At 48.4% G+C, this 232,272-nt stretch overlaps 7 protein-coding genes across 10 annotated transcripts; 4 read left to right on the top strand and 3 right to left on the bottom strand.

The window, feature by feature from the left end:
• Positions 1-4,249: 4,249 nt before the first annotated feature.
• LOC114665462 (vesicle-fusing ATPase-like) lies at positions 4,250-20,699 on the top strand. The gene is given in 27 exon segments (XM_028820053.2): positions 4,250-4,363; positions 7,035-7,120; positions 7,215-7,314; positions 7,416-7,455; positions 8,133-8,299; positions 8,475-8,582; positions 8,701-8,776; positions 9,220-9,375; positions 9,473-9,588; positions 9,590-9,673; positions 11,530-11,695; positions 13,406-13,480; positions 14,496-14,683; positions 17,971-18,001; positions 18,004-18,065; positions 18,177-18,333; positions 18,420-18,472; positions 18,474-18,554; positions 18,658-18,724; positions 18,803-18,816; positions 18,818-18,848; positions 18,851-18,882; positions 19,585-19,719; positions 19,815-19,928; positions 20,012-20,067; positions 20,215-20,290; positions 20,602-20,699. Coding segments are annotated over 26 exon segments (2,238 nt in total). The 5' UTR covers positions 4,250-4,351; the 3' UTR covers positions 20,246-20,290; positions 20,602-20,699.
• A 1,009-nt stretch (positions 20,700-21,708) lies between these two features.
• Positions 21,709-63,845, bottom strand: LOC114665464 (wingless-type MMTV integration site family, member 3). Its single transcript, XM_051918892.1, is given in 11 exon segments — positions 21,709-22,022; positions 22,025-22,141; positions 22,143-22,205; positions 22,207-22,332; positions 22,334-22,394; positions 22,542-22,596; positions 22,599-22,677; positions 22,680-22,727; positions 22,730-22,806; positions 31,063-31,304; positions 63,397-63,845. Coding segments are annotated over 11 exon segments (1,065 nt in total). The 5' UTR covers positions 63,477-63,845; the 3' UTR covers positions 21,709-21,905.
• A 16,470-nt stretch (positions 63,846-80,315) lies between these two features.
• On the top strand, positions 80,316-106,369 carry LOC114664352 (26S proteasome non-ATPase regulatory subunit 11). Its single transcript, XM_051918886.1, has 13 exons — positions 80,316-80,466; positions 87,950-88,051; positions 93,742-93,938; positions 94,091-94,148; positions 94,724-94,918; positions 95,820-95,964; positions 96,328-96,388; positions 98,070-98,132; positions 103,402-103,527; positions 103,780-103,815; positions 103,962-104,013; positions 104,973-105,115; positions 105,368-106,369. Exons 1-12 carry the CDS (start codon positions 80,376-80,378, stop codon positions 105,113-105,115), a joined length of 1,269 nt encoding a protein of 422 aa, XP_051774846.1. The 5' UTR covers positions 80,316-80,375; the 3' UTR covers positions 105,368-106,369.
• A 2,775-nt stretch (positions 106,370-109,144) lies between these two features.
• Positions 109,145-112,814, top strand: LOC114665224 (cyclin-dependent kinase 5 activator 1-like). Of its 2 annotated transcripts, XM_051918888.1 has the most exons (3): positions 109,145-109,939; positions 110,028-110,143; positions 110,814-112,814. In XM_051918888.1, exon 3 carries the CDS (start codon positions 111,014-111,016, stop codon positions 111,917-111,919), a length of 906 nt encoding a protein of 301 aa, XP_051774848.1. In that variant the 5' UTR covers positions 109,145-109,939; positions 110,028-110,143; positions 110,814-111,013; the 3' UTR covers positions 111,920-112,814. The 2 variants fall into 2 exon arrangements, with proteins under 2 accessions (XP_051774848.1, XP_028675497.2); XM_028819664.2 differs by lacking the exon at positions 110,028-110,143.
• Positions 112,815-116,482: 3,668 nt separating this feature from the next.
• myo1d (myosin 1D) lies at positions 116,483-166,723 on the bottom strand. The gene is made up of 22 exons (XM_028818423.2): positions 166,359-166,723; positions 131,408-131,616; positions 131,188-131,281; positions 130,622-130,787; positions 130,479-130,532; positions 128,596-128,691; positions 128,159-128,275; positions 127,861-128,064; positions 127,563-127,708; positions 127,346-127,460; positions 127,089-127,259; positions 125,510-125,580; positions 125,356-125,430; positions 125,010-125,142; positions 124,753-124,919; positions 124,265-124,472; positions 122,714-122,937; positions 121,228-121,366; positions 120,990-121,094; positions 120,794-120,907; positions 120,172-120,326; positions 116,483-117,224 (listed from the first exon to the last, which is right to left on the bottom strand). The coding sequence occupies exons 1-22, from the start codon at positions 166,451-166,453 to the stop codon at positions 117,068-117,070; spliced, it is 3,015 nt and encodes a 1,004-aa protein (XP_028674256.2). The 5' UTR covers positions 166,454-166,723; the 3' UTR covers positions 116,483-117,067.
• Positions 166,724-168,532: 1,809 nt separating this feature from the next.
• On the bottom strand, positions 168,533-180,271 carry LOC114664864 (CD63 antigen-like). Of its 2 annotated transcripts, none has more exons than XM_028819158.2 (8): positions 179,931-180,271; positions 179,541-179,605; positions 176,381-176,569; positions 173,965-174,039; positions 173,784-173,873; positions 173,560-173,703; positions 173,364-173,447; positions 168,533-168,734 (listed from the first exon to the last, which is right to left on the bottom strand). In XM_028819158.2, the coding sequence occupies exons 2-8, from the start codon at positions 179,595-179,597 to the stop codon at positions 168,669-168,671; spliced, it is 705 nt and encodes a 234-aa protein (XP_028674991.2). In that variant the 5' UTR covers positions 179,598-179,605; positions 179,931-180,271; the 3' UTR covers positions 168,533-168,668. The 2 variants fall into 2 exon arrangements, with proteins under 2 accessions (XP_028674991.2, XP_051774849.1); XM_051918889.1 differs by lacking the exon at positions 179,931-180,271 and adding an exon at positions 179,717-179,805.
• Positions 180,272-185,665: 5,394 nt separating this feature from the next.
• On the top strand, positions 185,666-222,670 carry mylk5 (myosin, light chain kinase 5). Of its 2 annotated transcripts, XM_028818573.2 has the most exons (20): positions 185,666-185,844; positions 186,194-186,401; positions 187,742-187,778; positions 187,995-188,130; positions 189,621-189,786; positions 190,321-190,366; positions 193,607-193,716; positions 200,041-200,157; positions 203,760-203,912; positions 205,242-205,382; positions 212,140-212,454; positions 213,445-213,541; positions 213,708-213,911; positions 215,718-215,935; positions 216,152-216,275; positions 217,246-217,398; positions 218,934-219,063; positions 220,094-220,190; positions 220,311-220,451; positions 220,938-222,670. In XM_028818573.2, the coding sequence occupies exons 1-20, from the start codon at positions 185,728-185,730 to the stop codon at positions 221,150-221,152; spliced, it is 2,925 nt and encodes a 974-aa protein (XP_028674406.2). In that variant the 5' UTR covers positions 185,666-185,727; the 3' UTR covers positions 221,153-222,670. The 2 variants fall into 2 exon arrangements, with proteins under 2 accessions (XP_028674406.2, XP_028674407.2); XM_028818574.2 differs by lacking the exon at positions 203,760-203,912 and having other exon boundaries at positions 185,676-185,844.
• Positions 222,671-232,272: the final 9,602 nt, after the last annotated feature.

Here is a 232,272-nt window from a genome sequence, read left to right as displayed (position 1 = left end):
GGTCATGATGTCTTCATTTCAGGTCCATTGTGGTGGCGTGTGGAGTCCGAATGATGAAAACTGTGTCACTGGGGCCCACCTGCCTGTATGTGTGTGCTCGTCCTCACTTGAGACCGTCATCTTCATGCGTGAGCAGATTAACATGAATTCTGCATCTCATTGTGTGAACCTGCGTATCTCCTAACGCATTGTAAGGACATTCAGAGTTTAGGAGGAAACTGGAGCAGGCTGGCTGTGACAAACCCAGAATGTCGTTGTCTTAACACGAAGCATCAGCAACGCAGTCATTGTGGCTGACGGCACATGGCTGCTTCTCCTAAGTGTTGGACCAAATCGGAGATCTTTGAGCCACTTGTGTCCTGTTCTGACGTCAGACTTCTTCCAGTGCTGCTTTGTCCTTTTTAGAGCCTGGAGACCAAAACTCCAGCTGAGGCCTCACCAGTGTGTTATAAAGGTCGAGCAGAACCTCCTGGGTCTTGGACTCCACACGTCAAGGCACTATATAACCTGACAGTCTGTGAACGTTCTTAATGGCTTCTCAACACTGTCTGGACGTTGATCGTGTAGAGTCCACTAAATCCTTCTCGTGAGGTGTCCTTTCAATTTCATTTCATTTTAAAGTCATCATCTTGACCCACCTGACTAACTCCTCTTCATCATTTTAAACCCTTCAGTCAGGTCTCTTCGTCGTCATCACTGTAAAGGCTCCGCTCTTTTAATCTTTCCTCATAATTCATCCCCTGTAGCCTCCCATAATCAGCCTAGTCGTTCTTCTCTGGACCTTCTCTTGTGCTGCTATGTCTTTATGGAGACCCAAACTGCCCACCGTACTGCAGCTGAGGCCTCACCAGTGTGTTATAAAGCCTGAGTAGACCCTCCTGGGTGTTGAACTCCACACCTCAAGGCGCTATATAACCTGACACTCTGTGAGCCTACTTGATGGCTCCTAAATCCTGAGGTGGGCTTTCAGCGCTCAGAGCTCCCCTTGAGTAGTCAAAGCTCACGTTTTCATTTGCTTTTATTTGACCCACAATGAGTCAGAGACCCTCCGCTACAGACGGCCATCTTGTCCGCCCTTGTGATCGCCGAGCCCCCCCACAGGCTGATGGGGGCTCCATTTGTAACTCCGTGACAGTATGAAGTGCTGTGTCTATTTAATGTTGTCCTCCAGCAGGTCACTGCTGTCACTTTTGAACACAAACGTATCAAATCCAGCCCTGCATTCAGTGAGCTAAGCCATCAGAGACGCGGACTGGTCCACCATCTTTGATTTCTAACTCGCCCCGGTGCCTGTCAGAGATCAGTAATGGAGTCATTTCCAGATGTGTGCCGTCTCTTGTCCTACGTGTCACCGGCACTGCGTTTCTCGTGTCCCCATAAGGCCTGCTTGTCGTTATATCTGAGGCGCCTTTCTCGCCGCCTGTTCGGTTTTTTGTTTCCCCCTCTCAGCGTGCGCCTTTAGTCTTCCTCATGAGGCTCGCACGTCACGTCGTTACATCACGTCACCAAAGCCAAGCTGGCCAATCGGATTGCTTCCCTGAGCTCCGTGTTTTCTTATGTAGTAGAGAGAGTAGCCGGAGTGCCCACCCAGGTGTATTTGTAGAATGGGATGTTTTTTTAAATGGTGTTAATCCCACCTGTCACCCGCACTGCGTCTTCATCGATCTCCCTGCTCATGAATTTGTTGTTTTGGGGTCCGACTGGATTCTTGCTGGTTGTCACCATGAACACGGTTACGGCCGACTGCTCCTCTTAGGTCAAGAAAGACACTTCGTTGTGGTGCTTAAATTATGAAGAAAAGCCAACAAGGCAGGAGCCTTTTGATTGTCCTTTGTGCTGCACTTCCACCCTCCACTAAGCCCACCCAACGCTTGTGCCCCCCTACACTGCAGTGGACAGAAGCAGCACAGGTGCCGTCGTCCGGTCACTCATGTTAAGCTCTGCTAGTTTGGCTTCAGTCTGTTTGGGTGTCTCACTTCCTCTGAGCCAGCAGGGGGCACTGCTGTGGAATTAGGGGCACCCAGGGAGGAAAAAAAAAACAAATCGGTGGGATCCTGGGTCTGAATTCTGGGTTCCAAAGTCGTGTGTCTTCTCCATATTGGCCTACAGAGTAACTATTCCTAGTTTGGTGATGGGTCAAAGTGTAGGATTGTAGAAGGAACAGACAGACGGATGGACATTTTATGGAGATGAATTATTTACTGAGACCCTCACAGTAAGCAGTGCCACCAGCTACTAAAGCCCTCCTCCAAACCCAACACTCTGCAGGTCCTCAAGCCTCTCCCACCCTCTGTTTGAGGTTCACAATGGGGGGGCTTTTCTCAGTGCCCACCCTGATCTGCCCGGTTTGAAAGAATTCTAAATGGAGGGTCTTATTTCTTGATATTCTCTTACTTTCCTTAGCTGAAAATCTGAACAGCTGGCAACAGCTGATGGGACAGCACAGCACTCTGACGTCACTCTAGTGAAGCGACGTCAAATGAAAATGGACGCTCCTCCGTTGTGGGGACCTCATAACGCGCCATAGTGAGAGTTCGGTGGGCAGAGGGAGTGAAAGTGAAAACAGCAGGACTCAACCAACAGCTTCACTGGAATACACAATGGGGGGTCTGAAAATCAAAAGGGCCCCTCCTGAGAAGGACTTGGGGGGGGGGGGGGGGGGGGGGGTTTGACACGATCAGCTGCCAGACAGAAGCCATTAACAGAAGGTCAGGTTATATAGCGCCTTGACGTGTGGCGTGTAAGTCCAAGGAGCTTTATGATGCTGGCGAGGCCTCATCTGGAGTCCTGGGTGCAGTTGTGGTCTCCATAAAGACATAGCAGCACAAGGAGAAGTCCAGAGAAGAGCGACTAGGCTGATAATGGGGGACTACAGGGGATGAGTTAGGAGGAAAAATTAAAAGAGCTGAGCCTTCGCAGAGATGAAGAGGAGACCTGACTGACTGAAGTGTTTAAAATGAATGAGGGAGTTAGTCCAGTGGATCAAGACGGTGACTTTAAAATGAGTTCATCAAGGACATGGGGACACCGTTGGGAGACTTGTGAAGAGGAAACTTCACACAGACATGTGGAATAAGTGACCAAGTAGTGTGTTGGATAGCAGGACTTTAGGGACCTTCACAACTCGACATGATGTGATTGTAGAAGAACTTAGTGGACAGGAACGCCGAGTTCTCTCGGACTGAATGGCCTGTTCTCGTCCAGACTGTCCTAATGGGAAGCGCGAGTGTGACCACTGAAGCTCAATCTGGTCACACAAGCCCACATTGCCATGGCAAACGTCTTCACCAGAGAAGAACGATGGACTACGCTGTCGCTGCACGTTTGGGTATCCATGGTGGACCTGCACACACCATAGCGCCCGATGACCGTCAAGTGAGCACAAGATGGCTTCCCAAACAGCTTACTGCTCTGATCAATCCAACATCCCTTGGTGAATTTTGGCAGGTTCCACCCCACCAGGCCACAGAAACCTCACTACGGCGCCACCCCACTTGTTCATTTGACCTTGGCTTCTCTAAACTGGCATCAGTGGGCGTGGCCACACTACCCACAAGCCTCTGCACAGGTGGCGTATTGTGTCAGCTTCTCTCCATTGTGGTCACCCCGTTACTTTTTTGACTTACCGTCGTACATAAACTGAAGATGAATGATGTTCCCTAAATTCTTTCTAAGATGATAAACGAGTCATCCTTTGGACTTGTGCTTCTACTCATAAACTGGCGAGGCGTCGACACCTTCGCTGATAATCAGTTTTATAAACTTTCTAGAAAATTCATCTTTTAATATAATGCGAGTAACGAGAAGCTCTTCTTCCTCATAAAGTTACCTTTAGAAAAATGTGGATTCGGACAGAAAACCTCCCTTTACAGTTTATGTGAGTGTCACTAAGTATTACGCAGCAGATGTCCCTCAATCTTCCAATTCCAAAGCACTTCCAACAATGGCGGTCTGCTCCGTGGTTTCTTCTCGGGTTTTCTTCCGCCGCCTCAGTCACACACACTGACGACTGACCTGATCGGCACATGCGACACTGAAATGGCCCGTCGAGTACAATTATGTTTCAAATGGAGCGTTCTTATACATAAAACAAACGCGCGGCTCGATAAAGTTTTACTGAAACAAGTAAAGCGAACGCTTCCAGAAGTTTCTCCTGCGCCAGTTCGGTTTTCCGCGGACTCCCATCGGCCAGTGCAGGCAGCGCAGCGGTGACACACACGGAAGGCGCGAAGACAATGACGTCACCAGGCACGCTCCCTCGTTGACCCTGAGCGTGCGCATCCTCGAGGTGCCTCGGGACCGCGCGCCGTGCGCGTCTGCTAGTCTCATTCCGAGTGGAGAGGCGGAGAAGATGGCGGCGCGGGTGAGTGGCTTCCCATTGTACGGATGGAATCGTTGGCTGAGGCTCGAAGCTCCGTCGTTACCCGTGTCTCGTAGCGCCGCGGCCCCTACAGCACCTCCGCAGTTCGGAGTGAAGGGGACCCTAGCAGAGAAAGAGACTGAGAGCAGGAGGATGACGAACTACCTCTGTGCTCCCAAACCGAACTGACAGGATCGAACACCGCAGTCGCAGCTCTGGAGTTAAAGGGGCAGGCAGGCGAGCAAACCGGCGCGGTGCTGCTGACAGGAGGGTCTGCTGTCTGTGCGTGGGTCGGTGTCACTGTGGCTGGGTTCGCGAGTGTCGGCGTGTCACTGCCACCGCCTGCCTGTCTCCCCCGGGGAAGGTTTCAGCCCAGCGAGCGCCGGACGTGTTGTGCCGGAATGCGCCGCTCAGTGAGTCTGCGACCGGCCTGGGAGGAAGCGAAGGTGCACCCTGCGGAGACCGAAAGAGCGGCGTCACGAGGGGCGGGGCTGGGCTAGGCTGACGTGTCCTGCAGGCGGCGCTGTGCGCCTTCTGCTCAGGTGGAGTCTGCACCTGCACTGCACACCTGTGTGCCTGGCTCCCCTGCTGGGCCGCCCGACGCATTGCAGCCTCCGACTCGCGTGCCTTCGCTGCTCTTCCACGTGAACTGCGGTCGCTTATCCTCCTTCTCCTCCTCCTCCTCCTCGCTGTGCGCGCTAAGCCGATTGGTGCTGCCGCAGTCTGCGATGTGCAATAACGTGGTGATTGGGTGAACCCTGTGAGGCGCTATACCCTGCGAGGCAGAGGGATTGTGCCCAGGTGGAAGCTGCAGTCTGCACTTCTGGCACTGCGGCTGTGGAGGGCATCGATCGACAGAATTCTGCAGCCCACGCACCCGCACCTCCCGTGACGATGAGTCAGGAGCTGACAAGTTACGGTGTTGCTATTTGTGGTGCTTGTGTGGTGCCTTGGACCCGAGTCACATCTGTCCTACCACCTTGTGAATTCCCGCTGGTGGTGAGGTGATTGCTGATAGGTGAAGCCTTGTCACGTGTGTATACACTGTGTATTAAGTCATTTTGAGATCAGCAGTGACTTTTGTGATATTTTAAACTATAAAGTGACTCACTTGGTCATCGTGCACAAAGGGACACACAGGAGCTGAACCAGTGGCCTCGGTGTGTCAAGTCCACCGCCTGCTTAACATCCTGATATGCCAAGTGGACCTTGAAAGTCACCCTGGTGAGGTGCCTGGCGGCCTCTCTTGAAGGCAGTGCTGCACTAGACAGCTGCAGGTGGCATGTGGGTGACAAGATGGTTCAATGATGTTGTATAGCGCCTTTCATCATATCCTGCACTACATCAGAAAGTCTGCTAAGCCAAATAAAGTCAGCTTGCAGTGACTGATCTAGCTTGGGGGGGGCAGTCAGTCTGTCAAGCTGTGCTGTATAGCGCCTTTTTAGAAAGTGCAGGCTCACACATTGAAAGGAATCCCACCATTCTGAGCGAGGGGTGGTAAGCACAGGTAGCCCTCCACCTCTGAAGACCAATGCCAAGTGTTGAGGGTACAGCACAGAGCACTGATTGCCGATGTGGTTGGCGAGTGCGGAGGTCATTGTGCCTGAACTTTGTGTCATCACCCATGGAGACCTCTCTAGGCATGCTGGGTAGGCTCTACGTGGCCCTAGGCATTCTGGGAAGGCTTGTGGGTGATGTCATCTTAGTGAGATGCCCTGTGGCTGTCAAGTGGCAGCTTATTACGCGGCATCAGAGCAGCTCAGTGCATTCTAGCAAGAGCTACTGATGAGAGAGCTGGCATCTGGAGCTGTGTGACAAGGACAAAATGGACACCCTTGAGAGCTCCAAAAAGGTAAGCGAGTGGGCCACTGCCAACAAGTACAGGCTGCCAGTTGTCACGTTTCTGATGGGAGACCTCGGATTACACGGCAAACGGGCCATCTCTGGGTTTCATGGAATTATTTGTGACACGTTGCTGCATCCTCTGGGATCATCAGGAGTGTAACCTGGGAAAGACGTGCAAGGCACTTTATGATTGGCAGATGGGTGCCAACGCATCTGGGGAAGGGCACAAAGCATCATCACCCCAGGAGAGGACTGAGAGGTCCCAGCAAATGCCACATGATCCAAGGCTGGCACAGCTGACACAGAGTGCCATGTGGACTGAGGGCTGCCACTCACTTTTCCGTACTCTTCACCTTGGAGATTTGGCCTGCGGTTGGCTTTTGGGTATGGTGGGCACACACATGGCTCTGCTGGGCTGTCCTTGTACCTTGAGCCACTGAGTAAGACTTTCTGGGATTCCTGCTAAGCATGGTGGTGCCAGTCCTGCTTGGCCTTTCTCTAATACACTGGTGCCATCTGATTTCTTTCTGTTTGACCACCATGGTGTTTCAGGTTGCCAGTTGCCTACCCCACACTTTCAGTCTGATGGAGCTCATTTGGTGCCCGTGTGGTGCTTCATTCTCAGACTTTTAAGGGGGTCACACTGAGTTGGCTTTTGTTTTCAAGCTTTTGGCCAAAACTGGCAGACTGAGACTGGTCACTTTCTGGGTCAAAGCCTCATCATTTGATTTTCTACATGAAAGGTGCTGTGTGAAGTAGTGCGCCCCACGCTGTTTGGTGCCCGGGGATTGTGGGCGGCTCACTGACTTCTGTTTTTTTACCCCCACAGTCCATGCAAGCGGCGCGATGCCCCACTGATGAGCTGTCCCTGACCAACTGCGCCGTGGTCAACGAGAAGGACTTCCAGTCAGGCCAGTGAGTATCTGCCCAGTAGCCTCCAGATGTGATTGAAAGGTGCCAGTGATGGTGGGGATATGATGCCACTCATTTGTGTCTCTTCTGTCCTCAGGCATGTCACCGTCAAGACGACCCCGACCCACCGGTTTGTCTTCACCGTCAAGACTCACCACTCCGTGCTCCCAGGTAGCATCGCCTTCAGTCTGCCACAGGTATGCAGATGTCACATAATGGGCACTGGTGTGCTCGGGGTGAGGTGCCCGCTGGCTGGGCCGGTCTAAGGGACTGATTGGTTTGCTTTTACCCTTTTCAGAGGAAGTGGGCCGGCCTTTCTATTGGACAGGAGGTGGAAGGTAAGGCTTTGGCAGATTCCCTCTAGGGGGCGCCATGTGGCTTTCTTGTATTCCTGTGCCGTCGGGCAGGTCAGGGTTAGTCTTGTATAGCGCCTTTCACAGCAGGCAAATTAAGAAGAGGAGGAAGCCAAAAGTAACATGTGAAACACACGCCTGGGCCGCTTGGGTCCACTAGTCCAACCCGGGCGAGGGTGGGGGGCGATGTCAGTCCAGGAGGGAGTTGCTGTCTGACCCCATTGGGAGGTCATGGTGTGGGTGCACTGAAGCCTGTTAAGAGCAGCTGGCAGCTTTATTGCTGTATAGCGCCTTTCCATTCAATACTCCTCCTTCAGTGTGTCCTTTTGTTTTTTTTAAAAACACGTTTAAGGTTGGCACCTGGCCAGACATTCTGCCATACTGTCTTTATATAGCTCCTTTCATGACTGTTGGAGGGAGGCTTACTGGGCTGGTTGTGGTTGGAGGCAGACGTGTCAAATGGCCGAGTAGGGCAGCTCAGCTAACAGGACAGTAATTCTGTCGGTCTGTCGCCCCCTTGTGACCAGCACAGGTAGAATCGCCCAGTTGTGCTGCTTCCCCAGTTTCTTGTCTGCCAGTGTCCACTGAGTGGAGGGCGGTGGCAGTGCCATGTCACATCCACACCAGTTCTTCACTGACCCTCCCGGCTCTTGTCCTTGCAGTGGCGATTTACAGTTTCGACAAGACGAAGCAGTGCATCGGCACCATGACCATCGAGATTGACTTCCTGCAGAAGAAGAGCGTGGACACCAACCCCTATGACTCGGACAAAATGGCCGGAGAGTTCATCCAGCAGTTCAACAATCAGGCCTTCACTGTGGGCCAGCAGGTGAGGGCATCTGAGGTCCCAAGGGGGTGGTGCTGGTGGAAGTGGGAGAAGCATAACCGGGAGAGTAGAGGGGGCATGGCCAGTGCGTGTTTATAGAACAGGAGGCAGTGCCAGGGTGTGGTTGTGCCAGGGGGGATCTGTTTGCCCATCTCACTCACCTTCATTACCTTGGCAGCTGGTGTTCAGCTTCAATGAGAAGCTCTTTGGGCTGGTGGTGAAGGACATTGAGGCCATGGACCCCAGCATCCTGAAAGGGGAGCAGAGCAGCGGAAAGAAGCACAAGGTGAGGGCGCCGGTGGCACGTTGAGTCCGTGGGAAGCTCGTTGGGATCCCGCCTGGCTGGCTGCTGCTCGTCACATTTTCTTTGTCTGAACGTCTCTCTGGTCATTTGTGTCCGGCAGATCGACATCGGCCTGATCATCGGGAACAGCCAAGTGATCTTTGAGAAGGCGGAGAGCTCCTCTCTCACTCTTATCGGTAAGTTAGGCTGAACATGCGGGGTGTGGAGGTGCATGTGTGAGCAGGTGGGTAGGCTTTCTCACTGCTGCCTTGGGCTTGAGGGGTCCTGTCTGAGAACAGGGCTTGGTGGGATTGATGTCAAAACACCCGAGTGTACTTTGGCTGAATGATTAGTGTGAAGTACTGTAGTCGGCCACCAGAGGTCAGCAGCTCCCCACTGTACGAATGTCCAGGAGGGTCCTTGAAGTGGGCTTCTCTGTGAGCACGAGAGGTCACTGCGGGTGTGTTGGGAATAGCAGAGTGCCCACCTTGGTCATTATGTCAGAACTGTTTAAAAAAAAGCAGACCTTGGCTACGTGGAACGATATTGGCATCCCACCCTCACCCCCCCCTGCAAAGGTGTCCAGACCTTTGGGGTCCACCTCGTGTGCTTACCTGTGTTTCATGGTTCTTGTTTGTAGGAAAGGCCAAAACCAAAATGGATCGCCAGTCCATCATCAACCCTGACTGGAATTTTGAGCGCATGGGTATTGGTGGTCTGGATAAGGAGTTTTCGGACATCTTCAGAAGGGCATTTGCCTCGCGGGTCTTCCCACCGGAGATCGTCGAGCAGATGGGTGAGTCCCAAGCCTGAGACTCGGCCCGTCCCATGATTCTCGGGCGATTGTGTCGATGAGCCTTGCCACTGATACCCTCACTCCCTTGTCTGTGTAGGCTGCAAACACGTCAAGGGGATTCTGCTCTACGGACCCCCAGGGTGCGGAAAAACACTGATGGCCCGCCAGATTGGGAAAGTGCTGAACGCCCGTGAGCCCAAAGTGGTCAACGGCCCCTGAGATCCTCAACAAGTATGTGGGCGAGTCCGAGGCTAACATTCGCAAGCTGTTTGCAGACGCAGAGGAGGAGCAGCGGCGGGTGAGTCCAACTTTAAACTTTACTTTGTGGTGGGACATGCAGACCGGGGCGCTGGAGTAGGCCCACCGTCTGCTTCATGTCGCCCTCCTCGGATCACGCTTTACACTGACATGCCATCCCCCTTGTTTGCTTGCCTTCTTTTGGGGGGCCACCCAAGCGGGAACAGGTTATGCCCCCTGTTTGTTATGGGATTGGGGGGGGGTATGGGGGCGGGTATGCTTTTTACTTAAAGCCTGTGAACCCTGCTGGCCGGTCACAGTATCTAATCAGCGTGCTGGCAGATAAGCTGGCACACCGTGCTGAGCGCCCTTCTCTTGAGTTGCCGTTTCATCTCCACCTCCCGCTGCTTGTGGCGGAGTCACTCGCCACCTCTAATGACGACTTGGTCGGTGACGCTGCTTCAGCACCCTGCTCTCTACACCTGCTTAAATGTCGCCGTGCCGGCTCAGAAGGTCTCGATGACAGGTTGCAGGAGATAAGGAGAAAGGTCACGATGCCAGTGCGCCTTGGCCGGTGCCTCCTGCCAGTCATCTTGCAGTGCAATGTCGAGAGCTGTGCCAGGTGACACACACAAGACACCACACAGTTATTGAAGACTGGGAGCAGAGACTCATGGGAGTGTGTGCAACCCCCCAATCCTCAAGTGCTGGCTGCCAGTTGACGTGTGCCTGTCGGGCAGGGGGGGGGTGGGGGGCTTCTCTGAGAACACAACAAGTGAGCTGGCTGCATCCTCAGGAGGGGAGTGTAAACTGAGGAAAACGTGTAAGGCGCTTTATGATAGGCAGAGGGACTTAATCAAGTACCAGCTGTGTGGTGCCCAGCTACACTGCAGTGTGAGAGGGCAGGGCACACAGCATCATCACCCCAGAGGCCCAGATAATGCAGAGCTGGCATAGCTCACCCGCTGTGCCATGTGCGGTGAGGGCTGCCTTATGCCGTTCAATTTTCTGTGCTCTTTATCTTGGGTCCCAACGGCTGACTTTAATTAAGGTGGGTTTGTGTCCCACCGCTGACCGGTGCCCACATGGCTGTGCTGAGCGGACTTCTCAACGGTCGCCATCTTTATAGCTGGAGCCACTGAGCATGTTTTTTGAGGGCATCATCCCAAAGGTGGTGCTGCCAGTCTGTGTTCCAAGCCACAGTCCCCATTACACCCGTGCCATCTTCTTGATTCTGTCTGCCCACTCATTGTTTTGAGAGATCAGATGCTTGCAAGCCTGCTGCCCACTCCTTCACTCCCACAGAGCCCTCAGGATGCCCGCATGTGTTCTGCAGATGTGCCTGGATATGTGGTGGGTTCCTCTAAGTGACACTGGCCAATTTTAATCTGTTCCTTTCACTTCTGGTACTTGCTTTTATTACTTTTGGGCAATGCAAGTGCCCAGTTTCACTATTTAACATTCCTGAGGCTGGCAGGCCGTAGCATGTGCCCTTTGTTGTCCACTTTGCAGCCACAACTCCCTCTTACTTTGAAACATCTGCACTTGCCTGATGATTAAAGGCGCTATACAGGCCAATTCTCTTTGCCCAGGCCTTTGTTGTAGATGTGCAGTGCCTACATGGACTGACAGTGGACAATGTGGGCACAGTCTGAGTTTAAAGGCTGCTTGTGCCACCCCACCCTGATCTGTGCCTTGTATGCCTGGCATTGGAAGGACCTTGTAAGAACTTCTGCTAAGACCCCCTTAAAGAGATGCTGCTCCTACTGAACAGCTGGCCATATCACTGGGGTGCCACTTGGCCTCCCCTGAGTGGAGACTTGCGACCAGAGGCCCAGTTGACAGGCCATTGTACTGTCCGTGTGGTGTTACTGGAAAACGTCCCCCCTCAGCAGTGTGTCTCTTCTTTTGTTACAGCTGGGAGCAAACAGCGGCCTCCACATCATCATCTTCGATGAGATCGATGCCATCTGCAAGCAGAGGGGCAGCATGGCCGGCAGCACCGGAGTGCACGACACCGTGGTCAACCAGCTGCTGTCCAAGATCGACGGCGTGGAGCAGCTCAATAACATCCTGGTCATTGGTATGTCACTGGTCCTCATTCATGACAAGTGGGTGTGGCCCTCCTGACTGTGATATGCTGGTCCAGCACTGACGCACCATTTAGAATAAAGTCCATCAAAGTAGTCTGAGCAGTCTGGTACCCCAGAGAGAGGGCGATCGAGCTGACCATGTGACGAGAGGGCATCATGGGTAGAATATTGGAAGGAGTTCTTAAGGTAGGATGTCAACTGGGGGAGCCTTAGTGAGCAGTCTGCATGAGTTTAGGTGGGAGGATCACTAATGTGGTGGGAGTCCACGAGGAGAGGGGCAGGCTGATGTGGTCTGTCAGAAAACGTTTGATGAAAGAGGTGAGAGATCAGGAAATGGGAGTACAGGGCACAGTGCAGCACAGAGGATGATGATGATGGGAGGGCAGCTCAATTAGAGTGAGACCATGAGGGTGGTGTTGGCAGAGGTGGCCACCAGAGGGCAGTGCTGGGGCGACTGCTCTTTTTAAAATCCATACAGGGTAGAAAGAGTAAGCAGGTCATGGCTGTCGAGGATACCAGACTCATTAGAGAATGGGGGTCTGGACAGAATATGGGGGCGATGAAATGTCACATATAGGAAGGAAAAATGTGAGATCTGAATACATGAGGGGAGGTCCGAAACCTGAAAGTCCACCTTATGAGAAGAACCTGGGGGTCACTGTCAGCATCCACACAGTAGAGAAGGTTGATAGGATGTTAGGCTGCCCCCTGTGCTTGGGGGTTATGTGTAAGCTTTATAACCCACTCGTGAGGACCCCACATGGAGTGCTGTGTGCAAAAAAGAAAGATAGAGCAGGTCCAAAAATGTCCGGAGGAGAGCAGCCAGGCTGATTGGAGGGTCCTGAGCGAGACTGTAGGGTCGGTACCTGTGAAGAGGTGACGGACTAAAGTGTTTGGACAAGCGAGAGGAGACCACCACGGCCATCTGTCGCTTGTTTGTTGGCTCAACGTCTTGCCCAGATCCTTCTTGAAGGTTCTAAGGTTTCTGCTTGACCTCCATATCTCAGTAGTTGTTTGTGAATCCCACCACTCTCTGAGTAACAAAGTGCCCAATGGCTTCAGTCCTAAACGCAGCTCCCTTGAATTTCCACCCATCTCCTCGATTCGAAGAATTCTGCTCAGTTCTACCTTAGCAATGCCTTGGAGGACTTGGAGCAGGTCCTCACAAAGCTAAGAATTAGCAGAGTGGATCCCATTTATCAGTTTAAATATGTGGACACAGATGTCAAGATGAGACACGTGGGGTGAATGACCAGGCGGTGTGGTATACAGCAGGCCAATCCGGACCCTCATAATGCCACTTTGATGTTCTTTTGGGCAAGAGAGGTGAAGAGGATGGGTGAGCTTCAGGGCCGAATGGCCGGCTCTCGTGAGAATTGTCGTGGTTTTGTACGGTGGGCCGCGTGTTGTGAGGGAGGGGCAGGAGAAACTGAAGGGGGGGGTGGAATGAGGCTAAAGTGTGTAGAGGATTTGCTCCACGAGTCTCCACAGCAGGGACACAGAGACACAGTTAGAGACTTGAGGGAAGGCTTCACACACACACACACACACACCTTAGAAAGCTTCATGGAGACAAGCACAGGGAAGAGGGGGGGGCCACAGGACTCCAGGGACCTGCAGATCACAGTGTGATGTCATTTTGGTGACCAGGGTGGCCGCACTTGTCACTGCTGTTCTAATGTTCTGTTTACATTCGACAGGAATGACCAACAGACCCGACCTGATCGACGAGGCCCTGCTGAGACCTGGCAGATTGGAGGTCAAGATGGAAATCGGTAAGAGTTAGACCGTTAAGTGGGGGTCCGTGGTACGTCAGCTGAGAGGATGTGAGAGGAGCGGAAGGAAGGAGAAGTCTGGAAACACAGGTGTGACAATAGGTGCGCAGACTCGACCCCCTAACCCCCCATGCTTTTAAGATGCGGGGGCACAATCACCGCAGCACTCCTTGCCACTCCCAGCCGCGGGTTTTCTGCCTTTGTGGTCTCAGAGTCGGTTTAATCACACGTGGCCTTGACGTCCATTGAATCAACTGAACGTCGTAGTGAAAAGTGTCCTGGCCTTTACTGAGCTGTGCAAGTGTTTGAACATCCTGAGGCTCGGTTGCCCATCGCTCATGGCCTGTGTTGTACCCGGGACCTGAGGTGGGCTGACGCCGCTGTGCTGTGTGAAGGGGAGCATAGGGTCACAATGCAGCCTGACTGGAAGGGGGACACAGACACCCCAGTTCTCTGCAATATTGTGTGTATGTCATCCCCCGTCATGAGTACATGAGGAGTGCAGCCACAGGGAGGCGCCAATAAGGCAGCTGGTAAAGGCACACAGAATGTCGGGTTAGCCTGCTGAATTTATACTGAGGGATTGTTACGCTCGTCCTGAAGGTGGCGCCACACTGCTGAGCTGCTGTCCGCTGTTCAGATCATTGAAATAAACGGTGAGGTCGTGAAGGGCAAAGGACTTGGTGACTGCAGCCACAGGGGGGCGCCACCCCTGAACTTGGACAGGCAGCTGGTGAAGAATGTCAGGTTAGCCTGCTGAATTTACACTGAGGGATTGTTACGCTCGGCCTGAAGGTGGCGCTAGTGACTAGAGTGCCGTGTGCAGACCATTAAATTCAACTGGAGGTAGAAGGAGTCTCTGATTGTGAAACCAACGGACGCTTTGGTGCTAGAGCTAGGAACACTAGGTGGTGGTGCCCACCTTTGCCCTCAGTATCAGGTGATGACAGCACAGGGTATTGAAGGGGGTCGCAGACTGGCGTGTGGCCTCAGCACTCTTTTGTTTGTTCCCCAGGTTTGCCTGATGAGAAGGGCAGAGTGCAGATTCTCAACATCCACACTTGCAAGATGCGGGAGTTCAACCTGCTGGCAGTAGATGTGGACCTGAGGGAGCTCGCTGTCGAGACGAAGAACTTCAGTGGGGCAGAACTGGAGGGGCTGGTGAGGGCAGCTCAGTCCACTGCCATGAACCGGCACATCAAGGTGAGTGCGGAGGTGACGTTTGTCTCGCGGTCACACAGTCACTGAGACTCACACACACACACTCGCTCGCTCACAGAGACTCCACGACCTTCAGCCTCCTCGATGATGTCAGGTGTCTTCCATCGGCCTCTTCTGAGGGGTCCGGAGTTTCTCGGAGACAAGACTACGGCTTGTCAGGTGAAGTCGAGGAGCGTCCATCTGCACCCCTCAATTCGCTCTCCAAATGTCAAGCAGACGTGACGCTCCCGGAGTTAATAAGCAGATGACACCGGCTCGCTGGATATTTGGCGGTGTTGAAAATGTTGAGCCGGCGAGCCGCCGCAGGTGCAGCGACGTTAACAGGGTGCGCTGATCTTATCGACGTGAGACGTGCGCGGCTGTCCCAGCAGCTAAAGTTCACCGCCGCCGACGCCAGCTGGACACCTGCCTACTGAACCCTTAAAGAAAGGGGGGGAGGGGAGAGTGCGTCACCGGTGGGCCAGCATACCCGCACATAGATGTTATGAGGTGGCCATCTCCTGTCGGCTGACCTGAGAGCTCGCAGCCCCAGGGTCCTGCTAAGTGGACTTGGAACATAAAAACGAGAGGAGACCGACCAGTCAGTCCATCAGGCCCACTTGACGCCAGTGGTGGACATCTGTGTGACTGACTGTGCAGGACAGCTGTGTTTCAGTGCGTCTCCACAGCAGCGGGGGGCACAACTGACAGGGAGGTCCCACACCTCAGTCCACCGAAGATGAAGAGTGTGCCCCAGTAACTGTGACTTTGGAGAGAAAGGGGGCAGATGTTCATGGAGGACCACCGGGCTCGAGGTGGACTGATGTGTTGGGAGTGTGTGTGGACAGAGTCGTGGAGGTCTGTTTAAACCAAGGAGTGGGAGAAAAGAAAAACAAAGGGTACGCAGTGCTGTGAAAAAGTCTTTGCCCCCAACCTCCCCCCCCCCCCCCCCCCCCCCCCCGGTGTCCCCTGTTCTTGCAGATTCCACACCGCGAATGTCCTGAGCATTTCAGACAAGATGCAACATTAGAGAAGAGGGGGCAGAGTGAACTTTTAAATCGGGGCTTCCTTCATTTGAGGAACACCTCGCTCACCCGTGTGAAAAAGTCTTTGCCCCATTGCCTCAATGCTCTGGACGCGTTTAGTTGCCGTAATTGTTTGCAGCTGTCGTTTGATGTCCGGCCCTGCTCGTCGCTGGTGGGTTTGTGAGCGTCAGCTGCTCATTTCAGGCCCCTCAACCTTCTGAGCCACTCTTGTCAACGACTCGCTTTTGTTTTTTTGGTTTGTCGTCCTGCTGTGTAACCCAACAACACTTCAGCTTTAGGTCGCGGACAGGCCATTCTGGTCAAGTGTGCAATTCAGGACCCCCGATACCCACTGTGTGTTATCGACAGTCTGATGTTCCTCATGTTGAGTGCCCACCACAGTGAGTCTGTATTCCCAAGGTCCCTTGGATCATCCTGGTGGGTTTGTTTCCTCCTGGTAGCCGAGGTCCCCACTTTGCTCCTCTCCCATCTTTCCTCCGTCCCGAGCGCTGACCGAGTTCATTATGGCCGCTCAGTCTGACAGAGCACAGGCGTTGAGGCCTGACTCACGAAGACCACCTTGGCCGTTCTCCATGCCGCAGTGGTAAGGTGGCCAGCAGAATGCATGGTGCCTTCGGACCCCTTCAGTCTTCACGCATCTCTTGTGCTGTCCAGTTCCATTGTCTTCTGACTTGAGCAGCACACCAGGAGACACCAGGAGTTGAGCAAAGTTTACAAATGAAGAATAAAAAACTGAAAATTCAGTCCCATTGACACAACCATTCAGAGACCTTTTACTCCATTGGAGCCCCTTGGGCAGTGTGATGCCAGCCTTGAGTCTTCTGGGGTTAGACAACCTAGATTCTTCTGCTCTGCAGATCCCCTCCAGCTCTGTGACGTTGGATGGAGACCCTCAATGGACAGCTGGGCCACTCGAGGACATTCCCAGGGTTGTCCCCCAACCTTCCCTGGACTTTACACCATTCAGCTCTCCCTCCCCCCCAACTAGTCACCCAGTCCCTGACGTTGTCACAACTGGGGTGATGGGTGGTCCTCCAGACAGGACACTTAGCTTGCTTTCATCAGATCAGAGACTCTTGTTGTCCTCAGGGTGTCTGTTTGCACACCCCAGGTGGGCTTCCATGTGTCTTACTGAGGACTTGTCCCTCCTCCCTGGCCGCTCCGTCATGATGACTGTATTAGCAGAGAGTTGCACTTGTGGTGGTCCTTGTGGGAGTTTCTCTGGAACACACCCTGGGTGCCCATCGGGCTCTTGGTCACGTGTCCTACCGAGACCCTTGTCCTTGGGTGGCCAGCTCTAGGAAGTGCCGCCGTTGTTCTATTTAAGAATTCCGGGGGCCGTGGTGGTCTTGGAAGCGTTCCATACTGCCACCTTTGCCAGATGTTTGCCACGACCCGATCCTGTCTGGGCACTAATGGCACTGGGCTCACCAGTGGGACCCTCTGTAGACAGCGGTGTGCCTTCTCTGTGAATGGACCTCAAACAAAGGGGAGAAACATCTGGGTGACCAAGCAGAGGGTCTGCATGCAGGGGTCTAGGGGGGCATTTGCTATTTTTAGTAAATTTAAGAGTGTTCCTCAAGTCCTGACTCCGCTTTGTCATTCTGGGGTGTTGGTCGATGAGGAGAAAAACGAAACGACCTTAGCACAAGGGTGGCACCGTCCCAAAAATGTGACAAACGTGAGAGGTCTGCACATGGGGGATCTGAGTGATAGGGGCCACCGGACATTCAGGCGTCACTGAAGGAGCTGAGAATTGTGGGAGACCATTGCCGTGGGGGGGTCCTGTTGTGGCCTAAAGGCCACCACGTCAGTCCCTCCGTCTGAAAGTTGACACTCAAACGTCCCTGGAGCCGCCAAGTCGAGCGAATCGCCGCGGTGTGTGACCATCGTTGTCACCCCTGATTGGAATAAGAAACTCCAAAGCGGTTCAATAAATTCATTGAAGTCGCTTCGAGGGTCCTTTACTGGGCGGGCCCACCCACTAGTCTCAATGTCGGGGGGTGGGTGGCTGTAGCGGCCCTGTCACCGTCCTCGGCCCAGGGGTCACATCCACCCTTTAAGGAGGAGGTGGTGGGCACCACCAGATGATGTTGGAGTGTCGGACGTTTCACTTCACGCTGAGGACTACAGACCCCCTTGGCGATGTCTTGATGCCCGCTGCCAGGAAACAAAGAGCTCTCTTGGCATGAGTGCCCGCCCTCATCGACTTGACCTGACGTGTTGGTTGTCCTTTCCCTTTAGGCCAGCAACAAGGTGGAAGTGGACATGGAAAAGCCGAAAAGCTCCAAGTGAAACGCAGCGACTTCCTCGCCTCTCTGGAGAACGACATCAAGCCGGTGAGTGACCACCGGGGGGCTCTGGAGTCGGGCCGGGAGTGTGCCAAGTGGTCCGCTGCAGGATCAGTCAGATGTGAATGTTTGTTTGTAATGAGACTCACACCCCCCCAGGCATTCGGGACAAACCAAGAGGACTACGCCAGCTACATCATGAATGGCATCATCAAGTGGGGCGACCCCGTGAGCCACGTCCTGGAAGACGGGGAGCTTCTGGTCCAGCAGACGAAGAACAGCGACCGCACGCCTCTGGTCAGCGTACTCCTGGAAGGTGAGGCTGTGGGATGTGGGCTGGGAGGTGAAAGGTCACCCCGTGAAGGGCCGAGTTCACTCGCGTCTCACCTTTGTGCCCCCCAGGGCCGCCACACAGCGGAAAGACGGCACTCGCCGCCCGAATCGCCGAGGAGTCCGCAGTTCCCCTTCATCAAAATCTGCTCCCCGGATAAGATGATCGGCTTCTCGGAGACGGCCAAGTGTCAGGCGATAAAGAAGGTGACTTGGGGGTGTCGGCCTGAAGAGTGGGAGGAGCCTTAGGGGCGGGACTTAGCTGTGCCTCACTCTCTGTCTCTCTCCTCTCTCTCGCCCCCCCTTCTAGATCTTTGACGACGCCTACAAGTCTCAGCTAAGCTGCGTGGTGGTGGACGACATCGAGCGCCTCCTAGGTAAACGTCGCTGTCAGCTCGTGATTGGTTGGCCGGCGCCATTTGGTCTATTTACTAGAAAGTGTTCGTTTCTCGCAGACTACGTTCCCATTGGGTCCTCGCTTCTCCAACCTGGTGCTGCAGGCCCTCTCGTGCTGCTCAAGAAGACGCCTCCACATGTAAGTAGGTCCATCAACTGGGGCCGCCACACGGAGGCGTTCAGGTGGGACGTAAGACCACCCCGGGGTCTTTGGGTGTGCACCGTTAACCCTACACATGTCTGATCTACATGCCACCGCCACCTTGCCCGAGCTGATGCCCTGCTGTAGGGCTACACAGATATGGGGGGCCTCAGATTGGCTTTGTTGGTATTTGGGCGCGGAGGTCCAGATGTCCAGTGCTGCTTGAGGATGACGGTGTGTCCCCGTGCACATTGCATTGTGGGGTGTGGGCTCCATCCTTTTTTTTAAATTTTATTTTACAGTGAGGGATGCCAGTAGTGGTGGGCATTGGTGTTGGGAGAGGCCCAAACTGAGTCAGGGTGCAGATTAAAACAAAAAGGAGCCCACCATGCCCCTCAAATACACTGGCATTGCGAGATACCTCCTGTGAAAAAGTATCTGCCCCATTCCTGATATCCTCTGCTTTTGATACAGTGATAAATGCATGGCGGGTGGCCACTCCCGTTTTTAGGTGGGCAGTGCCAGCCTCGTGGTTGGGCACAAACCAAGGTGATGGTCATTGTCCCACCGTGAGCAGCCTGCCTATGGAATCTGTTCAGCTCTCAATGGCCCCCTTAATGTGACCTCCGTAACGAGAAGGTGACACGTGCGGCGGGTCCATTTTTTCAAATCTGCTTTCCTGTCCTTTGTGGTTGGCAGGGTCGGAAGCTGCTGATCATTGGCACCACCAGCCGTAAGGACGTGCTGCAGGAGATGGAGATGCTGGACGCCTTCAGCACGACGATCCACATCCCTAATATCGGCGCTAACGAGCACCTCATGGAGGCCCTGGAGGTGAGGGGCATGGCGGGCATGAAAAGGGCATGTGCTCGGGCTGGCGGGGATGGGTGGCATTTTAATGGAACTTTTGCTTTGTTTTTGTGTGTCAGCTGCTGGGCAACTTCAAAGATCAGGAGCGAGCGACAATTGCGCAACACATGAAGGGAAAGCGGGTATGGATTGGCATCAAGAAGCTCCTGATGCTGATCGAGATGTCCCTGCAGGTACGGGCCGAGTGCTGCTTTTCGAGCCCGGGGGGCCGCAGAGGGACGACGGACCCTTGACTTTTGTGCCTCTTCCTTTCCAGATGGACCAGGAGTACAGAGTCACCAAGTTCTTGAATCTTCTCAGGGATGAAGGCGCGTAAGTTGGACCCCCTCCCTGGCTGCCCCTCACCTGCCCCCACCCCACCCTTTTGCTGCCCCGCCATATACAAATGTGGCACTGCTTTGTATTTTCAGTTGCAATGTTTTTTTTTCTTTTGTTTTCTTTTTGGCCCCCCTTTTTCAGGCTGGATCCTGGTAAGATGATGGGAATTTAGCCCCCTATCCACGGTGTGCCCCCCTGCTGATGAATCCTGTTGATGGTAAGGGCAGCTCTTACCCTGTGTGCTGGGCCGCTCTGCTCTCTCGCTGCTGCTTTGGCCCCCCCTTTGTTTGTGTTTTGCCCACCTCTTTAGCAGATGCCCCTTCTTTGAGTGACTAAGGGGCACACTGGTGTGCAGCTCCACTCTCCGCCTGGCATTCTGTGTTGTAGCTGATAGAAGCGGGCTTGGCAGCGGGTGACGCCATGCTGCCGTAGGATGAGAGTGTTTCATGGGGGGGGGGGGGCTCATTGCCACCAGCTGTACCCTCCGAGGTTCATTTGCACTGACAGTGCTGTCCTGTTCTTTTGCAGGGACCACCGCACTTTGTATGACTGAGTCCAGGGCAGGTGACCTTTGAGCGTCCAGCAGGCTGGCAGAAGGCTGAAGTGAAGACCTGCCCCCAGAAGAACAGAAGTGCACCCCACCACCTCACCCCGTCCCCACTCATGCAGTCTCGAAGACGACTTGAAGAAATGTGGCCTGCCCCAGTCCCGTATTTGGAAGCCCCCCACCACAATAACCCCTGATTGTCTTTGTGAAGCTAGTGCCTGGTTGAGTAAGTCGTTCTGTGTGGCCACGCTATCCTGCAGCCGGGCGGGGTGCCCTCTCGCCGCTATTGTTATCATTAACACTGTACTGAATGTCGACCGAGCCCACTAAACCCACGCTTGCCCTGGCATCACCCCATCATCGTCCTGGTATTGCATTTTCTGGAAGATTTCCTCCTTCATCGTCGTAGCGGCGCGGGCGGAGCCTGGCAGTTGTGACAGCCGGGTGAGTATTTGAATGGAGGGGGAACACACCTGGCCACTCGCTGCTGCCCACTGCTGTCTCTCTGTAAATGTCAAACAGTTCCACTGATGTATACATATAATAATAATAATATATAAATATGAAGAGCGAGCAGAGGAGAGCTGTCGTGTTTAACCTACGACTGGAGTTCTGGACCGGCGGATTCTTGTTGTGACGTCCATTGCCATAAAAGCACACTCTCTGGTCACCGCTGCCTCCCTGCCTGCTCTGTCTGGGACAAAGTCGTCACGCGTCTGGTGAAAACAAAAGGCGTTTATTCTTCAAATATATCCTCTTAGTTCAGTCATACAGGTATATACATCATATAATAAATAATAATATTTATAAAACATAGCCATTTCAGATTATAAAATTAAAAGGAATCATTAAAAACTGTACAACTTTGGATATAGCGAGACAGACAGACGGACAGACAGGCCAGGCTGCTTAGCTTGTGTTCTACGCTGCTGGTCTCCTCGGGATCGGCCTGAACGTTCAGCTCTTTCCAGTTGTCAAGTGTCACACGCTGCCCGTCCTCCTGGACCCCCCCACCCCAGTGCTCACCAGGATGTGCCCACCAGACGACACCCTGCAGCTGGTGGAGGTTAAATGCCAGTCCATGGGTGCGTGTGGGGTGGAGCCCAACGGAGGAGGGTCACGGTCACTCTGGCTCAGGCCCGTCCCTCACTAGTTAGGCTAGGGTCAGTTGGCATCGTGTCTGGTTATACAGTAGGTGGTCGTGAGTAAGTGAGCTGGCGCGGCATCTCTTACGCTGTTCCCTAGCAAGTGCTACGTGTGACGTCTCTGTGGCCCCGGGGCGCCGCTACTTGCAGGTGTGCACGTCGTAGACCCTCACGCACTCCTGGCAGCTGACGTAGCAGCACCAGTGGAATATGCAGTGGCACTTCTCCTTTGCGCTTCTCAGTCCGCGGTTGTTGCCCCCCGGCCGCAGCACAGCAGGTCGCAGCCCTCGATGCCGTGCGAGGTGACGTTGCACGCCGGTCCCGCGTCCCGAAGGAGCCCGTCCTCGGGGGTGGGCTCGCAGAAGTTGGGCGAGCTCATCGTAGTAGACCAGGTCCCGCTCGGTGGGGTGCTTGAAGAAGGCGTACTTGGCCCGCAGGGTCCTCCACCCAGCCGCGCGACTCCCGGTGTTTCTCCCCCACCATCTCGGAGGCGCTGTCGTACTTGTCTTTGAGAAAATCCCCCAGGATGCGGAAGTCGGGCTGAGCCCACCAGCAGGTCTTCACCTCACCAGCTGCCCGACAGGCCGTGGCATTTGCACTTGAGGTGCATGTGGTCCAGGATGGTCTGTGGAGAGAAGAAGAAGAAGAGGAGATGAGAGGGTCCCTAATCTGGTGGCCACTGGCCCTGTCCCGAGCCCCCTTGTAACCCCCTGGCGTATCTCCCCTTCTACATTTCCTCACTGGGAAAGGCGGCGCTCCTTGGTGGCTTCTACGTTCGGCCAGCTTCATTGTTGTGACGGTTCATGGCTGAGCGGGCATCCGGACGGTTTCTCTGGCGTCGGCAAACTCGCGGGACACGAGGACCCCAAATTCTGCATCCTCGCTGCAGCCTCCCCACTTCCAGCCCTCACCCCCGGGGGGCCCTTGTGGTGAGAGTCGCATCCGCACAATGGTGGACGTCCCCCTCGGCACAGGATCGAGTCACGGCAAAGGCCACTCCGGCAGAAGCGATGGCATGGACGAAGGCCGACTCCCGCGTTGCTGTGAAGAAAGAGAATCGGGCTGTTAGCTGAAGGCCGTGCCAAGGACCCCCCAGTGCCCTTCAAGGCCTACAAGAACGGCCCCCCTCTGCTGCTGCCAGCTTCTAGTCACAACCGTGGCAGAGACCGGAGAGAGCTCATCAACTAATGGGGGACCCTCAACGTGCGGGTTCAAATGCCATCTCCGCTCTGCATCCTGCCCGGCTTACTGTGCCAATCAAGACACCGAGACCACCATTAACTTTAATCTGCCAGTTTGTGGTGAGACAAACGAACCAAATCGCTGAAAAGGGGCAGAGGTCCGAATTCTACAAAATCAACTCCCAGATTGAAAAGACGCGTGTGACGTGTGACTCCGAGACAAAGTGGCAGAAAGTAAGGCGCCGTGCCACTAGCCTGCCATCTCTCAGTGTCGCCCTGCTGTGCCCAGGGGTCTGTCTGCCTCATGAACTGCGGGGATAACTAGAAGAGCGCAGGCAGTCCTCCCATGGGACCCTCAGGAGTTTGGGGTTTGTCATCTTATTCCAGCGAGTGCCCCGAGGTCGTGCCCAGCTGGCCCACGGGGGGGGGGGGGGGGTCTGCCACTTTGTTATTTACTCTTTCAGACACCGAGGTCACTTTTACACCAGGAAGTGGGGGCGGCTGGTTATCAGTAATTGTAGTCCTCGACTCGGTAGAAGGTTTTACGATCCGTGACACCTCTGTGACGATTATGGAGGCCTCTTACCTCCAATAAAGAGACAATAAAAAAACCGCCCCGGGTGAAGGGGGGTCCCATGTGAACCGACACGCCCATCACAGTCCCCTGTGAAGACCATGGAGTCTTAGGGGGGAGGGAGGTGACGACACTGTGGGACCGCTGGCATCTGTCCAGAGAATGACCGACGACGTGTGCCCATCCTGGACCTTACAGACTTGTGTGCCGCCAGCTCACCCCACCCCAGTAGGACAATCTGATAGCCGCTTCAGGAAAACATCGAAACGGATAAAAGTGAAGCTGCGACGGACCTTCAAGAATGCTTTGGTCCACAGAAACGTTCTGTCACCACATCCAGTGTTTTATTAGCGGCGCTCGTCGTGTTCACAGTCTGCCATGCTGTGCCATGCCTCTCTTTTATACGCAGAGGTAAATGTTTTGGAGGTGCCACCTGCGGCGATGACAAACAATGCATTTTGTTACTACAAATGTTTGTGATGTGCCACCTTTTCAAATGACGGGGACACGGTGACCGGACAGACTCTTGTCATTTTCTTAAGGTGGAAGGCCTTCCTGGAGTAACGTGAGCTGGCTGGTCCTCTGCTGGTTTGCTTTATTCAGGTGGCCCACCTGCACCGAGACGACTGCGTGATCATCTCTGGTGGTCCCACTTACAGACGGTGCTGACAGTGATCTCCTCGTGCGCCGAGCGTCTCCACGTACTCTCCCTCTCGACTCTCTGTGTCGCATTCTCAGCCTTCGACTTGAGTTCATTTACGGTCTGCGGATTTGTCTCCTCGTTGTTAAAGTCGGGCCATAAGCCTTTGCTAAAAGTCCTTGTGTCAGAGAAACGCTCGCGAATGGTAGCCATAGATATGTGGCACATCACGCCATCTTGTTGGAAGTAACAGCGGCCATTCGTAGTCTGATTGTGTGTAGAACTGGACGGCAAGGAAACAACGAAGACGACACGAGCGCAGTGCCTATCCGGCGGCAGACCTGGCGGGTGTCATCTCAGTGGCGGTGGGCCACCCTGCATGAGACGTCGCCACTCACCAGGATCAGCGAGTGTAAATGGGGGCCACCTTACCTTTAATAAGAGCCTCACCCTGACTTGTGAGGCGACTCTGAGGTGACAATGTCAAATACGAACTAAAACAGGCCATGAAATGAAAGGTCACGTCAGAGACGCTGCTCAGCAGTGAAACAAACAGTTTAGCCCACCAGCCACTTCAGGTGGCGCCCGTGTCACTCTTACTCCAGGAGCACAATGCAGTGCCACCTTTTGTATTTCTGACAAATGTGCTCTCGGAGGTTTTTCAGGTAAGGGTGACGTGAGGTCATTCCACTCGCCAGTCAAGGCGCCCAAGACTCTTTAGGTCAGGGGGTCACCAAGTCCGGTCCTGGGGGGCTGCAGGTTTTCATTCTCACCCTTTTCTTAATCAGTGGCCTGTTTTTGCTGCTAATTCACTTTTTTTGAACTCGTTTTAAATGACTTGCTCTTTAAGACTCCATCCATTATCCAACCCGCTATATCCTTACTACAGGGTCACGGGGGGTCTGCTGGAGCCAATCCCAGCCAACACAGGGCACAAGGCAGGAAGCAAACCCCGGGCAGGGCGCCATCCTACTGCAGGGCACACACACACCAGGGCCAATTTAGGATCACCAATCCACCTGACCTGCATGTCTATGGACTGTGGGAGGAAACCCACGCAGACACAGAGAGGACCTGGGAACTGAACCCAGACGGGTCTCCTAACTGCGAGGCAGCAGCGCTCTATTGAAGACTCGGACCCCTTCATTGTTAATTAGCAGCCAAACAACAACGAGATACAAGATGAGCCCAAAACAACTGGTGACCATCACACAATATCTGAAACTAAAGAAAGGTGAGGGTCTCAGGAATGTCAATCTGCTCAGGACCCCAGTGCTCTAAGAAAAGAGAAAATCGGAAATGTCTGCTGTGGCACCACAAGAGCAGCAACACGCCACGAAATGAAAGGAAGGGTTTAATTAACAAGAAGAATTGGCACCTCGTTGGAGTGAAATTGATTGGAGTTTGAGGTCCTGACTGAGGTGGTCTTCTGTTGGTCATGCACTTCACATTTCATTTCTGTTTCTGTGGCAATTAAGGAAAGACACAAAGAAATTCAGAGGAACGAATCATAAAAAAGCAGGAAACGGCACTCATTTAAAAAAGGGTGAGAATGAAAACCCGCAGCCACGGTGGTCCTCCAGGACCGGACTTGGTGACCCCTGGTTTAGTGCAGGGGTCCCCAACTCTGGTCCTGGACGGCCGCAGTGGCTGCGGGTTTTCATTCTCACCCTTTTCTGAATTAGTGACCTAATTGACTTATGGACTTGTTTTTTTAAGATTTGTTCCTCTGAATTGCTTCAGTTCTTTCCTTAATTGGCACACAAACAGAAAATGACATGTGAAGTGCGTGACCAACAGAAGACCACCTCAAGGTCAGGGCCTCAAACTCCAACAGGCTCTGAGTCTTGTTGTTCATTAAACTCGTTCTTTAATTCCTTGGCGTGTCGCTGCTCTCATTGTGCCACAGCAGACATGTCCGACGTTGTGGATTTTCTCTTTTCTAAGAGCACAGGGGACCTGAGCAGATCGACATTCCTGAGACCCTCGTCTTCCTTTATCTTCAGATATTGTGTGATGGTCACCAGTTGTTTTGGCTCATCTTGTATCTCATTGTTGTTTGGCTGCTAATTAACAATGAAGGGGTCTGAGTCTTCAAGAGCAAATCAATTCAAATGATTTAATTAAGTTAATAAGTTAATTAACAAAAACAGGTCACTGATTAAGAAAAGGGTGAGAATGAAAACCTGCAGCCCACCAGGACCGGAGTTGGAGACCCCTGGTTTAGAAGGTTTCCAGAGGGCAGTGAAATTCTCGCCATCATCAACACATCTGAACACATCTGGCCGCATTCCGTTTTTCATTGCGCTGAACGCTGTGTTTCAAGTGGGGGGGGGTAGCACACGTGACAATGATGACCCCTCTTATTTGAAAACCGAAACAGAAAAGGGTTGCGAGTCTTAATAAGCGAGTCCGTGGCGTTCAAGCAGGGAAGTCCATGTGCTCCATAGAGTGACGACCCAAGGCCAGTGAAGTCGGCCCTCCAGCACTGGAGCCTCACAGCCCCATTTTGGGTAAGCGCTGGGAAAGTGGAGGGGCCTTTTTAACAAAAGTGATGTGGGTTGTTGCTGCGTATGGTCTGTGTGCTCGTTCTGTTCGTGGATGCCCAGTGGCGTTGGCTTGTCTCAGCCCACCTCTCCTCCTCGTCTCTTTACAGTTACGTGTGTCTGGCTTTAAAAATATGAGTCTTATTTTGAAGTCTCCCTTTGAATCTCGCTGCCTCGTTTCGTAACATCAGCCGGGGCTAAGACATCTTCACAGAGTGACCTGCCCTGGCGGCGACAGTTTACCAAGCGCTGGCCCCTGCAGGCTTCTGACACGGTGCAAAGCTGGCTGTCATCCCAGTGTTCCTCGACCCGGCTACCTGCTGGGATCATGAATCTGCCATTGTTCCCCTCGTGTCACACTGTATTACCCACACAAAGAGCCTCGGCCTAGCGTGCTGGTGCAGCCTGAGTCTGGCCAGAGCTGGCATTCCCTGTTGCCCCCCTCGTAGCAACAGGACCCTTCTGAATCCCAGCCTCCTCCCCCTCCCCGCTCAGCCGCCTTCCAAGATGACGGGTAAGGTCGGGAGATCCCTTTTCAGCCCGTTTTCTTGTCAGCATCGAAAGGGCGTGTGAATGAAGGCGCCGTGGCAGCGAGACTGTTTAGGATGGCTCCCCCTGGCCCTCGCTCACAGTAGGGGTGTGAGCCGAGTCCGAGGGACCCTTTCTTATTCCTGATAATCTCATTTGGGCTTTTTTGAAAGTTTTTAACAAGGGAGGCTCACAGTGCAGCTCTTGCCCTGCTCTCTGTGTCACTGCAGCTAATTACTTTTCTATTAGAACTTTTCCTGTAGGGGGATTTGGAGATCCGGCTGCTAATGCGCAAGGCTAATAATGGCTGCGCTTTTCCTTTTTTTTCCTTCTAAATGACCTAAAGCACAGCGGAGGCCACAAATATTGCACTGCCTTTTTCGTTTCTTTTTTTAAAGAGTGCTTAGTGAACGCGTTAAATGAAGAAAGAGGGAGATTTGCTGCGTCGCTCTCTAACTGCCTGGGGTCTGGGCAATCTTGTGTTGCCTCTAGTTACAGGCTAAGAATTGAAAAGCAACTGGTGGCCTGTATGTCCCCTGCTTGCTTTGGCTTGGGAGTGTTGCGAGGAATATCGCATAAATGATAATAAGAATTTCGGACACAAGAGCAGTCGGCGTAGGGAGAAGCAAAGACCTTTTTTTCCATTGTGTGAGCACACGCAGGGTGCCACCACCTTTATTCGTGTTATGAAGAATGGCATGCTTGTGAATGTCGAGGAGGAGGCGCAGGACTAGAAGTGAAGCTGCCCTTTCAGGATTTTGTGTCCCTTCAGGCTTTTGTCTCTATTGTGCGTTTTAATAAAAACTATATTATTTAGTCCCATCTTGTAGTCTGAAAACCCAAATCACTTAACACGTACAATAAAACCTTAGAGCACTAAATTACATTTGGCCTCACCCAGGGAGCTGCGAGGGGGATTTGCAGCTGTAGCCTGGTTCCTGCACGCTCATCCTTGGCGTCAGAGGGAACTTTTAAAGGGCGCCATAACTTACATTGCGGACCAGGCCTTGAGGAGCGTCATCAGCGGGTTTCTGCTCCCCAGGTAAGTGGCACTGAGAATTACAGGAGTAATGCCAACGGTCAGAGGAAACCTGCTGAGAATGGCAGCCTTTCTCCTTCAGTCACCCCACTAGTAGGCGGGGGTCACATACCTCCCAAAAAATGGTAGAAGTTCCGCAGGCCGGTAAGCAGGGTCTCTGAAACGGACTGGGGGAACACAACTATGTGGAACTGTTTGCAGATTCCTCCTGTAAGGATAATCCGGACAAGGGTTTGAGGATTAGCAGCCCTCTGAGGTAGGGTGCAGTACAAAATATTGTGTGGCATAGATGTGGGATGGCAGGGTGGCACGATGGGTTTGAATACAATTTATTTTTGTAGAGCCCAAAATCACACAAGAAGGGCCGCAATGGGCTTTAACAGACCCGGCCTCTTGACAGCCCCCCAGCCTCGACTCTCTAAGAAGACCAAAAAAAAAAAAACCTTTGTAGGGAAAAAATGGAAGAAACCTCCGGAAAGGCAGTTCAAAGAGAGACCCCTTTCCAGGTAGGCTGGGCGTGCAGTGGGTGTCAAAAAGAAAAAGGGGGTCAATACAACACAATACACAGGACAAATCCTCAATACAGTATAAATAAAATAAAAATGTTAGAAGGACGGAGTAGAATGTAACAGGAGATGATATCACATAATAGGATTTGGAGGTGAAGTCATTTGTGGAATGGTGTGATAAAAACAATCTGATACTGAATGTCGAAAAAACAAAAGAACTGGTGATCGACTTCGGGAAGAAACAGCTGATACACATCCCGGTCTACATTAAGAACACTGCTGTGGAAATTGTGCAGTCTACTAAGTTCCTGGGAGTTAATGTGACGAACAACCTCACCTGGTCCCTGCACACCTCCTCCGTCATCAAGAAAGCTCACCAGCGCTTGATCTTTCCGTGGAGGCTAAAGAGGGCCCATCTCAGTAAGTCAGTCCTCACCACTTTTTACAGAGGGACCATAGAGAGCGTGCTAACCAGCAGCAGCTCTCTGTGGCAGGAGAGCTGCAGCGCTTCGGACTGGAAAGCACTGAGGAAAGTGGTGAGGGCTGCGGAGAGGATCATTGGAGCCCCGTTGCCAAATGTACAAGATTTGGCAAAACAACGCTGTCTGGCCAGAGCTGTGCGGATTTCTAGAGACCCCACTTATCCTGCCTCTGAACTCTTTTCCCTCATGCCCTCAAGCAGAAGGTACCGCAGCCTGAAATGTAGAACTGCCAGGTTTAAAAACAGTTTTTTTCCTACTGCCATTCGTCTTTTAAATGAAGCATTCTAGTATTTTATTGTAGGCTGATTTTAACTATGTGTTTTTATTAATGTCTTGTGCATCGTTTTTTCGTTCTGCAGCACATCTTGGATGTTCTGCTGAATGACAAATAAAATTGAATTGAATTGAAATTGAATTGAATGGAATACTGACCTGGCCACTGTATCTGTGGTGGTGGTGTGTTCTTTCAGTTTCCTTCACATCCCAAAGTTTCTCCTGCCCAATTCTGATTTTTGGTCATGTCAAACAGTATAAAGACACGTGGACCTCAATTATGATTACACAGCAAGCAGCCATCAGACATCTTTTCGATGTTACTTTGTGTTTCATAATCGGACAAACGGAGCGGTCCATTTATGCTTAAAATGAGAAATGATGAAGACCGATTGACTAAGGGGGGAATGGACAGAACTTAATGGAAGTGAAGGGTAACGAAACCATCTAAGCACACATTTACTACTGACAAGGTCACAGGAAGTTGCGCCCTACGATGGCAGCATACGTGTTGAGGTATCTTGGTATGGACATAGAGGGCTGTGATTTTTCATATCTGCAGAGACACAGAACAATAAAACGGGCACAAACGGATACTCTTGTCGCCGCATTGTCATCTTTGTTGAAACCTGGCATGTTTACCTGCACAAGCCAGTCACTTCAGTCCAATGTCTGTGCAAGTGATGCATTCAGATCCAGGCAAGCACAGAGTGTCAGAAAAAGAAAAATCAGAAGGGAGGCGTTGGTCCCTGAGTGTAAGCACTGCTGCTGGAGTGTATGGATGTGCGTTTGACCGTATCGAGCTCTAAATCAAGCTGACTCCCACCTTACAAACAGAGCTGTTGTCCGGGGATGCCGAGGCTCCTCACGACCACGGAATAGAAAAAGAGTGAATGGGTTGTCTGAGTGACTGACGTCCTCACCTGGACAAGACTGCTGTGTGTCCATTGTCTGCAGTGGAAGGATCTGTCTCGATCCCCGTGATTACATCTTTGTTGATTTAGTGATTGAACTGACTGTTATGGTTTTGCTGAATCCAAAAGTCTTTTACCCCGTGTTGTGCACCCCTGACACAAATCAAACAGCAAGACCCTCCTCTCGTCTGCTGCCTTTTTTTTTTTTTGGCAAATTGCAGAATTGCACAGGTGGAACACCCAGAAATACAGAGGGGGTTTGTGACCTTTAGCGATGACTGCTATGGCTTGAACAAAGCTCACATTGACGCTGCCATCACTCCTGCCTGAGGTTCGGAGTCATGGGGAGGATTGATACAGCTAAGTCGAGGGGAGATAAACTCGATTGCTGTCTCCAGCCAACAACCTCAAGCTGAAGGATATGTTCATGTTAAATAAATGAAGACAAAGTCATCCACTAAAATATGAGAGGTTAAAAGTATAAAGGGTGGATTGTGAAAGTTTGAGCAGAGCCTTACGAGAGACAGAAGTCTCACATAAACAGCACAGCCCTCACTGCACGACTACGAGAATAAAAGTGATCTGAAGGTACAACCCTTGCCTGTCCGTACCTTTGTCAAGCACTGGGCCGAAGATGGCCAAGTTGTCCTCTACTGTGGTACAGTTCCATCGGCGACCCCGGAACTGGTGCTGGCACTCTTGGATTCCCAGTTTAATGCCCTCTGCCACACTGGGCATGATTTCAATGTAGTTTCGGCAGAATCGTAGCTGCTTTGGTACCAGGCCTGGAATGGATCCACAGAGAATGGGCTGAGTGCCTAGGGAAGAATACTGCTGCCCTAGGGCTAGAGACCTAGAGGAGGCAAAAAGACAGAAAAGAAAGAACATGAGGCCCGATGTGCCAATCCTGAAGCCACCTAACCCCACGGCAGATACATTTCATTGGATAAATTCATTGAGCTTTCAACACAAAATTCAAAAGCTAATCTTGTGACCCCCGGGACCAAATGTGCTCAGTCAAGTCTAGCGGTGAAAATGATTTTATTATTATACCAGTTGTCAGTTGCTTGCATTCAGCAGGCATTGAGGTTTATTTAATCACCAACCTCACTCTTGAGAATCGCCACATGACAGGATTTTAATAGTGGAGTTCTAGCTGGGACTGCATTACGAATGTCCTAGAATCACACTCGGGATACTTGCATACCCGACACTGATTAGCATGCATGTCCCTGTGGGGTGGACGTGTCACAAATTGACCTTACCTGTTATGTTTTTCCATTTTTATGTTGAATTTCAGAAATGTTTATATTTTGTAGCTTACACATTTCCTTTAATATTGCTTTAATGTCCCCCGTACTCTCCTAAGGGGAAATATTTTGAATTTTCTGTAACTGAACAGGGATCAGCGGAATGAGTGAAAACACCATCAGAATGCTCATAAATCACAGATCTACAACTTGTTGGAATTTCACTTTGATATCATCAAGGGTTTCCCAACACAGTGGCTGACATCTTTCACAGTGAATTTCATATGGAGAAAAACAACCTTGCACTATACCTCACTTTGAGTCAAGCTGAGATCTTCTCAGATCTTTCTCATTTCTTGCTAAATACCATCAAAAAAGATCACCGACCTCAAAAAGACTCGCCATCCAGGCTTGCACACCTTCTAAAGCCAATTCAGTTTGTCTCAAGTTTATCTTGTTGGAAGATATTTTGAATTTTCTGGCATCAAACCCTGGTAAGCCCATGTGATTGATCTTACCATGGCACATTTATCTACACAGCATACCTTTTTAGGTGAAGGTTTCATTCAAATATCTACAATAGTTTAAAATAGCGATGCATTTCGAAGTTGTTTTTAATACTTTGCTTATGGGAGATGTCTTGCCACCTGTTGTCCGCACTTTGACGATGAATTTGACCATCAGGTTATGTGGCTTTGTGTAAATCAGCTCAGTGACTTTTAAAATCTGCTTCAACGCCCTTCTTGTGGACGATTCCGGAGTCAAGCCTAGAAATGGAACATGGAAAGTGGGAGTTTTTACGGTGGCCATCACAATTCTTTGAAGTCGGCCATTTGCCAGATGTCTGCATCTTCCTATATAAATCCTCAAGTTAGAAACAAGAAATGAAAACAGGTATACAGGGTCGGGTTCTCACCCTGCCGTGTCCTGCTGCTCAGTCGGGGGGGGTCTGCTGTGCCCGAGTTGGGCCTGCATGGCACGGCTCTGCTCACAATCCCTGATGTCCATTCTTGTCCTTCCTTCTAATGTGTGTGCTTAAATACAACTAAAGTGGTGGGCTCAGTGCAGAGAGCTGCTGTCTTACAAATCCCTCACCTGGCCAATGTCAGTTATGGGATGGAGTTTGGATCTCCTTATTGCACAGGTGTCCAACTCCAGGCCTGGAGGGCCAAAGTGACTGCAGGTTTTCATTCCCACCCTTTTCCTAATCAGTTTTCACTGCTCATTATCTCCTTTTCCCTTCATTTTAATAGCCCTGTTTGTAAAGATTCAGTCTTCTGAGTTGATTCTTTCCATCATTAAATGGTAGGCAGACAGAAATGAGCTGACAGATGACCAGCTAAATTAGGGCTTCAAACTCCAACCAGGTTCTTAATGAGAAGCCGATTCTCGCTGTTAACTAAACCCGTTATTTAATTCCACAGCTTGTTGCTGCTCTCATTCTGCCACAGCACACTTTTCCAAAACTGTTGATTTTTCTGTTTTTTCTAAGACCACCATCAAAATGTTTAGGTGACCTCGGAGATCAACCTTACTGAGTGAGCCCTTCACCATTCTTTATTTTCACATATGGGCACAGGTGAGCTGGTCTTCATCCTGTAAAGCACTTTGAGCTACATCACTTGTATGACAATGTGCTACAGAAATAAATGTTGTTTAAGCTGATGATATAAAATTAAGCAATTGAGATTAACAAGTTCAAAGGATACATTCAAAGTCTGAGTAAAGTACGGGCTCTTATTCTAAAAACTGACTTTGGAATAATCAGCAGCCTTGGATTTTTCTAACTGCATGGCTAAGAAACTGAAAAGCACTCTGTAGTATGGTGGGCGCCGCAGATATTAGCATTTATAATAAAAAATGGGGTGGAATCAAGTGAATTAAAACTAAAGCAAAAAGAAGTGAATTAGCAGCCAAACCTGCTCACTGATGAAGAGGATGGTTAGAATGAAAACCCGCAGCTACTGCGGCCCACCAAGACTGAAGTTCGACACCCCTGCCTTATTGCGTCTACGTGGGTCCTCCTGGCACAAGGGTGGTGAACTCCAGGAATCAAGTGCCACAGTGACTGCTGGTTTTCATTCTTACCATCTTCTTAATTAGTACCATTTTTTGCTGCTGATTACTTCTTCTTCTTGTGAATTTCCCCTTGGGATTAATAAAGTATCTATCTAGCTATCTTCTTTTAATTAACTTGACTCAGGCCCCATAGTTGTTTCTTTTTCTTTAATTAGCAGCCAAACAATAATGAGACACAAAACAAACCACCACATGACCAGCTCCCCTGTGCCCATCACGCAATATCTGAAATTAAAGAGAGGTGATGGTCTTGGTAAGGTTGATCTCTCAGGTCACCAGAACATTTTGATGGTGCTCTTAAGATTAGAAAGACAAGAAAACCAGTTTTCAAAATGTGTGCTGTGGCAAAATGAGAACAGCAACAAGCCTTGGAATTAAATAACCGGTTTAATTAACAGCAAGAATTGGCTTCTCATTAAGAAAGTGATTGGAGTGAAATTGGTTGGAGTTTGAAGCCCCGGTTTAGCTGATCATCTGTTAGCTCGTTTCACATCTTATTTCTTCTTGGCTGTCATTTAATGAAGAAAGGAATCAATTCAGAGGGCTGAACTCTTCTAACAGGGCTATTAAAGTGATGGGGAAAAAGTTAATTAGCAGTGAAAACTGGTCGCTGATTAGGAAAAGGGTGAGAATGAAAACCTGCAGCCACTGCGGCCTGACACTCCTGCCTTCTTGCGTCTACTTGGGTCCTCCTAGCAGATCTCCAGACAAGTGAATGACTGGCGCCCCGTCCCGGGGTCTCCTGCTTTCTGCCTCTATCAAAGTCTCTGGCTCCCGTCCCGCTTAGCAATATAAAATACAAATACATTTCGTGCTTAATGTTCAAAATTGTGAGCCCTAATTCAGAGCGAACTTTGGCTTTGGTCACAAGGGCGGCGGCATACAAAATGTCATTCCGAGATGTGCTCGGGTGTTTACAAGCCGGAGTTTTAAGGTGCAGATAGTGCTGCACAACATAGAGACTTACGATTGCGTGTCCGAGGACACGGAGACGGACCGTCGTTTCAGTAGCCGTTCCGAGGTGTCCGCTGCCGTTCCGAAGCGCGAACCCCGCTGCGCTGCACGCTCTGTACTGTGAGTGTTCCCGCGCGCGGGTCGCGTAGCTCGCCGACAGCCTTCAGTTCCCGCGCGCGGGTCGCGTAGCTCGCCGACAGCCTTCAGTTCCCGCGCGCGGGTCGCGTAGCTCGCCGACAGCCTTCAGTTCGGCCCGCTAGCGGTAAGCGCTCGCCCCTCCCACAAGCTGAGCGCACCTCGGCCGGCAGACGCGCCTGTTTATGTCGAAGAGGACGTGCGGTTTCGGCGACAATTCGACATTACGAGGTAAAAGATGAACGTTCGAGATCGTTGTGAAGCTCGTTGTCGCGGATATAAAACAGAAATACGAAAGGCCGCAAACCGAGTAAAGTCGAGGCGGCCCAAGGAGTGTGTCTTTATGTATGTTATGTATGTTGTGTATGAAGTAAGAGGAGTAGGACACTTTTTAAATTAGTTTGTGGCAGAACGGCTTGTTTTTTTCATAACTGTCATAATTGAGTCAACGTCACAAACTTCAATGCAGAAAGTAATAAGGAAATTAAACCTGATTCTCGGAAGTCAGACATTTAATAGGAAGTGTTTCTCACTGGACATTCTATATTAGCACTGCCGACAGCACCTGTCAATGACCGTTCATCGAATACAATTAAAAATATTTGTTATCTCTTGCCCAATATGTACGCCAACACCTTTCTCCAGTATCTACGCGTGACTTGGCTGGCGCTTCCTCTCTCAAAAGGCTCCTGTCAGAGATGGTCAGTCCATTAGAAACTGCAGGCGGTCATCCAGGGTGCCATCATGGGACACGTGTTCTGGAATGTCACCTTCACCTCCAGGGGGTAACTCGAAGCACATGATGCAGTCACTGAGGGGGACCAACCACCAAGTCCAATAATATTAAATGTACGCAGTGGGTACAGATTCAGGGGGGCACGCGCTGCAGACTCCACCTGGGGCTCCATGTAGGCTTCGGCCAGCACTGGTTCCCGTAAAGCCAGCTGCTTCTCAGACACTCTGTCATTTCAAGGCGCATTGCTTTTCTCTTGTCTGCCTTTTGACCATACCAATGGTAGACGGGTCATTTGTATTGTGGTGAATACTCCCTGTGTCTGAAGGCGACTCTCAGCATTCCTCCTATGACTTTCCTGTGTATCCTCATGTGTTTCAACCACCCTTGTCCAGCACTTCCTCTGTCGATGCTGTTTGATTGAACTACCACAGCATAGCCGACCAATCAGATTGCCTGGAGTGACTGGACACACACAGAGACATTAACGTTTTATTGTGTGGATTCTTTAGCTGTTATAGTTTGTCTCCGGCACATTTCTGATGTTCTCCGTCCTTTGCTAGCTTGGCTAGTACTGGAGAACCGTCCTTGAATGTGTTGAAGGGGCCTGGTGGTTGATGGTCTTGAGGTTCAATGTGGCTAACAGCCCCCAAATTCACCACATTTGTATTAACGTCAAGTTCATCATCATTAGCATAGTCTTTGCTCATAAGCAACACCGATGGTGATAAACACTGAACATTCATTTTAATTTTGTTAACTTTATGTCTTTCACTGAAACTTACAAGCCTGTCCATGCCGTTGTAAGGGTCCCAGGCGTGTTACTACTCCATCTACGTGGGCCACATAAGTAGGAAGTTAGATGATTTAAAGCTGATGATCGTGGGCACATTTCAGTATGCATAGGCAGGCCAGGTGTTCTGAAAAAAGTGCAGTTAAGAAGGACAAGTTTGGTGATCAGGTGATTCTACAAATTACTTTTTAATTAGGGTGCCAGGGAGTAGTGACGTGTTTCATGTTGATTAGAAAATCACCATACTTCTGACAGTGAGGACCCTAATACGCCTATACAAATCTTTGGAGGGGCTTGAGTTGATCAGCATATCATCACCTAATATCTTATCTGAAACCAGGCCTTCAAACTAAATATATTTGATTTATTTACTGCTTTTGTTTTTAAAACACGTGTCTTATTCATTCTTCCAGATGTATTTCTTGCTTTTCTTTCACAGATGTTCTCATGTTGTGGCTGACTTACAACTTTCTTCTCCGTGTTAGGCCTAAGCCACAGGAGGCCATGCCCTAGTGTGGGTCACCACAGAGTCCTCTGGCGGCTCTGCTGCGTCTTTAGTGAACGGGTAACTCTAAACACAACAGGAAGTGTGGGTGCCCTCTTGAGATGGAAGAGTTTTATTTCTGTTGTTATCACTTTGCGTATTATACTCTTTACTGCAGCATGTTCCAGGGGAGTGAATTAAAACGTTCTGTTACGACTATGAAGCTCCCTAAGTTAATGAAAACATGTCATTCAAGTGCTATGACCTTATATAATGTTGGTTTTTCATCAAAACATTAGAACAATCTCGACAAGAACAGTCCACTCTGTCCAACAAAGCTCACCAGTCCTGTCCACTTCATTCTTCCACAAGTCGAGTTGTGAAGGCCCCTAAAGTCTGCCCGTCCACCACACTACTTGGTCACTTATTCCGTGTGTCTGTGGTTCTTTGTGTGTAGTTTACCCTTAACAAGTTTCCAACTGTACTGAACTCTTTTTAAAGTCACAGCCTTGTTCCATTGGACTAATTCCCTTTTCATTACGTTCTCCTCTTAATCACCGTTTGCTTGAAATGCATGCTGTTGTCATCACAATTTGATTCTCTGGTATATTCAGGTTCACACATGCATGTTTCCTGTCAGTATTTTCATGTAGCAAGCAAATGTTCATCTGATTTTCTTTAAATCTCTCACAGAACGTTTATAAATTTGTCCTCGATGTGCCGTTAGATTGCTGCATCTCGCTAGTAAAACTTGCTTCTAAATGTGGAATGAAATTGGGGTGCTAATACTGTGTTCTAGTTCATCGTGTATTGACAAGACAAGTACACTGAAGGGAAGCCTGGCTTGATAGCGTCCTTTGAGAAAATGTTCGTTTAATTTACAATCTAAATCTACAAGCCATCGACCTTGTAAAGATACAGTAGCTGCTCACAATTACTCTTCTACTGATTTTGTGTGTCAGTTCAACACATTTCTAAATGCCTGTGCAAAAATGTCGATCACAATGACCTACTATTTGGGCCCAAAGAGTTTATAATCAAAAGCTGAGTGCAGCCTTTAAGTTCTATGCATCTTTGTTTAATGAGAACCTTTATTTACTTTTCTAAAAGAACAGATTTATACTTAGAAATAGTGTGAATTATTGTGTAGTGTGACAAAATGTCTGAAATAGCTCACATGTAAAAGTGAGTGAAGCCTTTCATTGAGTGCGCTGCTATGACAGAAGCCACATGCGTCCTCTAGTTGCTAATCAGTTTCTGGCATCTGCTTGGAGGATATTTTTGCTCAGTCTTTCTTACTCGGCCACTTTTAATCTGTTTGCTGCTGTACAAGCGATCCACCTGAAGTCCTGTTAGAGATTCTGCAATTCCAAAACATAACATTTGCTGCTCTCATTCATTATCTTTGGTAGATTTGCTTCAGTGTTTAAGACTGTCATGATACGTCCATTATTTTACTTTTCTTCAGTCAGTAAATTCACCAAAGACACAGTAATTGTGCAATAGAATTTTCAGACCCTATGGAGGGCATCTAAACTACCATCTTGGCTTGCTGAACTAAGATGACATTCTTTTAGCACAAGTGGCTTTACTTTAGTGCAAGGCTCTGAGTCTCTTTGAACAGATTCTCACTTGAACTCATCTCAGTGCTGTATATGGAGACGGGTGACGCAGTAGGAGTCAATGTGGCTGCTTCACTAACTCCGTGGCCTGGGGTCACAGCATGACAAATTTTTTGAAAAACTATTTCTGTGTTGCTTGATGGTGTATAAATGCTTTAGGGTGATATGTAAAGTGGGCAAATACTGCTAAATGATTTCAGCTTTTTGAATGTAACTTTTTGCATAACACGTGTCACTCCTTAGTTCGTGGTGTCTGTAGTGTAGTCTGCTTTTTTGTGTGGGAGAGGGGGCTTTAGTCAGCTCTGTGCAGGGCTCTTTCATCCATTGTGCCCCGTACTGCTGAGAGAAGCGCCAGGCCCTGAGTAGGACTGAGAATGTCGTGTTCTGTATTTGGTCCTAAGGCAGTGGAATCTGGGATGCTTTAAAAAATGAAACACTGCATATGTTTTCTAATGTGCAATATACACTATATGCGTATATGTGTTTACATTTAGATATATTTTTAAATTTCTCTAAAGATATGTGTTTGTATTTTCATTGTGTATCATTTTTTATTGTGTGTTGGTGGCAGTATTTGTGATTAGTGTATGCTGTGTCTGGGTAATAAGTAGAAGTGTATTTTCTAAGAATATGTGAAATGGAAGCTGTATTTGCACATACCTGTCAATGGCTTTAATACATTACAGTAGACCAAGCATTCTTTTCTGGGCCATTTTCTGAAATTTAAGTAATTGTTTTAATCTGATAAACCTGTTTTGTTTTTTTTATTTATAAATGCTGATATCTGCGGAGACCACCATATTACAGAGTGCTTCTCAGTTTCACAGCCACACAGTTGGAAAAATCCAAGGCTGCTAATTTTTCCAAAGGCAGTTTTTAGAATAAGATCCCGTAATTAACACACATACTTCTGCCACTGTCTCTATTTATTCCTAGGATTCTGGTTTTATTTATTTACTTATTTATATTCATTTATTTATTGTGTGTGGGCTTTTTTTTTGTCTGTGTTCACTGTCTACAGGGGCACATGCAAGCATTTCATTATACATGGTACTTGTACACATGACAATAAGGAATTGAAATTGAAATAATTACTCAAACTTTGAATGTATTCTTTGAACTTGTTAATCTCAACTGTTTAATTTCATGTCTTCAACTTAAACAACAAAGTACTGTATTTGAGCTCCATCATTTGTATGAAAATGTGCGACAGAAAGTGCTTTACAGGATGAAGAAAGAGAAAAAGACAAAAAATAAAAATAAAATTAGGCAATACTAATTAACATAGAATAAAAGTAAGGTCCGATGACCAGGGAGGACAGAAAAAAACAAAACAAAAAAAAAACTCCAGACGGCTGGAGAATAAAACAAAATCTGTAATTAATTAATTCATTGATTAATCTGTAATTAATGTATCAGTATGTTGTATTTTTATCATATGCTATTTGTTTGCCTGAGTAAAAATGCATAAACTTTCAGTCCGATTTTTTTCTTCACTGAGTTATGCACTTCCAAAGGTGAAATTATTTTATTACGCCACTAATGTAGAAATGTTATAAATGTTATAAATAGCTCTCAGATGAATCACAGGCTAAGCTTTTATTTTTTTTCTAGGCTTGGACAACAGGGCCAGTATGGAAAGCACTTGTTTCTTTTACATTCGCTGCTGTCTTAATTGCCTATCATGTAAGCCTTTCTTTGATGGCGATGTTAGATACTGTATTTCATCCTTCTCAATTTCTTTCAAAGCATACGTTTCACATGCGGCAATGGATCAGACACTGAGCCCTGCAGGTGCAAAGACGTCATCCCATAGCTCCCTGGCTGATGTAGGACTTTTGTATTATTTCATAGCGGCTGAACCTTGCTGATGTTCCCCTCAAAGGAAGTCTGGGGCAGAAGTGTTTTTGCTTGGCATTCTCCTCCATTGCAGGTCGTCAGCCTATTTTCACATTTTAACACACTTTTGTATTTTAAAGTAGCAATGTATTTTTTGCATCTTTTAGTTTCTTGAAGGCACTGCAGTGGCGTTTGAGATTCCTTCCATTCAACAAGCAAAAATTACAACCCAAGGTATTTCTGTTCTTTTCAAATGTTTATATGAATAAAGTTTATTTAATCTAATCTAATGTAACATTACAGATTTTACCTTCAAGGCCAACTTTGTTTTATTGTGTTTTTTTTTTGTAATCTTGTTAGACAGCAAATGTTACATTTTTTGGGTACTTGAATTACAAAGCTTAATGTGTGTCTCTTCTGTCCATAAGAAATATTACCAGAATTATCTACAGAATTATTTACCTCAGAGCTAAGGTCTTTCATTCTTTGGTTCTGTTAAGCTCTAAAGACGGGCTGATCATCAGATTTAGTGTACTGCAGTTCAAAGCATATTGCATCAACAAGGCCTTTAAAGTGTTGGTAATGTAAGACTTAACAGACAGTCAGTCAGTCAGTCAGTCAGTCATTGTCCAACCCACTATATCCTAACATAGGGTCACGGGGGGGTCTGCTGGAGCCAATCCCAGCCAAAACAGGGCGCAAGGCAGGAACAAATCCTGGGCAGGGTGCCAGCCCACCGCAGGGCACACACACCCACACCAAGGACAATTTCGGATCGCCAATGCACCTAACCTGCATGTCTTTGGACTGTGGGAGGAAACCCACGCCAACACGGGGAGAACATGCAAACTCCACGCAGGGAGGACCTGGAAAGCAAACCCAGGTCTCCTTACTGCGAGGCAGCAGCGCTACCACTGTGCCACCGTGCCACCCTTAACAGACATTGACAAGCAAAAGATGACAACGTCAAGCTGTCACTGCCATGCTCCTCTCAGGGGAGTGTGGTCAGCTTTGGATGCTGATTTTAACGAGATCTATTAATTAAACAGAGTTGTAATTTGTGAGTAATATTACTGATCTTTTTGTATTATTTGGCATGAACACTCATGTCTGTGATTAACATTTAGGAAATTGAGAAAAACGTGCATTGTGCTCAGTCAAGGCCAACATAACTGGGCAGTAGTTGAGCTCAACCCACCTCATGACTTCAGTAAGTAAAAGACCCAAGTAAAATGAATCCTGCTTACCTCTTTTACATTTCTAGTTGCTAATTTGTTGCTTTGCACGAGTCACAAGTAAAGGCCGCCTCTTTTGGATTGATTAACAAAGCCAATTGGACTAATTTTCTTTAGCTTCTCCGACCTTTTAAATTACAAATACCACAAGACAGCAGTCTCATGAAAAGTCACTTTGGAGTCTTCGTCAAAGTGATTCACAGGGGGAGTCAGACTTCATGAGCCCCTTTGAAGTTTTCTAAATGGCACGTGAAGGTGGAGGGTAATGGAGGAACATTCAACTGGCTGCTTCTTTTTTTTATTTTAAAGACAAGCACATTCGTGTCACACATCCGTTTCTGCTCTTTGACGTTCCTCCTATTTGCCAATGTCTGGTAAAGGCAATTCATTTGCCATCACCTGAGGCCTGTTTCAGCCATAATTATTTTAATATTTAAGCAGGCTCCTGGCACTGACTCTGGCTCTTAAGCTTTGTATTTTTCCTTTAATTTTTTTTCAAGTTGTGCCTCTAAACTTTTTTTTTTTTGTTTTTTAACTGTGATTTTCTTTTGTTAGTGGTTGATGACCACTTCTTTAGTGCCATGAGCTCATTAGTTAGAAGGGTGCTACGTAAGAATGCATTGGATAGAAGTGTACATTGCACCACTAGTGAGTGAACGCAGAAGCCGAGAATGTTGTATAATTGCAGCGCAGATTTCTAATAGATGTGAATCATTGCAAATATGGGGTTGAGCTCTGGAATCAAATTCAGTCGCTAATAAAAGTGAGGAAAAGAATGGAATTTCCAGTTTTCAGTTACACATGTGTTGGAATTCCCTTCCAGGGACAATTGGGGTGGTACGTGCGTGATTCTTATCAGGAATTTAACTCCAAATTGAGAATCCCCCTTCTTGTGTCTGTCCCATAGTTTGCGTTCCTCTCCAGAGCTGCTGTGGTAGGTACGTCATGCCCCTCTTTCCAGACAGAGAGGCAGAATACTGTAAGGAAATGATGTCTGTCTCTCTCTCTCTCTCTCTCTTTCCCTCTCTCTCTCTTTTTGTCTTTTTTTCTAAGAGCATCTTAGTCTTGCAGTTCAAGACATCTAAGACATAATCTTGTGGGAGGGAAAGGGGAGCTCCACGTTGCGCTTGCATTTCTCTGCTTGTTGCCCGCAGCAGTGGCTCCGTGCTGAAACCCTCCCATCCAAGCACAGGTGTTTGTGTGTATGTTATCGGTAAGTTGGGGGGGATTACAGAGCCAGAGATTAGAGGCAGCCAGACCCAAACAAAGCTGTCAAAATTCATTCCTGCTGTATGCCTCCTGGGGCTTTCTTCAAACTTTAAGGTGAAAGAAGAGTTGGGTGGCTGTGTTGCTACTTGTAAAAACGATTCCCCTCCCTGTGATGCTCCCACCTCCACATCAATCAGCAGTGTGTAGTGAGCGACCAGAGCCGTAGCCTCCAGACAGACGGCTGTGCGTTTAGTTCCCAGAACTTGGTGAGGTAAGCTCAGCCTGCACCCACTGAGGTGCCATTGCTGGGCTCATTGCCTCTGCTGTTATTGGCCTGATTTCTTCTTCTTCAACGTTTTGTGTGTTTGGTATAAAATGCTGAGTTGATTTTTTTTTCACTCGGCACATCCAGTTTGCATTTATGTTGGATGATGTGTTGTGCTTCTTTTTTTTTTTTTAATAAACCGCTTTACATCTGAACAGCTTGAGCTGCCTGATGCAAGCTGTGTTAGGGACGTGGACCCTGCATGTTCTAACCTCTTTCTTAAACACACACTGTTGTCATTACTTTTAAGCATTTGCCAAGTTTAAAAACTATTTTTAGCTGCTGCCCTTTTTGATTCTTGCAAACTTACCCCTGTATTGTGTTTGAAAATGATATTTGTTTGCTTGATTTTCAGTATCCCATACATGGGCTGCACTGAGCTGACTTCCTATTCTTTCTTAAAATCGTTTTCAGCATTCATCTGCCAAATGCACAGTACTGACTTCCCCAGATGCCATGTAAGACATGTAGGCCATTCTGGTAAGTTCCAAAAGGACTAAGTGCAGTTAGACGGCAGGGATGATAATGGCACAACAGCAAAAGTCAAATTACAACTGTGTAAATGATAACGTATTGCTTTGAAGCTAAGCCTCCTCACCAACTGCTGCACAGTCATGCTTTGCTGAGGGTCATTGGGAGGGCTGTTTTCTAATATGCAAGACATCTTAGATGGTTTAATGCTTTCATTCTTGGTGTCTCAGTGACACCTGGATTAACCTTTTTTACGACGAGTCTGTCCTCAATGCTCATTAAGCTCTAAAACTAGGCCTTTTCGACTGTCCATTTTACAACTGCTGTGACTATTCTGCCACTGTTTAGATGACGAGTGCATACGGTGCAAGCGGTGAGCCATCAGGGGAGGTGGTTGAGCCTGAGACTTTGATGTTAGGTCGTAAACCTAGCTGAAGGAATGGATCACAGAATGGTGTCTGGGGTCAGCAGTGGTCCGGAGTGTGATGAATGAGAAGAAACCATGAGGAGCTGCAGTTTGATGAGAAGAGGGGTGAGTGGCAGTGCCCACTCCAGTGCTAATAAATTCAGTAAACTGGAGATTCTCCTCCATCTATTAGGGGCAAGTGGTACTCTGTAAGGTCAGAGGCAAGAGGCTCTAGTAGTACACCTGGGTAAGAGACCGGTGTAGTCGCTGGCCAACTTTTGGATGACCTCTTACAGCAGATTGCAAATGACCGTCATAGCATTTTGATGGGGAAGCAATATGAAAAAAGGATCGTAGATGAGGTGCAGCTTAGCTCTTCTTGATCTTCAAAGTATTCCATGAAATATGTTGGGAGAGCTTGGTTTAGAATTTTTTTGCATTTTTGACAAACTAGGGGGCTTCGGTCGCCAACCCCCTCCGGCCTGCACTATGTGCCAGCCACTTCATGTCTCTGCCACTCGCATATGTGGATTTCACTTTCACCAAACAACAAATCTTTTTATTCTCGCAAATACGCATCTTCATTGGGAAGAAACACTACCTTTCTCTGATGGCAACACGAATTAGACGATCTACAAGTCTCTGACTTAAAGTTTAAATCTGAACAATATATTCAATCTCTTTTCGCTGTTCCGTTATTTTACTGAGTAGTCATTTCCGTTTGTTTGCACTAATGCAATCTTTACTATCAGTTTTTTGAGACTTTAGAATTTTCGTACTTTCTTTATCTCTAACCTGCTCTGCGTGTGTATCGTGCCAACGTTTTTGAATTCTTTACGATGTTCTACTTTGTCATCTACTCTTTGTCTTTTATTTCTGGCCCCGGGCCTGGTTAAATCTTTTGGCACAAAGTCTCGTCTCGCGGGATGTGAAAGTATCTCTCTGAAAAAGTCATGTCTTGTGCCAGGATTTTTTTATTATAATAGAGAGACTATTTCTGTGTTCCTAGAAGTACTAGGGTGTTGTACCGTGTTAGCCATTATGAATGTAGAGAAAAGCCAAGCAAAATGACACCTTTTATTGGCTAACTGTGTTCCTAGAATAAATGCATTAGGGTGATATGTAAAGTGGGCAAATGCTGCTAAATGATTTTAGTTTTTTGAATGTAAGCCAATTACAAATTGTAACCTCATTTTTGCATGTCATGTGTCACTCCTTAGCTCGTGGTGTCTGCAGTGTAGTCTGCTTTTTTGTCTTCCATCACTGTGTCTTTTTGTGGAGACCTTTGCTTTATTTGCACCGTTTGGCTCAGTGGCACACAGAACAGGGTGGGAAGTCCAAGTGATTGTAGGTTTTCTCATTTTCATTGGCTTATATCCGCAGTAAATTAACCTCTGCTTTGAGTAAACGTATTCTTCTGTTATTTTCACCTACCAGTTTGAAATTACAAAAGGGGCAATGATGAGCAGTGCTGGTGTGACGTTTGACTCCGGGATGAGAACAGTCCTTTTTTAATTGTTGACCTGTTTGTTTTTTGTAAACGACTTATACAACGGACATGATGTTGCTCTGCAGAACAAACTAATTTGCATCCTCAGCTCTCTTTTTCAAGACCAGTATTCTTTTTAGAAACATTTTTTTATTTACGTGATTTGTTTCCATGTCAAACATCACCATAATATACTTTAAGGGCACAATGGTGATTACATACTATAAGAACTTTTTTTACTTTGGGTGATTTTAAAAAGTGGGGATCAGTGCTGGCTCCACTATTTATTATAATAAGTTAAAAGTTAAGATCATTTTCTCAGAGAATTCTGGGGCTGCTGCTCTGTTTAATTTCAATAAATGACCTAGAAGGTGCAGCAAACGGGGTAACTTTGTAGATGACACTTAACAAATTGGATTAGCAGATACAGCAGGGTTACCAAAAAGTCATCTTAGATGGACCAGGGAAGGTATGTGAAGAAACTGAATATAATAAAAATGAAATTTAATGAAAACACTTTGCACATAAGGAAGTAAACATTGGACATAATTACACAATGGGGGCTTTGAAACTTTAGTGTGCCTTAAGAGAAAGGCTTGGGTGTGCTAGTGGACTTGTCAGTATTCACATCCAGGCAGTGTACACAACAAATGGCCAAAGCTCCTTCGATCATTGTGTCACACAATAGGTGGTGCGAAGACAAAGCAAAGGGAGGCTATGGCTAAACTTTCTATTGCACTTGTGTCACCACACTTTGAATGTCATTTAAAAATACCTTAAAAAGAACACAACAGTACCTGAGAGAGAGCAGAGAAGAGCAACTACACTGATTCCAAAACTGTAAGGAAAGATTAAAGAAGATGAACTTCTCATCTTCAGGAAACACAGAGTAAGAATTGACAGGACAAACAGGTTTCAAGGTTGGATCGAGAGTTGTTGCTTTAAAATAAGTTTTTCGATGAGAGCACAGGGACACCAATACGCTCCTTTGTAATGTTGCTTTTCAAGGGCAATCAGTTTCAGGAGATCTGAGTCTTAGTCTAATGGACATGCCGTTAAACACTGTAAACAGCACGGGAAAATGTTAACACGCATTCTAGGTGGATGTTAGCAAATTTTTTAATTCTAACAACGTCTGTCAATGATTGTCACCAGGCTCTGCTCAAAGCACAAATGGACAATGGGTGCGTCATGACCGAGACCTTCAACACCAACCTCAGCATCACATCTGCAGCTCGAGCCTGGGATTGAACCAGCATCCTTGTGGATTACGGTGTACTGTCTAGGGCACTAGAGGGCAGCACAGCCTTCTACAGACATAGAGTACATGACGTATTGACCCGCGCGCTGTAATGGAGTGCACAATCCATCCAGAAATAAAAGCATACTGAATAAGGTTTCAACTAAATTCAGTTGCATTGATGTCTAACCGTTCCATAAAGGTGTTTTTTATTTTTAGAGTTGACATTACGTTGGGGCGGCACCATGGCACAGTGGTAACGCTGCTGCCTCACAGTAAGGAGACCTGGGTTCGCTTCCCGGGTCCTCCCTGCGTGGAGTTTGCATGTTCTCCCTGTGTCTGCTTGGGTTTCCCCACAGTCCAAAGACATGCAGGTTAGGTGCATTGGTGATCCTAAATTGTCCCTTGTGTGTGCTTGGTGTGTGTGTTTGTGTGCCCTGCGGTGGGCTGGCGCCCTGCCCAGGTTTGTTCCTGCCTTGCACCCTGTGCTGGCTGGGATTGGCTCCAGCAGACCCCCATAACCCTGTGTTAGGATATAGCGGGTTGGACGATGACCGACTGACATTGCTTTGCATTAAAAAGATACAGATGACAGCTGAGTCAGTGACCCTGGAAGGATATCTTTAGAAACATAAAGGTTGACTGTTTTAATATGATTTATACAACTCCGACGGCAATCTCCTGAACCTTCTATTTAGCCTGTCTGTAAAAAATCATCTCTCTATCATCTTTACATCAGCCGGTGCATAGGGAGTGGAAGAGTGTGATAGAGGAAATGACAATGGAGTGTCTGAAAGAATGATAGAGCAGACACACGGATGCCCCTGCATCTGTCATCTCAACATCTTAGCAGGTAATGGCTCGAGTTCTCCATACGCTCCTGAAAACATCCAGATTAGGTTGGCCATTCTTTGCTGTCTTCTGATGGGAGTGCAGATCAGCAGTAATTAATTACTAAGGGCTCTTCACAAAACAAGCATTGTGCCGATTGCCTTATGTGCTCACTACCACTCGGTGAACTTTACTGTTGCCACATTGTTAAGCGGCACCAGCTCTCGTCATTGGTGACTCATGCGTTAAATACCAGTAACAGTCCTCTGCTCACGCATTTTCAATTTTTTGGGGATGGGAAAGAATGACGTTCAAGCCAATCCCAAATGCCAGACACAGCCTCATCCTGAAAAGTCGTTGGCTTGCTGCAAGTTGCTTCAAATGCAAGTGCTACCTGCTCTGTCTCCTTCTACGCCTTTAACAATACAATACAATTTATTTTTGTTGAGCCCAAAATCACACAAGGAGTGCCGCAATGGGCTTTAACAGGCCCTGCCTCTTGACAGCGCCCCAGCCTTGACTCTCTAAGAAGACTAAAAAAAAAAACCCTTGTAGGGTTTAGTTTTCCAAATTTAAGACTTAAGATTTATTTTTCTGACAGGGACAGGAGGACAATGTGCCATCCTCAGTGCCTCACTTGTAAAACATCACACTTCACTGGCTCTTGGGTAGGTTGCTCAAGTTACACTCTCTCTGGTGTTTGTGTGCATGTGTGAGGGTATTTTGCTTCCCTCTGAGAAAGTAATATAAAATTAAACCCATAATTAAGGTTTATGTGACCTGGCAAGGATATACACAAAAGCTATTATAAGTATTATGCAATGTGTGATAATTAAAAAAAGAGACGAGATGAAAACTGATAAAAAAAGGGGGCATTGAGAAGGGCAGGGTGGCACAGGGCACTAAAAGAGGAATCAACGCAGAGGGGCATAATATAATCCGAGTAAAGAGCTGCATCTGCAAAGAGGCTTGGGCAGGGACTCGCCTTCGAGCAGAACATTCCAGAATATTTTGAAAACAGAACTACATGCATTGTGCAATCAAGCAACATTGTCTGAACGTTTTGACTCAGCCCCAGGCCCACGCTGTGCTCTTCTTCACTGCACAGAGATAACTTTATGGTCTTTTTTTTCCTCTTAAAATGTTTCAGGGGCAACTTTTTAGCCAAAGTGCAGCAGAGCTGCTGGCTCTAGAGGAGCCTCGTCCTGCTTGATAAGTCAGTATAAGTAGGCTACATAAATGGTGCAGCGTTCATGATGGTTTCCAGTCCAGTTACGAGCTCATCTTTAAGAAACTTAGACTGTTGTGATGGTTGGTGTGTGTGTTACAATTGCGTCAATTGCTCGGTTCAGGGTCAGTTCCCATCTGGATTACCTCCAGTGTGTCCACCATGTTCTTCTATTAGATTCTCCTGTTTCTCACAAGAGTCGAAGTGGGGTGCACTCTAAAATGGACTACCCTCCCTGGGACTGATCCTGTCGTGTGCCCTTCATGTTTGAGATGGGTTCAGCATATCAGGGCTATCATCACAAACATGTACAAAATAGAATGGTGGGCTCTTCAACCTGCTTGAAAAATCTCATTTCTATGTAACTTGTTTTTAACAACACACATTTTAGTAACTGAAGCAGGTGGAAGCGTATGCCACTTTAGGACACTGGGCATCTTGAGGTACAGTACGTTAGTCACGTTCCTTCAAAACACAAAAAAACAGACATGAACCTATGTACACTGCGCAGTGTTCACTGTCCATCAGTGCTTTCCAGACAGAAGGGGAGACATCAAGCGGAAGATCAGAGTCAGAGACAGAAGTGAAAGGTTTAGCAGCCGCCTCTGGCTCTTCTGCAATTTGAGCTGTCCAACATGAGAGACCTCTGCCTGCCTACATCTGCTTGCACTGCTGACCTCCATCCTGCCCCATGAGCAGGCAGTTGTGGAGGCTCCTTTACAACGTACGAACAACCTATTAGCTGTAATTATGGAGGGTGCTCTCCAGAGGTCAGAGGTACATGCGGGAGATAGATAGATATATATACAGGGCCATCAGAACCTTACGCTCTGTTAAAAGGCTAAGCCAGAACAAAAGAGGACTCCATTCACCTGTTGGAACAACACAGCCACTGATGTTTCACTCACTGGCCGTTTGATGGGTACATTTCTCAAACAACAAAATTAATTAGATTGGATGCAGAAGATAATTAAAGAGATAAATGAAAAAGTTAAAGTGCTGGTATGACGAGAGCAGCAGCGGGGCAAAGGTACTGGCAGCATCAAGTGAGGACACCTGGGATATGAGCAGCTTACAATGAAGTCACACAGACAGAGTCTGCTAGGCTTTGAACTTGAGCGGGACAACAAAACCGCTACTTAAAAAGCACAGAAGCCTGTGGTGGGGACTTTTCTGTGGTGTCTGAAAAGAAGAAACCTTGCTGCATTTTTTCTGAAGCCTTGCATTGCAGTCCAATGGCTGGAGGCTGATCAGATAAAATGTGACGGGGCTTCTGAAAAATGTTCAGACCTGTTTTTTGTTGTGTGTGTGCGTGTGTATGTTTCCCCAATGAAGACATTGAGGTTTAAGTGAGAGCATGCGGCTATATCCCCTACAGCCAAAAAAAACGACAAGAACAACCAACTTGTGAAGGTCTATGCAGCCCCGTGTGGAAAAATCTGCTCAGGTGTACAGATGCCCCTGTTAGGCCAACCATCCACTCCGTAACCAACCCAGGTGGCACTAGATCTGTGCATCTGTCTGAACAGGATATGTAAGAATGCCAGTTTGATGTGATGGCAGACCTGAGCTGGGGAGTGCAGGGAAATTTAATTCAAGTTGTTTCTCTCTAGTCTTCTGTTTATTTGCTGTTTAATTCTTTTTGATATGTATATCCATGTAAAACTCTTTTAAGCACAGAATATTCCTCAAGTAAAACTTTATTTTTATGAAAAATAAAAACACATTTAATTGCATACTCAGACCGACTTAATCAAATTGAGATGCTGGGGGCCAAGCCTATGCCAGCAGGACTTGGCACAAAGCAGGAAATAACACAGGAAAGAATGCCAGCCCTTTGCAAGTCTCTATCTATCTATCTATCTATCTATCTATCTATCATTTGCAGAGAGTTATATAATATTGATAAAAAAAAGAACAGTGTACCACCCTGTGCTGTTCTAAAGAGATCAGTACTGGAATGTTGTCTAACATTTGCATTAACTGGAGTTTACATTTTTGTTTCATTCATTGCCAGTTAACTTTGCAAGACTTAAAACACTCAGACCTTATGGGCACCTGTGGCAGCCTTCTCTACCCTGAAAAGCAACAAGGAGGCTCAAATAAGCTAAAACTGGCACATTTATTAAACATAAATAAGCTCAAGGAAGAAACACAAAAAGACAGTTGCAGCACAATACACCATCTGGGTTTAACTACACAGGTCTTAAACTCGTCTTTCTGGTGGGCTGGTTGGTTTACCCACTTTCTCACCACAAAACCACACCAAATCATCAGTTTCAGTTTCTTTTTTTCTTTCACCTAGCTTTGGCATCTCTCCCTTCAGCCGACTGGCTACATGCTTGCTGTACACCCATGTTCTCACTTAGCTAGTCCAGGTCCATGAGGCAGCTTTAAGCCCAATCCTGGAGTCATTTACTACCAAGCCCTTGCTTCACTTTCAGTTAGGGGCATCCTTACATTTACTCCAGGAACTCAGGCAAGAACTCATTGTACTGACCCCTGATCAGGGGCAGATTGGCCATTAGGGCATTTAGGTAATGCCTGGTGGGCCGTGGTGTCTGGTCTGGCCATGTCATAAATTTTATGTACTGGTTATGGTTAGACATTAAATTTAAGTTTCTAAGCTACTATTGAGCGATAATTAGTGGTTTTCAGCTGCGACTATTAGTATGATGAAATAAAGTTATAAAGCACAGGATAGGAATTTTTAATATTAGGACGGAACATTTATAGTTCGTCGTTAAGTTAATGGAACATTTCAATCATGTGAGGTTTTCATTCTAACCTCGGTTATCATTTATTCCATTGTAAATGAGCAACTACTGGCCTACAGTAACATTATACAATGTTATTGTCTGTTATATTTGCCTCGCACTCTCCACCTTAGCATTTTTTAACTTGCACTGCATTTATATCACTCTTTAATTAATATTGTTTTTATCAGTATGTTGCTGCTGGAGTATGTGAATTTCCCCTTGGGGATTAATAAAGTATCTATCTATCTATCTATCTATCTATCTATCTATCTATCTATCTATCTATCTATCAGGGTACTGGCACTTGAACATGACATTGACATTTGATGTGTACTCTAATAACGTGTAAGCCGTGTTACTACATTTTTATTTTTCATTAAATTTTATTTCTAAGCATGTCGTCAAATTTTACGCTGTGTCCAAACAACAATGTACAGATTAAGTTTGCCAACAGTTTAGATATAGGCGCATAGCGAGTAGCGAGCTGCATACTCGTCACAAATTTTAAGAAAATAACAATGAGTAACGGGCCGAGAGGTTCGACCTCGTCACCTCACTCGTTGGCCGGTTTGAAGACCCAGCCCGCTCCTGTCCCTGATTTCACCCAGGCATGGGCCTTTAGTGCCCCGAAATGCCTAGGTGTCTAAGGCACCTCCCGGCTGCTCTTGTTCTCCATAGGTATCTTTCTGAGTGGAGTGGCCAGGACATATTTCTGTCTCAGGTTTCTTTCCCAGCCTCATTGTCTTTAAAGGAAGAAGGTCAGACATTTTATGCCAGTACTTGGGTTGCCTTTCCTTCAGCATCTTGGTGAAACATTGCACACACTCTGTGCCCCTACCAAATGCCCTTTTGGGACACAAAGTACATATGTAGGGGATGCCGCCTCCAAGTAATCCCAATATTCCCAGATTGACATTTCTGAAACCTTTTCTGCTACACGTGTGTCTTTCTCTTTCTACTTGCTGGAGGGTTTCTGTGAGAGTCAATCCAGCCCTATGCCAACGTGGTGAAGCCCCTGCCCCAGGCTACACACCCTTGTAGTGCATACAGTGTCTTTACAAAGTATTCACCTCACACAAATGGGGCATTTTCACCTTTTTGGGCTGTATTAAAGCACCAAATTTTAAAGGACCTGGTATTTGTTCAACTTCAGAACTCTGTAATACCAGTATGTGATATAACATTGACTCAAGATGTTGAATACTTATTGAATCAATCATGTTTTGTTTTTTATTTGTATGGATGTCTTATTTGGACCTGTGTGATAAAATGTCAACTTGACGATATAAAGATTTTTGGAAAAAAATAAAATCTCAGTTAGATAATGTAGTGCTGTTATCACTGCTGGATATGTGCTGACTGGTGTCGTGCTGCTACACTTAGGTGTACAGATGTATGTCTGTCTCGTAGCTGCAGAGAGCTGCCTTTGATTTCTGCCCTGTGTAGAAGGTAACACGTATTCTTCTCAGCCACATGCTGCTTTTCACTCTTTTCCCTCAGCTTCTCCCAGTCTCTCGTAGCCGTTCACGGTTTCAGTAATAAGTGCCTCTGGATAAGCCAACCGTGTTCATGGGGGTGCTGTGTGATGAACCTCCATTCACTCTTGTTGGTGCTTGATGTTGCCAGGACAAGCTTTCATTGCCTACTTGGTATTTGTAACGCTTGTACGTCTACCCATTTCTTTGAACATTAGAACAGTCCGGATGGGAACAGGCCATGCAGCCCACCAAAGCTCTCCAGTCCTATCCACGTAATTCAAGTCAAGTAATTAGTAAGTAGCTGGGTAATCAGTTTGACTGTCACTTTGATAGACTTATTGTGCCTGTCTTAGTAGTACGAGGGTGTTGCACCCTATTAGCCAGGGGCCTGTCTTACTAATTTATCCAGACATTTATTTTGTTGCTGATTAACTCGTTGTTATTTATAGCGCCTTGTGATGGTGAAGGCTAATAACCCCAGGAGATGCGGTTCAGTTCCTGTTCTTGTCACACTCTGGTCACATCCCAGATATGTGTGATTTAAGTTAATTGGCAATTTGTGTGAATGTGGGTCTATATATGAGTGTGCTGCATACTGGACTGGTTTGGTTCCTGCCTTGAACCTCAAGCTCCTGGTGATCTTAAAACTGAGGGGTTTCTTGATTGGAAAATGAATATGTGTGTGTGTGTACGGATGTGTTAGGCTTTTTATTTTTCTTTGTTCTTCCTCATTTGCTTTCTTACATTCTTATATATTTATTACATTATTGCCACCATTTCTCACAAGTGCCAAGAGGAGCCAAGTTGACCTCAGTCTAGAACTGTCTAGATGTTACTTAGCACCTTCCAAACTGATGGATGTTGTTAGAAATCCTAGACTAGGCGGTGAACTCAATTCCTCACAAACACACACACACACACACTATGGAAGACTTCATGAAGTGGCGCATCTCGCCACTCAGGTGACTCAGGTGCTTAGACCCTGTAGAGCAGGGGTGTCAAACTCCAGTCCTGGTGGGCCGCACTGGCTGCAGGTTTTCATTCTAACCATCTTCTTCATTAGTGACCAGTTTTTGCTGCTAATTAACTTCTTTTGCCTTTTGTTTTAATTAATTTAACTCAGACCCCTTAGTTCTTTCTTTTTCCTTAATGAGGAGCCAAACAATAATGAGACACAAAACAAGCTGCCACATCACCAGCTAACCACATTATCTGAACATAAAGAAAGGTGAGGGCCTCAGTAAGGTTCATCTCCGAGGTCACCAAAACATATCGACTGCGTTCTTAGAAAAAACAGAAAATCAACAGTTTTGGAAATGTCTGCTGTGGCAGAATGAAAGCAGCAACAAGCTGTGGAATTAAGTAATTGGTTTGATTAACAGCAAGAATTGGCATCTAATTAAGGAACTGGTTGGAGTGAAATTGGCTTAAGCTTGATGTTCCAATTTAGCTGGTCATCTCTTGGCTCGTTTGACATCTCAGTTCTGTTTGGCTGCCATTTAATGAAGAAAACAATCAATTCAGAGCACTAAATCCTTAAAAACTGGGCTATTATGCCTCGCAGTTAGGAGACCCGGGTTCGCTTCCCAGGTCCTCCCTGCGTGGAGTTTGTATGTTCTCCCCGTGTCTGTGTGGGTTTCCTCCCACAGTCCAAAGACATGCAGGTTAGGTGGATTGGCGATTCTAAATTGGCCCTAGTGTGTGCTTGGTGTGTGGGTGTGTTTGTGTGTGTCCTGCGGTGGGTTGGCACCCTGCCCAGGATTGGTTCCTGCCTTGTGCCCTGTGTTGGCTGGGATTGGCTCCAGCAGACCCCCGTGACCCTGTGTTCGGATTCAGCGGGTTGGAAAATGGATGGATGGATGGACTGGGCTATTAAAATGAAGGGAAAACAAGTTAGTTAGCAGTGAAAACTGGTCACTGATTAGGAAAAGGGTTAGAATGAAAACCAGCAGCCACTGCGGCCCTCCAGGCCCGGAGTTCAACACCTGTGCTGTAGAGCCTGCTGGGAAATGTGCATGTTAGCTTAATTGGTGACTCTACATTAGCTCCATGCGAGTGAGTGTGGGGTTTGTCCCTAAGTGTGACACCCAGTCCAGTGTTCATTCCAATGCCAGGATATTCTCTGAACTGAATTACACGGGTGTGATAATTAACGATTTTATTGTAACACCCCACCAGAACCCTTTTGCCTTTTATACTGAGCTTTGCTTGTCTTTGTTATTGCAGTTGATTGTCATAGTCATCCTGGCCTGTCTGACTATGCCTCGCAGTTTCTAAGATGAGTCCAGCTTTAGAAACACACCGCCGTTATTTCGTTTACTTTTTAGACCAAATTCTCAGCCCGTGCCTGTTGTCCAACTGAGAGGTATCTCATGGCGGTCTTTAGGAGTGGGCTTCATCTCTAGGGAATGATCAAGTTTTATGAACAATTCAGGTGATCACAACATCCATTCATTCTTTACAAAGACACGGTGGGAGAGACCCCTCAAGCAAGCGCCCATCTGTCCTTCCACCGTATTCATCCATGCATTCATGTGTCCTTCTGTCCCTCCTGCTGTTTTGCTGATCAGGGTTAAAGGACAATGGAGCCATTTCCTAAGGCATCCATTGTGGCACTGCGTATTCACTATGTGTGGCCTGGGTCTGTGAGGTGGACGTCCCCAGTGTCCCCCTTTCATGTTTTACCCAGTGCAGTTGGAATCAAGGAATGTTCCTAACGATCTGCCAGTTAGGCACAATTCTGCCTTTTAAAGGAGGCCTTTGAACTGTGAAATTCTGCACGAGTTGAGACTAGGAACTCATTTATATCCCAGCGTCACTGGGAACATGTCAATTCTTATCAACTTCCTCATTCTTAATGGCATCCATTTCATTTTCAATGATAGGAAGCAGCAATTTGCAATCACCTTCCAGGCTTCTTGGAGCTCGGCGAACACTCAAGAAAAACTCATAAATAAAACAGTCTTCCTGAAGCATCGACAAGTCACAAAGGAATAATTATCTCTCAAAGATAAATGATTCTAATCTCCACAGGCACGCAGCTTGCAAAAATCAAAGCCAGGCAGCTTCTGCATGGAAAAGGGGAATGTATGTTTTAACAAACAGCGCGGATCAAGAAGAAAAACCTGAAAAGATTCAACACTCCAGCTACAAAGGCAGAGGGAGACTTCTGTGGCTGCCTACCGCCCCCACATGACAGAGTGGAGTTTGCACCATGTGTCATAGACCAGGCACGTGATGTACGATAGAGTCACCTAAGGGAGGATTCTGTTTTTAGCGCCTCCCGCTCTGCAGGACGAGGCTTGTTTCTCTGTTTTTCCTTATAATGACATGTTGGAACCCTGGCAAGTGTCTTCTTTGGGCAGTTCGACCAGGCAGTGATAAGACTTACACTTCATTTAGACGGACCCGTCAAGCTTCTTGGTTCATTTGCGTTGCTGCTTCCCCTTCCTTTTGCGGGGAGCGCCTGAAGTAGTGGGCAGCAGTATCAGTCTGTTCAAGACTTGTAATGTTAGCTGAGCACTCAGAAGGCACAATGATGACTCCACAGGCTGCGTGGTGCCTGAAAGCAAACTTGAGCTTTGTGGCTTTGGCTCTTTAGTAATCACAAAGGACTGGCCCTTATGTGACTCGTTTCCTGCGCCTCGCTGTCACTGCCGATCAGCAGCACGTTGAGCGTCGATGTTTTGATCACCTAAACACTGTAGAAAACTTTCACCTAGAGGTCAGTATGTCACACGCTGACCTTCAGCCTAGGGCTTTAGCCCAACTTTTCTTCTGTGCGTGACCTCCGACTGGCTTATCTGCCGGTAATTGATATTGCAGCTTGGCAGTCAGGACAGAGGAAGGGAGGTGAAGGTCAGAATGAGAGATCGACTTGTACACTGAAACACATTTCACTGCAAATGTCCACTGCACCTTGTGCTTTGCTTCTCGGCATCTCTGCAGGATGGCCCTTGCTGATGTGACCTTACAGTCCTGACCGGTGTCCTTTCTTCTTTTCTATTAATAATTCACTGGTCCTAAACAACAGGCCTGAGCATCATGACCCCTTAATGAGTTCAAAATCCACTGCCACGCCTGAGATAACGGCCTCAGCAGGGCCGGCCACTTTCTTCACTTATTTATTAAATTACTCTGATTATTACATCTCGCCTGAAGAAGGGGCCTGAGACGCCTCGAAAGCTTGCATATTGTAATCTTTTTAGTTAGCCAATAAAAGGGGTCGTTTTGCTTGACTTCTCACTTAAATTACTCGGAAAGTGATAGAAATTTAAAAGACATTCACTTAATAAAGTGCATTGTCACGGCACTCAGGGAAAGACAATACGGAAAGTCAAGACAGATTGCTAACTAACGTGATTTGTGATGATTATTCAATAAAAAAGAACAGACTGATATGAAAGTACGTCAAGATAGTGCCCTCCGCAAAATGAAAATCATGACAGAAAATGACAATGTTAAGTTCTTAAAGTGCGTCATCAGAGCAGGTTCACATGTACAAGGACACTCTCACTTTTGATCACTTATGATTACAAAGATTATATGAAAGAATGAAACTCCGCATATTTAAAGTCAAAACGTAACATTGAATTATAAACAGGAAAGCAACTCGCATGCATCCACACGTGTGTGAGGCTTTTAAATCCCAATTCAAAGGGTCCAGAGCAGCTGCACTGTGAACTGGAGTAACAGACTCACTGTGCTGTACACAATAAAAAAGTAAAAAAAAACAAAAGTAACTTTTAATGTTACACGGGCCGTCGTCAAATTAAAAAAAAAAAAAAGGTGACTTAGTGAGCTACTTTGAGATAATTCTTAATTTGATTTTCACTGTATAAGGACAGGTTGTTTTGCAAATTGTGCCATAACAACGCGCTTAATTAAAGTAAAAACAATCGAAATAATCACAGGTTGTCTGCAAAGTGTATAATCATAGCAACCAGAATGAAAGGTACAGTACTATAAGAAAAAAAGAAAATCAAAAACAGGCTGCCTAGTAAAGCTCTTAGTGAGGGCCTTCTGTGGAAGAACACGATGCTGTTTTATGGACCATTCTGTCACAACACCTGAAATGTGTTAAACGGCAAGCTCAGCAGTCACAAAGACAAAGGCCGGTACTGCATGAAAAATAAAGACAGGCTACATCAAGCCATGCATTGTCACACACCTCACAATCAATATATTTGATAAGGAGCAAGTATTGAGGTGCTGCTATATGTGTTAAGGTTAAATTGGAGCTTGAAGGGACAACTTAAACAGCAGGCTTTAGAAGGGGGCAATCAAAATAGGAAAATGGTAATTATGAGAGATGAGAGAATGCAAGTTGAGCAGGCACGGGTGGGAACAGATTATGGCTCGGTGTCTGTGCTTTTCCTCTGCCACAATTCAAAATGGTTTCTGCCATCGTCCCGATGCATCGGGGAGCCCCGTGTCTTGGTGGTTGAGTGTGGCAGGGTGCATGTGTAGCAAACACCATCGTCACTCCTGAGACAACAGCCACAGTGTATGGCAACTTGAAGTAACTCAAAAGAAGAAGAGCCACCGAGGGTAACGCATATCAGCTGGATGTCTGGCACTTGGTGGCAGCTGTGATGTTGTCCTCGTGAAAGCCGCTGCTCCAGTGCAAAAGAATGACATGCAGTGTGGCCTTGTCTTGTGTAAGAGAACTTCATACAAACTGCTCAAACTTTTCATCACACCTTGGCTCTGTAGTGTGTTTGATGCATGGACTTAGTAAACTTCTACAAGGACAGCAAAGGGACTGGCCACAGTAGAGCACATTGGTTTTTTTTTTGTTTTTGTTCTTTATTTCACCGTATACAATTTCTTGTATTACGAATTTGTTAGTTTTCGCATACCCCTTGGGGTCAGAGCGCAGGGTCAGCCATTGTACAGCCAGCGCCCCTGGAGCAATTACAGGTTAAGGGCCTTGCTCAAGGGCCCAGCAGAGTAGGATCTCTTTTGGCAGTGATGGGGATTCGAACTGGCAACCTTCGGGATACCAGCGCATTGGTCCTTACTGTAATTGTTGTGTTAAAATCAATAAAAACAAGGCAAACAACACAATTAATATGTCCATTGTAATGTCTTGCAGATCACTACTGGATGCTGATTTTGTGTCCCCAGTGCCCCAGTTTTAGTCCTGTGTGGCACTTGACTTCTCCTCACATAACACTCCAGATCGATTTTACATTATCAATGTGTGGTGTCTGCCTCAAAATGTTTCAAGGAAGAGCCTTTATATAGCGCCTTTCACAGTGAGTTTTTTTTATTGAATATTTGTGCAAAAGTATTTTATGAATGCAGTTTTTATAGCATAATCAACAGAGTGAATTGAGCTTGAATGTAAAAGCATTGAAAATGAAAAGAAGTAGAGATGAGACCTTAGGTGAGCACATCCAATTGTAGATTACTTAGTAAAATCATTACACGTTCAGACCCTTTAATGCCATTAAGAGATCACGGGAGACTAAGAGCCAAACATGAGAACATTGGGTACAAAGAAAAAATCAGTCCAGCATGGGTCTCCCACCAATTTAGAGTCACCAGTCTACCTAACACAAAGGTTTTGGATGTTAACGGAGGCTGGAGCTTTCAAAGAAAAGCTTTCTGAACACAGAGAGAACATGCACACCTCACACTGACCGGGACCGAGCTAGGGTTCAGTGCGTCTGGAGCTAGGAGGCCATCAGCATTGATTACAGAGCCATTGTCCCAACACGGCCAAAAGTAGAAACACGACATAGTAACACATGTCCATTATACATAGAAATACATAAAGACACCACCTACATGGCATAGCTCACTTTGTGCCCTGGCAACGTCAACACTATAGGAAAATACAAAGGAATGGGGTCTGTCCACAGGGGTCAAAGAGTAAAAGCACATCAGGTGACCAATTCAGACTCTGGAAGCATTCATGCTGCTGTGTGTAAACTCGCTTTTTACCAATCACATTCGATTTATATAGCACCTTGCACAATTCTAACAAATTAAACAGATCATACCTACTCTAACCCACTTAGTTCATCATTTTGAATATCGTGTCCTTGATTTGACTTAATCTAAATATGTCTATAAAGAATTTGGATCTCGTGGTTACTCCAGGTACTAAACCAGAGTGCTTCAGAAAAATATTAGCAAGCCTAAGGCAGAAATCAAGAAAGCGTTAAATACATTTAGCCGCCTGAAGTTGGACTGCTTTTAGTCTTGTCACAGCCATACGTTTAAACACTCCTCATCTTCAGTTAAATATTAGTAGACAAATAAATGCGATAGATAGATAGATAGATAGATAGATAGATAGATAGATAGATAGATAGATAGATAGATAGATAGTATGAACGGCACTATAGATAGATAGATAGATAGATAGATAGATAGATAGATAGATAGATAGATAGTATGAACGGCACTATATAATAGATAGATAGATAGATATTGTGAACGGCACGGTGTTAAAGATTAGATAAACAGATTCCGTATCCTAGCCTATGGCCTGATCCTATCTGGGGATCAATCGGGGGCTTATGGCTGAAAGGCAGCTGGCCCATATGCTGTTCTGTGGGCTGCATTACGTCTCCCCTTTTATTGCTACTGTAAAACTCTATCTGATTACACTCATTATGACATGTAACATTTAAAATAAGTACTGGGCAGGAGGGCAGAATGCAGGTGCAGTGGTCAGCAGTGCTGTGTTCCGGTCTCGGGACACTGGGTTCGAAGCTTGGCCAGGTCACCTCATAGCTGGCCCCCGTATCTGCATGGGTTTCCCTCAGGTACTCTTATTTTCCTCCCACATCCTGAAGACATGCACATTAGCCTGATTGATGACTCTGAAAACCGACTCCTTATGAGTAATTGTGTGTGTAAGAGAAAAGAGAGAGTGCGCCCTGCAGTGGACTGATGCCCTGTCCCAGCAGGTGGGTTCTTGTCTTGCACTTAATGCTACCACGATAGACTCCAGCTGTGAATGTCCTTAAAGTGGAATAAAGGGTTAAGAGAATGGATGAATAGATGATTGGGTTGACAACTTAAAGAATTCTTTTGGTTGCGCCAATAATTTATGCGTAGTTTGGAGATGAGCATTTGTTGGGTGGTGTGGTGGTGCATTGGTTGGCATTACCTCCTCACAGTTCTAGAGACTCTGGTTTGATTCCTGGCCCGCCTGTGTGGATGTTGTTCTCCACGCGTAGACATGAACTGAATTGTGTACACCACTTTCCTCTCCTAACTTAAAGATGTGCTTGTTAGCACGTCTGAATGAGTGAGTCTGGGCTTGTGCCTGAGTGTGCCCTGTGATGGCCTGGCGTCTCTTGCAGGACTGGCTGCTGCCCTCATTCCTATGGCTACCAGGATAGATACAAGCCCACTACAAGCTTACAATGGACAAAGGAGGTGCAGTTAATGCTGAATGACTGAATTAATCATTACACTGTGACTATCACTTGTAACAGCGGTATGCTTTACATCCATCCATCCATCTAAATGGGTTCCTACTGTTATATTGGTCTGCATCACTCAAGACCTCCAACAGGCATTGAGCAATTCATCCAAAGTAAAATCCCAGTGTGGTGATGGATTTGTGACGCTAGGGTCAATTCTTAAAATGGTCGTGCTTCCTCTTTCACTGTGACATTATGGAAGGTGCTATATAAGGCGTGACTCAATTTACTGCTCTGAAATGAAAAGAAAATGCTCTTCTCCCCTGATAACTTTAAACGGAGTCATATCAAGGATCACACCACGTTTTTCACACTTAGTTCCCTTGCTTCCCCATTTCTGCACACATTTTTACACTTTCCTCCACTCTTCTTATCTTCTCCAGAAATGTGAAGTCATTTTAATTGGAGACCCCAAACTGGCGCGTGTGCTCGAGAGGGGGCTGCGGCCGCCTTTCATCCAATTCTACTGAAGCAGCAGACTTGTTCCTCACAGCTACAACAGATTGTCTGGGCTGACAGAGCCTCGTTTATAAAGTTCTGTATATCAGCGAGAAGAGCAAATTGCACACCCCGGCAGTCTGCTTTGTGCCATAAAAGCAGCTTTTCTGGACTTTGTTTTTTTGTCTGCTTCTTCATTCAGGGTGCCCTTGCCATTCTGTTGGCCCTCTTTACGATGTTGGAGTTTTATTTATTTTTCTGCTGCCTTGTAGTTGGGCCTGCTGTCAGTGATGCTGCCTGATCTAAAGTAAGGATTCGCTTCAGATTGTGCTGCTCTGTGGATTTCTGGTCAAGTTGTTTACCAGTAAGGAAGATGACATTTTTCTAATAATGATTTGACTATGTTCTAGAACATGACAAGAGTTTTGATGAGAACAGGGCTCTCAGCCCAACCAAGACCGCCAGTCCTACATTTGACTAATATCCAACTTTTATTGCACAAACATTACATTGCGGTTCACTCAAATTCTATTTCTTCTGCTCAGCTCTGAAGGTCTCTTCCCATGGTTTACTCACTAATGTGTTATCGGATCACGTCGCTGTGCCAGGCCTTTCAGTGATTTGATGTTTTTCTAGTGCCTTTTGACTCATAACATCCTACTTGATTTACATATTTATAGAATTACAGCACGGCTGTATCAGGTGAGGTGTCTTAGTTAAAATCTGAATGCGTTTTTCCAAGTTCACCTCTACACCTACTTGAAACAGAGGGTAATTATGCCATAGTTCCCCGCCGACTACCAGGGACAAAAACAAAGCGGAGACAGCTCTGCATGCAAAGATTAAAGATGAAGCCGGGCTGCTGCAGTCAGGACCCTTGACTGGTCACCTCCCTACATCTCATTCTTTCAAGTGCCGCTGGAACACTGTGCCATGTAATGCCACGGAGGGAATTCTCACTTCCTAGTTGCATGAAAGTACATTTCGGTCAGCTCTTCTTTGCAATATGGACAGACGAGAGGAATGTATCTGATTTAGCCACTAAACTTCACAAATGGCACCCCTGCATACGCCATCCACCAGATCTTTGGTGATATGGTATAACGCGCATCTGCTTTAGAGCGCAAAGCGAACAAAATACACTAAATAAAACAATCAAGTTGACAATATGGCTAACCGCAGCCCCATCAGTAAATGGCCCAAGGTTGGCAAAATGGGAACCCAGCAAATTGCCGTTGAAAGGAAGAAAGAAAGTGAGCCACCACGTAGTAAAAACACACTTCAAAGCACAACGTACGAAAAATGCAATAAGGAATAAACTTTAAAAGAAAAAAAAAAAAGGTAGAAAGCCCCGAGGTTACAGAAGTCTCTCCCAAACACGCACACACACACATATACATAACGCGGCTCGCACTTCTCATCTACAAAAGCACCAGGTAGTGAGCGAGCGAGCGAGCGAGGCACTGGGACGACTGGAGCCACTGGGCGCCCTGGACTTACCACCAGATGGGATAGCCGCCGAACACTGTGGAGCTGCTCAGCCAGATACACAGGAGAGATCCGAGCAGGTTCAAATCCATGAGGCACCAAGGGCTGCCTGCTCCTTGTGACAGTGAGCGGGGAGGTCGGTGTTCTCACTTCTTTATCAGTGAACGCTGAAGAAAGCAGATGTCTGCTGCTGCAAAGCCTTCCTGTCAGGCTCTCAGTCTCTAACCCGAGCCCTGGCTCTTGCTCTTGCTGTCTCTCTCTCCTCCTCCTCCTCTAGGTAGCTCCTTTTCTCCCTCTCTCTTTCTTTCTCAGCTCATCCAGAGGCAGATATTAAAAGATGAAGGGGGAACGGGGAGTTTGGAGATGTCAGCAGGAGAGCCAATCACAGAGCATAGCCTTAGGTTAAAAAAAAAAAGAAAAAAAAAATGATTCTCTCGTTCCCTGCTGCCAATCAAACAGCACCCTCTGGAAAAGTGAATAAAGGGGGGGGGGGCTGGAGTTTGCTGTTTTTTCACCTCTTTTCTCGAGGAGAGCATTTAGTGGCTTGAGTGAATAAATACAGCATTTGTGGCTAGCACCGGGACGGAGAGCTAGGAAAGACTTGGCAGGGCAGGGGAGGGGGTCGACTGGCCCATCCCTCCTACACACTCGCACATGCACAACAGAGCCATAGGGGGGCTTCCCACATATGAAAAACAACGGCGGACAGGTCACTCTGGGATCGACACGCCCAGCTGTCCCGCAGACAGAGGTCTCCATGGAAAAACAGCTGTCGGGGGCTGGAAAATGTTAAAAAAAAAAAAAAAAAACGGAAAAGACAGCAGCACATCCAGGTGAGCAGAGATCTCTCCATCGATCGCTGCTGCCCCACACACGCTGGGCCAACATTTGTCATCGTTTTTAGGATGGCGCACATGAACCCCAAAAAGATTATCAGCAAATTGTCACCATCTGCCATTTTTTCGTTTACATCAGGAAATTACGAGTAGAATTGACGGAAATCAGTGCACTGCACAGTAGGTCACCTGCGACAGCATGCCAGTGACATTGTCCTCCGGGGACAGTACTGTCTATTACGGACTTCCTAGAGAGGGGTGTTCTTTGGGTGGTTCTCACCCCCACTGATTTTATGTGGGGGATAGAAATGCCCCTCGAGGCGATGGTGGCGGTCACTGGTCGAAACCTACTTGCTTACACACGAAGCACTAAGTTAAGGCTTACAGGCTTGAGTTCTTCAAGAAACCAAAGGCACAACCCAGTGAGGGCATGGAAAGAGCATGGCAGTCAAACGCATCCACTAATCTCAGGACCAGCAAGTCATCCAGGGCCAAGTGAAGCCTCCATGGTAGGTAGATCCTCGAGTAAAACAGGGTTTTTTTATTTTTGTAAAAGTAAGTTTTATTCACACATTACAAAATACAATCCAAAACAGTTCCATCACTCCATACAACATGGGTGCCAAACTCCGGTCCTGGAGGGCTGCTGTGGCTGCAGGTTTTCATTCTAACCATCTTCTTCATTAGTGACCAGTTCTTGCTGCTAATTAACTTCTTTTGCCTTACGTTTTAATTAACTTGACTCAGGCCCCATAGTTGTCTCTTTTTCATTAATTAGCAGCCAAACAATAATGAGACACAAAACAAGCCGCCACATGAGCAGCTCACCTGTGCCCATTACACAATATCTGAAAATAAAGAAAACATCAACAGTTTTTAGAAATGTCTGCTGTGGCAGAATGAAAGCAGCAACAGGCCATGGAATTAAATAACGAGCTTAATTAACAGCGAGAATGGGCTTCTCATTAAGAAATTGGCTGGAGTTTGAAATCCCAGTTTAGCTGGTCATCTGTTGGCTCGTTTGACATCTCATTTCTGTTTGGCTGCCATTTAATGAAGCAACGAATCAATTCAGAGGACTGACTCCTTAAAAACTGGGCTATTAAAATGAAGGGAAAAGAAGATAATTAGCAGTGAAAACTGGTCAATGATTAGGAAAAGAGTTAGAATGAAAACCTGCAGCCACTGTGGCCCACGAAGCCTGGAGTTCGACACCCCTGCCATACAACTTAAACAGTTTTGTTAAGGAACAGAGTAACGTTAAAGTAACGACCATAATCCCTCTGACACTTTGGGCCAAACGTCCCTACTGCACACACAAATATATGTTGGATTTTAACTCAATTCCTATTAAGGCTCCATTTCCCATTCCCCAGTGTCCACAATGTCCATCTAACCTTAGCTGCAGCGAAACCCCACACCATCCAGCCAGTCTTCTGGGGCTCCTATGTCTGGATCGTTTGCCCATTTGAATGCCCAGGTAGAGAGAACAGATTCAATATGACTGGTAGGGCCTTGAAAACTACAACAGAAATAGTGGGAGGTGAAAGGCAGTGCATTGTGGGATAAATCAATGTGAGTGGTGCATGGTGGGTTAAAACAGTGAGGAATAAATGGGATACTGCAGACAATGCATTGAGGGACGAGTGCATTATGGGAGAAGTGTAATAATGAGAGCACTGCATTGTGGGAATTGTGGGATGCGTTAGTAAGAGAAGCAGGATCTTGTGTGCTAAACGCAATGGAGAGCTATACATTCATGAGAAAAATCTGTCAGAAAAGTAGTAGACTGTGGATTCTACAGCCAGCTGGATCTACTCTTACATTCAATGGCTTTTCTTCTGGAGGTCCACATCTAACACTGGAGAGCTGCTTGACTTCTTTGGCTACTGACTGAGTCACGTCGCGTCAGCTGTCTTCAGGAAAGCTTGTATGGTCCTCTGTATCATTCGATTTGAAGTGGGGCCACCAAGTGTTGTTTTAGGTATTGGTCATTGATACGTTTCATTTGACTCCTCTTCCTATTGATGTTTATACTCTAGGCTGATGGACGAAAGACGGCACAAATCCAGAAAAGCGTGCCTCCCCCCCAAAGTATCTGGAGGCAGGCAGGCATTAGCACAACTCTTATGGCCATCGTGGCATCATTCACTAACACACACTTCCACACCTGAGGTTGTAGGTGCCAAACACGGCCCTAGGGATGCGTGGTTTTCTGCCATCACCCCAGGTTCTGTTTCCAGGGACCAGGTTTCTAACCTATGAGCAGCACACGGCAGAGGAAGCATTTTCAGTCACCCAAAAGAAGGGAATAAAAATCCTCTCGCAGCTGCCAGGTTGCCAAACTGAGAAGCATCACAGGATGGGTGAGGGAGAATAGAGATAATGAAGGGGCAGAAAAAAGAGCGTCTAAGGCAGGCCGTTTGTTAGCAAGAAGACAGAGGACCCCTGCGGCGGCGGTTTCTACGGCGACTGGAAGACACTCGGAACCAGGCTTGTCCTCTCTCTCTGGCCCCTCTTAAGACGAAGGGGAATGTTGAAATGACAAAAGGGGACATGTGTTCAATCCCCCAGTGCCTCCCACCCCCTCCTACTCAGCCGGAGACAGCCACCTAATAAAATCAGGATTAGGAGGGCGTCTCCACCTCACTGTAACAGAAAAGTTTCCAAAGTCCCCCCCGCCTCCCCATACGCGCCACAAAAGGATCTAAAGGAATTACACATTTCCTGGGAGATTCGGAGCCGCCTTTCACTTTCCCCGTTGGCATAATAAAATGTGCGGAGTGCATGCTGTCTGCTCCTGGGACACATTGAGCGGAGTGCATGCGTCCTGCTCTGCTCCGCTCTGCCACTGCGGCCTGCCGGATCACTTGTGCAGGTTGTCCCCTCAGACTTGGAGGAAATGATGGATTAGTCCTTAAGAGAACCCAGCACCAGTTCGCTTTACAATATTTATTTATATTAAGCAGTCAATTATGACATCAGTGACAGACACTCCACCCAATTGGTTAAAACAGAAACAACGTTCGAGAAAAAAATTAGCATCTGAAATAAATAAACAAATGTCACCTCGCATCCCTGGTAGATTTGCAGTGGTCTTCTACATTGTGTTTCTTTCTGTAACCGCTGGCTCCACCAGTGAGCCCCTGTGCTCTGTCTGAATGAACGTGCTGCCCTGAGCACTGCACAGCACATACAAAGTTGGTGACACTGGAGTTCACCTAAAAGTGCACACTCCAATATAAAGAAGGATCGATCTGTCAAGGAAACTGGAGCACAAAGTGTGATGGAATGTTATAGTTCATCTCAGGGTTGTGTGATGCTCTTCGAAACCACCATCCTGAATCTTCAACAAAAAATTCCATGTGTATGATGGCAGCAAGCCGTGAGCTTCACCAGCAGACACAGGGTACGTTGCCCCAAAGTAGACAGGCTATGGGTAACATTGAAGTTGACTGACTGACAAGCCATCTGCTGAAGGAGCACTCTGAGCTCCATGACGCTACATTACTTTCCACTTCAGTACACCTGTTATACACCTGCTTACCTGGCTGCACTCTCTGCAGGTATCATGGGATTGAATATGTACCCACTTAGATTAGGTTAGAGGCACTTCTGAGCACGCTGTGGTGGTGGAATGAGCCTGAGGCTAAAAGTGCTCCAAGAAGGCATGGAGGAGACTTGTCATGGTGGCATCCCATTTTGCCACCATTCTCTCTTCCACAACAGCTTCCAGTGTGTTTAGGGTCAGTCCAGTGAGGCAGCAGACGTTCCTAACAAGTTTGTTCAGGTTATTTATTGTGCATCCTTTGAACTCAAGTTAATAAATAATTCTTTGCATTTATATAGCGCTTTTCTCACTACACAAAGCGCTCAGCAATTGCAGGTTAAGGGCCGAACAGAGCAGAGTCCCTATTGGCATTTACGGGATTTGAACCGGCAACCTTCCGATTGCCAGTGCAGATCCCTAGCCACAGAGCCACCACTCCGCCTCTTCCCCAGGAGACCACAGCATAGAACAACGCACTGGCTACAATGGACTGACGAGACATCTCCAACAGCTTGCTGCTGTGGTAATTCAGCCCCTGAACACAGACAGACAGACACCATATGTCCAAAGACACACACGTTTAATTATATTCCTCGATGTACAATACCACACAATGCCTTAAACAGCCACAATTCTCTCACAGTCCGTTATGTATATTGTGTTAATGGATCTACTTTTTGTGGCGTGTGTATACTGTTAACCATTATGTGTGCGTATGCGCATTGATATAAGTTCTCTTGGTAATACAACAAGTTACAATAAAAAGAAAAACATAGAAAGTGGTTATCGTACAGCGTTTCTCAATTTTATATAAGGTAGAATGTTGTAAGACACATCAGTCCCTTCTCTCACTCCTCCTCTCGCAAGCTCCGTCTTCTTCCACCCGACTCCAGCTCCTCTACTGGAGTGAGGCAGCCCCTTTTATAATAACCCAGATCTGCTCCAGGGGCTCCGTCATGATCTTCCGGCAGCACTTCCGGGTGTGGTGGAATTGCTGAAGTCCAAGGCTTTGTAATCCCCTGGCAGTGGCCACAAGCTCCAACGGGGTTGAGCCTCCAAGCTCTGATCCTGTGGCCACGATGCAGACCAGGGCGGCTGCCCTCTCGTGTCCTTCCTCCTTCCAGATGTCCCGGCTGGGCAGGAACCCCAGCCCTCCATCACACTGCACATATCAAAAGACCGTAGTCTCCTCAAGAACTTCAGTCTGCTTTGGCTCTTCTTGTCCAGCACCACAGTGTTGTCAGGCCGGTCCAGTTTGCTGTTCATGTGGACCACCAGGTACTTGTAGCCCTGGACCAGCACCACATCCTCCCCCTGGATGGTTAATGGTCTCAGAGGCTTCCACCACAACCAGTGTTGTCTTGCTGATGTTGAGCTGCAAGGCACCACTAGGCAAAGTCCTCCACTAGTCTCCTTTACTCTGATTTGTCTCCATAGATGCAGAGGACAGGAAGATCTGGAAAAAGACGACCCGCTGTGGCAACCCCTAATGGGAGCACCCGAAAGAAGAAGATTAATGCAGCCTATGATGGAGGAGTCATGTGAGGGTTTCTGTAGATGACAAGCGTTGGTTTTCGAATGGAAGTCTGCTGTGTTGGGGGTAAACAGGAAGGGGGACAGGACAGGAGAGTATCGCACACCTCCACTTCTGACATGCAGCCCTTGAGCCTCACAAACTGCTTTCTGCACCGGTAAGAGCCTTCCTCAATTCACTTGCGCCTTGAAACAGAAAGAGCCACTGGCAGAATTTGCCACAAGAGCCCCTTGAACTTTAACGAGCTGCAGTCTGCCCTTTTAGCAGGTGGACTTGAGACACAAGGTGACAAGACACGGGGGCTCTAAATGAAACGAGCGTGATTGTTGATTAAAGCGCAGGTGCATTGAACAAATGCCGCACGGTCCCACTGCCCTTCACGTATTGGCAGCAGAGAGAGCTCTCATGTCTTCATTAGCCACCTAGGAGTGTGGAGATCACACGCCAGGCTTTGCTTTCAGGAATTTATTAGAATCCATGATCAAAACTCGATTGATCTCACGCAGTTTTATTGCACTTGCTGAGTCCTACAGCTTTGCTTTATTGGCCCGTACAGGGCAGGCCTGTGATCTAGTCGGGCCATGCTCAGACCTTTTAAATCTACATTTAGGAGCAGGACGTTGAGCAGAGGGCAGCAAGTCCTTACTGAATCTGAGGTATGTCAGGAACAGGGTGCAGAAAAGCAAGGGCAGGACCACCCCGGAGTTAACATATGAGAGTGTGGATTATTAGGAACCACGAAGAGGCTGAAAATATCAAAGGGTTGAGTGACGGGCACACGGACAGGATCTGAAATGTGGAGCAAACACCAGGGCACATGGTAGGGGTGTACTGTATTAGGGTGTAGACACTGGGAACACCTGGCTATGTGCTCTGCTGAGGCCTCTACTCACTGGGTGCACTGGAATGTGGACAAGAGGCACTGGTTTCAAAGCAAAGGATATGACATTATCCAAAAGCTGCTTTCACAAAGACATTTGTGGCCACTTACAGGCGTGTAATTGAAGATGCTGAAGAATGGGGCTGCTAATCTCAATGCTCTCTGACTGGAGGCCACCAGGAAATAAAGCATAGGCCTTCAAAAGACGCACTAGAGGCCGGCGAGGAGATGGGAAAGGTTAAACCATTAATTAAAAGGACCCCTCCCTCCTCTCAGCGCTCTTCCCAGTGCCTTGTGAAGAAGTGTCAACAGGCCCCGAGTGAGTGAGCGCCCCGCTGGAGTGCCGCAAACACTGTGACAAAGACGGCCGGCCAGGATGAGAGTGTTGAGCTCATTACAACAGGAACAATGAGCACCAACATAGCAGAAGACCCCTTCCATTGGCTCGGCGCGCTCTTTAATCTTAGCCTTCCCTCTGGAAGGTAATTGGCCTTTTCCAGCCAAGGCGACGGCCTCTGTGGTACAAGGATGCCCTCTTCTCTTCCCACAATGCACTTTGACAACAGCGTTCTCCCTGCTGAGTGTCCTGAACCGTCAGTGGCTGTTTGGCGCGCACCTCCCCCTCGCTCCCCGGTTTTCGCCCTGCATCTTTCAGCGGCTGAGACTTTGTATCCCCCTGTCTCAACACCGTTACTTTGGTTCGGTGCACGTCCATTTCATATCATTTCGAATCTGATCTTGTTTTTCACTTCTATTCCGATTTTCTCCACCACTGGCATGTTGCGATGCCTTACATTTGCGCTCATTTTCTTGGCCTACTCCCCATTTTCCGTCCCAAACCTTATTTGTTGTTTTCTATCGTCTTTTTCAAAGCTGTCCACGGTTGTAGCACCTGTCAGAGAGCCACCATAATTCTCCAGTTAAGGTCTCTTCATTAAACTCTTTGGAGTCCTCCTTGTTTTACTGTTTCAGACTTGTTTCTCTCAGGTCCTTCCACATCCTGACTCACAGCATATTATGCTGAACTTGCTTCGTCCACGGAGGATCGGCTCAGGGCTGATGCCTCACATATGTAAGTGTACTGTGTATATAACCCTGGCCACTCAGCAGTGGTGCAGCTCAAGTAACAAATCTCTTTAAGTGCACATGAAAACAAAAAGCCACCCGGTGCAATATGAGAACTGGAATCACTTGAGGAGAGTCTCAGGACAGAGCCCTGGCAGGCCCTGCAGGTGTAAAGAGTACGCTTGTCCTGTCAAGTGGCACTGCCAGTCCCAGAGCGTTTGAAAATCCCTAAGAGCAGATTTGATAGGACGGTGTCACTGGGAATACGGAGCAGGCTGGTGGAGATGGGACATCTGGGAACTCGGAAACGGACTGAATTGAGATGTTAACGAGGAGCGGAATAAATGAAATGAAGGGAACCCGGTAGTAATATCAGAAAAAAACTAAAACGCTGTAAGAGACACTTCACCTGACTGTACATTTAGAATTGTATCCATACAGAGTTCATTATGACACCTAAACAAATAACAGATGGTGTGGGGCTAAGGTGCTAATTCAAGGATTCAGAGTGGCATTTGACGGTGGGGTCACCACTGCAGAGTACAAGCAGGACGCCTCTTGTTCACATGGTATCAGATCAAATAAAGACGGAAGGGTGGCACTGTAGACTTGGCATGTCTTCCAGTTGTTTTTTGGGGGGTTGTACTCCTGTTGATTTCCCAGACCTGTTTATTTAGTTAACGTGCCCTGCAGTGCTTTGTGCCGACCTAAATTTGAATGAGTCTGGTGCTTAAAGCAGAAAGATGGCTGGACAGGTAATTAAGATGTGTTTCACTCTGACTTGTTCCCTCATGTAACCATTAATGACTGCTCTCAATTGTTTTAGCAGAAAACGCAGCTGTGGCTCCTCCAGCGTCTTCTAATCAGATATCGCCACCTGGTGATCCGTTTTGAAGGTGCAGGCAGTTCCTTCAAGCCTCAAACCTGAATCTGTTACTAACCGAGGTAAGCGTTCCTCGGGCAGGTTACTGTCTTTTATAAATTTAAAAAATATTTGGCATATTATATTGCACGACTTTTTACCATTTTGGCTTTGGACTATAGAATCATTAGCCATGGAGGTCCGCACAGGTCAGAGTCTTACCTTTCGTCCACCAATGTATCAACTGAGTATTCAGGGGAGCTGAAACATAACGCTGCGGTGGGCTGGCGCCCTGCCCGGGGTTTGTTTTCGGCCTTGCTCCCTGTGTTGGCTGGGATTGGCTCCAGCAGACCCCCGTGACTCTGTAGTTAGGATGTAGCGGGTTGGATAATGGATGGATGGGTGAAACATAACGTTTAAATGTGTGTGTGGAAGACGTGCACAGATAAAGCATTTCAGTGCAACACTTTCTAGTAAAGTGCATACAGTTACTTTAGGGACCCTGCTGCTTCTCAACCTTGCGCATGCCACACAACCTGCTATTCACAAAATCTGCCCCTGCGCTTTATTAAGAGTCATGGCAGGGTACTAGTGGCATTGGGACTGACTGAATAAATAGATGGCATTAAATGAATTATGGAAATGAATATCAGTTCTGGTTAAAACGGTCATCTCCACCACATTTTGATGAAGAGCTCTAATCTGAATCCCTGTCCCATTACACAATTTTGTAAAGCTTAGCTTACATAATATTATTATCAGTACTCTCATTTTTAGGCCAACACACATTCAAATTCAAAACATGATGCACTAGTTACTTTCACATCCTGTATTTTATGCATTTTTAAACAGCAGCCAGCAGTCACACATTCGGAATAAATGAGCTAGTCTAGTTAAATATTTCAAAGAGTGAACAGGCCGATTATTATCTTTTCAGAACAGTGTAAAATTATTATGCATATTGAAGATTATTAAAAATAACAGCAACCTCCTGCTCTTTGGTGCTGGACCAGGGGTCCGCAAACTCGGTCCTGGCGCCCCCCTGTGGTTGCGGGTTTTTGTTCCAAACAGTTTGTGTTTTAATTGAACTCCTGGGCTAATTAAGTGAACTATTATTTCACAGTTTCTGTGTTTTGGGAACAATATAGAAATTAGAAAAATAAGTTTAGTAAAGAAAAAATTGTATTAAAATGTACTAAGCATTTATATGAGAATAATGCATTTTTTTTCCTTTCTAACAATATTTTCATCTGGGTTTTCATTCCAGGTGTTCTAATTGATTAATTAATCCATTATTTACTAATTAGTGGGCCTGACGCTAAAGTAGTTGCAGCCTTTCACAATTCAGTGTTGTTGGGTGTCTGCTCTTCTTGTTTTTAATTGTCATTATTAAGATACAATGAAGGGAGCAAATGGAACAGAGAAAGGGCAAAGTAGAATGAAATCAACAATAGAGAGTTAAGAATTTAAATCTATAGCAAAAACAGAAATATTTCTAAATGTCTTAGACGTGTAAAAGTCGTGCTGCTGTGCTTTTCTGAATGTAGAATAAGAGAAGAGGAAAAAGAAATTCCAGCTAGTTAAATGAGATGAGTGTTACCAGTTGTTGTCACTGATTACACTGGTCTACAAAAAATATTTTTTGTTTGCTACTGGGAATTTCAGACCAGCTCTCTATTAAGTTTTTTTACACTGATTTCATATATTAAATCGGAATTAAGCTAGCACATCAGATTTTTGAGATACACCTCATTGCAGTTTTGACACATTTAAATATCAATATAATATATATCAACACGATATCTGGAGTTTGGACTCTGTCCCACCAAAATTGTTTGAATGTGTTTCTTCTGAAAACAAACCAGAAGATGATACCAGAGACACTTTTAAACATGTTGATGTCAATTTAGCTCAATATAAAAACGAGGTCAGTGTGCTCAAAATTATCTGAGGCAATTGCGTTGTCGCTTGTACTGCACATCCGTTTCTCTTTGCATGAACCAACAATAGTCACCCATCATGCTCAGAGTAAATTCTCCCTGATATCGGTTTTCAATCACCTTTGTATTTTGATGAAATCTTTCCCCATGCTCATCTCTGACCTCGCTTAGATTTAGAAAAGTCGAGATGAGAATGTAAAAAATGCATCTTCAGTGACATTCTGGCTCCCGTAAGCTAATATACTTTCAGCAGGTTCTCCACAAGCTCAGTATAATTCTCTGCTCTGTGACTGTCAACAAAATTCTGGACAACCTGCACAAATGAGGGTGCTGATTCAGTGGGCTTCAGTTCCCTTTTGAACTCTTCATCAAGCATCAGTTCATGTATCTCAGGGCCAACAAAAACACCTTCCTTAATTTTGGCTTCACTTTTCTTGAGACCAAACTTATTTCTTAAATGCTGAAATGCATCGCCTTTACTGTCCAGTCACCCTAGTTGTCCAAGACCTGGAACATCCCAACTATAAAATGGGACGTGCTGGACGAAAACGGTTTTCAGATTTGGAATCAGCAAGTGAAATTTGTTAAGGTACAGATGAAAGAATCCCAGTAGCAAAATGCTTGTTGACCAGTGTTATGAATCTGGCTGGAACAAAAACCTGAAGCCACGGTGGGTCCCCAGGAATGAGTTTGGGACGTCACAACTAAAGCGTTCATGCTACAGAGTTGCTCAGTGAATCGTCAAGTTTGCTGTGATACATTTCTTTAATGCATTTATTCATTTTCTGATCACACTCACTCCAGGACGACTGATGAGACGGTCCTTACGGATAACACTGCAGTTGTGACCCGCTGGGCTGGCTACTTTGAGCAGCTCTTTAAAGCTGGCCCTCCAGTCAGGATGTTGGATATCTCAGGGTCTGCAGTTCTTGAGGCTGATCCTCCAATTAGCTGTGAACCCCCCAGTCTCACTGAGATGGCACAGGTGGTGCACCAGCTGAGTGGAGGGACGGCTGCAGGAGTCTGTGGTCTCCGGGGTGAACTTCTCCTGGTTGGAGGTAAGGCTGTCCTCCTGGCATTGTAGGCAATCTTTGCTTCCATTTGGGAGACTGGCATCATCCCAACTGACTGCAAAGCGGGACTTATTATTCCTATCTGGAAAGGGGAGAGTGATCGCCTGGACTGGGGCAACTATAGGGGGGTAACACTGCTGTCGGTGCCAGGTATGGTCCTTGCTAGGATTGTCCTCAATAGGATCCATGATCACCCTGCTCACCTACCAGCAACCGGAGTAGTCCAGTTTTTACGCCTCCGAGGTCTAACATTGACCGCATCCTGGCACTGAAGGTTCTCATAGAGCGCAAGCGTGAATATCAGCAAAGTTTCTTTGTAGCCTTTGTCAATTTTTGTAAAGCATTCGACTCAGTTGATCAAGCTACCCTATGGGACATGCAGAGACTTCGAAGGATCCCCTCAAAGTTGCTGGATATCATGGCTGGCCTGTACACTGAGACTGTGAGTGCTGTGCAGAGTGGAAGCAGAACCTCTGTGTTTTTCCCAGTTGATTCTGGGGTCTGTCAGGGGTCTGCTCTGCTCCTACTCTGTTCAATGCTTGTATGGAGTGGGTGTTGGTCAGGGTCGTGGGGTCCAGCGGCTGGGGGGCATCTGTTGGCGAAGAGAGATTCACTGATCTTGACTTTGCTGACGATGTGGTGATCTTCATGGAATCAATGGAGGCTCTGATGGGGGCTCTTGAGAGACTGAGTGAAGAGTCTGAGTGTCTGGGCTTGTGAGGGTCCTGATAAAAACCAACAGCCAGGCCTTTAATAACTTCATGGTCACGGCCATCAGCAATGTGTCTGTCTACAGAGAGAGTGTCAACCGCGTTGAAAGGTTTACTTAACTCAGCAGTGACATTCATGTCTGTGGTGACTCTTTCTATGAACTCAGTAGACGGATTGGGAGAGCATGGGGGGGCATGAGGTCACTGGAAAGGCTCCCAATATCTATGCAAAGAGACGAAGGTCCAAGTCTTTAGAGTCCTGGGGCTTCCTGTTTGCGAGATGTGGATGCTATCGAGTGACCAGAGACGAAGACTGGACTCCTTCATGTGGGTCTCTTCAGAGGGTCCTTGGGTACCACTGGTGTGACTTTGTGTTGCTCACGGAGTCCCGAATGAGGCACATGACGTGCACTGTGAGGGAGCGTCACTTATGGCACTATGGCCATGTGGCACAATTACCCGAGGGTGATCTGGCTCATTGTTGAGGACCCGAGTGGCTGGACCAGACCAAGGGGATGCCCACCTAACACCTGGCTGTGGCAGGTAGAGGGTCATTTCTGGGGGGTGGGACTGGACCGTGTGTCTGCCTGGGGGTTTGCTAACCAGGATACCAAGCTGTTCTGTCAGGTGGTGGGTGCAGCAATGTGCTTTACCACTGCATGTGCCCCAATCTGACCTGACCTGACTCACTCCAGTAATAGGAGCCTCAACTCGTCATTTAACTTCATGTTCACAGGGTCCAGGAATGCAATGCAAACTCCATCCAGTGTGAGCACCATTTAAAAAGAGCACTCGCACAAAGAGTGGAATAAATAGGGGAAGAAGCAGAGCCAAGGTTTAGAATATAACGAATAACGGGCAGGAGCCCAAGGAGAGGAGCAAAGGCAAATTAATAATGGCACATGTCCACTCTACTAAAAGAGTAGAGTAAAGATGTCTAATTCTTCATTCTGGGCAGATATTTTCTGAACATATCCTCATATGTCAAGACAGGCCATATTACTCCTAAATAATATTTATTAAAGAGCAACATAATTATTGTTTTTACTTATTAAAATGTGTCTCAAACTGATCCAAAATCAAATTATTCTTCCACACCCCACTCTTTGTTGCTCAGGTCAAAATCAGATGTTGAGTTAAACAATCACCAGTGCATCAAGCAAAAATAGCATAAGAAATGTTTGTAAAATTGATAAAATTAAAATGAAAATAAAAAAGCACATGCTTTGTGTTTAAATTGACAGGAATTCAGACCAAATTCCATGCCTTATGCCATTATACGCTTTTATCTGTGAAGATCAACCAGTCAAACTCGGCAGTGAGCAGAAGTAAAACAGCAGGCTAGGTGGCCCCCTAGTGGCTAAGACACTGGCCTGCAAATGGCACAGCAGCAGGTTCAGATCTCACCACCGCGTCACTAGTGAACCAGAGGGAATAACATAACCTGCCGGGGCTCACAAAATACAACTGGAGCACAGAGGATGATGCTGACTGTGAAAAGCAGCGTGTCCAAAGGTAAGACTTCCAGTTCCGTTTCCACACTTAACCCTCTCTCAGTTAGCTTTATTATACGTCAATAGAAATGTGCTAACAATTGTGCCATACAGCACTTCAAGACAGTTGCCCTAATGTAAAGTCACTATATCAAATCTCAAGGTGATGGGTCCTTTCCCTACCACTGGTACAAGGGAAAGTCAGCACCCACAGTGCCAGTGGGCTGCCAGCCCTTATCATCAGAGAGATCACATGACGTCTGACCCTGACTGATTTCCAACAAGGACACTCAAATTCTGGGCCAGTCAGCTCACCCCTTTACTTAGAAATGTTTGTATTGTCTCATTTAAGTAGGTACACATTCATCCGACACTACTTTAAGATGGGTAGAACTTTATTTGTGCCCAAGGGGAAAATTCCCTTTTTTACAGGAGCTCTTTAAATTTCTCTATTATATAAAAACCTCTAGAGACGAGACAAGACATTTTCAGATAATTTCAAGTCCCGTGAGATGAGACTTTGTGCCAAGAGATGAATTGAAAAGCTAACAGGTCCAAGCAGGGGTGGAAGTAAAACACAGACAGTAGAAGAAGAAAAGACAAAGAGTAGAAGACAAAGTGGAACGTCGTAAAGAGGTGCAAAACCATTGGTGCGATAAACATGTAGAGCAGGTTAGCGATCATGAAAGTACTAAAATTTGAAAGTCTCACAAAACTAATAGTAAAGGTTACATTAGCGCTAACAAATGGAAATTATTACTTGGTGAAATAATGGAACAGCGAAAAGAGATTGAATATATGGACATAGGTGATATGACAGTAGTATGTAGATATTGTTCGGCTTTAAACCTGTAAGTCGGAGACTTGTAGATCATCTAATTTGTGTTGTCATCAGGGAAAAGCAGAGTTTCTTCCCAATGAAGAGGCATAACCACGAGAATTAAAAGATTTGTTATTTGGTGAAAGTGAAATCCACAAACACTACAGGCAAAATATCCAAATCTACAATCATCTGTTCACGTTCGCATCATTCAATGCTCAAAATGTAGATGTACACGATTCAGGACCATACGCTATGAGAATCTGTGGTCCTGCAACAATTAAAGCTACGACAAGTTTAATTTCAAAGAAACCACAATTGGGTCAGGTTTATATTTATGATCACGGAGAATCGATGCAATAAAGAATCGAAAGAGTTAAACGATCGGATATATTAGAAATTCTACAGCCAATAATGGAGACAAATCCATACGTCCAAAAGTATCGGACTTTACACAAAATTTATCTGAAAAACACGAACAAAGAAGTTTCGAATGATGGAGATATCAAAGACAGAGCTGATATTCGTGTTTATCCAAAAGCACAGTGCGACTCGTCACAAGTGGCAGATCTGGGAAATGATGAGCGTGTAGGGCCCACATGGAGGTTGGCGAGCGAAGCGACAGGGGGCAGAGCCCCCAGTACATAAATGAATAAACAAACACACACTTTGGTCTAACCACACACCAGAATGACTTTAAAGCAAGAAAATGAAAAAGAAAGAAAACATCTGACTTGGCAGTCCCAATGAGGCATTGTGCAGGCGTACTGCTGTTGGTATAAAGGACCCCAGTAGAGTTTCTTGACACACTTCTTGAGGTGGACGGCCTCACACCTGTTCCAAAGTCTCCCACCGTCTGCTGCCCTAATGACAAGATACACTGGAAGAGAAGACTACATCAGTGGTAGACTGTAGGACTCTGGGACTTAATGGTACTTGTCACCGTCTAGGATCCTCTACCACACGTCCAGAGTGTGTGTTATGTTTTTGCTTTTAAGACAACCACCCCTCGCATTTAGATACATTTGTCAATGGGGTCAAATAAAGTATAAATAATAAATTGATAGCCATAAATATCAGTTAAGCCTTGTGTTTTTCGCTATTGGGTTTTCATTTTGACAGGGAAAAGGTGCTGAAGCTGACAGATGCTGTACTATCTCTGAGCCCACCAACATGAGTATAGGGGTCCTGTAGACTTGTGTCTGATCTCCGCTCCTTCCTGGTTGTGGTTCTCATTGTGGGTTCTGTTAGAATGGGATGTTTGCTAATGACACCAGCGTTATAGGGCCCATCTCAGACTACGATAAGCGTTCATGCTGGAGTGAAGTAATCAAACGGGTAAAATGGCACTGCTGAAGTAATCAATAAATAAATATCAATAAAACAAAGGAGCTGGAGACGGCCTTTTAAAAAGGTAAAAGATCGCCTTGCTCTGATACACCAATGGCCAGACTGCGGAGATATTAAAGCACTTTGGGTTCCTGGACATCACCATTTCCAGCAATCTAGTTTCTTTTGCTTTAAACTCCCTTTGTTTTCAAATATGATGTATTTCATTTATGACAATTAAAATAATTCTAATAGCTGCTTACTGTTTAATAGCATATTTTCTGGTAAAAAAAAAAACTTACATTTTAATTTAATGAAATGCAGATATACTCTAAAATTGATACAAATTCTTGAAAAACAAGAACATTATATTTGGTAAAACCTTAGAAAAATGTGAAAATGTAATATATTCAAATAATGCGCATTGTATTGTTTATTATAGAGAACCTTGTTAAACTGAAACCTCACAATAAGACGCGGATTTGAAAAGTGCGCCCTCTTTTGGAATAGATTGTGTAGATTATTCTTATAATAGGTCCGGCAGCCTCTCCATGTCAGTTCTTAACAACGTCGCTGTCATAAACTCGAGTATTATTAAGTCTGATGATTCGGGAAATGATCGCTTTTCAAGGAGAATTTTTTAAAAAATTTTTTCAATGTATTTTCTGGCTACATTATGAAAAACGTCGGTATTGGTTATTGGAGAAGCGACTACAATTCCCGTTAGGCGGATCGAATTGTAACACACATGCACGCACAGTATTGAAGTATCGCGATGCCTGTTTCAACGCTGATAATAATAACAACAATAATAAAACTCAGTGTCCCAGTATGCCGCGCGCTGGAGCTGTTTCCGGCGTGCTTGTTGTCTCAAGTCTGGCAGCCACTGACTCGCTAAGATGGCGGCCGCGGCGGTGGTGGAGTTTCAGCGAGCGCAGTCTCTCCTTACTACGGACCGCGACGCGTCAATTGACATCCTTCACTCCATAGGTGAGCAGCCCTTGGTGTCCTAAGTGGCGGCTGTGGAGTATGTAAACAGGATTTGTTAGTGGCCCGTCTCACTGGGATCGGGCATCTGAGAGCCGGCCGGCTGCTGACTCACTGTGACCGAGAGGGATGTTAGGCCCGCCGTCTTGGGATGAATCCGTGTTTCGGCATGGCGCGCGCGTGTGTGTACCAGCGTTTGTTTCGTTATTGTTAATGCGTGTCCTTTGCTGAATTTCTGGGTGTATGCCGGTTTTGATACGAGCTACTCCATGGCTACTGAGCTCTCTCCGCTTCATAGGAAGAAAAAAAGAAAAAACCTAGCGGTGTGGAGGCGGCGGCACCTCCAAGGCCTGGACTTGAGGTAGCCGTGCCCGTGGAAGAGCTTGCACCTTTGTTCAGAGTGTCGGCTCCAGGCTCCCAAAAACTAAACGATACGGAGCCTGGAGTTGAGCTAAGTGGGCCGGCGTGAAGGCCTCGCGGCTGTGATTTATTCATTGTGTTGGGTTGAATTACAACTGTCATTTTTAGGATCGTGATGTACACGTACAGTCAATCAATCGGGCAACCTCGGTTCTCCATTCTCAGCCAACATGCCATCTCTTTACACATTTTCTCGTGTTTCCCGCTGGTTGACTTTAGATCATTTCGTGAGTTGTTTAGCGTCAGAGCCAAGCCTTCCAACCTGTTAGTTTCACGAGGTCATTTTGAAGCATGTTTGCTGCTTATATTCGTGTCTTTTCGTTAAATACGTTGTAGTCCAAAGCCGACGTTGGTATTTCGTGATTTAACTTCCGCCGCCTGCAACTGATTTTTTTTTGGCACGGGACCCCCACATTGCAGTGATTGGGTACACCGAAAATGATGGGATGATGAGAGCAGAAGACTCCAGTGACACATTTCCTGCTCCATAATTTTCGTTTTCCAGTCCATCCGTTAACCCCACTGTTAGATACTCCCCATCATATGCAGGGACCATTTAGAATGGGCAGGCCATAGAACACAGTAGGATTTGGAGAGAAGACCAAAGTACCAACCCTGCATGTTGTTAATTATACTAAATATTTGATTTGCTGTCTCTGACAGGAAGCTGTTGTGGAATAGAGAATGATGGCAAAAAATGGATGCCATCATGAAAAATCCCTCTTTTTGAGCACTTTTAGCCACAGGCTCGTTCCTCCATGGTGTGTTGAGAAGTGCCTCCTGGGGGTCTTTCCTCTCTGCAGCTAAAGGGCAATTCAGGGCTTCCTCCCGATGTCACAAACTAAATGCTGATACTTGAAGTTCATGTTGCAGTTTCTGCACGATATTCATTTAATATGTATTGGTTGATTGTATTTGTCCTTTGTGATGGTACATTTGTGTTTGTTTCTGCTGCTTTATGCATCTAAATTTCCCCTCAAGATAAGTAAAGTTTTTCTAATGTAACACAATTAAATGCAACAATTCAACACTTGTTATTTTTACCATCTTTAGAACTGTATTATGCAATATTCTCATTCCTGCTATTACCAGGGAGGCGTTTGTGCCATAGTCCAGAGAAGGCCACCTACCATCGGGTTGGGCAAACAGAGCTTTGTGCATTGTGTTTATGTACAGGTGGTGTGACTTTTTGAGGGTCAGTTTGTGGTAAGTTTTGAAATGACAGGCTATTAGGTAGAAGTGCTAGCCCCTGTACCACCATGCCGTTTTTGTTTGTTTTGTCTCAGATTAAGATCTGCTTAGCAGGAGTTCAGGCACAGATATCAGGAGTCCTCCTCCTGAGCACATGGACACTAGTTGTGGGGCCAAATTTCCTCATGTTTGAGTGATTTGGCCTGGTTTTTATTTCCTAATTTGTCATTTTTTGCATTAAATTTGAAAATGAATGGAATACAGCTTCCCATGATGTCCAGTACTTGGTGGGTTTCCTTTCCGTCTGTTATTTTGATTTTCATCTGTTTGATTTCTATTTAGTTTGGCGATTCCTTTATTTCTTGAAACGTATATCAATGAAAGTAGCGTCATTTGTGGTTGTTAGGTGAATCTTAATGTTTATATAGTTTTACTTTATTTTTAAACTACACTGTAATTATTGTTTAATTTTCTGTGTTAAACTCCTTGTCATTTTTTAATTGAGATTGCATTTGTTCTTGTACCTTTTAAGTAAAGCACTTAATCATGATGCTTGCATTAGAAGATATGATATTGAGGTAATTTCCAATTATATGCATTGTCTTGTGATGGGGTAGATGTGAATACAGACAGACATTTACTCAAGAAGGCCTCTTGCTAAAATACGGTTCTTCATATATCAGGTTTGCTTTTGTTTTTTGTGTGACCGTCTGAACTGTGAGATGCTTTAGTCTTCGTATGACTTGTGGAAAATAGCCTTACATTAAATAGCCTTATAGCCTCTGTGTGTCTGAAATTACTGTGCGGTGTCTTTAAGGAGATTAATCGTTCTAGGTACTTTTTCCTTCAGCTCTGGGTCCAAATGCATGACCTGATTACAGGTATATTTCTATGACTTTCCATGTTGGTTTGTGCAATTGGGGGGGAGAGAGATTAACAGATAAACAAAATATATTGATCAATAGAGTACTTCGTTAAAAAAAATGTGAGTTTTGTTCAACATAGTTTGTATTGTTCATTTAATTGTCATTTAGTGTCTGTTTTCCCAACTTTTTTAAAAATTTGAAGCTCTGCAGGTTTCAACAAGTAGGAGAAAAAGAAACCTGCACACCTAAACAAGCATTGCTGGCTTGCCTAAAAATAAATAAATAAATGTGCCCTGTAAGCAGTCATTATGGTTGAGTGGCTGGGCTACTGGGCGTTAGTATTTTATCAGTTACAAAGGTAAAACCTCCTCACTTCTGCAACAACATAGAACATTAAATGCATGCAGACATAGTGAGAGACAGTGAACACAACCTGAAAATCAATATGCAGGTGATGAGACATTGATGGCAGCGCCTTCTGTGCCACCGAGTCTGTGTTGGCTGGAGCTTGAGGTTTACCCTGACTGCATACGTTGTGTAAGTTGTATAATAGCATGAAATGTGTAAAGTGCACCAGGGTTTTTTTTGCCATTTAAAAGTATGCATTAGAGTGTAAAATGTTTGACAGTCGGGAGGAGACCGTTCAATAATCTTTATTCATAAAGCAGAATGTCTTTCTGTCGTTATGTATGTTTCTTATACAATTCTAAATTGTTTGACTGACCTTGACCAAATTTTGCATAGTTGCTGTCTTGGACCATGTAAACAAGCTGGACTGAATTTTTGACCCTGGGGGTCCCAGTGTTTTTTGTTTTGTGTTGTGCTGTATCTCACAGTTTGCACTCCAGTTCCATTTCCTGGCTCAGAAGAAGTGAAATATCTGCACAGACCGAAGCCAGACTTGCACTGCACTGCTTCAGTCTACTGTGTTATAAAAAGGAGTGTTGGGTGAGGCTCGGCCAAGAGTGGAAGTGCAGGGCAACACAAAGGAGAATCAAAGGGTGGTTGTTTAACTCCTGTTTTGTTGGGGTTTCTTTCCAGTTTAAGCACTATGAACTGTCCACCTTGCGCTAAGAGGACAAGTCAGTCATGACAGTGTTCTTGGTCACAACCCAGCAAGCAGTTGCCACAATTCTGGTATCCAGTCGGATCCAAAAACAACAACATTCTCAACAAACAAGAGCAGAGACATTGATAGAGAGGCAGTGTGGGTGATGGATGGGACAGCTAGTAATAACAACAGGGTGACCATTCTTTCCTTACCCCATTTTTCAATATACCCAGGCAGCACTAGGCCCTTTAGCTACTAAATTACAACAATATCTCATCCTAGTAGAGTTTTCATTGTTCCCACATTAAATGATTTGATGGCTCATTTTAATTTCCCACCACACTTTATGTGAAGTGCTTTGTGGATCCTGCTTGAGTGCCCCTTTTTTTTAATTTACATTATTGTTTCAAGTGTGTGATTCAATATATAAATTACAGAATTCTTAAATATGCTTTTTTTTTTTTAGTTTTCTAAGATCAAAGTGTAAGCTTTTGAGTATTACATAAAAGATCCGACTGAATTGGCAGGCAAAGCACCCCAGAAATGATTTTTGTCTGTCTTTCAAGGTATTTTTTTTCCCTGAAAATGCATATAAAATGAGAGAATGAAAATAGTGGCGTTGCTCTGTGACTTATTTTTCTTAATACCACTGTGCACTTTGACATTATGCTGGCAGATGTTGAAACGGATGACCCTTGAGTCAAGCTGCATAAAAGAATTATGAATGACAAAGACACAGGAAGAAGCTCACAACATTACAACTAGAAGTTGAAAACTATTTCACAATGCTGCAGAGGTTGTTCAGATTTGTGTCACATGCGGGGAACATTGTTGGGGTCAAAAGTGTGCAAACTTTGGTTTGTGATGTGAGATGGTGTGTTGCTTGGAAGGCGTCTAAGACCATCTGCTTTTAATTAAGCTGACCGATCAGAGTCGAGACTTGTGGTTTGTGTTACTTGGCTGTTAGATTTAGTGGGGATTTACACCTTGTGCATAGGCAGCAGTCATGAACACAGGTGCATTCTTCATAGCTGGTTTGTTTGTTTTGTGTTTTAAGCACATTTTAGAGCAAGTAGGTTTATGTGTGTTATTATTTTCTAATTCCACATTCTCCTTATCATTCTTTGTTTAAATGAAGATCTCTAGTGAAAATAGAAACACTGGGGTCATTTTCTGTCACGTGCAGACCTAAGGGTGGGTGATATGGCTAAAAATCATCACAGTTGTGGTACATATCACAGCATAATCTATGTGCGTATACTGTTTAGACTGAATCTGGTTTATGTGCTTCTGTTGGCGTCCTAACATAGGTTAACAGTGGGTAGTTCTTCTGTTTCTTCTCATAAGGACCATTGTAATAAACTGGAGTAATTCCAAAATATCTGTGTTGTGTAAAATAAGCATTGGACAAAAAATAAAAGGCATGTGCTATATGTGTTTGACACAATCTTGAAAAATGTGTACTGCATAGATCATTCACTAAAAAATAAAGCAAGACTGACAATTGGACGTAGTCTTTCTAATTCCGTTGGATTCCCATTGAGCAAAAACAAGCAAGCCTAACTAGACTTTAATACACTGCCTGGCCAAAAAAAAAAGTCACCACCTGGATTTAACTAAGCAAATAGGTAGGAGCCTCCTATTGGATAATTACTGCATGGGCGATTATCTTTCAGCTGGCAGCAAGTTATTTAACCCCAACTGGTGCAATGAGTTGCTTCTTATTTCTTAAACAACATGTCGAAAGACACATCTCGTGGTCGTGGAAAAGATGTTAGTCTGTTTGAGAAGGGTCAAATCATTGGCATGCATCAAGCAGAGAAAACATCGAAGGAGATTGCAGAAACTACTAAAATTGGGTTAAGAACTGTCCAACGCATTATTAAAAACTGGAAGGATAGTGGGGACCTATCGTCTTCGAGGAAGAAATGTGGCTGGAAAAAAATCCTGAATGATCGTGATCGGCGATCACTTAAACGTTTGGTGAAATCAAATCGAAGATAAACAACAGTAGAACTCAGGTGTATGTTTAATAGTGAAAGTAAGAGCATTTCCACACGCTCAATGCGAAGGGAACTCAAGGGATTGGGACTGAACAGCTGTGTAGCCGTAAAGCATGGGCATATTCCAAGATGACAATGCCAGGATTCATTGGGCTCAGATTGTGAAAGAGTGGTTCAGGGAGCATGAGACATCATTTTCACACATGGATTGGCCACCACAGAGTCCAGACCTTAACCCCATTGAGAAGGCTTTGCGCAGCGGTCAGACTCTACCATCATCAATGCAAGATCTTGGTGAAAAATTAATGCAACACTGGATGGAACTAAATCTTGTGACATTGCAGAAGCTTATCGAAACAATGCCACAGCGAATGCGTGCCGTAATCAAAGCTAAAGGCGTTCCAACAAAATATTAGAGTGTGTGACCTTTTTTTTTTTTTTTTTTTTTGGTGGCGACTTTTTTTTTGGCCAGGCAGTGTATTACCTTTCAAAACATCATTGAAGAAAACTTTTAATATAAATCCAAACCAAAGAAAATGAACATGAGCAGTGACTGAATATGGCCTCGACGGAGGATATTAACATTGGGGTGTGTGTTGTTTGGAGACTGTACAGCATGTCACATTTCTAAAATTGCACAACACAATGTTTCCCTGCAGGGATTCAGAAGGGGCCATCAAATATAATTGATTGTACCTGTGTTGTGTGGTTGTGGAAATAACACAGCAAAGCACACAAATGTGAATGTGCCCATTCGACTCGGGACCATCTTACTTTTCCAGTATGTTCATAGAGTTCAAGGAATTCCCATCTGGCGCAGCACTCTTCATTGTTGTTGAGTGAAATTGATCAGTACCTTAATGTGTCAGACTCCTTTAATTTGAGACGGTATTAAAGCCCTGACACCCCACATGTTTCTCCAGCAATTTTCTGTCAGATTTGTTTTTCTCTTTGGAGCACTCCCATGACCACCAGCTTGTCTGACATATGCAGCAACACAGCCTAACCAGTCTGCAGTGTTGCCCTGACAGAATCAAGCAGGTGTGATTTTTGTCTTAAGTTGTACAGTTAGCCTCTGTGTGCGTGTGTGTGTGTGTGTGCGTGTGTGTGTGTGTGTGTGTGTGTGTGTGTGTGTGTGTGCTGACAACCAACAAGCACCCATACGGCAGTACAATGCATAGAATGCAGCTGCAAGGAAACAGTGGAAGGGCATGGTTTGGACCTCACAGACATTTAGGAGACACATCTGTCTGGAGTGTCTTGTTTTATGGACCACAACAGAAAGGGGGTTGGGAATAGGGTGGCTGCTGAGATTTCAGTTGAACTCTCTTTACTGGTAAAGTGTTTGTATGCCACCTGTGCTGTCGGGCAACATTGTTAGCTAGCAGAGTGAGTGAGTAAGGGGTGAGGTCACAATACTTCACAAAGATAAACCTGTGCTGGGAGGTTGTCACAAAATGTGCAGTTTACCATCCCATCCTGTTCAATTCCTGATCTTGTAATCTGACATCCTCAAGGTAACGGGATCTACAACTCAGTCATCAAGTTTGATATGCCCTCCAACCAGAAGTCTTGTAAACTGATGATGGATTTAGTTGTTGACCTTTTGTTTCTTTTGACATGCTTAGTTTTGCAATGTTTGCTGTACGTTTTTGTGGTGGTGTTTCAGTTAAATGCTGAACAATGGACGTTGGTCTAATTGTTAGTCTTTCAAGACAAGCCCCATCCTTCTGCATCGTTGATGGGATTGGGAGGACCTTCATAAGCCAATTGGCTGCCTTTTCATAACTTTGTAATTTTATTATTTTTTCTTGGATTGTGTGGAACTGAGCAACGTCTTGGGGCCAGGCATTGGGAAAGTTAGAAGTATAAATAGTCACTGCTGGAGTTACCCTCACCCTTGAAGGTTCATAAAGTAAATGTTCAATCATATACTTATTTTCTTTTTTCTGCAGTAAAGCGAGATGTCCAAGAGAGTGATGAGGAGGCTCTGCGGGTTAAAGAGCAAAGCATTCTGGAACTTGGCACCCTTCTTGCCAAGACTGGACAAGCAGCAGGTAAGCAGTCTAATCTGCGCCTCCTAGGGTAGTTCTTTAGGTGCCATCAGTTCTCCTATTACAGAAATATTGAAACATTTGTACCATTTTGTATTGTAAGTTTGAAAGAAAGTGTTAGCCGAGGACATTTATGTAATTCATTTATATTTCAAACGGTTACTGATATTGACAAACTTTAGTGTAGGAAGGCCCCTGCATTTGCAGATTTTTATTACAATTACGGTTACTTTTTTATCTTGAGCCAAACTGAAGTAGTTTGTTAATTAAAAATAAAGGGTTTTCTGTCACTTGTCCCCCAAAAATGTACTTTGATATTTATGATGACAAAATGTAGTTTGGAAGTAATAAAATCAACATTTAGTTTTTGACAATGTCCTTTCAAAGTGAAGAATACCAATTCTCTTCTTTATTTACTTTTGCCCAGTGTGAAAAATTACATGGATACCGTGGAGCTGGAAGATTTCAAATGTGTATTTGTGGCCATTTAGCATACTTACTAAAATGGTGCTTATCTCGGTATATTTAAAATCAAAATGATAAAGATCATATGCCGGCATTTCCATCCATCCATTCACTAATCTTGATACTTTGAAGATCTGGTCGTTAGATTGTACGTCAGTTCCCCATGGAACTATAGCAGTGCAACAAGGGGTTTCAGAACATTTGTTGTGGAACCAATGAAATCTCCTAATTTTTTATGCCATGTTGTAAATGGTAGTTCAAGTAATTAAAGTTTCAGACTCTCTAGTGAAATTAGCCATATGTTCCTTAAGCCTCAATCATTCTTCCAGTTTATTTTTGGAAAATTAGGGTTTGGGTTATTAGCATTCTTGATGACAGACAAACAGCGCCGTCAGTGGTGGCTCTAAGGCTAGACATCTGCACTGGCAATCGGAAGGTTGCCGGTTCGAATCTTGTAAATGCCAGTAGGGACTCTCTGTTGGGACCTTGAGCAAGGAAGGCCCTTAACCTGCAATTGCTGAGCGCTTTGAGTAGTGAGAAAAGTGCTATATAAATGCAAAGAATTATTATTATTAAAACATGGTGTCTGGTGGTGGTGGTTGTGTCGCGATACAGAGAGAGGTAGTGACAGCAGCAGCAGGCTGTACATTTCTTCCTAAACACCTACCTCTCATGTCTCTAGTCTCTTCCAGCTCCTTTTCCTCATCTTTGTCTTTTGTCTCAGTTAAGGCTCTGTGATGAGGGTGAATATTTCATCACCACTGCTTTAGCTGTCAGACAAGTCTTTTTGGGTCAAATGACAAGAGTGAAGGGTGGAGGCCAGTGTTTCTCTTAATACTGGGTGGGGGGGGTCACATTGGCTTTTGTTTTTTTTTTATATATTATCAAAGATTAAGAACTTCTATCAGAGTAACTGGATTCTTAGATTTTTGGAAAATCCGCTTTCCTTCATTATCCCAGAGATGCGCGTGTTAGGTTAATTGGTGATTCTGAATTCATCTTGTATGTCTGGTCACATTAATAGGTTGGCCTTGCAGTGTCCAGGAGGTTCATTCCTGCTTTATAACTGATACTGGGGATAGGGGCACCAGCTTGTTTTTGTTGAGTTTTTTGAAATTCTAAGTGTGAAGTGAGTATATACTGAATATTCTGTAGATGTTGCAGCTGAAAGTAACTTCTAATTATTAAAATATTTATAACAATCTCTCAAAATGTTTACAGCTCAAGAATGATGCAACCGAGGTTTAAAGCGATTTTCCCATGACCAAAGCCATTCATATTTTTATTGTGTGAATAGCTTCTTACAATGATAAACCCAGTGTTCACCTCCAGTTAGGAATTGGCGGTACTGACGCAGTGTCTCTAATCAGGTCAGCAAGGCAGACGCGATTGTTGGATTACCAAGATGATTGAAAAGCCTGTTCAGGGCTGGGTTATAAAATACATGAAAGAAGTCCTCACAGTGTCAGATATTGGAGGTTTTAAAACTCTGATATCAAGGGTCTAATCGTGTAACATCATGTATAAGCTGCCTAGGTCAAGGCCAAATTCCATGTGTTTCTGGATGATATATTGTAATTGCCTAATGAAATCGTCATTTTTACTGTTACGATTTTACTTGAATTGAAATCTAAACCCCAGCCCTAATGCACGTTCGTGTACAATTGATTGTTTTCTCTGCATACGTCTGATCTGCCCCCTGCCCTTTTCAGACTGATTTTTCTTTTGTGAGCAAGAACTGTGCTTGTGTATGTCTTTGGGCACTTGTAAAAAGAGTAAAATGCACAAGAGAAGCCAAAACATGTAACTCTCTCCTCAAGTCAGAGCAACAACTTCTTGTTCTCACGACAATGTAAAACAGTCTTGTGAGATTAAGTAAATATGTAATCATCTGCTGAAAATAAATTTCTTTGGGATTTGTAATAAAAAAAAACCAAAACTTTTTTTTTCCATTTTATTTGTTTAGTTTTTAACATCTTTAAATTTGTTTTCATTCACCTTGTTTATTTTTGGGTCTTTAGTAGTTGAGCTATGTTCTGTTCAGTTCCAAGGTATGGTCAGATTGCATTTGTGAGACTAAAGAAATGTCTGTTTTTATGTTGATTTAATCTTAAGAGTTGGGTATTTTGACAAATCTAGTTATATGAATGTATGTGTAAACATATTACATTTTTGTGTCGTGGTTTAGCAAATAGAAAGGAAGATGTTCAATTTCATGTCCCCAGAGATGTGCATGAGAGGTGAATTGGCCCAGTACAAGTGTGGGTGTGCACCTGTGGCACTCGCACGATATCTGGGCTGTGTCCTGATTGTCCCTGCCATCTGTAGTTATTACACAATGTCTTGGGCCAGAATGGTCAGAGATTTCTCCTTTCAGCACTTACTTCACTAACATTTCTTCATAGGAGAGACCTTCTAGGTCTGTTGCTGGACTAGAACTTATTCCATTTTGTCGAACTGAAGGCGAGTGATATCTGTTTTCATGTGCTATAAGCCCACACCATCATCCATCCTCCTGCCAACAAGGGCTAACTCTTCTTAGGCTTGATCAACTTAACATACTAAGATATACAATTGGATAGCGCTTTGAGTACTGAGGAAAGCGCTATATAAATGTAATGAATTATTATTATTATTACAATTGAAATCCTGTTATAATGAAACTCATGGGACCATAAAAATTAATTATAATAAATTTTGTTATAATGAGTATGATTAAAACATTTAAACTATTGTGACTGTAATGGCACCGGTGCAAGAACAACTCTGTAGCAGCTCTGCTGTGTCTGGTAAACAATAAACCAAGGGCAGAGTAATTGGTTGCCCTCTGCAGGATCAGGCTTACTGTGTAATGTGCTTGTTGCACAGTGGTTAGAACATTTAACATCAGGCTTTGACATGCTCTTCCTCGCACTCTCCTGATCTCTCTTCTCCAGACTGTGTCTGCCACAGTGGTGATTACGAGCTGTTGGTGTTCTTCTAATCTGAAGATGGGAGCTCGAGCAGGATGATTGCCTGTGTCACGGCTCCTAACAGCTCCTATTTTGAATGAAGTCTTGAGCCTGTACCTGCCTTCTCTATACTCAACTTCCTGTCTCTTGTGCAACTCTGTGACCCAAGTTTGACAATACCTGTATTAAAAAAAAAAAACAGCACCACTTAAACTGCAGATATTTTATTAGAAAAAAAGGTGTTAGATATATCTTTATTTTTTATAGAAATTCAGGTTTGAAAATACAGAATAAAAACGACACATTAGATGAAGATGAAGGCGCGATCCCAAATGTTTTTGCCACATCATTTTCCTTCATTCCAGAAACAACTTTTTCTGCGATTGTTAATTTTTCTTTCAGCGTCGTAAACTGATGCATTTCTCACTTTTTTGTTCATCTCAAAGAAAACATTGAGCAACGCTATGAAACTCAGACAGGACAGTATCCTCACACAACACAACACAACTACCCCTGCGTAGGCTAGGTGGAGTACTGACTTTGAATTCAGCTGTGCCTGTATGATGTTAGGCCTACCCTCTTGCTGAGACTGTCTTTCATTGAGACAGCCTGTTGCGGGGTACCCGATACTTGGCATGGAAAGTGTAGGCGTAGCATTAAGTATTTTTTTGCATCTCATTATTATCTTCTGTGGCCACTTTTGGTCAAAAAAACATTTATACTGAAATTTACATTTAGTTAAAACAATATTGATATGAATGTTTGCCCAGACCCACAAAAAGTATTTGTTATTCTGAAAATGTTACTTCTGTATTCATTATAACAGGATTTGACCTGAATTGGGGAATTGCAGACTGTCCAGTCACATGGCTCCTTTATTTTTTAATTTTAGTGTTAAGTAAGGTCTGTATTTTGACTACAACAACAACAACATCATTTATTTCTGTAGTACATTTTCATACAAATGATGAGCGCAAAGTGCTTTACATAATGAGGAAAGAAGAGAAAAAAGACAAAGTAAATAAGAAAATAGAATTGGGGAACACTAATTAACATAGAATAAAAGTAAGGTCCGATGGTCAGGGAGGACAGAAAAAATAAAATCTGCAGGGGTCCCAAGGCCATGAGAGCACCCAGCCCCCTCTAGGCATTCAACCTAACATCAATGACCTCACAATCAGTCCTCATGGTACTCAGGGTTCACATGGAACAATACGAGTGTATTGACCGAGTTCACACTCTCACTTGGCGCATCTAGTAGATTAAGTGAACCCAGAACTTGCTGCATTGTCTCCTCTTCAGACATACCAGGTTTCCATTTAAAGCAGAGCTCAATATGTTCATAAGTTCCATAATGGGCTGAACCTTTACCATCCTGCATGACCAAAGCTGATCCTCCACCTTAGCTGGTAATTATGGACATTTTTTTTTTCTTAATGCCAGCCACCAGCTATGCACTGAACTACACAAAGTGGTATTTAAATATCACATCAACTTTGCATGGCTTAGGGGATTCAGCTCCACAAAAGATTTAACAAAATTGACTACCACAGTAGACACACACAAGGCTTGTAACTTTGAGAGCTCCAGCTGCAGCAGAGTAACAGAAGAGATGGCATAGGATGTTGTAGATGTGCCTACAGATTGGAACACTGAGGAGGCTGGTAAAGAGTACAAACACTGCCTGGCCATTTTTTGCAGTCTCTTTGGAGGGCCTTTGTAAATCCAATCCCTTGCTGGTTCTTTTAAAGGGTAGATTTTGGACACATTTGTATGGTCCGAGCATTCAAAATTTTGGAGAAAAAAATAAACATTTAGACCTTAGTTTTTGCATTGCACTTTAGAAATGTAATATCCTTTTCAGTCACTTGCTATACATTTTATACTACTGAAATAGTACAGGAAAAGACTGTCGCTTTGTTTTTAACTTTATAAAGGAAAGTAATGGATTAGTGCAGAACAGACAAAAAGACCTGTGTTGTGTTTGGAGTCAATGCTGCCTTCCAACCTTAAGAAGATAAAAATATTTGCTTTGCTTACTGGTGAAGTAATCAACTTCTTAATCAGTTAAGTTACATGTTTTATAAGCTGCCAAAGGATTTTGTTGAATAGTATTTCAAAAAGTAACTTTGAGCATTTTCATTTGTATGTGTGTGTGTGGTTTGTGAATTGTGGAATAGTAAAAATGTATCCTGTTCTTAATACTTTTTTAACTTATCAATGACCAACATTTCCTGGTTTTGTTCACTGGCCTGATAACCTGCCACTCTTTTGCAGAACTCGGGGGTTTGCTCAAGTATGTGCGTCCATTCCTCAACTCGATTAGTAAAGCCAAAGCAGCAAGGTTGGTGCGGTCTTTACTTGACCTGTTTCTGGACATGGAGGCAGCCACTGGTCAAGAGGTGGATCTGTGTTTGGAGTGCATTGAGTGGGCAAAAGCAGAGAAAAGGACTTTTCTGCGCCAGGCTCTGGAGGTACCCGTTTACCTTTTTTCAACAGATGCTCTTTGCTTCATTTGCACAATTACAATATGCACTTTGAAAAACTGGTCTATATTGCATCTACAAATGATCAGTAAGTGACTCCCAATGTTAAACACTTTTTCTCCTCTTCTTTCATGTTCCAGGCTCGTTTGGTTTCACTCTATTTTGACACTAAGCGATACCAGGAGGCTCTACAGCTTGGTAAGTATGGATGAATTCTAGCATATCTAATGGGCTTGGGAAGGTGGGATGAACTGCATCCATCTTGTTCAAAAGAGCATTTCAAGGAGCTTGGAATCATTTCCTGTAAGTAAGGTTATGAATGAAAGGTGTTGGAAGTAACCCCTCCATCTTCCTTACTGCTTCCTTGCTGATGGTAGCAACTGAGCAGAGCCCAAGTGCTCTAATATTAAACAGGAAGAGTATTTGAAATAGGCAAGTAAAGCACAAGATTAATCCAAAGAGCAAAAATTCCACATTTTGTATTTGTAAGCACAGAGGAGATTGCACATACCTACCAGTATTAATTTTTCAGTTTTTGCTAATGTCTTCAGTCATTTATGGAGACTTTGTATGTACAACTAAGAGGCAAATCTGAAAGTATGCTTTTGTTGTGCAATGTGAGGCAAATGTTTGTTCCAGATGAGACACTTAAATCAGACCTTCTGAAGCAAATTGTGCACATATTCCTTGGACTGTTTGGTGTGGAGCTGCTTTATCAGTTAGCTTTCATGTACTTTTTTTTTTTTTCCCCCCCTTTGTTTTCCTTCCTGCAGGTTCTCAGCTACTGCGTGAACTAAAGAAAATGGATGACAAAGCTTTGCTAGTAGAAGTGCAACTGTTGGAGAGTAAGACTTACCATGCACTCAGTAACCTGCCCAAAGCACGAGCAGCCCTAACCTCAGCTAGGACGACTGCTAATGCCATCTATTGTCCGCCCAAGCTGCAGGCTGCTCTTGATATGCAGTCGGGTAAGTCACTAGCGCCCAGCTGCAGTCAAGTAAAGTGGCTGGCAAATCACTGTCTTCTGCACACTGGTGCCATATTCTATCCATTGCCTACTCTGAGCTGTTCCTCTGTACGCTCCATCCCTCTCACAGTGATATTTGAAGCTGAAGTCAACAATTCCAACGTTGCTGAGAACAGCCTCATTCTAGGTGATACACTGTTTACCCATATGAATTATCAAGTAATTGGCCAAAACCTCAGTTTACAAGGTATTTTAATGGCCTCACCAAACACCACCTGTACAATACACAAAGGCGCGTCTGTCACCCATTTTACCTTTTTAGTTTAACGGTAACACGTGTTCAAGCCCTGAGACGCTACAGCAAACATTGCACAGAAGGCCTTCATTTTCAACTTGACAACTTTCCTTACTGTTGGTGTGCATTAACAGACGCTAGGGCTGCTGCCGTTACAGACACCCGCACCCCCTTGACCACAGCCCCTTACAGCAGAGTCCACTACCAATGTCTTGAACAAACAGAAATTTCTTGCTTTACATCTGCATTTTTCAGAATTTTCATTTTTTCTTTCCATATGGAAAATGTTTGCATTTGATTTTGTTTGTTTCAAGTGGTTCCCAGTTCTACCTACTGTATATTATTGTCACTTATGCCTCCAAATGATGCTCTTATTACCTATTTAGTTTCATATATTTGTATACTTGAACAGTGCAGTTCACATAGAGACATTGTTTTAAAGAGTTTCTTGTGTGTGCACATTATGAGTCTGATGACTTGCTTTATTTGAAAAAGTGAGTGGAGCTGGTTGAGAGGGTTGGATGCCAGCAGGACAGCTGTGTTAGTACTTCATTGTTTCATTGTTGTTTGCCTAACATTGTGACCTGACAATTGTGCTGTGTGTTAGGCATCATCCATGCTGCTGAAGAGAAAGACTGGAAAACCGCATACTCTTATTTTTATGAAGCATTTGAAGGTTATGATTCCATTGATAGTCCGCGAGCCATTACAGCTCTCAAGTACATGCTCCTCTGCAAAATTATGCTAAATGTGTAAGTATGCTTTCATTTTTATAGTCTTCCTTGGGGTTAAATAAAATAATTCATATTTTGCTCTCTGTTTAATAATCTTACATTGTATCGCTCAATCTATAATTTGATTTATGCTGTATTATGAAAGGAATTGAACAATGTACTAACTGTGCATAGGAGGAAATGGTCACCCATTGGAAAGTCGCAACAGTTCCTTTGAGGGAGAAGATTAAGTATAGAATTTAGTAAGAAAGAAATTGGGCTTCACTGAAACTCCTGGGATTGTTGACTCTAGGGAGTAAAGGAGGGACTAAGTTTTAAATATTAAAAGACTCCAGTGATACGGAAAATAAACTCATGAAAACTTGTCTGTTGTCTTGGCAGCCCTGAGGATGTGCAGGCCTTAATAAGTGGGAAATTAGCATTGCGGTATGCAGGACGCCAGGTGAGGACCCCTAGTTTTACTTTTTGTACACTGGAGTTTCTATAATGTCAGTCAGGAATGTCACATTCATATCTGAATTTCAGGTGCATTTAAATTTGTGTTAAAGATTTGATCATTTAAAAATGATTTTTAAGTTTTGAATGTTCCCAGTCAGTGATCTTTAATGGCTGATATCATTGTGTAACATTTTAGTATATAGGTATGTGAATATGTACGTGTGTGTATGTATATACTTTTTTTTTTTTTTTTTTATATAAACACGTTATCGTGTCGTATTCACACATCCTTTCTAGGAACAGTTCATTTGTGGTTTTTGGTTGCTTAGCTACTGTTTCTGTCAATGAAGCCTTCTGTCCAATGCCCAACCTTTTGATTTTCCCATGTGATCCACACTGTGGTGGTTTTTGTTCTCAAAACTGCCAGATTAATAAATAATGTTTTTTTTTTCTATAATTAAACTAGACCACTTTTTTCAAAAGGAATTTATAAAACATTGGAATCCAAAAGATTAATTGATTAGAATATAAATTTTGACATTAAATAACGGGGATAAATTATAGTTCTAATTAGTAGTTCTAAAGGTACAAAAACATTTCTTTATGTAGACCATTTTTGTACAGGTGGCACAGCTCAAAGTGCTTTATAAGATGAAGAAAGAAAAGTTTATAAAAAATAAAAAAGATTAGGCAATACTAAATAACAGAGAGTAAAGTAAAGTCAGATGGCCGGAGGTCAGAAAAAACAAACAAAACCCCCAGAGGGCTGGGGGAAAATTTGAAAATCTGCATGGGATCCAAGGCCATGAGACCATTCTACCCAACATCAATGATCTTAATCAGTCCTCACAGTTTTCAGGCATGATAGGAAGGAAAGGGTAGATGAAAACTAGCAGTCTAAAAAATCTCAGCAGATTGACAATAAGGTCAGTGAGCTGCTGTGGTGTTTAAAACTTCACACAAGGTTATAAAGGGAGGGAGTGCACACCAGCTAATTAGCAGTCTTTGTGTGGCAAGTTCACCTGTGTCCTACCTGACAAAGCTGTCCCATGTGTAAATTTATAAACAAGAAAACAAAAGGAGAGAAATTTCATTAGAAAAAGAGAGGATTAAGAGGTGATTATTGAAACATTTTGTTATGAACCATTTTTTCCTAGCTGAACATCAGTGCTAAAACCTGTGAAATAAATGAGAGTTCAAGAACTGATTTATTGGTAACACAGCATGTTAACAGTCTAAAAAAAAAAGTAAGTGGTGTGTACCTGTTAAATAAGTATGCTTGTAGCCTTTGGTCATATTCGACTCAAAGCAGGAATCAACACTGGGCAGTGTGTCGATCCATTGTGTGGCCCGCTCAGTAGTAGGCAGAGAATTCATAGTCATGGGTGACAGTCCCATTGTCCAGAAGGTGGAGGGGAGCAGCAGGGGGAGTACATGCAGGTATCAGGCCATGTATTGCTGTTATGGAGTAGTGTTACTTAACAGTGGTTCCTCACTTTGACAGCTGTTGGCTGATGTTATCAACCAGTTCTTGATTTCACAAGGGAGTGCTACCTCTAGGTAAGAGTAGCGAATAAGTAAATTAACTTGAAAGACCCTGTTTGCTGAAATACTCTCCTAAAATGCACCTACTAAGAAGGTGTCCTTATGCAAGGAGTGAATTTTTAATTCTTTTTCCTCTGCAGACAGATGCCCTGAAGTGTGTGGCACAAGCTAGTAAAAATCGGTCACTGGCAGACTTCGAAAAGGTAGGCATGCTTTTAATCCTTATTTGTAGTGATAATACAGTAAGTGATGATACACATGAATCCTATAAACCTGTAATGTTCCTCTTCCTTAACAATGAATGACTTCGCAGCAGCAGGAATTGTTGATGAGGCTCAGTTTAGTTTATTACATTTCAGCATTGACTGCTGCACTCCGTTATGTGACTTGCCAAGTGTGTGTCAGAGACAATGTCTGTTGTCTGCTGACTTAAGATTTGGTCAGAAACCTTTAAATAATAAAGGAAACAAATATTTTTAAGAAATGTCAGTTTATCCATTTTTACGTATGAGCTCTCTTTAACATGAGGGCTTGTTTTGATTGTGTAACCACTTGGCTACTCTTTCAAGTTTTCAGATTTTTTTTTCCCCCTTATAAACTGATAATTTTACAAATAAACTAAACTGTAATCTATCTTTTTGTTTGACTTCATTCAATAGAGCATTTCAGAATTTTTTTTTAATTGAAAATTGTAAATCTTTTTTGCCTGTTGATGTTTACTATAGAGTAGACAGGGATGAAGCAGCATTTTTATTATTCTTTCAAGATGGGGAATCAGAAATGTAATGATAATCAGTCGCCAGATACTTATGTGCCACAGCTACAATTGTAGTCATGCAGTGATGCCTCATTACTTGCTGTGTTTTAAAATGGAAACAGAAAATATAACTTTAATGTGTAATATAGGAAAAAAAAAAAAAGGTCAAAGCGTATGATGTCAGGGCCGCTGTTGCCACAGTAAACGGTGAGATATTTCTATAAGGTATATAAAGTAAGGTTTGATACTCGAGTGAAGGAAGGAGATCTACACGCAACATAAAAACACTCGTGTGGTGTCTCAGCACAGGCCATGGTAAATTTTATTATAACCCCTCTCTTGGTGGCTCAGGAGAACTGCTTTCCTGCTGTTCCATTTCCATTTCTGCTGAAGTCATTTGCCTGTTACTTTTAGATTTTGATTGTCTACGAGTTTTTTCAGAAGTTACATGTACCTTGAGGGTTAATTCAGGAGGTACTCGCTTGTGTGCTGACTAACTGTACTGTACAGAAATGGTTGACACATAGTTGGTGTCCTCTGATTTAAAATATTCAATTTAGTTGTATAGGTTTTTTTTTTTTTTTTTTAAACCTTAATACTGTAAGATTTTTTTTTTAATTATGCCACTGTATTTCTGTATGCTGCTGTATTTCTTCAAATAAGTCATTGAAGTGTGTCACCTTATAGCAGTTATGGCAGCTGTGAAGATGTGGATCACTAAATAGCTTGCAGATTTGAGAAGTCTACTGGAAGCTGCCCTGCTCTTAATTTATTGCTGCAGTACTGTGCTGTGTAAAGCTTGCTGCTAAATAGCATCTTGAATCATGTGACCCATTCTCCCAGTAATCTTCGGTTTACAACAGGCCTTGCTATGTGATGTAGACAGTGGACCCTGCTCCATTGTATCCAGCAGGGGGCACATGCACCCTGGGAAGAGGTTTGTTAGAGATTCCAGCCTTTAGTAAACCAACAAAATACATAAAGATATATCTAAAATCCTTCCCTAGTGGTATGGCACTGATTCTAAAAGGTATAAAGAGCAACACTAAAGAAAGATTGTAGTAGCTTCTGTTTTAATATAGGCTGAACACTCACAAGAATATAACACTCGAAGGAGAGCTATACTTGGCCATAGCATGATACAGTTGGGGTTTCCTGCAATCGGCACTTGTCCAAATTCGAGACGGAGTATGTGAAAGCTTGTTGTCCAGGGCACCGGCAGGAGCAATGTCTTCCATCCATCTGTAGGTGAGCTTTCAGGGCTCCATGTAGTTGTCAGATTTTTTTTTATTTTTATTTTAATACCTTCTCTTTGAACATGCAACCTCCGAAGGTGGGTACAGTGTGTTTGCTGACAAACATGATTAGGAAATAGCACACAGTTTCAGTCAAGGGGAAACCTTGAAATAACTGTTGACAACCCCGACCAAACATGGCACATTAGCACTTCAGCTTTGTAACACCTGACTCATTTTATCTCCCTGTCAGTTGCATTCCGTAAAATAATGTGTATGAATAACCCTCACAGATTACAGTGGCACACATTAAACTTTTGCCTGCATCTTACAAAGTGCATTTTTTGGGATTTTTCACATACTGCTTCAGGCAAATGCTTAATCGCCCTTGTTTCCAAGCTCTGGTGATCCTCATGTATAATTTTGTGATTAAGATCCCAGCTCTCGCCCTCATGCACCTCACCATCCCAGCACAATCTTTGATTTTATCCTAGTCCAGCCCTTTCCTTTAATACATTTTCCAGTTTCCAATAAACAAACGCCTCTTTCCTAAGCAAGTCCTTTGACATGATCAGCATTACATGATGCTTCACAGTTGAGCCAAGAATAATGGAAGACTGGCCCATTCCAAATGCTGTGCTTCACACAATTGTACAAACTGTGCATATATAGATAGATTTTAGGAAATCTTTGTTATTCCTTTTGATGACCAATAAACTATACACAGTGTCTACTTTCTTAGGTCCATCCATCCAGTACCAGGTAAAATGCACTTTTGCCTGAACTCTTTTAAGGCATGGATTCAACTTGTTGCTCAAAACATTGCTTGGCAGTTCTGTTACATTCTGACTCGGTAGCATCATGCAGTTGCTGCTGATGTTTTGGCCATGAGTCTTCCATTGCATGTCATCCCAAAGGCTTTGTGTTGGATTGAGGACAGGGACTGATCTGGAATTAGTTGAAGTCATTGTTAGATTTGTGGAATTAATCTGAGATGATGCGTGCGTTAAGACATGGCTCAGTATACGTCTCTGAAAGAGTAGACTGTGGACATTCTGTCAAATAATGCACATTATCAGTAACAATGCTTAAGTATGGTGTGGAATTCAGATGACTAAATTAATTGGTTTTAAGAAGCCTAATGTGTGTCAAATTCCACACACCATTTCATCAACTCCACCAGCCGGTACTGTTGACATAAGGCAGAAAGAATGGATCCCTGGATTCATGCTGTTGATGCCAAGTTCTGATCTAACCATCTCAATATTGGATTCATCAAATCAGGTAACCTTTTCCAATCTTCATTCAATTCAACCAGCTTTGGTGTTCATGTACACACTGTAGCCTCACTGGCAAGAGTGGATCCCTGGTCTTGTGGAGTTGTAGCCCATCTGCGTTAAGGTCTGATGTGTTGTAGATTTGGAGATTCTCTTTTGCACACCATAGCTGTAAAGCACTGTTATCTGACTGTGTGATCTCTCCTAGATTAAACTATTCTTCCACAGAAATGCTGCGCAGTGAATGTTTCTTGTGTGTTGCCATCGCCATTTCTTTGTAAGCTCTATAGACTACAGTGGCATGGAAATTTTTGGAGGTCAGCTGACCCACCATATATGGCACCAACAGTTTTACTCTGATCATAGTTGCTTAGATGAAGTGCATTCTCTATTTACTGGAACAACATGTTTGTTTGCCTTATAGGTTGACTTGCAGCCATGATTGACTGTTAAAGGAACCGCGTGTTTGTGAATAAGTAGCTCCATATTGTATATGTGCTGATGTGTGTATTATATTGTAGGGGTGCATGGCCATGGGACAATGATACTAACAAGGTGGTAAAAAGATACCAATTTCGGTAGAAAAAGGGAGAAACGCACACTTGTTGTATGGACTAACTGGAAGTGTCCATATTGCAAGGCAGAGCCTAATGAACAGGTACACACTGCATTTGGGCTGAATATTCTGTAAGGCAGTAGACAGGAGCAGCATTCTGGGAGATCCTGAGCTGTGACTTGGGAGGAAATCTCCTGTGTTCCATTTGGACACTATTAATTAGAGTGTTGGCAAGATAGCTGCCAGCTGTTGACTAGCAGGAGATAATTGTAGGGTTGCCTTTGTAAGAAAGAGACCTGGTCCTTTAGGGGTTATTTCAGGAGTGGGGTCTATGGACACCCCGAGCTGCTAGCAAGGATTCCTGCTTGGTGTCGCCTTTAGAAAAATGTAGGGCTGGCCCTGGTGGCTTCATGTTGTGCACTAAAAGCCAGTTTGTTAGGAGACGGGAGCATGCAGGTGAGGCTCACATTGACCATTTGCTGAAACACAAACACATTACTACTTCTGCTTACTGCCCATTTGCCTCTGCTTATATTTTGCCTTTGCGTAGTTTAAATGTGTAGATGTTGCATTCTCTCCACAATATAGTGCAGGTGTTGCGTGGAGTGTTTGGTTAGCAGTAGGCTTCACCTTTAAGGTGAATCTGAAGAAAGTTACTTTAATCCAGAAATGATTTATGCCTGATCATCTATTTCCTGAGAGAGAGCTGAAGTGAATCACATCGCAGTTGTTGGTCTGACTCCTTTTTTCTTCTTAGGCCTGTGCCTTTAAGCATCCTGGCCTCCACACTGGTAGAACTGGGTCATACAGACCCATAAGACACTGTCGGCTGCATACAGTATGTACGCCATTGCACACAGACTGCTGTTCATCTCCACCATGATACAAAGCATTGCCAAAACACCAAATACAGGGGGTAGAGTGTATTGTGCCATTGCTGCTTTTATGTTTAAAATGCATGACAGTTTTTTGGTTTTTTTTTCCCCTGGAGCAGTTATGAGGTATAGTTGGCAAGAAAAATTGGTTAAACATTTTGTCATTTTTGCCATTGTTTTTAAGTGGTTAGTTTGATTTCCTAAGTGATTTTTTGATTGTTTCAACCCATAAAATGCAGCTATTATTGCAATTAGGATGTTGTTTTCAGGCAGGCTTGACTTGGTGTTTCTTCTCTCTAAGTGCCTGTTCATTTCTATTCCCAGTTGTATGCTCATTTACTTCTCTTAAGTTGAGCAGATTCAAGTATATTGAAGGATTTGCTTCTGCTTGTGAAGGAGACTGAAATTTACAGATTTGCTGTATTTATAAAGAATCACTTAAATATACAAGTTGAGGTGTTTCTATTAATAAAAAACGTGCCTCAGTCTCATAGGAATGACCAGGCACTTTTGCTTGGGGGGCCTTGGTGGTTTGTCTACAATTTGAGAACTACAGGGAGTTTCGTTTTCATTTGGTTATGCTGTATTCTTGAATCTGAGTTGCATAATAGACTACTACATGTCATCATGAGTTAATAAATGTGTGTACACTTTTGCCTTGTGCTGCTTGGAGAGGCTGTAACCACCCACCGTGAATTAAATTAAGTAGGCCCGAAAAAGTTATTTTCATGAGAGCAATTCTTTCCTATGTTCTTATTTTTGTTATTTCTAGGCCTTGACTGAATACAGAGGGGAGCTGCGTGATGACCCCATAATCAGCACACATCTTGAGAAGTTGTATGATAACCTCCTTGAACAGAATCTGATCCGGGTCATCGAGCCCTTCTCAAGAGTACAGGTGGGTACAAAGTTCTTTTTTTGAACCACCGGTCAGGTAGGACTCATTATCACTTCCATTTAACACAGAGGAGGTGGTTTGGAATCCCTCTTGATATTAAGTACCAGGTTGGTGGTTTCCATTTCAGTTTTCAGTATGTGTTGCATGCTTGCCAGATGTTTCACTTTATTTTTGATTGTACACAGCATTGCTGATGCTAGTTAGCTGAAGGTGTGTGTTTTACATTTTGGTTTTTTTTTCCCATTGTTGTAGATTGAACACATATCATCGCTTATCAAACTCTCTAAGGTAAGGAGCTTTCAAGATCCGTCATGTCTCCTCTATCATGCCACTGTTTCTTTGTTAGTAAAAAAAAAAAAAAAAGCCAATTTGTTTTGCCCAGTTGCCCTTTTGGAAAGCCCGTAGTACTAAGGCATCACGTTTGTGTTTTTCAGGCGGATGTTGAACGCAAGTTATCACAGATGATTCTGGACAAGAAGTTTCATGGTAAACATTAGAGAGCGTCAAGTCTCTGAGTGGTAGTGAGGCTGGATTCTGTTTTTGACACTGTGCCCAGAAGTGATTTATTGACATCTGTCAAGTATAAAGGATAGAAAGGTGTTGAGATTCTGAGCTGGTGTTACTGTGTGTGCTACTTTTACTTCACATTTTTTCATTTTTGAAGGTGAAAGTGAAATGAGACCCAGTGCTTCTCAATTCAGTCTCAAACTTTCATTTTATCCTTGTGTTAGCAGAGATGGCGTCAACAGCTGCTAGGATGTTGACCTTATGTGGCAATTTGTTTTATCTTTATTCAGATAAATAAGGATTTGACAGAGTCAAAATGACATTTTTAGGTAATGTTTTGACATGTACAAATTAATTTTTTCAGCTATCTACAATATATTTTTAATTAGTCAAAATATGAATTGAAGATCGTATTTCTGTTTTGATCAGCCAAAACTGGTGGATTTTTCCCATTGGTTTTTATAGAGTTTTCAGTTAGAGATATGTGTATAGACAGTAGATTTTGAGTAGTTATAGTAGTTTGAAATACGTTTTTAGTAACAACAATTGCTCTTTATATATATATATATATATATATATATATATATATATATATTTATATATATATATATATATATATATATATATATATATATATATATATATATATATATATAATATATAGCTATTTCAGGCACCTTCAAATTTCAAATTGTAATTTACACTGGACTAGCAATAATGTAATTTCAGGCATCTCTTTGAAAGCTCCATAGAAGATGTTCAGAAAAGTCGCACTTCTTACACATCAAAACATAATTAGGTACCTCCTAGGAATCTCATTGATTGTGTATATGAATGTAAAATGGTATGCCCGAGGGCTTCGTGACAGTGCTGCACAACTTCTGTATGCCATGCCATTCATACACTGTGCCCACATTAAGTCCTTCTATCTATCGCAGGGATCCTTGACCAAGGAGAGGGTGTGCTAATCGTGTTTGATGAGCCTCCAGTTGACAAGACGTATGAAGCAGCTTTGGAAACCATTCAGAATATGAGTAAAGTAGTGGATTCACTGTACAACAAAGCCAAGAAGCTGACATAGGTAAAGCATTTCCAGCAAGGCTTTCTTGATGATTCATTAGAAGCATCCATGTTAACTGTGCTCTCCTCTGCATTACCTGTGCTATGGCTTGTGGTTAGTCAAGTCTGTTTTCTACATCGCTCATCACATATCTCATCATTATTTTGTACTTACAACCTTCTCTTTCTCCCATCTTATGGTGGTGCCGTCCCTAGGGGGACATTTATTGATCAATTCAGACTACACTTCTAAATGTGTTTCTTCTCTCTGCAGAAGTCAGCCATGCAGGATCTGGAGATTTGCCGATTGTGACCAGCATGGATCATCGGGGGAGAGGAGGTGGAGGACGAGGGGGTGAACTGCCACAAGACTGCTGTTTCCTTCTACTTTCACTGAGAAAGTTTTTAAAGACTATCTCATGGGACAAAATCTCAACTTTTACATCACACTTTCAGGTTATTCTGTATAGCGTACCCACTGGCCCTAGCTGGCTATCAGGGAATATTGTAAAATAATCAAATGCAGTTCTATAAATATATATATATAATATATATAAAATGCAAGATAATAAAAGCAGTCCGCTTTCACTGCCTGCAGAGTGTTCTTGTAAGCAAAGGCAAGGGGTGGCACGTCGGGGAGGCCTGATAGTGCCGCTCTTGTTACTGCTGCTGCCTCTGTGGCCTGATGAGCATTGCTGGACTTACTGAGGGCTGACTCTCCAACAGCCTTCTGTCTTTTTTAGAATTGCAGTATAGGAGATTTGCAAATCCACCTGCTCGGTCTTCTGCCCACTCGCCCATAGAAGATGCCACATGTGCAAGCTACTGGGTGGAGTGGGTATATAGCTGTGTTGCCCCTGTCCACAGTGAGCATTGTCGCCTCCTTGCTGGCGCTATCTGTTTGAAAAAGGGAACTTGTAGGCAGTGTAAGCCCTGGCTGTCCTCACTTTCTTTTATGTGGCTCACCTTTGTTTGGTTTTATTTTGCCCTTTTGATCTTTGGTATTAGTACTGAAAAGCCTCTGTCTGGCATTTAATAAATTTTCCTGGGGTTGTTTACTTTCCAGCTTTTTTATTTTTTTTTGTATTACTGCCTCACTCTGCTTCTTATCTCAAGTTTATCAGTTTGCCCCAATCACTCCCCCGATTCGATTGCTTGGGTTGGATTTCTTAATGCCATCAATATCAAATGTACAAACGGTTCTTGCTAACCAACAATTACCGAGTATATCTGATGTTCAGATGAGTTTGAATAAACTTTTTTTTTTTTTTTTTTCCTAAGCTTGTTTTCTTTTGGGGTGTTGGTGTTGGGGTGTCTGTCACTCTGTTCACGTGTGCAGCTTGTGTACTGCGAGGGGGCCGCCTTGAGTGTGAGTTCCACATCACGATTGCTTACCATTAGTATGTCCTGGTGGGCCTTACTTTTGAAGGAAGAGATTCATTCAGGCGGGCACTTTATGAGCTTAAATGGTCAGAAGACAACACTGAGTGGCCCACATCTGCACCCTGAAGTGACACTCGGGGCTCAAACTTAGAAGAATAGAATAGAATGCCTTTTATTGTCACTATACACATGTACAATGAGATTAAAAGTGACAATAAAAGGCATTCTATTCTATTCTGAGTGGCCCGCATCTGCACACTGAAGTGACACTCGGGGCTCAAAGACTCCAAGTAATTTTAATAGGATTGAAGTACATCTTTTGTGAGATGGAAGAGAAAACTCCATAAAAACAATGGGAAAAATCCACAAGTTTTGGCTAATCAAAACAGAAATAGGATCTTCAATTCATATTTTGACTAATTAAAAATATATTGTAGATAGCTGAAAATATGAATTTGTACATGTCAAACATTATCTAAAAATGTCATTTTGACTCTAGTAGTGAGAAGGACCCCATTTTTGCTTCACAGTAGCAGAGTTCAGTGAGCAGGGGTGCTGCCATTTTGGATGACCTTGGAGAGAATTGGTTGATAACGTCCCACACATGCATTATGGTATGGGCCGCTGCGTTACGGTCAATCCACAGTCGTGTGTCTGAACCATTCTGGGACTTTCCTCAAGTTGTGACTTCGGCTACTGACAGACAAGCTTATCAGTGCCGTGATCGATAGATAGATAGACAGACAGACAGACTTTATTAATCCCAAGGGGAAATTCACATACTTCAGCAGCAGCATACTGATATAAAACAATATTAAATTAAAGAGTAATAAAAATGTAGGTAAAAACAGACAATAACTTTGAATAATGTTAACGTTTACCCTCCCGGCTGGAATTGAAGAGTCGCATAGTGTGGTGGAGGAGCGATCTCCTCAGTGTGTCGCTGAAGCTGCTCCTCAGTCTGGAGATGATCCTGTTCAGTGGATTCTCCATAATTGACAGGAGTCTGCTCAGCGCCCGTCGCTCCACCACGGATGTCAAACTGTCTGGGCGTCTTACTCTGCTCATATCAAGGGACTGGAGAGTGTATATGTGTGAGGACTGGAGTGGTGATGTCTGACTGTCATGTCTGGATTTGGGGACTTTAGGCTTTGGGTCCTCATTTATTTTCTTCTGCCTGATGGGGCTCAGTGACCCTGAACTTTATTGAGCTGTGTGACTTAACCCACAACCCCACTGTGCCTGTTCTTGCTGACCGTCTTACTTGAGCCCAAGTGCCTGCTGCCTTTGCTGCCCTGCTCGGAGCTCTTTCTCTTTCATTCGTGTCCATTCCTTTGGTGAGATCTGATTGTTACGTGAATCTGCCTGTCATTCCTCCATTTCTGTTCATCATATGTGTGCTTGTCTTTCCTGGGGATGTTGGTTCATTTATCAGTCATCGTCACCCCCAAACTGCCATCTTGTAACTTCAGATTTCTTGCTCATTTTTTGCTTTCTGGTTCTTCTGTGCCCTTGAATCTTTTTGTTAAGGAATGGCTGTAACCACAGGTGGTCAACTGGTGCCATAGCTGGTAGCTAAATCTCAGTCCACGGGTAGCATGATGTCTTTGGGCAAGGTGGCGATTGATGGTATGGTAGTGTTGTGCCCACTCTCCTGATCATTTTTTGCTCTCCATCTGTACTCAAGCCAGTGGTCAGCAACTGACTAAACTGTCATTGACTGGGGAAGTGGACACGGCTGGAGGAGTGCAAGGCGCTTTATATAGAAAGAAGAATGGGGGGGGGTCTCACAACATTTTAACAATAGAAATCTGTGGCCACCTTGAGCCATACCAGGGTACGTGTTCCATTCTTCAGGGGTCGGTGACTGTGTCCCTCTTTGTTATGAAGTCGGTTAGCTCTTGGGGGGGGGGGGGGGGGCACTCTTTTTCTAGTTAGGTAGAGAAGCGGTCTTTAACATACTCCTGGGGGTCTTGAGTGCGGAGGTGTCACCTCACTTCCATACTCTTCGTGTACTGATGAAGCCTTCGTTTTGGCCAGAGAACTGCATTCTGGGACTTCACCTTCCTCGCGCCTCTATAGACGAGGGTTCAGTTCATTCGAAAACACAAAACGTTTAACGTCAACATGGCAGGATAGGACAAAGCGCGCCAGTTGTAACCACCCAATTCCTCCAAAATGACATCAAGTCGAGCTGTCACCTCCATGCGTCAAGTACGAGCCTGCAGTCAGGGAGAGCTGGACCACTTTAAGAGTGCTGAAGTGTTTCTCCCGTTGCTGGAGAGCCATTCCATCCTGCCTTATGGTGGATGCTGCCATGTGCTTCAGCAGTCCTCGAACTCAGGATGAGGGAATGTCCCCAGTCGGGTGGTCTGTCGGCGCTGCTGCTTTTCTCGCTAAACGTCACAAAACAAGCTGGCGGGTAAAACTACGTGGGGACGAGAGCTCCAGCTGGCAGCTTCCGTCGTGATTTCATCGTAATTTGCATGTGCACTGAATCATGGGAAATGCACAAAAGCAAAATAAATTACTAAATGAAAATCCCGGCGTGTGTCCGAGTGTCGATAATTAGTGAGGTTGACGCCCTCTGGACTCGACACCCCCCTCACGACCTCCGTAACCGCTGTGAGCTGTCCCGGTGCGGGCTTGTGACCCCCCATAACCGAGGGGCTGCACGACATCAGCAGGTTACACTCCAGGACTGCGGCATACGGAGGTTCGAATGCGGGCGTTATAAGGGTCCCCTGGATATGTGACGCGAAAAATGAGGAGCTCACAGGACGAGCAGAGGACTCCTCGTCTTTGCGCAGCATTGTCGCTTTTGTAAACAAAGCACCCCCCCACCTCCCAAAGTCGCCAGAAAGGACACACGCTTCATGACTAGATGGGCCTCCGCTGGCGTCTTCGGTCTCGATGAGGCGGTCAGTTGGTCCGGCCGGCTGGTCGCCGAGCATGATGTGTCCCCGCAGTCAGCAGAACCTCGTGCTCGCTTCTCATTGTTCATCGGGGGTTTGGCAGCAAAGCGGTTAAAGGGGGCGGCGTCCCGACGGGGAAGACCAGCCTGTGTGTGCTGTGTGCAGCCCGCGATCAGCACCGAGGACAGATCTGGCGACACGCGGGCGGGCGAGCGATCAGCACCGAGGACAGATCACGGCTGTGGCGCACGGAGCCCCCACCCACCCCAAGCGCCTGGCCTGGATGCGCAGCAAGGATGTGCCCCCGACAGATGAGACAAAGCTGAGAGACCGGCCAGCGCGCGAAGGACATCGTAGATTCCAGCACGGGCTCGATATAGCGCAGCACGGTGACGAAGAGCGACACAGAGAGAGTGAGAGAGAGAGGCGCGCTCCTGAAAGGGGAGGGGAGCGCGAGAGTGCGGGAGCGCGCCGAGCTCAGAACCCAGGACAGCACCCGCGCAGGTGCGCCACTCCGTCCGGCGCCATCCGGGCTGCGAGGCACGCAGGTAAGCAAAGCTTCGTGTCGCGTTCGGCGTATTTAACAAAAAGGTGTCATTTTTTAGTAGATGTTGTCATTTTTCATTTCTGAAAAAGCGCCGATACACACGGATGACTGCGACCACTCGTGTGAGGGAATGCGGACAGACGAGACGATCTGGTGGCAGCAGGCGCGCCGTTTTCATGGCCTCGTCGGCGACATAACGGAGTCGGTGAGGCGGTCAGGGAAAGCCGCGAGCTTCGTGAGCATCTGTGTGTGTGTGTTTGACATCCAGACCCGACCCCCTAAGACCACCGCATCCCTTCCGACACCTCGTCACGCGGCGATGGCTTAATGGCACGGCTGGTCACATCTGGAGGTCGCGGCGCCCGGCTGGCAGGTGCTTGGTGACGCCGCCGCTTCGTGCATTTTGCCGCAGGGTCGCCGATTCTTTTGTTGACACCGAATTGGAGATAATGGGTCGGGACTCGCGCCTGCGCACACACACACGCGCGCAGCGCGCGCACGGCGGGGTGAGGTGAGGCTTCGGACTCTTTTTTTTTTTTTTTTCATTTTGATTTTGGGATTGTTTGAACGCGGGGGCCGGTCGGGGGTCCGGCTCAGGTGGGCGCACATCCGCCATTCACAGGTAGAGGGCTCGAGGGGCGAGACGTGATTGAGCTTGACGAGGCTCTGCGCAGCCACCGAAGCATCGCGCTGATCTCCCGCATCCGCCATTGATAATGCGGTGCAATAAAACAAAGGCCAAAAGTGGGACGAGTCGGGGAGGGGAAAAATGGAGCACCCTGGTGCGGCGACATGTCATGTAGAACTCCTGGGGTCCCCTGGCACCCTCATCATGCCCGCTAACCAGCCTCTTCTTTTCTTCTTCTTCTCTTCAGGTGTTTATCAGCCAGAGTGCCAGACGGTGACAGCCAGCATTTGACGGGCACTCTCAGCTTTTGCCCTTCTCATGAACGTTCGCCAGCGCTGAATGCCTGAGAGCACCCGTTCTGGCTGCCAATCTCACACAGGGCATTGAAGGCCCCGCTCACCCTGCACGCTCCTCAAGACTGTCCCCTGCTTCTTCAACGCTGGCATCATGGGCACGGTGCTCTCTCTGTCGCCCAGCTACAGGAAGGCGGGCCTGTTTGAAGACGGCCCGGCCACGGTGGGCCACTACACGGCTGTGCAGAACAGCAAGAACGCCAAGGACAAGAACCTGAAGAGACACTCCATCATCTCGGTCCTACCATGGAAGCGGATTGTGGCCGTGTCAGCCAAGAAGAAGAGCTCCAAAAAAGTGCAGCCCACCAGCACCTACCAAAACAACGTGACTCATCTCAACAATGAGAATCTCAAGAAGTCCCTCTCCTGTGCCAACCTGTCCACGTTCGCCCAAGACGGCGGCCAGGTCCCCGGCTCTAAGACCTCCAGCAATGTGGTGTCCTCAGCCAAGAAGGTCCCGGCCTCCAACTGCACGGGCCCGGGGACCCCGAAGCGGGTCATCGTGCAGGCGTCCACCAGCGAGCTCCTGCGATGTCTCGGAGACTTCCTGTGCCGGAGGTGCTACCGGCTGAAGCACCTGTCGCCCACCGACCCGGTGCTGTGGCTGCGCAGCGTCGACCGCTCCCTGCTCCTTCAGGGCTGGCAGGACCAGGGCTTCATCACCCCGGCCAACGTGGTCTTCGTCTACATGCTCTGCAGGGACGTGGTGTCCTCAGAGGTGGCCACAGAGCATGAACTGCAGGCGGTCCTGCTCACCTGCCTCTACCTGTCCTACTCCTACATGGGCAATGAGATCTCATACCCGCTGAAGCCCTTCCTGGTAGAGAGCGCCAAGGAGGCCTTCTGGGACCGCTGCCTGTCCATTATCAACCTGATGAGTGCCAAGATGCTGCAGATCAACTCGGACCCCCACTACTTCACTCAGGTCTTTGCTGACCTCAAGAATGAGAGCCAGAAGGAGGAGGAGCGCAGCAGGCTGCTGATTGGCCTGGACCGGTGAGCCACCGGGGGGCTGGCATAGAGACGGGCTCGATTCTGGCCCGTCATGCCCGTGGCAGAGGGGGTCTGCCAAGCTGTCGATGACATTTCTGCACCTGATTTCATCGCCCCCTTGTGGCGGGCAAGAGCCAGAATTGCGTGCATCTCTGTTTATACTGACTGGTGGCTCGAGAGGAACTTTTGGGGAGTTTGACACGTGTTCGCCACAGCCCAGGCGCTGCCCGTGGTCCTCATGCCGTTTCTATTTCTGTTTACGCTGGCACAGTGCACCGGGCACCACCATCGGCAGTGAGCATCTTTTTGCCCCATTGGATAGGCTCCATCTGGGAGGCGTTTCTGGCAGTGCAAAGACTGGGCACAACTGTGCGGGCAGCTGGTGATGGTTGGGGTGGTGTGGCACGACCGGACCACTCGAGGCTCTACATGGCTGCCAAAAAAAAAGACGGATCATGGAAGTGAAAAAAGGCGGCGGGGGGCCGGACTGGAGGCTGCTCTCTCTGCCGATGTCACCTCACAAAGTCCTTGCATGTGTTCACTTGGTGTCAATGCCACAAGGGGGCGCTGCCAATCATGCCTGGTGCCAACAGACACACCCACGAGCCCCGAGTCACCGCTAATGTGCCATTGTCTGCATTCACAAGTCACACAAGATGAGCGAGCGAGCGAGTGAGCGAGGGTGGGCCGCACCGCCTGGACTTGAACCCGAGTCGCCACCTCTTTATATTCCCGTGTCAGTGTGTAGAGCAGGAATGTGTTAGCTGTGTCCCCGAGTGCGTGTGTGTGGCGTGGCCTGGCAGGGCGACTGCCCGACTTCTGCCATCGTCACCTCCTCTGATTTCTGCTTCTTTGTATTTATTTTTGTACAGTCGTGGAGAATAAAAAGGCACTACATGGTGGCTCCGCACGGTGCTTCTGTCACGGGGCAAAGGTCATGGCATGGCACGGCTAGACAGGGAGGAAGGGGAGGGGCTGTGGGTCAAGGGTCATGGTGGGGCACGGCTAGACTGGGAGGGGAGGGGCTGCGGGTCAGAGGTCACAGTGCTGCACCATTCGGACCTGAATCTCCAGAGCAGCTCTGTGATGGCACTGCCAACCCTGGGAGTCACATGAGTCACTGGCATTTGGACTGGGAGCCACTGAGCCATACCAGCCATCCACTTTCTGTCATCCTTTCTTTACACCTATGCCAGTGCTTTGCTCCGTAGGTGCAAATGACCAGGGCACCTGCCCAGAGTGGGACCAGCTGTCACTTGGGTCTGTCATGGTGGCGTCACACCTCAGCTGATTGCTTTGACCCCTCAGCACACGTTAGAATTCCCTCATCGTGTCACTCGTCTGGCACACGAAACTCCATCCAGATGCCAGAATGGGACAGTGCCCACACTTCAAAAATTACAGTGCCATGTGGCCATGGAGATGTCCCCTAAAGTGAAACCTGAACTTTACCAGGACTCCCCTTGCTGTCACAAGTCTGAGTGGTCTTGAACCCCTTGAGAGGGGTGGGACACACTGGCGCTGTGAACAGGAGGAACCAGCTCAGGCAAAACCTGAACTTGGGCATCAAGGAGGAGGAGGAAGGATGGATGTGTGGGTGGTGATGATGATGATGATGGTGATGTTGGTGTGAGGGTCTGACAGAGCAGGGGGTCTTCACTCACAGTCCTCCAGGGCCAGTGACCTAACTCACAGGTGGTGGTCCTGGGTGAGGATGAGACTTGGTCTTTAACACTCGTACGGCTTGTTGCTGCTGTCATTCATCAGAGGGCAGAACAGACAGAGTGTGACAAATGAGAGGCCACCAATAGCTCAGCTGTCCCCAAATCTCAAAGGTCGTCGAGGTCTCTGCTGCACCTCCATGTCTCGCTGGTTTGTTTCTGATCCCATCAACTCTTTTTGGAGTCCGGAGGCGCTTGGTGGCTTCACTCCTAAATGGACGTCCCCTTCATTCTTACTGCTGTCCTTCAGTCACCGTTACGTTGTAAGGACTGTCCTGGATCTCCTTCATCGATGTCATTGAGGACTTTGAAGACCTGGCTGAGGTCCCCATGCTGTCCCTTCTGAGTCTGTCCCAGTAGGACGTGTCCTCAAGTCCTGGGATGCTCCTGGTGACTCTCCATGTGTCACCCTGTCCTTGTAGTGTGGTGACCGTTACTGCTCACAGGACTCCAGAGGTGGTCTCACTAGTGCCCCCTACAGTTGGAGCATGATGTCCCTTGATTTTTTTCTATCCTAGCATTTGATTTTTCTTTTTGGCCACCTCTGTGCATTGCTTAGATGAGGGGGATGTTGTGTCCACATAGACCCCTCGGCCCTTTTCAGGGGTCTCTTCTGGTAGCTCGGGCTCTCCCACCTTGGATTTGTACTCAATGTTCCTCCTCCCCTCGTGTGGCATTTACACTCCGTATTTTCTGGGGGTTCGCCGGACCCCTCTGAAGCTTGTGCAGGTCTTTCTGGTAGATCGGGGTCCTCAGTTTTGGTCCTGGAGGGCTGCGGTGGCTGCAGATTTGTGTCCCCGTCAGTGTCCTACTCAGAAGAGGTGGTCTTTGGTGATGAGGAGGTCTGGTGCTCAGCACTCGTGTGGGGCTCTCATTCATCCAGCACAAATGTTAAATGCATTGTAGGTCAGGGGTCTTCAATCTCAGTCCTGGGGGGCTGCTACAGCAGTTTGTTTTTTTGGTGACCCCCCCATAGTTGACATTCAGGACCCTTAGTTGCCCCTTTTTGTCAGTTTACGTGGCTAATTTGAGGACTTCCTGGTTTTCCACAGCCCTCCGCCCGACGTGGTCCATCATGAAGGGTCCGAGTTACAAAAAGAGGGGGACGTAAAGTGCAGGTCTGTCCGGCGCTCGTATTTACCAAACGTCCCCAAGTGACTCATGTGACAAGACATTAGAAAGCGTCCTGCGGTGACACCCAGCGAAAATGACCAGTTCAGCTTTATGAGAGTGACGTCACCGCAGGCCACATGCTGACCCCCTTGGTGACGTCTTGTAGCTTTCTGAGGCTTCACCACAAAGAGAACAAAAATGTCTGAAGTACTCGCTGGAGGAGGAGGAGGAAATCCTAACAAGGTAGGTCTTTGCGTTAAGCGGGACATAAGCTGTCACCTCGTGTCACCCACCTTGAGATAAGGACACCTGTCTGGGTGTCACTCCAGCAGATGGCACATCACAAGCATTAACACTGCTGTTATGAAAATCCCATACCAAATGAAGGGATCACACTCCATTGGCCCCTTTGAGTAAGACCCTTAACCTGAAAATTACTCACTTGGGGGGGTTAATGGGGGGCACTGTACAATGGTAGACCCTGCACTTGGTCCTCCAAAGGTCATGCAAAAAGATAATTTCTCCTATGAAATCAAATCAAAATGGCATATAACATTGCACTTGCCATTCTAACAGATGGCACATGACAAGTATGGACCCTGCTTTTATGAATCCCATACCAAGTGGCATATAACAGCATATGACAAACAGGTTGTATGGTGCACTGCAAACATTAATGCTGGGGTCTTCATTGATTGAGAAGATTAAGGGGGTGTCAGTGAGTGGTCCACAGCTAAATCTTAAGGCCACAGAGATTTCTCGTGAAGTGTCAGTTCCATGGCTGCTCTCGTGCGTCTCTCAGGTTGCGTCCTTCCCTGTGGTGCCCCCTCATCTTCTGTGAGCTCCAATTCCTCCAATGCCCCAGGAGGCCCACCCTAACCCTAAGCCTAACCCTTCTTGAACCCTCCCGGCTTGTAAAATGCAGTGCAAGTGTCCTGGGGGCTCGTGGAATGTGGAGCTCGGCCTACCTGTGTGCCCCTCCAGCCCCGCCCACCTTCAGGTCATATGCTGGCCCCTGCAGTACGGTGTGTAGCCATGACAACCTGTGTGTCGACATGGTGATGCCACTCGTGACTCGCCTCTATGGGGGCTCATCCACACCAGAGGCCGGGGTCTCACCAGTCCCACCCATAGCTGCAGGATGCCCAGTGCTTTGCGAGATGCAGTTGGCTTTAAGATGGCCTCCGTTGGCACGCTGGGTAAATCTGTGCCATCCCCTCAAGTGCAGTACAGGTGACAAACTCAAATCATGGCCATCACACAACTGCGTTTTACATGTCACCGACATGTCATTTCATAGACGCCTCAATCATGTGACATACAAGATTCTGTCATTCTGCACTCTGCTCAGTGTTGCCCAGCGTTTCCAGAACATTCTGCCTCTCCTGGGATGGTGGGCACTGATCTCCACCTGAGCGCCATCTTCTGGCAGCTCCTAGCCGGGGGTCCTCTGAGGCCGTTGAGTTGGCAGCACTGGACCACTGAACATGTGGGGGACGGTCACTGTAACAGTGAGTGCTGCCCTAGTCGAAGTTTGTGACAAACACCACGTTTGGTGACCCGAGGACCACCTTCTAATTAGGACGTCACACTCTCACTTCGACAGAAGTGCCAGGGGCTGTGAGGACCATCACACCACTTCATGAAAAGAGCCACAGCGGCTGGGGGGGGGGGTTAAACTTGCTGGCCTGTGCCTACATGTGGCACCCTCACCAATGACACCATCATGCCAGTCATTTTATTAATATGAACTTTTATTAAAAGTAGAAACGCGACAGAGCCGTTCTCCCAGGCCCCTGGCGGAGAACCCTGGCACCCACTGTGTGGCACGTGCACAGAGGCCCTCTGCTGGGCGTCTTCACTGCTGCTGCTAAACCAAGTGCCCACCTCCATGTCAACAGCTGGGCACTTCAGAAGAATTAAGGCACATCGGAGGGGAAAAGTGCAAAAAAGATTAAAAAAAAAATAAAAAATGAAGGGGTGGGCATGAGGCAGCTGACCAGCAGCGTTGTGCCCGCAGGAGCAGGTAAGGCGGCCAGGCAGGTGGGGTCCATCTTAGGGACACTTCATCCCATCGTCAAATTAACAGGGGTGGGTATGGGTGACCCCTTAACATGGCAGGGACAGTGTGGGGGTGGGGGGGGGTTCTGCAGTGCCAGTCTGATTTGCAGTTCTGCCTTTCTGTATATGCAGGGGGGGCTAAACTTCTGCCCCATTGCCTCCCCACACCCCATTTGCCCACAGGTACCTCCTGAAAGTTCCAGAATCTTCTAAGTGCTGGCACAGGAAGCCCCCCACTTCACCCCACCCTACCTGCCTCTTCAGTTCCCGGGCACAGACAGGATGTACCCTGCACGACTCTTGACAAAGTCAGGCTGTGATTGGTTGATTTTGGTCTCCACGGCGATGGTGCACTTCTTGCCATGCATGCTGCATTGGATCGGGTTCAACGTGTTCACTTGGATTTTACGCATCTCACTGTGAAGAAAGAATAAAAAAAGAAATGGGCAACTGGGAACAGCGGGCATCACGACACAGAGGCTCAAGACAGCGGGCACCTACCAAGCATCTTCTAAAGGGAGCATAAAGCACCACCTGGCTGCACCAGGGCCTCTGCTCTGCCACATGATCTGCCTTTGCATCCATGCCAGCATGTGCCAGGGTGGGGTTAACTGTGTTCTCGAAGATGCTGCCAACTGTTTTCAGAACTGTTGCTGTGGTAACTGGTATATGTGGACCCATGCCAGCAGAGGCTGGGTGCTATAGATTTTGCACCAGCTCTGGGTTCACAGTATTCTATCCAGCATAGGGCATGCTGTGCCAGCCCTAAAAGTGACATCTCTAATGCCAACAGCAGCCATCATCATGGAAGCCCTGAGACTGGGCCCAAAGATGAGAACCCAAAGATGGGCTGCAGCAGAAGAGCTGGCAGGAGAGGCTGAAAACCAGCAGCATTTCAGTGCCCTCACTCAGTGAGCACCCATCGCCCACATGCCCTGCTAGGGCCTAACATATTATGGTTGAGGGGGTGTGGCCTGAGAAATGCACGTTACATGCATGACTAAAGGGGCGTGGCCTAATAGACACGAGTTTCTGAGGGAGGGGGCGTGTCTATCCGAGGAGGCGTGGCCACACTGAGTGTTCCTGTTCAATGAATTTGTGTTCACAATGACAGCCAAGCCAGGCCATGCTGTGCCCGCGGACAGCCAAAGACGCCACGTTCTCCCTTGCCTGTACCAGCTGTACCCCCACAAGTGTCCAATGGGCAGACACTTGGCTCTAATCTAAGCCAGGCCTCCTGCTTCCGCTGCTCCCAAAAAGGCGAGAGGCAGAGGAGAAAGCAGAAAGTAGGTCAAGATGAATGAAGAGTCACATGGCCGTCTCTGGCGGGCTCCAGCGAGTGGGGGTGGGGCGCCCGGGCATCTGCAGAGCCTCTCCGAATGGAATAGAAATGAGGGCATCCTGTGCCATGACAGGAACTGAGCAGACGGGGGAGTGGTACGCAGACCAGGTAGGCCGTGGGCACAGGACAGCTAATGCAAGCAGGGCAGGCGACCGCCTGGCAGTCCAAGTGGAGGTGCACTGGGAAGGGACGAGGTAGATGGCCGCTGGTGTGCCCACATGGTGGCTGAGGGCAGGCATGAGGAGCACAGACAAGACCTGCGATGCCTCATTTGTATTCCAAGTGTGGCTTGGCGTTAATTGAGTAACCATCAGATAAATAGGAGCAGGCTTGTTACCATGGAAACTGCATCCGGAGGAAAGGCGGGGTGGTGGGGGGACAGCAGCCCGAAATCGAACATCCCCTGCCAGGGTCACCTTGACAGCAAAGCCCTCCTGACAGACGCACCCGAGGTGCCAATCTGCTCTCCTCAACGCCAAAGCTGGCAGTGTGACACCAAGGCAGACGGCTGGCACCTCCGCTTCAGCGACTGTCTGGCATCATTCATCAAAAGCTGCCTGAAGGTCAGAACAGAAACCTCGCCACACAGCGGGCACACAAACACACACAGAGCTCATGGGTTCAAGGGGATTTCCAGTACAGCGTGCCAGTGTGAGTGTGTAAACGTGTGTCTGTGTGCCAGTGGAGTGTGTGTGTACAATTCAGAGTGAGGGGCTGAGGCACCAGAATCTGGGGGGCACACACTTGGACAGACCCAGAAGACCCGAGTCAAGAAATGGCAGAGTGGCAGTCAGTGGAGCCAACAGTCAGCACAACAAGGCCTATGGCAGCACACAATGCTCCGGACCCTGGCACCAATGAGGTGTGCCAGCCGACAACCCAAAAACCAAAGGACTGGCGCCACATGTGCTGCTCTTCACACCAAAGGGGCAAAACGGCAACAATTCGACCCTGGTGGGGGTCTGCAGAGCACAGGCTGTGTTTCAGTGGTATGTGTCTGATGGAATAAAAACACCCACCCATGCCAGGAAGGGGCACACCCCATTGATGCCATTCAAAGGGCTGGTCACTAAGTTTTTAAAGGGCAAGCTGCTGTAATGAAATCACAAGTCAACACTACTAGGGAGGCTCACTGGAAACGAGGCGGCTGGGTGCCCACTGGGCAGGCAGCGAGGCAACATCAAGGGTCTGTGCATGGCACTATTAAAAAAAAAAAAAAAAAAGAGGATATCCTTGGGAAATGTGTGCTGTGAAAGAAGCTGTTGGCACATCAAGTGACGAGCTACAGTTTGAGACAGGGAGAAATGTTGCCACAGTTTGCCACCCCAAGTGAGCCCACCAGCTGCCCATGAGTGTCATGACAGGTGTCTCTCACCAGTAAGATCACTACACCATAGTGTGCCAGCCAGCCTCATAAGCCCTCTGCCATACCACGTCATTGGGTCAGACAGCTGGTCGTCGGGACACCTTGCAGCACATGCTGTTCAGGTCACCCGAGGTGACAGTGGCACACAATCCACATGTCTGACTGGCCCTCACATTTTTATTTAAGCAGATGGTCATATGGGGGCGCTATAGCTGGCAGCCTTGTTACTCACTATTGGCGCTGATGTGACTCAGTGTGCCCAGGCCAAAGCAGCATGACCATGTGATGTCAGAACACAGTCGAGCAGACAAAGTGGCACTGCCTGTCTGGCTGTGATGGACAGATGGCGCTTGGCACTCCACTCCCTGTGCTGCTGCTGTTTTTTCTGATTATGCCCAGCTCCCCATCAAACCTTGGTACTGCCCCTTACCAATAGCACTGACTGCCAGAGTCTGTCACGATCAAAGTGAGCACCACTGGGCACTTGACTGGCATGGTGGAATACGGGCACGCACTCTGGCTCAAGCTGCAGACTGGCGTGCCCAGTTTTACAGACATGTGGCCTGGTCCAGCAGTGTGGCCAGCTGGTCCCCGAGACGTCCGGACCTCAAAGGGTCTTCCCAGCCCCCTGTAAAGCCCACCCAAGTTGGTCGTACCTCTTAAAGTGGCTGACGATGACGCCCACAAGCTCTCCTATGCGGCTTTCTCCAGGTGGCTCTATGCCCTGTAGGCACACGATAAGGTCACGGTTGTCCTTGGTGTGGAAGACGACCAGCTGGTCCTTCCCGGGTGACACGCTGAGGCCACTAACCTGTGGGCAGAAAAGCAAGATGATGGGAGCTGAATCAAAGGGTGCCAACTAGTGGGCACCAATGGGAATGACACACCCAGATGGCCTCCCACTACTTATGGGCAGTGGGTGGCACAGGGCTGCCATTTAAGAGCTGAAATGGTGGAAGACCTTCAAGTGCAGACTGCAGAGGACACAAGAAGCTAATGACCACATGATGCCCACAGCTGGCCATTCAGGGTGACCAGCAGAATGGGCATCCACAGTGCTGAAGAGGCTGACCACCGACATGTATGACCACTCAAACTGACTTGGAAGATGCCAGGCATGACAGAGCGGCACTGCACTTCTGCTTGGCCATGGTCGTCATGGTAACTTCTTCCCAGGGAAGATTGCCATGGCAACAGCCGCGACAGTCAATGGAGGCAGCAATGAGACAGCAGCGCGAGCTCAGGGTGGCGCGGTGGGCCTCGTGGCCCCCTACTCACGTTATACAGAGGAATGCTCTTCATCACTTTGTACTGCTTCAGGGGGTCCATCTTGTAAAGGTGGCGGTCCGTGATGAGGATGGCACGGTCCTCTGCCTTGTTGAAGCGGTTTATCTGTTGGAGACAGAGGATGGCACAGGGTGAGGGTCAAGTGGCAGCAGGCAGGGATGTGCCCCATGGCTCGGGGTCTCATTACCTTGCGCACGTGGCACGAGAAGAGCACATTCATGAATTTGTCCTTACGCTGCAGCTCGCTGGATGCCAACGTGAAGAAGCTCGCCAACTCTGGCTGGTCTCGTTTCTGTCAAAAAAAGGAAGTTGGCGGGAGGCACAAGGGCCACACGATTAGCTCAGGGTGATGGACAACTGCCCCCCCCCCCCACCCCCAGGCCCACTCAGATCAGAAGGACGTGCCATCCACGATGACATCTTACCACATAGTTGCCCTCCCAGGCTCTCTGCAGCGCCATGTCTGTCCGTTGGCCCTTCAGCGTCTCCAAGGCTGCTACCTTTGCTCGCACCTTTGGTAGATCCTCGGGTGGCAAGGAACGGATCAGCTGGCCGGCCCGCCACCTGTCAGACACCAAAAACAGAGCAGAGCTGTGACACCTCGCCCGCTGAGCCCACCCGTTCTGTCACTGTGCCCTGTAGGCTTCTGATGGACCGGCATCCCGTCCAGGGTTGGCTCCTGCCATTGTGTTGCTGTCTTCCTGTGAACCACAACTGCATCAGGCAGCTTTGAAGGTATTATGGGATGTTACTATGGAATGTGCCCCCCCCACCCACCACTAGCATATTAATCTGATTTGTCTGAAATCCGTGAAAACCGACAGAAAAGGCCCACATCACAACTGACCATCGCCATGAAGACCACGAAGGTGGCATCCACAACAAGTCATTGTATCTACTTACTGAACCCTGGGTAATGCCACGGCAGCAGCTGTGCCAAGCGGTGTGGTCATTTCAGTGCATTTCTCCTGGGTGCCAAGTGACCATCCTCGGATTTATTCCCAGTTTCAATGATCTGCCTGCCAGGCTAAGACGGTCCAGTGAGTGCCCTAAGAAAGCCTGCCCTGTCCAGCTTGGTGTGCCCAGCACATGGCCACCACGAGCGCGCGTCACAGCAATGACACCTAAGAGTTCCGATTTGTCTACCTTTTGTAGAGCTTGGATGCGGCCATGTTGTTTACGGTTGCCATGGCCACGACTGAACATGGCGGCTCAGTACCCTCGGCGTCCCACCTTTGGCTCTTTGGGCGTCTTCTTGCTACTTCTGTTTTTGTTATTTCGAACTGCGATTTGGGTCTTTGGCGGTCGTCACTTTTGGCCATCTTTGTAACGAAGCCCACCCGTATCTTCACAGCTTCTCCCGGTCAACGTCACCTTTAAGACACACAGCAAAGTTCAACCATTGCAGCCATTGCTGGACGCCCTAAAAGCTCTTTGGCGGGCAGAAGTGGTCAAAGCTCAAGGTGCCAGTGGGCAACGCCTGCTCAGCCGCTGACGTGCCACTCGTCTTCTGCATTCTAAAAACTGTCAGCGTGTCACCCTGAATGGAAGAGCTGCCACAACGTCACCCCTCGGCGGACACCTCAGCCTGCCCCAAGTGCCCCTTGAGGACCTGCTGAGGACGTCACACGCCAGCACCCCAGACCTCCGCTTGCTGTCACGACCTAAAAGAAGTGCAATGTGACACGTCACTAGTCCTGGCCAGCCACTCATTTCACAGGCGGGCTATGCTTACCGTGAAAGGCGCTATATACAATAAAGAGAGTGGCCTGAATGTGAGGGACTTGGGCACCCAGCAGCACTCGGAGCTCCTGCTCACTTTGGAGGGCACCAAACACCACAAACGACTATGAAAGGCACTATATAGGAAATGCTCGAAACGGGGGGCCGGCCGGAGGGTCACAGTCCTACCTGCTGTAGAGCCCCTGAAGCGCTTCTTCAAACTTGCGAAGCACTCGAGGGGGAATCGGCCACTTGACGTGCTTCCCGTAGTCCTTCATGTTCCGGACATTGTGGAAGCGGTGGGCCACCTCCCGGATGTAGGCCTTCACCTTGTAGCGCCGGTAACAGCGGATGATGATGAGGGAGGCGCGCATGCGGCGGTATCGTATCCTGGCAATGGTGCCCCTCCAGATCTGTGGGCAAGAGAATTAGTGAACACCGGGGAGAATCGGCAGTCTGCTTGGTGCCAAGGGGGCACTATAGAACACTGCTAGGGCCCTAACAAGTCACTGAGAGCAAAACATACCAACAGGGGGTGCCGGGCACGCTAAGGGCATTGAAGACCTCGGGGATCATCATCGTCATCATCACCTCTGAGGGGGAGGGTCCGTTGCTGTAAATGTGTGCAGGCACCACCAGAGGGAGCTCTAGGCACACAAGTGACTGATGGTGGTCTTAGAAAGGCAGACCTCCCAAATCCACCAATCAGGAATGGCGTCAGAGGTTGGGGGACTCACTTACTGGGAGGGAGAGCAGCCCAGAGCTTTAGGGGGTCAGACTGGCCATGTTGTGTTACATGAAGGCAGACAGGCAGCTGGTGACCGTCACTTGAGGGGGCCACAGGGGCAAACTTAGAAGAGAAGGGCAGCCAAGTAAACTGCACCCTAGGTGGCCTTGGGACACTCAAGTAACAATAATGAAGGGATGACCCACTAGGGGGCGGGATTATTAAAACGGCATAATGGCCAGCCAATCAGGCCTTTAACTTGAGGGCTGGCATCTTACAGGCTGGCATCTTACAGAGACAGACAGGATGAGACACCAGGCCATCAGCCTGGTAGCGGGGCACACGCCAAGAGTGAGAGGCGGTCCCCATGCCACCTCCTGAGCTGGACGCCCGTCTCGACTTTGTAAAAAATGTAGCAAAGCTTTAAGCTCAAATTTGTGACGTTGGCATGTTCAGTTGTGGTGGTCACGTTCACCAAAGCAAAGCTGAAGAACAGGGGGCATGCCTCAGGGGGCCTTTGTGATGACTTGGAGTGTGAAAACAAGGACAGCGCCAACAGGAGAAACGGCAAGAGGAACGCAGACGGCCTGTGAGGCACTTTATGAACTCACCAGGGGACAACAAAGTGACACAGCGAAGAGAGAATCTGCCGAGCCCATCCATCCAAACCAGACAGACAGGTCACCAGATAAGATGGGACGAGAATCACCAAGAAGACCACCTGCCTTTGTGAATGAACAGGTGGGCTACAGAATGCGTGCAGGTAGATTCAGCCCATCAACTGTCTGCAGTTCATTCTCTTATAGCGCCCGCCTGGACTCACAGGACCACCCTGCACTCTGCTTGCACCTCAGGGGAGGGTGGGTTGCTGTGGGCGGAGTCTCCTGCCTTTCGGTTTCTCATAGCCACGCCCCCGTCTGTCACGTATTTAACCATTTCACTTACCTGAAGTGGCCCACCTCTAAAACAAACAGACACACACTACAGCGGGCACCCTCAAGGGTGGCACTGACCTTCTGCAGGAAGAGCACAATGCGCTGCACCATCTGTGCTCGCTGATCCTCGAGGGCGAAGAGGGTGCGGGGCGTGCGGATGAACACCTTGGTCTTCCCGTAGGCGCTGTCCTGCTCAAACCCGCTGGCCTGAAGCAGCTTCTTCACGGCCTCTTGGTCTGATGGCAGCTCATGGTTTGGCCATGTAATGGTGGAGATCATTTTGTATCTGGAAGGAGACGTGGAGATGAGCAAAGGCCACTCAACAGCCGGGCATAGGTGCTGTAGTGGGATCAGTGCCCACAGTCACCCCGTGCCCTGTCTTGCCCACTACATGCCCATCCCAGCAGAAGGTACACAGGACAACACGGTGAAGTGGTGCACAAGTCTCTGCCTGCAGCGGAGGCTGGGGCCCACCATTGGCATACATCAACACGGGCACCAGCGATAACAACATCTGGCACTTACTCAACCACTCAAGAAGCCCCCAGTGCCCGAACAAAGCTCACCTCTGAAGGAAGCGCTGGTACGTCTGCCGGTAAGCAAAGCCCGCGCGCCGCACCCTGACGTTCTCCAGCAGGCCCAGGTACTCCACCTGATGGCGGCAGCGCTCCTCCTCGAAGAGCAGCGGGGACTTGAGGTCGTTGGGCTTAATGCAGCGCACGTAGTAGGGCTCCTGAGAACAAAAGGGTGGCACAGGACCAAAGTGAGCAGCGGGTGCCGACCATCCCCCACTGCACAGCCCCTATCCGTCACGGGACCTCACCTTGCATGCCAGGTTCTCCACAAGAGCAATCATTGAGTTTTTGAAGAGGGTGGCTGCGGTCAGTGGCCGCTTGGTCACTTCTGTGATGCTCAGCTTGCCCTCAGGCCACATGCTCTTCAGGACAGGGTTGGAGCTGAAAGAGAGGTGCTCACCTGTGAGGAGGTGCCCCCAACTGTGAAGTGGTTCCCCCCACCTGTAAGGAGGCACCCACCTGTGAGAAGGTGCCCCCATCTGTAAGGAGGCACCCACCAGTGAGGAGATGCCCACACCTGTGAGGAGGCACCCACCTGTGAGGAGGCGCCCCCTGGGGACTCTACTGGGAGATCCTCAAACCTGCCTTGCTCACCTGTTGTACAGCAGCCGCTTGAAGTCCTGGAACAGAGTGTCCTTGTTCTTGTCAATGAAGCTGACGACCGAGTACCTGTGTGGAGACAGCAGGGTAGAGCTGAGCGTCACCTCCAGTAACACAAAGAGAGGTCATCAGCGACGGGGGGACTTACACTACATCTCCAGCGTAGTGCCGGATCCGGAAGTCTCGGTCAAACTCCAGGCTCTTGTCGGTGGGGAAGAGCTGTAGGCGAGAAGGAATGCTGGTGAGACTGAAGGACCACCAAACCCACTGGCCTGGCTGCCCCAAGCACCAAACCTACAGGTCCCCTCAAGGGGACAGTGGCTCCTGGGGACAACTCTCGAGTATCTGAGTCACCACAGCTGACTGAGACTACACCAAGGCTGGCAATACTGGTCAGTGGAGCCCAACAGCAGCTAAGGAGGTGGGCAACGCATTCAACTAGACCCCAAGCTACCAGTTTATTAGGTACAGATATCCATTCCAGCACGTCATACGTCAAATGATGGCTGTGTGTGGTAGGACGGTGGCAGTTTGTGATCAATGAAGAAATGGAAGGGACAAAATAAGTGACCTTAGTGACTTTGAATGTGGCATGACAGTTGGTGCTAGGCATGGCACCACCCAAACAGCTTTTCATGCACAGCTATTTCAAGGGTTTACTGAGAATATGCTGGCAGACCAGGAATGACCAGCAACAGGAGACCCTGTGGATCAGAGGGTTCAATGAAGGACAAAGAGAATTGGACAAGCCAACATATGGGACACTCTGAACTCCACAGGGACATGGACAACATCACCTGAGAATGCTCTGCTTGTCACACTTTGTCTCAAATGGGCTAAAACAGATGAACAAGAATCAAGAAAGGGCATCTGCAGTGGACACGGGGGACTCAAAATGGGACCACTGAGGAATGGAGAAAATGTGGTCTTTGGCACGGTTTGGGTTCGGTCAGCCGAGTCAAACTAATAGTTTTGGTTGGCTTTATGGGTGAGTAACAAATGGGGGGCAATTACCTTTTCACACAGTCATGACTTAACAACATTAATTGGCAACACACAAACGGTCCTCTTCATCTAATATTACATTTGTTCTCAACATCCAAAGCGATTCCATGTGAGAAATTTACAAAAACCGAGGATATCGGGAGGGGGCCGATACTTTTTCACAGCCCAGTGTCACGTGGGCTTTGTGTTGTTGTCAGCCTCCTGTTGGACATTTCATGGAGCTGCACTGCCCTCTAGTGGTCGTCAGCTGTAATGAGCCCTGGCAGCTCATAAGTGAATGAAGTGCCCGTTCATGATGAAGAGGGGGCTGAGGTGCAGGGGGGGCTCATTCTGATATGAAGAGGGGGGGCTCATTCTGTCATGAAGGTGGGGCTCATTCTAACATAAGGGGGGCCCATTCTGACATAAAGAGCGGGGGGGGCTCATTCTGATATAAAGAGGGGGGCTTATTTTGACATAAGGGGGGGCTCATTCTGATATGAAGAGGGGGGCTCAATCTGACATAAAGGGGGGCTCATTCTAACATAAACAGGGGTTCATTCTGGCATGTAGGGGGGCTTATTCTGACATAGAGGGGGCTAATTCTGACATAAGGGGGGGCTCATTCTGATATGAAGAGGTGGCTCATTCTGACATGAAGGGGGGCTCATTCTAACATAAGGGGGGCCCATTCTGACATAAAGAGGGGGGGCTCATTCTGCCCACCTTTCACACGTGCTTACCTTACGGCTTGAGAAGTGGGCATGCTTGGCAAGCTTGTTGTTGAGGCCCTGCAGAAACATCTCGTCGGTCACTTTGCCAACATTCATGCAGGCCTCATCCAGAATGGCGAAGATGCCCTTGTGCTGCTGCTCCACCAAATCCACAATCACCTGGTTGTTGAAATAATCAATCTGGGGGGGGGGGGGGCAAAAAGAAGGAGCAGGTTAAGCCCACGTGACCACAGGGTGGAGATCAAAGTGCCCCCCCTGGCACTCACGTGTTTCCAGGGAATGCCCTCCCGCTGGTACTCCTCTTGCTCCTGCTGCAGGACCAGCTGGATGAAGAGCTGCTGCAGCTTCTCATTGCAGTAGTTGATGCAGAACTGCTCAAAGCTGGGTGGGGGCAGAAATCAGGGCGCAGTGTGACAAAGTGGAAGGGCACCCCGAGGGTGTGTGTACATGACGACGCCCCCCCAGCTCTCCCACTCCACATACCTGTTGTTCTGGAAGATCTCAAATCCGTAAATGTCCAGGACTCCGATGACGGTGTTCTTTCCATGGACCTTCACATCAAAGTCCTTCACCTCAATGATGTCATTGATGCGACCCACAATCCAGCAGAAGAGCCGTTCATAAATGGCCTGCAAAAGGCAGCAGAGGAGCACTTGGGGGTTCAGTGGGGGTCCAGTGGGCCAGCAGTCAGGAGACCCCCAGGCTGAGACTGGGACCCAAAGGGCCCACACGAGGCCTTCACTCTGCCGGACCCCCCGGACGACAGCATTTGAGCGGTTACCTTGGCAAGGGCGTCTCGTCCATAACTGGCCTCCTGCTCCGTGTGCTGCTTGTCGATGACATCGCGGCCCGTGGCCACCGTGCGGTACAGCAGGGCCTTCTCGACGTTCTCCTGTCTGGTGCTCAGCAAGTCCCCAAGCACAGACGCCAGCTTGCTGTTCTCGATGAGTGTGACGTCCCCATCGCTGCCGAACTTCAGGTTGCCCTGCAGAAGAGCGAGACAAGAGGCCAGATAAGTGAGTGCCCGAGGTTGCCCTCCGCCGTTTAGCCGAAAAGTCCAGGGAGGGGACGAGTCTCACCAGGTGCAGGATGGCAGCCAGAATCTTGTAGACCGTCTGGATCTCGTCTTGGGTGAAGCCAATCACCTTCATGGCATCTGCCACGGCCTTGAAGTCGGCACTGTCATTAATGGAGGACTGTGGGAGTGAAGCACAGAGCTTCAGAGGGTTTCACTGAGTCGGGCACCGGTGGCAGCAGAATGACGGCTGCTGGGACTGGCACTCCATCCACATGGGGCCACATGGAACCCTGAACTCCACCTGGCACTGCACCCTGAACGTTATGACAGCTGCGTTGTGCAGATGGTGGCACCGTGCAACTATGTGCTTGGGGTCCGCAGCAGGAGGCCAGTAGGCCAGGCTTGGCTCTGAATGAGGGGGTTCTCCTCACAGAATGGGATTTCCAGGTTAGGCACACACCTTGGTGGCCATTTGTCCCACCCACCCCACTCACATACCTTCTTCTGTCCCCCAACTTGGATATAAGCGTAGGCCTTGGGATCCTTCTGGATGTGCAGTGACCGCAGGAGTGACTCGGGACCTCCCAGTACAAGCTGAACAAAGAGAAGCACAAAGGTGAGTGAGGGGCTTCAGCGATCAAGACCCCTCGTTAATACAACAAGATGGGGGGGGGGGGGCAAGATCAGAGCCAGCTGAATGGTCAATGGCAGACCACGGGGTCAAGCAACGCAAATGCCCCACCCTGGCAGAGATGATGATTGGGGTGCACTTACTTTCTCACATGACTGCAGCTTTAAAGTGATAAAATGTGAGCCCAGAGCTCATTAGTGGAAGGTGACCTGATGTTGTGTCGTCAAGTATGAATGAGCTCACTGGATCACCAGGACCAAAGTACGTGACGGACGAGAAGTTCTCAAAGCGCCTCCACTTCAGTGCATGTAAACAAGACGAGAATTTGGGGAAGACGAACGTAAAAGTAAACATGGAGAGTGTTACTACGTGATCTGCGCATGTGCTGAACCTCCATGGGTGACGCCCACGAGTTTGACTTGTGATCCCCTACAGGGTTAATAGGCCTGATTACCACTCAGGATGGTGTTCTGCTGCCATCTAGTGGATGAAGTAAAAATCAGGAAAATGTCTATGCGCTCTAACGTTCTAAAGTAGCTCATCAATATTCATGAGTGGGGCGGAGCCTCCAACTTACACCACAAAGGCAAACGGAAAGCCACAAGGCAGTTTGAGGACAAACTTAAACCGAACCATCGCTCAGATCGAGTGACAGTGACGACAATGTCAATTGGCCATCAGACATTTACACCGAAAGTGATACCGATGCATGATAGGGCATTGTGTCACCAAACCACCAAGATGTGCCCAGTAAATTCAGTTCCGTGAAACTGTGACAAAAAGGCAAAATAAATTGTGATCGAAGGCAAAGAGAAGCAAGACGTTAGCCGCCTAACATGTCAACGTCCATGTCAGGGGAACTGTGGACGTCACCAAGCTTTGCCGTGGTAACCTGCAATAACATGAGGGGACGCGTCCAACGTTCGGGTCAGGCACTGGCATACCAGCCTCTTAGAAGAAAAGTGTGCAAAGAAACGTGTGGCCACCGTCCTGATTGTGACACGGTGACAGTCTCATTAATTCAGTTACCTCGAAGGAGGACCCTCGCTCTCTGTTCTCTGACCATTTGCTGACACCTCTGCCCAGGGCACTGTCCCTTAGCAGACTGCCGTGACAAACAAAGGCCACGATGGACCAGCGTCCTCCTGCCGGGGTCCCGACTCAAGGTGGTCCTAAGCTTTCTCTCTTCCTTTAATATTTTTACAATTTATTTCTAGCACAACGAGCAGAGCGTCACAGGTAGGCATCCGGGTCGAGACCCTCTGGTAGCGGCTCTTGGCCTTCGCTAAGGTACCGTGTAACCCAGCCGCAGACTGCCATGTCGCCAGGGGCAGTGAGAGACCCTCGGCCACTGCTGTGTTTGTGACACGCGAGTGACGGTTGTTAAGTGGGTTGAGGTGTACATGTGACACGAGACAAACAGTTTGGCCATTTCCAGTATTCATTTGCCCACCCATCTAAAAGGACCTCAGAGTTTAAAGCGCCTTTTATGGACTCGTTCTTCACGTTGAATGCCAGTCAGGTCTACTTTCAACATTTGCCACCTTCATACCACTGGGAATGCCATGTGGGCCACCCAAGGGTGACAAAGGAGAGGACTGTGGCGAGCTACAAGATAGCAGAAGTGTGCCCTCCAGACCTCGCAGGACAGATGTGGTGACAAAGTGCCCCCCCCCAGCTGTAGTGGCTCACCACAACAGAGCTTGAGCCACAGCGGAGGGCCACCAGGGCAGATGGCAGCCGCGCTCACCTGGTAGAAGGAGTGGAAGCTTCTCTCGCCTTCTTGCTGGACGATCACCCGGGACTGCAAGGGAGAGAAAGCAGTGAGAGACGCCGATCAGCGAGTTCTGCCAAGGCAGTGGGTGGTCTAAACCCAGGGGGCACTACGCTTACCTTCTCCAGAAGGTAGTTGTTGATGTGCCCGCCGATGGGGTCGCCTTTGAAGTCAAAGTTGATGTCCATGTACTTGCCGAAGCGGCTCGAGTTGTCGTTGCGGTTGGTCTTGGCGTTGCCAAAGGCTTCCAGCACACAGTTGGACTTGAGCAGCATGTTCTTCACCCTGCAAGGCAGCCGAGTGAACCCGCCATGAGTGCCAGCCTGTGAATGGCACCTGTGTTTGGACACTTCTGGCTTTAGCATCATTCCTGTTTCCTATTTTTATCATTTTAATGATACATGGCACTCGCACTTCTGTTTTAAACTACCACAGTGACCCCTGTGCCAGTCCTGGGCTGATGGCCACTTTGTCTCTCAACACCACCCCTGAAACCCACCCTGCAGTGGGCACTCACAACCCTTGACCTCCAGGGACAAAGATGCCAAGTGCAACTTGATCTGAATCAAGGGGTAGACCCATCAATGCCCAACAGCTGGGCAGCTGTGGCACCCATGGTGACTTGTGTGCTTAGGCGTGGCATTCATCTGTGCCCACCAACTGCTCTCACCCTGTGCCCCCTTACCTCTCAACTTCGGCCCTCTGGCCAGGGTTGGTGATGGCCGCGATGTACTGCATGATGTATTTGCTGGCTTCGGTCTTCCCAGCGCCACTTTCTCCTGAAACAGAGAAGCCACAGATAATAAAGCGCACCCTCCGGCCGTGGCACCCCACCACTTGCCCGCTGAAGCGTCACCCAAAGTCAAAGCAGTCCCAGGTCACCTAGACAGGCCAAGACAGCTCACCTGAGATGACGATACACGTGTCTTTGCTCCTACGCTTCATGGCCTTGTATGCTGCGTCCGCAATGGCAAACAGGTGTGGTGGGCGCTCGTAAAGCTCTCGCCCCTTGTACTGCTCGATGGTGTCCCGGCCATAAATATTCATGGAGCGGTACGGGTTGACAGAGACGACCACCTCGCCAATGTAGCTGTAGATGCGACTCTTCTCAAACCTGCAAGAAGGAGGGGCAGAGCCAGAATGAGCACAGGCCGAGGCTCGAGGGGTCCGAGGGGTCAGAAACGCAGCCGGGAGAACTCAGGAGGAGCCAAGTGGACGGGACGGTGGCAATCAAGTACCAGTGACCTCGGCCCAGTCCGTCAAATGAGAGAACAGGTGATTGGTCAATGTCTAATCAGTAAAATATCACAAGGTGGACACAGACAGGACCCCAAAGTGCCGCTGCCCACCATCCCACTTGGTAACTTACGGCCTCCCAATTCTCTGGCTCCCGTCTGCGCCCCAGGATCTCGGTGAAGCGCCTCATTCAGGGTAACAGCTGCTATCCCCCATTAATTCCCTCAAGAACCCTTACTCTTCACCCCAACCTCCCTAAACTGAAAAGCTCGGCCACTTCACTCGTCACTTCTGCCTGCCAGGCCTGCACCGGACCCTCTTGGCCTTCTTCTCACACCCCGAACGGCTCATCTGGGAGATTTACAGCAGCCTTTCACATGAGGCTTCTCTAGCGTGCTACCCACCTCAAGTCTGACCACCTTTGACTTGTGCTCAACACAGCAGGAGAAAGAACTGTGCTGTGAAAAAGTATTTGCCCCCCTCCTGCTGTCCTCTGTTTTTGAACATTTTGCACAACAAGTTGAATTTTGTCAAAAGGTCGGAGGCCACGAAGTTATTCAACCGGGTGAAAAAGTCATGGCACCCAGAGGGTCCATTCTTGGAAGGCCGTTAAACAAACAATTCCAGTCCCATCATCTCAAGTCCTTCACATCACTGCTGAGGAATTGAGGCTCACTCGCCTTTGGAGGATTGATTCAGTTCATAGTGAGCGTCGTCTGCTCATTTCAGCCTCTCAAGTGGGAACTGCTGAGCCCTTCACTGGTAGACTTGCTTTTGAGTTTTCAGCTCCTCATCCTGCTGCATATCCCACTGACCCTTCAGCTTCAGGCGATGGACAGATGGCTGCTCACACTCCTGGTTCCTTCCTTCACACCCCATCAGACCAGCACCTCCATGGCTTATTGTAGATCTGATGTTCTTCCAGACATAGTGGGCCCGGAGTCATCCTCAGTGTTCTCCTTTTGATTGCCCCTGCTGTTTCTTTGCTCTGACTCTTGGAGGGTTCAGCTTTGCTCCTCTTTCTTGACAAGGAATTCTGAATGCTGATCTAAGCTAAGGCCCGAAAGGCCCTGCAGTTCTTTGGATGTTCTTCTAGAATGTCTCAATGGAGTCGTTGCTGTGCTCTTGAGGTCCTTATGCCTGGCTGGCCTGTTCCAAAGGGTCTCCATGTACAGATGATGACGCTCACCGTGGTGTGCTGGATTCTTTGAAATGGCTTTGTCACTCTTTCTTTCCTGGTTGGTAAGTTTCAACACTGGTTTTCCTTATCACTTCTCAAATATCCAGAGAACCAACTCCTAGTGATGCTCTTGTGGTGACGACTTCACTCTCATGGTGACGGTGAACAGGTGGGGACATTTAAATTCAACATTAGTGACCTCTGGTCAGCTGTTTGAGTGAGTAATGAAGGGGGCGATTACTTTTTCACACAGGCAATCCAGGGCTTGGATAACTTTATTCCTCACATACAAGAAGTAGCCATTTAGGGATGGTGCCATAGGGTTACTCTGGTTGCCTTTATCTAATGTTACTTTCTGTGTAAAGATCTGAAGCCATTAATTGTGACAAAAATGGAGGATACCAGGAAGGGGCAAATACTTTTTCACACCTCTGTACGTAGCCTTAAGTCTTTTTAGTGAATGTGGCCATCAACAAGTTCACTGTGACTGCCATGTCCTTCTCAATGGAGGCTCTTTAAAGCGCTCATCCTCTTATCTAGCAGCTTTACTTCCCAGTAAATGGTATTGGATGCCAACTCAAATGCCAAAGTTGTGTGCTCTGCCCTTTGGTCCACCCCAAGCCCAGGTCTGCTGCTGATCCGGTCCACGTGAGGTTCATTCGAGGAGGACAAGCGGATTGACACTGACAGCCAGTGGGTGTCCAAGGGCCCTGAAAAAATTGGACAGAGCTCCAGTGGCTCTGCCAAGCATACAGGGCACAGTAAAGTTCTTATGTACCTGTAAGGCTATACTGCAGAGGCTGGGCTCCCTCTGTGTTGAAAGGCGCTATATGATGCTAAGCACTGCCCTCTAGGGTGAAAGGCGCTATATGATGCTAAGCACCGCCCTCTGGGGTAAAAGGTGGTATATGATGCTAAGCACCACCCTCTGGGGTGAAAGGCGCTATATGATGCTAAGCACCGCTCTCCATGTTGAAAGGCGCTATATAATGCTAAGCATCGCCCTCTGGGGTGAAAGGCACTATATGATGCTAAGCACCGCCCTCCATGTTGAAAGGTGCTATATAATGCTAAGCATCGCCTTCTGGGGTGAAAGGCACTATATGATGCTAAGCACCGCCCACTGGGGTGAAAGGTGCTATATGATGCTAAGCACCACCCTCCATCTTGAAAGGCGCTATATGATGCTAAGCACCGCCCTCTGGGGTGAAAGGCGCTATATGATGCTAAGCACAGCCCTCTGTGTTGAAAGGCGCTATATGATGCTAAGCACCGCCCTCCGGGGGTGAAAGGCGCTATATGATGCTAACCACCGCCCTCCATGTTGAAAGGCGCTATATGATGCTAAGCACCGCCCTCTAGAGTGAAAGGCGGTATATGATGCTAAGCACCGCCCTCTGGGGTGAAAGGCGCTATATGATGCTAAGCACCGCCCTCCGTGTTGAAAGGCGCTATATGATGCTAAGCACTGCCCTCTAGGGTGAAAGGCGCTATATGATGCTAAGCACCGCCCTCTGGGGTAAAAGGTGGTATATGATGCTAAGCACCACCCTCTGGGGTGAAAGGCGCTATATGATGCTAAGCACCGCTCTCCATGTTGAAAGGCGCTATATAATGCTAAGCATTGCCCTCTGGGGTGAAAGGCACTATATGATGCTAAGCACCGCCCACTGGGGTGAAAGGCGCTATATGATGCTAACCACCGCCCTCCATGTTGAAAGGCGCTATATGATGCTAAGCACCGCCCTCTAGAGTGAAAGGCGGTATATGATGCTAAGCACCGCCCTCCGTGTTGAAAGGCGCTATATGATGCTAAGCACTGCCCTCTAGGGTGAAAGGCGGTATATGATGCTAAGCACTGCCCTCTGGGGTAAAAGGTGGTATATGATGCTAAGCACCACCCTCTGGGGTGAAAGGCACTATATGATGCTAAGCACCGCCCTCCATGTTGAAAGGCGCTATATAATGCTAAGCATCGCCCTCTGGGGTGAAAGGCACTATATGATGCTAAGCACCGCCCACTGGGGTGAAAGGCACTATATGATGCTAAGCATCGCCCTCTGGGGTGAAAGGCACTATATGATGCTAAGCACCGCCCACTGGGGTGAAAGGTGCTATATGATGCTAAGCACCGCCCTCCATGTTGAAAGGCACTATATGATGTTAAGCGTTTGCCTGTGGTATAGCACGAGTGAAGCGCTTTCAGCTCGCAGCTGGCCCGGTGCCCGAGACGAGGGAAGTGATACCTTTGCTTCCTGCGACGCCCACCTCTCTGAATAAGGGTCTCATTATTGTACGGGTCGAGTGCGCGCCAAGAACAGCAGGCTGCTTTTCCCGTCACTCGCTGCCAGCTCCAGTGGTCGAACAGTCCAGACAGAGTGGCAAAGGAGGGAGTGCACGGCAATCAAAGACAGCCATTTTCCCTGCCAGCATGCCAGCCTTTTCAAGCCCCTCAGTGTGCCCCCACCCTGGACGCTCATCTTTGGAGTCTTCCCCACATTTGAGCTAACTGGTCAGGCACCACTCTGCCAGGCCACTTTTTTTTCCTCTCTCCCCAGAGGCAGTGTGCCCCGTTGACCAGCAGATGGCATCGCACTCCAGCGTGCTCCTCTTTACCGTAAATCCTCTAATTGAGTGGCGCCAGGTTTGTTTTTTTCCCCCCCATCATCTTCTTCTGTGAATTTGTTGTCACCAAAGAGGGCCTGCAGCCACCTGCCCCGAGCTGGTAATGGGTACCTGGGGAAAAGTGGCATCTGCTCTGTGAATTAGCAAAACAATCAGTGCTGCACGCACCCGGGGCCCCAGGAGACAAAGTGTTTAATAGAAAAGGAGTTGGCACATCTGCCAGGCTCTGTGAACTTAGATGGGCACTCCACAGGTGCTTTGGCTTGTTCCAGTAACTTTGTTCTTTTACTTGCTGAGCCCCAGGAATAACAGTGTCTTAAAGATGCCAAGTGTACTCAGACTCAGCCCACCAACACCATCATCACTGCTCAGCTGTGTCCTGCCCTGCACCCGGACCACCACACGTGCCCAGAGCCCCCCTTGCAGGCCTTGCAGTGCCTTAACCACTTGGGGAGACATGCAGCCGAGGTGCACCCGTCTCTAGGGCAAACTGTCTGGGGGTACTGCCGCTTGACCGTCATACCAAATTGTGCCCGACTCCCAGGGTGCTCCACGTCATGCCTAGCGGGTAATCCCGACTGCCATGGAAGGCCTACAAGTGAGATGTGAACAGAGGGAACAAGAAGGTGCCAGAAGGGCTGTGTGGGGACCCCTGGTGGCCGAGGGCAGCCCTGCACAACTGTTGCAGTCGTTGCTATCCCACTGGGCCATTCACTGAACTTTGTGCCCACCTGTGAATTTCAGGCATGGCACAGAGCTGGCAAACTAAAAACTGGGGCAGACGGCGCCACCAACACTGAGACAGGACAGCGGCAGACGATTCTGAGAGGTAACCCAAACCCTCACCTCACCTGGACCCTCACCATCCTCGGGACGCTGGCAGCGCCCCTCCTGACAGCTGGTGAGCCTGCAGCTGAGGGCACTGGCCTGTCGCAGTGGTGCCTAGGACTGGGGGCGCGGCCGATGACTCTGCTCCTCCACAGCAGCCATCCTGTAACACGAGGAGAGCTCTTCCGCCTGCCCACCCGCTCCCACCGCAGAGCCGCATTCCTCCGCGGGTGACTCAGATCCTGTCTAGCAGTCGCACACAAGCCGCTTTATTTTTAGACACAAGCGCCCCTGCTTTGCAGGTAACCAATTCTGGAACAATTGGCACCCCTCATGGGGTCAAAGGGCATGACGAAACAGCTGGGGCTCACCTGGGGCTGCCAGGCCGCCATCGTGCCCCCCCACCCAGTAACACGTGAGTAACAGCAGCAGGCCGTGATGAAGACTGCAGACTCAGCAAACCGGAGGGGCATCACAGCGGCCACCTGGCACCTGCCCAAGGGCCATAAAATAATAAGCCTCAGTGTCGGCCGCAGACGGCAGGCTTTCATCCCAGTGGGCAGGCCGACTGGAAATCGGCGAGAAAAGAGGAACGCGTAATCCCGGCTCATATAGCGCCTTCCAGGAGCATTCACTGTTCTTGTGGCGTTGGCACCAATGCAATGGCGGGTCACACGAGGAGCTGCGCTGAGCACCTCGAAGAGGAGGAGGTTCAGCTTCAATGACATTGGCACGGGCCATTGTGACCTGCATGTGTCCTCAGGACAGTGGCACGAAAATGAGACACACGTAACGTAGGGAAAGACGGCGACATACGGAATACTGTGTGAATATATCAGAATAAATAAATACATAGACACACAGTACAAGTGTACACGTAAATAAAATTAAATAAATAAAACTTAGATACACACAACTAAAGACACACTGAAAGTAGAGAAGGCAACATACAGAATACTGCGTGAACGTACACAAAATTTAAATACAAAGATAGATATATAGACACATACACAGTAAAAATAAATATAGAAATATATATACATATACAGTATATTATTGTACCACCCCAAGACGACAGGGGGCGCTCTCACTAACATCGTCTCTTTTTTCCCCTCACAGCCTCAATGACCCGCCCCTTCAGAGCAATGAAGCAAGGAAGCCCCGCCCCTTGCAGTCAGCGATGCTCCCAGGGGGTGGCGTCTCATTTTGGACTTGACTACCACAGAGTGTGTGTGTGTGTGTGTGTGTGTGTGTGTGTCCAGTTGAACAGACCACTATAACAGGGGAATTGTCCCAACATGTCAGTGCCGTCATACGCACATTATTGTTGAAGTTAAGTGGGCTTTGCCAGGTTGGAGCCCCGAGAATTCAGACGTTGTCCTGCCTCACCATTCACCACACTACCACATGCAGGTGGCCCTACAGACTCTTCAGAGATAAGCACCACCATTGCGGGACACAAGGGGGCGCTGTGTCACCGACGGCACTATCCGTTTTTCCAGCCACAGCTCAGAGAAGCCGCCCAATGAGGGCAACTGACTCCGCCTCCTCCAGTCCGGCAGTTATAAAGCCGAGATGCTGCCAGCAGGGGTCGTCTCATTTAGGGAAGAGCAGACCACCAGACGGAGCTCCAGCCTGACCCTCTGACCGCCCTACAGAGCCTTGAATTGTCACATTCCGATCAGGTGACAGTCCCTTCTTTTCTTTTATGTTATTTGTGCCACCTGTTTGATGTGGTGGCCTGCTTATTAAAAAGGGTGTCCCGGGTGACGCCCTGACATTTCTGTGGTGGGCGTCTGTCCCCCTCGGTCCAGAACAATAAATTAACAAAGTCACACACACGCACACACATACGGGGGATTCACTGCGTATTCGGACCCCTGCCCTTTCCGCACACATCGCTGCCTTGTAGATTTCATTTTAAATTGATGAATTTCACATTTTTGCCTGTCAGTTGACATTCTGTCACCCCCCGAGGACAAAGAGACTCCAGGTCTTCAAACTGAAATGTCTCCACCATGAGGTATTCAGCCTCATCCTGTCTGCTTTGATTCTCCTCGAGAAGTTTCAAGAACTTGACTGGAGTCCACCTGTGGCCAACTGAATTGACTGGACGTCATTTAGGAAGGCACCCGCGTCCCAGTGTGTAGAGGGTCCCACAAGTCAGGACAAACACCAAGCCATGAACTCCAAGGAACTCCCTGTAGACCTCCACAATCAAACTGTGGTGGGCTGCTGATCAGGACAAGGGGGGGTCAAACCATTTCTGAAGCTCAGAGTGATCCCAGGAGCACAGTGGCCTCCAGAATTGTGAAATGGAAGGTGTTTGGGACCACTAGGACTCTTCCTGGAGTTGGTCATCCAGCTAAGCTGTGCAACCAAGCAAGGGGGGTGACCAAAAACTCAATGGTCACCTCGGTTGAGATGGAGGGACCTGTCACAAGTATGTGACAAGGGCCTGGTGGCAGTTAAGGACATGTGACACTTTAATGGACTTCGAGAGCAGAGGTAAAAGAACACCTGGTCTGATGAGACAAAAAGGAAACTCTTTGAGCAGAACATCAAGCACCACATCTGGAGAAGACCACCACTGCTTATCACCTCCCTAACATGTCCCTGTGATGAAGCACAGTGATGGCAGCAACACGCGTTGGGGACGGGGACACTGCTCAGAACTGAAGATGTGAAGGATGTCACACCACACGTTAAAGTAGAATGAGCCGACTCCGCCCTTCCTTCTACAGTCCCTCTGTGTTACAAGACCAGTCCCACCTGTCACTGATGCGGACCCCCAGGCACTTGTAGGAGTGGACCACCTCCGTGATCAATGACTGGACGTGGAGGCTCTTTGGTGTGGTGAAAGTCTTCACCAGGTCTTTGGTTTTGCTGATGTTAAGTTGCTGCCAAGTCTCAAAGTTCTCCCCCCTGACTCCTCTCCTGTGTCTCGTCCCCCCATTCAGACATTCAGAATCCCCCCGAGAATGTCTGCCAGTGTCCTGACCTGCTCTTAGATTTCTAGTTGGAGGTGCACAGAGTGATGAGAGGAGGACACAGGGCCATTCATGTGGTGCTCCAGTGCTACATTTCACACTCTGGTGGTCTGCCCTACAGATAGTCCATCATCCAGGACCCCACCAGCTCCTCTACCTGCACATCTCTGAGGTGACCCCTTAACAGGGATGGCTGGGTGGTCTTGAAGGTCATTGGAGAAATTGAAACACAGAATTGTCACAGTGTGTCAGATCACTGTGTCCTCCACTCCAGTCTCATTGCAGGGGGTCCAGGTGGTCTATCACTCATATAGTCCAGAACCAGCCTCTCAAGGGTCTTCATGAGGTGAGACCTAAGTGCCAGTGGTCTGTTGTCATCAGGTGAAGAGGTGCCCACCTTACATTGCAGGGTGTTTTCCACACTGGTGACACTTTCTGGATCCTTAGGGACAGACTGAGCAGGTGACAGAGGACACCACAAAGGCAGTCAGCCTTAAGAACTCGTTGACCGACTCCATCAGCTTTTCCTGCGAGTCCTCAGTCGTCTCCTTCCCTGGTCTTCAGTTATATGGATGGCCCACCCTGATGGTCAGAGGTGGCCTTGTCACTGGCCATTCTGGGTGATGTGGCAGGAGCTGTTGATGTAGCAGAGATGGTGTCGGGGATCTGGCCATTGGAAGGAGGTGGCAGTGGGAGAGGACATCATTAAAGAGTTTCTCCACCCGCCCTTGTAGCTGCTGAGCCCTAATCGCTGGACTCCAGTAACGCCCGTCATGATATTCCGAGTTTCCTTTTTCTTTAGCACTCACAGTGTGTCCTTCAGCGTCAGTGTCCTTCTTTGTCACCAGCTTTCTCTTCTCCTCATTCAGGTGACCTTACAGCTCCTCAGCAGTCCACGGCTTGTCTTGGAGGGTCCCACTGTGTCGACACAGTAGCTCATATGATGCAGTGACAGAGACCCTCGATACTGTCCCCATGTGACTCGCACGTCATTTCCCAGTCTGTCATTCAGAGCCATTTCAGCCCCCAGGCTGCCCGTCTTCAGTGTCCTGGTGGTGACAGGCTGCCATCTAACTGGCTTGTCACTGATAAAAGGCTGAATCAGTTTGTGGTCAGATCTGCCCACAGGTGCCAATCAATTACACGTAAAGTCATCTTTAATATTTGAATACCACCGGTCCAGCTTGTCACCTCTTTGAGTGGCACTGGTCACAAACTGAAAGAAAGCTGTCATCCTTTGTTCCAAAGCCACTTGACTGAAGTCACACCTGCAGGGTCAGAGCGAGTCATCACTAAAGTGTCATCGTTTCTGTTGCCGGGTGCCCATAGGCGGAGGGAGGAGTTGAAACTTTAGTAAGGATGATGTCATTAATGTCCCTGGGTGAATAACGCAGACGCCTTCCAACAACGTTCCGAGGGTGGTCTGCTCCCTTTCACACCCTCCCTCACCCCCTGCTGTCTTTAATCACAGCACACGGGGTCTCGGTCTGCTCGAGGAGAAGACCTCCAGCATTAACAGGTTTAAGGCAGCTGCACTTGGATGCCATCCTGCGTTTCCCAGAATCCTCTTTGCTTTGCTTTTGCACACGCGGCGCCACGTCGTCCTCTCCGTCTGTGGACAAGCAGCTCCTGCATGTTAGGCTTGGGGTCAGCTGATTACGCGAGTATTTCAGACACCTGCTTTGGTTTTCTGAGGGTCTCTTACTGCTTCAGGTGGTCCAGACACAAGGCAGCTGTTGGGTCCTCCTCCTCCTTGCAACTCCATCCAAGTTGGCAGGCACCAGGGTTTGTGTGCAGTGCCAGTCATCGGTAAACTCAAACCCATTTCTCCAACTTCTAGTGGCTCCCGTCAGTGACAAGCCGAGCAACTGGTAAAGAAGTTGAGGAAATAAAAAACAGCAATGCGAGGAGAGCCCCGAAGATGCCAGTCCACCGATGAGTGCCACCCACTCTAGTGAGGGGGATCTGCCAGGAAGAACGGCATCAGACCACCAGCTTTTGTTTTGTCGTCCTCTTCAAGCAGGTGAGGACCACGGAGGCTCTCAATGGACCATTAAAGATGTCACTGACGAGGTCAGCTAATCGGCCGTTCCTGGCCTCTAAAATTCCACATGGACCCGATGCCTTGTGCCCAATGGCAGAAGGGAGACCACCGACATATAGAGGGTCCCTGTGAATTCAGGAGTCCGCCAGCTGCCGTTCTTAAACTCTGGGTGGCGAGTTACTGTCATATTGAATGGTAACGGGTTGTGAGGTGGGCCACTGGCATTGCCCTGTCGATCGCCCGCGATCCCCCACCCCTCTGATCCCCCCTCACCACACTGACAATCATCTGGGCCTTCAGCAAGGAATGTGTCACAAATACAATAAAGTTTAAGAGACCCCCTTTAATAACAAAGTGACATAACGTTAGTCCCACTCGGGGTCCGAGGGCAGCCGGTCAGTGGCCAGGTGTTTAAAACAAAAGAGGTACACGGCATCAGCTGGACATAAAACCCTGGTGGGCCTTCTGAGGGTGGCACGCTGAAGCAGGTGATGCCAAGTGAGATGCCTGAAGTGAGGCTCTTGCCGCAGGCCCACCTCAAGCCATGTTAGTCGAGTCCCTCCCAGGCCCCCCATCCCAGCTCCTTCCCGACTACGACAGACGGGCTTGATTAGCAGATAAGGCGCTGAGGGGGGACGCATCCCTCACGCCAGCAGCAGACCAAACAGCACAAATCAATCAGGCCACCAGCAGCACGCCGTCAACAATGAAACACTCCTCGGGGAAAGACGGGAACGGGGAGTGCTGGAATTTCCGTGATGCTTATCTTGTGCTGGAAAAATGAAAGAAAACGAAGGGGAAAAAAATAAAATAAAATAAGCGTGTCCGGGACGGCCCCATCACCCAGATGCCCTGCACTCTCCTGGCACGAATGCCTCGGGATGCCCACTTTCAGGTTGTGTGAACTTGGCAGCCAATGAGGACGTCAGGAGTGACCGCTATGCACCCCAGCCCTTGATGTGTGAAGAGTCTGGGGAAAGGCGCTATATAGAATAAAGGTGGTCTGCTCTGATTGGCTGATAAGCCCAATGGCTCCTTCCAAATCCGAAGCAGTGAGGAGTTGAAGGAGACGCCGCTTCATGCAAATTGAAACCACAGGAATTTACTGAGGGATGGATGAGGACAAAGGTGGTGACACGGCAGCCAAGACAAACAGCCGCTAAGTGACGTCATGGCCGTCAGGACTTCCTCCAGTGACGGCGCACTGCGACTCGGCCAGGATTCACATGGAAGGAGAAGGAGACGCAACCCAAGGGGCAGTGGTGGGCTCGCTCACATGTAGTCGCAAAATGCTGGGGGGGCCATCAGTGGCATCGCCGCAGCTCTCTTGATGAACTTTTTGTGATGTTCGTTTACGGCGGCGGCACTCCAATGACCTCTTTGGTTCGCAGAGAAGCTTCCGGAAAAGCACAATTTTAGTCTTAAATTACCTGCACTCATCTAAAGCTTTGTGAGGTTCAGCCTGGGGACAAAGGGGCCTTCGTTTATATCACAGACAGGCCCCCTTGGGAGGGCAGCTTTGATCTCATGGACTCGGTCACGAGACAAACTAGCCCCCTGGTCCGGAAGGGTCTCCAAGGGGACTGGAAATGACAGGCTAGAGCTTGAAAGAGGCCACTGAGCTTGGAGCCGGGTGGTCTCAGTAGGAAAAAGGCCAGAGGATGCTAGGTGCCACTAACAAGGGGTGGGATGTCGGTCGTGGTGGGCGAGTATGCTAGGCGGCCCACAGGAGATGTTAGCGAATGACCTGAACGTGGAGACCCCTGGGGGGGCCTCAGATTATTCGTTGTTTCTGCCCATCTTTGCCCCTGTGTGTTTACCACTCACATTTATTACAGACGACCAGAGATCCTGGAGCAGGTGATGCCAGTGGTCTTGAAGGTTTCTGATGACGACCAACATGAGAGGACGCTGATCAGACTAAGAGAAGTGGGAATTCAGAGCAGAGTCTGGAGGGGGAACAAAACTGGCCAAAAAGAAGGATGAAGAGGCGATGAGGGGAACCTCAGGAGACCACCGTGATATTAGATGTGGTGGCCATCATGGTCAGTGCCGGAGTGGACACTCTTTTTAACATCCATAAATGACCCGATAATAGAAGGAACAAGCTGGTTAAGTCCGACGATGATATCAGTGCGGTGGGAGATTACGGGGAGTCAGCAGAATCGCCAAAGAGCGTCCTGGACAGACGAGTGGACATTTAAAGTCAAGTGTTACACGTCGGAAACACAAACGAGAGATCTGAGCGCACAATGGAGGGACCACCATATGAGAAAGACCTGGGAGATGAAGTGGACTGGACGCTACCTACAGTGCATCCAGACGGCCGACAGAAGCCAATAGCAAAGCTAATGGCATGTTAGGTTATATAGCGCCCCCTAGGACTGCAGTGCAAGTCAATGGAGGGTACACGGACCCTAATGAGAATATGAGGAAAACACGCAGATGTTCTGCAAAGGTCCATTCTACGCCGGGCCCCTCGCTATGAAGCACAAGTCGGGTAGTGGCAGGTGCAGCCCCCCTGAGTGCTATGGGGACCCCACTGGGCCCAAGGGGAGATCGTACTGCAGATGGGGCACCAAAAAGAACAGCATACAAATGCCACACTGGCTGTGCCCAGGCCTGGGATTTAGCAGTGTGCCAACCACTACATGGCCCTTATATGATCCTCACTGACTTTAACAGAGTGGCTGCACATAGTAAATGTACCCAAATTACAATTTTAGTTTCAGGAATCTATCCACCTTAATAAAAGGAAAAATGTGTGTGTGTGTCTATCCAAATGCGGTGTCTCTGTCATTCCAACAGATGGTGCTCCATAAACATTAACACTGTTTTTACAAATCCCATACCAAATGTAATATAAAAGAGACATACTGTATGTGTTGCATTTGTCATTCCAGCAGATGGAGCATCACAACCAGTTGCAGAAATAAAATGCATTGCCATTGTCATTCCAACAGATGGTGCATTACAAACATTAACCATTTTTTTTTACAAATCCCATACCAAATGGCACAGAACAGAAACCTATGCATTGCATTTGTCCTCCCAACAAACGGTGCATTATAAACATTTGTAGTAGTGTACTTTATTGAAGGCTGAAAAACAGAAGGAATACTGGAAAAAGGCGCAGGAGGAACACGTAAGGCAAGAGATACCAAATATTTTTACATTTCTTCAATTACCCGCCTTTGACATAAAAGAGTTGAAATCGATGTGATCAACCAGGACAAACTCCGCGCCACGTCCGTCAGTCAATACCGAGATCACTCGGCACACTTACATCTCCAAGTTCTGATGTAAGCCGCTTGAGTTCCCTGTGCCACTCGTTTACCATATTCAGATTTACGTTCAACTGCCAAGCAGCCAGGCTGTCCAACCTGAACCTGCCTGGCAATGCCAGCATCCCACCAAAGTAGTGCCAACACGGGTGGACAGAACTGCGAGGGACTCAAGTGCCACACGTAGCGGGAGAGCTCATTTGGGCTTTTTGTTAATTATGAGGACAGTCTGTGCTTTGCTGCAGTCTTGTCTGCCGTGGCACCAGAGGACGAGGACGTGCCACATGCTGGTCAGAAGGGCAAGAAAGAATTTCACTGCCATCTGTACGTGAGACGATAAACTGCAACTTTGGCACAACAGCACACTCCAGTATGGCACACGTCACCAGATTACTACTACTGTCCATCAGTCACAGCGCCATTTCCCATCATTCTTTCTGCTATATACCGCATTTCTTTACGTCTATCCATCAGATTTATTTAGTGTCAGTTTGATCCACTTTACATTTATATTGTGCCTTTTCTACCTATTGTCATACACGGGGGTCTGGTCCGACTGTTACACTGTGTGGAGTGACGGCTCCAGTACCTGTTCCCAGGCAAGGGGACGTCCCACCTGAAGACACATGATGGCACGCCCAGCCCACTCTCATAACCCCGTCCCTTCTACTCCAGCTGTCACAAAAGACGACAAAGACAGTGTGACACGCGTGTGCAGGGGAGCCAGCTTGGGGTCTTTGGTGACAGTAATTACCCCACCGGACCAGGGGCTTGTGTTATATACTCATGTCTTCTCTTCTCCTCCCTCTGCAGAATGGAAGATGGGCACCCACTCCATGTCTGACACCAGTATATAGTGCCTTTTATCTATCAGTCTATTGATTATATAGTGCCTTTTGGCTGTCGATCACATAGTTTATTATTACTTATTATTTGGCTAATGCTTTTCCAGGTGGCACACTGGCAGGTGAAGTGACTCGCTTGTGGTCACACAGTGTCATTAGGGGACTTGAACACGCAACCTCAGGGTCTGAAGTCCAGAGTCTTAACCAGGACACCATACTGCCTGATAGTCATTATACAGCGCCTTTCGCCTCTATCTATCCATCATGTAGTCTGTTATTTCTTATTATTTGGCCGACGCTTTTATCCAAGGTGACTTGCAATATCTAAGATGAATATGCGGTCATTTCATTGTTTGTTGTTATATTGGAGCACAGGCAGGTGAAGTGGCCGCTCGCTGTTGTTAAAATGGCAGTGGGTCACGATGGGTCACCGCTCTGATGACCACACTTGAATTACCGAAGGGGAACCCAACACCCCATCGCAAAGACTTAAAGTGGGTCACAACAGCAAAAGGCTTCTGCACACTGGCATGGACCACCGCCACCCCTACCTGTGGAGGAGACCCTCTGAAGCCCTGTGTGTGTGTGTGTGTCATGTGCCCACATTCTCATTTTTGTAAAAGTTAAGCCAATTGTTTCACCTGAGAACTTGTGACGCTGCTCTGTGGCTGCACTTGGTGAAAGGCGCTATATTGGACACCGACACAGAAAGTGAAACTGAAGACCACCACGACGCCTCCAGGTTGATTGTGCAATAAATGGAGTTTCCCATATTGGGACCTGGTGCCACATTAACACCAGAAGCCATCGCACCTGTCCCCTGCCAGTCCTGCTCTGTCACTTGGAGACTCGGACCACCCTGGCCTCCAACATACAAAGGCTTGAGTCCTTCCTCCTACTCTGGCCTTACTGGTGCAGCTTTGTATGGAATCCCCAAGTCGTCTCCTGCACCACCCTGAAACCCACCAGCACCATCATGGCCCACCATTGACTCTCAGCATGCTGTATGCCTGGACAGACAAGAAAACCGCAAGGAACAGAGGCTGGAAAAGACCTCCAGGCCAACCCAGCCAGACTGGACAACAGCAAAATTGGTGACGAGACGCCATCCAGGTTAGCCTGGCACTGAACACATGCCATCATGACATCTAGTGTGACGACGACAAAATGACGATGAGTTCACCTAACCTGCATGTCTTTGGACTGTGAGAGGAAACCAACACGGGCACGGGGAGAACATGCAGGCTCCACATGGGGTCCAGGACATGACCCCTGGTCTGCCTGTTGTGAGGCCACAGCACTACCCCGCTGGCACTGACCCATCCCCATTATATAGTGCCTTTCCTCTCAACCAGCCTAATTCTTAGAGTGCCACTCCTGCGCCTCTCTCTTCCTGTCTACGGTATCTGCAGTGTGGCGCCGCTCACATCTTACTTCCTTATTTGTGGTGCTGCCGATTGGTCACAGTAGACAAGCGCCACTCCAGCACTCCTACACTAGTCACATCAGTGCCATGTGTGACGTCACCTCTTTCACCGCACTCTAGTGGTCCACCGACGCCTTCAGAACCCCACCAACCATCTGCTGATTCCTTTTTAGCAGCCGTCCCACCTGCTCGTCCCCACTATGGTGCGATAATTTGAGCCACGGTGGGCATTTTCAGGCCCTTCACTTAGGAATAAGCGTGTCACCACAGCCACCACGGCCGCTGGTACAAATATAGGCACTGCGACTGTGGTGGCCCGGCCTCCTTATCAGCCCCGCGGGTGGCGTCGGCTGGTGGTCCGTCTCACTATCATCTCTCATCGGCTTATTCACTCCGCTGACCACGAGGCACGAATAGTCGCTCACAGCTGATTGGCTGGTGACGTCACTGTCATGTCAAAGCCGACGTCAACTGCGCAGGTTTATTTATGAACCCCAAGACTGAAGGGGACCGGTGGTCACAGCAGCCTTTGGGGTCCACCTCACAGAAGGATGAGGCACTGGGGGCTGCTGGGTGGCGTCACAAGGAGAGGGCCACTTTATTGATTGGTTTGGGGGATGACAGATTCTTCATAAAGGACCATTACAGCTCCAGACCACCAGGTGTCTCCTCACAAAATTTGATGGTTTTTCTCAAGTTGGTCCGACAGAAAGAAACCACCAGGATGGGCAAAACCCGAAGTCCCCCAACAAAGACACTGGATCAGCCTCACTTGGTAAAGATCAGGCCTCCATATAGCGCCTTTGCTCATGAGCGAGCTCATATAAGGGGGGGGTCTTATGTGAGATCTGCGTGGCACTCACTGGACTGAAGAGCAGACGGTGATGGGAGAGACACAAGCGTGCCATGAAGGGGGGGCGGGTGGCAGGACTACCCGTAAAGAACCTCCTCCGACATTCCCGGCCGTTTCCGTGTCTCCCACAGACGGTGGTCAGCAGTCACCGTCAGCCTCCTTCTGGAGAGGGGCGTCCATCAGCATGGTCTGCAGATTAGGATGGGAGAAGAAAAGCCCCCCCAATCTAGTAGTGTGCCACTCAAGCATTCTGCAATGTTCACCCACCTGCTGCAGGAGCCCCCCCCAGTCATGTATAAGGGCTACTATAGGTGGGCTTGCAGTTCTGCCCAGCTGCCTGACAGATGGAGAGCTGCTGAGCCTTCTGGGAGGTTCTCCGGCCTAAGCAGTGGTCTTCTGTGACTCTGTTAGAGCAGCCAGTGGGATCTCAAACCCCCCCCCCCCCACACCCCAAACCCAGCCAAGGCGCTTGTTGCCCCGTTACTCCCGAGTCCTGCTGCTTCCAAACGTCTTTCATTTTATATTTCCTGAGACCACTGGGCCGTCTCAAAGCCTTACAAGCTGCCCTGGTCTGTGCCTCACCACAATTTGATGGTGGGCTTCTTCACAACTGACCTGCAGAGCAAACTGGGGGGGCCTCTCTACGACCAACAGGGTGGGCCTGAACACAATATGAGGGGCCACAGCAGGGGGTCTCGATACGTCTAGGAATGAGAGATGTCAGGTCTGGATTCACAAACCTCCTGGTCACATGTGGTCTTGACGTGTCACCCGTTCCATGGGTCGGATGGTTCATTGTGTGGTGGGTTAGGCCCCCCACCTGGTCACTGTTGTCACCTTGTCATTACAGCTTACTGAGTGTGGACTGATGGCAAAAATGACACATTATAAAAATATGTGGAAAGTGCAGGGGTCTCAATACTGTCTCTGGCTACCGTACTTGACGCACACACACACGGTGTGTCTTGTCGCACCTGTTTGCACAGCACTTGTCATTTTTCAAATGCTTGGCGTTTCTCACCTGTGGCGCTCAGTATTTATCGTGCCTTTTAAAAAAAATGCAAAGATTTTATTAAGGAAAGTCCCTGTGCAGCCATTTTAAGCAGAGTTAGTGTCATGGCGGTGCCAGAGCTCCCACTCCACCCAAGTGTCTGTGTGGCCGTCCTCTTCCAATGTCTTTGTATTCCAACAGATGGCGCTTCACAAAATATTTGTGGTAATGCTTTTTATTAATGCAAATGTTTGTGATGTGTAACTTTTGGAACAACAAATAACAATGCATTTATTAGGAGAAGTGCTTGCAATCCATCTTTTGGAAAGATAAATATAACGCATATCATGTATTACAAAATTCATTCCAAATGGCATATAACAGGGACATATGCATTGCATTTGTCATTCCAACAGATGGCGCATCACAACCACTTATAGTAATAAAACACATTCAATTTGTCATTCCAACTGATGGCGCATTATAAACATTTACATGGCTTTTACAAATCCTATACCAGATGGCATAGCATAGAGACATATGCATTGTGTTTGCCATTCCAACACATGGTGCATCAGAAATGTTTCTATGCATTCTAATGGATTTTTTTTTACTTCAAATGTTTGTGAGGTGCCATCTGTTGGAATGAGCAATGCAATACATTTTATTACTACATGCATTATAACATACATTCCAATAGGTCATGCACTGCAAACTTTAATGCTGAGGTGTATGTTAATTACTTTGATTTCAACCTGTCTTAGGCAGGCAGCACAGATAGTCCACTTTAACAAAAGGCTAAATGTCTGTCTGTGTGTCCATCTGGCTGCTACTACAAGTCTCTGTCATTACAACATATAGATCATCACAAACATTACCACAGCTTTACAAATCCTATACCAAATGGCATAACACAAAGACATATGCATTGCATTTGTTAGTCCAACAGATGGCTCATCACAAACACAATAATATAATGCATTCCATCTAACATTCTAACAGATGGCGCATCATAAACAATAACACAGCTTTTTACAAAACCGACACCAAATGGCATTATACAGAAACATACAGATTGCATTTGTCTTTCCGACACGTGGCGCATCACAAACATTTCTAGTAATGCATTTTTTTTAATTCAAATGTTTGTGATGTGCCATCTGTTGGAATGAGAAACACAATGCATTCTATTAGTACATGCATTAAAAAATACATTCCAATAGATAGCGCACAGCAAGAGTTAACCCTGATTACGCTGAGGTCTACGTTGATTACTAAGATGCCAGCCCATCGCAGACGGGCACCACAGCTGGTCTAAATATAAACTGAGAGTCCCATAAACTTGTGCCACACAGAGTTGGAAGATTGATCACCCAAACAGAAATTGCACCCGAACAGGACAAGCATGAAGAAGATGAGGCTCAGCCCCGTTTATCCTGTGCCCAAAACGACATCTCAGAGGCCGGCAGCCCTGCCAAGCAGCGCAGTCCGCAAATTAGACGTCTGCAGGCCTGCAAGCCCATTTCACAAAGTCTTCCTTTTCCGCAGCCGCTGTTTATAGAAGCCGAGGAATGTGTTTTGAATTATGGGAGGCTGGATGGAAATTCTTGCGGCCAGGCTGCACTTTTTATTATGGTGGGGGTGGTGGTGGTCTTCATTCATACACCCCACCAAAAAGCAGGGAGTGGGGATTTTGCCTAATCCTTCCATTAGTTCCCACAAGCCGAAAAACAGGGAGCAGGGAGATGGAGCTGTGTTAGGGGGTTAAAAAAAAAAAAGGCACAGAACAGGCTTGGCTGACCTGTGGGGGGGAAGGGGGGGTATGGGATGGGTACAGTCAGTCAGCGCAGTGGTTGGCAGAAACATTTGAAGCGCTTGGCGTTCACCCCCAGTGAGCTGCCCAGTCTCTCCTCCATTCAAAAAAGCCTCACAGCAGGTTACCAGCTGTCGTTTATATAGCGCCTTTCACAGCAGTCAGCAGCAGAAACAAGTTGTTAGTCGGACCCTGGCAGACGTAGCTGACTGTGGGGAGCCAAGAAGGCCGATCGGAGTTGCTAATAAATAATCGATAAAACGCGAAGCTCCCGCCGCCATGTCAGCCCTCAGTGAAGCGACGGACTTTGGTCGGAAATTAGCGCGAGTGACGTCAGCTCGGAGTCGGGAAGCCCCCCCCCCGCCGACAGGCAAAGCGCAGCGCCAGTGGCTTCACCTTAAAAGTCACCGGCAGGTGCGCCGTCGTCGTAAGTTTCGTTTCGTTTTTCAAAAGGGGGGGGGGGGGGATTGCTGTAAGAGCGGCTAAAAATGAGAAAGAACTCCGTGTGCCGAATTCCAGGAAGTCTGCGTCACGCCCTCCTCTGAACATCAGGCTGTACAAATGACCGGCCCGGGAGGCGTGGGGGGGGGCACGACATTCCCGAGGGCCGACGTGCTTCCGGAGGCGAAGGCAATCAAGGGGTCTTGTGTGAAAACAGACTCAGCACCGGGCCGTCGCGTTTCAAGGACGGAGAAAAAACGAAAAAAATAATAAAGACTGCGCGGGGGGGCATCAATGCGGAAACACAAAAGAGGCCTAAATTTAGAAGAAAGGTGCCCGGGGCGAGCGAGAGAGCCAGCGGGTTTACAGATTTCTTACACCCTCACAGACAAACACACACACATATATATTATATAATAAACTACACACACATACTGCATATTTGTTGTATATCATACACATTAGTGTGTTCAAAAGTTTAGGGTCACCCAGAAAGTTTCATGATTTTGGTAGAAATTGATGCCCTTGACTATTAGGATGCCATTACAGTGATTTGAAAAATACAGCCATCTGTTGGAACGACAAACAACACAAATGTGTCTTCATTATAAGGCATTAGGTGTTGGATTCGTGAAAGCTGAATCAATGTATGTGATGCGCCATCTGTTGGAATGATAAACAACACACGTGTCTTCATTATAAGGCATTAGGTGTTGGATTCATTAAAGCTGTATTACTGCTTGTGATGCGCCATCTGTTGGAATAACAAATACAACACATATGTTTTCATTATAAGGCATTAGGTGTTGGATTCGTGAAAGCTGAATCAATGTTTGTGATGCGCCATCTGTTGGAATGATAAACAACACACGTGTCTTCATTATAAGGCATTAGGTGTTGGATTCATTAAAGCTGTATTACTGCTTGTGATGCGCCATCTGTTGGAATAACAAATACAACACATATGTTTTCATTATAAGGCATTAGGTGTTGGATTCGTGAAAGCTGAATCAATGTATGTGATGCGCCATCTGTTGGAATGATAAACAACACACGTGTCTTCATTATAAGGCATTAGGTGTTGGATTCATTAAAGCTGTATTACTGCTTGTGATGCGCCATCTGTTGGAATAACAAATACAACACATGCATCTTCCTTATAAGACATTAGGTGTTGGATTCATAAAAGTTATGTTAATGTTTGTGATGCACCATCTGTTGGAATGAACATACCGGACAATATGAGCGTAGCAACCAAATGGACACACAAACACTCTTTATGAAGGTGGACATACACTGTAAACACACACACACACACAATTACATTCACCCTTCTGTGATGTTCAGATTTCACGCCCTCTGCCCACAGAAATCTCACGACAGCGTGTTGTTCTCAACGGCACGCCATTCTGTACTGTTTGAACCCAATGACCCACAGACCACCACTGTGGAAAGTCCAGAAGACTACGAATGACAAATGACGTCAGCGTTCCAACAAGACGCCCTCTGCAGCTGTGGTGCCTCCAGTGGATGAAGAGATACGAAGGTCCAGTAAAACAAAAGGGGTGCTAGCAACGGACATCAGGAAAGCCAAGACGGGGGGCTCTGCCAAAGCAAATGTCAAATAAAAACCGATGGACAGAGGGAGGCCCACCAATTTGTAGCCACTGACAGATGAAGGCTGGATATAAGAGGGTGACCGGTGTGGCCCAGGGTGCAAGTGCCTCTCCTTCCAGGGTGCCAAGTCTCTGCAAACGGCTGAGGACAGGTGGGAGCTGATTGGGCACACTTGTGCAGGTGCGTACGCAGGTACGGGGGCAGACGTGGCGTGGCCAGGTGAGCGTCTACCACCGTTGATACAGTCAAATTACAAAGGGGCCCTTTTTAAATGTAAATGGATAACCGCAGACATTCTGCAGCCTGGTATGCTAACAGATGATGTCAATCGGCTTCTTGGAGCCGCCAAGCTGCACTGGCACAGCAGGCAGGCCGCAGATGATCTTGTTTGCTAGTTGGCACCACGCCGAGGCTGCCTCCTCCTGCCTTCGTGTCTCCCAGGCACTTCCTGTGCAGCATCACTGCCGTCATGAGATGCCAGGGTCGAGCTGGCGGTGCCCATGGCTGGCATTGGCCTGCTCTGCACCGCTCGGCTTGACTGCTGGCTGCTTCTGTATGTCATCTGCAGTCAAAAGTCAGACAAATACACTCGAGATAGGAAGCCGACGGCAGGACCCCCCCCACCCGGTTTGGTAACCACAGCTCCTCGCTCTGAGGACAGTGATAGGCGGCCATAGCGAAAAGGGACACGGTGATAACGTCATGTCACACCACAGGGTCTTTGTCAGGCTGAGATATTCAACAGGAAAAGAGGCCCCTGAAAATAATTCAAATGAAAAGAGAGACACTGAAAGTAACGAATCACACAAAGCCCAGCAGCTTCCAACTGGTTTTAATCCAGTTTAGGGGTCCTGGAGGTCTGCAGCCTGTCCCCAACACGCGACACGGGCCGGGATGCCAGTCCACTGCTGGGCCCACTCACATGCAGACCAACATGGGGTGGGGGGAACACACAAACACCACACAGGGCGTCAGAACACGCCATGCCGGGCACAACCACTGAGCCTCCATGCCATCCTCAGACCAAAGAAACAAAGGATGACAAAAATGGAAAGTGAGACACGGAGCCTGAGGGTCCGCCGTCAGAGATGGAGAGGAGACCACCTAAGAGGGGCAACACATCAAACGGCTTGGAGGTCCTCCCACCCACTGGACACATGACGCTGGCCTCGGGTGGCACACGACCGGTCAAAGGTACCCCAGACGACTGAGGCAAAAGCCTGAGGGGGCCGTTATGTGTCATACCTGGAGCCGAGGTGACAGACGAGGACAGGCAGGTATTGGAGTGTTAACTCTAAATACAAAATGGGAGGTACACCCTGTAGGCCGCCGGACCACTGGCCGACACGTGTGCTCGTCTGCTGACCGCGGCTGGAAAACGGACCACAAACCCAAACCTTAAAAAGCCAGCATTTCAGGACTTTCAGCACCAGAAGTAAACGTCGGTGGGCCTCTCAGACCCCTCGGTACTGCAGTTCTGCCCAAGCGTCCGTCACACAGACGTCACAAAACTCAACTGTACACTCGACGAGATCACAAGGCGGGACCCCCTCCGTACTGACTGGCCTTCATGGTGTGAGTGTCACAAGGGGTGGAGAGGGACGGAGGGCCCGGCCAGTCAGGGTGAAGGGATAATGGATGGACTGGAGGGGGGGAGGGGGTCACTGTAGCAGGGACAGGTGAGCCCCCGGTATGAGACGTGGCAGCGTCCCCCAGTTTGGACTCCTGCAGGGGGTGCCTGAGACTTGTGGTTTTGGAAGGGCAGCCCTTTCGGGGTCCCTGGGTGCCACTAGAGGGCTCTGCCAAGAAGAGGACGTCCCCACTGTGTGACCTAGAAGTGCTTCTGTCGTGCAATGCCATGGCACCGGGTGTAGTCCTGAAGGAGGCATCTGGCCTGATTCCAGGGGTCCGTGTAACTGTGAGACCGCGTGTGGCGCTCACGGCTCTGAGGGGCACCCTACTGGTCACAATGGCTATCAAGAGTGAAGTGCGGCGGGATGGCGCAGCATACAAGGGGGGCCAGAGTAAGATATGGGGGGGGGGGGGGGTGAGCAACTTTTTGGAGTTATTCGTTGTCTCTTCAGAAATGGTTTTGGTACGGAGGTCCGAAAGCTGGCATCAATGCCAACCCAGCACTGGCAATTCTTTGACTGTTTTACTGATTCCATGTTTGCAGGTCTCAAGTCCCTGCCTTGTGCCCTGTGTTGGCTGGGATTGGCACCAGCAGACCCCCGTGACCCTGTGTTTGGATTCAGTGGGTTGGAAAATGGATGGATGGATGGAAGTCTTCTCTGCTCCTAATGAGTTATTCTAAGCTGTAGAATTAAACTTTAGGGGTTATGGTGGGTACTGGTGGGTGCTGAGGTACCGTCACGTGTACTGGTAGTGCGTCACGGGGGGCTCGCGACTTTGGTTGTGGTGGGTCACTGTGGGTGGATTGAGCAACTTGCTGCAACGATCAACCTCAACTAACCCAACATATATCGACGATTCTCCAAGGTGGACCCCCAATCGATTATCTGGGCATTTGGGGGTCTGGAAGACCCTTAAAAGGGCACGATTGGGTCACAATAAAGAAAAACGTAAGAAACCCTGAACTAAAGAGCCCATTTCTACATTTGCGGTGGTCCTGTGGTGACGTCCATCACGCCGTCGACTTGTCTGGCTGTTCGGTTGACGGTCACTCTGATAGGTTACTGGGGGGGCATGCGGGGGTCCAGCTGGGTCTGGAGAGAACCATAAAAGTCAAGTCACACCAGTAATGGCTTCTCAAAGCTAAACGACTCCCTTGGGACACATGAAGTACCATCAGTCGTCCATCTTAAGTGACGAGCAGAGTCACTTGAGTCACTTGTCCTTCAGACAAGCAGCAGGCCGAGGGCCATTGAGGGGCTCCAGAGAAGCTCATGGTGGGCTTCACTGCTCGCTCCTTTGGCTTTCTTATTTTCTGCTCTTACAGAATGGAGTGAAGCCGAGGGGTGAGACGCTGACATTTCGGCAGAGCTGGCAGGGTGAGGTCTCCATTGCCCAATTCAGCAGAACAAGCTTCACACAGGCTTGAGTCACATCTTTAAACTTTTCTCATAACGCGAGCTAAATAAAGAAAACCAGGGGCACCAAAATAACTCCTTGTGGTGGCGCAGCACCGCCCCGCTGAGAAGATTAAAGTGGCGAAACAGAAACCGTCAAGGAGCACGAGAGACGACACCCATCAAGAAAACAAGTGGCAAGGGTTTATCCAAGGCCGTGAAGACTCAGCCCGTGTGATGCCCATCCGAAAGGTGGCAGACAGACACATTAGGCGGCATGAAAAACTACAAAAAGAGAAGGAAAAGCAGCTCATGAGCTGCCAGCCCTCCTCAAGGCCGAGCCTGGCACCGGTACACGCGGACCTCTTAGCGTCTGATCTGCCTCAGTGATATGTTTAGTGTTGTGTGGCACAGCGGGCACACAGAGTGGTAAAAGAGGCTGTGGGCAGGACTGCCTTTGTTTGGAGACCCCGCATGTCGAGTGTGACCTGCCTGCTCATGCCAGCTCGGTATCAGAACCCCTCCAGACCCCCAGGTATGTTTATTACCTGTGACATTTCAGTGCCCCCACTGTCCTCTCAGGGAATGCCAAGCGGACCCCGAGACCATCTCCTCACTCCACAAACAAATCCCACTCAGACTGAACAATCGCATCACACATGATGTGGAGAAGGAGGTGGGGGAGAGCGAGGGCTCACCTGGGCCAACGTCCAGCAAAGTGGGGTGCAGCCCTTCACCTTTCTGTTTTACGGCACGTGTGGCACACTGGTTGGCCGGACCACCCAAGACATCCAGCATTCCGGCTTTGAGCCCAGCATCTGGTCACTGACTGTGTGACGTTTGGATGTTCTCGGTGTGTTTGGGTTACGGCTTGCGTGTTTGGCTAAGTAGCGGCACCACATGGGCGCGTGCGCCCAACGGACCAGCTGGCATGGCAGGGCGGTCAGCTGAAATGTCACTAATCAGACTGAACTTAAAACTGACGCTCGATTTTAAAGGAAAAGCTCACTTTGGCCGCGTCTCACTCCGGTTACCGTTTCATCCCTGCTCAGATTTCTTTTATTATCTTTTACTAAATTACTTTTGTAGTTTCTGGTATTAAATACGTTTGACCTGTTTGTGATTTTTATTGTGTTGTAGTTACCTCTCTGATGCTATTGTCTCCAGTTAGTCAGACTGAGCCAGAGGAGGCGGGGCCTGTTGATGTCACGGCTGTAGTCCCGCCCCCCGACAGCAGGCCCGTTTGCTCGGCCCTCTCTCTCTCTCTCTCTGTCTTTCTTTCTTTTTCCGACATGTGACCCTAACGCTAAGCTTGGCTCCGCCCACCAATTCTCTGGTTGGTCGACTTTTCGTTGTGGATGGTGAACGTCGAGATCGCGTTTCATTTTTGTGATTTTAAAATTCTACCAGTCACTGACGAGATTGAGTCCGTCGTTAGGGTCACGTCCTGCGCTTCTAGGGGTGTGGCCTACCAGGTCACGACCTCCGGTTTACTGCTAGGAGCTCATTTCCTAATCCAATCTGCACGCACAGAACTTCACAACCCAAAGCTCCAATCACAACGCTGCACGTCTTTCCCGGTTTTTGACTTTTGCCTTCCGTCTAATTTGAGTTGATTTGGTGTTTTATTTTGGTTCTCACGTGTATTTCCCGTTTCGCCTGTCAGGACAGTGAAAACGTGGGACTTGCCTTTCTGGCGAATATCTCTTGACGTCTTTTGTCCTTTTTTTTATTTGTGTAAAAGTCTTTAAAGACATTGGGTTACAGTGAGCCGGGGGTTTCCAGTTCCCCTCTCCCTTAGCATACAGAATTCAGTCGTGACCCTTTAGGCCTGTGTAGGCCATGAAGCCTGCCTCTTGATTTTGTGTCTAGGCCTCTCTAAAGCCTTCCAGCCTGGGTTTTTATACTGGAGCTCCTGATTTCAGATGTGAACTGGGAGAGGCGAATAAAAGCCAAACTGAGCCTGGCAAGCTCTACCCACAGACTGTGCCACACTGTGGCATTGGGCACATCTGCTTGTGCCACCACCACCTCTTCGTTTGGCCTTCTTGAATGCTTAGCTGGGGTCCTCAGTTTTCACTTTTACCTCCCTTCATGACTGATGTGTATCCCCCGATTGCTCTGCTCTCGGACCCACCGGCGTACTAAGAACTCGTCTTGAACCCGAGGTCGCTGACTTACTGCTCAGCAGACTCCAGTGGCAGACCCCCAGAGCTCCACTCCGTGGAGGGGGCAGTCACTGATAACCCCTGGTCACATTAGGGCGACACAGGGGGAGGAGTTATCTGACTCAAGTAAACCACGTGACAAAAACCTGCAATCCAATTGGCTCTCCAGCAGAAAGTGGCGGAGGTCTGCAGCTGGACCCCCTCTTGTTTTTCTTTCTTACTAACGGCAATGGATGTTAACTGCCGAAGTTCTGATTTTCCTTTTATTATAACGGCTTTAAAATCGGAACTGTAAAGAGAGGACGTGTGTGCGTCTCGCGGTACATTTTACACATTTAGGGGGTCATTGTGTCCCACTGACAAACTCCAGCATGCGGCAGATGTAAAACAGAAAAATAAAAAGAGAAACTCACTCTGTATGAAATGTCTGAAGGCCACGGCAGTGCAAGGTGGACGGACAGACAGACGGGCAGCCGCAGGCCACGCCCACAGGCCACGCCCACCTGTCACATCTTCCTTTTCGGCCCACCCCCCCTCTCAGAAACGACACGAGAAAGCGAAGAGCTTTGAACAGGCAGCCTCTCCTCACGCTCTGATTGGCTCGCGCTCAGTATGTGGCCCCTCCCTGATTGGATCCCGCCCATTACAGCCTCTCAGTCCCCGGAGGAGTCGTCTGTCATGGCTGACACAGTCGTGTGATAAGCCCTGTGGCTGGCAGTGCCACCATCTCTTCAAGGACTTTTCTGCCGAAGTCCACACCCAGTGCAGGTGAGCGGCTATGGCACACGCGTTTCTGGATGTTTTAGAGTTGGTGGAGATAAACGACATGGAGACGCTAACGTGGACGGAGATCATTGTCAGCTAAAAATGAAAAGGCAGGGCCTCCAATCACGTAATACGCAGACGGTGACGGCGTGACGTCAGCGGGCATCCAGGAGCAAAAACGAGTACAGCTGAACGTATTTAACGCACGTGTGCGACCCGAGCGATTTTGTTGGTTTTCTTATGTGCCTCACAGCCACTGAGATGGGGTTTGTTTTTTGTTTTCCGTCTCCGTTTCCTCTTTGATCTCACGAAGTCGTGAGCGCCGCACACACAGGCCCGTGTTTTTGAGGGGGGCACTTTTTTTTGTTTTTTCACCCGTGTATTTTAAGTGCACTTCATGTTGTGAACCCGGAGTCCAAAGCACTGCCCATAACGCGCACTAGAGGGGGGTATCACTGTCAAACCCTGGCAAGTAATAATGGCGGGAACTGAAAAACGTGTTTTCACACAAAGCCATCCAATCAGCTTGAAGCTCCGCAGACTGCAACAACAGCACAACGGGACTGCCTGAAACACAAAGGACATCCAAAGCAAACAGATGCTGAAATAATTAACAGAATTCACAAAACACACAAGTGAAGTCACTCACAATGGACCACCAGGAGCTGCGGAACAGGAGAAGAGGGCGGGTCCTGGCCGTGATTGGCAGATAGCCCCGCCTCTTGGGGGACCACCCACAAAACACACAACACAGGCAGTTAACATAAAACAACAAAATCATAAAGGGAGAATAATCAAAAATGAACAAAAGAGACGAAAACACGAAGGCCAGGAGTCGAGAAAAACGACGAGAAAATCCAAAAAGACCGAAACCCACACGCGAGGATGCAGTGCCAGGAATTGTGACCCCAACGGCGCAATGAACGTCTGAATACCAGGACCACTCAAAACCTAATTCACTCTGGGCAAGTCTGACCACCCTGTCAGGTGGTCTGTTCCTGCTGTGAGCCCACCCAGGACTGCCGGGAGAGGCTGCAGAACCCTGAAGAGGACTAAGGGGGGGCTCAAGAACGACAAGACACTTAGACCTCGGCCTAAATTCTTACAAATTGTTAAAAGTGAAAAGCACTAGATAGATAGATAGATAGATAGATAGATAGATAGATAGATAGATAGATAGATAGATAGATAGATAGATAGATAGATAGATAGATAGATAGATACAGTGGTGTGAAAAACTATTTGCCCCCTTCCTGATTTCTTATTCTTTTGCATGTTTGTCACACAAAATGTTTCTGATCATCAAACACATTTAACCATTAGTCAAATATAACACAAGTAAACACAAAATGCAGTTTTTAAATGATGGTTTTTATTATTTAGGGAGAAAAAAAATCCAAACCTACATGGCCCTGTGTGAAAAAGTAATTGCCCCCTTGTTAAAAAATAACCTAACTGTGGTGTATCACACCTGAGTTCAATTTCCGTAGCCACCCCCAGGCCTGATTACTGCCACACCTGTTTCAATCAAGAAATCACTTAAATAGGAGCTGCCTGACACAGAGAAGTAGACCAAAAGCACCTCAAAAGCTAGACATGATGCCAAGATCCAAAGAAATTCAGGAACAAATGAGAACAGAAGTAATTGAGATCTATCAGTCTGGTAAAGGTTATAAAGCCATTTCTAAAGCTTTGGGACTCCAGCGAACCACAGTGAGAGCCATTATCCACAAATGGCAAAAACATGGAACAGTGGTGAACCTTCCCAGGAGTGGCCGGCCGACCAAAATGACCCCAAGAGCGCAGAGACGACTCATCCAAGAGGTCACAAAAGACCCCAGGACAACGTCTAAAGAACTGCAGGCCTCACTTGCCTCAATTAAGGTCAGTGTTCACGACTCCACCATAAGAAAGAGACTGGGCAAAAACGGCCTGCATGGCAGATGTCCAAGATGCAAACCACTGTTAAGCAAAAAGAACATTAGGGCTCGTCTCAATTTTGCTAAGAAACATCTCAATGATTGCCAAGACTTTTGGGAAAATACCTTGTGGACTGATGAGTCAAAAGTTGAACTTTTTGGAAGGCAAATGTCCCGTTACATCTGGCGTAAAAGGAACACAGCATTTCAGAAAAAGAACATCATACCAACAGTAAAATATGGTGGTGGTAGTGTGATGGTCTGGGGTTGTTTTGCTGCTTCAGGACCTGGAAGGCTTGCTGTGATAGATGGAACCATGAATTCTACTGTCTACCAAAAAATCCTGAAGGAGAATGTCCGGCCATCTGTTCGTCAACTCAAGCTGAAGCGATCTTGGGTGCTGCAACAGGACAATGACCCAAAACACACCAGCAAATCCACCTCTGAATGGCTGAAGAAAAACAAAATGAAGACTTTGGAGTGGCCTAGTCAAAGTCCTGACCTGAATCCAATTGAGATGCTATGGCATGACCTTAAAAAGGCGGTTCATGCTAGAAAACCCTCAAATAAAGCTGAATTACAACAATTTTGCAAAGATGAGTGGGCCAAAATTCCTCCAGAGCGCTGTAATAGACTCATTGCAAGTTATCGCAAACGCTTGATTGCAGTTATTGCTGCTAAGGGTGGCCCAACCAGTTATTAGGTTCAGGGGGCAATTACTTTTTCACACAGGGCCATGTAGGTTTGGATTTTTTTTCTCCCTAAATAATAAAAACCACCATTTACAAACTGCATTTTGTGTTTACTTGTGTTATATTTGACTAATGGTTAAATGTGTTTGATGATCAGAAACATTTTGTGTGACAAACATGCAAAAGAATAAGAAATCAGGACGGGGGCAAATAGTTTTTCACACCACTGTAGATAGATAGATAGATAGATAGATAGATAGATAGATAGATAGATAGATAGATAGATGAAAGGCACTATATAATAGATATATCTATCTATCTATGAAAGGCACTATCTATCTATCTAGATAGATATATGAAAGGCACTATATAATAGATAGATAGATAGATAGATAGATAGATAGATAGATAGATAGATAGATAGATAGATAGATAGATAGATGAAAGGCACTATATAATAGATATATCTATCTATCTATGAAAGGCACTATCTATCTATCTAGATAGATATATGAAAGGCACTATATAATAGATAGATAGATAGATAGATAGATAGATAGATAGATAGATAGATAGATAGATAGATAGATGTGAAAGGCGCTATATATCTATCTATCTATCTATCTATCTAACAGATAGATAGATTGCCCTTTCATTTGTTCCAAGGTGTGAATTTGACTTTTTGAGAAGTTAAAGGACAATCCAGAAATCCACAGGTGACTCAAATGCTGCGGTTGCCACCCCGGATTGAAGCTGATGTGACACTTGCAGTGACTTATGGGTCAGCAGCGGCCATTACTGCTGAACAGGACGTTTTCAGATGGTGACAAGGACAATGAATGCAAACAGACACAAACTGCCTGGTGGCCTTAAGTGCAGACCCCGCTGGCTGGCCAAGCCCCATGTGTTCCTCTGGCGCCGAGGCGGAGGGTCCCGGCCAGCGCCATCACGGAGGTCTGACTCTTTTTAGAGGGCGTCTACAAAGAATCTCAAGCCAGGAAGAGCCCCTTGTTAAAGGAAGGCTGCAGACATTTGGAAGTCAGTGTGGTCTGAGCTCCCCGCTAGTCACAAGGTGGGCTTTCCATTGAATGCCCACTCAGACCTAAGCCGGACGACCATAAAGTGCTCCGGTCAGCATGAGGAGAGCAGGACGTGTCACATATCGAGACCAGGTGTTTCAGGCTGCTAGTGCTCAGCCAGTGGTGGCCCAGCCCTGTGACGATGCCACAAATGGACAGACCGAACGCCTCACCATTTCAAACGGTTCACACAGCCCACCGCGGTCCTAGTGAGTCTGCCCTTCTTTGGCCTGTCGTACCATCATTGGCATGTGGTCTTGGGTGGGTGACCACAACCTCACCACAACACCTTGACAAGTGACATTTAACTACTTGCCTCATATGGCACATTTCACAGCTGGTACTGTGGCACCTCAGCGACTGGCAGGGAGTTCTCTGAGGATTTCAAGCCCCCAGCACTCGGAGCCCTCCTCAGGATTTGGGGTCCTGCTCAGCTGAGTGCCCACGCCTGCTGGAATCATTCAAAGACAAGTCACCCAAGAGCATGGGCACTCTCTGATGGGCAAACCCAGTAAACATGTGGGCACTCTGAACTCTGTCCCTTTGGTCAAACACTGATACTTTGGGGGGCTCCGCTGCCTCTGTCACTGAACACCTTGACTATCATCAAACTGGACGACCACCAAAGAATTCTGCAGGTATGATGATGAGTGGTGGCCCCGCCAGGCGTTACTCAAATTGGGTCAAACGGTGCCTTTCGGCTCTCGGGTGTCCACCTTGGTATTCTGTAGGCGACCCCCACGTGAGCACACAGAGGGCCCACCGCAGTCGCAGGGTCACCTCACGTGAACGGCGCAGCGGGGCTGAAATTTGGACTTCGCTACCAAGGGCGGCATTCGGGCCTCAGTGATGACACCAAAACTGTCCTGAAGCAAATAACGGAGAACTCCAACCCCCCCTCATGTCACTCCTACCCCCCGATGTGACCGCTTCCCAAGTGTGACATCAACAAGCAAATGGTGTCCCCCCCGTGACGTCCTGATTGCGTCCATCAAAGCCTAAAGGACGGCGTGAGTGTCGGGGGGGGTGGCGGGGGGGTCAAGAAGACCTCCGGTCAGCGAGAATCCCGAAGTCACTTCAGAGTGCAGTCAAGTCGTCACCGACGTGTCTACCCAAGATGTCCTGGTCACACTGAAGCCCCCACTGCTGTCCTGATGACTTGGCTCTTTATTTATAGTTGATTTATTTCTTTTTATTTTCTTTTTATTTCTTTTTATTTTACTTTGATGATTTCGACTTCGGTTTTCTTGGCCCAGGACGTCGACTCCTGCCTTCTCTTACGTTTACGTGGATGCCATTTACCTTTAATAACAGGAATCGCCATCACGAGGGAGCTTTGGTGGGTGTTGAGGGCGGAGTCACCGAGGTCGTGACATCAACCACACAAAAGGGTTAAAGGTCGGCTGTCTGCGGACTGAAGCGGCATTTTTGTGTGCCGCCTCCTCCCGTTGTATCTTGGGGTGTGGGGGTCCTGAGCACCGATGGTCCTTCCTTTGTCACCCCCCCCCCACCCCGGCTGTTTCTTTGATGTTTTCTCCCTTGCAGCTCGTCCCGTCTGTCTGCTGCCCCCCATTCCAGACACCTTTCCGGGTCGCCCTGCCCTGCTTCGCTCCTCCTTATCGTATGTCCTTATGACCTTTGGCTCTTTGTTTCCTTCTTCTTGCCCTGTCAGCGTTTCACGTTTACCTGCCGGTTTTCCCCTCACTTATGAGTTTTTCTCGCCCCCCGTGTTGCCCTTCGCTGTCCTGTCGTTATTTGACATCCCGGTGTCTCTCATAAAACTCTGGGGCAGGGCCGCCAGCTGTGAAACCCTCAGGTGTGCGGCTCACCATGGCGTTGACAAAGCGGCAGTGCCCACCTCGGCTGGCAGTGAAAAGCTCTGCTGTCAGCTCAGGTGGCTCCTTGAATTTCGTGTCACATCGAGGTGTTTTATTATCCGCTGGCCGGTCCCTCGTTCTCGTTAATGATTTGTCCGCCTGCTCATTCCTTGGAAGTCGTTATCTTCTCCCACCGACTCTTTTTCTGGCGCAGGTTGTGCATTTACTCCGCTGGCTGTTTGTTCTTTTCGCCTCGTTTGTCACCATTGCTCAGTTTTTGATTCCTTCCCTTGTCTCTTTGTTTGTTTGTAGAGGTGTCCCTTTGGGGTGACGATGGTGGCCGTGTCCTTCAGAGGTGACAGGAAGCGAGGGGGCTCGGCCGATTGGCAGCACACATACATGAGGACTGTCCAGGTCTTATCTCACAGTGATAACGCAGTGTGGCACACAGGAGACTCAAGCGCACTCTTTATATTTCAGTCGGTGGCTTTGAACATCCAGTAGGTGCCATGCCCATATCGAGGCAGCCCACCTGTGTACGCGCGCCACGGCCATGTAGACGTAAACGTGTTACTAGAGACAGCAGAATAAAAAAACCCGCAAAGGCCTGGTGCCCTCTCCGTGCCTCGTGCCCGCAGTGCCAGGCTCCAGCCCCCCAGCTTGGGATGAGGTGGGTTTGGAAAATGAATGGATAGACAAACAGAAAAACAATCAGATGGCATCGTGCCACTTACTCAACACACAGAACCTGCTCACACGCCCAACACCTCGGACTCGTCTTTAAAGGGGGAAGTTCTCTGGTCCCACAGACTTTATGGAGATGTGCGAGTTGGCACTGTATGCCCACCGGGCACATCTTTGGATGGTCAGGTGCCTCCATAACAGGAAGTCAGCCCCGCAGTATACGACCGAATGAAACAACGTCAACTCGACATTAAATACTGTCACACAACGCTCATGGAACCAGTAAAGTGCTCACTGGTTTAAAGCCTAACTGGGCACACGACTTGGCAGTAACCGGGAGCTCCATGGGCAACACCTCTGCTCCACAGTTACAATCGAGAACTGCGTTAAACTGCACTGAGCTACGAAATAAAACGAAAATCAGGAAAAAAAAATGAGAACGTCATCTTTCAATGGGTCACAAAAACCCCCCGCAGTCATTTTTAGCATCAATGACACGTCACACACAGAGGGGCCACTGTGACCAGGGCTGGGCATGCTGGGCATTCGTAGACAGGCAGATGGCACCTGATTTGGCTTTTCACAGAAGGTCGACAAATTTTATTATATGACGCCAAACAACAAAAAATCCCCTGAAAAGAAAGAAAATGGCTGGCTTGGCACTCCCAGTAAGGCGCTATAAAGGACCCCCAGTCACGTTTCATGACGAAGTCCTTGCATTGACATGTCACTGAGAAGATGTGCCCATTTGTTCATAATGACACTCAGTTTCGTGTTCCTCTGCCACCTCGAGGGGTCCAAGGGGTGTCCCGTAACTGAGTCTGCCCCCTTTCAATTGGCTTAATTCTGGGCACCTATCAGGTGATATGCCCACCCTGCACACAACACAGCACAGAAAATCACGCCGGCCATGACAGAGCTGGAGATCACATGAAGGGGCGTTAAAGGGGGTCTGCTCTTCTCCAGTTCTTCAGGGTTCCAAGACCCTCCAGCCTGTCGAACTAACACTTCACTTGGTGGGCTGATGTTGATGTTCCTGCTAACCTGCGACTCTTTCCACGTATCAAAGGGACCACCAGAGGTGACCACCAGAGGTGACCTCCGTTCACAAGTGAGCGAAGTGACAGCTTTGTCCGTGTGCCTCAATAACTTGACATCCTCATCCGCATCGCGGGCATCATGCCATCTTTACAGGCCACTGCTGTTGATGCCCACTGACCCTGGCAAACATCGGTGATCTCATGACACGCCCACCCTGTCTTTTCATGACCCACTAATGCCGACCACACCTTTTCAAGTTACACGACCTGCCTGCTCTGCCAGTTTGGGCACTGGACTGTCTTTCCTGGCTCACTTGTCCCCCGCCTGACACATTCCCATGTCACACAACTTGAACGCACGTCAGGTAGCCGTCCTTACACGCAGCCGCGCGGATTCGCCGGTGATCCTCGGACACAGGTGACGCGGCTCGCCGTTGTACCTCGCACATGCCCAGCGACTGGCGGCGGCGTCAACCGACTGGAAACTTACCTCAGTTTGAGGTTCGCCATGAACTCCGGCATTGAGATCGTGTCCAGAAGGACGAAGTCGGCTTTCCCAAACTCCAAACTTTCGTGTTCGGCCATCGTGTACCGCCGTCGTAGCCGCGGCGAATCCTCGCGAGCCTCAGAGTGGAGCGCAAGCGTGCCCGCCGGGAAGTCCGAGCGACGGTCGTGCGCAAACGGCGTCCCCGCGAGCGAGCGCGCGCGCGCACCCGCTCCTTCCTTCGCTGGTTCGCTGTCTTCAACTTCTGCGCTCCCAGCCGCGCTCTCTACCTGCCACACTGCCACCTCCAAGTTACAGCAGCTCTCTGGCGACAACCCGCCCCTCTCTCTCTCTCAATGAACCTTCGCTCCCACCTCCCCAACTGGAGGGTTAGGCGGCCCACCTCACCTGAGCGTGGATTGGTGGTCCGCCCTGCCGTCAGACCGCCCCGCCGTAAGGATGCTAATAGATGCGCAAAAGGCAAGGCCATGTTCACCCGCTCCCAAGTGGCCGTGATCGGGTGTATACAGGCGACACTTTGAGACGAACACCCTGCGCTGTCACTGGAGCGACATGTGGGTGTGTCTGTGTGTGTGTTTACAGAATCCCATCTTGCATCAGAATTGCGCGAGCCTTTAACGCCGCCCTGCGCAGGTGTTTGTCACCTGTCCCCAGCAGGGACTATGTGTGTCACAAAAGGAGACAGCTGTCGTATTTACCAGATTAGGAGCGAAGCGCGAATGTCTCAGGCCAGGCGCAATGTCATCTAATCTAAACAGGCGGGCGCCTGACCCAAAGGTGCTCATGTCGGGTCCTGGAGGGTCGCAGCCCCAAATCTCTTAAACCAGAACGCAGTTATTGTAATAACAGAGGCAGCTGCTGCTGCTCAAGCGACATTTTTATTAACTCGCTTGTTAAGATGCCCAACCCTTAACTGCTTCTTGCAGCCTGGCAGAGCCACATTCCCTCTTTGAATTTGCGTCTCCATTTCCTGACAAATAAAAATGAGGGGCAAAGGAGCCCGCAGCTCACCCTCTGACTCGGTCCCATTGGCGCCTGTGTGTTTTCACCGGGCAGGTATCTCTTATAATAATAATAATAATAATAATAATAATAATAATAATAATAATAATAATGGCAAGAAATTGAACAGGAAAAAGGAAGGACTGAGAATTTCTAATCTGCCTCGGGCTACAAATCATTGGAATGATCATCAATGGAAGAAGGAGCTGACGTGGCAATGATAAAAGAACAAGCCCCATTAACGAGAACAGGGCCCAACCTGAGGACCCCCGAGTGAGACCAGGGGCTCTCGGCTTCAGTTCAGGAGGCCGGCGGGTTTGCATTCCAAGCTGGGGGGCACCTCCGGGAGCGGATCGGCCACTCTAACGGCTTCTCCTTATGTTTTAAATTCAAACAGACGCTTGATGAGCACAGGAAAGGCGCTATATAAACCAGACGCGTTATCCTTCTTATTACCAGACAGGCTGGACGCTGAGCTGCGGCTTTCTTTTCCATTTGCGTCTCCTGGAGGCTCATTAAGAAAACAAAAGGCGCATAAAAACAGAGCTGGCAGCTGCTGAGGGCTAAAAGGCGCAATTAAAAACTTCGAATGGCGCTGCTTAAGGAGCAATTAAATGGCGGGAGTCAAACGTTAACGAACAACAACGGCGTAGCACTGATAACTGGCATCTAATTAGGAATTTGGAATAAACCCCTCCAGGGGAGAACCTAAAGACCCCTGGACCAGACGGTTCATTAAGCCCCTGACGTGGCCTCGGGCTACGCGCCTGTCATTAGCCCGCGTGCTCGGAGGGATTCGGCGACACGAAAGTGAATCACAACACACGTGACCCTCACGGCTTTCACTTCCCGACACCATCAGCTCTGGGGGTCACCTGCAGGCACTCGTGGGGTCTCCGGAGCGTCATCAGAAGAGCTTTAGCGACACCTACTGGAGGGCAGCTGGAAGACAGAAAGGACCAGTTATGCAGAGACGGAATAAAAAAATGCCAACAGAAACGGGCAGCTCGAGCACCGGAGACACCTCTGTGGGCCCTTTCAGATCACCAGAAATTACATGTAATAAATACAATAGAAAAACACCCCGTCCGGGGGGCACAAGAGACCCCAAACGTCGAGGATGTCATATGAGAAATAAATAAACAGAATACGTAATATTCAAAATATTAGGATAAAATTATTTTACTCTTCATAAGAAGGCAGAAAAGGGAAACCAGTCTGTCAGACAGCTGAAGAGGCGCAAAAAGCAGGTGGGCACTCATCATGGACGCCGTGACTCCGCTTCACTTCACTTCACTTCATGTGCTGATAGCTACTTCTGGTGGAAAAGGCGAGGCAGCCGAGCACGGCGCCGAGGATCTGAAATCAAGCAGGGAGAGAGCGCGTTAGGGACCACCCAACGTCTGTGGCCTGGAAGGTCATGAAAATCAGTCAAAGGCGCTATAAAGCCACGACGGATATGTAGTAGGGCAGGCGTAGGGCGGGGGGGGGGGCTTCTGAAATAAACAGCCAGTCAGGAATCTCGTCACATGCTGCACTATTCCTGGCATCGTGCCTACTGGCCAGAATTAAACACACGAACAGCACAGAATAGTGGGAAGCCACGCGTGAGGGTGACGGAGCCTGTCCTGTCAATAAAGGACACAGAGCAGGAAACAACTGTCAACTTAACTCATGAGCCAAAAAAACAGAAAAAAGACTAAATAAAACCACAAAGAAATGAAAATCTCCGCACCGCCGACCCAAACTGTGCAGCTGACTTCACAAAACAGAATGTCGGAGCTGCGAGCACAGGGTAGGACATCTGCATCTACTATGGGGGCCATCAGACTGTCGATCATATCATGCTTTTCACTATCTATCTATCTATCTATCTATCTATCTATCTATCTATCTATCTATCTATCTATCTATCATTATAATAGCGTTATATAGCGCCTTTTAATCAATCTATCTATCATTGTAATAGCATTATATAGCGCCTTTCACATCTATCTATTATATAGCACCTTTCACATCTATCTATCTATCTATATAGTGCCTTTCATCTATCTATCTATCTATCATTATAATAGCGTTATATAGCGCCTTTTAATCAATCTATCTATCTATCATTGTAATAGCATTATATAGCGCCTTTCACATCTATCTATTATATAGCACCTTTCACATCTGTCTATCTATCTATCTATCATTATAATAGCATTATATAGCGCATTTCACATCTATCTATCTATCATTATAATAGCATTATATAGCGCCTTTCACATCTATCTATCTATATATCATTATATAGCGCCTTTCACATCTATCTATCATTATAATAGTATTATATAACACCTTTCACATCTATCTATCTATCTATCTATCTATCTATCTATCTATCATTATAATAGCATTATCTATCTATCTATCATTATAATAGTATTATATAGCGCCTTTCACATCTATCTATCATTATAATAGCATTATATAGCGCCTTTCACATCTATCTATCTATCTATCATTATAATAGCATTATATAGCGCCTTTCACATCTATCTATTATTATATAGCGCCTTTCACATCTATCTATCATTATATAGCGCCTTTCACATCTATCTATCTATCTATGTATCATTATAATAGTATTATATAGCACCTTTCACATCTATCTATCTATTATATAGTGCCTTACAGGGCCGGATTTTCCTATAGGCTAACTAGGCTTCAGCCTAGGGCCTCAAGATCAAGAGTGGCCTACATTCAAATTGTTAGCAAAATTTTATTATCTCTCATGTAATTTACAAACTTAAAAATGGAAGGTGAAAGGGCCTCATAAGTGGAATAGCCTAGGGCCTCTTTTCATATAAATCCGGCCCTGGTGCCTTATTATGTATCTGCCAAGCTAGCTAGCTACTACATATTGTTTTTCACTTATCTAACACACGATGTCTTTGTAGTCTGTCTGCCAGCTAGTGTGCAGCGCCGCTCTTTCTATTATACATATTGTGCCTGTGTACGTAGGTAGCTACTATATAATGTCTTTTACACATCTCTGTTATATTGTGTCCTTATAGTCTACCTAGTCAGCTAGTTAGTTACTGTGCCATTTTTACAGCTCATTGTCCCTCCCATTACATTGGGACACTGGGATCCACACAAACAGTCCACAGGTTAAGTGCCCTCTGCTGGCCTCACCAATACCCAGACAGTCTACCATCCAAGTGCTGGCACGGTCTGTAGTGTAGGTGTCATTCCAACAGATGGTGCATCACAAACTTTAACACTGCTTTAACGAATCCCATACAAAATGGCATATCACAAAGATAAGTGGATATGCAGCACAACAGGTGATGTGCCATCTGTTGGAATGAAAAATGCAAAGTTCTGTGGGTTCCCAACTCAGGTCTTATGAGATCAGTAATACAACAGAGAGATTTTCTGGTTAAGGTACTTAGAGCTGTGCAAACTGATCGGCTGCTGGCCTGTGTTAGGCTCTCAAGGCAGCTACCCCCCAGTAGAGATGGTGTAGCCCTTGTGGTGGGTAAACTGGGTGCAGATTCTAGCAGCAGGCAGCCTGCCAGTGTGAAGGACCCCAGAGGTACCAATCCCCACTATTCTCTGTTGTCTTTTCTGGTTCTTCTGTGGTGGTATTCTGTGCCCCCACCACCTGATCAATGCACCATGAAGCCCCCGAGATGATGGAATGAAGGTGGGGGTCTCAGCTGTCCACAAAAACCAATGGCATCAGAATCCTATCATGTGAAGCCTGAAATCAAAGGGGTCTGATTTAGGAACATTTACGTTAGGTAGAAGGTCCAGTCGGGGCTGGGTGGTCTTTTTTGCCCCCCTTGAACCCCAGCAGATTTGACTTTTTTCTGCAGCTTACTTGGAGTTTTGTTTTTTTTTTTGTCCTCTGACTTTCTCTTTTTCTTTTGTTATTTATTCTTTGATATTCTCGCCTAACCCTAATTGTTTTTCTCTTCTCGTCACTTTCTCTTTGTCGTCTTCTAAAGCACTTTGAGCTCCATTGCTGGATGAAATCGGCTCTAGAGAGAAACGCAGTTGGTGATCGTGTGGTGGTCCTGTGCTGCAGGGTTAGCGAGCTGCGGACCCCAACAGAGGCATTTCTGTGATTACCTTGTCCACTCGCAAAATGGAGCCTTGAGGACCCCAAGTGCCTTTCATGGACAATTTTGCATTAAAACATCGGCGGTTTGAGTTTTTTTCCCTGACGTATGTGAAGACCCCTCTGTGAGCAGAGCCCCTGGCTGATGGCAGATCCCGCCGTGATTGTCACCCTAAGACTCCGTCCTCTCTCTTTGTTATTTTGAGCTGGAATTGCATTTTCTTTTGTGAATCCTAAAGCCTGACCTGTAAATCCAAACCTGGTGCCCCCCATTGGCGAGTCTGCCCTGAGGCGCCTAACTGACGTCCAGCAGATGGCAGCCGTGTGGACTTCACGTCCGGGCCGTTATTAATTTAAACGCACCCAGCGGTCACGACTTGACTTGTTGTGCTGCAGCTCTGCAGGAAAGTCAGAAAAGCCTGAAACGGTAAGGAAGGGTGGAATGGAAGGAGCCACCACTGCCACTGCTGTCACTGTCACCACTGTCACCACTGCCACCACCACCACCACTGTCACCACCACCACTGTCACTGCCACCAGCACCATTGTCACCACTGCCACCACAACCACTGTCACCACTGCCACCAGCACCACTGCCACCGCTGTCACCACTGTCACCACTGTCACCAGCATCACTGCCACTACTTCTACCACCATCACCATTGCCACCACTGCCACCAGTACCACTGCTACCTCTGTCACCACTGCCACTACTTCCACCACTGTCACCACTGCCACCAGCACCACTGCCATCACTGCCACCGCTGTCACCACTGTCACCACTGCCACCGGCATCACTGCCACTACTTCCACCGCTGTCACCATTGCCACCAATGCCACCAGTACCACTGCCACCACCACCACTGCCATCAGTACCACTACCACTACTTCCACCACTGTCACCATTGCCACCAGTGCCACCAGTACCACTGCCTCCTCTGTCACCACTGCCATCAGTACCACTGCCATCAGTACCACTGCCACTATTTCCACCACTGCCACCACTGCCACCAGTACCACTGCTACCTCTGTCACCACTGCCACTACTTCCACCACTGTCACCACTGCCACCAGCACCACTGCCATCACTGCCACCGCTGTCACCACTGTCACCACTGCCACCACCACCACCAGTCACCACCACCACTGTCACTGCCACCAGCACCATTGTCACCACTGCCACCACAACCACTGTCACCACTGCGACCAGCACCACTGCCACCGCTGTCACCACTGTCACCACTGCCACCAGCATCACTGCCACTACTTCTACCGCCATCACCATTGCCACCACTGCCACCAGTACCACTGCCATCAGTACCACTGCCACTATTTCCACCACTGCCACCACTGCCACCAGTACCACTGCTACCTCTGTCACCACTGCCACTACTTCCACCACTGTCACCACTGCCACCAGCACCACTGCCATCACTGCCACCGCTGTCACCACTGTCACCACTGCCACCGGCATCACTGCCACTACTTCCACCGCTGTCACCATTGCCACCAATGCCACCAGTACCACTGCCACCACCACCACTGCCATCAGTACCACTGCCACTACTTCCACCACTGTCACCATTGCCACCAGTGCCACCAGTACCACTGCCTCCTCTGTCACCACTGCCATCAGTACCACTGCCACTATTTCCACCACTGTCACCACTGCCACCACTGTCACCAGTACCACTGCCACCGGCACCACTGCTAATGCCACCACTCTCACTGCTGCCACCACCACCATGCCACACACTGAGCACAGCCCCAATCTGCCGGACAGCCATCTTTGTGCAGAGATGAGGTCAGGTGAGTCACCTGAGGAGCTGCCAGCCAAGCAAAGCACCCAGACGGGACACTCCAAGGCGTTGGGTTACCTCGAAAAGCGCCAGAGCTGTGCAGGCCACCATCACCCAGGCCAGGTTCTTCTCGAGGAAGCCTTTGAACGCATCCACACAGCCCTGTAAATGACAAGGAGAGAACACGTCTGCATGGCACAGCACTCGGGTATCTACAGGTTCAAAGAGTCCTCGTCCCCTTCTGCCGAGGGTCGTGCCGCACGGAGGGTCTCACCTGCTGATAGATGCCACGCGCTGTCGTGTTTCGGCCGCAATTTTCTTTCCACTCAAGGCAGCAGGAATCAGGAACAGAGCCGTTGTTCCTCCAGCCGGGGCTGGCAAACCAGTCGGTGTAATTGTCGGCTCCGCAGCAGTGAAACTGAATCAGACAGAAAGTGAGGATGAGGAGGGACGTCAAAGGAGGTGTCACAAGTCTGAGGAGACCCCCCCCCAAGTTACCTTAACCTGAATGTCGTCTATCAGGTCCATCAGGCTGGCATTATATTCCCGAATCACTTGGCGCGCCTGCTGTCTGAGCTTCTGCTCCACCTGTAAGAGAAAAGGCAGAGAAGCACGAGATTGACAGCGCAGACAGCCAATGAGGAGTGCCAGACGATGGGCGTGTCCTGAGCGCACTGACCTTCGAGCGGAGCGCGTAGAGCACAATGCCAGCCAGCAGCTCCACGACGAGCACCAGGATCAGAAGGGCTGTGAACTGCAAGGAGACAAAGTCGACGACATGAGAAGATTTCCAACTTGGCAGCAACGCCCACAACAGAGCAAACAAACTGCAGATGGGCACCGGCCCACCAGAGGGCGCACTCTCGCCAAGTCAGTTTAGAGTTTCACTCACACAAACACACACAATAGAGGAGAGAAACCCTACTAGACTGAGGTTGGGGGTAAAAGGATACAGCAAACCCGGGTCCTGGTACTGCCAGGCAGCGTCACTAACCACTGGGCCACCGTGTCACACTTCCAATTATTTTATTTTATTTAAATATCCATACAATACAGAAAAAGGGAAAGAAAAAGAAACACAAAGTTCTGACTTGGGCAGCTTCGCATTTGGAGCTCTGCTGATTTATTTCTTCACTGGTAGAGCCATCCATTTACTAAACCAGTGGGTGGAAATCAGGAATTGGCTCTGGATGGGTTGCCAGTCCACCCACTGAACCAACTCAGAGTCACCAGTCTATTTAAGGGCAGGAATTTGGAAGACCTGCCAGTCTGGTAGTGCCCTGACCACAGCTGTTATACAAAAGTGAACCCCAGGATGGCCAGAGGTGTAACACAAATTTCATCATATCATTGATGGGTGCTATGCTCTGCCACAAACTGGCATCCCCACCCAGACCGGTGGGCCTCTCTACCAGAAGGGCACCTGTGATATGTGGCTGGTGCCGGGCACTCGGGTGCCTTTGACCCGATCTCGACACTGTAGGTTGCCAGTTGTCCAGGTGGCATTTGTTAACCCGGTCAGTCTCTGGTGTGTATGAACTTATGCTGTAATGGACTCTGGCAGTACAGTCTGCTGACCGCTTCTGAGTTACTGTGAGTGGCACCAAGTCATGGGTTCAAACCCCAGCCCAGTCCCTGTCTGCATGCCTGCTTGTGAATGAACGGATCTGAACTGACCCTGTATGCGCCAATGAGTGGGTGAGAGAGAGTGCCATGTCCTGCCACACACTGGCACCACATACGGGGTCTGCTGCTGGCGGGGCCGTTTCTGGGCAATAGGCCGTCTAGGCAAGCGGCCCTCTAGTGGTCACGGCGCATTACTGCAGCCCATGTAGAGATTCCTCCTTTCTTAATTTTGTTTAGAAAAATGTGTCCGGAGCGGAGCGGAACACAAAGAAATGCTTACGTTGTGCTCCTCAGCTGCGCCTGCTCTGTCCGCACTCTGCCAGCCCAACCTGATGCCCAGAGACGGCCCTTGGCGACAAGCCTGCGAACACCTCGAAGCGAATGGCCGATTATATTGTTTTATATCCTTTTCTCTTACTAGCGATGTTCGGTCTAAACGTTTACCGTCTACACAGTCCAACAATAACACGAACAACAACGACGATGATGATGATGATGAAGCCAATAATAATAATAATAATCCTCAAACTGCAGCATAGAAGCGACAAACATGGCGAAATAAAATGAAACGATCGAAACGGCAGCAGGACTGCAGCTCTTGAGTGATTTGCTCAAAGCTCATTTAACACAAACTGCGATCGTCTCTCAAATGATTTAAAACTTGTGTTAAAACTTCGCAGATGTCGCCCTCTGTTGCTCACCGCCATTTGTGAGACTCGCTCAGGGCGCGCTAAAGCGCTTGTGCGTTTTTATTGGTTGGTAGATTGCTTCATTTGCATAGACGAGCAATACAGTAAATAGGAATTGTGGGTAAGGATTGTTGTTTAAAGATAATCATTATATTCATAGTTTCTCTGAATGTTGTCATTATGCTAAGTTTTCGATTTATTTTATTAATTTAAATGACATCTATATGTGACGATAATGTCTTAGTTAAATAAAAACAAAAAACTTTATAACTAAAAATGTCACCATCATCAAAAGGCACAAGGTTTTCTGGTGGTTTAACAACAGAACTATAGACTCCATTACTCAGTTTTAATGCCGACGCCTTTTTTTTCTTTCATCTTCTTCAGAGAAACGTTAAAAGCTATAAAGAAAGCCCACTGACAGCCCAATTCATACTTACTTCACGAGATGCCCCCCCTCAAAAGCGTATTTTGTAAACAGACGTTGCTATGACTCGGGATTCTCAAATTGTGAACTGGAGGTCCTAAATACTTTGCTGTCCCCAGTCCTGTCTCCAGGTCTGACAGTGACGTTTCCCCTCAAAACAAGAGGGGGTAGCGGGGTGCCATTTACACCTTCGCCTAGGGCAGCAAATATCCTTGAACTGGCTCTGGCCGCAGGGCTATAGACCCCCAGCTCCCCCGAGATCTAAATCCAGATGAGCGCAGTTCAATGGGTCTCCATCACACACAGCAGCCTCGCCCCCCCACCTTTGCCCACATGCCCAGAATGGCACTCACCCACTGCAGCACATGCACTTCCTTTTTCCAGGTCCCAAAGCACCCCAGGAAGCTGATGATGGCGACGACCAGGCCGACCACAATGAGCACAATGGCGGCGTGGGACAGTCCACTACCGGTGAAGGCCGTGTAGTGACCGTAGGACACGTGAGAGACGGCCCCGATGACAATCAGAGTGACTCCCGAGGCCTGCAGACAAGAACAGATCAGTTAGTAAGCAGTCGGGTGGGCAGAGATGGGCACCACGCCATCCCCACGCTGCCCGCTGTTGTGAGATGACCATGGGGTGAATTGTTTTCACCATTGAATCCGTTTCAGTGGCTTTAATGGGGTTGGTGTGGGCGCACAGTGCCAGCATGTGCAATTATTGAGTAATGACTGGCAGCAGCACAGCAATCAGAGGGCACCGTCTGAGGGGGGCTTTGGAGAATAAAAAGGGGTCGGGTTTGAGAAATAGAAAGAGGAAAAAGAACGAAAAAAGGAAAGGAACAAAATAGAAATGGTCACTGAGTTTGGAGGGGTAAACGAGAAGGACGAGTCGGGCAGCGGCCACACTGCTGGTGAGTTTATGGGGGGCCGGATGGGGTGGGCTACAGTTAGGGGGAGAGGGCACAGCGCCACTAGAGTTGCAGTAACCGACAGAGGTGGCAGCTCCGGGCCAGTAGGTACCGGCTGAGGTGGCAGATCAGAATGGGGTGAGTGTGTGGGACACTTGAGGGTCCTGACAAGAATGAAGAACGAGAGAGCGGGCACAGCTCTGGAATTGGGATTTTAGTGTGAATTTAGATTTCATGTTGGTTCACTCTGGCACTCATAGTTTTGTGGCACCATTACGGGTTATTCATTGCATTATTTATTTGTTGCACTCACTCTGTGGAATGCACTTTCATTTCTCCACGTTTTGAATAAACTGCCAACTTATTTTTGACAACCAAATCTATCTGGTTTACCCCCTCACCCTGGTCAATCCTCAGTCATGACTATCGATGCCCTGTGAAACAGGCAGTGCCAAGGCTGAGGGCACACAGGGTATCAATCACCCCCCCCCAAGCCAAACACAGCATGTGCACCTTCAGATCTGTGCCCTGTTCCTGGACCTCCGGTGTGACAGGTGCCCACCTTACAAGAGACAAAGGCAACCCCAGGATGTCAGGGGGCAGCATATCAGGAGACCCCCAAGACAGAGAGAACCCCACTAGTAGCTGGAGGTTGAAGTGGTCCTGCACATCACACTCCGCATCACTGTGTGCAGGATGTCCCTCATAAACTGTCAGGGTCACCAGGACAGGGCAGAGTGAGAAATGTAGCCAGTAAATGGCAATTCTCCCCCCAGGGCACTAGAGGGCAGGCAGCTCTATAAGAATTAGGAGAACCAGACCCTCCGCACTGAAATGGGAGACCAGAGAGCTCAAGTCTGGTATCTCCGAAGCCCAGAGCCTCCATCCTGGAGGTCCAAGTACCGGGAGACACCTTCATGGACAGTCATTATCTGAGCCAGATAAGCCCCCCAAAACCCCAAACTTAAACCACAGTGTAACTGGGCAGAGCTTTGAAGGTCTGCAGCTGGACTCTACTGGCATTCATTGTCGTCAGCTCCACCTACTGAGACCTCCCATTTGGGGGGGGATCAACTCCACCTACTGGGACCACCCGCTGAAGTCAATTCCACCTACTGGGACCGCCCACTGGAGTCAACTCCACCTACTGGGACCGCCCACTGGAATCAACTCCACCCACTTGAAGCTGCAGAGATATTTACTTGGTGATGGTGAACAGGAGGCTATGGGACCAGCTGGCCACTAGGGGGCCCTTGATCTCAGTAAGTTAAGAATTGGGTACCAAGATGGAGATCAGGATCAACAGCGGGGGGTCGGGGGGGGGGTAAACAACATGAAAAGGGAAAGACAACAAGAGGCCAGGAGGGAGCGCTCTCAAAGTGGGTGGTGCCCAGTAAGAGAAAGGAGTGCCCCCCCGAAAAAAATTGAAGCCACAAACCTGGAAACAGAAGCCCAACAACCCCCCCCCCCCAACCACTACTCTGCTGTCCATCTGTCGGTGTGCCCACCCCTAAAGTAGGATCGAGCACTTCTTGTCACACCACCTGCGTCACTGCATCATTTGTCACTCGTTCAGCTTATTGTCTAACATTCCAAATTAATTCATAAGCAGTTTTAATCTACAATTTGTTATGAAAGGCGCTATATGAATGCATTTGTCATCCTCTTCCTCATATGGGAATACAATGTGCAGTACGTGAAACAAATCAGGATGAAAAGTACGAGTGAGACACAACTAAGAAACCCCCCCACAAGCCATACCAGGACGTTTGCTGCCAGTCCACATCCTCAGATCAGGCCAGTTAGTCATGCCAGCCTTCTTCATCCCGACCCACCTTGCCAGGCCCGCTCTTCTGTTTGTGAGCGCACAAGCCCCAGGTAACGACTTGCTGCTCTTCTCCATAAACCCTTGGTGGTCTCCAAGTCTCTCCTCAGACACCCATCATTTTATATAGCGCCTTTCATAGTGTACAACATCACAAAGTATTTCACTTAGCAATTTTGAGTTTCACTTGAAATGTGGCCTTGCTAGTTTGTGCCAAAGAGTATTTAATGACAAACTTTATATAGTGCCTTGAAACAGCAAACACCACTGCATGGCTCTATGAGAAGAGCAAATGTGTGAAACTCTGAAAGAGTCAAACCAGAGACTTGATGGTGCCAACTAAACTGTCAGCCATGGCGAGTTGTAGTCAATGCCAATGAAGCCGTAAGAAGGCCTTGGCAGGAAGCAGACTTGAGGGACCCTTCTGGAAAGTGAGGGTCTCAAATCCAGTGCTGGGCAGTGGTGTTGATCACGATTTGAGACAGAAGAGAGGACAAGAAAGGGAAACACCCTTTGATGGCAACCACTAAAGAGACCATTTTAAATGAGTGCCAGCCTTGTGCCAAACAGCTTTAAGTGGGCATGGTGTCTAGTTACACACAAAATGCGTGGTCTTGGGTTCAAATTTAATTTGTATTCTTCATTGATACATAATCTGAATGTAAACTTAAAGTGAACTGCCAGTGTAACGCCCTGTGAGGTGGCAGGCGCTATATATAAAACACCAGGGGGCTGAACGGCAAGTGAAAGACAAAGACTGAGAGACCACCGGACTCACCCAGAACACCAAGTTGAAGGTGATGAGCAGGAACGTCACGCAGCCCTCTTTACTCATCGTGTGTCCTGCATAAAACATACAAGGGTGGCGCTGTTAGCTTTGAGGGCACAGGGTACACCCCCTATGCCCAGTTATCAGTCTCGCCCTTTAATTTTTAACACTTTACATTTTATTACCTTCCACTTACACCGACCGACTCCCTGAGTACGAGCTCACCGTGTAAGGCGCTATATTGACTGAAGTCCTTGTCTTTCGTAGAAATGGCCGACTGCCCCGAACCCTAAACCTGAGAGCCCCCAGTGCGCCACCTTGTTGAGATTCTCCGTCAAAAAAGACGAAACAAAACTGAACGACCACGCGGAGTGTAAAAGCCGTTCAGGTGCGCCTTACCTGTGAAGTGTGCGCTAAGCCAGAGGGTCCAGCCAGGTACTCCGTGTGTGTCCGCCACCTCTGCCTCGGCGCTTTTGATTGTCACGCAAACGAGCGACAATAAAGAAGAGTTTGAGATGCAAAGCAGCTGCGCGGAGGTGACGACCCACTGCTTTACATGAAAGCGCAGATAAGCCGCTCGGCGTTTGTGTCGCTTGTCCCTTGACAAGGACCCGATTGTCCAGGTGATGCCACCTGCGGCGTTATCTTCTGTACTTGATACTCAGCTTTCGCGCCAAATTAAAAACTGTAACACGCGCGACAATGCATTGCGATGTACAAAGGAAAAGGAGGAAGAGGAGGTTGGGAATGTGCACTGATACAAAGGCGCTATATAAAATACCAGGTGCCTCATCTCCCTCGACTGTCCCATCAGTGACCTGACACGAGCGCTGCGATCACACACAGACGGCAGCATTCAGGGACGTCCACGCGAACTGTTCGGGTAATTGTGCACGCGCGTGACTACACAGGCACACTTTCCATCTGGGCGCGAGCCTGCGCCGCGCGTGCTGGTGGCTCTTCTGTCATCAATCGTTCGCCTTCAGTTGGTTGACGCGGACTTTGATTGGCAGCGGAACCGCCCAGTCCAAGAGTGCTGCTCATCAACGTGTCGTCAGCTGCAAGAACAATGTCGTCAAAGTTTGTGCCTGCGGCGGCAGGATGGAGGAAGACACACTGAAACGTTCATCAGGGCCACCAAGAAAAGCGGACAGTGGGAGGCCATCCTTGTCGAGCTAATGGGATGGCTAACCGCCACCTAATTGTGGGGTGAGTGGAGTGCAGACATTATAGGCGTTGATGCCCGTTAATGTCCTCGGTCCCGTCCAAATGGCCGTTTCAATGGACAGAGCCGTTATCCCGACACTGAGGCTGGACTACTCAGGCTAAAAAGTTTTGTGATCGTTCATTCAAGAGCTGGGACCCCCTTGGGAATTTCATGCGAGTCGTTCGTGTGAGTTAAACCGTCCGTTCACCAAAGATCAGGGGCTACATTACATACGATGGGCAAGAAGATCAACAGCGGGAATACCTGGAACTGAAAGATCAGGGGCTAAAACCCCTAATGCCACCCCCCATTTCTCGGTGTTAGTGATGCGAGGGCACGTGCAGTGGCGTTTTTGGCATGAAAGTTCCGGTTGGGAGGTCATATGTACCTGGGAGGGTCGCAGCCGCAAGGGGCGGGGCCTGTCTGGAAGAAGGGGCGGGGCATCCCGAAAGCCGCGCAGATGGCTCAGGTGTGTTCGAGTGTGAATGCGAGTGTGAGAGACGAAGAAGCCTTTTAGGAGCAGAATTAGGGAGAGCCGCACCTCTGTGGCTACTGGCGAGTCTCCTGGCTCCTGGTGGGTCCACACTGATTGACTTTGGACCCCAAGTGAGCGGCATGAATGCGCGAGCAGAGGACACGGCAGAGGAATGATCATTAAGCTGCATGGAAGGAGGCTCACGTGAGGGGACGACATGGAGCTTCACAAGGTGTAAGGCTGGCAGCACCAATGAGGATAAAATGTCAGCCAAATACTGAAGTGAAAAACCCACCAAATGAGCACCACCACCGAAGGTCCGAATTAAAGGAGACCTGAACGTCAACATCGGACACTCAACACGAAAATCAGAAATGCAAATGAATCGTCAGAAATGTCCCGCTTATCTTCAATGGGCGAAGTGCTAAATGGCACTGTAGATAAGAAACGCACGTGACTCGTGACGACATTCAAGGTGGCACCCTTCAAATTGTGTCACAAAACACCAACCAAAGGGCCCACTGAGGGGCTCAGCATTCAACCTGAGGCAACACCTGTGCACACCTGAGCAAAGGTATGAAGGGAACACTGAGGATCCAGGAGCTGGCAGCACAAAAACTCCAAAAAAGAAACCTTTATAGATAAGAAATTGCGCTGGGCACGGCATGCAAAATAAAAATAATAAAATTATAATAAGAACGTCGATATGACAGCTCACCTGAGTTCGCGGTTAACATTTTAACAAGACGTTTAGTTATTGAGGCTACAGCTCATTTTTACACAACAGCGCCATCTGCAGGGAAACGAGAGCAGTGCCCACTTCCTCTTAATATAAAGATGAGACCGACACGTCTCTGTGCATTCTGGTGCAGTAGGTGGCGCTATGCGCCTTACATGGTGAAGAATAAATACTGGCCTTATGGTGCATACATTTATGTACTTAAATATATAAAATGAGTCAGAAACTTAACCCTACACATCAAACGGCATCTTATCCTTAGATTTCAAGGGTCTGCCATCTGGCTCATGTATAGCAAGGGGTACACACGGGCTCACTGGGCACAGCCGTCCTATAAAGTGCACTTCACTCCAGGGGTCATGCCCTTGGTTGCTCCATCCTCTAGAGGTCACGTCTCTCTCACCTGTCACGGTCACACCTGACTCACCTGTCCGAGGTCACATCTGGCTCAGCTGTCATTGGTCATTCCTGGCTCCCTTGTCATTGGACACATGTATCTCATCAGTTAGAAGTCACACCTGTCCCACCTGTTATTGGATGCTTCAGACTCACTTGTTAGAGGTCAAACCTGGCTTATCTGTGATTGGTCACATCAGTCTAACCTGTCACTGGTCATACCCTGGCCAACTTAACATAATCAATATCTGTTTGATCTGGCAGAGTTCATCACACCAGTCTCACCTGTCAGAGGTCACACCAGTCTCACCTGTCAATGGTTGGTCTGGAGTCATTGTTAGAGGCCAGACTTGGCTTACCTGTCACTGGTCACACCTGCCTCACCTGTCAGAGGTCACACCTGTCTCATCTGTCACAGGCCACATCTGCCTGAGGTCACACCTGTCACTGGTCACACCTGCCTCCCCTGTCAGAGGTCACACCTGTCATTGGTCACTCTTGGCTAACATAAAATAGTTAATATCCATTTGATCTGGCAGAGGTCATCACATCAGTCTCACCTGCCTGAGGCCACACCTGCTTGAGGTCACAGCTGTCAGAGGTCACTGCTGTCTCCCCTGTCAGAGGTCACACTTGCCTCACCTGTCACAGGTCACACCTGTCAGAGGTCTCACTTGTCACAGGCCTCACCTGCCCGAGGTCACACCTGTCACTGGTCACACCTGCCTCCCCTGTCAGAGGTCACACCTGTCACTGGTCACTCTTGGCTAACATAAAATAGTTAATATCTATTTGATCTGGCAGAGGTCATCACATCAGTCTCACCTGCCTGAGGCCACACCTGTCACAGGCCACACCTGCTTGAGGTCACAGCTGTCAGAGGTCTCACTTGTCACAGGCCTCACCTGCCCGAGGTCACACCTGTCACTGGTCACACCTGCCTCACCTGTCAGAGGTCACACTTGTCTCACGTGTCATTGGTTGCTCTGGGGTCACTTGTCAGAGGCCAGACTTGGCTTACCTGTCATGAGCTGCACCTGTCTCACCTGTCAGAGGTCACACCTGTCACTGGTCACCCTTGGCCAACTTGACATTGTTAATATCTGTTTGATCTGGCAGAAGTCATCACATCAGTCTCACCTGCTTGAGGTCACGCCTGTCAGAGGTCACACCTGCTTGAGGTCACAGCTGTCTCATGTGTCAGAGGTCATACCTGCCTCACCTGTCATAGGCCACACCTGCCTGAGGTCACACCTGTCACTGGTCACCCCTGGCTCTCCACCCCATCCTCTTCTCTCTCTCACTATTTCTCCTTCCAGTTTGTTGAGTTCCTATTTTCTGGTTTCCTCTTTGTTCTCTTCACTTTGCTTCACGGCTTGACGTGTGGTCTGCAGCGACTCCGTAGGACGTGCTGATCTGAGAGCCGCGAGTTGCTCTGACCGCCACGACTCTTCATCCCGACCCCTGTGATTGGCTGACTAGTTGGCCTGCCAGTGACTGGCCCTTCATTCTGGACAAAGAGTGAATCAGACAATTGTGCAGCAGCAGCAGCTGTGTGTTGATCGGCGGGCAGGCGGCGGGCGTGGCGCCACCTTTAACTTGTGCTCTGCTGCTGTGACCTTTGAACACACAAGTTGTGTCGGTTACAGAACTGAGGAAGTGGCGGAGAGACCTGTAGTGACAAAGGACAGGAGTACCCTGGGGTGAGTAGAGCTGTTTCATTGAAGTGCCAGACATGAGGTGGCAGTGCCAGGCGGGCAGTGAACTCAGCCAGTGTGAAGCAGCGACTGTCAGAGATAACAATGAGGGCACGCGGGAGGCACAAGATGTCAACATGTGTGGGCGGCACAGCGCTGGAGTGACACGCCAGGCCGACGACCAGCGGGGAGGTCAGCAGACACTGGGGTGACTGGAGGGTGGCATCTGCAGGTTTATGCCAGCCACATTTAGTCAAGAAATGGCAACCATCGATTTGGACAGCGCCTTTCAAACAACAACACCAACATCGGCAAGAGGCCAGAGTCGGAATTTGTGTGCTTGTCTGTGTAGCTCTGCTTACTCATTCAGTCGTCACCACTGATGGTGACCGTCACTTCAGAGTCTTTGACTTTGCCAGCTTTAGTGAGACATGTTGGGGTATGGCAGGTGGCCCCAGGGCCATGCATGGTGTCAGAGGTGGGATTATGAAACCGTTATTTGGCTCAAGTTTATTCCGTTAGTCCATTCATGTTTGCTGCGTATTGCGCCTTTCTTGTGTCCCCACACTTGGATTTTCCTTGTGGAGCAGAAACAGAGGCTGAGAGAGACATGGCGGACCTGAAGAACTCTGTGAGGTGTGCAGTCACAGGGCCAGTGTTGTGACAGGAGCTCGAGTCCTGACGCCAGGTACCAGAGCCCCCCCGCAGGTCGGTGACCTAAACCTCAAGTCAGCCATCTTGGGCAGACCAATGGGGGGGGGGGGGGGTGGGTCAGAGCAGCAGTGGGCAAAGTGACAGAGAAAGAAGTTGGTGACTCCTCAATGGGTCACCTTGGTGGGACTGAGGGCGGGCCATCAAGTTTAACAAAACACCCACCACATCTGGATGTCCACCGTGAGTCTCCCAGGATGGACCTTCCGGTGACCACAGGACACCCAGGAGCCTGAAGATCTTCATCTCATGTTGGACTTTCCTCTCATTCCGGGCCACTGCCCTCTCCATCCAACATCAGTTCATATACTTAAGATGGCAGACCCTCCTGTTCCCACCCATCCTGTGACATTCCAGAGAAGACAGAAAGGACAAGGAAAGGGGACAACAAGAACAAGGACTGTGATGTCAGGATGGCAATTCCAGGAGATCAAAGCTCGGTGGGCTTAGGTGGTGATCAGGAGGCGGAATGAGGAGCAAGAAGAGCCGTTAGAAAAAGTGAGGATAGGGAGTGAGAAATCAATGAGGAACATCAGGAATCATCAGCGACAGGAGAATTTCAGGAAGTGCAAAGGGAATGGGGGGGCTGGAGGACCACGAGAAAGTGAGGAGCAGCGGAGACCCTCAGAAAAAGATGACATGGAGTTTGAAAAGACAGGAACACAAAACTCCCAGGATTAGAAGGACAAACACGGAATTACAATTCCATAATCAAGGAATATGGTGCCAGGTTGGGAATTTCTGTTTTTTAGGTGATGGGGCAAGCATAAGACATGAGGGTCAGCCAGGAGGTCGAGAAATAGAACTCAGGGGGTCCCAGCTCCTTGTGGAAGTTGGTGTGAGTTATGGGGTATCCTTGTCTCCCCGGACCCTCACTGTTGGTGATTACCGTTTGTCTCCTCAGGTGTCTGTCCCAGCAGAAGCAGCGTGGCTCAGGTGTGGCCAGACGCTGGCGTGAGTGAGAAGAAGACATGTCTCACCTCAGGGTCCCTTGGAAGTCAATGCTGGGCAAAGAGCCACCATTTTTTCTGCTACCCCCACGGAATGCCACCATTTACAAGGGTGAGACAGCAACATTCCTTGCCAAGGTAGGCACTGAGCTTTAGCCCACCTTCAGGGGCTCACTTAAGGGCAAACGGGTTCTCAGGACCTCTAAAAGAAATCGAGGTGTCTCTGTGCCAGCCCACCATTTGAATTGGTAGACACCCAACACCTGGGTGGAACAGTGCCACCAGTGCCAAGGGGCAGGCCCAGACTAAGTGAGCAAGATGCCACGGGCTGAACACCATGGAGGCTGAAGAATGGCCAGCAAGGCTGGAATTAAGACAGACAGGCCTCAGTTCAAACTGCCTACTAGTGGGCTTAACGGTGATGCCACTGACCCCCAGTCGTCCCACTTCTTCACTCCATCACTCTGTGCTTTGTCCCATTATGCAGGTCAAAGGCCAACCAGATCCTGAAGTGGGGTGGCATAAAGGGGACCGAGTCCTGACGGAGGGGGGAAGACTCCATTTTGAGAAGGTCGGCCAAGGCACCCACATCTTCACCATTCAGAAGGTCACTCCAGAGGATGCTGGGAAATTCCGCTGTGAGCTCCAGAACAGCGCGGGCACCCAGCAGATCACCTTCAGGCTGGAGCTCAAAGGTGTGAGGTCCGAGGGGGTGTGGGTGAACGTGGGGGGCACAAAGACATTCATTGAGAACAGTTAACAGAATGAGTGGAGGGAAGAGCACATGGAGGATCACAGGGATACTGTCAGACAAAGAAACGTGAGGGTGACAAGGAGAAGGCAACGTGGACAAGCGTAAAGAGTGGCAGAAACAACGAGAGTTGGGGGGGGCACAGGGGGATGGAAGAAGACAATTAGGAGAAAGAACACAAAGAGGACATGGGGAGGAAATACAATGGAGAGGACACAAAGGAGGGAGGAGTACAAGGAGAGGGGCACAGGGATGAGAGCAGGAATGACAGAGAGATGAACCTGAGAAGAACAGAAGGGAGGAGTAAAGGGAAAGATCTCACGGCAGAGCGAGAGGGATGGGCACAGGGAGAGGAACATGGGCATAACAAAGAGAGATGGCTGGTGAAGAGCAAATCCAGAAGGAAGACACAGAGAACAAAACAAAATGGAGGGGGAGTACAGGGAGACACCAGAATGAGAACTGAATAACACAAGGAACTTGAAAAGCAAGAAGCATTGGAATGAATAAGGAAGGCGACCAGAGAAACAAAGATGGACGGAGGGTTGAGTAAAGGGAAAGACCATCCGGGTAGCAGGAGGGAGGAGCACAGGGAGAGAGCAGGGATGAGAACTGCGGAAGACGGGGGAGAATTCGAGAAGCAGCGGCACAAAAATAATAAAGACAACAAAGACACGATTAAGGGAGGAGTAAAGGGAAACAAACAGAGGGGGACAAAAGAAATGGAGGACAAATCAAGAAAGAAGACAAGGTGACCAGGCGTGACACTGGGGACAGTCAAGGAGAAGCAAAGGACATGACAGAAATAAAAATTACAAGCAAGGTGGAGGGAGGAGTAAAGGGAGCAAGGGGTAGAGCACAGAGATGAATGAGAAATTGGCTGTGAGGGAATAAGGAAGACAGTGGGCAGAGCATAAGTGGGAAGGAGGGAGGAGTACAGGGAAAGGAATACAATACAGCAGAGAGAAAGAGGAAAAAGAAGAGAGAGGGTGGAGGGAGGAGCACAGGGAGAACAACAAGGAGAAGGCAGACAGTGGGAGCAGTGAAGGACCAATCAGGGAGCAGCACATGAGTGACACGGGCAAGGAAATGAAACGACTGCAGGAGACAACGGGAGGAGGACAAGCAGGGTGGAGGGAGGATTAAAGGGGTGGGAGGAGGAGTACAGGGAGATGAAGGGAGGCGCACAGGAAGGCTCCAACATGGCTGTCCCTTCTTGCTTGGTTAGTCGTGGTTGCTGTTTCGGGGCTAATGGACACCTGACCCCCTCATTGTGTTTTTCAGAAGCAGCCGACCGAAGCAGAGTGTGCCACCCAGTGAGGTACAACGTCGGGCACGTTAGCCGTGATCTAAAATGTCATTTTGGTAAATGTGTGGAGGGACACGTGGGTGGGGTGAGTGGAGGGACTGGTAAGTGAGACAAGGCGCTATATAACGCCCTGCACTTATTTATCTGCTGCTTTGCGTCAGGGGAGGTGTGTCAGGGTAAGCCCCCCAAAAGTTTGTGACCTGAAGTGGCTTTTCTTGGGTCACACAGGCGAGTGCAGAGCTGGAACGAGAGCCGCCCTCGAATCATCACACGGCTGCGATGCCAGACGGTTTGCAGAGGGGAGACGGCCGTCTTTAGGGTCCGAGCATCGGGGAGACCACCGCCTAAGGCCACCTGGTTCAAGGTAAGCAGTGTGTGATGGATGTGCTGTTGGGGGTTTATGGGGGGGGGCGATCTTAATTCCAGTGGTCAGTGCTGCTGCGTTTGAACCCATGCCCAGTCACTCCAGTATGCAGTTTGGATGTTCTCCTCACGTCAGCCAGGCGCTCCTCCAAAGATGTGAGTCGTAGGCTAACTGGTGATCCCAAACTGGTGCAGTGGACTGTCGTCCCGTCCTGTGGTGGTTCCTGCCTTACACTCGAGACGGCCAGGACAGGCTCTGACCACCCACCCACCCAAGACCCTCAGTTGGTTTCCTCAGGTGGTGTCAGCTCAGTCTTTGTCATACGCAGCGCCACTCATAACTTTACTTAAGTCCAGGCTGGAATGTCCGCTCCTTCTTTTGTGTCACTGTCACACTTTGTATCACAAATTGTTCATTTTCAGAGTTTTTGTATTTTATTTTGGTTTATTGTCTCTTATTCTACTTGAAAGCTTTGGGAATCCTGTATTTATCCTTATTTTGTGTTTTATGCAAATATTATTTGTATCTGATGTTGTATACACCCTGTTGTTCATTCTGAACGTCTGTGAAGCACATTGAGCTTGGGAAAGGCGCTATATAAATAAAATGCATTATTATTATAATTACTGTCCCTGCCGCTCCTGCCATCTGTAAGAGTCTGCTATTCCCACCAGTACCTCTAGTGGGCGCTCACTCGCCCTACACCTATTAATAGACAGCGCGGCTCGGCTCTCTGCTGCCCCCTCGCGGGCACATGCTGTCACTCCTGAGCTTCTTTACGAGTCACACAGCCGAGCAGCATCGGTTCAGCTCTGTGCTCATGCTCGTGCTCGCGCTCGCGCGGCCGCGTTTAACTTCCAGGAATGAAGTTGGAAAAGCGCGTGCCAGACTGGAGACACGAGGGCGCTGGGCTGGCAGCGCGATGGTCGGTCGGGAATGAGACGAGCTCAGGCAGTAGCTTTGCTTTGTATAGCGCCTTTCCAAGCCATTCCCGTAAGTGCGCCTGCAGGATGTTGACGAGACTACAAAGGCAGTGGGACGTCCGGCAAGGCGCGCTGGTACCTGCCGTTCCCACAGCTCATTAAGGGCTCATCCTGTTTTGGATTCTTGCTCGGCTTTCGCCTTTGATCATCTCTTGTAAACTCCATTGTCCGCTCGCGGTGCTTTCAGTCTCCCTGATGAGACCTCCAAATGCCCCATTCCGGCTGCTCTTGGGCGCCACCCCTAGTATCCAATTCTAGAGCGCATGGCTTGTGGCCGGTGAAGTGGGAGACCTCTGGACTCGTTCCTCGTTCCGTTCGGTGTCACATTTCGACCTTTCTCCATTTCCTTTCCGCCATGTCCCTGACCACTCACTTGTAAATCAAAGCTGACGGGCTTCTCTACTAACAAGTGTGGCCAGAAGGAGAAGGGGGTCCAGCTGCAGACCTCCGGAGCGCCCTGATTGGCCAGAAGCCTGACGCCCGCTTTTCCTTGCTGTCCTTCTGCAGGACTCCAGAACGCTAGAAGGCAGCACTCGCATTCGACTCTCGGAGATGGCCGGGGTCTTCCAGCTGGAGATTGAGGTGGTCCAAAAGGAAGATGCAGGGACATACATCTGTGAGCTGAGGAACGTGGCCGGTAGAATTGAGAGCACGGCGTGGCTGCAGGTGATGGGTAGGCATCTTTGTGCCAGTCTGAAAAGTGGTCTGGGCATGGCAGTCAGCCAGGTGAACAGCCAGGTGGTCACTTAGCATCAAGTCAAAGATATTGACATATGTGAGCTTTGGGCCAGTCTGACAAAGGCACCCATGACAGAAATGCCAGGTGGTCCTGATAGAAAAGTCAAGTCACTTTTATTAGGGTATATAGTGCCAATATGACACAGTGCAGGGGCCAAGGAGGCTGACTGGGTAAATGACGGGCACCATAACTCAGCTGCCAGCCATTTCAAAGTGAAATGGTGGCCAACGTTTCACAGTACACAATGGGGATCCTCAATATGTTACAATATATAGCGCCTTTCACTATAAAGCATTTCAATTGGAAAGCAATGAGACTTAATGATTAAATCAGTGACTGCCCGGGTGACTAACGGCTGGTCATCTGCCACCGTCACTGGAAGGGCTGCATGTGAGAAAACCCTGAAAGAATCAAAGTGCACCATAAAGTGCAAGGGAGGACCCTGACTGGACATGTTTGATGTTACAGGTGGGAGCCCATCAGTGACATCAGGACTGGACAGCGATGACAGACGGTGAGTACCGAAGGGTCCAAAGAGGACGGGAGGGCAAGGAGACAACCATGAGGGGTCTGACAAAAGAAAGAATGACAGGCCAGCAGCTGTAGAAGCCGAAAATAAAAATACAAAGAAGAAGAAACAGACAAAGAAAAGAAAAAATGGGGACAGGGACTGAGGACGAGGAAGAGGAGGATGAGGCCATTTAGTGCTGAAGAGGAAGGGCCAAAGCTGTCCTTGGGGGGGGAGGGGGACCTCAAGCAGGTCAGAGGCAGAAACATAGGTAATGAAAGGCACTATAGCATAGACAGAGAAAAGGCACTATATAATGGATGTGAAAGGCACAATAAAATAAATGAACAAATAATGCAGAAAGGTTCCATAAAACATGCAGATTGATAATTAAACATAAATTAATAGACGTGAAAGGCGCTATATAAGAGATATATTCATAGATAAAGATATGATAGAGAAAGACGCCCTATAACATCTAGATCGGTAGACTCAGACTACACTGATTTTCAAGAAACGCGGTATAAGCAAAAACCAATAAAGTGAATATTAATATAGCGCCTTTTTACAGCAGTGCTTCACAGCTTTAGTGCGACTCTTTCCATACCACTTGACCACTGCCAGGTCACCTGGTCAGTCAGGGTCATTCTGTCTCCGTTCCTTTCCTCTTCACTCCCGCTAGTTTGTTCGTCTCTGCCTTTTTAGTTTCTTTGCTCTCCTACAGATGGCGCCACCTCGCGCGTTGTCTTCAGTCGTCTCACCGAGACAGCTCACTGGTTACCTCAGTCCAGCCCTCTAAAGGTAACCTCATTCTTTTACCTTCCTTGCCCAGTGGGGAAAAGGAATGCGGGAAGTGTGCAGCAGAAGGGACTTCCCGGACGACTACCAGACTGTGACACTTCCTGGGCACCGAGCCCCGCGGGGACATCTCCTGACCCTCGGGGCACTTCACGCACAGTTCACAGCACAAACAGATATGTCCTCGGCTGGCGGGTCAACTAAACGTGAACGAAGCGAACTTTCCAGAACAGCCGCCTTATCCAGAAGAGGCGGAAAGGGGGTGACAGAAGAAGAGCGCGGCGTGCCCAACCAATCATGAGCGTCAGACTCCTAGGGGACACTGCGTACACACTTGAGCGCATGCGCGTCAGCGAACCACACGCGACAGGTCCGGAAATAAAGCGCCTTTACCTCTGAATCATTATAAAGGCACGCGTGAACACGAGTTCTCCATTCAACCTTAACATGGACATGTGTATGCATAACATTTAAAGGGTGGAAAAATAAGCAGTTTATAAAGTCGTCCTGAAAAAGTGACATTCAGGCCTGAGTGACCGTCGTGGAGCTTAGAAAGTTAAAAGGCTTAAAAAACAAATTCGACACGTCCGGGGGGTCCGTCTGTCTGAAGCAGGTCCTGTCTATCCATCTATCTATCTATCTATCTATCTATCTATCTATCTATCTATCTATCTATCTATCTATCTATCTATCTATCATATAGTGCCTTTCATTCTATCTATCTATCTATCTATCTATCTATCTATCTATCTATCTATCTATCTATCTATCTATCTATTGTATAGTGTCTTACATTCATATTCTTTTTATACAGTGCCTTATACTTGATCTATACAGTATATCTTTTATATTTTCTATCTACCATATAGTGCCTTCATTATCTAGCAACATAACTAGCTACTATATCACCTTTATTAATTATACGGTGCCCTTATATATATCTAGTGCACAAGTTAGACTCTGTATATTGCCTTTCATACCTGTCTATCATGTAGTGTGTATCCCTCCATATCTTTTACACACTGTATTACATTTTTCTGTATTTTCTATGTAGTCATCGTATAGTGCCTTTATTATCTATGTAGGTATTTAGTTAACTACTGTATAGTGCCTTTCACATCTATTATAGTATATAGTGCCTTACATTTTTATGTCTTTGATAAAGAACCTTGCATTTCTATCTATCTATCTATCTATCTATCTATCTATCTATCTATCTATCTATCTATCTATCTACCACATATTGCCTTCGTTAACTATCTAGTGAGATAGCTAGCTACTATATAGCGCCTTTCACATCTATCTATTATATATTATCTTTATAATTTACCTACCAAGTGAGGTACTTAGCTACTCTATAGTGCCTTTCATTATCTATCTGATTTAAATTTCTCGTGACGTCACAACATATAAAGTAAGTTGCACGAATGTTTATCTAGTAATTATCTAGTAAGACGGTCAAGTTCATTCCACCCTGTAATCTCTGTATATAAAAGTCAATGTCTGTCTGTCTGTTCCAGCATCACGTCCGAATGGCTGGAGAGATTTTCATGAAACTTGGTACACATGCTTCTCAATGGTCGACTTAAAATACTGCAGGGTGAAGTCAGCCCTTCTGGGTAGGGTGGGGGTGATCTTGCGATCATGTATGCCTGTGATCATCCAGTTGACACTCAGACCGACCACCAGAGGGAGAACTGGAGGTGACTGTCAGCATTCTTTATGTCTGAGCGCCACCGCGCCTCTGTTGCTTTTGAAATTAAATCGACTTGGCCTGTCCGAGCGTCAATTGGATGATAACAAACATACAAGACCGCAAGACAAACACATCGGTGAGTCTTCATTGTTTGTTCATTTATTTTTATTGTGTTTTTTAATTATATTTTTCTGAAACAATTAAAAAAACACTTTATTTTCCTCCCGGGCAATGTTGGGTACTTCAGCTAGTCTAAGATAAAAGCTAGAAACGCCCCCTTCTGGCTGCATCTACGACCGGCCACTCTTTTTACAAGAAATGCTCCAACAACGGGATGGTGACGTAGGAGAGCACGAGCGGTGTTCTCAACCTCCCAGTCATTTATTCGCCTCGGTGTTCAGGTGTTTCCTGTCCAGTTCTCCTAAATGGCAGCATGAGCCCCTTTACCGGGTGTTTACACGAAGCCCTCGTGGACACTCGTGCGCAGCGGTCGGCGGGGCCGCGCAGTCCTGAAGACATTCGACCCCTCGGTGGCGCGCGCGCACGCGCGTTCACAGCCCTCAGCCGCACTCGCAGATCGAGCCGACCCGCTAAATATTCATTATTGTAGTTTCCTGACAGGGATGGCGCAGCTTCCGACAAAGTTAGAAGTCCACGAGAAAGTGTCGAGGGGTTAGAGAAGCAAGGCAGGGGGACCTGCAGCGCTGACATTCTCGTCCATCCACTAAAATGAGTTACGTGTCCACTTTCAGGATTGTCTTGAAGGGCAAGAGCTCGGCGCCGCCGAAGCAGCAGGCTGGGAACAGAGGACTGGACGGAGTGACCGGTGTCTCCAATGCTGTCCTGAGCGCCCCTCGGCCAGGTAGGACACCCGGGCTTCCGAAATTCACAGGTTTTGTTTTTTTTCTTGAATATCGGGAGTCGCGTCAGTTTGGCTTTGACTTAACGTGCGAATTCAAAGTCCACAACTTTTTAAGAGGTGGGCTGCATAAAAAAACAAACCCCGACCAGGTGTATGCAGGACGGGGGTTCACATAATAGGCGGTAGAATTTAGGAAAAGTCCCCCCCACCCCGCCCCAGAAATGGAAAGAAGAGTCCAGTCAGGGGGTCCACAGGGTGTGAATACTGGGGACAGAGCTACACGCCGGTTGGGACAGTGACAGGACGGTGGCATCACCAGTGAAGTGTCACAGCGGCTATTATTTTAAAACAATTCAAGAGGGACACAATAAGGGGTTCTTTATTAATGTCGGTGTTTGGTGTTTCTTATTCTGATGCTCCAAAGGGGACGGTACATTTATAACAGCGGGGGTCGTGTGATAATCGTTTTAAGGCGGCTGTAGATAAGCGGTGGCCTGTCTTTGTGTTTCACGAAGTGTCATAATTAATGACAATAAAGCGCCTTTCAGTCAAAATGAAAAATGTAAACAAGTGACGTTAAGGCTTTGATCCTTTAATGATTTCCACAGCACTTCCTTCTGTCTTCAGTTTAGGGAAGGCGGGGGAGGTGTTTGGGTGGGAGGTGTTATGGGGGGGGGGGGCGGTGCGAGGCCCCCCTGAAGAGCCTTCCGCTCATTTCATTTCTTAAAGGAAGTTAAATCAACGCCGGGCTGGGCAGCCGCGACATCTTCTTACCCCCAGTTTGCGGCCCACTGCTCCAGAATGCATTGCTGCCTGTATAGCGCCTTTTAAAGGGAACACCATTTGTAAATTGCAGTGAGCTATTTGGGGCCCAAATCGCATTGTCGCCTCCTCCTTCTAAACACTCGCTGGTCGTAAAGCCGCCGCCGCTTTATCTTCACTTGAAGCCCCGGGCGCTGGTCGCGGAATTGTGCTCTTTGCACGGCGTGTTCCGGGAAAGGCGCTGTATGAAGTTAATAATAATAATACGTTTTATTTATATAGCGCCTTTCACATGCTCAAGACAGATTGTGATGAGCGGAGTCTGACATTCAGGCTTTAGGGGGTTAGGGTTTTAGCTGAAGTGCTTTACATCGCAACCAAATGGGGTCCATTGTTTTAATGTAGTCATCGAGGGGGCTACACAGACTTTAAAGACTCACGTCACTTTATTATTCGAATTTTTATCGTTTAATAAATGTGTCTGGTATGTTTTTGCCTTCCTCTCTCTTTTAGTTATTTGCAGAATTATTTTACAGTTTAATGTGTAGTTATTATTATTTTATTATTATGAATCATAATTGATCCATTATTTGAGATTATGTTATCCGACCAGCTTGTCACCCCAGCCTGACATCAGCTTGGTTTGTGTTCAGCTGACGGGCAGCCTACAGCAGCACCTCTAGGAGAAATGGACCCCACAGCCAAATTCTGTACATGATCAATCAACTAGGACCACCATAAAACTAAATGTCAACCGGCAGAACAGGGCTGGGTCATTTTAAATGTGTCAAGTGGTCTACATGTCACCCCTTCTCCTTTGTTACCTGCGTTGTCAGGGCAATTTCAAGGGGTGGGCGAGGCCTGTGGGTGTGTAACACATGTAGGGGTCCAGCTGTAAACATGCAGGCAAGACAAGCCATTGGTCTACTGGCCAACAGTACATTCAAACTGAATATGCGTTTATGCTACTCATTTAACAAAAAGAATGACGTTTTCAGTAACAAAATGCTTTGCATTTGTCATTCCAACAGATGGTGCGTCACAAACAATAACACTAATTTTACAAATCTCATTCTAAATGGCATACAACAGAGACATGCGCATTGTATTTGTCATTCCAGTGGATGCGCCAGCTGTTGGAATGACAAATGGATTGCATTTTATTACTACAAATGTTTGTGATGTGCCATCTGTTGGAATGGCAAATGGAATGCATTTTATTACTACAAATGTTTGTGATGTGCCATCTGTTGGAATGGCAAATGGATTGCATTTTATTACTACAAATGTTTGTGATGTGCCATCTGTTGGAATGGCAAATGGAATGCATTTTATTACTACAAATGTTTGTGATGTGCCATCTGTTGGAATGGCAAGTGGATTGCATTTTATTACTACAAATGTTTGTGATGTGCCATCTGTTGGAATGACAAATGGAATTCATTTTATTACTACAAATGTTTGTGATGTGCCATCTGTTGGAACGGCAAATGGATTGCATTTTATTACTACAAATGTTTGTGATGTGCCATCTGTTGGAATGACAAATGCAATACATTATATTACTGCATGCATTACTAAATACACTCCAACAGATGGTGCACAGCAAACGCTGAGGTCTATGCTGATTTCTTGGGTCTCACACCGTCTTAGACGGGTAGCACAGCTGGTTTAACGTAATAAATTAACAACTTCCAGCCTCCCAACTGAAATCGTTAAGAGTCGAGGTCTGCAAGGACATCCTTGGCAAGTCCTCAGAGCCTCTCCTGAGCCATGGATCCCCATAGATCATTAATTAAGGTTGTAAGTTAGCTAAACTCGGATCTCCTCTCAAGATCTGAGAAACAATTTTTGTGTAAGTAACGTCTGGCTGTGTCTGTTTGTGTTTTCCATAGCAGGCTGGATCCTCACAAGTGGTGCTGAGAAATGTTTGGACTAAAAGCACCTTAGTGACACCACTCGTTACTTAAGCTCAACGGTGCCCCCCACGTGCTGCGTTACTTTGTGCCCCTTTTTTCTTCTTTCATATATCGAGCTGCACATTTCACTGGCCAGCCTTTGATATGAAACCCCAAGACCAGAGACGAACCTTCATGAAAGTCACCAGAGAGATGTGTGTCACATCATTAATGTGGTGCTCCGGGGTCCGGACCTGAGAGATTTGTCATTTTACTTGACCTAATGTTCCTCTTACGCAAGGCCCTGAAGCGGTTGTCCTGGTCTACCACCCTGCCGCCCCAGCCAGTCCTATCCTGACAGAGCTGCGGTTTAATCATTGACAGGGCAGGAATTCAGCAGACAGCGGGCTCTGCTAGAGTCAAGAATAAAGTGTGTGGGGGTCTCATCTGGATAAAAGCCCACCCTCCTAAACGACAGGTGGGTGCTCAGTTGGTTCAAGTCAGTCCCCAGTCTGTGGGTGAACCAGAGAGCTTCTGATCGCCACTAATGACAGATTCTTCCACCCACCCAGTGACGTAACACTTGGCAGGGTGGGCAGGCCTGTGGCACCAGGGCCCACTGGACTGAGGGACCCTCGAGAACAACCGGGTTTATTATTAACACACTGGCCTACTTGATATTGGAATGAAATGTCATGCCGTTCTCATTGGCAGAACCCTATAAGGCCTAATTCTGACTACGGATGACATGACTGACGGTGGTCTTTGTGAAATGGATTTGGTTTAATGTGCCACACGAGGACGGGCTCATTTAGTTTGTTGGGTTTATTTTGGCACCACAGTCCCGTAAAGTTCTAGTTTTTCTACTGCAGCAACCCATTTCCAGTGCCACTTTACACAGTTCAGGCGACTCTCAAACCACACCTGGGTGGTCCGCCAGTCCATCTGACAGTCCAATGGCCCCCCCCCCCCCCTCGCTGACTGCGTTGGATTTACTAACCCTGGGGGCTTGTAGTGTGAAGCAGACGGATGGTTGCAGCCATTGCTGTCTTGCTTTATCTTTCACTCTTTATTTGTCCCTGCTCTGTTATTTTGTATTTTCTGTTGCTGATTTAAATCGGCCCACCTGGTCAGACCCTTTGAGCTTAGGAGGCGAAAATAAAAGGAACGCGTTTACTGAAGGAGACTCCCGTTATAATGGAAAGACAAGCAGCTACGGTGACATGGCGTCGCCCTATTGGCCCCTGATGTGTGTGCGTATGTCATGTGTGTGTCTCTGTCTGTCCATCAGTGTCTCTGTGTATGCGTTTGTCTGTCCATCTGTCTGTGTCTGCCTGCCTGTGTCTGTCTGTCCGTGTGTGTCTATCTGTGAGTCTGTCTGTCAGTGTCTGACTCTGTTTGTGTGTCTTATCTTGCATACGTGTGTCTGTCTGTGTTTGTCTCGGTCTGTCTGTATGTGTCTGTCTGTCTGTGTCTGTCTGTGTTTGTCTCGGTCTGTCTGTATGTGTCTGTCTGTCTGTCTCTCTGTGTGTGTCTGTTTGTCTGTGTCTGACTCTGCTTGTGTGTCTTATCTGTGTATATGTGTGTCTGTCTGTCTGTGTTTGTCTCGTCTGTCTCTCCATGTCTGTCTGTCTGTCTCTCCCGTGTCTGTCTATCTGTGCCTGTCTGTCTCTCTGTCTGTATGTGTGTGTCTATCTGTATGTGTGTGTCTGTCTGTGTTTGTCTCGGTCTGTCTGTCTGTGTGTGTCTGTCTGTGAGTCTGTCTGTCTGTGTCTGGCTCTGTTTGTGTGTCTTATCTGTGTATATGTGTGTCTGTCTGTCTGTGTTTGTCTCGTCTGTCTCTCCATGTCTGTCTGTCTGTCTCTCCCGTGTCTGTCTATCTGTGTCTGTCTTTGTCTATCTGTCTTTGTCTCTGTCTGTCTGTCTGTGTGTTCCTGTTCTCCTCATGATGCACTGGCGCCCTCTCCTGGTGTTGTCACTGCTTTGTACTCAATGTTGTGCTCCTGCTGCCCTGCCCTGCTTAATGGAGTGAGGAAGATGAATGAATTTATGGAAGAAAACCATTTAATGCTCGCAGGTCTCCAATCACCTGCACGTGTGTTTTATATAATAATAATAACAATAATGCCAGTACATTTGATTTATATAGCGCCTTTCATAAGCACTGTGGCTGAGCAGCTGAGTGCATCTGCTTTTTCATGCTGTGTACTTTGGGGGTCCTCATTTCTATTGGGAGTGACCTGTGATCCATTTCTCAAATAACCCCCTGCCGTCCAGTCCAGCTGGGCATCTGGTGGACTGGCTAGGGTTAGAAGACACAGGGTAGGGGGGCTCACTTACATTTGGTGTCCTGCGTTGTTTGCACTCCCCTCGTCCAGCGTTGCTCACTTCTTTCTAACCATCTACTTTCATGTCTCAGATTGTCCACCACGTGGTTGCAGTGCCCACTAGTGCCCATTGCAAGGCAGGTACAGACGCTGGAGTGTATGGCGGCTCATTGCAGGGTGGTCTACGCAGTCACACCCACCAAGAAAATCAGGGAGAAAAACCAAAAGGGACAACATGCAAACTGCACAGTGGATAGGTTTGAACCCGGGCTCCCTGAGGTCTGAGGGGCAGCGCTGTGTCTCCGTGAGGTAAACCCCTGAAATTCATTTGGCACCTGAAGGTGTGCAGCTCTCTGAAAGGTGCTATTTAAAATGATGGCACCCAGTCCCTTTGCACCTGAGTGTTAAGTGGTCAGTCTGCGGCTGGCAGCTGTGGTGACCAAACCTCAAGTGTTAAAAGGCAGCAGAGTGGCAAGATGCCAGCCTTCTGTCCAATCTGTTCCATTCCTAAAAGCCCACCTTCATAGAAATTTAAGATCACAGGGAGCCACCGCCTACCCTGGCAGCATTAGGTGCACAGCAGGAACCTAAAACGCACCGCAGTACTTTAGAAATAAAGACGTGAGTCTGACCAATTAGGAGGCGGCTCACCTCGGCCCCCTGGGATGTGTGTGCGGTTGTTTCCCACCCGTCTCCCAGTTCCTGTGCTCCGACAGCCCCAGTGCCCCTCTATCTGACCTCCAGCTGCTATCACCGAGCACCACATGCAGGAAATCCTGTGGTGTCCCTGGCTGGGCGCTTGAAGAGCCGCCATCTTGAGGCCATCAGCATGGTGAGCCACGGCGGTCAACGCATGCACACCAAACTCAGAGCCTGTTACTCCAACTGAGTGGCACGGTGCCAGTCCATCACAGGCCACAGACAGAGGGTCAGCCTGGGCTCACCTACTAATGTAACGTGCATGTCTGTGTGGAACTCACGTGGACACGGGGAGAACACGCAAACTCCACATTCACAAGAACTGCGTATCTGTGAAGTGGCAGCGCCAACCATTCTGCCATCTTATTTACAGTGGGCATCTGGATGGTTTCTCCTACTTTTTCATGGAGTGCTGCCCCCTAGGGGTTGGATGTACTTTTGCACTTGCTGAGCCACCTGTGCCAGACTTGCATGTCGTGAAAGTGTCTTTCCAGTGGGCCTGTCCTGATTTCATTGTTTTCTGGTGACAAATGCGCCGGTCACTGAGGATCAGCTGTCATTTCCTGTCATAATCGGCACAATGTGCTGTTAAATTGTGCCAAACAGCCACTCAGGATGTCTGCTTGTGTCTCCCCCAGAGCCTCCGTCCTTCTGCTTGCCGCTTGTCGACTGCTCCGTAGACGAGGGCTGTGACATCGTCCTCGAGGCAGCTCTGCAGGGGAGCCCACCGATTCACACCTCCTGGCTGCACAATGGTGAGTCTGACTGCATGCCTCGCCGCCGTCATGTCCCTGTCCCCCTCAGGTCCCCCACACCAGCTTTGGAGTGTCGGATCACACACCACTGCCATATATGGCGAGCCCCAGAGTGCTTAAAGCTCATTGGCTGGCTCAAAGTGCATAAGTGTCACGCTGATGACACTGCAAATTAGTGGGACTCTAAAGCCACGCCCACTTACAGCCAAACCCACCAGCGCAGCCCTGCTGGTGTGGACAGGTGACACGACCGCCCTGAGGCGCTGCTGGGTGCTGGTGCCCGTGTGCCAGGCAGGAACCTTTGTGTATTCAAAGTGAAGCTGACTCATTGGTCTCAGTGGCGCTGTGGGCATTACATAAGGGTTAGGGTTAGTCAGATGTTAGTCAGGGTGTGAGTCAGATATTACTGTTTGTAGCGCCTTCTTCAAGTACCCATCACCAGCCTGTGCCACCTGCTAATGTTTATATATAAAACCAAATCCTACTCATTGTTATGTATATTGTGACTTACAACAGCATAAAAATGAAGAAAGAAATAATAACAACAATGCAGAACAAACAATACAACCATAAAACACATTTAGGGAGTGAAGAGCAGTAAAGTGTTGGCACTGGCCATGACACTCAATAACCTGGCGCCCCTGGAAGAAGATTTTACACCTGAGAGGTCACCCTGGAAAGTGTAAAGTGAGCACCTGGGACAAAAAGACAGCGTGGCTCAGGATTAAGGGGGGACGAGAAGTGCCAGGGGCAGGACATGGGGGTCTCGGAGGTGACTTCTGATGGCTATCTTATGTCCATCTGTCCGCTAACACAAGCGACGCTATCCACTACATGGCCGGGGGCAGCTGAGCCCACCAGTGTCTGACGCAAGGCAGGAATGGAGACAGGGGTCTTGGGAGAGGAGAGACTGCAAGAGGGTCTCAGAGCTTAACACTTCAATTCAACTGCATTTGGTTTCATTAATTGTATGTCATTGGCTAGAATTTACTTTTATACTTTTATTTCTTTAATCTGGAGATATAGAGATAAGTAAAGTGCTCTCGATCTATTATATAGCGCCTTTCACTCTATCTATCTATCTATCTATCTATCTATCTATCTATCTATCTATCTATCTTTCTATCTATCTATCTATCTATAATATACTGTAAGACTTCTTCTCTCAGGTGGTCCTGTGGTGGGTGCTGCAGTGTCATCACTTCTGTGCAGAGGGTCCACATCACTGCTTTTTGGTCCTATTGGCTACATCAAGGAGTGACCTGGGGTGCGCACTGAGGTGGTCTTCAGCCAGGTGTGAAGGGGCTGGGTTGAGGATCAGCATCTTCATGTCTCAAGTCAGCAGGAAAAATGGTGGCACAGCCTGAAGCGGAAGGGTTTACGTATCTTGGGGTCCTGTTCATGAGATTGACAGGCGGGTCGGGTCGTGTGGACGTCACACCGGTCAGTTGTGGTGAAGCGAGAGTTTAGCTGAAAAGCAAAGCTTTTGATTTGACAAAGAAGAACGCGGGTACAGGTGCTCTAAATGAGCTGCCCGGGCGGGGTCAGGGTGTGTGGGCTCAGCCTTAGAGACGCGGGGGGGGGGGGGGGGGGGGTGGGGTGGGTAGACGATGACAACAAGTGGAGCCGCCGCTCCTCCTCATCACCCAGGAACCCCTTCTGAGATTGCGTCCCTTGGCTGGACTTGGTATCCCCCAAAGGATCTTGGGGAGGTGGTGGGGTAAAGGAATATCTGGTCATCCCCCTTAAAAGTAATAATACATTTTATTCATATAGCGCCTTTCCCTTGAGTTCACATTCCACCTGACCGCATCACGAGCTGAGCCGATGACAGCAGTGTCTGATGGGAGCCATCCAAGCAGGCCGTTAACAGTATAGACACCCCTTTCGACCCACAGTTGTGCACCCACTCATCATTCAGAAATCACGACACATGTAATGACAGCCCACTACACTGAAGACGAGTTCCACTTCGAAGCTGAAGAGCAGCAGCAGACAATGCCCACCGGGTGCCACCTCTGCGTCACCCCTCACGCTCACGTGAGCTGAAGGTGCCTGTGAAGACCACATCTGGACAGGGGAGACATCTGGTCAGACTTCTTCACTCGGATCCGGACATTTAGCCCTAGATGTGCAAGGGTGGCACAAGTGCTACCATCAAACATGCCAGCCTGCCATCTCAACAGCATTTTTGCCAACTTGCAATTACCAGCGAGTGCAAGTTCGTTTATTGAAAATTGGGTTATAAGGGTCTGCAGTGCCAGGAATTGGTCACAGTCTGAGACCCGCTTGAATTTGGTCATCACCGTGCTGATTTGTGTGTCAGCTGGTGAGGGCATTAATGCCAAGTCAGCTGGCATTCAACTGCAGCCACTGGTCTTGTTGCCCAAGGTTGTCCAATTACATATTGCATGTCACCTGAGGTGACCCCGTGACGTCTTTCTGCCACAGCGCCACGTGTCCTGTGCGTTGCTTCACAAATGCAGGGGGAGCTCAGCTACAATCTCAGACCCCTTTTTCTTTTGTCCATTCTGCGGTGGCACATAAAACACGAGACATCAGACAGGCGAGCGAGCGTCACTCTGCTTGTGTGGTCCAAGACTCCCACTTGCCTTATTCTTCATCAATGCCCATCACATCCCAGTGGGCGTTCTTGGGGGTTCAGCTCTCATATACACACAGAGCGGCCCCCATGACTGTTTGATTTGCTCAGGGGGGAGTTGTGGATTTCATGGCTAAAGAGAGTCGCAGGGGGTGTCAAACTACACGACTGACAACCCTCTAATTAAGTAAATGAAGTCTGCGGATGGAAATTACTGAGGAAGTTGTGGGATGTGATGCGGCCTTAAAAGAGCAACGCATTCCAACAAATCCATTGGATGGGCGCTGGTGGGACCCCCGCAGTGCTACAGCAGGTATTCTCTTCAACTGCCAGTCTTTCCTTTTGCCCTGTGCCCACCTCTATTTTGCCTGCTTTAGCTTATCCTGCAGATGCTCCTTTTTTTTGCGTTTGACACTCATATGTGCTCCATGCACATACAGCAGGTAAGGCTGGCACATTGTTGCCATTTCAGACTTGATCTGATCGCGCCATTGTGGGCAGGAAACTTGTGAACTCAAAAATGGTGTAATCCAATGTATCCAGGATTCTGAGAGACGGAGACCCTCCACACCTTCTGTTGTGTAACATGCCAGGCCACAATGAAAAGGTGTGTGGGCATCCAGTTTAGCTGAGCAGATCTGACATTACTGAGTGCAGCTTTGGTAAGAATGAGGGGCAGCAGATGGGCATGAAGCCATCGAGGCAGACCAGTCCAAGTTGGGGGGGGTTTGCAAAGAATGGGCAGAGCAGCAGCCAACAGCTAAAGGTGAGCTAACAACATAGGAGGTGGAGACAGAAACAACTGGTGGCAGAAGTGGGATGTCATTCAGTTACTGTGGCATGCAGCATAGCCTCTTCAGCACAAACACATGCCAACTCCACGTCGTCCACCCACATTTCCTGCCCATTTCCTGTTTAACTCCTGCTGGTTAAGAATGAATGACTGACCATTAGAACCCACTGTCCACATGTCAGGTGTCCCCTGTCTGTTTGTTTTCAGGAGAGCCTGTCCAGTTTGGCAAGGCCAGTTTCCACAGTGGGGTGGCACGGCTCATGGTCAGGGAGTGCCTGCCTGAAGATGCGGGCGCCTATACCTGCGTGGCAGAGAACAGAGCTGGCAAATGCTCCAGCAGTGCGGCTGTCAGTGTGAGAGGTAGGCCACCGGGATGCGCAATCACACGTGCACACACACACATACACACACTCACACACACACCAACACACTCACACATATGCCCATACACGCACACACACTCAAACATACACACACACACTCACACACAAACACACACACACAAACACACTCACACACACACACAAACACACTCTCACACATACAGAAACACACACGTACACACATACCAATGCACATGCCCACACGAGCGCACACACTCACACACACACAAACACACACATGCGCGGGCACACAAATGCCAACACACTCACACACACATACAAACACACGCACAAACACACTCACACATGCATGCACACATAAATACACTCTCACGTACACACAAACACACACGCGGGCACACAAATGCCAACACACTCACACACACACACACCAACACACATGCCCACACACGCGCACACACTCACACATGCAGACACACACACAAACACACACACACACACGTGTACACACACTCACACACAAACACACTCACATGTGCACACACACTCACACACACGTGCATACACACACAAACACACTCTCACATACACACACACGCACGCCCACACCCTCACACGTACAGACACACACATGTGCACACACACCAACACACACGCCCACACTCACACGTGCAGACACACACACACACAAACACACACACACGTGTACACACATACACACGCACCCACACACACACTCTTCTAGGAAACAAATTCCGGGAAATTCTTGCTCTGCCTGTTTCCTGTGGGACCGGATTGGGGGGGTCATGGGGGGGTTATTTACATTCTTTCTTCCTAATCTTGTCAGCTGTCACATTTGAGCTCCGTGTCATTGCCCTGGCACTATGGTTTCCAGTGAAGTGCCCAGAGGTTGACAGCAGGGGGCGCTGGGTAGCTGTGGCATATTGGATAGCGGGCATTGCACCTGCTTTGTGCTTTCTGCCTCTTCCTGCTATGGCACTCTTTTTCCTTCTTGTTCTCCATGTGCCCTCCGAAGGACCACCTGCCCTGGGTTGCCCTGCCCTTGCCAATGCCTGCCTTTGCCCACTCATGTTGTCCTCCTGTTTGTTCCTTTAATGTTCTTCTGCAGTGGACTTTTTTTTTAAACCTAGTGCCAGAGTTCTCACTGAAAGGCACTATATAGAATTAGGAGTGGGAAACTGTCGGCATGGCACTTGGAATTTTGGGATGAGCACAAAAATGAATTGTCCACCCAGTGCTGATTTTAAATATAGCGCCTTTCCAATCCATTAGCAGGGTGTGTGATGCCACTAAACCTCTGCTTTTATCTCCTGTAAATTTCCAGACTTTGAGAGCCTCAGCAGGAAGCCAAGTATGCCCAACACTCCCGCCAGTGTGCCCGCCTCCAGCCCGAGACCCAAGGCCAGCAGCCAATCCATGGTGTTGGAAAACAAGACCACCGTCAGAGCAGCTCCAAGAGTCAGCGGTAAGTGGCAGTGCTCAACTCAGGCCCCCGGGCGCCACCACGCCCACAGATACCAGGGAATGGTTTGGGGTGAGGTGGCATCAAAAAGAAACAAAGATAAACAGGCAGTTCCAGGGAAAGGCGAGCGAGCGATGGCTTGTCTGCCATGGTGAGAGGGAGTTGCGCACGTGCTGGCACAGCAGTCTCGATGGCCGCAGTGAAGAGCTGTGACACAAGATGGCCACTCAGGTGGGTCAGGTCCTGATGGGCCACTTAGCCAGTCTTTATTCCATATAGCGACTTTCATCACATAACTGAAGTGAAAACAGAAATGGAAGCACAGCTGGCAGCATTTGACATTCAGGTCTTTCAGCCACCCAGTAGCGCCACATTATATAGCGCCTTTTAGCGACTGGAGGCTTTAAGGTTTATTATACATAAAGAGCTTTGGCATGAGCTTCGCCATCCGTCCATCCATCCATTATCCAACCTGCTATATCCTAACTACAGGGTCACGGGGGTCTGCTGGAGCCAATCCCAGCCAACACAGGGCATGAGGCAGGAAACAAACCCCGGGCAGGGCGCCAGCCCACCGCAGGGCATGAGCTTCTCTTTAGATATTAAACCTGATGTTATATAGCACCTTTCAGTAAACCTCACAGTGGGCTTTAAAACCCAGTCGTTAGCAGATTTCACAGGAGGTGCCATGGCGGTTGGCACTGCCAATTTGGGTATGTGGCTGTTGTGTCTGATCATCCGATTAATCAATCAATATTTATATAGCGCCTTCCGCTGTGAGTCACGCAAAGGGACCTACAGCTCCCCCTCCTGTTCAAGTGTGCTTAGCAACCTCGTCTAAGAGTTCAAATTCACAAATGGACCCCTGTGGACGTCGGTTCAAAATGTCAGCCCCTCGAGCCAAGCCTGGAGTGGAAGTGACTGGCTGTCCACAACTCCTACCTCACCGTGTTGAGCAAGGTCCAAGGGTCCAGTGTAAGATAAGGTGGACAGGTCAAGACAGGGTGGTCTGGGGCACCACCCACATCACCCGCTCTCGGCTGGATATCCCCATTGGCAGTGGTCTCCTTCTGTCTCCTCTCTCCCAGTCAGGACTGCATCATGGAGGATGTGAGGGGCACTTTGGTGTGACCACTTGGAGTGCTGGGCTTTCTTCAAGATGGTAGCCTCAGGGCTCAAAAGGACAGCCAGTCTGATCTGCAACTGAGTGGTGTCTTGAACTGTCTGTACTGGCCGCACACAAGGTCATTTACGAATGGACCTCAGCACCACGGGTCACTGGTCATCAGTGTAGACCTGTCATCTGACCTGATGCTGGGGGTGATTTAGGAGGACCTCTAGTGGTGACCGACTTGGAGTCTGAATGGACAGCCCGGTGAAAGGAGCTACAGCTGAGAAGTGGACAGTGCAAATCAGGACCGGGGAGGGGGTCAAGAAGGTGACAGAAGAAAAACAACAAGAAGAGAAGACAGCAGTGCTGGGGTCTCCCTGTGGGACCGTGTCCATATATGTGGCTGGGTCCACCATACCGGTTAGAAAGCCCCTCTGGCAATGGGGGAGCTGACACCATGTGGACAAGTTTGAGGACCTCAGAGGTCTTTTATTATAGTGATGGTGGACTGGTGTGGTGGGCACTGTACTGGACAGAGATCATGAAGTGGGACCGAGACCCTCAGACATCACTCTTGATTTACCAGATAGTCCGTCCACATCCACTTGGGTGGTCAAAGGGACCAAAAGTAGGTGAGCACGGGTGCAACCTGAGGCTCAGTGTCTGTGACGATTTGAGTGGACCTTCAGTTGAGGTGATTCGAGTACCAACTGAGGACGCCACCCTCACCCGGGGTGCCACTGGAGGAGATCCTGTGGGAAAACAATGGCACAGAAGGGCCTGGCATTCCCCCGGAAGGGACGGATAATGTGGTCTGATCAGCTCAGGCTGTTACCAGTAGGACTGCCAGTGCGGAAATGGCCAGGAAGTGAGATGAGGCCACGGACATGAGGAACTTTATATAGCGCCTTTCATCTCACGTTGATAGAGTGCAGTTGAGTGAATATCATCTTACAAAGCGCTTTGACTAACAGTAACCCGCATGTCATATAGTGCCTTACAGAATGAGCATTGTGCCCAAAGGGTTATGCCTCATATAGTGCACCCTGCCATCTTATGTACATGTAATCTTACAAAATGCTTAAAAAACAGTCAATCAGTGTTTTATATAGCGCCTTGTACGTATCGCACCTCTCATACTGCACACTGCCACGCACTCATTTTCATCTTAGATTAACGCAGTGCCTTTTAGTGTAAGATTTAATTTTTCCGAGTGCTTTTGAAAAAGCAGCCAATCATCATTTCATATAGTGCCTTACAGAATGAATACTGCCCGTCCGTCACTAATCTTACACATTTTATATTGTTTTATATTTATTGTGCACATTGGGAACATAAAATCTAACAGAATGCTTTTACTAAACCGGTCAATCAGTATGTCATATAGCGCCTTGTAGAAGTCACATTGTGTGCAGTCGTAACTCTTACACTTTATACAGCGCACTTGATCATAAACTGATTTAAAGCCTTTTAGTGAATACATTTATAGAATAAGAAATCGGCACTTTACTGTATATAGCGCCTTTATCAGCGAACAAGACTAAGCATCAGTGCACCTGCGCGGCCTACAAACGACCGACTGGCACGTGGGGTGCAGAAGACATCTGAAGGCAGCCAGCTGGGCTCGGACACTCAGCCCTCATCACCGGCCTGTACCTTGACGGTGGGGGGGGGGGTCCTCCACGTTGGATTTTTTCCCTCTTCTCTCCAAGTCAGTCAGTCGCATGCCAGTCCTCAGCCTTCAGGGGTTCACCGAGCCGCCGTTGCTTGCTGTTATCCTAATGGCAGACAAGCCAAAACCTGACGGGAATTCGAGGCACGCGGTCGCGCCGTGACACATCTAAAGGCTTCGGCTGAAGGAGGCGTCGGTCTATTCACGCGCAGTACCCTCCTTCACCGCTAGAGGCGCTCGAGGTCCGCACTGCTCAGTGGAATTCTCTCAAACTTACAGAAGCTGCAGCGACCAGGCGGTTAATGGCGGACATAATTAAAGCCACTAACTCGGGAAAAATGAGACTTACACGACATAGTCAGTCTTATATATAGCGTCTTTCACAATGAGTGTCCTCGCCAAATGCTGTGAAGACACACCAGCGAGGTTTTCTATAGAGCCTTCATACAGGACACACGTTGAACATTAACCCACCCAGCCAACCTGCTGCAAGACAGGAGGCGACCCTTGTCTGGACACCAGTTCATCCATACTAGAACAATACAGACTTACCAATAAACGAGTAAAGGAGGACACCAGGGGAATACATTAATTAAAAACGGATCGGGAGTTGATCCCGGGTTTTCAGAGCTTGACGGGAGCCGTGTTAAGCACTACGCCACCACCCCTTCTATAAACTCGGGGGTCTTTCATAGTGTACACTAATTTGAATTTTAAAATATCAATTAGGAATGACGCCTTTCACGGTGCCGAGTCAATCTACTGAACACTAACGCCTTAGAAATCAGCACACAATCAGACCTTAACATCGATACTCCAAGGGAGTGTAGCACGCTGTCATTTAGCGCCTTTCACCTGCCCTGTCACAAAGTGAGCGCCAAACCGGGTCCTCGCCCTGCTCCCGTCTTCAGCTACACGCCCTTCCTCGTGCGTGGGCGCCGCGCGTGGCTGTCGTGCCAGGTGACTGAGCTGCAGGTGTCCGACTCCGCCCACCCGGCGCTCGCCTGCCAGTCTTACTAAGCGCGGGGAGGGCCGAAGTCTTCAGTCGCTCATCCCTGAAGCTGCGAGAAGCGCCGAGGCCAACATGTCCCCGAATCCCTGAGCCGAACCCCAACGCAGTGCCACCTGTCAGTCGCTGCTCTGGTAAGACGCCACACCGGGGGGGAGGTGGGGGGTGTGAGGACACGACGACAGACACTCCGAGTACCCGTATGTGTGTTTCACTTTGCGTTCAGGATAAGCGGGAGAGACTTCTGTTTACCGAGAAACGGAAAGTGGAAACGAATGGATCGGCGAGCCAGAGATGAACGCGAAGTGATGTGAAGTCGAAGTCATCAGTGAAATCAACCCGTCAGTCCCATGGACGGCTACCAAGGTGTCCAGTCTGCTCCTCTCTTGTCTTTTCTTTACTTCATGCCCCTCAAACTCTGTGGCCCCGTGCGCCACTTCATACCGAGCTCGTCGGTGGCTTTGTCAGCGCTTTAACGGTTGAGATGGCACTCATACTTATCAAAGGCGCTATAAAAAGCAGGAGGTCGCATTCAGTGATGAGCGCATGTTCTCAAAGGGGGCCATGCCAAGCTGGGCAGGTTGTTCCCTGTAAGGTACTATATCAAGTCAGCTTTGCAAATTATTTACGATATCACTCGCAACGAAAGGCGCTTTATAAATTTAATGAATTATTATTATTATAGAACAAATGCTGGCATATAGAATCATGAATTGTATGACGAAATCCTTCAGGTACCGCTCTACTTGAAAGGCAAAATACAGAACGTTTTATTGATTTGTGTTCATTGCTGTGAAATGTGCTCTAATAAAGCACTGCTGTGACTTCTAGGAAAGGCGCTATATATCACAGTTCCATTAATCCATTCCTTAATGAGGGCTCTGCCCTGAAGGTCTTGTCATATACAATAAGAATCCATTGCTTGGCGAAAGTATGGAGAAGCACTATATGAAAGAACAACTCCTTGCTCTGAGCAGGTGCCACCCTCTGCCCATCATCAAGACCATCTATGCCCAAAGTGAAAATGTCGAAATGAACATAACATGACATTTTTATGGTATTACTCACCATCTGCCGACATTTCACATACCAGACCGGCTTTCAATCACAGCAATGCTGGACAAAAAAAAAAGATTAAAATGGGAAAGGCATTGGATATGTTTGCTCTTAACGGCTTAAATGACAAATAATAATTTTAGTAGGATCTGTTTGAATTAATTTTATTTATTTATTTAAGAAACGTATTTATTGACTTTAGAAGAAATGTATACTGCGCATGGGCAAAAACACCTTTTGCTAAGTTGCATGGTTTGACAGAACACCGGCAGAGTGACGCTGGAGTCTACACAGAGATGGCCAGGTCGGTGGCCCCTGGTTTGTGCGACGGTCACTAACAGCCTGGTGCTTGTGGGCACCTCACCATCAGGAGACCACCAGCTTATATTCTTTTATTACTCCTTGTCATGTAGCTTTGTCAGCGCTGAAAACTTCAGTGTGGCATGGCAGCTCCCCCAGGAAAGGCGCTATATACAAGGTAACACGACATCGGGAAGAAGTTCAGCTTTATGTTTTGGAACGTAAAGGAGAGCAGGAGATGTGAAGATGTGTGTGCCAATATGGAAAAAAATCATCATCAGGGTGGAGAGCTTTTAAAATAACGACAGGCGTCAAAAAGGCGAAACCGATTATTAAATACGTCAAAGCACACGCGACTGTCTATAGCGGCGCCGGTGACAAATATCTGCTGTCATCACTCAGGTCGGCAGGATAGTTTGACTCATAGCTATGAAAGGCACTATATTCGAACAGACATACAGATAACTAGGGGCACAGAGCTACATGAAAGACACTATATATTATATACAGATGTGCTTGGATGACATATATAGATAGACATAAAGGTAACTATAAAAGTCACTATATAAATACAGGCAGACATATTTGAAAGGCACTATATTTGAACCCACTGATAGGGAGGACACTGTATTAGACATACAGATAACTAGGGGCGCAGAGCTATGTGAAAGACAGTATAGATTATATATGGAGGCGCTTGAATGACATGCCATATATCATATAGACCTGCGGTGGGTTGGCACCCTGCCCTGGATTGGTTCCTGCCTTGTGCCCTGTGTTTGCTGTGATTGGCTCCAGCAGACCCCCATGACCCTGTGTTCAGATTCAGCGGGTTGGAAAATGGCTGGATGGATATCATATAGATAGATATAAAGGTAACTATGAAAGTCGCTATATTAGAAGACTGATTTGAAAGTCACTGTATAAATGCAGGCAGACATATATGAAGGGCACTATAATCAAACAGTGAGATAGCTAGAAATGTAAGGCACTATATAAAAGATGGCTGTGTAGCAGGCAGATAGATGAATGGATGGATGTGAAGGTCGGTGCCCGCTGTTGATGCCTGCCGCGTGTTCTCAGTTATTCAAAGCAGGCAGCAGGGTGAGGCGCAGTGAGCTCACCGACCTAACAGCGGATCTCCTGGAGCCGAGAGGCCCGTTTAGGATTCTGTGGGGTGCACATCGGGACCACCTCAGAACAGGACAGCCTTGAAGTGTCAGGGGATCCATCAGGCCCAACTGGCCACAGAGCTGGGTGAGAAACCAGAAGACTGTTGGTTTAAACTCTGGTCAGTCAGACATTGTGGCTTCTTTGTGGTTTAAGTGGCACTGGTGCGTCACTTGGGGACAGTGAGTGGGTCACTCAGGCTGGAGACGGCCACATTTGGTTTAAGTAATGTGCTTCAGATGAAGGAGATGGTTGCCTGCATGCTCTTCCTCATTAAAATGTTTACACTGCAGGAAAGCCTTGCGCAGCCTTCTTGTACTCACCATGAAAGGCACTATATCAAATGAAGGCTGACAGTTTTTCTCTTTTGTCAGCGTCCATGTTAGAAGGCTCCTGGGTGGGGTGTTGTGTGGTGACTTATCAAGTGTCCTTTGTGTCCCAGAGCGTCCTCAGCCCCCAGCTGGCCGACCCCACATATCTCAGACTCGCTCAGGGGCGCTGACTCTGTCCTGGTCGGGCCCCTGCTACGATGGTGGCAGTGCAGTCACCAGTTACGTCGTGGAGATGCACCAGGAGGGGGCCAACAACACGGAAACCTGGAGTGTACTAACCGCCACCTGCCTCAGCACTTCGTACCGCCTGCCCGCTAGCCTGCACCCACAGGGCAAGTGCCACTTCAGGGTGAGGGCCACCAATGCGGCCGGAGTGAGTGAACCGAGCCTGGAGACGGAGCTCATCAGCATGGACAGTGCGGAAGGTACGGAGAGGATACGAATAAATGAGGGGGTGTGGCCATCTGAAATAGTCTGGGAGTTGGAATGGGCGGAGCCTAGTGCCAGGACTGGAATGGGGACAAACTGGCTGAGAGTCAGTGGCATAGCTAGGGGGGGGCAAGGGGGGACATCTGTCCCTGGGTGCAGCATCCAGGGGGCGCCATTCTAAAATTTTCTTTCCCTTCCCCATTGCATTTTGGCAAACAGTTGTCCCCGGGCACTGAAAACCCTAGCCACGCCTCTGCTGAGAGTGGGAGGAGCCTGGGGATGCAGCTGAGGGCAGCACAAGTCAGAATGACAGGAGCCTGCAAGCAGGGCTGGGGGAGAGGGGGAGGAGCTTTGGGCTAAAGTGGGGAGGAGAATAGGTGGGAGTGGGCAGAGCCTCAAGACCCAGCTTTGGGAAGAAGGGGTGATGGTAGATGGAGCCTTGGCACATAGCAGGGAGGAGAATATTGTATGAGAGAGCTCCCCTTTAGAAGGGGTGAAAGTGGGTGGGGCTTGGGAACCCAGTAGGTGGAGCTCTGGACACAACGGGGAAGAGAAAACTATAGCTGAGAGTGGGTGGAGTCTTTAAACATCTAGAGTGACAGTGGGTGTGGTCTTTTGTCAGGGTAGATGTAAAGGGTGGGTGGGACTTCAAGACACATAACAGGTAAAAAGTTACCTTTGGATCAGTGTGGGTGGGGCTCTGGAACACAGGTGGACTTTAGACACAACTAGGCTGAAAAGGGCTGAAGTGGGTGGGGCGCTGAGAAATGTTGGGTGGGGCCTCGGGGCACCGCTGATGTGACATTTGACTTTTCAAGCTGCAGTTGTATTGGTGAGAATGTCTGATTAACCCCTTGATGTCTGAAATGTAAGGCAAACCCTAATGGTGATGATGGTGGCAGGTGCAACCCCGAGCTGAACTTTAAAGGCCAGCGCTAAGAAGCTCCATTATTTCCTAAATTTCGGCTTCACACAACTCATTTCAGAGAACGGCACAGAGGAGCCCCCGCAGTACACAGACGTGTCCATCAACTCCACACAGAAAGTGAGCGACGCGTACGAGCAGCTGGAGAAGCTGGGCGTGTAAGTTGTCTTATTTACTGTGTGTTGCGGAGAAGGGAGTGACGTGGCACAGGTGAGACCCATGAACCCCAGGGGCACTCGGGGTGAGGGGCTTGGCTGTCAGTGGCCACATCCTCCTTAGGATCCTGCTAGTCCTAACACCAGCGTCTATCTTATTATTATGCAGAGGAAAATTTGGCAATGTCTACAAGCTCCGGCACAAGACGACAGGCCACATCTGTGCCGGAAAATTCTACAAAGCCCGCCTGTCCAAGGAGAAGGCGGCCGCGCGGCGGGAGATCGAGCTCATGAACAGCCTGCATCACCCCAAACTCGTGCAGTGCCTGGCCGCCTTCGAGAGCCACTCGGAGATCGTCATGGTGATGGAATAGTAGGTGCTGCCATGGAGGTCAGAAGTGGGCTGGTGGGCGCCTCAGTCTTAGGACTAGGGGGGCAAGGGGCAAAGGTGGGAGCTGAATGAGTGCCAGCACCACCATGGAGTGAAATGACATGACAGTGTTAGGATAGAAATGCCCGGGGTCAGAGAGAGCAGGGCGAGGCTGGAGGGGGTGGAGCTTAAGAGAAGGCCAGAGTTAAGCTGGGCCAGTGTGGGTGGAGCTAAGAGATGAGGCAGAAACTCTATGATGTTGTCACAGCAGTGGGTGGAGCCTAAGGAGAAGGCGGAGATGTGGCTGAAGGACACAAGGCTGGAGCTGCAGGATTACACAATCGAAAAGCATAAAGGGTGGAGCCTAAGGAGAAGGCTAGGATGAGACTGACACAGAGGGGTGGAGCCAAAGCAGAAAGCTGTATGATGTCACTACAATGGGTGGGGGCCTCAGGATGGACCAAAATACAAGGCTGAGTGACACAGAGCAAGAGTGAGGTGGAGACCAAATATGGTCGGATTAAACTGGGTGGAGCTTAAGGAGAAGAACAAGGAGGGGCTAAGACAGAGTGGGTGGAGCAAAGAGTCAAATCAGTAATTCTATAAGACCAAGTGAGAAGGAAGAAACTCCATGACACTGGAGCTCAGAAATAGACTGAAGCTAAGTAGACAGAGCCAAGACTAGGCTGGAGGAGGTGGAGCCTAAGGAGAGGACTAGGCTGGAGTGGGTGGGGCTAAAAGAAGAGGTCGAAATGTTATGATGTTGTCACAGCAGTGGGTGGAGCTTAAGCAGGAAGCTGGAATGAGGCTGGGATTGAGTGGGTGGATGAAAGAGCTCAGAGGAGGTGGCACCAAAAATCTGAAGTGGGTAACATGGGGCAGGAATGGAGAGAAGCATAAAGACAAGCAGAAGGGGTCAACATGGGGTTGGACTGGGCGGGGCCTAAGGAGATTTCCAGGATGAAACTGGGACAGAGTGGGTGGACTTTAAAGCAGCAGTTGTATGGGTGAGGCCTCAGGATGGGCCTGAATTGATAATGTTGAAGGATGGGGGCCAGAGTGGGGCCAAAGAAAAGGCTAAATAGAGTAAGGCTAGGCAGAAGTAGGTGGGGCCTACGGAGAAGGCGGGGCTAGAGTGGGTGGGGCTGAGAAAATAGGCAGAAATTGCTTAATAATGTCACAGCAGTGCATGAGGCCTAAGCGCCCTAAGACTAGATGGGGTGAGAGTGGGTGACAAGGCTGGGGGGGTTGCTGAGCCCAGAGCAGAACTGAGTGAGATGAGTGAGGAGTGGGTGAACCCTAAAGAAAAGTGAAATGGGGCAACACTGGGCTGGAAGTCTGGGATGAAACTGGCATAGAGGATGGCACCCACAAGCAAGAAGGTGGAGCCAAAGAAGAAGACTTCCTAGAATATGAGGTGAGGTCATATTGGGTGGGGCTATTAAATAAGGCAGGTGTGACATGATGAGTGGTCCACCGTACTCACAGTCAAAAAGCAGGGTGGGAATGGAGGAAACTGGGCTGGAGCACAAGAAGTTAAAAGTTAGTGGGAATGAGTGAACTGGAGATGGAGGCTGGAGTGGGATGGCACTGGGTGGGACACTGAATCAAACTGTCCCCTCACTCGGTAGACCCAAAGACTCAATAGACAAGAGGCAGAGAGTGGGTGGAGCCTGAAGGATTCTGGCCCCACAGTGGGTGGAGCCCAGGGCCTGGGATAGGTTGAAAACTGGCACCAGAGTGGGTGGGGCCTAAGAAGAGTGGGACTGGGACTCCGGCGGGCGCTGACGCTCTCTGCTTTCTTGTCAGCATCGCTGGGGGAGAGCTCTTTGAACGGATTGTGGATGACGCGTATGAGCACACGGAGACCACCAGCATCTGTTACATACGTCAGATCTTGGAGGGTCTGCAGTACATGCATCACAAGAACATCATCCACCTGGACCTGAAGCCTGAGAACGTTGTGTGCACCAGCCGCGCGGGCACACTCATCAAGATCATCGACTTTGGCCTGGCCAGCAGACTGGGTGAGTGAGTGAGAGCGTGAGAAAAGGCTCTGCTACCTGCCCTGGAGACCCCCAAGTGGCTCAGCTCACCACGTCATGCTCACATTGTCAAAATATATATTGAATAACCATCCTAAGAGGGACCCCCATGTCCCACCAAGTCCTGTCTTGCTGACATTGCTTTTTAAAGAAACAGCCCCAGTGACCACCTTGCCGTTCTCTTCTTGTCTTCTGTAGACCCCAAGACTCCACTGAAAGTGATGCACGGGACCCCCGAGTTTGTAGCTCCTGAGGTGATTGCCTTTGACCCAGTGGGACTCTCAACGGACTTGTGGAGCGTCGGCGTCATTTGTTACATTCTGTGAGTCGCGGTCTTATGCTGCCATCTTGTGGCAATAGGAGGAATGACGGCTGAGCCGAACAGATGCAAGCGAGGGGCTTGAGGACAAAAATTAGAGGTGACACTAGAGGGCACCACCCCCTCCTCGCGGTGTCGTGTGCTCCTTGTCTGTCCATGAAAAATGAGTTGCATGACAGGCGTGAATGATTGGCAAGAGGGCTTATTGTGATCCGCCATGCCACCGGGCACAGCGTACAGGACTTTGCGGGTGTGTCAAAGCGTACTGTCCAAAGGGTCCTCCAGTAGCGGCACACAACGCTGTCAATCATTTCTTGTCACCAGAACTGCAAGTGAAAGATGGTGCTCACCGAGAGTGACCGTCACCACGTGTCACGTATTGTGATAGCAAATCGTTTGGCCACCAGGCAACAATTCCTGCAGAGAGTCAATGCAGGCCCACAACACGGCTACCTGAAGCAGGGCACAGCAGAAGTGCCCCTCACTAACAGCTATTGACAGAGCTGCATGGTTACGGTGGGCACGAACTGAAAACGGGTTATCTGGTCAGGCGAGTCAGGTTTCCGCTTGTACTCAAATGACGAGAGAAGATGGGCACAAGGCTTCTATGAGGACTGGGCCTTGTTAGACTGTGCCCTAATGAGAGACTGGCCCCCAACCCGACCCAATACATAGGGGTGCAGTACGAAAAATTAACACCAAGTCTAGGGGGGCTCCTAAACTGGCAGACTGTGTGATTGTACCCTATGATGCTCTGGTGCCCAGACCAGGGTGGTTAGTTTAATAGCTCAGTGTGTGACTATGCTCTATGATGGGCTGGTGCCAGGCTAGAGGTCTAACTGATAATGCCAGCACGTCTTTCTGCCCATTACGACTCAAACCGGATGAAGGGGGTCAGTGGGTGACTGGATGCCTAAAGAGGTCAGCAAGTCCACACTTTGTCACTCACGGCTCTTCCTTCCTTCCTCTCCAGGCTGAGTGGCGAGTCTCCCTTCCAGGGCAGCAGTGACACAGAGACACTGGCACTAGTGACAGCGGCGCAGTGGCAGTTTGACGAGGACACCTTTAGAGAAATCAGTGAGCAAGCCAAGGACTTCATCAGCAGCCTCCTGAAGAAGGACATGAGGTGAGGCTCCCTGGCCAGAGTGACGTGACTGGCAAGTCAGACAGGTGGCTCTGTGCCCAACCCACAGATGGGACACCGGTCTCACTGCCTGTGAAGGAGGCACCATTCGGGTTTTACATGAACACCAGGCACTGGTGGGCACACAGTGGGGCCTCATCTGAGGGAAGCTTCACTCGGATAGGCGATAAAGAGTTTTAAGTGGCACAGAATGAGATTTCACTGATTTTTTTGTGACAGGCTGGCACAGTGCCTCAGAAGTTAAGAGAAGCCACCTCACTGCTCCACAGCCCTGGGGTCAAATCCCACACTTGGTCCCCAGGTGTCCAGCCAGTGTCTGGGCACTCCAGTTTATCTCCTAAATCCCAAAGATGTACAGGTCAGGGTAACTGGCAAAGTGAGCGGGTATGGGCATGCATGGGCACCTGATGAGAGTGGCATTCCACCCAGGATTGATGCCTCCCTTGTACCCAATGGCATCTCCATGACCCTGAATTGGAATAGGTGGATGTGAGAACAGATAGATGGATGGATGGCATATGCCAAAAGTGAATGGTGGCATGAATGCCAACACAATACAATGCAACCCTCAATGCTTCTGTTTTTGTATTGTGCCCTTCCTCACCTCAACTCCAAGTTAGGAGCCTGGTGATGCACACACTAACACTCTAAAGTGACAACAGATAAATGGATGACATGTGCCAGTAGTGTATGGTGACATAAATACTCTCACCATATAATGTCACCTCACTGATTTTATCTTTATAGTGCCTTTTCACACACCCATTACACTTTAGGGGGCTGATAATGCACATGGTAACATCCTAATGTGACAAGGGACAGGTGGCATATGCCAATAGTGCAGGGTGGTATAAATGCCAATACAATGTAAACCCCAATGCCTTCATTTTTATAGTGCCTTTTTGTGTCCTCACTGCACATTAGGGATCTGCTTGGGCACAAAACAACATCCTAAAGTGACAACAGATGGGTGAGTGGCATATGCCAATGGTGCATGTTGGCAGGAATATCAACACAATACAATGTTACCCCGAGCACATAGCGCCTTTTCACACACCATGTTGCACATTTGGGGGCTGCTAATGCACACAGTAACATCCTAGAGTGGCAACAGATGCATGCAGGGGTGGCATATGCCAGTAACACAATGTTGCTCCAGTGCCATCGTTTTTATAGTGCCTTTTCACACATGTCCACTGCACATTAGGGGTCTGCTTGTGCGCACATTAAAATCCTAAAGTGAATACCTGGGGTCTTTCATTGACGGACACCCCTGACTTGTGCCCCCCCCAAGCCTAACAATAATGAAAGTCCTTCCCTTTTGCCCACAGACTTACACGGCACCAGTGGTCGGACACAGTTCAGGTCAGTGGGAGTCTTGTTGGGCATTGGTGTGCCCACTGACTCTGCCCGCCTCTCTCACATCCTGTTGTACTGGCATAATAGTCAGAGAAGCCGCGTGACACACGGTGTCACTCCCCGCCTCTCAGCCCATTCTGTGCTCCTCTCCCCCACAGGCATCGGTTGACCAGTGAGCAGGCCCTGGCACACCCCTGGATGGACACCCAGTGGACTGTGGACTCGCAGGGCATGAAGAGCCTGTCCAAGGAACGGATGAAGAAGTTTCTTGCCAGACAGAAATGGCGGGTAATGTGAATTACGGTGCCTGCTGGGCATGAAGTCCTAGTTTGGCTGCACAAGTACTGGGGTCTGCGGTGGGTTGGCACCCTGCCCGGGATTGGTTCCTGCCTTGTGCCCTGTGTTGGCTGGGTTGGCTCCAGCAGACCCCCGTGACCCTATAGTTAGGAATATAGCGGGTTGGAAAATGGATGGTTGGATGGATGGAAGTACTGGGGTAGGGGGTCTCGTCAGAAGAAAATCCTGGCATAGGTGTGGGGCAGAATTCTGCCCCCTGCTGTCGGTGCAGTGGGTTAAAACTAGGAACAATAGGAAGGTCTGCCTGGATTATACAAATTAAAGATGAGACAGGAGTTGCTTTGAAAGGCGCTATATAATCTAATCTAATGTAATAAAATATAAAGAGTGGCATTTCATACAGACAGTGAATGCGTCCTATGAGAGGCTAAATTATAAACAGGTGAATTCTGAAATGCTTTTTGAAAGGCGCCACATTCATCAGGTTATCCAGAGTCTGCAAAGTGCCCACCTGGTGCCATGGAACACAGATGGCATGTGGTGTTGGCACTTCCAATATGCCGTATGAAAGAAACCCACTCTGATTACTTTAGAGTAGGTCTTTCAGTAATGGCGCTATATTCAATCATGTTTGGAACCGAAGTAATATTCTACTGTGGATGAAGTGTGCCACCAACATCACAGTGAAAGGAGCTATAAAACAGAGCAGGCCTGACTGGCTTGGTGTTTAGAGTTGGGGGGCTTAAGGAATTCTGTAAGTTCTATAAGGGCCCACTGAAGCCCACATTATTCGGAGACTACAGTCTGACTCTGTCATTCTGAAAGTCCAGAAACAGTGCTCCTCGGTGGCCCTGCCAAGACTGTGGTGGCATCAGACAGCCAGGGAGATAGCAACGTGGCACCAGAGTGAAGTGTGCCATGACCTCAGGATACTCTTATAAATAAAGTGGCTGTTACTTCTTTGAGATGGAGGGTCTTCTTCTTCATCATCATCACCTTCTCCTAATTTGACCATTCTTAGAAAACCGGGAAGGCCCTTCTGGCCCTGAAGAGGATGACTCTGCTTTCCAGCAAGCAAGATGCCACACCGTCACCCACATCAGTGCCAGAGAAAGAGGGTAAGACACCATCAGAGCTGGGCATCAGCGTGAGATAGCAGACGGTGTCCAGCAGGTGGCTCTGCAGGTTCAGTCCAGCCCAGCCCACCCTGCCATGTACTTTTCATTTGTGTCTTCCAGAGCCCACCTTGAGCCCTGAGGAGAAACTGGCATTTGGCTCTTTGGAGACGGTCCGGCGCTGTGTGCCCCACTTTATCAAGCCCCTCCAGGACATCACAGTGGCTGAAGGATCTGCAGCCCACTTCCAGTGCCGTGTCCAAGGTATGGCCGTCCGGGCCCTTCGTGTTGTTCCCTTCTAGAATCCCTCGCTGTGAAGCGTCAGCTGGCATGAGCCAGGGGTGCCACCAGGCTTAGGAGCCACGTGCCTGCCAGTAACAAAAAGGGGTGGTGTTTGAAGTGGGCAAGGTGGGCCAGCCGTCTTTGTCTGCTAAAGGTCCAGGCACTCCGCGATTCATGAGGGGCTGTCTGTGCCATGGGGCTTAACGTAGTGCCCATTCGTGTCTAATGCGATGTTAAGGGTTCATAAACGCCTCGCTTTCTACTGTCACCTTTTTGTAAATGACAACAGATCCGCAATTAGTTTATTTATAGTGTTTAATTTGTTAAAATGTATTTTAACTCGTCATTATTTTACTTTAGTGAATTCCGTTTATTTAACAAATTTATTTTTGTATGTAAATGTATTTTGTTTCTTGTTTATTCTCAATAATCTCCCCCTTCTCTCTCCTGTCCCATTCATGTCATCAGCCAACCCCGCACCACAGGTCTCGTGGCTCCTCGATGGCCGCCCAGTGACAGAGTCCGCGCACAGCCGCGTCGCACACGAGGACCAAGGCGACTTCTCACTGCAGCTCTCCAGCGTCTCAGCGCAGGACTCGGGTCTTTACTCCTGCAGAGCCACCAACAGCCAGGGGGAGGCGCTCAGCTCGGCCAGACTATCCGTCGTCCCTGCCAAGAGGTAGAAGACGCGCCGGACTACCGACAGAGCGGCCACTGGCCACCTATACAGCCGCCCTCCTCGGCGACCGTTTTCTCAGGGGGTCCACCAGTCCTGGCCCGACCCGACTCGACAGCTAAAGAAGAAATACGAGGCGCGCTCACGTCTTTGATTCCGGGTGCGCGCGTCCCACTGACCATCGCGCAAGTCAGTCTGAAAAAGGCGTGCCCGCGGGCTGCGCGTGCAAGTTTATGTTCATGTCATTAGGATAGGTTTTGTGTGAACATGACAGTCCCCCCCCAAACAACAGGGCTTCGTGCACACCCTCTAGAATCCTTCCCCTCCATCATCCATTTTTAAACCCACTAATGCAGTGCAGGGTCGCGGGAGCCTCTCTCAACAAGCAGTGGGCACAAAACAGGAAGAAGCCCATCGCTCCGTCGATTTTCTAACCTGCTTTTCCAGTTTAGGTGCGGTGCCAGTCTCGGCTACACGGGTGGCAAGTGCATTGCTGGGCACGCACACGGCAAACTTAAGGGCTGCCAGCTTAACAAAGTTGCGCGTTCTTGCTATGACTCTTGTCGCTGCCCACCATCTGCACGCCGGTAGCCGACAGAGGACAGGCGGGGGTCTCAAACACAGGGTCGGCTCTAGCTAATTTGCTACAATAAGCGGAGCTGTAAATGTCCGTCCAGACATCGGAGTTTTGGGGGCAAAGAGCTTGAGTTTGGGGGGATTGGGGTCCCTCCTGGTGTTTTAAGCTCTCAAGTATGCCATTTAAATACAGAGGAGTCCCCGAGTACAGATAAAATATGAAATGGGGTCTCCCTTGGAGGATCCATCGTGCAAATATACTGGAGGGGTTGTGAAGGTAATTATTAAATTCCGAGACCCCCCTCCCCCCAGACTCGCCCACTTCACCGGAATGGTAGAGCTGGTCCTGCTCGTACCCATACACGTGTGTGTGCTGTTTGGGGGCAGCCAAGTCTCACATAGAAGGGAGTTTTTTTAAGTAACCCCCTTTATTCAACAGCCAACTGTCGGACGAGACCACCCCTCAGTGGGTTATCAGGAAGGGTCGCCCGTTGATGACGCCACACTCATTGCAATTTGAAGTATTGGGCTCTTGTTGCATGGGCGCCCATAAAGACCCCCGCTCCTTTTTTAATGACCGCGGCTGCACCCCCAGATCCCCCGTTTCATTCATAAACAGCTTGTTGCCCCCCCCTCCCCCCCCTCCCCGAATGGACACCACGAATATAAGAGTACAACGTCAGGCTGATTTTACTTACCAAAAACAATACAGTTGGGTGGTCCGGGTTTTCGAGGGGCTGTCAAGGTTTCACCTTCTTCTACTTTGCCCTGTAAGGTCGCGCGCCTCGGGCTGTCGGGTCTTTGAATGGTGGACGGAATTCTTCCAGTAGCACTTCACTCTTCGACGGGGGCTTCTCAGTGTTGTAATGCCTCCGAGGGTCTGTCACCTCAAAGCGACATTGTGTTCGGCTTTGTTAGCGGCTCATCAATAAATCCTGTTCGCCTCAAACTGTTTTTTGTATTTCATTTTTTTAACTGCCCTTGTGCTCCAGTGCCCCGTTCACCTGCTACGCCTCAAATGACCTCACGGGGGCGCACAAGGACCATCTGTTCTCGTGTTTGACGCTAAGGAAGAGGAAAAGGAAAGTCAGCGGCACCATGGCAAACCCCGCGATTCCCAAAGTCTGCAATCTCTTATTACTGCAGCCCCCACCCGGCTTGACCGTGGCGTCGTCCACTATCAGGTGGGCTGGCGTGCCCACCACTGCGCTCACACCCATCTCTCTTCTTGTCTGTTCTTCCCCAGTTAAAATCAATGGTCCCACTAATGGCCTGCTCACTTTACTGCGCCCCCTGGTGGCCATTCCCTGAACCTCACTGATGGACTGGATTCCTTTATGTAGTCACGTCTGGTGCCACCTAATTGGGCGCAGATGCATTATTATCCCACACAAGTGTGTTCCCTGTCACCCACCTGGCTTACATTTTAGACATGCCAACCCATTAGGCCTATGCCATGCCCTTTGTTTGAGATGCCCATTTTTTTCTGAAATACCATAGTGAATGACGCCATGAGGTTCACCGCGGCCAACACCCACAACATGGACCTGTGCCTGTGCCCCCTGGGCACCACGAGACTCTAGGGTGCGGCCTGCACACCAGCTATGAAGTGGCAGGGTCCTCCCTGGATACGTGTGTACCCAAGCCCACAGAATGCTTTCACGAGTAACCTGAGAACCAACCTGAGCAGAGGAGCAGGCGGCTGTACCATGAATTATTGAAGTCACGTTTCAGAAAACCACTGGGATGGAGCGAGGTGTGCCACCCAGGGTCCTAAACACCCTGCACAGCCCTCAGCCAGTCCTGCTGTTGAGGTCACTTAGGGTCTGCCTGAAGATGAAGCCCCTCGATTTGACACAGATGGGCATTCATGAGTGGCAAAAGAGGAGTCAAGAAGTCAAAAAACAGGCAATGGCACCCCCATGATGGGCAGCAGCCTAACCTTATCTGGCATAGCTCAAGTCAGGTGAATGAGTCCACTCTTCTACAATGGGACTGAGTGACACGCTGCCGTCACGGTATGTCACAAGTCAGGAGCCCATGCCATATTACATGCAGTGCCTTCTACAGTGGGCACCGAGCACCCCAACATCAGTCTGTGGCACAACAAAATAAAAGGCTGCCCGGTGAAAGTGACCGTGCCCTCCTTAAACACAGCACTATGCAGTCTCAGTCTGCCCTGCCTTCATATAGCGCCTTGACAGTCACCCCATGTACGCCCGGCATGGAGTTGATAGGTCCGTCTCATTAAGACCCGTTGATGATGGGGATCGTCACAAATGTGTTATGTAAGAAATGGTGAATCACTCAGGACTCGCCTTGTATAGCGCCTTTCACACTGAACATCAGACCAATTCTTTTACATTAAACATCAGGACAATTTTATATAGTGCCTTTTCATTCCAGTTTCACATTAAACGACACCTTCGTTTCATATGGTGGCCTTCACATTAAACATCCTACCAATTTCATATAGCGCCTTTCATATGGTGCCTTTATGCCAATTCCATACAGTGCCTTTCATATTAAACGTCACCTTGATTTCATACAATGCATTTCACATTTAATGTAACTTGTATTTTATATAGTGCCTTTTACTTTGAACACTACCTCAGTTTCATGTGGGGCTCTTCACACTGACTACCATCTTGGCTTCATATAGTGCCTTTCACATTGAATATATCGCAGTTTGTACGGCTCCTGTCACATTGACTACCATCTTGGCTTCATATAGCGCCTTTCTCCAATCGCTTTATTATCATCCATGTGTTTCTCTCCCAGAGTCTTTCATGTAAAAAATCACTCCCGCCTGTTGTGGCCTGGCTGTGCCCACTGTATGGAGGTCAGCAGACAGCTGGCACACTCCACCGCAGTACCAGGTACAACTGAGAGACCAACACTGGATGCCATGCCAGTCTACCACCGCAGGGCACAAGCCCACATTCACTTCTACTGGGCCAGTTACACTAAAACAAAGCCCTCACACGTCCACAGAATATGAAAACAGGTAGGAGAAAACACAGAGAACCTTCCGGAAAGTCGATGAGCAGGTAGGGACCTGGACCCGGATACACTTCAGCCCCGCCTCCTGCCCCACCCCTTCCAGCCTGGACACCTTCTGCCAGCAGGGGGCAGTGGTCATCATGAGAGCCCAGAAGCTCAACAGCCCCCCCTTAGTTTCTGTTCTTGTACAACGCGTTTGATTAAACAGACGGATGGACAGACGTGACCTCATATAACGCCTTTCACTGTCAACGTCTTAATTCTGAACATTCTGTCACAGTCTGAACCCTCTGACTTTGTGGTTATCTGTTCAGCGCCCCCTTGGGCACAAAGCCAGCAGGGGGCAGTAGACTGGATCCTAGAGTGCGTGTATGTAAATAGTGGTGGCCTTACCCGGACCACCCAAGGTGCCAGTTCTTTCCTTGCCTCTAAGGTGGCATCAGTGGCTGCTCTGCCAGGCTTTTAAATGTGAGACATGCTGCCCATGGAGTTTCCTGATGTAAAAAAGTGCCCTTCAAGGCTGGTCCCTCTGCTCCAATGTGCACTTGCCTGGTGCCATGAGATGGGGGACACTGGTGAAAATCCCCCTCCACTCCTCAAATGCGGCCCACTTTCCAGTCAGCTGCCTGTCCAGTGTAATAAGAGAAGGGCTCTTGGAGGTCACCCACCCACCCACGGGTGCTGTGCAGATGTCACGGGATGAATGGGCCGCTGGGAGGACGGAAGGTGACAATGCAAGGTGACTTTTACTTTCCATTTCCAGTTCAATTCTTCTGAAACGAGACGCCATTACTAACCTTCACCTGGCTGGGTGGGCTTCTTGCTGTTCTACCTCCACCACCCAGCACCCTATATAGCGCCTTTGATGACATTTCTCATACAGGTTAGCTAAGAGGTGGACGATGGAGGAGAGATGGAGCTGACCGGCCTGGGGGGCAGCAGGCTGCAGCAGACCCCTGGATGTTCTGACCCCCTAGTGGCGGTGAGGGGCAACAGCAACTGAAAGTTGGCCATTCCATCCAGCCATTTTAAAGTGAATGAGGAAGTCGTGGCCTAAAAGTGTGGCCAAATACCCCAAGCTAACAAGAAGAACACTAACGGGGGCTTCTCAGCTGTGACACTATCAGCAGAGGCGCCGGGCTGAGCCCCCCGTGTGGTGACAGCAGGCTATTTTTACCCAGCAGCGCTTCCTCTGCTAAGGCGTGTGCTCCGCATAACTGAGAGGGCCGCTCAGCTGTCGGTGTCCAGGCCTCTACCAGGCTCTCCACCCCGAAGCCGCCCACCCGTCTGCCCGCGTCTAAAATAGTGCAAAGGCTGCAGCTGTCAAGCGCCATTCTGTCCGTTCCTGCCGCGCCACGCCACGCCTGGCGAATTCCTGACTAGAAACAAGAGGGGCTCAGATTCATGCAGGGATACAATGAGAGGGGACCACCGGAGGAGACCCCCAAGAGGCAGATACATCTCATATAGCGCCTTTCACCGCATGAACCCTCCGAACGTGATATGCAAATTAGACAAGAGGGCAGCAGGCCTGACTGGAAGATCTTCGGGTTCAAGAATGAAAGACGCTACATGAGCCAAACCTGAAGGGGCTTTAAAACGTCAACGATCAGCCAGAAAAACCTCCATCTTATATAGCGCCTTTCAAATCAGGTTTGCTGGAACACATTCACTCAAAGGGATCTGAAGCGGGTAAAGTAGTGGGATGGACCGCGGGACCCCTGTGGTTCCCAGTCAAGCCCCCCCCCCCCCCCCCCACCTCAGGTGCTAAACCACATTGCTGCCCCCCTCATGTGCCTGCATTGCGACAGGACTGGCTTGGCTTCTGACCTCGATTCACTGTTTCCTCTCGTCTTCATCAGCGCCACTGCACTTCCTAAGTGGTCACACTCGTGTCACGTGAGCGAGGCAGGTACAAGTCACAAATAATAGGGAAGTGTCACAAACCAGGGAGGAAGTGCTGAGCGCTTTTATAGCTCACATCGAGGGAGAGGAGAATGGGCGGCCATCTTCAAATGAATGTCGACAGAGGGAGCACAGCATGGGTGGGGACATTAACACACAGCAGGGTGCAAAGTGACCGACAGTAGGAAACGTCCCCAAAATGAGGAGAGAATCAGGACCCTGAAGGCAGACAGGATCAGGCTCCTGTAGGTGCCACTCAGACCAGACGAGATGAAGGCTTAGAGTGAGGAGAAATCAAAGCGCATCACACTTCACTCACCTCAAGGGGGGCAAGACCCTGGGATATGGCGGGATCAGCCGCCAAGTGGGATAAAAAAGAGGGGGCCAGAGGGCAGGATGTCAGGGTACTAAAATGAGAGACGTACAGACTTCTGATTGGACCAGACATCAAGAGGGGCTACTGAGATCGGACAGGATCTGCCCTGAAGAAGAGGGCATGGTGGGCACAGCAGGGCAAAAAGACACAACTCGGGGGGGGGGGGGGGGACTCTACAGGATACCACGGGATCAGGTCACAAACAGGTAATGACACAGGACATCAGGACACTGGAACTAAATGAGGGGCAGATCTTAGGTGGGCTGACCGGATCAGACTATATAAAGAATTGGGTCAGGTTAGAGGGGGTGTGGGGGTCTCAGCAAGATAAAAAGAAATAAAATAGCAGGCTGCCAAACACACCTCAAGGGGGTAACCCTACCAGACACACAGGATCAAGCAGAGAAGGACACAGGGGGGCAGGACATCAGGATAGGACTTAAGAGAGGGGCAGATCTTAGGTGGTCTGACAGGATCAGCCATTAAAGAGAATTGGGTCAGGTCAGAGATGTGGGGGTCTCAGCAGAAGAATCTCTACAGGATACCACAGGACCAGGCAGGTAAAGACAGAGAAGATCGCTGATCAGAGGAGAGGACATAAGACTGGGGCAGATCTTAGGTGGTCTGACAGGATCAGCCTTCAAATAGAAGGGGAGGGGGGGGTCTCAACAAGATAAAAAAGAAGGAAGAGTAGGATGTCAAACACCTCAAGGGGGAGCAAAATATGAGGATACCACTCTAATGGGAGTCAGGGGGCAGAATGTCAGGACACTAAACTGGACAACATCAGGTTGGGGGTACTGAGATGTGGCAGGACTTGCCCGGTCACCAAGAACCTTCCAGAAATTCCACACAGTCGACATGTAGGCAGGGACCTCGACCCGGATACATGTCAGCCCCGCCTCCTGCCCCTCCCCTTCCAGCCCAGACACCCTCTGCCAGCAGGGGGCGGTGGTCGTCATGACAGCCCAGAAGCTTGACGGCCCCCCTTAGTTTCTGTTCTTGTACAACGCATTTGATTAAAGAGACGGCCGGTCAGACATGACTTCATATAGCGCCTTTCACTGTCAGTGTCTTAATTGTGAACATTTTGTCACAGTCTGAACCCTCTGACTTGGGGACAAAGCCAGCAGGGGGCAGTACAGCAGAACCAAGAGTGCGTGTGTGTAAATAATGGGGGCCTTACCCGGACCACCCAAGGTGCCAGTTCTTTCTTTGCCTCTAAGGTGGCATCAGTGGCTGCTCTGCCAGGTTTTTAAATGTGAGACATTCAGAGAAGTGGAGTTTCTTGATGTGACAAAATGTCTTGTTACGGTCATCGCCCTTCAAGGGTGGTCCCTGGTGCCCCAAGATGGGGGACACTGGTGAAGATCCCCCCCTGGATCCAGTCAGCTGCCTGTCCAGCGTAATGAGAGAAAGGCACTTGGAGGTCACCCACCCACGGGGTGAATGGGCTGCTGGGAGGATGGGAGGTGACATGAGAGGTGAAGGTCAAAATGGTGGAATTGGGTGGGTGGGGAGCAGATAGCAAGAAGAAACAGAACAGCATCACATCAGACACCCCTCAATGGGGTACCAGGATGCCACGGGATCAGGCCACAAGCAGGTCAGGATTGAGGAGAAAGCCCGGGATCAGAGGACAGGACATGAGGACAGGTGAACATCTCAGGTGGGCCCGAGTGGACGAGACACAAGGCTGCAGTACTGGGATGTGATGGAGCCTGAATGGAAGGAGAGTCGAGTCAGAAGGACACAAAGAAAGGGAACAGCGTGACACGAAATACAACTTATGGGGGCAACTCTCCAGGATGCCAGGATAGCGCAGGGTCAGGCACCAAGCGGGTAAAGACACGAGAGTGGGCCTGACTTCAGGGGGCAGCACATCAGGAAACTGAAGTAAGTAAGGTGAAGAGCTGAGGTGGACCAGACACCTGGCAGGTGGGTACTGAGATCTGGCAGGATCAGCCTTCACGGAGGGTTGGGTCATCAGATGAGAACCTTTGGGCAAAAAGAAATAGAAAATGAAGATGCCAAAGAGACCTCAAGAGGGTGCCAGGGGGTCTGACAGGATTAGACGTTAGACAGAACCAGATCAGGACTGTGCAGGGAGATGGGGGGCACACAACAAAAAAAAAAAGAGCAGGATATCAAAGACACCTCAAGGTGGAGCAAACTATGAGGACAACCAGGGGATCTGACAGGACCAGCAGGGTCCGACAAGATGAAAATGTAGAGCAACACCTGAGAGGGTCGGACTTTAGAGGGGCTGACTTGGGGTATTCAAATCTGACAGGACGAGCCTTTAAGGAAATGGAATTTAGAAATTTCGGGCTGTTTGGTGTTAAGGAGGACAAAAGGAGATGGAGCAGCCTGACATCAAAGACACCTGACAGGATCAGGGTTCAACAGAAGGAAAATTCAGGGGAGCTTCAAAGTCCAAGAAGATCAAAGAGTAATAAAGCCATCATACCTCAAAGAAGGACAAAGGGACAGCACAGGATACGAGTCCAAGTGGGTCAGACAGCGGAATTCCAGAGGATGGGCTCCAGGTCAGCAGCTCTGCAGTGTGAGGAAATAAAGACAGCGTCATAAAGAAAAAGAGAGGACACCAGAGGACACAACTGCACAATACTGACATCCGATAAGGTCAAATTCAGGAAGGAAAGCTCCGGGACACCGAAGACCTGAAGGGATTAGACTGCTGGGAACAGCACTGAGAGCTGAGCGGGTAAAACGATCGGGCCGTGAGATCTGGCAGGATCAGCCTCCTGTGATCAAGCCTGCCAGAGTCTGTAAATAAACCGAAACGATAATTAGACACTACAGTATCATTACAGTATCAAGCTTCAAGGTATGAAACAAAGCCATGAGACACAAAGAGCTGTTATGAAGGTGCAACCCAGGACGGTTAAGACGCGAGGCAGCCAGATCTGCAAAGGTCAGCGGCCCAGCAGTAGAAATGGACTGAGAAATCCAACCGGATCAGCCCAACAACGGGCAGGGCATTGATTCCACCCAAAACCAGGATCTTAGTGATCAAGTTACAGGTGCAGGAGATCCGACGAGATCAGCCCCCTTGTGATTGACATATGGGATTAGCCAAGGCACGCTACCACCCTGGGGTTAGGCGGTAGGACGGGGCAGTCCGGGCAGAAGTCGTTCTCCGGTAAAGCGACCGAGCTGATTGTTCCCTCAGAGTCCACGTCTGGCTGGTAAGGCTGCCGCAGGAATGAGATGTGATACAGTCACTCCACTTCTGCAAAGCAGCCGGACAGTTAGAGGACAAAGGTTTGGTCCTCGTGTCACAAAGCAGAAGGAGGCGCGATGACAAAAGATCAGCCGTCTAGCAGTACACGTGACACGTCAGGATGCAGAACGCTGGGGTCTGACGAGATCAGTCCTCCTGGAAGCGGCCGGACATTGACCTTCATTATAGGGTGGTCCAGATCTAATTATGCAACTTTTAAAGCAATGCAGGAAAACAATGCAAGACAAAAGAATTGTTCGAAATATCTTAAATAAACGGCAACAAAAAGAATTTTTTGTGAATTCTCTATGTAATAAACTTAAGTTGGGCGGCACGGTGGCACAGTGGGTAGCGCTGCTGCCTTGCAGTTAGGAGACCCGGGTTTGCTTCCCGGGTCCTCCCTGCGTGGAGTTTGCATGTCCTCCCTGTGTTTGTGTGGGTTTCCTCCCACAGTCCAAAGACATGCAGGTTAGGTGCACTGGCGATTCTAAATTGACCCTAGTGTGTGGGTGTGTGTGTGGGCGTGTGCCCTGTGGTGGGCTGGCGCCCTGCCCGGGGTTTGTTTCCTGCCTTGCGCCCTGGGATTGGCTCCAGCAGACCCCCCGTGACCCTGTAGTTAGGATGTAGCGGGTTGGATGGATGGATAAACTTAAGTTATAGCGTAATGAAAATTGCATAATTAGATCCGGACCACCCTGTAGAATTAATAATAATTCATTCCATTTATATTGCACTTTTCTCAGTACTTAGTATGTCAGGTGACAGGACTGAGAGAACTGACAGGACCAGACCCCCTAAGATAAGCCAGCAGGACGGTGAGCTGAAATGGGATCAGCCCTGGTGTGCTAAAGCAACAAGGCGGTGTAATGTGCCGTAAGACACCGAGACAGGGTGGTCAGTGCTGCCCAGGTCAGAAGTTTACAGTTACAATTACAGCAGGTCCGAGGCAAATCACAAGGATGTGGAGATGAGGACGCGTGGGGTCACTCAGAGTGCAGCACAATGAGGTCTGACAGGATCAGTCCTCCTGGAAGTAGCAGGACATTTCGTTAACTCACAGAATGGACCTCGGTGACAAAGTGACAGGACAATGAGATCAAACAGCATCGGTCCCTCAGAGGCAAAGCAACGGAGCAAGCGCAATGAGAAAAGAATTAGAATAGAAGGAAATGGGAGCAAACACAATGAACCTGAGGTGAGATGAGAAGATACTGGACAAGGGGGTCTTCCAGGGCTCGTTCTCCTGTAAAGTGACAGAGCGGTGTGTCCCCAGATTCAACTTTACCTGCGTGATAACACTCTGAGGCTGACAGGACGGTGAGGCGACTCGGGCTCAGTCCGTAAACGGTAACCCAGCAGACTGCCACGGTGAACAGAGTGAAGTCTGACGAGATCAGGCGTAACGGTGGCAGTGAACTCTGTCCAAATCAGCGCCCTAATGATAAAGAGACAGCGTGGTAAAGACAGCAGCAGAAAGAGACGACACAGGATGATAAAACAGGAGGAAGGCGAGATGATGTCGGACCAGCAGTCGGAGGTGGTGAGATGAAATGAGACATAGCAGTGAAGTCCGACAGGATCAAAGTCTGTGGGACGAGAGGACGCAAGATTGGCGACTCTACCGTAAAATAGGACAAAGCTGACTAAGTCCTTGCAGTAAACCAGGATGTCAGGGCACCAGCCAGGATCAGTCACACCATTTCATGCCTCCAGCAGGTCAGTGAGATGACTCAGGATCAGCCAAAGGTGGCTGATCCCATTCCAGGCCACAACAGGACTGCAAGACGATTCAGGATCAGTCCCTCAGTGGTAAACCGGCAGGTCAGTGAGATGTGAAGACACATAGAGGTGATGTCTGACAGGACTGTGGTCATAAAATACCAGGGGAACGAGATGACGCAGGATCAGCGACTCTGTCGTAAAACAGGAAGACGGTAAGATGATGTACAACTGGGTCCTCACAATCCATCCATCCATCCATTGTCCACCGCTTATCCGTAGTCGGGTCGCAGGGGGCAGT

This window comes from Erpetoichthys calabaricus, chromosome 14, assembly GCF_900747795.2.
Source record: "Erpetoichthys calabaricus chromosome 14, fErpCal1.3, whole genome shotgun sequence".
NCBI classification, from domain to species: Eukaryota; Metazoa; Chordata; class Cladistia; order Polypteriformes; family Polypteridae; genus Erpetoichthys; species Erpetoichthys calabaricus.
The sequence above is the reverse complement of the archived record's forward strand: the minus strand, read 5'-3'. Positions and strand labels throughout refer to the sequence as shown.

Excerpts from the sequence above, each read along its gene's own strand:
- mylk5 (XM_028818573.2), top strand. The coding sequence starts at position 185,728 with ATGTCTCACCTCAGGGTCCCTTGGAAGTCAATGCTGGGCAAAGAGCCA. Across the intron at positions 213,912-215,717 it reads ATCGTCATGGTGATGGAATA|CATCGCTGGGGGAGAGCTCT; the intron begins GTAGGTGCTGCC and ends CTTTCTTGTCAG. Across the intron at positions 217,399-218,933 it reads CTCCTGAAGAAGGACATGAG|GCATCGGTTGACCAGTGAGC; the intron begins GTGAGGCTCCCT and ends TCTCCCCCACAG.
- LOC114665224 (XM_028819664.2), top strand. The coding sequence starts at position 111,014 with ATGGGCACGGTGCTCTCTCTGTCGCCCAGCTACAGGAAGGCGGGCCTG.
- myo1d (XM_028818423.2), bottom strand. The coding sequence starts at position 166,453 with ATGGCCGAACACGAAAGTTTGGAGTTTGGGAAAGCCGACTTCGTCCTT. Across the intron at positions 131,617-166,358 it reads ATGGCGAACCTCAAACTGAG|GTTTGAGAAGAGTCGCATCT; the intron begins GTAAGTTTCCAG and ends TCCTTCTTGCAG. Across the intron at positions 127,260-127,345 it reads AGGGCATTCCCTGGAAACAC|ATTGATTATTTCAACAACCA; the intron begins GTGAGTGCCAGG and ends CCCCCCCCCCAG.
- LOC114664352 (XM_051918886.1), top strand. The coding sequence starts at position 80,376 with ATGGCGGCCGCGGCGGTGGTGGAGTTTCAGCGAGCGCAGTCTCTCCTT. Across the intron at positions 103,528-103,779 it reads AGCCCTTCTCAAGAGTACAG|ATTGAACACATATCATCGCT; the intron begins GTGGGTACAAAG and ends CCATTGTTGTAG. Across the intron at positions 103,816-103,961 it reads CGCTTATCAAACTCTCTAAG|GCGGATGTTGAACGCAAGTT; the intron begins GTAAGGAGCTTT and ends TGTGTTTTTCAG.
- LOC114664864 (XM_028819158.2), bottom strand. The coding sequence starts at position 179,597 with ATGAGTAAAGAGGGCTGCGTGACGTTCCTGCTCATCACCTTCAACTTG. Across the intron at positions 176,570-179,540 it reads CCTTCAACTTGGTGTTCTGG|GCCTCGGGAGTCACTCTGAT; the intron begins GTGAGTCCGGTG and ends TCTTGTCTGCAG. Across the intron at positions 173,704-173,783 it reads TAGACGACATTCAGGTTAAG|TTTCACTGCTGCGGAGCCGA; the intron begins GTAACTTGGGGG and ends TGTCTGATTCAG.